Below are 218,482 nucleotides of genomic sequence, written 5' to 3' on the forward strand. Positions count from 1 at the left end.
CTTTTATTTATTTATTTTTTTACTTCATTTAGCCATTTTTATGCTTGAAAATGTTTAATTTGCGCAAAAGAATACATAGAATTTGCTTAAATATGCATGTTTTGACTAATAATAGGCCATATTCAGTCACGAAACAGCACCATTTATGAATTAATGTAGTTTTGAAAGCGTGAAGCCGCAAAATTGGACGCCTGCACTTGCTTTGAACCAATGAAAAAGTAGAAGCATGCCTAGTAAAGGTGATACTGTGCAGTGGGAAACCATGCAAACATGTCTCCTATAAACCCCAATAATGTGCTCTCCACATTTATTGATTTATTTATCATTGAACATGTCAAACACAGAAAGTGAGCAAACTAACATGGGACATGAATAAGGGGTTGGATGAAATAAGCTCTGCTTCTTCCTACTGTTTTGCGGACATGTTGAATGGTGCAAGTGTAAACGTGAGGTACTTCAATGTATCATTGTTGAGCATGTTCAAAACTATTAAACCATTATCATTACCATGACATTGTCAATGCACTCAAACAACACAATATTCAGTCATGTGTAAATTGAACAGATGCTCACTTTTATTTCTTTACTTTGATCAAATATATATATAAAAAATGAACTCATCAGTATGCAAGTGATATCATACAGTTTTCAGTTATTTATCTGCACATCTTTTATATTACAAGCTTAGTGATTGAAGGTCATAGCATCCACTGAAACATAAACATGCTTTCTGTGCGTTTTCAGTCAAACTTAAGGGCAAACAACCTCACTGGGAACAGCTAACAAGCAATCTATCTTATTAAATAAAACAAAAAAACGTGACGCTATCACGCTTTGTTACCAATCTGCTTGTAGAGAACCATTGAAACCACCATGGCGGCAATCTAGAAAGAACACAACCACAAAGGTGTTGATTATGGACTTTATCCAGATTAGAAATGCATTTTGCAATTTAAAAGCGTTACACATTTAAATTGCAAAATGGTAAGGTTACACCTAACGTTATGCAATGAAACTGTGCAATGCGACGTAACAAAGCAGCATAGCTGACTTCATAATGTTCTTCTTTGGGCTGGAAATGAGTTAACTGAATCAACAGTGCCTCTGCTGGCTGCAGCAAAGCACTGCACTCCTTTTTGGCTCAACTATTGTAAATGTATCACTAATGAACAACAGGAAAAAACACAAAATGATATTGTAGTTATTGCTGCAGTATCTAACATGCCACAGCGACAAATGACTTTTATAGTGCTTGTCACTGCAGTATGACTACTAAACTACTGTAAATGTCAATATTTATTGCTTCCTTTTCATGCAGTTTCCTTATTTGCGCAACAACAGAGGGGGCAAGGAGTCAAATACGGGATTTATTTTATAATGCGCCACCCTTTCTAATTATTTTTTCAGTAATGCATAATGATTTTTGATTAACCTTGCATACCTCGCTATGAAGCACTGTAACAATGAAGTCAAAAAACAAAAAGAACACATTTTTGTAAAACAAATACAATTATAAAAAATAGCAGTACAAAATTATAAATAGAATAATACAAAATAATTGGTGTTTCAAATGATACACATATATCAAAATGTCTACATGTTTTGTTGTATTTGTGCGTGTTTTTAGATTTTAAAAAAATCAAATATAATATAAAATGTATAATATTTCAATTGAATATCAATGTTATTGGAATATTACAATTTGTAATACATATAATGAAGGTTTACTGTTAAAATATGATATTGAGGGCTGTCAAATCAGATTGATCACAGTTTTTAAATGAATGAATCATGATGAATCACCATTAGCAACTATGTTTGAAGTATGCCACACATGTCTAAAAATCTATTTGCCTAACACAAGTCTCTTGAAAAGTAGTGCATTTTGAATCACACTTTAACCGAGCAATAAGGGTTTGCATTCAAAGACATCACGTAGTTTAAGGTAAATTTGCATGTTTTCAGTGTATTGTCTGGGATACATCCGCATTAAAAGTTACAAAGTGAGCGATAACAATATCCACTTCATGTTTTTCTTTGTCTTTCTCTTTATCTAGACCACACATACATGCATAATAAAACTGTTTTGTGATGTTCGTAGTGTCCCTGAATGTATCTCTTGTACTTGTACTTGTAATGAGACTGATGAAGTGTCGTTCCGAGGGAAAACAGACTACAGACGTGTTTGTGAGTTAGAGATACTGTAAATTCCGGTTGTTTAAGCCGCACCTACTAAATTTAGAGATAAAAACAGGTCTGTACATTTAAAAGCCGCACCGGACTGTAATCCGTACATTTGTGAGGACCAGGACCTTTATTTGACAGGAGCTATGAAAAAACTCACGACGAGCTTGTCAACCTATTGGAAATCATCTTACAAAGAACGCTAAAATCAGGACACAGCAACTTAACACTCAAAAGGTAGCTAAGATGTATACAAGTACCAATATGATTTTTAAATTTAAAAAACAACTATTTTAAGAGCTTCCCATCATGCACTTCATTCCAGCAACGAATTTCATTGGACACGTCTGCCAGAGGAGCCGAGAGGGAGGCTCCTCCAGCTCCTACTGGTGGACAGAGGCAGCTGATGAATCATTGCAGCACAGCCATGTTCAATGCAATGCTTTGCTGGGACAAAATGCATGATGGGAATCTGTTAAAATACATCTAGTTGTTTTTTTTTTATTTTAAACTCGTATCGGTACTTATATTGTATATTTCTTATCTACCTTTTGAGTATCAAGTTGCTGTGTGATGATTTTAGAGATCTTTCTAAGATAACGCCATGACTCAGACTGTTATATTGAGTAATGACCTCCTGCATTTTCCGATGGGTTGACAAGCTAGTCGTGAGTTCACTTATAGTTCTTGATTGGTTCCTGCCAAAGAAAGAGCTACCGTTATTTCCTCACTCACTTGTGAGCGGCACAGTATTTAAACGATTAGTAGTAGTTCTGAAATAAAGGAGGTCACGAGATTAGAACATAGGCAGAAATTAGTCACACCGCTGTATAAGCCACAGGGTTCAAAGTTTAAGAAAAATGTAGCGGCTTATAAACCGGAAATTACGGTATATTGTGTTGGAATTGCACTGCCGTTGATGTGTTCAGGTAAGAATAAAGAGAGAAAGAGCATCGGACTGTGTGTGTCTCTGTGGGGATTCTACACTGTGCCGCCATAACAGGTGTGTGTGCTTTCCCTGGTGCGCATGCATTCATTACACAAAAAAATGTAACTTAATTCAGTAAATTAGTTACCACTATTAACATGTTATTTTTGACAGCCCTAATGATATTAAAACAACTTTTAGATGTATTATGTTTTAACAAATTACAAGAATAAAACATTTTGAAAATATTAATACTTTTGTTGTGTACAGTAGGTTTTTAACGGGTAGTCAGCATCATGAATGTGAAGCTTGAAATACTGTAATATTCAGGAGTTTCAAACATAAAAAGGAACTAATCTGAAGGCACGTCATCTGTGTAGGCTCTCAGTCGTACAGGAGTTGTCCATCGAGGAAAAGGCTTCTTGAGACGTCATCTGTACTTCTGTGAAGAAGGTGTCGGACGTTTCGCTCCTCATCCGAAGAGCTTCGTCAGCGAACTAATAAGTGCTGGTAGCTTAGGCCTTAAATACAGTAAGAGTGGGCGGAATTGGTGTGCCAACACCCTCCTCCTATTGGTTCCTTACACTAAGCCTGGGCGGAGTAGTGGTATAATCCTATCCTGCTATTAACACCTCCGATAAAAGGGAAGCGTCGCTCCCTGAATTGGGTATGAACGACTCTGATACTGGCTCGCTACCAGCACTTATTAGTTCGCTGACGAAGCTCTTCGGATGAGGAGCGAAACGTCCGACACCTTCTTCACAGAAGTACAGATGACGTCTCAAGAAGCCTTTTCCTCGATAATCTGAAGGCACTACTGATTTATCCAAGAGATTGTGCCTCGGTAGGTGCTGCTGTTGTGGTCAGCAACCTGCTTCTCCAGTACTCTTTAATATTTGTGTGTTGACAATTTTTCAAATATAGTAGAATAGGAAGCAGATGGTTTTAGACCTTTTAATAATGAAGTGAAATAAAACTAAGTGTGTTTTGTGTTGTACCTCAAGAGCGGCGATCCCGAGCGCCACGGCTGCAACTATCACAGCATTGTCCTCAATCAGCTGCAGCAGCTTGTTGAAGCAGCCGTCAACCAACTGGGGGAAGCAGACCACATGTTCAAGCATATCGTCTAAACACCAATGAACCCCAAAACAAGCGCGTAAGATTACAATCATGTACCCCAAGTTCTGCGGACGCTTCTGCTGCCTCTCCGCTGCACATGCCACCGACGTCTGTCCCGTTGCAACAATAGGATGGATAGAAGCCATTGTTTTGGACGTAGAAGGGTGAGTTGTTGAAGTCGGTGTAGTTCTTGTATCCACAGCACTGAAACTGTGAGGAAGGCGTTACAACACAAGCCCAGAACATGACATAATAGTAGCCTCCGAGTGGCCTCCTACCCCCTCCATGGTGGTGTTCCACAGAGACGTCAGGCTCTCGTCCTTTCCAAACTTTGCACGGAGGCTTTTTTGGACTTCAGTCTCAAGACTATCAAAGAGATCCTGAGCCTGGAGAGGAATGACAAAAGCTCACTAAACATCTACTGGTCACATTCACGTTCAGCAGTCTGTACTTACCACATCCTTAAAAACGAGCAGCACCACGGCGCCAGCGACCTCGATGAGGAATATAATCAGCACAATACTGAAGAACTGAAGGAAGAGAATGTGACCCGTGATACACTTTATCTTATTGCATTACAGTGAAGGCATTTAAGACGACGTCCCTCGGATTGGCTGACTAAAAAACATGAACAATTGAAAAATGAAATAAATAGAAATGGAAACATTTCAAAATTAACTCATTCAATAACAAAGACATATTTATACGTTTTTATAAACCCGAACGCCAGATCCCAAAGACGTTTTTATACAGATTTCATGTTATTTTGGGCGAGAGGCAAAAAGAGGTGATGACGCAACTGCACACTAATAGATGTCACTGTTACTGCAGTTTTAAGCCATAAAAACCGCCACAAAATGGCAGAAGTGCATTTAATAAGAACTCAGCATGGATCATTTGCATGTATTAAGGGGCTTAACAGCAAGGAGGAAGGGGAAGCGCATGCAGGAGTGTAGCATGCGGAAGGTTACTCATTGTTGGGAAAATGTAACGCATACACACACAGTTTAGTTCCAAATGTGAAAATTAATAATAATTCATGGTGTTATATCTACATAAATAGTTATTTTGAAGTAAAACAACCCTTTTTTGTGTTGTTTATGTTGTGGTACAGTTGTTTAAATATTTGAGCTGTCGCAAAAGCGACACATTCTAGTCAAAGTAAAAAGTTATGCTTGAAATGTATCTTTTCACAAAAAGCTGTTTTTCCTCCTTTTCTTGTTGGGAACTGATATTTTCCTGAAACATACCTATGTTCTACTGCTGATTAAAGAACGGAAAAAGGTAGAAACAAGGTAGAAAAATCAGTCAAAATTGTCTAAAATGGCTGGTACTGAAGGGGTTGTCTTGAGTTAAAAATGTGATTTAAATCAAATCTATAATGCAAATCTTTAATTTTTAACAAAAGTGCTTTATTAATATAAACAGGGTTTGCCTGGTCCACAAAAGTTCCAATGTAATGCAGGTGTGTCCAAAGTCTGGCCCGGGGGCCATTTGAGGAACTTTTTAAAAATTGGTCCATGGCATATTCTAAACACAAAATTAAACAGGGCCTCACATCAGAATAATTCCAAAACTTCAGTGGAACCCGTTTATGTCCACGCCCCTGGGACAGGCTGACTGACGGCTGACTGACCTTGACATAAGTGGTTGTAGACATTACCAAAATAGAAAAAGAAACAAACATTGCTGGCACATTTACTTGTAACTTCGGCCATAGACGTAAAGACAATAGGCGATGATAATAAACGATTGAATATATGACAGATTGTTTACATGGTTTTCCTGCATTTGTGCATATTTTTATTTGATTTGATTCTTCTGTTTTCATATGATATTTTATACTCTAGTTTTTATCTTACTGTACTTATATCTAACAGACTTGCTGTTTTTCATTTTATATCCTGACTACAATGACAATAAAGCTTTCATACATGCAAATCTAAAGACCAATCTAAAAAAAATGGAATGGATAAATAGTGACATGATTTTATTTTGAAGCTTACTTTGCACTGATCAGGAAATCACAGTGCGCATGTTTTAATGCTGTGTAACTAGACAGTAATTATGTTGCTGTTTAGCAAAAAGCACAACGTTATCAATATAACATGTCGACATAAACTGACATTTTCATAGAAATGACTCATTTGTCAACGTCGGCCTAAGCGGACACTTTTTAGTAATGCATTCTTGTATAATTGTATTTTTAGAATGTGCCACTGAAAAAAAAAGTTGCAGGAATTGGACACCACTATCTTAAGAATTGATTGAAGCAGGTGAAGGCTCCGATGGTATAAGTTTGGTCAACGTTTGAGCAACATCTGTGTGTGTCAAAGAAGGTGAAAGTGTTGGATGCTCACCAACAGAAGCATGCACCTGCTCTCCCTGATGGCGCCGCAGCAGCCCAGGAAGCCGATGACCAGCAGCACGGCCCCGACTGCAATGAGCAGGTAAGCGATGTTGGCCACCTGGGATACCTCTGACGGAAGTTCTTCCACACTATCCAGTATTCCCATGAGGGAATTGCTGTCCACCTTCACCCAAATGCCCACACCCAGGATGGCAGCACCTGCTAACTGAAAGACAACAAGCCTGGATGGTATCTGAAAGTTTTCACCATTTTAATCAATATTAGGGGTGGGCGGATCTATCCAAATATCGATGTAGATACAAAGTGTAACATGATGAGATTACCCCAATTCTAGCCTCCCTCCACAGGTTGGCTGTGTGTTTTAGAATTGATTTTAAGGTTTTATTGTTTGTTTTTAAGGCGTTGAACGGGCTGGCCCCTCAATACATCTCGGACCTCGTCCGAAGGCCAGCTCCAATCGGTGGTGCCTAAGACAAGACTTAAGACTAGGGGAGACCGGGCCTTTTCCATAGTTGGCCCATAGCTGTGGAACACTCTCCCCTTCATTTAAAAATGGCGCCCACAATTGAAAGCTTTAAGTCTTGTCTTACAACCCATTTTTATTCTCTGGCTTTTAACTTGTGAGTCGTGTGCTCCTCTGTGTCTTTTATTCTTCTTTAGTTTTCATTGCTTCTATTTATTTTATTTTATTTGCTTATTTATTTTTGACTTAATTCTTGTATTTATTGCTTTTATTGTTTTTACTTCTTGTTTCAAATATTTTACTGTTCTAAGTGTCTTTGTTTTTATTTGATCTTTTCGTTTCTACTGTAGTAATTTGTCATTTTACTTATTTATGGTTTTACTAGTCTGTGAAGCACTTTGGAAACAGTGTTTATAAAATGTGCTATATAAATAAAGTGGATTGGATTGGATTGGATTGAAAAACCAATACTGTACAGTAATAGTAAAAAAAAATGTGGTTATGATACTGTGTGTTGTTTCTAACATTTTGGTTGCCTTATTTAAGGAGATGAGATGGTTAAAACATTGCAGTGCAGTTGCAATCATGCTCAAAACTGAGCATTGTTGTACTGGATCTCATCAGATTGTGTCAGTGTACCTAATGGCATGGTGTACACACACATCACCACCACCCGGTCATAACTTACAAAGATGGTGCCATTGAAGATGAACATCATCATTTTGAGGAATCCAGAGCAACACATCTTGGCGGATGTTTTTACACTGTTCAAAAAGAAAAAAGATTTGTTAGTTCGGCAGGAAGGAAGCGGTGGCATGCACCCGGTGTGTATAAAATGAGGCAGCTTCAACATGGCTCACATTTGCTTTAGTTAGACATTAACCAGTCGAAGTGGCAGAGAGCGGGGCCTCATCTTTGGATTTGGCAGCCTTTGCCAGCTTCAGTAGAAGTCACTCAACACTCATGTTTGTATACAGTAGAAGTAATTCCAAGCCAAACCAAGCACTCATGTGGCAGTCCACCTAACTTTTCACTCTTTATCATGCAATCAGTTTTATCAACCTGTGATTGGTTTAATAATTAAGATGCTGGCAGTACAGAGGTATCTTTTTTCCACTCTCCTGTATAATGCAGATAAAAGATGCTGGTTAAGACTTGTTGTTGCATTTATGTTGCTCCAATTATGCAATTGACCTCTGATAGCATGGTTCATTCATGACGCAGAAGCTAAGGCATCATTCAGTTCCACTGCAGGTAGCACAGAGGCGCCATAAAACACACAACACACCTTGTTACCAGCTAGACACACCTTTGTTACCCTCTGATCCTTTATGATCTTCCTTATTGCAGCTCTGACTCACATTAGCCACCTACTAGGTAAATTTGTTCCCAAGAGACAATAAAATATACAGTACTCCATGTCGTCAGCATTGGAATTCATTTGAGGGTAGAACTGGGGAAAATTACGGTAGCCGATATGAACTTTGCTACTGTAATATAAACATTAGCTTTCATATATCTCATCATGGGAAAACTTAAATTTTTTTTTGTTGGACTTAATAGCATTTTTAATGCTCAGCTATGAAGAAATATTAGGACAATCAAGCATTTGCGATAACTTGCAATGAGTCTCGTAAAGCACGGTGGAGGAATTTTGGTCCACTCATCTTTGCAGAACTGTTGTAATTCAGCCACATTGGAGGGTTTTTGAGCATGAACCACCTTTTTAAGGTCATGCCAGAGCATCTCAACAGGATTCAGATCAGAACTTTGACTAGGCCACTCCAAAGTCTTCATTTTGTTTTTCTTCAGCCATTCAGAAGTGGACTTGCTGGTGTGTTTTGGATCATTGTCCTGCTGCAGAACCCAAGTTCGGTTCAGCTTGAGGTCACAGATAGCCGGACATTCTCCTTCCGAATTTTTTGGTAGACAGCAGAATTCATGGTTCCATTTATCATAGAAAGTCTTTCAGGTCCTGAAGCAGCAAAACAGCACCAGACCATCACACTACCACCACCATATTTTACTATTGGTATGATGTTCTTTTTCTGAAATACTGCATTACTTTTACGCCAGATGTAAAAAAGTTCAACTTTTGTCTTGTCAGACACCATTGTATTTTCCCAAAGGTCATTAAGATGTTTTCTGGCAAAATAGAGACAAGCCTTAATGTTCTTTTTGTTCTGCAGCGATTTTCATCTTGAAACTCTGCCATGCAGGCTGTTTTTGCCCAGTGTGTTTCTCATGGTGGATTCTTGAACACTGACCTTAACTGAGGCAAGTGAGGCCTGCAGTTCTTTTTCATTTAAAAACCACATTTTGTGTTCAGTTTTGGACACACCTTCTCATTCAATGGATTTTCTTTATTTTAATGGCTAGATTCTCATTGAAGGCATCAAAACTATGAATGAACACATGTGGAATTATATATGAACAAAAACGTGTGAAATAACTCTAAATATGTCTTATATTTTAGATTTCTCAAATTAGCTTTTTTGATAGTGCTTTTTGAAAACCCTTGGTGTTCGCTCAGTGAGCTTCATGAGGTAGTCACCTGAAATGGTTTTCACTTCACTTTGTGCCTTGTCAGGCTTACTTAGTGGAATTTCTTGGCTTATTATTGTGGTGGGGACCATGGGGTTGTGTGGTGTATGTCCAAACTTTTGGCCTGTACTGTATATGCAGTATACTGCATATTTTTAAAATTTATTTTATTTTTTTCTCCTTTGTTTAACCAGGTTACTATATATTGAGATGAAAAATGTCTTTTACTAGAGCGACCTTGGTCAAGTGGCAGCAGCAGAGTCAGCAGAAGTGTGCCACAGTTCATTCTTACTTCCTCCTTACTTTGGAGGAAAGTTGTAATGTTAAAAGAATGAAGCCATAATAATATATTTTGAAAAGTTGTAATGCTACAAAAAATATAGATATTACAAGAAAGAAAGACATTTTTTTAAGGAAATTAGGAGGAAAAAGTTCTAATGGAACAAGAAAAAAAAGCTGTATTTCAATTCATATTATTACATTAAATTAATATAAATATTAAAAGTTGTAATATTACAAGAAAAGTGTCTGAATATAACAAGAAACAATTGGTCAAATGTTACAAGGAATATAGAAAATATTACAAGAAAATTGAAAAACCTGTCGTAATGGCACAAAAAAAAGTTTTTTTTAATTAAAAATTTGTGGTTATAAAAAAGAAAAGTAATGTTACAGATTTTTTTTTAAAGAAAATTTTGTAAATTATGAGGAAAAAATGGTTTGATGATAATTTGATGAAAAAATGTGTAAAATCTAAAAAAGAACCTTTTAATACTGTGAGAAAAAAGTTACAAAAACAAATCTGTAATGTTAGGAGAAAAAAAATTCTCAATATAACAAAAAAATGTATAACGTTACAAGAAATGTAGATAATATTACAATAAGGAAATTTGGGGAAAAGCTGTAAAATTTAAAGTTCCAAGAAAAAAAATCTTAAATACAAAATTACAGAATAACAGGAATATGTAATGTTACAAAGAATAATTTATAATGTTGATGTAATGTGACAATAACTTACAATAAATTGGAGCAAACACTGTTCTGTTTCAAAATGTTGTACTTTCTTGCCAAGGTCAAAGGTGAGATTATGGGACATAACGTCACAGCACGTCCAAGAAGTGATATATATTTTTTTTTTTGGTGTTTCACTTGAGCGACACTGTTCCCTCACTCATGTTGTCTGTTTTAATTAAAGCACGTATCTCCAAACGTATTATTTGATTTTAGAAAACAAATTCAAAACGTCATATTTTTCACAGAACAGTATCTAAGTGGAGTAATGAATTCTAAACATAATTGTTTAATCAAATATAACACTATTTGAACAAACAATTATATGTCAAATAGATTTATGCAGTGCGCCAATGTAATGAATACATTCAGTCCAGTACTTATTGAGTCATTTCTATCAGTTCCAACCAACTGAAGAGTGATAAGTTCATGTTCATCCAGTAATATTAACAGAAAATACCCTGACTTCTGCCCCGCAACCAAATAGGAGTGGATCACATGAACAACTTTCAGCATTAACTCCACAGTCTTGTCAAATTAAATGACAAAAATGAAATGGAGCTCATACCTGTGCTGCAGTGACGTCCGTTGATCAATCAGGAGTGTGTGCGACAAAAGGCTTCCGTGCCTTCCTTTATCTTCTCTCCAGTTTCACACACTGACACACACACATATCATGCAGATAGGGACGAAAAGGGGAGTTCACGGCCTGCACGTCACTGACTTTTTTCATTCCTGGCAGATAAGCAACATTTCCTAGGGGTCAAAGTCCCTTCAGACATGGCAACCTTTATGACAGACCACATGGATTTACAGCTGATGCAGGTTCAAAATAGAAATACTGACTTCGATTAATGATTTCTTATCTGTAAGCGTTAACATCGACTGGGTCATTTCACTTAGAAGGCCAACCTAATTGAAGAAACCTAACAAATAATAGGTTAAGTTAGGTTCAAACTGTCCAATACAGTATAGACAACCTGGAAGCCATACAATACTATCAAAACAGCCTAATGTTAAAATGGTAAATATCAATGGTAAAATGAGCTTAGCGGAGTACCTGAATATGGGGAATGATCTGTCTTTCTCCATAAATGTCTTTTACTTCACAGAAGGCACGGGCATTTTTCAAAGGTTCTTTGTCAACAAAGGTAGAAAGAGATATCATTTTCTAGAAGATGCTGCAACCCAGTAAAAAAACAAACTGTGTGTTACAGCCAAGTACTGCATGCCATTTGCTTCAGTTCAGGGACTATACTATGTAGCAAGAAAAATCAATCAACTTTGTATCATAGATTATGTCATTTATTTCAAAAAGACATGCTGCAAAGCGCCCCTTGGTTTTCTTAAAAAGGCAATAACTAACGTGACAAAAGTATTGTACTGCCATTAACCATTTACTTGAAGAAAAAAAAAACATTCCAAAAACTATTAGAACTTCCTGAAACGTGGAATGCCCCCAGATACTTTGCAGGTTTGTTTGAGAAGTTAGTGAGGCTGTTTCCTCCCAAGGATGTCAGGTGGCAACAGTCACAGTGATGCACCTTCTTAAACCAGCCACAAGGGGGTAGCATTACACAGGTAGATACACAGGGACGCTCATGTTCAGGTTTGGTCTTTTGGTTTGCTTGCTACCAGATAGGAAATGATAACTAGTGGGGGCAAAGGTAAAAGGCACATGTTCTCAAAGCAGCTCTTTGGCATACCAAAACAGTCACGTTTAAATAAGGCTGAATGAATGAAGCATAGGTACATAAGCATAGTATTGTGTGCGTGTGTGTGTGTGTGTGTGTGCATGCCAGAGTGTATGAACTTCCACTGTTAATTATCAGCATGCACAGCCTCCCGAGATGCTGCGTGGCGTGTCCTTCAGGCCAGCTCCCTTGTGATTGGATGATGGAGAGGCATCACTGTTGACGTTCTCGTTCATCTTCTCGCAGATGACGTCCACCACCTTGTCAAAAACCTGCTTCACGTTGATGTTGTCTTTGGCGCTGGCCTCAAAAAATTGGAAGCCTACAAGAAAGAGAACATAAGACTGCACAAATATGTACAAAATGACAGAGCTTTTTGGTGACCATGTTATTGCTTTGAGCCGTCCATTGGAATGGCCCCACAAGGTCACCTGATTTGACACCTCTGGACTTTTTTTGTGGGGCCATCTCAAATCCAAAAGTGTATGTGACACAGCTACATGACCTCGACGACATTGAACAGCGAATCAGAGCTGAAGTGAACATCCTCCGCAAGGACAGGGGAATGATCAGGCGAGCAGTGCAGGGCATGCGGAAGAGAGCGCAACTGTGCATCCAAAGAAATGGAGGTTATGTTGAGGACTAAATTGACAAAACTTACATCCATTACCCCAGTCCAAATAGCGTGAAACAAAGGGTTAATCTGGGTATCGCAGCGTAGAAGAACAACAATTCTCATTTTGCACCACAGTTTAAGACTTTTCCTTAAATTCTTTGGAGGATTTTTTTTTTTTTTTTGCTCACCGGAAAACTAGCCTGTGTTCAGTCATGCATGCAATTATGCAATAGATTTTGGGATGGGCCGAAGGATGATGTCCATACCAACATATGCAAATAAAGACATTTCATGAAAATATTCAATCGAAACTTTAGTGGCTATTTGGAGAGTGTACTTTTTTATACACCCTGTATAACGTTAAGTGTAGGCATTCACACTCTTTTTAGTCAAGTTACTATCTTGCTATATGTTACAATACCAACTCTTACCATGTTACCATTCTATTTATCTCATTAATATTTTGAAATAGCACCTGGCTACTAAGATTGGTGTATAATCCTTACTTATTGACTTTAGCTCTTTCTCTAGTCAAGGTGCTATCTTGCTAGATGTTAGCATACCAACTATTCACATGCTAACATTCTACCTGTCTCATTTTGTTTTGAAATAGTACCTGGCTACTAAGATTGGGGTATAATCCTTACTTATATAAATTGCCATCTTGCTATATGGTAGCATACCAACTACTAACATTCTGCATACCTCTTTGTTTTTTTTAATTGATTTACATTATGGTATGGGTCTAAGCAGTACACAGGCTAGCTATTCTAGATGTTAGCATCCTGGCTGCTAACATTGTTAGCGTTTCCATTTCATAGGTCAGATTTACTTGATGTTTTGTCACGTGTTCAACTCATTTTGCTACAAAAAAAAGGTTGCACTAAACATCTGCCACACGACGGCGCGGTTATTAAACTGACAAGCTAGAAAGTTCAAAAAGGCCATGCCACTGTGCACACTGACCTAGCTCCTTAGCAAGTCTCTGCGCATCTTCAGTGGGGACCTGTCTGTCTTCCTCCAAGTCTAACTTATTGCCCACCAGCACCACCTGGGCGTTGTCCCACGAGTATGTCTTGATCTGTGTTCCCCTGTGAACCAAATACACATTCTTCATAATACATGAATTTATATAGAAATATTATATGAGGTGATTACCAGTCTTGCACAGACAGGAAAGACTCCTGGCTTGTGATGTCATATATGAGGAGAAAGCCCATGGCTCCTCTGTAGTAAGCTGTGGTGATGGTGCGGTAGCGCTCCTGCCCCGCTGTGTCCTATAAACAAATAGAAAGTCGAAAACTCCCAAGTTTGCCCCGTCATTATAAACTCTTGAAGTTTAATTTGCACTGAGGACCAACAGTGAAGTCGCCCTCCATACAAAACTGTGTCTTTCTTCTTGTTTCTTGTTTCTTGGCGTCTCCTTATTACAAAGCAGGGCACCATTAACATTATTTTGAGGCTGTTATTTGTGGTACAACTAACCTATATTGTTACTTTTATCGAGCGAGTATGTGTATGCATTGTGGATAGTTTGCAGTGGCATGGCACTGCACTGTTTTAATTTGTGGTTTTATTATTTGGATCCTCTCAAAGGAAGCACACACTTGGTAATCTCCACAAGGGAAGGTGAATGATTTACTGTAGACTCAAGTAAATCCCTCCTAACAGGAGACAATGTTGCACCACCCAAAGCACACCAGGATATACACTCCCTGCTTTTTGGCTTGGCCCCATGGCCAGCATCAATATTTCACAAATATGAGCGTGTTATTTGTCTTCTTTATGTGTAGTCTGCAGGGAAATGTGTGTCATCATGCAGGGGCACGGTAGACTTAAACAGATGAATTTAATATGCTGTGCCTTTATGAAAACTAATGCAAATGCGTTAATGTTTGGCGCTAACAAAATGAATGTTTTCACCGGCCCCATGAAACCCATTGAAGCTCCTCTTCATGTAACACAACTTTATCATTGCTCCCGATGTGCACAGAATGCTTGCTTGCTGAATACATTACAATAAAGGGGGAAAAAAGAATGTATTGCTTTCATCTAAGAGGAGTGCTGTGAGTGAGTCGAGTCTGTCCTGGTGGGTGTCGGGCTGCATTGTAAGCGTGTTCGGCCCCCGCCAGCTCAAAGCCATGCATATTTCATGAAGTGTACTGTCTGGGGACCATGTTAAACATCAACTAGCATTAACGCTGCCGCGTGAGAAATGACTTGATGCCACATGCATGCCAGCCAAGCGGGGCCAAACTGGGGTGAGGGGGAAATGTGCACTGTGTGTGTTGACAATGGTCTCCAAGACTCTAAGGGTGAATGCTAGAACCTTTTAACCTCAGCTTATATTAGTTCAAGTGAATTTACAGCACTGACATTTGAACAGGCTGCCCTTTTTTTCTAACAATTTTGTTGATATAATATCTGTCAAAATTGTTTTCCCTGTGGAATTATGTTTATCTGTTTGTAGGGCTTTGTAGAAATACACAGAAAAGGAAAAAATAACCATGCAACGAGAATAAAGTCAAAATATTTGTTTTCTCGGGAAAGCTAACAATTTGTTGCCAGTTATATAAACAGCTTTGCTCTTGTTACTTACGACTTTATCGTCCGGATTTTGCAATTGTCTTCCTCTAAGTTTACAGTTTTATTTTTGTAAATTTACGACAGAGGTGCTCATTAGGTTGATCGCGAGCTACCGGTCGACCTCGAAGGTAGTGTTGGTCGAACACATGCTGTGGTGGTGAGCGGTGAGCAGACGTCTCAAACGACACACATAGATGCAAATGTCAATATTATTCTGATTGCAGATAAACTAACTCAGCGGTAAGATGACTATATCTATAACAAAAGTCATCTTCATTTGCAGCGGCTAGTTATGTCGAAAATAAGTGCATTTTTTTGGTGGCTTTACCTGGCGTCCTGAAGTCCACTATAGAAAGGCATGTTTTCTACACTTTCGCCTGTTAAACTATTGTTTCATGATTAATTGGAAAATGCGGCCACTGCTGAAACCTTTTTAATATGTTGCCTTGACTTCGGCTGAATAATTCAACATTTCTTGTGTATCTGTAATGTTTGATAGCACATGCTAACTGGATGTAATACATGAACTGTGTGTATAACGAATGCTACGTAGCTAACATACTACTCAGATTATGTACAGAATTACTGAGGAATTATCTTTTATTGCCTTTTTTAATTGAGTTGTGGATTGTTCAATGATATCAACAACTTTGAAACTGTGCATGTGTAATACTAATCATTAGTATAGTAGTTTCATACGTGTACCCCTGATATACTCGGATTTATAAATATGGTAAATATATTACACATTTATATATTATAAATATATTTTATAATAGGAGATAAATGTTTGGGATTGGTCATTTTAAAAATAGCTCGCAGGCTGAAAAAGTGTGAGCACCCCTGCTTTACATCTTAGTTCCTTGTAATCCCAGGGTTTCATTCTCATTCAGTACAAATTTATTCAGAGTTCCTACGGGGTTGACATTTCAAAATTCGATACTTTTTCCAACCTCATAAAACAGATTAGTAGCATTGCAACAACAACAATCAATAAATGAATCAATGATTAATCAATTATCCAATTAATCGACAATTACTTTGGTATTCCAGTAATCGTTTTTTGATTTAAAAATGTAAATATCTTCCAATTTCAGCCTCTCAAATGATAATCTTTTTTCATTTCTTTTGTCCTCCATGAAAGCAGACCTATTATCGTTGTGTTTTTAGCAAAACAAGACATTCACACACTTTAACTTTGGAAAACAGTGATCAACATTTTTGCCTCTTTCCTGATATGTTGCCGACCAAACCACTAACTACTGTATATTTGGTTCATACTGATTTAGTTCATCTGGGACCTAACCAATTGCTCGATTGATTGAAACAACAAGCTTCATCTTAAACGACTAAGAAAGTAATTGTTATCTACAGCCCTTGTATCATGTAAATACATTTTGGAATTAATGTTTTTTTTTCATTATTCTCAATATGCATGCCATTATGTCACCACATATTACAGGAGATTATAACTAGGGAATGTAGCTCATACAAAAGGTTGGAGGAGGATAAGAGCAGAGGGCTGACCATTCAACTTGTCAATCTTCCCAAATGTTTTCCGGGTTGCGTAACCCACTGTGTGCTCTCACGCAAATATCTCAGCTGCCCTCGCAAGCGCCTTAGAAAAACAGATCGAGCCATTTTTTTTTTCTTTCAGTTATTCATCATTTAATTTTTCAGAAAACAGAACAGTGATAACAGTCTTCGAAACATGAATATTTTTCCATACTTGAGTTACCATTTTTCATACTTTTTTAAAAAATTAATTTCCTAAATCAAATTCCATACTTTTCATACTTGTGTAGGAATCCTGTTTATTCTTTTAACTTTGTGTCTTTCTTCTCGTAGTTTTACTGCTTTATTTTTTATATCTTTATATCTTTTTTTTTTACAGCATGCTTTTTTCACATAACTTTAAGGCTTTATTTTTATAGACTTCTTTCTTGTCACTTTATAGCTTTTGTTTAACATAATTTTAAGGCCATTTTTGTAGCTTCACGACTTTCTTCTCAAATGTTATGGCTTTATTCTCATAATTTTACAACTCCAGTTTTAACAACAGCAGATCATTTGTTCTCAACATAAAAATCACACTGATTTACAGCTTCAAATAAGCCTAAACTGTGAATCTACTTTTTTTTATTATTATTATTTAGTTTGTAAGTCCAAAGATGTACTCTTTCAATCGTGTATTTTTATTGCATTTGAAATCCATGTGTGTCTACACGGTGCACTGGGGAGCTGTATGATCCCAACAGTGTGCTGTTTCATGTTTCTTTTAAATATTCATAGAGAGATCAGAACTTTAGTAAAGCTCCAGGGCTGTGGATGTGGGTGTGAACATAAAGATTTGCAAGTAGATAGACCAATAAAGATATTTTACATAAATAACACTGGAAGTGCTTTGTGTGCAGCTGTTGGAAGATGCTGCAACAGAACTAGCTAATGTGTTGTGTTGTGGCCATTCAAAATAACAATATTAAACATACACATACAGTACAGGCCAAACATTTGAACACACCTTCTCCCTCAATGCGTTTTCTTTATTTTCATGACTAGATTCTAACTGAAGGCATCAAAACTATGAATGAACATATGTAGAATTATGTACTTAAAGAAAGTGTGAAATAACACTTCACAGGTGTGCCTTGTCAAGGTTACTTAGTGGAATTTCTTGCCTTATTAATGGGGTTGGGACCATGGGGTTGTGTCGTGTGTGTCCAAACTTTTGGCCTGTGCTGTAAATGCATAAAAGTGTGAGTGTGTTCTTGTCCTTTGACATTATCCGTGTTCATTTCCTAGGTGGCCATGTGCATTGGTGTTGCTTTTGGATGTTATTACTGTTTCTGTTTCAAATACACTGTAACGTTGATTACAACGTTTTCCCTAGTGTTTGAATCATTTCTTTACAGTGGTTTCCTGTTTGAGGTAAGACACCAGGTTTTAACACAGCACAGCCAGATTTATGAGTGTCAAATCTGTCTACACAGCGCAAACACCTCTAGTGCTAGCTCTAAAGTGATGGACTTGAAATGATTGCAAAAAATGTGATAATTAATAGGGGTGTAACAGTGCATGTATCCGTCCTCTGATTTTTTTGATAGGGAACATTTGGTAAGTTACAGAAGCGTAACAATTTCCCACACGGTCTACATTATGTGAGAGACAGTAAGTTTATCTGCCCATTGTCAGGCATCTACTCCATAAATAAAAACAGTACAGCCCAGTCTATAGCGATAGTGCCAAGGAGAAGCCAGAGCTTGAAAACCCTCTTCTTTCATTAAAAGTCTCCTGTTTGGGAACACTTGGCCTACCAGGTGAAATACGTAAATGGAAAAAGACAAGTGGATAAGAGAAAAACAATGTGATGGTATTGTTCGGCAAAGATGAGAGATGAAAGATGAAAGCATTTTCTTCCCATCCTCTACCCAAAATGAACCGAACGGTGACTGTAAAACCGAGGTGCATATCATTACACCCCTAATAACTAACATTTAAAGAGTTCCAATGTTAGAGCTCCAGAGAAGTCCACAATTTAAATTTAAAGCTCTTATCAGCACCTGTCCCTATAACCACATATGTGTCTTCTGCTTTTTTGCGGAACTTATTACAAAAGAATGACAAGTCTCGATGACTGTGAGGTAACGGTCTCACACTGAAAGCAGTAAGGCTACTGTTTGTTCACACTGCAGGTCAATTCCAATTTATTTGCTCAAATGCGGCTCAGGCCTCATTCGTATGTAGGGTAGATATAAATTCAATATGTATCCAAGCTACTGCAGTCAAAACGGTGAGGTTGCATATATCCGACCCATATGTCATCAAAAGGCATGTTTTGTCATGCAAGACTTGGATAAAAGGTACTCACCAATGTAGGCAAAAGTTATTCTATCTGAAAATTATTTCAAAAAAAGTGAAGTGGCATACGTCAATGTCCCACCACTCCTGGCTCCGACATCTACCCACACGCTCCTCAGAACAGACGTTGCAGCAAGTTCTCCATGAATTGCCATAGCCAAAAATATTGTCTTTTTCTTCTTGATCATCTGGTTAAGATAATGTTGACTCCGGTTGCACAAAATCTTTGAAATTGCAACAAACCCGCCAAGGAGAGCACAAATTCAGGCAATGTTTTGTTCCGTAAAAACACACATCAAAGCGTGTGATGTGCTTTTGTGCATGTGCATCACTTCCTGGACTCTATGCTTTCACAGACAAGTCAGATTTTTTTGGTAATTTGACCGACCACATAAAAGATGGTATTTTAACAAAAAAAACAAACTGGGCATCATACCCTGCAGTATGAATGTAGGCTAAGACTCCAACGGCACACTATGTTTCGCCACTTGTTGTCAAAGTAGCATGTTTTATTATTACGCTATACTACTGTATTGACAGTGGTTCAGTTCTTTTTACACTTGTGTAACAAGTAGGATTTTCCATTACACGTTTGCCTTAAGATTATTGTTTTTACATATCACTATTGTTCACTATTATAGCAGTGATGAACTTACTTGTACACTTGTATACAGTTCAGAATGTTACAATGTTACTTTAAAACTGCCTGTACTGTTAAAAAAGTTCTTAAAACGACAGTTGCGGTTCCATCCCCTATCTGATTGTAAATGTCGAAATCATGCTGTCAGGCTCACCCAGATCTGTAGCTTGATGCGCTTGTCGTTCCTGTAGATGGTCTTGACTTTGAAGTCAATGCCCACCGTGCTGACAAATGCCGAAGTGAAGGAGTCATCCGTGTAGCGGAACAAGAAGGACGTCTTCCCCACGCTGCTGTTGCCGATGATCAGCAGCTTGAACATGTAGTCAAAGTTCTGGTCGGCTGCATCTCTCTCCTCGCGGCCTGCTCCTGAATCTCTGGCTGATGCCATCTGTCAAAAGAGTGTACCTCGACTTTAAGGTCACGGTTCGGTTAATTTCCGGTACAGTAAGAACAAAATGCAAAACATAAAACTGCTTCGCTTTTGTGTTTAGTGATTTTAAACTGAAACATAAACAACTGCAATCTGCTGGCAGGTAATTATCCAATAAATACAATTCTCCAATAAAAAATTAAAATACAGCTATAACATACAGAAAAATTGAAGGACATGGGGGCCGCACTTTGTACACCCTTGGTTTACAGCGTTTCATTTTACAAAAGTGCCAGTCCACCACAAATACGTTTGGACTGCCACAAGTAAATTTGGCACTACCTGCAAGTGTAACCCATCTGGCCCGCCACTGGGCACACCCATGCAGGGCTTGAACCAAGGTCTGATGAATGAGAGCCAAAAATGGCAAGTGTGTCAACTCAATGTCCAACGTGACTTAAGGAGTAGGGAGTGAGGTTTACCAACGTACTTTCGCATAGCTGCACCAACTGGCATCGTTACACTGGAACTGTATTTTTGCTATTTTCGTTGTTATTATTATTATTATTATTATTAAGGGGGAAAAATTATATAAAAATCCAAACAAATTGTAGGTCGACCAGCATTATGGAACGTTTTGTGTTGACTTTAAAAGATCCCACTGTACGTTTGTGACTTTTCACACACTTTGGATGCTGCAGTTGTTCACTCATGATTTTAAAAAGACGTCATGTTCAGCCATGATTAAAAGCCTCGGTGGAGGTCTGAAGTTTTTGAGTGCACTGCTGAGCATCATGTAATCCTTCATGTGGCCAGTCCAAGCAAATGGCAGTCCACTATCTTGTTTCGGGCAAAGTGTTGCAAACATTTCATCACAACTTTTATTGTGATTTGTCTTTATATAAATTAGAATCTTGACTGGGCAGGGTGGTGCAGAGGTCTAAAAATGTCATGTTGAAGGATCTCGTCTGCTCGGGAATTCAAGTTAACGCTCACACATCCGAAATCCATCCAGGTAATAGTCGAGTAAATGCTTAATTGAAGTGTTGGTTTAAAAACAATCCATCTTTTGCCATTGTTAGGTTATAAATCATGGCCTGGGTGTGCTCCACCTACTCTTTGTCCCTCTGTCACCCACCACTCTCATCTGCGATTTCTCAACATGGACTCGGAACTTATGCTGTCGATGCTGAGCGGTGTGTGAAAGGCCTGTGCATCTCATCCATCATTTTTCTGACCATTCATCCACCCACCTATTCATCTTCTCCTTCATATCCATTCATCTGTTCATCCCAGGTGCCATCATCCATCCTCCTCCTTCCACCATCTCCAGGCATCATAAAGATGCTGAACCATGCATTCACCCTCACATCCGCCCACCTTCCACAATCTGGCTGTCCTGCATGATTGCTGCAATCTCTCCAGGGACCTGCTCTGCATTACCGCTCCCATCAAAGCAAAGTGGGACTGTCTCAGCAAAACACACAATGACACGTGCACAAAAAAGTAATGGGTTTATGACACAAAACTTCTGATGTGCTGGAAAGGGAAGGTGTCGACACGTGTTATCAAGCCAACACAACTGGGCTATGTGTGTGCATATGTGACAAGGCTGCAAGTCACAAGGGGATCAGGACACTTGTTGACGTTCACGACTAATTCAATTATTTACGCGCACAATATGACTAGACAAGTAAAGTTACTAAACTCACACACAAGAACATGCTCATGTTTAACATAATAACTTTCTGCCACGCCGTCGCTACCTTGGCTGAGTCTGCTCCCTCCGTCAAGCGTCGTCCTCCACCTCCGAAGGGGGATCAGTGTGGACCGCTCCCGGATCTTTGCATGCGCTCGCTGCCGGGACGTCCACCGTGCAGGCGGTGAAGCTCACGGTAGTGACGACGGAGAGCTTCCGGTCTGGACTTTCGAAGTAATGTCTCTATTGCGAGAGTTTAAAAAACAGAATACACAAACACATTAACATATTTTTTGCAAGATAATTTTGGGGAATGCTTTACAGAGACTGAACCAGACAAGGTGACTACTGAAGTGTAATAAAGAGAAAATCATGTGCAATTTAAGTGTTAGTGCACCTCTGTGATTCCCAACCACTGTGCTGTGGCAGAGTAGTATGGGGAAATGATCCAATTTGGCCTAACTGGGCCAAAAATGATTTATTTCCAACAAAAATGTATCTTTGTTACCTAGCTCTGCTAGCATCGCATAATGACAGGCAGAACTATCAAATGTTCTTCCACTAGGTGGAAGGAGGTGCATAATTAACCCGTGCTTCCTTCTGTTGCTATTCCTGCAACATTTTTGTTGGGTGGAATTGCGTGATATTTTTCTAATGTAAAATATGTGCCTTGGCTCACTAAAAGGTTGGGGAACCCTGGTTTAATTACTACATTGATACATACAAGAAAACCCAAAACATGGCACTGGTCATTTTTATCATGTATGCTGCGGTAGGTAATGCAAAATTATTTTCACATACACTGTATACATACACACACATATATATATATATATATATATATATATGTGTGTATTATTTTTTTCTTTGTTTTCCTATAACTTGTTAATTTGTTGTCCTTTCACTGCAGAAAATAGGGCTAAATGGGGGATAAATACCATGCATTCATCTCTTTCAAACAGTTGTGTATGACTGGAAGCGGCACAAATTGTAAGAGCTGATTTTTTTCCCCCACTACAACACAAGGATTTGAATTACAGAATGACTAATTGTTAATTGCTTCAAAAAGCATCTTTTCGCTTTTATTTTGAAAGTCAAATACGTTTCGGCCCTTCGAAACTGGTTTATGTGTAAACTCATGACCTCTTAGTTAAAAGTTGTAGCTTACATAATCCAGCAGCTGATTTGTTGTGTTTGACATTGTCATTTACTACACATAACTTGATGGTGAATGAGGTCAGGCTTCAAGTGAGACAAGCCGGTATTTAATCAAGCATTAAGGAGTCATGCAACCATTTGAAGCAGTTCTAAACACCAGATCAACATCAATGTATTGCATTGTTCACTGATAACACTACTGTTACGTGTTGGTGCTGCAAAGCGTCTATGAAAATCTAAACTCAGGAAAAACTACAGCTGTGGGTGTAAGGATGCATCTAATACGCCAAAGCAGTTTGTTTATGACTGGCACCGAGTCACTGAGACAGCAAATAAACCACAATGAACAAAAAAACCTGCGCGGGTCTAAATAAACAGAGTGATTTCTAAATGATTCCAACGTGAACTATTTCAAAAAGCAAATGGTACAACATGACACCCACTTAAACCTGAAAATATGCTTTCTTCCATTAAAAAAATATATTATTTGACTAAGATCTATACAAAAACAAACTCTGCGAACTGAGGCCTGGTATGCTGTTTCATACATGACAGCATATCATAGCAAGACACAGTTACCGTGCAAATGTGAACGTAGTACAGAAATCCAACTGGATTTAAACACTTTAATACGTTTCAATACCATGACCTTGTGACATGGCTGCTCTCCGCAAGGGGAAAAGGGTCCAACATTCCAGAAACAATGAGTCCCAAATAAAAAGTTGACTTGCCCCAAACTAAAAAACGGGCAGAATAATCACAATAAGATTAATAAAATTTAACATTTTCAGTGTAAATGCTGGTCTCTCAGCAGGATCCTACTTTAAAACTCACCAACATAACACCTCCAATCTTTCAAAACTCAAAACAACAGAACCTCTTCTTAATATGAAATGCTGACTGGAAGTGTCTGAAAGGATTTTTTGGTTTTGTATTAATATCCCCCACTGCTCATCAGTCCTGAGTCCATATCAGCCAGCTTTTGGCTACTTGAGGGTGCATTCTGAGATGGATCATTGTCTGCCCATAACCTACTGAACTCCTTCACGTAGGGCCTGACCAGGTCTGACTCCTCCGTGATGAGGATGTTCTCCGAGTTGGACTGCACTGCTGCTAGCGTCCAGTTGAGGGAGCCTGTGATGAGCAGCCTGCTGTCCACCACCGCAAACTTGTGATGCATGTGCATATAGCCGGCCACCTTGCGCACGCAGATCCCTATGGAGGAGGAGGAGGAGGAGATGAGCGTGGACGAGCAGACTGAGTAATAGCAAGATTTCAATGCATTATGGATGAACTGTTGTGCTTTGGAAGTTATGAAGCTCAAATAAACAGAATAAAATTGTGCTGTTGAAAAGTTTATGCAAAGATCATGCCATATATAGACCTGTTGTTTCGTTGCTGCAGATGTATGAGCAAGAGAATACTTTTTAGAAATGTTATTGCCAGGTAGTGAATGCTTCTTTGAAAGCACGCTCTCTTCACTCTATATTTGCAATCTAAAAGAGTACCCATAAATTGATTCCAAACTATTAAGAATTTTGTTAGTCATGTGGTATTTGGAATCAACAAGGTTATCTTTTATAGCCAAGGGTTGAAAAAATGCAGGCATAGAGGATTGCACTACTTACTGTAGTCGAGGGTGCAATTAATTCAGGCCTGATAATTTTACTGCCTAAACTCGCTGCCATAGAAAACAAAAAATAAGTCGTTCGGAACCATTTTGAACTAAAATATTATTCAAAATATTTCAATTATATATACTGTAAATTCTGGTGTATAAGCCGCACCCACTAAATTTAGAGGAAAAAACAGATTTGTAGTTATATAAGCCACACACGTCCACATCATAAATGCAAGAGTCCGTGAGGACCTGACAACTCTTTATTTGACAGGAGCCAATCATGGGGGGGGGGCTATTAACAATTAAACACTCAAAAGGTTTGCCTAATAACTACGGTATACAAAAACATGTACCAATACCAGTTTAAAATGGAAAAAATAAATGTTTTTAAGTTCTCCAATAATGCATTTCATCTGAGCAAAGCATTTAATTGGAGGACAGGCAGCATAGAAAATGAATGGCTGGCGCTGCAATGCTGCCTCTGTCCACCAGAGGGAGCCAGAGAAACCCAAAGCCCATCATCCAGAGGGAGGCTGACGTCACTGCAGCGCCCCAATGAATGCGTTGCTCAGACACAATGCACGATGGAAAAATTTAAAAAGCTGTTTTTTTCATTTTAAACTTGGATTGGTGCAATAATATCTTTTGAGTGTTAAGTTGTTGTGTGATGAGTTTAGTGTTCTTTGTAAGATGACACCGTGAGTCAGACTGTTACAATGTTATACTGTTATACTTCCAGTGGGTTGACAAGCTCGTTGTGAGTGCATGTGAGTGGCTCATGCCACAGAAAGAACTACTGTTTCCTCACTGACTCACGGGCAGCACAGTAAACAATTACTACTAGTTCTGAAGTAAAGGAGATGTCATGAGATTAGAATTTAGCTGCACGGATGTATAAACCGCAGGGTTCAAAGTTTAAGAAAAAAGCAGCGGCTTATGCAACGGAAATTACGGTATGCCTAAAACAAAACTGATGGAAAGTCAGTGAGGTTCCCTCGGCTGGAAAAGTTAGCACCTCAATATGCCTGCACCTCTTCAACATGACTGTCAACCTGGTCTGACATGCACATATTTCTCAATAACAAGGCTGGACATAATTTTGTTTCATTTGGCTTATGCAATTCAACGTAAATGCCTTTAGCCCTGAGCCTTAGGTTCTGCTGCTTTTCTGTTTGGCCATTCTGTTCATCTATTATACCTTTTTTGTCTAATGAAACTGTTTTGAAACAAAATAAGACAACAGAAAGAACCCAGTAAAGTAAAATGAAGGGTTACAAATGGACGCACACAACACTGGATTGTGCAAAGGACTTGTCTATGAACTAATGTGATTACAGCTAAAGTACAATACTTTCCTGAGAGGGAAAATGGAAGCATCTATTTGGAGGGAGGTCCTTATTTGTTTAAGGTGGACGATACACTGGCGATTTACTGAGAAATCTTGCCACTGTTTTAAGAAATATGGTAAATAAATCTACTACTATTACACAGTATCACCTAGGGCTGCAACTAACAATTACCTTCTTAGTCGATTAATCCAAGGCTTGTTGTTTCGATTAATCGAACACAATCTGTTCGGCCCCAAACAAACCAAATCGATATGAACCAAACACAAACAGTTGGTTTGGTCCGCAACATATCAGAAAAGAGGCAGAAATGTTGATCACTACTTTCCAAATGTGTGTGAATATCTTGTTTTGCCTAAGACACAAAAGATAGGTCTGCTTTCATGGATGACTAAGGAAATTAAAAATATTCACATTGAAATAAGAGGCTATTTGCATTTTTAAACGATTAATCAAATACCAGAACAGTTGTGGATTAATTGGATAATCGATATAATCACAGTCAGATTGTTAGCTCTAGTATCACCTCCAGAGGAACCAAATAGTAGTACTAGACAGACACAGAGTAGCTTGCTCAGTCAGGGATTTATATGTCATTACACACGTTGTGTAGAAATACACGAGATTATAAAACAGACCCTGGCCACAGAAAGACAAAAATATCACAAGAGCGCATTGCAGGAAAAGCAATCAGGTAAAAGGGCTAATTGCTGTGCATCTCCAGCTAGTCTGCCTGTCTTACTAAGAGGGCAAGACGGCGCACGTGGGTCTCACTTGTCCGACTAAAGAGAGGCTGAAATACAACTATTTATTACATTGGATAAGGACCAACAGCAGCTCTGCTCAGCTGAGGCTGATTCAGTAAAAGGCAGCCATGCTACTGCAAGGACGATTTATTGTAGTGTCATTGTGATTATACTGCATTCACTTTGGTGTATATTGGCAAGTGAGTGTTACATATTGGCTGTGTGAATGATGGATTTTCATGAAGGACAAGTTCTTTTTGTTTATTTCTAGTCACTTCGGCTCTTCTGGTTCAGGACACATTGTGCATATTTCCCCTCTTTTAAACACGTTACCTTGATTTGCCAACATTGAAGATAACATTCCAGTTTTGGTCGTGAAAACAGCGGCTTTGTGTGGGCTCTTGTCTTAAAAAGCCACTACTTAATAGAATCAAAGTGCAACACTGGCTGGCTTGAATGTTAGTATGTGCCCATGCCACTGATTCAGCTATTTGAGCATGAAAGCACGCTGCAGGACAAAGACAAGATAGAACATGGATGAAAAGAAAACAGATTGTGCCTTGTAGCTAAGTGGTTGACATCCACACAAACACGCGCACTTAGAAACACTTGGCCTAATGAAATCCGCCGTTCGGGTTGCCAATTTCTTACTCACTTCATTCTTTCAATTCGCAGTAGCTGCAATTTAGCAAATGCAGAAGCCTAGGCGAGATAGTAAGTGAAACACGCAACACAAAGACATCTGCTGTCATCCCCCCATTCACCACTGAGGAGCCTCAGAAATCCTCTGACTTCCTGGCAATGATGCTGATAGTCCAAGAACAAAGTGAACACCTATGGAGCAGACCTGAGTCATATTTCCCATACACCCAGCCAAGCAGATCCAAATAATTACCCCCAGAGTGGTTGATGTCACTTAATCTATACCGAAGAAGCTCTGATGCCAAGTGAACCCAAAAGCTGTACAATTTGAGTGAGAACCAGTAATTGAACTTACGACGACATAGCAAAGTGTCTAGCTATGCAATTATATACACAAATAAACTTTATTATTATGCTAAACATGCAGTTGCTTAAACAGTGCACCCAGTTGAAGTCCCCACAAAGATCATTGGGTTCATAAGATGCCTGTCGACAAACAGAGCACTTAATATTTCCAGCAATGCCAATAAAACACCATTAGGTAACAGTATTGCTCCACAAACGCTTTCCTCTTACCTCTCTATTACATGTCTGCTAGGTGTATTTTTTATTATTTTATTTATTTTACAGCAGTTAACATTTGTTTAAACCTATATTTGGCAGTTAGGGTAGCGTTTCCCATACACTTATTTACTTATTTATGGTAGCACGCCACAAATAGATTTGGCACTATCTGTTCGGCCTCGCTCATAAACACATTATAACACACCTGGTCTGCCAGAGAATAACAGCATGGAGCAGGAGGGATCGATGTTGCCAATTTAGCGACTTAGTCGCTATATTTACGAGTATTCAGAGCCCTCTCGGTACTGAGACTAAATGACTTTTGGAGAAAAAAAAATATTAGTGTAAATCCTGTTTCTTTTTTTTTCCTTTTAATGTAAATACTGTCTTTTGTATAAATTCAGATAATGTCCTTAATCACACACCCACTTACTTGAATTGCACTGTTATATTATCCCGTTTGCACATCTCAATCTTACTCTTTATTACTTCTTAATTATTGATTTATTTCTTAAGTGTTGCGTATATGCGCAGTGAGAGCTAATTTAACAGCAGCCAAATTCCTTGTTTGTGTAAGCATACCTGACCAATAAAGCTGATTCTGAGACTCTGAAATGAAAGCACGTATTGCTCTTCTCAACGAGCAGTGAGTACTGCTGTGGGCAACAACATGCTTTTCATGTTGTTTTACTCACTTTTTGCAAATGTGTCACGGCCAATCATGCAATTCGACAAATAACGTCATCCCCCATTCCTGCCACAAATATATTGTAGCCCTGTGGGAAACACATACTTTTAGGTACGTCTTCTAAAATGCAGAACATACCCATTATCATTTTATTATTACTGTATTTGAGCTGAAGTAGCATATAGTGACATGACAAGATTCGCCATACGGAATTTAATGATTTCACAGGAGTGTTTCACTGCCGAATAGTGACTGATTGAATCAAAATTATTTTTTGTCAATGCAAGAGAAACCTCAAGTCTTCAAGAATTTGTTGAACTACCAAAAGTATGAAATGTGTATAATTCTGCATACTTTAAATGGGGATGCATTCCTTTAGGTAACACAATTATTTCATGAGTGTTGGGAAAATAAGTAGGTGCCTTAGTCTTCACTTACCTGCGGTGGTCCAACTCCAGACTCCATGAGTAGAGCTGATAATATACCTGTACACTACTCACAAAAAGTTAGGGATATTCGACTTTCGGGTAAAATTTCAAGATGAACCTAAAATGCACGATGACCTTTATGGTTGAACTTAATTTGACCTTCTCAAAACTTTTGAATGCACATGTCCAACTGCTCAATGTTCCAGTGGGTCAAAACAGGTGAAACATCCAGTTCTGAACATTGTACATCTAACATAACTCTTTCGTGATATTTCCTTCTAAATTCTCATTTCACTTACCGGCCTTGCGAAGGGCTCCAACTTGGGAGCCGCTGATGGCAGAGTAATGCTTGTCAACCAGGATTCTGACAGTTACTCTCCTTCGGTAAAGTTCTACAACAGCCCTGCCCAGGTCCATGTTGGAAAATGAAAACATGCACACATCGAGAGAGGAGGAAGCTGACAGGAGGAAGCGGAGAAGACGGGAGAAGGAGGTCTCTACACCATGAGGCAACGGGCAGGAGCTGCAAGAACCGAATACAAATCTGTCTTAAAAGTTACAATTTCAAATAATAGATGTTGTCATATATGTTGCTATCACACAATAATTGTAGATGAGGAGTATTAGCACATGCAGTAGGATAACAGACAAGACATGCGTTAGCTATGTTTGAATTATATTTCCAGTGCGCAAAAGCTGTGACAAAACCAAGGTTACATCCATGGCATGCAATGTGCTTTCGCCAATTCTAAGACTCAGTCACAATGACAGACTGAATAACATTTGTTTGGCAATTATGGAGAGTCTTTTTATTTTTCCAAGGACGTCAGTCAGTTGAAAGCTGTATTTGTCTCTGCAAACGCCGTTTATAGCACCACAAAAGAAAAAACATACACAAAGCTCCTCTCTCGCTTTTTCCAACGAATCACAGCAGCTTCATTATGCTCAGTACAAAGAGTCACTTACTGAGGGGAAGCAGGAGAGAAGATGTGCTCCATGCAGGCCACCTCTGCGGGGAAGAAAAGAACCTCGTTCAGGGTTCTTGGCGGTTTGAGGCGATACAGAAGCCTGCAGAGCAGCTCCACACTGAGGGAGAGGGCCACCGCTCCCAGGCTGACCACCTTGACTGTCCACATCAATGACATCCTTGCTGTAGCAACAAAAATATATAAACATATTTAGCCAAATAGTTGTCTTTCTGTATACAGTGTGTAAGTGCTTTATAGGTGGCCCAAAGTTGTGCACATAAAGCTGCTCTGTCACTGTGAGCGGCTGCCTATAGAGGGTGCTTGCATTCAAACGTACAGCACACGCATTAGTTATGTTTGTCACCCCAGTCGTTGCAATTTGGCTTGCTGGTCATGTTAGCTATCATTGAATGTAGCCTATCATAACTGCTAATTGCCTCTCTGGGATTGCTTTTGTGTGTGCGCGCGCGCGCGCGCGAGCGCTACGGACATGTACCTCTATACCAGCCAGCCATGAGTGACCAATTATCTTATTTAGTCCGAACGACAATTTCCGCCAATTTTTATGCAGTTCATTTAGCAATTTTGACTTTAGTCCAACCTGTTCTTTTTGTTTGTTTGAAATTTTTTTTATCTTGAACAATCTTGACATACAGCATCTTTAACGTAAGTTCACCCACATATAAGATTGTAATGTTTTTAGCTGGCGTGCCATCTAAGGTACCCTCGTGAGCTTAGGCTCACCTTTGTTCCAGACTTCCCGAAACCGTAAAAAAAAAATGAGAAAATGTTTTCGCAAAATTGCAGACGATGTAAAAATGACTAAAACAGTTTACGACTAACAATTGTTTAACCTCAGCGGAACAGTCTGTCTGTAGCCCCTGACGCCATCACGCGGGTAATGCCAACTAGCCTGCGTCTTCTTCTTCTTCTTCTTTTAGTTTAATGGCGGGTTGCAACCATGACTTGAAAAGGTGCATACCGCCACCTACTGTACCGGAGTATGTAACATGGGCCATATACAGTATCTTACTTTATGCTATCTTAGATAGTGAGGAGACTACTTATACTACTACTAATAATAATCCTAATAATAATACTTATATAATACTATATATTACTATATAATACTATATAATATAATACTAAAATATTCTAATACTTATCTATATTCTATTATATAATCCTGTGTCCTTCAAATATTCTATCACTGCCCTCTGTATATCTCTTACCCCCTCCCCACCTGTTCCTAAGATACCCTCAATGCTCCATTCCCTTCCTATCTTCTTAATTCTTTTCCTTAACGTTACACGTTCTTCCCTATATCTCTTGCAGTGTAGTAATATGTGTTCTACGTTCTCTATACTTTTGCATTCCATACATACTTTTGATTTACATTTCCCTATCAAAAACATCTTGTCATTTAACCCGGTGTGATTGAGCCTCATCCTAGTTAACACTATTTCCTCTTTTCTGTTTTTTCTCTTCACCCCTTGTGTGCTGATAGATTTTTGTACTTTATAATACTTTCTCCCGCTACTACCCTTATCCCACCTATTTTGCCATTTCTCCATCATTTGTTTTTTGATTATTGCCTTTACTTCGTCTTTACCAGCAGGTATATCTATAATTTCATTCCTTCTAATTCCCATTTTAGCCATTTTATCTGCCACCTCATTCCCCTCCACCCCTACATGTGCAGGCACCCAGCAAAATCTTATGTCTATTTTTAACATGTGTAGTTGGAATAAGTTTTGATGTATTTCTAATAATAAATCCTCTCGACTTGATTCCATATTTTTAATACTATATAATGCTGCCAGAGAGTCCACACAACATACCACTCTATCTGGTTTTATTTCCTCTATCCATTGCAAGCCTATAATAATTGCCATCATTTCTGCTGTATAAACCGAGAGCTGGTCAGGTAATCTTTTAATGATGCTATAATTCATTGTTGGTACATAGATTCCAATCCCCACCTTCCCTTCTTCGCTTTTTGATCCATCTGTATACATATCTAAGTAACCATAATATTTGTTTTTAATATATTGACTTGCCTTATGTCCTTTTTCATTATCTTTCCATTTATTTTTTAACTCTGTTATATGTATATCTACTTCAGGTTTCGGAAATAGCCAAATAGGAATATTGCTTATGGGTGTAGAATTATTAATATGTATATTTTTTATGTTATATTTATCTATTTTATCTTTAATTACCCACCCAAAGCTATTACTTTTAGTTGTATTATACTCCCAACATTCCTCTATCACATTCTTGGCCAGATGTCCATGCCTACATCCTTTAAGTCTACTCCAGTATGTTAACATAAGTTGATCTCTTCTCAGGTCATACGGTACTTCTCCTAACTCCACCTGCATTGCTTTAATTGGTGTTGATATGATTGCACCTGTACATATCCTAAATGCTTTGTGAATATTTCTTTCTATTTTCATTAAATGTGTTTTAGCTGCAGCTCCATATACAAAACTTCCATAATCTATATTTGCTCTCATCAAAGCTCTATATATATATATTAGTGACTGTTTATCTGCTCCCCACTCCTTACCTGTAACAGCTCTCATTAAGTTTATTATCCTCTTACATTTCTCTTCTACCTTTTCCACATGGGTCTTCCATGTGCCTTTCTGATCTAGCCACATACCAAGATATTTAAAATGATCTACTTTTATCATGTTTTGTCCATATAGCATCAGGTTCTGATTTTTTATGCCTTTTTTCCGGGTAATCGTCATGTAACATGTTTTATTAGGTGATAGCTTAAATCCCCAGTCATATGACCATTGTTCTATCTTCTTTATTGCTTCCTTCATTTTACTTGTCACATTTATAGAATCTCGTCCCCTTGCCCAAATCACTCCATCATCTGCATATAGGGCCGACCCAATCCTTCTATCCAGATTCATGAATATATCATTTATCATTATGTTAAACAAAACTGGACTAATTACACTCCCCTGTGGTATACCATTTGCTATACTGTATTCTTCTGACATCTCTGATCCTACTTTAACTTTGAACTTTCTGTCCGATATGAAATCAAGGACCCAGTTATAGAACCTACCTCTAATTCCCATCCTATTCATCTTAATCAATAAACCCTCCCGCCACATGGAATCATAAGCCTTTTCAATATCAAAGAATACAATATTCATCAACTCTTTCATTTTAAATGTTTTCTCTATTTCATTACTTACTCTAACTACAGCATCCATTGTTGATCGTCCTTTTCTAAACCCACACTGATAAGTTGTAAGTAACTCTCGACTTTCAAGGAAATAGTTAAGTCTTCTGACTAGAACTTTCTCCATCCATTTGCATAGATGTGATGTAAGAGCAATAGGTCGATAATTCACAGGGTGTTTTGGATCCTTACCGGGTTTATTAAATGGTAAAATTAATGCACTTTTCCATTGCTTTGGTATTATCCCTTCTTCCCATATTTTGTTAAATAAATATAATATTTTTCCCAACATATTTTCTGGTAGATTCTGGAACATAATATAACTCAATTGGTCTTCTCCTGTTGCAGTATCTTTACTTTTATTTAATACTATTAGCAATTCATTGATATTAATTTCAACATCCATCACACTCTCCTCACTATCCTGTTTTAGTAACACATCCCTATTCTTTTTAATCATCCTCTCCTTCCCTCGTCTATGATTTTCATCCAGATGGTCTCCACTATGCACCCCTGCAAACTTTTTCCCCAGCACATTTGCTTTTTCTTTATCAGTCACATACATTGTTCCCTTATCTTCTAATATAGGTATTTTAGTAAACACGTTTTTCCCACTCATCTTCTTTAACATTGACCATACATCTCCTATCTTAATTTCCCTTCCTATGGCAGAGCAATAATCCCTCCATGCGTTTTGTTTACTGTTTTTAATTACTCTTCGGGCTATAGCTTTTTTCCTCTGATAATTTATTACATTTTCTTGGCTGAGGTTCTTCCTTAACCTTCTTAATGCGCAATTTCTTTCTTTTACAGCTGTTGTGCACTTTTCATTCCACCATGGAACCATTTTCCTTTCCCCTCCAATTGACTTACACGGTATACTTTTCATTGCTGCCTCTATTATCTTATTTGTGATCTTAACTGCGCATTCCTCTATGCCACCTTCCATTGATATTGAATTTGCTGCTTTACTACATTCCTCCCTGAATTTTCCCCAATCCGCTTTTGAAAAGCACCACTTTTTATGTCTGTGTCTTTCTTTGATATCTACTTCTGCGTTTATTGTACAACTTATCGGAAAATGGTCACTTCCTATACTTGTGGTTTCATTTACATACCATTCACAGGAACTTGCCAAGCTATGTGAGACCAGAGTTAAATCAATGCATGACATTGTATTTGACCGTATATCTATTCTTGTTCCATTTCCCTTGTTTAAGCATACTAACTGTCTGATATCCATGAGTTCTTCTACTACTATTCCATTGTGATCTGTTTGCTTACTTCCCCATAAACTATTATGTGCATTAAAGTCCCCACACCAGATCTCTCTACCACCATGCCTCCTTATTATCTTCTCCATTGTTTCAACATCTAGTAGTTTACAGGGGTTATATATATTAATAATGATTATATTTGTATTTGCTTGATGTATTTCAACAATCACACATTCTATTTCATTTGCTGTTGTTATTCTATTATATATTATTCCATCCCTCACAAATGTTGCACACCCTCCCCCTTGGTTTTCTTTTCGATCGAATCTAGCCTGCGTCAAAGCTAATCGACGTGATTGACGTGTGTTAGAGCCAATGATGGGCGTATACCGTCCCGGACCCGGGCCAATCATTTAATGGCAAAGGCTAACAGAGGCGGACCTTGCGGAAGTTTGTTCCCGAGAAACGTAACGTGTATTTCCCCAAATACAGGTAAATCATTTCTAGTTTTATGTTGCCTTGATTGTATTAAGTAAAGTTATGTTATGAAGAGATCACGATTATGTCTACATCGTGATTGGTGGGGCTTTCTTGGGGCGTTCATTGTCATCAAACAACAGGCACGCTAATGCTATCTTGCTAACTAACATAAGTTGTGTTGCGTATTCCTCACCTCGCGCTGTACTTCTCTGCCTTGTTTGTCCACTACACGTGACTCACAGAACCTAAGCATCTGTTTTGAACGATGGGACGCCGCAAGTCTAAACGAAAGCCGCCTCCTAAAAAGAAGATGACGGGGAATCTGGAATCGCAATTTTCATGTCCCTTCTGCAACCACGAGAAGTCATGTGACGTCCACATGTAAATCAACACACCGGTTCACCTTTTTGATGTTTAACGTTGCTGACATTTCTGTTGAAGTTGCTAACTTCCTCCTCCCCTCTATCAACAGGGATAGAAGCAGAAATACTGGAATAATATCGTGTTCAGTCTGTTTGGAAGAGTTCCAGACACCAATTACTTGTATCCTTTCTTCATGGTATGTATTTTGTGTCTCTAAGGACACATATTAATAACTAGTCAGTGCTCAGCAAACAATCAGTTCCAGTGTCAAACTGTGGCCATCATAAACTATTTAGTAACTGTACAGGCAATGGGTGGACATTTAACAGCAGCATATAAGTGTCAAAATAAGTTAAACACTCGAACATGCACACCAAAGTTACATGAAGGAACATCACACTTACACTTTTTCCGCACTTTTCGTATTCCACACACATTTTAACCCTCGATTATGCTCCTCTGTCAAGGGGCCAGTGTTGGCTACCTACGGCAGTGCAGTCCTCCCCCTGCAAACCCTGTTGCGTAGCGTGACGTGCACCTCCCAAAAATTATCTTTGATTTGCAGCGATGGGACCGTAAAAGCTGTGGTTGGTCAGCTTTTGTATTTATTTTTTTAACATTATTTCCAGTGTTTATGGGTTAGTCTCCTGAAAGGGGTGCCAAAAGTGTGACAGTGTGACCTAGCAAGTGAAATTAGAAGTTAGTTTCGAAGCAATTTCCATATTCACTATATATCGCTATTTCATCTATATCTATCTGTAAATGCTTGAAACTTACCTTTTAATTGTCACAAACATGCTCCAAAATGGAAACTTGCACGTAACACGGAGCTAGTGGATGGACCCTGCTTCAAACTATGTGTGAGACTCAACACTGTGTTCTTTAAAGCATTGTTAGTTAGCACAAGAGTAACACACCTCATCTTCCGTGTGTGTGTGTGTGTGTATGTATGTATGTGTATATATATGTATATATATATGTGTATATATATATATACTGCTAAAAAAAATTAGAGGAACACTTCAAAAACACATCAGATCTAAACTGGGGGGAAAATGAGCTTGAATATCTTTCCTGATAATAAGTGGGCGATGTATTACTAACCAAATGATGCCACATAATTTGATAGAAATGAAAATGATCACCCTATAGAGGGGGGAAATCAAAGACACCCAAAAAATGAAAGTGAAAAAATTATGCAGCAGACTGGTCCATTTTGCCAAAATGTCATTGTAGCAACTAAAAATGATTCTCAGTAGTTTGTGTGGCCCCCACATGCTTGTACGCATGCCTGACAATGTCGGGGCATGCTCCTAATGAGACTACGGATGGTGTGCTGGGGGGTCTCCTCCCAGATCTGGACCAGGGCATCAATGAGCTCCTGCACAGTTTGAGGAGCAACCTGGCGGCGCCGGATGGACCTAAACATAATGTCCCAGAGGTGTTCTATTGGGTTTAGGTCAGGTGAACGTGGGGGCCAGTCAATGGTATCAATTCCTTCATCCTCCAGGAACTACCTGCATACACTAGCCACATGAGGTCGGGCATTGTCATGGACCAGGAGGAACCCAGGTCCCACTGCACCAGCGTAGGTTCTGACAATGGGTCCAAGGATTTCATCCCGATACCTAATAGCAGTCAGGGTGCCATTATCTAACCTGTAGAGGTCTGTGCGTCCTTCCAGGGATATGCCTCCCCAGACCATCACTGACCCACCACTAAACCGGTCATACTGAATGATGTTGCAGGCAGCATAACGTTCTCCACGGCATCTCCAGACCCTTTCACGTCTGTCGCATGTGCTCAGGTTGAACTTGCTCTCATCAGGGAAGAGCACAGGGCACCAGTGGTGTAGTTGCCAATTCTGGTGGTCTATGGCAAATGCCAATCGAGCTCTACGGTGCTGGGCAGTGAGCACAGGGCCCACTACAGGACGTCGGGCCCTCAGGCCACCCTCATGGAGCCTGTTTGTGATTGTTTGGTCAGAAACATTCACACCAGTGGCCTGCTGGAGGTCATTTTGTAAGGCTCTGGCAGTGCTCATCCTGTTCCTCTTTGCACAAAGGAGCCGATACCTATCCTGCTGAGGGTTGAAGGCCCTTCTACGGCCCTGTCCAGCTCTCCTGGAGTAACTACCTGTCTCCTGGAATCTCCTCCATGCGTCCAGGTACGGCAGTGATGCCCTGGTCCAGATCTGGGAGGAGATCCCCCAGGACACCATCCGTAGTCTCATTAGGAGCATGCCCCGACGTTGTCAGGCATGCGTACAAGCACGTGGGGGCTACACAAACTACTGAGAATCATTTAGAGTTGCTACAATGACATTTTAGCAATATGGACCAGTGTGCTGCATCATTTTTTTCACTTTCATTTTTGGGGTGTCTTTGATTTCCCCCCTCTATAGAGTGATCATTTTCATTTCTATCAAATTATGTGTCATCATTTTGTTACTAATACATCACCCACTTATTATCAGGAAAGATATTCAAGATCATTTTTCCTCCAGTTTAGATCTGATGTGTTTTCTAAGTGTTCCTCTAATTTTTTTGAGCAGTGTATCAGTAGAAATCCTACAGGTAACACATATCCTGGACATTGGGCCATATTCCTGATTTTAAATAGGAATATTTAATAACACACAAAATACTGTTGAAGTTTGCGAACACCTTTTCTAATTTTGGAACTGCGATAAAAATGACTGCTGTAACACATTGATTAGTGCAAGCGCCAAAAACACTTCTCTTCTCTCCTTAATTACCATTGTTCACTCGCAGTAAAGGCATATGTAGAGGTGAAGGTCGAGTACTCATAAAATTTCTTCAAGGTTGCCAGGTCTTCACTTTTCAATTCAACATGTCCGAAAAGGGGTCTGAAGAAGTGGAGCTTATTTAATTGGACGAATCCAAGAAGAAATGACCAACAGTGTATAATAGACACATAAGTACAAAAAATATAGAAAATAATACCTTGATTAAGTAACAACAAAGAAAAAATACTAACAAAGTAAAAACTAACAAACATTGAATAATAGTAAATACATATTCTACAGTATGATAAAAAAAGCTGAGAGAAATGAGTAAGTAAACGGAGCATATGTGATGGATGACAGGTGTCCAAAGTACGACCCAGGGGCCATTTTTGTCCTGCAGATTGTTTTTTATTGGCCCTCGGCATATTGTAAAAAATATAATTATTTCATGATTGATGATCTATATTATTAGATATTACATTCATTCGCTTTGTCACCTAAAACACAAAGGTAAGATGTGGATGCTTTGTTCAGGTAGCTTAGATATGTTCACCTACAGTATTAGCGTCTTTAATGTAATCGACCACGATTGGCGAAACTCATGGCCAACGCGTAGCAAACCCTGCACACGGGAGGCAACAAGCGGCTGTGGCCAGCGACACCGGAGAGTGACGTGCTCACGTCCAGAGGGTATTCCGGGTCTCCCACAGTTTTAATTGGTTGTCAGATTTGTAGGGAATTTTGGTGTATCAAAGTAGTGCAGAGGAGGAAGAAGCGGCCGGTGTTGATCTTGCACTCTTGCTAGTACCGGATCTTGCTACCATCGAAAATAAACTTGCATAAATGTTGGTGTAAATTAATGTAAACTTACCTGGTCGGTTCAACAACTTCTGATGCCGCTGCTTTTTGTTTGTATGTACAGTATATTCTTTTTGAGAAATGTCAAATAGCTCCGGGAAATCGCACACAGCAATTATTGTGTTTTTTTTGTTGTTTTTTTTTTCCTACCTTCAGGTACTGAATAGCATCCTGCCCGCTCATTGGTCAGTCAATGAAACACCCGCTGATTTAACATGCACAAGTTTTGCGTGTCGCTCGGCTGGACGGAGGCTCGTGATAATCGTCGTGTTGTGCATTGAAAATGAATGAAGTCGAGTCATCTGCCTCTTGTCTGTGAAGCCCATGGAATGAAAAATTGGCCCCCCACAAACGTAATTCTTTTTCTCTCGGTGGAATAAATAATAACTTAAAAACTAAATGAATTCAGAATAAATTATATCAGATGCTGGTTCCGTACATTCTGCTTTTATACACCTTGTAAACGCCATATGCACATGCTGTGATTTGTGTCTTTGTGTCAAACAAGCGTAACAAGAGGTCAACCACTGTAAAACACACAAACATCCCAACTTAAAGACTAAAAGCAAGTATTATCGCAGTCAGAATTTCCCAGAGATATGATATACTTACCATATCATTAGTGACCAACTGCTATAACGTGATGTCACCAGCTGGACCGGTGTGGTGTTTGCTTTTTGGATTATTAAGCAGCATATTTGAAAATACACAGGTATAGGGCTATGCACGCATGCATGTTTCTGAATGATAAACTCTTGGGACACTTCCAGTAGCTTGAGAGAAATCTCTCCACCACAGCCGTCCATTTACTGGAAGCTTTCAACTTAATCTTATGGCCCTTGTGTTTAACCGCTGATTTATCGCTGCATCATAAGTCTTGATGGTTCTTTCTACGACTCCTAATTGAGGATTTGGCGCCTCCCTCACCCGCGCCCAGACAGCTGATGTAGCATATGAGGTTATGGTCAGAGTGTGGGGCGGGGGCGAATATGACGTAAGGAAAGCATTCATGTATGAATTTGTTGTATAGAACATCAATAAAGGCCTTAAAACTCACAGGTTATTGCAAGCATTTCATGGCTGCTGTTTAAAAAAAAAACAGATTTGTCACTGAAGTTGTGTCAAGAGTGATGAACTCATGTCAGCGCTGACAGTAGGTTGCTGTTGATTTTACGACTTTACACTTGCGGATTTGATATCGTATAATTTTTTTTCCCCCTTTTTTCAAATTATGACTAATTCCAATAAAATATGGAATATGCTTGTAGTATAACTTTATTCTTTTGGTCTCATGAAAAGATGACTTTTTCCTCATAACATGAGATCATTCTCTTGATAGTACCAATAATTGTAAAACTATGACTTTATTTATTCTCATACAATTTTTTTTTTTTTTATCTCAATGTGACTTTTTTTCTGAAATTGACTTTTTATAAAAAAATGTTGATTTTTCTCATAAAACTACGACTTCTTTAATAAAATTATGGCTATTCTCATAACATTATGCATTTTTTAAAAGGACTTTAGAATTGTAATATTATTTATTTTGCCAGAATTTTTTTTTTGTGCCGACGTTCTCAAAAAAGTGACTTTTTCTTGGAAAAATAGCTTGCTTTTTCTCATAAAATGAATACATTTGTAAAATCAAGACTGTATACATACTATTATTTTATACTCCTTCCGTTTTGACAGTGACCAATGCTGTAATAACTATATATCATTTAGGTAGTGATGATTTGATCAACTCCTTCATGTCACATTTTTTACTCTGTCTGTATGAGCATTTCCACAGTTGATATCAAAGCTAATGTCACACAAGACAAGTTGTTATCCTTAACCCCTCGCTCTTTAGACCTGTCAGAGCCAGTTGACGTGTACAGTGATTGGATAGATGCATGTGAATCAGCCAATCAGTAGCCCTGATGGACCTGGACTCGTGTCAGGACTGGAGGAGGCTGGGACTGTTGGGCGGCCTGACATAGAAGGAGTTTGTTTTGGGTTTTTTAAAATATATGTACATATAATTCCACTTGTGTGACGATGTGGACAGGAGGAGACACCTCTATGCAAAGCCCACAACCCACAACTCTAGATAAACCCCGTTTTTTTTCTTTTCTTGCAGTGTTACCCGAATCTTCAATTTGTATTTCCCCCCAACTCTTTGGACTTTCAAATGTAGTCTTTTTTTTTTGTTTTGTCTTTGCCTGACAGTGTTCAAAACTAAAATTTTCTTGGATATACATCATGAAACTGAGATATCTAGACAGTGTTCAATGTGCAGCGTTCAATGACTTCAACGCTGCACGCAGTGGCCACTTTATTAGATACACCTGCATAAGTGTATCTAATGAGCAAAAGCGTTTTACATTTTTTTTCAGCCTATCCTGAAATGCAGCTAAACTACCTTTGCTGCGATGATGTCATCACATGTACTTAGATGCAGCATGTCCTGTAATGATAACGATGATGATGATAATGACCCTCAGCTCCCCTCATCCACACAGCAGCAGGTCATTAAACGGAGGGAAAAAAAATAGCTGAATGCTTTACTCTTTATATCATGTAGTTAGATTTAATTGCTTTTTGTCTTCTGTGATAGTAGCAAGGTGTACACACCATATTTCAATTTGTGTGCTTAGTTATTTTCCAATGCCGCTGTAACACAAAACACTTTGTAGTTACTATGACTTGGGTTAATTTCAAAATAAAAGAGCATCAAGACATAATGTCACTAACCAGTGGTGTGGATGTTTATTTTAACTTCAGTGTATCCATCTATTCGGTTGTTATACAAATAATCCAATACCTGATGTTAGGGAATGGATTACATTTATTTGTTCGTGCAATGAAATGAGGTTTGTAGCTTTGATATGGTCCAGAGGCCAATACTGTATTTACAAAATAAAAAAAAAGTGGTTTGACATCTTAATTCCAAGTAAATAGGTAAAATAATAAAAAATAATAATACAAAAATACTGTATAAAGTCAGAAAATGATTAAAGCAATCTTTTGTATCTGGTGGTAACAGTTAAACAGCCACACCGACCAAACTTCCATATTGACTGATCACCCCCGCCCCCATACAACCCCGCTACATGAAATGGTTTGGTGCACTTCTACCTTCACCGTGCTTCGTAGCTGCAGCATGTTGCCTGTCAGTCGGCAGTTGTGGCAGAGCAGAGTGAAACAATGCTGCCAGTGCCTGGTAAAATAATGCCTGGCATTGAAAAAAGGAAAGACAAAAAGGTGAGAGAAGAAAGGCAAACGAAAAGGGTGCCGATATGTGACCCCATTTTTGTGTAACCTAGCCAGTCTGGGTATCGTGGAAATGATCACTGTCCACAACGTTAGGGCAAGACACTACACTGCATTGAAGGGATCGCTGCGGACTGCAATAGGACTAGCCACAGGTGATCGCCGTTGAATGGCATTGATCGGCTGATCACATGATTTTTCAAGGATTTCGGCCATAGTTTTTAAATTAGACTTTATTGTTATATTATTGTGTCTTGATTCTTGTAAAATGACCGTGTAGTTTCTTAACAGGCTATATGTACATGAACGCAAAATACAAAGAAACATTGTTGGATGTACACCTCATCACAAAGACAAAACAAACAAAAAAAATCCACCCTTAAATTAATTATTGCTGAGTAAAATGCTGTAAAACCTATTTTAATGATCAAACGGGCACACAATAACATTTTTTTTTCCATGTTTTTTGAATAAAGTCTTATGTTATTTGTTAAGGCAATACAGTACGTGATGTAATTTGGGTCCTGAGCTGAAATGCTCTACTGTGAACACATTTTTATTTTTTACAATTTCACGCCCAGAACATATCTCAGTAATTATACTGTCAATTCTCCAAATGTTCCTGATAATTCAAAGTATAATGGACATCTATTCCCATCATTGTTTCTATTCCTGAGCACAGTACACAGAAGGTGGGTGATCACAAACCAAAGAAGTAGCCTGTGACAGTAAATGAGCTGTGTGTGTGTGTGTGTGTGTGTGTGTGTATTGTGTTTGATGACGGACCCCAGCTGGAGCGCTATTGACGATACCTTATGAAACATGCTGGAGAATGATTACAATGGAGAATGATTATCACTTAGCCTCTGCTCTGTCTGTCTGTGTGTGTGCGTGTGCGTACCTACCCCCTCTCTATTGGTCTTTATCGTCTCTCATTCAGCACGTGAGGTCAAGGGTCACTCCGTCTGTGTTGCCAAGGCTGCCAATCACCCACACAGTGAGTGCGAGGCAACTGTTGCCAGGGAAACAGCGATGTGGTTGCTAGGCACCTGGAGCTGTGCTCACAATAGTCATTTTGTTGCTTAGTGCGTGCACACACACACACACGAAATACAAACGAAAGTGTGCCCAGTGCCCACATTGCTTTGCCCAATCAACAAGTTTACACCAGACTGAAATTCTCATTAAAATTCCTAATTGCATTCTGCTCTGTTGAATGCGCGCTTTGCTTAGGCAGTGCTTAAAAATCATGCAACATTAAGTCATATGAGTACAATCCATCATGTGCACACATGCTAATATACAGTATATCGCTGACTTTGCAGTGAAATGCTTAGCAGCTATGCTAATGGAACTTAAATGTTTTATTCCAACAGGGTCGCCCTACTGATTAATCAGCATGCCTAGCGACCCGCACCTCAACTTGATCAATAAAAGACATAAACATCCATCATTCTGGCTAAAAATAGTAGCATATAAGCACAATCAATGCCTTATTTCCCTATTGGATTGTGTAGCTCCTGAACCTTGCTAATGTGTGTGGATTCTTACATTGGCTCAGGACAATCTATATACAAAAAAAAAACTGATCTCTTACGTGGGTAAATGTATGCAGTAGTAGTAGTCTGGGTTCTGGAATAATATACCATGCCTTAGCATTGAAGGTAATTGCATTCCCACCAGTAGGAAATGTCACTGGAGTCCAGCACTACATAGCAGGAGTCCAACACAATCCCTTTTGTTTAAACCTTTCTTCTCATAAGAAATGGGTCAGGGTTAGGGTTAGTTCTACACTCAGCTTGTACTATACAGGAAATATTTTAACATCATTTACTGTCATACAAGTGTAAATGGAAAAAAAAAAACAAGCACAGTAGGGCGTAGAGGGTAGTGCTTGTGAGGCGAGTCACATAAAGAAAAAATCAAGCTGACCGCAGTGTGTACTTAATTTTTTGTCTTTTATTATGATTTTATTGTTGCATTAGCCATGTTGTACTGTGTTGCTTTCTTATGTCCCAATATGTGCCAGTTTCTGTTTGGTTATCATCATACTTTTCCTGGTACCCTTCTGTGGTAAAAAAAAAAAAAAAAAAAATCCATTCTAGGTTCAAGCTGTTCTATGCAGGCAGTATTTTATATAACATTTAACATTATAAACTGCCATGCAAGTATAAAAATAAACTGCACAGTAGAGCAAAATAAACAACTAAAAACAAATAGTGTAAATTTTTCTTCTTTTATTATGATTGTCACATTAGCCATCTTGCACTGTATTGCTTTCTTCAGTTCCTTTTTTATGGTCATTATCATGCTTTATACTAAAGGAAATAATTTAGTTATTCTTATGCTGACTTTAATTTCAAATTCCGCTGCATTGCGTTTGAAAGGGACTATTTTGCAGCATGTACAAAACTTAACAGTTTCTACAAAGATGGCCGACATGCACTGAAATCATTACATTCTGCCAAGAAGGTAAATGATTTTGTATTTATTTGTGTATATAGTACAATGTTGATTTACTTAAATATTTAACATATTACATTATATAAAAATGCATAGATAAACAAAATATAAAATTGAATGCATTTTGTAAATTGCCATGATTTCAATCATTTTTCTACTAAATGCAACGCAATGCTTTTTGTACAAAATCCTACGAAATGGTGGTAAAAAAGGCTCATGAAATCCTCTCACCGGTGATAAGATTATAGTCTCTCTCTTGGGGGCACGGCTGACCGACAAGAGTAGGTTTGTAATTAACATGTGACTTCAGTGTTAATCTCCCTGAACTAATGCCTTGAAGGAGCCTGGAGGGGGAGGGGGCCTGGGGGGGTTGGGTTTGGGCTGATCTTAGTGCAGGAGGTCGCCTCTTGCAGGAGATCCATGCAAACTCATTTCCTCCACAGGTGTTAAGAGGGGCATGCTTGATAAACCTAGGGCAGCAAATAAAATCAACATTGAAGCGAGTGGATTTGATGATCATGATTGCATCCTGTTTCAAGCTTACCCATTAAAAGCCACCTCTATTAGCTGCACCACCCCTCCCCACCTTGTGACCAATGCCCGTTTCAGGTCCAGCGAAGATGACAAAGCCGCCACTCGACTACGCGTATTCTCAAGCAATAACATCCACATCTGTATTATCAACCCAAGAATACCCGTGGTCGAGAGTGCATGGAGCCAAGAGGCCATGGTCTTGTCCTCTTTGTTCCCCTTAAGGAGGTAGGACAGCACCTATGTAGGAGAAGACGGACAGAAGAGATGACAATCACCCTTGAATAAGGATGCAAGAGCATTTCAAGCTGGAGCACAGGCTAATCATCCGAGTGCATCTCGGTAAACATATTCAAAAGCTAGTCCCTTTTGCATTGCTCACTGACAGAGGGGGGCAGGTTGCTCACCCATTATGAAATACACATGTTCGCGTCTTACCTCATCCCCCCACCACCACCTTTCATTCACGCTCTCACTCATCCCTTTCCGTCTTCTCCCTAGCGCCAAGCGCCCGCCTTCCACGGCCCCCGGACCTTTCCATGGAGAATAAATTCAGACTACACATTTGCCAATTAGAGAGAAGTCGTTGTCAATAAAACATCCAGTGGAAGTGTGTGTGGGGTGGGGGTGTGGGGGGCACATCCATGGGTAAAGAGTGGGTGGTGGGTTGGCAGCATGTTGCGTCAGCACCAAGGACAGCTCCCACCAGAGAACTAACTGGTTTACTAACATTAGTGTTTTTTTTCTTCTTCCACCCCTTTAACCTTCCTGCTATTTACCCTTCCCTTTATTTCTTTCTACACACTCAGTGTGAAGAAAGAAATAGATACAAGTGTACCTATTGATGTACTTATTTCTTTTCCAGCTTTTCCTTTTTGATTTATTTTCTATGCTTTTTTGAATATATTATTTTTAAAATATTGAACAAGCTATCGACAAACTCCATAGACTTTACGACTACACGTCTTATTCTTTTCTTTTACTATTAAAAATGATAAACTTTCAAACACAGAAAGGGAACAAATAATCAGTAGTTGCTGAGGGGTAGGATTAAACAAATACTGCTTCATCCTTTCGGACATGTTTGAATTTAAGCATGTTTGAATTCAACTAAACCATAACCATTACCATACCTATAAGGGCTAAAATAGCTTATAAAAATACAGCTTTTGTATTCATTACATTTTATATTTACAGTTTAGAAAGACACCTGTAGCTTCTATAACTACTGATAAAGATGCAGTTAGTCCAATAATTATGGTAGATTAGTGCATATTGTGCCTTAAAATTGCTTCCCTTAGTTTATGATGCAACAGAAGCCTTAATGGAATTCACTATTTGCAGAATGGACTCAGTACCCAACTGGTTTGTTGCCTAAAGAGACTGTGGTAAAAAAAAAAAAAAAAAAAAATAGGAGAGCTATTGTTTTGAAATGTAAAAAAGATCACCCACTAAGGCAGTGGTTCCCAAACTCTTTACAGTCGCGTACCCCTTCAGACATTTGACTTGAAGCCATGTACCCCCTACTACTGAATTAACTTGAAATAGTGAACATAATTGTTTGATTAATTTTATGGTAATTCCTGTTCAAAAATGTGTATTTTGCATGGTGACATTTTGATTAAAAAAAATCACTTGAGCACTGATAAATAGATCGTAATCATCCTACATATTTGCTTTATTTTTATTATTTTTTTTTTTTTTTACTGTATTCCAGTCTGATGTTAGCATCCTTCCGTTTGAATGGGTTGAATCTGAGCTTCACGGTTTTTTGTCCGCTCACGATGGCTGTGGTTTAAGTCTCCATATTCATTTAATACGAAAATGAAGGGGAAAGTTTAACAATCACGATAACGCAGTATCCCAACTACAAAAATGCATACAACCAACGATAAAGCTTCATTTTCGTGGGAATCCCCCCTCACAGTGACATGTTTTCACCGCTGCGCCATGGGGAGAATTGGAACACCAATATAAAGGTTAAACACTCAATGCACAAAATAATCATCAGACGTACTTATATGTTCATATAATGCACACAGAGCAATGAACAACATGCACTGTCCCCTTTCTGATGCGCACTTGTAATTGTGAGAAGTTACAGTACATACAAACTTCGTCCAATGAAAAATCTTCATATTTTGTGTGTTTATCACTTGTATTAGAAAAAAAACAACACTCTGTTTTTATGTTTGGTCATACATGTTTTTCATTGGACAACAACACTGGAATGCTGTATATACCCACACAATGGAGACTGGTGGAAACTGAATGATATCTTGGCAGCTTTCACATGCTACTTAAGTTTGCCGCCTAAACGGGTTGCAGAAGAACTTAAGTGCAGGAAGTTGAATGAAAGAAATGCACGTCATCGCTGCTTGATGAAGTGTGTGTAGTTTTTTTCTTTTTATTCAAAGTACTAAACTCACAAAATTTGGAGATGCAGTCGTCCCTCACCACATTGCAGTTCGAATTTTGCAGCTTCACCCTATTATGGGTTTTCAAACATACTGTATATAGTATTCATTCATAAAGCATGCTGTTTTGTAGTTCAATACAGCCTTATTAGTAAAAAATCTATATGCATATGTTTTTTAATGCCTAACATTAAGCATTTTCAAGCATAAAATGGCAAAATTAACTAACAAAATGAACTACAATACAAATACAAGGAAGAAGACGCATTCTAATTGTGAATGTAGTATTATACATTGGTCGCTAGGTGTCAGTAATCGTTTGGTGAGTGTGAAAGAATGTGTTTCTATTGTTGTGAAGGTTTTGTTATGAAAATGTACTAAACGCTCACACATTTTCACGTGTGAGAATGTGATGTGACCATGAACACGAGCAGCTGCATTTTGCAGCATCAGGTAATCTATATATGTTATCACCCACACTATAAATATATTATTGTTGTACTCTTGTGCATAGAAGGGAACAAGCAGGCCCTGTGAGGGGAATCAAAGTGATCAGTCTTGTGTAACTCGGAGACATGGAGGAGGTTGAGGTGCTCAAGGTCTTTTGCTCCTTTTTGCAGGATGTGATGTTAGAAAATTAATTAAACCACACATGTATGATATCACTACACTGACGCACACACTTAAATAGAGACACAGAGTTCAGCTGTAGTAGGCCCCTTCCTTGAGAAGCTAAACTCTCCTGTAACTAGGGAACGCCCAATTGCAAATAAAGAGAGGTTTTTCGGAGGAGCGTAAGCAGAGCGGTATGGGATACATCTCTGGTGCGTCCCTCCGTTTCTCCTCGCGAGTAAGACAATCTTGCCGTGGTTGAGTCTGTTTCTTTGAGTAGTTATACAGTCCAGTACTTGTCTTGGTTATCTGCAAGGATTTCCCTGACAGTGAGACAAGCACCAGACTTGATTGCCGGATCAACAGGCATTTATTGCAGATTTAAACTACCTCACAACAGACACAATAATAATAATAATATAATAATAACAACACGGGCATAAACCAATACTAGCTAAAACAAAACTCTCACCCGCCGACGTCGCTTCCTGTCCTCCAAACATCTGTCCGCCTGCCACTAAGGTCCCCAGGGAACACATTTACTGCAACACACACAAACACGAGTTTTATTTGTGTCTTCAATGGCTTACTTTCACTGATTATATCTACTGTATTGCGTAATACCAGTGTAAAAGTCACTATAGTGGTGTTATTTCATGTCTAGAGGGCTCTGATAATGCTAAAACCCGTATTTAGAAGATCGTATGATCGATGCCATAACTACATAAATATTCCATTTATAAAGAAGGAATCCTACTTTGCGGAAATTCACATATCCCGATCAAGTCTGAAACCAATTAACCGTGATTGTTTCATATGTTTTTCATCGGACCACAATGGTATAATACTGTGTATACAGTATATATGGCCAATACAGTGCAAAAAGTGAAATCCAAGGTACAGGTTTTTTTTGTTTGGAGCAAAACTATGCCGTTGTTGTTACTTTTATTTACGCTTTTTGTCATTTGAGTGACGATAGAGGGGTCTTCCTTTCCCCCCCACAAAAAATAGTACGTCTCATCATCTTACTTGAAGCGTGAGTTAGGCTTGTTTATGCTTGCGTTAAGACAAAAATGTGCGTGTGACTTCCCAGTAAAGGCCATTTCTTGTCATATACTGCCTCGTTCATCTCAGAGCACATGCTGACGATTGCAGGAACTCCTGCTTCACACTATGTTTTTGTTTTTTTGTTTTCCTGACACCAGACACTAACATATTAAAAATATGTTTTAAAAAATCCTGTTTTTTTGGTAAAAACCATTATGTATTTACCACTACGTTTAGAGATTTATTGATGAAGGAAATTGCAATTTCCATTCCTGCATCCAAATTGCCATAGGTGTGAATGAAGAAGGTAAGTCCTCATTAGTGAGCATGGCCTGCTCTCATCATCCATCTGTCCAACTGTCTGTGTGAGTGCTAATGACAAGTCAAGTGGACGTGTTTTCAGTTCTCAGAGCGTCACGTAGGTGTCAAAATACACCTGACTGCTGCCCTCTTCATTAAACTGGACTGATGTGTTTCACACAGTCACCAATCATTGGGATGTTCTATCAACCCCCTTCCTTCCTTTCTGGGGCGGGGGCGGCGAAGAAGGAGGTGCACTTTAACATTTACATCACATGACCTCCTCCCGCATCCACATATTCACATGAATGGCCTTTCATTTATTGCTGCGCTGTGTAACGCTAACTTTATTTCACGGCAAAAGACATCTGGTTTTTCCCATTTAGGAGGGAATCAGTTTCCTCAATTGACTTGATTAAAAGTGAACTGGCTCCAGCTGGAGGGCCTTAATGCATGACGCTCAGTCTGCAGGCTCCATGCTGCTGGTGTCTCTTCCCATAGGCCTGTATATGATATACACATCCCATATACCTGACATTTTACATGTGCAGGCAAACACAAGAGCGAGTGCATGCTGCATTGCTGCTTAATTGCTTGGAACTAAAGGCTGCTATGATGATGATGATGATGACGCGGTAAGCCTCCTGCTACACTTGGACTACACTGCATGACCATAGTCTCTACATACAATAATAATAATAATAATACATAGAGGTGGAAAGGCTGAAAAAATAAATGAAATTACAATGATAATAATAATAAATAAATAAATACATACTTATTAAAAAATGCAAAAAAGGTTAAATTTAAATAAATCAAAGAAAAGAATTGCTGCAGGACTCACCTTTCTCCAAACTTTTAAGTGTCAAACTTTATTATACTGTAGAGGTTTTCCACTATTGTCATTGTTCCCAATTGGGCTCTACTCAGTCTTCGAGGTTCCAGCAGATGGCCAACACCTCACCTGTCCACTGTGCGTGTTTTACTGGCAAGCTCAATTGTTAATCACCTTTTATTACTGCCTCATACTTCATATAATTCAATGTAATATAATATAATATGATATAATATAATATAATATAATATAATATAATATAATATAATATAATATAATATAATATAATATAGGTATTTTTGATTGTATTATTTATTTACTTAGTCCCTATCATTGTCTCCAGCACGCCTCGCTCCTATTGCTGCATTATTCCCATCAGGTTCAATTTTCTGTTTGGTTCTATCCAATCAGAACGCCACGCAGAGCCTCCTTTGGCTCCTTTCAGTCGTGCTGAATTCACTTGAAGGATCACGTTGTCGTAAAGTGGCGGCCCCATCTGAAGCTCGCGTTGCTTGTCTTTATTTTAATGCTAGGGTAAAAAAAAAAAAACCCAACAACAACAACAACAGAAAAACAACAAATGAGATATTTAACTTACCGCTTTCAAACGCTCAGTAGAAGAAGCTGCTCCGTTTGCCTCCACATTGGATCCATGCTGAAGTGCTGTGGGGGTAACGCCCTCCTCCCCCTCTTCCTCCTCTTCCTCCTCCTCTTCCTCCACCCTCGTGCCGTTTCTTTCTGTCTCGCGCGCTAAGCGGGAATCACACAACCACTCCTTGTTTCCCCCCCCGCCCCCCACCCCTCCACCACACCATGGCTGAGGGAGAGAGAGGGAGGGATGGAGGCAGCATGCAACAGCATCAGCATCTCACGCAGGTCAGCTCCATCCTCCTCCTCCTCCTCTTTCTCCTCCTCCTTTCCTCTTTGCTCCTCCTCTGTCTTACTAGAAGGAATCAATGTTGGGAAACACATCATATTTATCCTCACAGGCTTGGAAATGGAGTTATTAGTATTAAATCGTGTCTAATCTCCACAAAAGATGTTTTGAGAATCTTTTGTATGAACAAAGGAAATATATTTAATCTTAAATATACTCTAGCAGAGCAGAAAATCACATGTTTTTATTCATTTGCAGGAATGTGTAAGGTTTTATGTATTTGTTTGTGTTAGCCAGCTCATCTACTTCTGAACCGCTGTGCACAAAAGGCTGAAAATTTGGTAAAACTTGACCCCTATCATGTTGCCTGTGCTCTTATTTTTCTGGCAAATATACCACATGGTGGCGCTGTTATGAACAGCAAAGTTGGACTGACTTGAAATTTCTCACACAGCTCAATGAGCTCTACAAAACACCCACGGTAAATTTAGTGTGTTTGGCCCAATCGCCACCAACTTTGGTACATACCTTTATGGGACTAACAAGCACTCGTGTGTCAGATTTGAGCAAGTATGGCAGAAAAACATGGCCGCCATGAAGTGAAACATCTTTGCAGGGACACAAGTGGGACTAATTGTCCAAGGGTCATTAAAACTTTATTATATCTTATTGTATGTATGCCAGCATGTATTCCACAGCATTTTCACCACAACCCGTAGGGGGCGCCACAAATGTAATTTACAGGCATGACTGTTGGGTTGCAAAGATGCAGAATTGATTTTGCGGTTCACCTTTTGCGGGTTCGCTGTTTTGTGGATTTTTTAAAGTGTAATTTTGCTTTTTTTTAACAGCATAGAACGTGCATTGTGTTCTGCATCCTTGTGATGTATTAAAGCAATCCATCAGTGCTCTGCTGTATGTGTCTGTTATTGTATTTACTACTGCTACCAGTAGAGGGTGTTGTTTACTCCTGTTGAAGAAGTGCGCTGCTCCACTTGTCTCAGTGTGTTTACGTGCCTGTACGAGCATATTAGGAACCCACAGTAGACAATAGCCGGCCAAATATAGAGCCGCAAATGTCCTTATTGGCCAAGGGAGAACCCGCCCATTGTGTTCTGCATCCTGATTGACTGTAGACCATTGTCAACCAATCTCCTTTGTGCCGTTGCTAGCAAACTAGATAACTGCGTGGAGCTGCTTGTTAACCACCAATGAACAATAGAAGAAGGAGAAGAAGCAACTAACCGGCTAAATTAATCTTCGCTTCAAGGAGTAGGACGACGGCAGGAGCAATATGTTTTAACAAGGATACAAAAGCGCCACAGCTGAACGGCGCCAGGATGAAGCACAGTCAGAGGAGTGAATACGCGTGAGTCACTTCATAATTTATTGTGTTCTACCTAGTAGATTGATCATTAAAATTCAAATAAAATTTGAAGTTTGAGAGTGTTTAAAATGTGAGAAAGTGTTAACGGCTGTCTGAGAAAAGTGTGTAAAGTGTATTGTGAGGGGTTTTACAGCCTTAAATCATATATAATAACTGTGAACAAATAAAGTTGGCTACTTTGCAGATTTCACTTATTGCGGGCTATTTTGGGAAGCTATCCCCCGCGATAAATGAGGGAACACTGTATACCAATTTGGGAATTTATTTTATGGGGAACTAGGGAAATGCTTAAAAGTTGGACACACTCCGTGCGAATGAATAAGAATAATTTTTTATGACATTAGAGTGCACACTTCCTGACTTCCTAATCAGTGCAAAATAAGCTTCAAAATAAAAGCACGTAAGTTTTCACGTAAGTTTAAGATTGTTAGCCACCGGGAGAAAGATTTACGCATGTATGAAAGGTTTATTTTTATTGACATACCGTACAACAAAATTACTGTAACAATCCTAGCTTTTTGTTATTAGTTTGTCCCAAAAGATCCGACAAAAACCTAAACTTGTAAATGCAATTAATCTGTTCCGGACACCCAAACATATTAACAAAAAAGAACATTTTATAAAGAATAATGGTAGTTTTACATGCAGTAAAAAGTGCAAAATAATTGAAAATGGATGGAACTTATTGTTAATGCTTACTGACCGTACATCCTGGTGAAATCTAATTCAATAATGTTTCTCTCTTTGTCACATTGTTGGCACTCGCTTCTTTCTTTGGCCCCATGGTGGGTTATTTAGAAGTCGCACTCAATAAAAAAATGCAGTGAGTCATCAATGCGTACTTTGGGCACTCGATTTCGCGGAACGATACAGTACTAGGCAAACAGACTAATTTGTGACATGCAACACTGTACGAAAATCGAGACAGTGTACGAAAACTGAAGCGACATTTTGGCGAAAACCGAAACATATGAAAATTGCAGCAAACAATTCAAAATGCATATAAATACATATAAATAATGAATGAAAGAGATAAATGAACATTTAAGGTTACTTTTACCTTTATTGAATACGTGATTCTTGACGTGACTGAAAGCAAGAAGGCACATCGTGACTTTGGGAATAGTCACGTCTTCATTGAAGGTAAAAGTAACATTTATCCCTTTTTTATTTGTTGTTTATATGCATTTAGAATAAGTGTCAACCGCTGATGACATCATAGACAGGCGAGGTAACTTCCGGTTCTGGTTGCCATTTTGTTTAGCTAGCTAATAGGATGCTAACAAGGAATGATGTTTTGTGATAAAAAAAAAAAAACATTAAGAACACAGCTGACATGGCAAGACATGCGCTATATAGTACGTTAACTGGAGAATGCACGCAAACCGAGGCAAAATTGTGGCGTAAATTTTCGATGTGAACCGAAAAACACGCTAACTGGGGCAGACGTTAACCAAGGTTCCACTGTATTGTATTTGCATTTATTTGCATTCTATTCTAAAGGTTTGTTTTTTTTTTAAGTCTGACTAACAAGTCAATATTAAACACGTTTTTATCATTTATTTCTATGATAGAAATATGTCAAATCTGAAATAATATGTTTCTACATTGTTCAGAAGGTGAAGGATCTCAATGTTGAAATGTTTGCAAAGCAGAGTGGAGAAGCAATCACATGATGATTCCAAAGCATTTGTTAACGGTCTCCATTGAGATATGATTCTTTTTTTTTATGATCAAAATTGAGATGCCATATTTGATGTCCAACTCTCCAATAACGGAGCATGCTTTGTGTTCGGTATACTTTGACCTTTTATTTCATGTCTCATACAGCTGAGTGGAAATAAATGACAATTTGTATTTGCATGACTGTGTACTTTGTAATTGCTTGCTAAAGGTCAAAGGTGAGCTTTTCTTATCCCCTATTCTCAGCTGGCTCACAAGAATTAATAAGACCTTCAGATGAGTGATGGGTGGATCTATAACTAAATACCACAACGTCGATACTCCCGATACCACGGCTTCTGATGCTGGTATAGATTCTAATATTACAATTTGGATATTCCAACACATTAGGCGGGAGATTTGTGTTCCACAGAAGCGGTGACATGATGAGAAATGATCATTTTGAAGTGATATCACCGTTGGCAAGAACTATTTTTCCTTCCCCCCTCACATTGTAAGTATTAAATTGTTGGTGTTGGTAACCTGTGTGTCACCTGAATAGAAAAATGTGTAAGCATAGTAAATAAATATGAAGTCAATAAAGTCACAATTGGTACATATGTTAACTATAAGCATCCATTTTACCGTGAAAAAGTAATTACAGTGTTTGATTTCATAACTGTTATTGGTATCCGTGTTGGTATGGGCACAAGAAAGCGTTGGTTCACTTGGTATCGTATCGAACATCTGAGTTATCGCCCATTATTTCTTCATTCTGTGAATGCAGTTTAAAATAAATAAGCTTTAACGTAAGAAAATAACGCAGAAGCTTCACTAATGTGTGTCTGTGTCTGTCATGGTTGGAGTTAATTATTATTATTTGCGTAGCCAAATAAAACAGGTCTTGATATTTGATGCGGAGATGGGCAGGACTTAAGGCAAAGCCCTAATGACGTCTTTGTTGTGGTGATGTGGCAGGGCATGGTGGTGTGTTTTCCTGTTTATTGCCATTATGTGCAAGACGGCAACATGAATTGTTAATGTTGCATTCACTGTCACTTTGTGCTCTTTGTGTCCCCGCAGAAGTACAACTGAAGGTGGGTGCAACTTTGAGAGCAACAGTAAAGAACAAAATTGATGCAAAATCACGTGGCGTATGGTCATCCTGTGACATATTACATGGCTAATTGCAAATGTGAGGTTTCTTAATCTCCCTTTAAAAGTCACAATAATAGCAGATTACAAGGACTGCAGTGGGGCGAGGCAAATATTCCTTACTGTAGCTTAAAAATACAGGAATACTGCAAATTCTTAGAAAAGTACGAATGATGCAGAGTGAGAACACATTTCTTTACTGTTTCTTTAAAGGTCACAATAATGGCAATTTAAGAGGACAAATATGCATTACTGTTTCTTTAAAAGTCACAATAATCACCAATTAAGACAACAAATATTCCTTACTGTTGATTTAAAAATCACAATGGATAGCACATTAAGAGGAATGCAGTGGGGTGTGGTAGATATTCCTTACTGTAGCTTTAAAAGTCTAAATAATTTCAAATTAAGATGGCGAGTGGAGACAATCATTCCTTACTGTAGCTTTAAAAGTCACAAATTATTACAAAGATACTTGCGGTGCAGGGTGACAACAAATATTCTTTACTGTTGCTTTAAAAGTCACCATACAGTAAGAGCACATTTAGAAGAGTACAGTGGGGTAGGGTAAACATCCCTTACCATAGCTTTAATAACTGAACCAATTGCAAATTAAGATGAGATTGGGGTGGGGGTGTAATCATTCCTTACTGTAGCTTTAAAAGTCACACAAACTGCAAATTATTACAAAAGTACTTGTGGTGCAAAGTGAAACCAAATATCCTTTACTGTGGCTTTAAAAGCTACAGTGTTTGCAAAATAAGCAGGCAAATATTTCTTACTATTACTTTAAAAGTGGCAATAATCGTAAATTATAAGGAGTGCTGCAGCTTTAATAGTCATAAATATTGCAAATGATTACACATTTATGTTGAGTGTAAAGCGGAGAAAAAAACATTTCCCACAGTGCCTTTTAAAGTCACAAATACTCCAAATGTAAGTGAAAAGCAGAGTGCGAATGCAAATATCCCTTACTGTGTCTTTAAAAGTGAGAAATGTTGCAAATGTAAGAAGATGGCATAGTAAGACGAAAACAATCCCTTACTTTTGCTTTCAGAGTGATAATTAAGAGAAGAACTATTTGTTACTGTTGCTTTAACAGTCACAATAATTGCACATGATTACATATGTAAGTGGAGCGCAGGCAGGGCAAATATTTCTTACTGTCGCTTTAAAAGTCACAAGTGTCCAAGTGCAAGCGTGTGATGTTCCTTAAACATGTCAGAAACAAATAAAACCATGACTATAACCAAATAGTCTTTCAAATATGAATGTGGTTTCACTGTTTGGCATGTTAAAAGTCTCAGCCGCCCCCACCTTATCCGATAACATGGCGCCTCATTTAGGTTGTGTCAGCCAGTAAGGCCTGGAATCATGAAATTGCGCATTGGTGTCCTCACTGATGTGCCCTGCAGGGTTTCTCCATCAGTGTGAGTGTTCCTCCTTCTAATCCAGTCCCCTGGGATGTCTGCATCCGCTTGATGGTCCTTCCTGGGCGGACATGCTGGACAGGATTGGTGCTAAGACCCTTTGTAATCCTCCACTCATCTGGTGGTCTGTAAAGGAGATGCACCTCAAAAACAAGTGTGTGTATAGGTGTGTTTGTGTGTGTGTGTGTGTCAGTACTGGATGTTCACTAATGAGCCACACAAACTCCCCACAGGAGTAATACACTGGCTTTTGTCAATATATTTTTGATGTCTTTACCACAACAGCACAGCGGAGCTCATTTGTCTTTGTTGTGATCAGAGAAGAGAGGAAGCAGGCAGACATGGTTTAAATGTGACATTTGAGGGTTGAGATGCTAATAAAAGATTATTTCCTCAAATAAGCAGCCACGGAGTCTCTCAGTCACAGCACACGCACGCACACATATGCACACACACCGTGTTAATGGCTTCATAATTGTCAGAGGCAGCGCATTGGGCATAATCAGGAGAGTGCAGCATGGTGAACATTTGTTATACGTGCAAATGCGACCAAGCACACGCAACCGCATACTTCCTTTCTTCTTGCATTTTTTTTCTGAAAATCTGAACTTTTTTTTTTATACACTTTATACATTATATAACTGGAATGGCACCCAGCAGCACATAGACCTAACCGAAGTGGAAAGAACAAAGAACGAATCATTATTAGGGCTGTCAAATTAATCACAGTTTTCAAATGAATTAATCACGATTAATCACCATTTGCTACTATGTGTGAAATATGCACTTATTTGCTATATTTTATGAACAGAAAGATAAATAACAGGACATTATATGTTATAATTATATATATACTGTATATATATATATAAAATGCTATTGTCCCCTTCCTGATTGCAATGTTTGTCACACTTAAATGTTTCAGATCATCATACAAATGTAAATATTAGTCAATGACAACACAACTAAATACATAAATGCAGTTTTTAAATGAAACTTTGTGTGAAAAAATGATTGTCCCCTAAACCTAATAAGTGGTTGTGCCACCCTGAGCAGCAACAACTGCAATCAAGCGTTTTTAATAACTTGCAATGAGTCTCTTACAGCGCTGTGGAGGAATTTTGGCCCAGTCATCTTTGCAGAATTGTTCTAATTCAGCCAAATTGGAGGGTTTCCAGCATCAACCCACTTTTTAAGGTCATGCCACAGCATCTCAATAGTATTCAGGTCAGGACTTTGACTAGGCCACTCCAAAGTCTTCATTTTGTTTTTCTTCAGCCATTCAGAGGTGGACTTGCTGGTGTGTTTTGGATCATTGTCCTGCTGCAGAACCCAAGTTGGTTTCAGTTTGAGGTCGTGAACAGATGGCCAGACATTCTCCTTCAGGATTTTTTGGTAGACAGCGGAATTCATGGTTCCATTTATCACAGCAGGTATTCCAGGTCCTGAAGCAGCAAAGCAACCCCAGACCATCACACTACCACCACCAGATTTTACTGTTGGTATGATGTTCTGTTTCTGAAATGCGGCGTTGCTTTTACACCAGACGTAATGGGACACACACCTTCCAAAAAGTTCAACTTTGGTCTCGACAGACCACAGAGTATTTTCCCAAACATTTTGGGAATCATCAAGATATTTTCTGGCAAAATTGAGATAAAGCCTTAATGTTTTTTTTGTTCAGCAGTGGTTTTTGTCTTGGAACTCTGCCATGCAGGACGTTTTTGCCCAGTGTCTTTCTTAAGGTGGAGTCTTTCTGGGATTTCCGAGCATACTTAAATGCAGCAAATTGTACCTTCGCAGTAAGAGTTACGTTACTTACTTACCATTTGTCTTTGTCGTTCTCTTTATTTAGACAACACATAAACTCACAATAAAGTCATTGTTGTGATTTTCGGAGTGTCAGTGAATGCACCTCGCTGTCAACTGTTGACAATGAAGAAGTGTCGTTCCCAGGACGAGCGGACTCGAGACGTGTTTGTGAGCTGGAGATACATATTGGAAGTGACATTGTTGGAATTGCACTGCTGTTGATGGGAATGAAATAAATTAGCTACCTTCCTTAAAGTGCTATTTCGGCAGCCTTAATAATAATATTCACATTTGACATGTATGAAAGTCTTTATTTAGAAAAATAGTGATTTTTCAAAATGCAATAGCACATGTGCCACTGAATGTGTACAATGTTTAAAGCTACATTATGTAATTTTGAAATCATAAATGATTCCTTACTGTAGCTTTAAAAGTCACCAATATTGCAAATGTAAGAGGGATGCAGAGGGAGAAAAAATATTCCTTTAAAATTCAAAATAATTTAAAATTATTACAAAATGTTGTCATAATTGCTTATTGTTACTTTAATGTCAAGGGGGGTTAAGTGGGGTGCTGGGGTTGGCAAAAATATATTCTTTACTGTTCCTTTAAAAACCACAATAATTTGAAATTATTACAAGTATAAGAGGAGTGCAGGGACAGGACAAATCTTCTTTATTTCTGCTTTAAATATTAAAACTATTGGTGGTGTGCAACAAATATTTTTCTACCGTTGCTTTAACAATGACAGTAATTGCAAATTAAGAGAACAACTATGCCTGAGTGTTGCTTTGAAAATAATAGCAAATTAAGACAAGTGTGTGGAGCAAATATTCCTTATTGTTGCTTTAAAATGTTTAATGCAAATTAGATGAGTTTGCGGTTGGTGGCAAATATTTCTTACTGTATCTTTAACAGTCGCAAATACTGCAAACTCAACAGAATTGCAGGGAGAGGAAATATTCCTTACTGTTGTTTTATAAGTCAAAAATAGCAATTAATTAATTAACTAATTAAGAGCCATTCAGGAATAAGTGGCTTTAAAAGTCACAAGGACAGCAAATTGTGAGGCGTGCAGGGGGGCGGGGCATATATTGCTTACTGCAGATTTAAAAGTCTCGGTAATTGCAAATTAAAATGAGTTTGAGCTTGGGGGAAAATATTCCTTGCTGTACTTTTAAAAGTTAAAAAAAAATTGCAAATTTAACAGAAGTGCAAGGAGAGGAAAATATTCCATACTGTGGCTTTAAAAGTCATGATTGTTGCAAATGGAAGTGGAATGCAACAACAATTCTGTCAGTAATAATTTATCATTATTAGTTGTATTATTTATTCTAATTATTATTAAACAATTATTTCTTACTATAGCTTTAAAAAGTAAAAAAATACTGTAAATTATTACAAATGTAAGAGGCGAAAGAGCAGTGTGGGTGTGAGGGGAGGGACAATAACAGCACGCTAAGAGGTGTGCAAGGAGAGGAAAATATTCCTTATTGTGGCGTTAAAAGTCACATAATTTATAAATCAAGATGAGTGAAAGGCGAGGAAAACATTCCTGACTCTGGCTTTAAAAGTCACGCCATTTGCAAATTAAAATGAATGAGGGAAATTTTCCTTATTGTTGCTTCAAAGTCAAACTTTTTGCAAAATAAAAGAAGTACAGTGGCACAAATATTCCTTAATGCTGCTTTAAAAATTCCAAATAATGTTCAAGAAGAGGAAAATATTCTTAACTGTGACTTTAAAAGTCACCCAGTTTGCAAATTAAGACTGCAAGAAGCAGAAAATAATAATTTTTGCAAATGTAAATGGAGAGGAGTAGGTGTGTGTGTGTGGGGGGGGGGGGTGGCTTTAAAAGTCTTAATAATTGTAAAAGAGGGGGCAACATGTAAAATGATAGTGATTCATGGTCCAGTTGGAGAGGAAAGGGCCTTTTGTTGCTGCTCCCTAGATTGGGAAACAAGAGACTGACAATCAGCATTGAGAATGTGTGTGTGTGTGTGTGTGTGTGTGAGAGAGAGAAAGTGTTAACAAGATATACAAATAGGACGCACAAATAGGAACAGAGAGAGAGAGAGAGAAGCAGGTGCATCACTAATGGCTTTTTAAAAAGGTTACAGCAGAGCTCTTCTTTCCTAATGGGGCTCCGGCTGTTCTTGAGAAGCAATTTCCGGAAAAGATAATGTTGTCGACAGAGTGCAGTGTTCTCTGCGTGCGCACGCGTGTGTGTGTGTGTGTGTGTGTTGCTAGCAAGACTGACGTACACAAAGTCAAAGCAACACAAAGAGGGGGCGGGGAGAGTTTGGTGCCAGCTGGGAGAGGAAGGAGAGAGAGAGTAATTGCGCTATTAGGTTGCATTTATTAGCTTGGTGAGTTAATACTGAAAATGTGCTAGTGAATGCCTCTAGTGAAAACATTCTTAGAGAAAAGTACTCATATCTGACGTTAGCATATTTTTATTCCCGCTGTTTGCTTTGATAATATGCTGAGACTTTCATGAATACTATTTGAGGTTCAACACTGACACCCAGTGGTTAAACTTGCTCACTACATGTCTGATACCGTGGTAGAGCTGATTGATGCCCACTAGGCGGCAGTGTTTCTCCACTAGTGTGCTAATTAACCAGCAAACGTATTCATTGCTGCAAATTCATTCATTGCTTTTGTCCTGCTGAGGGTGAGGAGTGAGCTTTAGCTACACCTATGTATGTTTTATCAATGGGTCAGTAAAGACACAAGATATTTTGGGCTATTAAGTTTTTTAAAATTCATTTATTTACAAGTTGTATTATTTTATGTATTTGATTATTCACTTCTATTCATGTATTTTTATGTGTGTCTTTATTTTTTGAAATGAATATGAATGAAATGAATATAGGTCCAATTTGCCAGCGGATACTCATTTTTAGCATGAATTAAAACATTTAAAATTGTCATCGGTTTTCCTTAAATTGGTTTACAACGGCAAATCTGCACAAAAGCCGACACATTAATGACAAAACACGTCCCATTGAAAATGACATTTTTTTTAATCTCACATTTAACTTCACATTAACTATTTAAATTATTTCATTTTAAGATTTAGATTCATTACAGTCTTTCAATGTTTACATTTGTCCACGAGATGGCACTGCTTTTCCCATTCAGTGTTCCCATTCGAACCGGGGGTGTTCAAACTTTTTCCGTTGAGGGCCACAACTGAAAATGAAAGGATGTGGCCCACTTTGATATGCTAAGAAGTTATGTACATTGTAAGAAAAAAATGCCGCTTAGCTTTGCGATCCAGGTGAAAAAGTGTATCATTACTATGAACTTTGGTATTTGCGCTGTTTTTCTCATTTTTGCTGTTGTTTTATTTTTGATTGTCCAAATATTTCAACTTTCTTTTTAAATAATCTTTGTCAATTTTCTTCTCTTAATATTATGACTTTATTCCCATAATATTTTTAAGTTATTACCATAATATTATAAATTTTTCCATCCAACCATCCATTCTTTTTCTATGCCGCTTATCCTCATTAGGGTCACGAGATTCTAACTTTTTCCCTGACCCAGTTTTCCAAACATTACAACTTTATTTTGTTTGTTTCTCATAATATTACAACTAAAAAATATTTTTTTCTTTAATATTTCAACTCTATGCTACTAAAATGACATTATTTGTTCTCATAAAATTACGACTTTTTCTTGTTAGAATATGACTTCTTTGTCTTAAGATTTTGAATTTATTGTCGTAAAATTACAGCTGTTTTTTTTCATTTCTGCAAGCATAAAGCATAAAAATAACGTCTTTCTTTAATATTTCAAATACAATTAAGTCAGTTTTCCTCATAATATTACAAGATTATTCTTGTAAAATTGCGACTTTTTCTTGTTAGAGTGCAACATTTTTCTGTTAATATTTTGGCTTTATTCTTGTAAACTTACTGCTGGTTTTCCAATTTTTGCTGTTGCTTATTTTGATTTTTTTTTTTTTTTTACAGTTTTGTTATTAAACTATATTTTTAGGACATGCTACGGGCAAATAGAGAAACAGCCACCGGCCACAAATGGCCCCCAGGCCACACTTTGGACACCCCTGCTACAGAACAATACACAATCAGCAAATAGTCCTTGAAACTTATCTTTTGGAAAAAAAAAATTCCAATTAAAATGTGAAAATTATGTGAACGTACTGGCCTTTGAAGCTTAAAATCACAAGAATAAATATTTGATATGTATCAATGTCAAATGAGTGATTACATTATGGAAACATATGATGAGAAATATCAAATATTATGAAGATGAGTACATATGTATACCGTACACCCCTGGCCATTGTGAGCATTATGTAACATATCACTGGAAGTAGGGTTTATGTGGCACCGGTGTACAATACAGTATATTTAAAAATCCCACGCAAAAGCAGTTTACAAATGCATTTACAAAAACAAATAAAGAAGAATGCAAATCAGTTTTTTTAATGTACGGTAGGTCATTTCTGAGGTACAGTATAATGAATAATATCCTCTGATATGATAGAGGTTTTTTATTAAGAGCAGGGGTTGGAGTCTTGGCAAGGGTCCCTCAAAGAGTGTATGTATGACAGTTTGAAAACAGATCATTAACAGTTGTGCTGTCATTCAATGGGCTCATTAACACACATACTGTACGCACACACACAGAGTACAAAACCATAGTATTTGTAATCCTTTCTTCCTGTTCTTTTGGACACTCACTCCTACAAGCTACATTCCTCCCATTAATCCTAAAGGGGCCCTATCTTGCTCATTTCAGGGGCTTTTAAAATGTAATATATATATATATATATATATACAGTATATATATATATATATATATACAGTATATATATATATATATATATATATATATATATATATATATATATATATATATATATATATATATATATAGATAGATAGATAGATAGATAGATAGATAGATAGATAGATAGATAGATAGATAGATAGATATATAGTTGTCCCTCGTTTATAGAGGTTAATTGGTTCCAGACCCAACCATGTTAAATGAATTTTCATGATATTGGATTCAATGTTAATAAATGGAATATTTTCGAAGTTAGAGCATAGAAAACGGGTTTATGACTTCCTAAATATGGTTTGTAACAGTATTAGAGCCATGTAATATGTGATATATTCCGATGTAACTTGTATGCATGTTCAAATAAATTAAACCATAACCATTACCATGTAGTCAGGCAATAACACTCCTATGGTCACCTTTACACTCTTATTTATTGTTTACACCACATTGCAACTCTTATGCTGCAGGGACTCGAGACGGCCACTAGCTAGCAAGCTAACAAGCTATGGCGCTAACCAGTTAGCCTCAAATTTATGTCTTCTAAACTTAAGAAGCCAAAAACTTACCACTTCCACACGGGATGGAGGAGTTCTTTTTTCCACTCTATCATGTCGAACATGCCATGGCTGACTTTGTGAGTTCATGCAGTGTTAAGGTAAAGTAATGTAAGGTAATGTCTCAGGCGCTATCCAAATGGAAACATTTTCAGGTCAAAACGGCCACATGTTTTATCGTTTCAGCCTCTCGTCCATACGGGAACGGTGTTCTGGGTGACCTTTTTTGAAAACGGCTTCCAGAGCGGCATGTCGTTGCCGTGTAGACAGCTCTACACGAGAACGATGACGTCACTGACCCACCACCGTCTCGACGCCGTCACGTGACCAGAAGTGAGCTTTGACGACAATCCAACATGATATCTGAATATTTCTCATATGACTCTGAATATGACTCACCTCAGTCGACATTCTCCTGATATTTTTTTGTCTCATACTCCACGATGATTTGCAGAAGTAATTCCACCTCTCGTAAGTCTAGACGAGCCTTGGAAAGCGGAAGATGACGGACTTATGCGCATGCGTTCTTTCTTCTTCTATGGTTTGGTGTGTCACATAGTTCCGTTTCCGTGTGTGTTCACAGCGCCACACATAGGTGTGCCCTGTGTATTACATTGTTATCCATTCACGTCTGGATAATATTTATTTGTTTCTTATTTACTAATCCAGCGACTGTGATGCGACTTTTTTTCAACCTGCCAAAAAAAATTCCCAAGAATGTTCCCGTGTGGACAGGCCCTCGATGTTTTGTGTCATTACTGCCGCCTAGTGACCAGAATACTATACATCACTTGTATTTCAATATGTTTTGACTAATAATAGACCATAGTCTACCACAAAACAGCGATCATTTATTAATTCCTTCATTTCTGAAAAGCTGCGATATAGCGAGGGAGCGATAATCGAACCGCAATAATGCGAGGGACGACTGTACTCTACAAATCTCAAGTTGTGTACAGGTTAAATCTGCATTCTTCTCCGCTTGGACGAGGATATGCTCGCATTCCGCAGTTTCCTCCTCGATCATGCCTTCTCTGAGGTCAAGGGTTGACTCCAGCTCCATCCCCACCCCCACCACCGCTCAGAGCTGCATAGAAACACAACCCCTTTAACCTCCAAACCACTAATGGTTATGAGCAAACAGTAAAGAAGAATTGGATATTGGATATAATTGTACTGAATATCTGGCAGCTATTCGTGAAGTGGCGAGAGCAGAAGATCAGTGAGGTGGGTCATTAGCTCCCCATAAAAGTAAATATCCTCCCATTGCTGACTTACTCCGGTTTAGACACTCAACTTTTACATAAAAAAAAAACAAAAAAAAAGTTCTGCCTTCCACGGTACTGAGAAGTGGTCACAGATTAAGATCTGGTAGAATTTGTTTGCGAGATTTAGCAGCGGTATAAAAATGAAAGTAGGACAACTTAAAAATATGGCATTTACACATCATGTAGATTAGTACACAAGTACATTTGAAACATAAAATGAAATACAGAATAGGGCTCCCTCACATTAAACATAATGACAATAATAATGATAATATTATAGCATATACTATGTAAAGAAACCTTGAATTAACTGTACAAAACTTACACATTTTGTTGGTGCACGCTGGTCCGAGCCTCTGGTTTGAGTTGTTGTATCGGTGATATGATGCACAGGGCGTTATCAGTAAGAGTGAAGCACGTGACAAGCAGGGGCTTGGCCTCCAACAAGTATTAACATCAGTAAACACACATGGAGTTGTCCCTGCTGTCACTGCACTCAGTGCACGAGACGATATCAAGCCACTCCCAAAACAAAGACCATAAGTGCCTTTCCTCCTTTCTTCTCTTGGAGAGTCGAACATTTACACTAAAGCAGGGGTGTCCAAAGTGTGGCCTGTGAGGGCTCATTTGCAGGCCTCAGCTTATTTTTATTTTTTTGGCACGAAACATATTCTACAAAGTTAACTCTCAGGCGTCCATGACCTCGTATCTGTGGTCCACGCAGGCACCGCATAATAGGTGCAGATTTATGATCAATAACGTTCATTATGATTTTATCATTGCGTCGTCGCGTTTATTGGTCATTAGTATGCGCTTGTAGTGCAGGAAGGCACTGCTTTGAAAGTAAACAGGCAAGAAAACATGACAACAAATTCCAATTTGTGGTAAAAAAAAACAACAACAAAAAAACACTTTTCATCTGTCAATAAAAGCATGAATAGCCTGGTTGCACAGGGAGAGAGGGACGGTAAGCCAACACTGCCACCAGGTGTCTAACTGACGCATACTAGTGTGGCTTTTAAATTCTTACGCAGGCCTGACACGCCAAGCGATGTTGTCATATTCCGCTTTCTTGAGGTGGACAAAAACATTTTTTTAAATGGGAAACATTATTTGTTGTGTACATAAATTACAGTACATAAATTGTAACTGAGGCCTCACCTGGCTTTGAAGGTACTGTAAATAATTATTAGAATGTTAGAAATTTTTACAATCACCTTTTAGGTTTTTGGGTGACTTTAGGCCCCATGTGTTAATACGTTATATCAAAATGAAAAAATAACTATACAGTTAACTATACAATCACATGTGAGGTTGTACTGAAAAAAAAGGACACAAACTGAGGCACTACAAACAGTTTTTATGGTAGGTAAACACAAAAGTAGGTGAAATTGCTAAATCCTACCCGGGACTCCTAAGAGTTAAACATGGCCTGCATTGGAACATTACACAGAAAATTAAAATAAACAGGAAATGGAACCTGCAAACCAAAATGCAAACTTTCAAAATGGCGCCGTGTGAGTGGCTGCCGGTTACAGCAGCTCTGTACTTTTCTTCCACCTTTTAGTGTTTTTATAGTATTTTAGTCTTCTTCTTACTTTTTCTTTTGATCGCATTTGGTCGAGTGTGCAGTTATGGAGGTTGATATTGTTACTTTTCTAGTCTGCGCCTTGATGCTCTTTGAACTTTTCAGTTCAACTGTGGGAAACCTCTTCAACCACTGCTCCCCATTCAACCAAGGCTCAATTGTTTACACCCTGTGCCCTGTGCCACACACTCCCTCTCTGTGCGGAGAGGCCGGAGATCCCCAAGGAGCTGCGGAGGAGCAGAAGAGGATGCAGGTCGGGAGTGAAGTGCAAGAAGCGGAAAAGACGATACAAGCCATGTCTACCGTCTGTCATCATGGGGAACGTAAGATCTCTCCCCAACAACATGGAAGAGCTAACGGCGCTGACCCGACTGCAAAGGGAGTACCGGGAATGCAGCCTCATGTGCTTCACGGAGACGTGGCTGAGTGAACTTTCTCCGGATTCACACGTCACAATGGTCGGATTCCAGCTGGTACGAGCGGACAGGAATGAACCGGAGAGCGGTAAGAAGAAGGGAGGGGGAATCGCTGTGTTTGTGAATGATAGATGGTGCCACCCGGGACACATCTGTGTGAAGGAGCAACTGTGCACCAGAGACGTGGAACTGTTAGCGGTCAGCATGCGGCCATACTACCTTCCGAGGGAGTTTTCACATGTTATTGCTATGACTGTGTACATCCCTCCCTCAGCGGTCGCTGCTGCAGCTATAGAGCAGATCCACACCATCGTCTCTAAACTTCAGAACCAGCACCCCCAATCCCTCCTCCTCATCTCCGGTGACTTCAATCATGCTTCCCTGTCCTCTGCTCTTCCCACCTTCACCCAGTATGTCAAATGCCACACTAGAGACAATAAAACTTTGGACCTCCTGCATGCAAACATCAAGGATGCATACACCTCATCCCCCCTCCCCCCGCTGGGTCGTTCTGATCACAACCTCGTCCATCTCGTCACAGACTACACTCCAGTAGTGAATGACAACCCCCTGTGAAGAGGCCTGTGAAGCAGTGGTCTGAGGAGAGCAGTGCTAGGCTCAGAGACTGCTTCCAGACAACAGACTAGGAAGTGCTCTGTAGTCCTCATGGCAGTGACATTGACAGCATGGCTCACTGCATCACAGACTATATCAACTTCTGTGTGGAGAACACTGTGCCCTCCAAGTTGGTGTGGTGTTTTCCCAACAACAAACCCTGGGTGACCTCTGAGATTAAGGCCCTGCTAAACAAGAAGAAAAGGGTCTTCAACTAGGGGGACAAGGAGAAGCTGTGCAGAGTCCAGAGGGAACTCCGGCATAAGATCAGGAAGAGGAAGGACTGCTACAGGAGGAAACTGGAGAAGCGGCTGGAGGAGAATAATGCCAGGGAAGTCTGGAGAGGCCTGCAGACCATCACAGGCCATGGTAAAGGAGTGGGGGGAGACCAAGCCAGTGGGGACAAGATCTGGGCAGATGAACTCAATCTGTTTTTCAACAGATTTGAGTCTGCCCGCCCTCCCTCCCCTACCAACTCACCACTCTTCACCCCCACCTCCCCATCCTAGCCATCCTCTACCCCCCTCTCCATAACTGATGATCAGGTGAGAAGTCAGCTGAAGAAGATCAAGGCAAGGAAGGCCCCGGGACCGGACGGCATCAGCCCTAGAATCCTCAAGGACTGTGCTGACCAGCTCTGTGGAGTTCTCAGGCACTTGTTCAATCTCAGCCTGAGCCTGGAGAAAGTCCCGGCCCTGTGGAAGACCTCCTGTGTTGTCCCGATACCAAAGACACCACGTCCCAAGGAGCCTAACCACTTCAGGCCTGTTGCCTTGACCTCTCACCTGATGAAGACCATGGAGAGGATTATCCTGCAGCACCTGCGACCCCTGGTGGGCACTCAGCTGGACCCCCTGCAGTTTGCTTACCGGCCTCGGATCGGAGTGGACGACGCAGTGATCTACCTGCTGCACAGATCACTGCTACACCTGGAGGACAGCGGGAGAGCTGTGAGGGTCATGTTTTTTGACTTCTCCAGTGCCTTTAACACTATCCAGCCGTCACTGCTCAGAGTGAAGATGGAGAGTGTGGGAGTGGACCAACAACTGACTGCATGGGTTATAGACTACCTCACCAACAGACCACAGTATGTGAGGCTCCGTCACTGTGTATCTGACATGGTACTCTGCAGCACAGGTGCCCCTCAGGGTACGGCGCTCTCCCCTTTCCTCTTCACCCTCTACACCTCGGACTTCACACATAACTCCACTCAGTGTCACATCCAGAAGTTCTCCGATGACACAGCCATTGTGGGTTGCGTTTCAGAGGGGAATGATCTGGAATTCAGGACGGTCATCAGGGACTTTGTCAGCTGGAGTGAGCTTAACCAGCTGCAACTCAACACCAGCAAGACAAAGGAGATGATCATTAACTTCCAGAGGAAAACATCCCATTTCACACCGGTGAACATCCAGGGAGCGGATATAGAGTTGGTAGACAGCTACAAATTCCTGGGTGTTCACCTTAACAACAAACTGGACTGGTCCGTCAACACCCACGCCCTCTACAAGAAGGGCCAGAGTCGCCTCCACCTGCTGAGGAGACTGAGGTCCTTTGGTGTGTGCAGGACTCTTTTACGGACCTTTTATGACTCTGTGATGGCCTCAGCCATCTTCTATGCTGTGGGCTGCTGGAGAGGGGGCAGCACGGACAGGGACAGGAGCAGGATCAATAGGCTGATCAGGAGAGCGAGCTCTGTCCTGGACAGTCCTCTGGACTCCGTGGAGGAAGTGGGGGAGAGAAGGATGTTGGCTAAGCTGACATCCATCATGGACAACACCTCTCACCCGCTACATGATACTGTTGTTTCCCTGGGCAGCTCCTTCAGCAGCAGACTGTTACACCCATGGTGTAAGAACCGACCGCTGTCAGGCTCTATAACACCTGCACCACCTGAACCATGTTGTAGTCAATATGCATTTCTTTACACTGTACTCTTTACTTGCTTATCTTGCTTGCTGCTGTAACAAGTAAATTTCCCCGCTGTGGGATAAATAAAGTACAAATACAAATACAATACAAAAAGGCCGACTACCTGTGCGTCTTACAGTATATGGTCTTTGATGATTTTCATGCATCCTGCGGGGTGTCGCGTCGCAAGATCTTGCGAGACTAAAACGTGGCAAGATTTCTCGTTCAGGACAAAAATGTCTCGTGGGCACTATGCCTGGGATGATAATAAATTCATGGACCAATCACACAATAAATGAAAATAAACTCGATCATTTCACCAGCCTCTGTTTTCCTGTGTGGAGTTTGCATGTTCTCCCCGTGCGTGCGTAGGTTTTCTCCAGGTACTCCGGTTTCCTCATGCATGTTAGGTTAATTGGCGACTCTAAATTGTCCATAGCTATGGTTGTTTGTCTATATGTGCCCTGTGATTGACTGGCGACCAGTCCAGGGTGTACCCCGCCTCTCGCCCAAAGTCAGCTGGGATAGGCTCCAGCATACCCGCGACCCTAGTGAGGATAAGCAGCATAGAAGATGGATGGATGGATGTTTTCCTTGTCTCTCGTCTCCAAACAGGCAGGAAGAGAAGTCACTGTGCGTTGGTTTCAACGCCTTGTCACGTTTGTTCCATAGAACAACAGCAAGAACGGAGTGAGCCCTTTTGCCCATCATACACACAGGCCCATCACAGGCATACACACAGAGAAGAAGTGTAACGCAGTAGAAATTAAATGAGTAGATTGCAATATATTGTCATACTGTATATTTTTTAAAATATTTTTTCATTGTAATATTCGTAAAATTAAAATCCCGTCTTGTCTCGTCCTCGTAGACCCAATCTCGCGGGTCGTCTCGTGAACTGAGTGTCTCGTGGCACCCCTAGCGTCCTGTCACCTGATTAGATTTGGTCCGCTTTCGAGCATGTTAAAGCCCTCCAAAAGGTTTAATTGCCGCGATTATAATAATAATAGTAGTAAAACATAGTTTAGCATATCTTCACCCAGATTGGATTTTAGAATGTTTATGAATAAAAATATGAAGAATATCATACTTATGATCATTTTTCTCTGTGCGGCTCTCAGTGGAAAACGTTTGGACACCCCTGGACTAAACTTCCGGATTGAACCAGTGTTTTGGTGACATTTAATCATCCCTTTCCCTCCATGAAATTGTCCTGAGTGTGATCCACTGGTCTTCATAGGTTTCATCAAAGCATCAGAAGCCAGTAGGACTTCCTATAAAGTCTCTGTAGGGATGAGGAAATAAGAGGTGATATATTGCTTCAACAGTGCTGGCTTTTAATGAGCCTTTCCTCGGCTCTTCTCTACCCAAAAATGGAGGCCGTCTAACAAGACAGATGTCCACCATGAGTCTGTCTCGTGATGCAGTTCTGTCCGTGGAGCTTCACACCCGGGTGGACTTCACCCGACGGAGAGGAAGCCGTCCCCCCTGGTGGGCGGGGCAGGGCAGATTGGTGCCGCCGTCGCCAGGCAGGTCTAGACTGAGCTGGTGAGGCACCGCCGCAGGGGATGGTGAACAGGGGTGGGGTGCGGGATTGGCTGATGGTCATGTGATCTCAGAATACGGTAGCCCTGGAGCCTAAGAGAGAAGATGGAGATGGAGGTGGGGGGCACAAAGAGAGCAGGGACGTCACATGGAGTGTGTTGAGGTGAATGCACCGCATTTCCTCAAGTAGTAGGCCTCGCTATAATAGACGCCATGCCCCAATAAGTCACTTAAACACTGCACTGACCTTTTTATTATTGTATTTATTAATAACCACATTTGTTGTTATATTATATTATATTATATCATATTATATTATATGATAATACAAATAATAATACATTAATACATACAAGTAATTATTTAAAATGAATAATATAAATGTATTAATTTAATAAAATGTCAATACATAATTAGAAAAACCATGATATATACAATATATATAAAATTAAATATTGGTCAGAAAATAATTAGTCCATTTTTTAATATCACATTTCACAATTGCTTTAATTCACAAATTATTTTATAAATTATTTAAAATTTTAATTCATCATTCAAATGATCTCATCATGTGGATTTATGTTTATTTGATTTTGGCAGAAAAAACCCTCCACATCTAACAAACCCAAGGGGGCATGTTGGCATATCATTTTTTAAGTTATAGCAAAATGCAATATAAAAATGGTCAAGGCCATTAAATAAATAGAAATGTCCTTAAATAAAAACAAATATATAGGTAATCAAATAAAAATATTTTGCAACGTAATAAATTAATCGAAACATGTATAAATTATTTCAATTAAGGTAGTTAGCTTTGTATTTATTTGTCTTTAATTATGGAACAAATAACCCTGCATAGTCACAATGGTCAGCTGTGTTTGTATTTGACTTGAACGATTTGAGATTGATGCGCTTGCAACCTGTGAGTAGTTTCAAATGTAACATTCCGGATCCATTAATCAGTAATTATTGTGCTCACATCCTATGATATGCTATATATTTACGAGTGCTACAATCCTCATTTACCGTAATTTCCAGTGTATAAGCCGCTACTTTTTTTTTTTTAAACTTTGAACCCTCCGGCTTATACTGTACAGCTGTGCAGCTAATTTATGACTAAACTGTAATCGTGACATCTCCTTTACTTCAGAACTACGACTAATTTTTTAAATAGTGTGCCGCTCAATATAACAGTCTGACTCACGGTGTCATCTTACAAAGAACACTGAAGTTATCACACAGCAGCTTAACACTGAAAAGGTGTACCTCAGAAATATACAAACAAGCAACAATACAAGTTCAAAATGGAAAAAAATATATTTGAAAGTTTTCCCATAATGCATTGCGTCTGAGCAAAGCACTCATTGGTGCCTGCCAGGGTGTTGTAATGATGTCAGCCTCCCTCTGGGCTCCTCTGGCTTCCTCTGGTGGGCAGAGGCAAAATTGCAGCTCCATCTATCCATTCATTTCTATGCTGCTTGTCCTCCAATGACATGCTTTGCTCAGGCGCAATGCATTATGGGAAAACTTTAAAATAGTTTTATTTAATTTTTAACTGGTATTGGTACTTGTTTTTTATATATTATTTTAGGGTACACCTTTTCTGTGCTAAGTTGCTATGTGATGAGTTTAGTGTTCTTTGTAAAATGACACCGTGAGTCCGGCTGTTATATTCAGTAATGACCTCCTGCAATTTGAGTTTTATCATAGCTCTTGATTGGCTCCTGTCAAATAAAGAGCTGCCTGGTCCTCACGGACTCGTGCGGGCCACAGTACACCATTTTACGAAGTGGACATGTGCAGCTTATAGTCCAGTGCGGCTTAAATATGTACAAATCTGCTTTTTCCTCTAAATTTAGAGGGTGCAGCTTATACACGGGAATGTACGGTATTTATTTATTCTACATTTCAGCTTCTCTCTTGGTATTTAATGCACATTTTAAGAGCCTCGTTTTTCTTCACCCCACCCCTTACCTGATGGCCACTTAACTTTTCGAGTGGACTCTCAACACGGGGCAGACTGAGCAGAGGAATACCGGCTGGGGTCTCCAAAGGCTGTGTAGTTGGAGGCGGAGGAGGGCTCGACCCTGCCGTTTTTGTCGGCCGGAAGTTGTTGATGACACAAGACACCTGAATGAGTAAAAGGAGGCCACAAAGTAACTAAAAGAACTCTCATTAAACCTCATCGCTCTTCTCCCTTCTCACCAAGAAGGCAGCAATGGCTCCGCCAGTGACAAACCCGGCCAGGACGTCACTCCAGTGGTTCCTGTGCTCTGTCACCCTTACCACCCCCACCAGCACAGCCAGGGACAGCAGCACCAGGCACAATGTTGGCTTGGTCAGACGGGTCCCTTTGGTGCGGAACACCAGGGTCACATACATCTGAAACAAAACAAGATGAGGAAACTGATCCATGCAGTACCTGAGTAAGCCACAAGTGGGGGCCCTCTGCAGTGATTTGAAGGTGAGAAGCAAACACATACAAGGGCAACAACACTAATAAAAATATAAATGAGGGCTTTTATCAACAGTGGCTGAAATTGACGTAATACTCACTAAAAGGCATGTTTTCATGGTAGTGATGAGAAGACAATGATGTGTTAACTTCAACATTGACCCACAAAAAAAGGCTCCTTTCTTACCACGGTGTAGATGGCCGAATAAAAGCTGAGTGCCGCGTCTTTGGATGGGAAGGATTTACGGGCGGACGCCACCATGTAAGGGTTTCCTGTGCAGGCCCGGTGCTCGGTGATGTACTGTAGCGAGGACTGGCACCCCAGAGCCGTGTAGTTGGGCTTGCAGGCAGTCAGGAAATGGGGTGTCTGGTTTCCTGTCACCACTTGACCCGCATTGGCAAAGATGGTGGTTGTGAAGAGGCCAAAGGAGTAGACGCCTGTGTGTGACATCATGAAATAGGGACACTTGAATCATAATTGGATGGATACATTCACACTTGTAACAATTTTGTGGAATTAGCCTCCCCACCATCCCCAACCACAACATTAGCTACACCAGCACAATCAATGACATCCAAAAGCTGTATAAAAATATCTCGAACATTGAAGTGCTGAATATGCCTTATTATTCTCGGGCCAGTTAGCAGGCGTACAGTAATGTCAGCATTTTTCTGTCCTGTGATGGGTTAATGCCTGGAAGCCTGAAGTTACCAGTGCGCTTGAACGCATCATACATGAACATTACATGAACGTAACTGATCCTGTTCCGACATGAAGAAAGGAGTCAGACGGTGTCGTTCATTGCTCTGTATGCGTTATATGAACAAATCAGTGAGTTTATGTATGAACACATTATTCTGCTGAAACCACAATTTTCAAAAATGTAAAAAACATATCAAACTAAATATCAACGTTCTAGAACAGATAAACATGTGCCTTGCTGTAAGGAGGATGCCTTATGTCTGGTGACGTGCTATTTTTGACTGTGGATGCTGCGAACATGCTACAGTATATTGGAATGCTTATGTTTTGTCAGAAGAAGAAATTAAAGTTATGGATGTAAAATGAGACAGGCAGAAACAGCGAGTGTCACCCTCGATGCGCTGCCAGGTTGACAAACTGTTACGTGGGACGATGTGCATGAATATGTGTGTGTGTGTGTGCACGCAGCCGATGACTGAGCCTTGCCGTCACATTTCCATACCGCTGAAATTACGACGGTCTTCTCTTTAACCCGTAAAATTCTCAGATTTTGAACCCTTGTCTCGGTTACAGTCCATCGCCTTTCTCTTTTGTGCAGTCCATGTGTTTATTACGTCATGTATCACTTTGGAACTTTGATATAAACAACCTAAAACGCATTGTGAGATCACGTGCAAGTATCGTGAGATTTCGTCTTGTGTTCGTGATCCAAGATGGCGGCGTAAACAAACCAGACGGTATTTTGGACGCTAAACAAGCCAAGCCAAGGCAAAATTTTAGCAACAATTTTGGTTGTTAACCGAAAAACGCGCTAACCGGGGAAGACGTTAATTGAAGTACCACTGTACTGTAAAACGATACCCAACCCTAGTCAATACGGTATGCGCTACTTGGCTATTATCGTTGATACAGATGTTGTAATGGATCTCATTAAAGTGTGCAAGTGTGCCTAATAAAGTGTCAAATTGTATAAACACGATGCAACAGAAGACATCGGACCCAAATGTGAAAGTAGTCCAATGACCCACACTAAAGGTAAAGTTTCTTTCTGCTTAGTCCACAGACTGCATGACTTTAACAAAAGAGGCAGAACTACAACTGACCCAGAAAGCGTACGATCCTCCGGAGGAGAGGGTTGAAATAGCAGCAGTCTGCGGTCACAATGGTCTTCTCCTGTGCGCCCTCAGACTTGACAAAGAAACCGGTCACTTCTCCAATCAGAATCTGGGACACAAGACCGAAAGGAAGCAAGAAGAAAGAGCGAAAGCATTTTGTTAATCAGATGGGAAATAAAAGTGTGTGTTTAAGCGCTGGTCACCCACATTGAATAGTCAAATGTAGTGCAAGGCAAAATTATTCATGAGAGCTCCTCCCTTCTGCCTTGCAGCAATTTTATGTTGCCTTGGCCTGCCTGCTTTTGGTTTCCACTCGCCATTTGGAGGCTTTAGGAAAGCCAAACATGAACAAACACTCAGTCGCATCCCTGTTTAAGTATGTCAACTTTGTATCATCCCCATCTCTTTTTACATCAACTAAGCACCAAGTCAGAGCACTCTTGAACATACTAACTGCAGCCCATGTGTGAATACTGGGAAGGACTGCTGACAGAAGTACAGATATCGTCGATGTAGGTTACAAACGCATTCAAAATGCATGGCTCATGGCCTGGAGAGGCAGGTGACGTGCATGCACCACATATTTACAAGAGCTCACTGTGCACCAGTGAGACTGACAGATGGATGCTGCCACTGGTCTTGGAGAATGAGAGCCACTAATGGACGCTCCACTGAAAAAGATGGGGGCTTCAGCATAAATGAGGTCTCTGGAGCAGCACTGCTAGCTTATGTAGTGCTCGGGTCATTGGGTATGAGGCGGTTCATTTAAAGCCATAATGGATATGTGGTGGTTTGTGCTGATGTTCAGCCCCTTCATTCCATGTACACACACACAACAAATACAGCACATTATTTAGCTCAGTATTTTCCAGCCTTTATTGCACCGAGGCACATATTTTACATGAGAACAATTTCACCGGACACCATCAAACAAAATGTTGTCTGAATAGCAACAGGTGGATATGCAGTTCAATATGTACAGTAGCTCCTGCCATCTAGTGGAAGAGCAATGAATTGTTCTGCCTGTCACCCTATGAACAAATAGATGCTCACAGAAGCAGATGGATGTGACAATTGAGTGAAAGTCACATAAGGATAGATGAGCACTGATGTAAGGTACTTTTGGGGGGGAGGGAAGTAGCAACTTAGCAGGCGGGGCTTTCACCATCAAACGTGTTATAGGTGAAACAGTATAATTCACAGGATGCTAAAAGAAGAAACTGACTCCCTACCGGGAAAGTACACACTAGTTTACATCCGTATGAGGCGGACTGTTGCGTCTAGTTGTCATCATTTTCATGTGTTGATATGATATATATATATGATGATGATATATATATATATATATATATATATATATATATATATATATATATATATATATATATATATATATATATATATATATATATATATATATATATGTCCATTGAACTGCATTCTAAATGTATTTTCTGTATGAGTCCAATCGTTTTTAACATTTTCTTAAGTAAAAATCGCTGAATTTGGTCATCCTGAGGCTGCCTCGAGCATGGCTGCCTACCGTCAGTTTGTATTGGTTAGCATGTTGCCGTTAATATAATGCCGTGTAACCCACGTCACAGCAGGCGTTAACCAGGAGTTGTCACATGATCCGGTCAACTGAGTTCCCTTTTATTCGTTGTAGCTGCTGTGCGGCAACAATGAAATGCCGGCAGGTGTAAGCAGTCACCCACTTCTGCTGTGGCTGTGGCTGACGACCCCGACTCGAGCGGCACATTCACGACCTTGTTTGGTTTGAAACATGGATAAAACAACTCTGCGGTAAGATACGCACCTTTTCACACGCGCCACTCATATTTTAAGCCGCTAGATGTGTAGGATACGTGGAGAGAGTTAATTGTTTGTTAGCGCCAATCGGGCCATGAACATTATGGCAATGTGTCCCCCCCCACTTGGTTGTTAATTTACTACTGCGAGACTAACTGAAAAGTGTTGTCATTGGCTGAAGTGGTTGCTGTTGCCTTGATTTTGGCTGTCATGTTTTGATAATTGTCTGTTGTATATTCAATACTTGCTAAAGGCCCTGTCACACCTTGACGATTTAGCCAGCGCATGCCCGACGTGATCATTTTGATGGCATACGTTGAACCGTCGACGTTTTTTTCCATTTTGGGCGTATACATAGCGTATACATAACGAGTTCGACGTATACATGACGAATTAGTAACTTATATAGAACATTTCTATAACTTATAGACAACTTACACCAACGAATGCGTAGCGTGTTGCCGGCGTTCACAACTTATGCCCAACGCCAGTCTAACTTATGCAAACCGCACGGCAGCGCATGGCCGACGATCACGTGTCATAGCCTATAAAAAGGCTGCCACTTGATGACTCATTTCATAACCTCACTAGACATCACACTGTCAACATCACCATCATGCCGAAGAAAATTTGCAAGACCGCTGCCAAGAAGTATCAGGGCAGTGACGGAGGGTGAGGGCGAGGACGTGGACGTACGGAGGATCCATCACCACCCACAGCCTCCCACTCTCACTCTGATGGAGATGACGCAGGTTCTAACGCCTCTCAGGCATCATCAATGGTAACGGAAGCTACTTCCCCAGTGGCCTCCATCTCCTCTCAGCCAACTATTGCCAAGAAGAGAGCCAAGAAGACACAGTTTTGTCTCAATGGGAGCAGGTAATGTGTGATTTCCTTCGTGAGAACAACATCCTCTGGGACATCAAGAAGACTGACTACCACAGAGTGGACAAGAAGGCAAAGGTACGCTTGGTATTATCTTGACGTAGTACGACTTGTGCGTAACTTACAAATAACGTGTGTGAACAGTCGTCAACAATCGCAAAACTTATTGCCCGCGTATGCGGGACGTATGAATCATACGTTGACATACGTCAGAAAGTTTTGTGCATGCCAAAATTTTTGGATGACTTTGGATGACGTATGCCGGTGTGCTTCAGCGTGCTCTTAACTTATACAAAACTTACCCATAACTTATTCGACGTACGCCAGCGTATTGGCCAAATTTTTTATATGTTGGCGTATGCTGGCTAAATCGTCAAGGTGTGACAGGGCCTTAACCAGTTACAGAAGATGCACTGTGTACAATGAATGCTACGTAATGTGACTGAAGTGCTGTTGAGTCTATGGACAGAATATTGCCATATTGAACAGAAATGTGATTAATTAAAACTTGTAAACTTTTGACAATATGAGATATTGATACATGTTCTCTGGCCTAGCCTAGATAGGTATTTTTTTTTTTTTTTAATAAATACAGCTTGCACCCAAAACAAACTGGAATTGACTCCTTCGTAACGAAGAGGCGAGCTGGTAGGACTGTTTTTTGCTTTTTTCGCCTCTCAATGGATTAAGGGTCTCTTCCCAAGTGTGAAACCCCGGAAGTGAGTAACTCAAGGAACTCTAAGGATTGTTTCCTCCACCCACCCCCCAAGAAAAAAAACCTTATACCCAAGATTCAAGAGATTCAAGATTCAAGAGAGTTTTATTGTCATGTGCATAGTACAACAGCAGTTATACCATGCAATGAAAATCTTATTCTGTTCATTCTCCCAAGAAAAGAAAGAAAACAAATGAAAGAGTAAGAACATAAGAAACATAAACACATAAACATATATACCAATAAATTAAGCAACAACAACAGAAGAGACATTAATACAAATAAATAATACAAATAAATAAATAAAGTGCTATGAGTGTGTGCGTGTGTTGCGTGCGGCGTGTGCGAGTGCTTCGTTGAGGAGCCTGATGGCCTGTGGGTAAAAGCTGTTTGTCAGCCTTGTGGTCCTGGACTTCAAACTCCTGTAGCGTCTGCCTGACGGTAGGAGTGTGAATAATGAGTGTTGTGGATGTGTGCTGTCCTTGATGAGGTTGTGTGTTCTTCGTAGGACTCTAGTTTTATAAATGTCTTGCAGTGAGGGGAGGGCTGCCCCAACAATGTTCTGTGAGGTCTTGATCACCCGCTGGAGTGCCTTCCTATCACGTGTTGTACAGTTACCATACCAAACAGTGATGGAGGCGGTAAGGACACTTTCGATAGTGCATCTGTAGAAGCAACTCAGGATTGTGGTGGACATGCCAAATTTCCTCAGTCTTCTCAGGAAGTACAGTCTCCTTTGGGACTTCTTCATAATTTGTTGGGTGTTGTGAGACCAGGTGAGGTCCTCGCTGATGTGTGTGCCAAGGAACTTGAAGGTTTTCACCCTCTCCACCTCAGTCTCATCAATAAACAGGGGTCTATGCGGCTCCTTTTCCCTTGTTCTTGGGTCGATGATCATCTCTTTAGTCTTATCTGTATTGAGAAGGAGATTGTTATCACGACACCAAGCTATGAGGTCCGCCACCTCTCTTCTGTATGATGTTTCAACACCACCAGTGATCAGTCCGATGACTGTAGTGTCATCTGCAAATTTAATGATGCTGGTGTTGTTCTGGGAGGCCACGCAATCGTAGGTGAAGAGCGTGTAGAGGAGTGGACTCAGCACACACCCCTGTGGGGTCCCAGTGCTCACAATTCTTGAGCTGGATGTGCGATTGTGGACTCTGACTGACTGGGGCCTGCCTGTGAGAAAGTTAAACACCCAGTTACAGAGGGAGGGAGACAGGCCAAGTGTGAGGAGCTTATTTGTGAGTTTGTGGGGGCAGACTGTATTAAAAGCAGAGCTATAGTCTATAAATAGCATTCTGACGTATGTGTCCTGGCCCTGTAGGTGAGAAAGGGCTGTGTGGATGGCAGTGTTGACTGCATCATCCGTGGACCGGTTCTGGCGATATGCAAACTGTAGAGGGTCCACAGTTGCCGCCGCTCCCCAGCTACTTAGAAAAAAAAGCTGTGAGTTTCTGTTTTATTAAATTGTTTTCTGTCTGTTTATTTTGTTCCCCTGTCCCAACCATTTATAATATATAATTCCATTAAAACTCACTTTTTGGTTTTCTGCTTCATTCACACCAGTTAAGACTCTTAAGAATGGTTTCTTCAGCATGTGGTCAAATTGCACATTGTGTGTGTGTGTGTACAGTATATAGCCCGAAAATCAGACAATAAAATGCATAGAAATGTTATATGGGAGGCACTTGCTGTACCGATGACAGTACCTGACGGGGTCAGGCGTGTGTGACCTGGAAGGTGCTTGTCATTGCCGTTCTTCCACAGAGGAAAAGCCAGTGTTGTGTGTGTGTGTTTATTTTTTTAACAGCAGCTGCAACTTTTCCTGGAATAGGAAAGGCTACACTATATGACATTAAAAAAAAACTCGGTCAGTGCCTCATCATTCATTTCATGCAAAATGCCTGTTATTTAAAGAAAACCAAAATTAACTGTCTGCAGATGTACACATGCTGCTGCATTGTTTTCCTGTTTCAGTAGCTGAACTTTGCTATCAGCAATACAGATTTGGATGTTCTATTGCATGCCTCCTTTCAATGCCTCCTTTTGCTAATCTAAATATCACCACAGCATGCCATAATCTATTTATTGCAACAGCCCTTATTACATCTGTTTGTTTCATGCGTTCTGCTGTCATCCAGGGAAATCCCCATGTTGGGAACGTCTAATGCTATGTGAATTGTGCAAACTTGTAATTATTACAAGTTCCACCAATAGTAGACAAGCTGTAAAACAGCTGCAGTACGTCCTGAATGTTGCTGCTGGAGTCTACAACCAGAAAATACAATCTCTGACATGTTAGAGCCATATGAGTCATCTCGGGCTCTTAGAACCTCAGGGAGTGGCCTTCTTCGGGTACCCGGAGTCAGGATTGCGTTTCAGTTTTATGCTGCTAAAATCTGCAGCAGTCTTCCAGATGAAGTGAGGCACGCCTCAACTTTGACGATGTTCAAATCGAGGCTGAAAACACTTCTACTGAGCATATGACACATGAAAGTATTTTATCTGTACTCTTCACTTTTCATTTCGTTCATTATTACTTTTGTTTTATGGCAGGATTCTATGGAATACCCTAGTGAGGGCAGGCAGCATAGAAAATGGAAAATTATTTTTAGAATGATTTTTTGTTCTGTGGAATGATTTTATTTGCCTTATTGTCTGTAAAATACTTTGAATTGTACTATATACTAATTGTGCTCTATAAATAAAGTTGCCTGGTCTTGCCTTGCCTAATGTTGCAATACGACATTTGTTTACCCCCGTCTGTAAATATTATCTCTGTTCCTTAAATTAGCCTACAATTGTAAAGTTATAGAAAAGAACACATTTATTTGTAATGATGAAAAATGTCACATTGAAAATTACATCAGAGCCACATTTCTCTAAACCAGGGGTCACCAACGTTTTTCCTTGTGAGAGCTACTTTTACAAAATGAAAATGGCCAAGAGCTGCTCATTTTTGTAACATTTATTTTCAGAGCTTATTTTTAACCCAAACAAAGCGAATATGCTTGTTTTACCAGAACATGAACAAAATGCTGGTATCCACAACTCACATTTTGTACTTCAGAATGCATTTCTTTCTACTGTTCTTTCATTATTAACTGAAAACCTGAAAGAAGAGCAGGCTTGCGGGCACCTCATGTGGTCGTGGGGGGCTACCCGCCGGCACCACGTTGGTGACCCCTGGTCTAAACATACACTAATGGAATCCTTTGTTAATATTTCCTTGTGTGTCCACCAGATTGCACTACTTTTTCCCATTCAAAGCATGCAGCAATGTTTTTCTCCGAGAGCCTTGTGTCACGATAGATGTTGAATTATGATGTGTATGTTAAAAGCATCTGTCTTTTTAATTTTTTTGTTGTTTTTTTCCAATTACAAAAAATGTGTTATGTAATCATGCCTTTTTAAAAGCTAAAAATACCCCAAATATAATTCGTATTAGCAGATTTAAAAACTGGACTATTTTCAAAGTGGAAACTAATATTAATATGATATATACACATACACACACACACGGCAGATTTTGGGAAACTATTACTTGGTGTTAGGAACTCAAGTGACTTTTTCAAGAAAAATGCAGGAAAATCAATTAAAAAATATTGTACATAATCCTTTTTAAATGTATTATGTATATTTAAAAAACAACGACCTTTAAATAATTCATCTCCCCAGAATCTAATGTCAGCTGTGTCTATTCCAGGTTGAAGTACAATAGATTTTAAAGTGGGGAGGAATATATTTTTATTGCAGTATTTGGGAAGCTGGCAGAAGTTATCATTATGGACAAGTATGTTTTCGAGGTTAATAAAGTCCTATCCACTTTAGGCAGTGGGTGACTGGATATTGCTGAATATAATCCCGGTGTCTAATCTTCAATGCCCACCATTTCTCCAGCAGCTCCTAGAGGAAGCGTGTTTCTGCTTGGTACAGAATAACACTGCTCGGAATAAAAAATGGGCCTTAAGGGCCCTGCGGGTACTTTTCCCAACCCTGCTGTATTGATGGGGGATCTATTATCTAGTCAGGGATGCAAATAAAACAAAAGTCCGGCTGGAGGGCCATTTGCGGCCCATAGCTTGTATTTTGTTGGCCTGCCGCATAATCCAAAATAAAATGAAACAGGACTAGCATTACATGATTAGTATGATTAGGCCATGCAATAAAAAGAAAAGCTGTAATTGAATGAAAGTGTTTTTTAATGTTACAGGCTGCCACACTACTAATACTAATAGCAATAAGTTTTGCCATCACGTTTTTCATGACCTCAATTGTATATCATTTAAAAAAAAGTGAAGAACATCAAAGTGGCCCCTAAATGTACTCTAGATGCGGCTTGGTGGAAAAGTTTGGCCACCCATTGTGAATAATAAGAAATGACTGACACCAGCTGTCTTCTCCTCCCAAAGAGATCATAAGCAGCCCCTTGCTCTGAATCCATATCGCAAGACTTTTTTTTTTTAACATCTAGGAAGCCGCTTTGGGCTTTTTTTTTGCCTTAAAGCGTCTCGAACTTTTTGAAAATGCGACGCGTACAGAGATGAAGTGAAGTTGAGAGGATGTCTGAGAGAATAAGAAGCGCAGCGAACATGATTGTACTGAAGACAAGTTGCTGTTGAGTTGCTCCTAATTGGCTTGCTTTCATTCCATAGTCTTTGTGACAAGGTGACAGTCAGATGTGCGATGATTTTTTTTCTCCTTGATGAAAAGTGGCACCCAAAGTGTGTGGGTGGACACTGTCTTTGTAGTATGTGTGCATGTGCAAGCACTGCCTGACAGGAAACCACCACTGGGAATAAAAAGGATACTGGGAATGATTATACATTGATTAAAAAAAAAAAAGGATTGTTAAACATACGAGTACTTTGGCGTTAATAAACGGAATTAGTAGAGTAGCTTTAAAAGAGTAAGAATCCGCATCTGCTAACATGAAATAGTGGAGGATCTCAGTGAATATACCATATTTACCCAACAATACGTCACACATTTAATTACTTTCAGGCGTGATTGATATATCAAAACATATTATTATTTAACATTTGCTACCTTTTAAGTTAGTGTTTTTTGGCGGCAACTCGCGGCTGCAATAGTTTAGAGTTGAGCTTGTGACAGGCACATCATTTGAATGATACAGAGCAGACTGGGCGCTCTGTTTTTACGCGTCTGCCTTGGAGAGTATGTCTGTAAATATAATTCTCTGGATACCTGAGTGGATTGAGAAATGACATATTTTAGAAAGCAGTGTTGGTTAATTAGGACACTAATTATGTCTAGCTTGGAGACTAAGGATCGGGATCTGCTGCTGATCTGCTGTATTTGTGAAGATCGGATAACATCTGCTTTGCCACGAGATCGAGCTGTTCCGGTTGCCGTATCATGTTCGTAACTCTGAGCCACACTCCAGCATGGTATGTGCAGTAATGTACCTCAAAGCTGGTTGCCACTCGATTCGCGCCACCTGCAAGAAGAAGAAAACGCAACACCGCCATGCAGATATGTCCGCAGTGTACCGTGGTGAAGTTAGTTTCACGTTGGATATGCGGCTCCGTAGCTACAGTGGTAGTTCCCTCTCACTGTGCCCGGACTGCAGCGCCATGGTGTAGGGATCTCGCACGGGAAGTGCCACTCTAACTGCTGATTGATTGATCGCACAAACGCTACTAAACATGTCGAAATGGCGGCGAAAAAAAAAAAGCTCCTCTGTTACGGAGCGTGAATGGAAGCCAGCGGGGTTTGCTTAGTTTAGCTGGTGCAGCTGTGTGTGCGCGACTCAGGCTGGATGAGTATTGCATCAATAAATGTAAGGATTGTTGCATTTTATTCACAAACCCCAATAGCACACACTCTATGCTGGTAAAATAAGTGGAAAAGAAACTGAATTCTAAAAAATTAAAAGGAGAAAACGGAATTTGGGAAAAAAAAAATAAAACAGATTTCATAGGGCCTTATTCTAAATCACACCATGAATTGATCTATTGATCTATAATCATGTCAAATGATTAGTCCTACCCTAAAAGTATTTTGCACGCCCATTGTTTTCCAATTCTACCTTTTATTGGATTAGGGACCTGACTAACAGAGGTTTGTTACAAAAGCCAAACAATATTGTTGGTCATGCTGTGTAATAAAAGAGTAAATTCAGCAATACTTTGGTTTTAATGCTTTTGAAGAGCTATTTTCATAACCATATTCATCCATCCATTTTCTATACCGCTTCTCCTCTTTAGGGTCACGGGGGCATGCTGGAGCCTATCCCAGCTGACTTCGGGCGATAGGCAGGGTACACCCTGGACTGGTCGCCAGCCAATGGCAGGGCACATATAGACAAACAACCATTCACACTCACATTCATACCTATGGACAATTTAGAGTCGCCAATTACCATAACATGCATGTTTTTGGAATGTGGGAGGAAACCGGAGTACCCGGAGAAAACCCACGCACGCACGGGGAGAACATGCTAACTCCACACAGAAATCCCCAAGGGAGAATTGAACCCAGGTCTTCCCGATCTCCAGACTGTTACTGTGTTGGCCAACATGCTAACCACTAGACCACCGTGCAGCCCCATAACCATATTCAATTCCACAAATTCATGTTTGTAACAAAAGCTTATTATGGTTAAAAAAACGGTCGGTATTGGATCGGCAAGACTATAAAACAAAAAAAAATCGGAATCGGAAGCCAAAATATGCGCATCGGGACATCCCTATTGGAGACTGGAGCTGTTGTGTCAGCCACCAACTAACTAAAAGCACACGAATAATTTTCAGTTTATTTTAATTCATTTGTGAATACGAAAAGCTTTTGTTGTTAAAATATACTTGTTTCTACACGCCGTGATGCGTAATAGTGTCTTTGAGAATATTTTGACATTCATTAGACGGGTCCATTTTTTTTGTATCCATATGCTTAAAAACAGTGACTAATTTCAGCTTCTGTAGCTTTAATTTCTCTCCTTGTGTTGTAAACATTGTCACCTCCCTTCGGCTTCGTCTTCTTCTCTTGTGAATTGAATGCTGTCAGGCGTGGCACCAGGGCCGCACGGCGGCCGAGTGGTTAGCATGTTAGCCACACACTCAGGAGCTCAGGAAGATCTGGGTTCGAATCTCCGTTGGCCATTTCTGTGTGGAGTTTGCATGTTCTCCTGCAGTTGGCTGGCGACCAGTCCAGGGTGTACCCTGCCTCTCGTCCGAAGTCAGCTCCAACATACTCTTGTGACCCTAATGAGGATAAGCGGCATCGAAAATGGATGGATGGAAGGAGTGGCATCATGACACTCCAAAAAAAAAAAAAAAAAGCTTGATCTGATAACTCAATCATAAATACAGTCTTCCCTCATTACATCGCGGTTTCAACATGGCTGACTATGTCCTATTATCTGTCAAAACATATTGAAAGACAAGTTATATGTACTATTCTGGTAACGAGGCGTCAGGTTAGATTAACTTCACACTGCATGGAGTCAGCCATGGCATGTCACACTTGACATAGTGAAAAGAAGTTCTCACATTCCTTGTGGAAGTGGTAAGTTTTTGTCTTCTTACTTTGTCCTTCTTCTCCATTTGATTTGAAACCCTTAAGTTCAGAATAAACACATTTGAGGCTAATTAGTTAGTTCGGTAGCATGCTAAGTTTAAAGCAGCGGCCCTGTCTTGTGTCCCTGCAGTAATGCCACAGCTTGTGCCATTACAGTTGAGCAATGTGTTGTAAACAGGGACTAAAAGAAGTGTAAAGGTGACTATAAGGGTGGTATTTCATGTCTACGGGGCTCTAATAATGGTACAAATCACATTTAGAAAGTCATAAACATGTTTTCTATGCTTGAACTACAAAAAAATCAATTAATATTGAATCCTACTTGGTGGAAATTCACTTATGGAACCAATTAACCGCGATAAACGAGGGACGACTGTACTGGTAAATGCGACGTATGCTAAAGCGACTTATCGTCTGGTAAATATGGTATCTAACGGTGGACTCTTGCACAGTACCGTATGTATTCTTTAGCCAAGTCACAAAATAAAATAAAAAATGCTTACACGGTATGTAGTGGTTGTGTTTATAGCACATTTCCCCAAGGGGTTGAGTCATAAACAAATATTATGTTCCCCATTAGATTTCCAATTACTGTAATGAGTGCCTTTACAATGAATATTCACGCTATCCATGAGCTAATGAGTTCCACACACATCAAGTCGTAGAACAACATGTGTCTCATAAAACAGGTTCAACACAGGAACAAGTCATGCAGAGGTAACTGGCCATTTGATGTAACAACAATATAGTAAAAAGCAACAGTCTCCAGGGCGAGTGTAGAAGTGTGTAATCTTTTGCAGATGTGTTTTGAAATGCTCCCATCATCACTTCCATCTCGGGGCTTTGTGTGACCCCACTAAATGACACCACTCATGGTGAAATATATATCTGTCATGGCGGTAAATGCATTATCTACGTGATTGTGGGTATATAATGCAGGTTATAGTGGTGGCTCGTTGCTCCAAAATTGTATGTAGCTCTTTTTTGTGAAATGAAACCTTTTATGAAAGGCCTTTATATCCTATGATACTGCATGCGTGGACATTACAATCCCAATGCATTGTAGCCCAGTACACACACAGACACACAGATGCAGACAGCCTTCTCACACACCAACGATGGTAACCATGACAATTTAGCTACAGCTCCATTATCATCACCCACATCCTCCTCATCCATCTCCTGTCTCGCCCTGCTTTTAGTCACTATGCCTGGGCAGCTTTCCAGAGTCTTTGTGAGGAAGAAGAACTAGGCTACCGGAAAAAGCGAATGTAATTATTTTACTGTTTATTTCTGTTTCTCTTTGTTTTGTTTTTTAAACTCCTCCCCACTCTCAGAATAAGAGGAAGATTAGCTCCATATGAAACATGACCCCATTCCTCTTCGCCTCGGTTCCTCTTCTCCTTTGCTTCCTATAAGATGGGTCTGTTTTCATCAAGGATTTTGTGTTGGTCCCCGTGTGGGAACAGCTAATCTTGCAGTACTAGGAGAGAATTGAAGGATTAGGGCCTCTCATGTATGGGCTGAAATGTTTCTTACAGACCATCAAGAGCTGGTCAGGCGTATCGTCAAGGGGCAACATGGCCGCCTGTCTGCATCGCTTTGCGTGATTAGCAGTGACAGGATGAAGCCATGATTATCCCTCATTATCCCACTGGTCTTTTTTTATTCACCGCTCCATCATATAGACAAAACTGCTGACACCATGATCTGCATTATCTGTTCCATAGACAGATTACAGTGTTAACCCCCCCCCTGGTGGAGCTCTGAGGTACTGTGTTTGACTGTGTAGCAAAATAAGAGCAAGACAAAAACATCTATCTTTATATAGTCATCATGGATAACTTTGAATTATTATATAGACAATCTAGCAGGCTACATTACACGAAATGTCTTAATTAGGGGTGTAACCTTATTTAAATTGCCAGTTGGGAAATCAATCAAGGCCTTAAACTTTTCTAGGAACTGGAGTCTCAGTGTATTGGAAGTGTGTTGTCCAAAATTTAGCTTGATGCTGCAATTTGTCAGTTTGAAAGTGCTTTTAGTAAGCCCTACTGGGAACACTCACTTTTGTGTGTCTGTAGCTTTAATGCTAATAAGCTGTATTGATCCACGCGTGTCTCTGACAGTGTGTTTTCGTACACTGACTCGGTTATCGTAGATGCTGAAGAGCGTATCTAACAAACTCACCGAGTGCACAGACAAAGCATCCATGCATTGGTGCATTGGTGGTTCTCTTAGGGTTGGGACACTATAAACAGATTCTGTCCAGGGATACTTCAATCATCTTTATCATGTGTGCGTGGCTGGTTTAAATGTCCACAAAAATGCACACAGAACAATGAATAACTCTCTATTTGTCTCCTTTTTCTGCCTTTCATGCACTGCACAGAGTGCTGATGAGGCGTTGAAGCGCACTTTAAATACTGTTTAGTATTTAAAGTAAAATGACACCGTAATGTTATACTGTTATATGTAATGACCTGAGATTTCCGGTGGGTTGACAAGGTCATTATGAGTGCAATGATACCTCGTGATTGGCTCCTCCTCACTGACTCGCAAGTGGCACAGTATTAAAACATGTAGTAGTAGTTCTGAAGTAAAGGAGATGTCACAAGATTAGAATTTAGCCATAAATTAGCCGCACGGCTGTATAAGCCGCGGGGTTCGAAGTTCAGAGTATACTTATAAGACGGAATTTAGGGTAACTAATATTTTTGAAAAACCGTGATTGAGTCAAGCCACAAAATTTGAACCGCAAAGTGGTGAGGGACAACTTGGACGATTGAATTTACATGATTTCTTATCGGAAAAACTTAATTCGGTTTGTACGTTTCGGTTTTCGCCTGACCTTTTGGAATGGAATAATGACAAAAATCAAGGTTCCTCTGTGCACTGACGCTGTACTTGTCCGATGTAATAGATGCAATACATCAGATACAACAACATAACACTGAGTGGGACAGGAGGACGAGCATCACTATGTGAGCGACAGTGCAATCACAGACGTCTTTATACATCTTTTGTACAGAAATCCAAAAGAATACGTGACCTCATCTTTCCTACACCGTCCCGAGAAAGAAGGCATCATGGGAAGTGATCTTCTTAACAATCCGTTGGCACAAATAAGCGGGATGAGATTCAGTACAAGACACCAATCATGTCTCCCCCTCTGTAGTCCTTCCAACTCTCTACTGCCTGTCACATTGGGCTCCATTATTCATGAAAGATTGTCTCCAGGCTAACAACATGCAAACTTCTGGACAATTTGCATACGAGCATATGATTTCTGTGTGTGTGTGTGTGTGTGTGTTAACATTGGCAGCGTGTGGCAAAACTGATGACAACTGCAATCAACAGAAGGATGTCATAGCCGAGGATGATGGCTGTAATGTCACATTTATGTGAATGTATAGGTCTCTTGACAGCTCAGACTCCAAAAACAATAGAAAGTAAAATAGACAAGTGAATGGCGAATAATGAAAACCGCAAAAGCCAACATTTTCTGAATTGCAAAAATTAACATACAGTAACAATCCGGTAGACAATCAGTGTGACGGGGGCTCTAATCATGCAGGGGGGCTACACTATAGCACGGACACATTATTTTGTCCATGAGAGCAATGTCTACAGGGGGAGATTTTTCATATTATTACTTCCAACATCTGACACTTTTTTCCAGCAAGTCTCTGTCACACTTTGCATCTCACCAGGTCGTGTGTGTGCGTGTGCGACGGGAAGAAGAGGCTCTGACTCGCTTGGAGAGAAGTTATTTGGTGTAACCTGATGGCTTATATTTATAAATCTCAATACCCCAAATACTGTATGACATGACCTGGAATTTTTTTGACTTTTTTTTTCTAAGGAAAAAAACACCATCATATAATCGGGTCAATACGGCATGTGATCTGGTGTCACCATGGTGATAAGATGCGATCATCCCTATTGGAAGTACAGTACATTGTACAGTACAACGTCCAAAAAGCAGTTGGGGCTGTACACTTGCTAACTTAAACTTTATTGTAATCTTCAGCAGCAAGTACAACATCATCACACACATTGGCCCTGCTCACTATCTGTTATGTGTCTCAGTTAAACCATTCCCCCTGCAACCTGTGTTAAAGGGATACCTTGGATTTTTTGACATGTTGTATGACATCCCCATCAGCATTGTAGTCCAATAACAGCGACTTACCCCCCACTTGGTCTCCTAAGTCCAGTTCTGGTCAGATTTCTGTGATGAAGAATGTAGTTCCGCTTAGTCGCTGGGGACAATTAAGTCAAGAGTTTGGCTTCTCAAAATGATATGAGTTCAAAAGATTAAAGCATTTGCATCATGAAAATGCCTTAAAAAAAACTCAAACCTCACAAAACGCTCAACGTTATATCTGCGCACTGTGGCCTGTGCGTTCATGTGTATGTGACGAAGACATCAGCATTTTCTTCCACTGTGGAACACATACGTAACCAGGATGACCGTGGCGCTCCGTCGCGGAAGTACTGTAGATGAGAGCATCTTCATCACATACACATGAACACACAGGCAACAGTGCGGCAAGCGTTTTGTGAGGTCTGATTTTTTTTTTTGAGAAGGCATTTTTGTGATGCAAATGTATTCATCTTTTGAACACATTGTTTTGAGAAGCCAAACTCTTTTTACTTAATTGTCCCCAGCAACTAAGCGGAACTACGTTCTTCCTCACAGAAATCTGACCAGAACTGGACTTGAACTGGGGGGGGGGGGGGGTATGTCGCTGTTATTGGACTTTGATGCTGACGGGGATGTCATACAACTTCATGTCAAAAAATCCGAACTATCCCTTTACCTAAGGAACATTACAATGCTACTATAACAGATGTTACCTTCGTACTTTGGCACAACATCTGTCTTGAATTAAATAGTGTTTCTCTGTAGTGTTTATTCTGTTTCAATAGTGTTTCTTTTTTATCAAAGTTCTGGCATGTGCAACTTTTTTGGCAGCCGTCCTAAAGAAAAAAAAAAAGTAGATTCCTCTGACACTCAGAAATTTGCAGTGCACTGGAATGCCTCGTCAGCGCACAGCTCAGTGCTTGAAAGAAGGAAGGAAACAGATACATGTTGTTCATCGTTCTGTGTGCATTGTATGAACAAATAAACCACACACACACACACACACACACTGATAAAGATGATTAAAGGATTCCCTAGACATCTGTCCCATCTCTAAAGAACTACTATCCATTATTCACGGAGGCTGAGTCACCAACGCGTGGATACTTTGTTTCGGCACGCGACTAGTCTGTGAGGCTCACTGTTTGGCCGTACGATAACAGAGACAGTGTGTCAAAACCACAACATATTTGTGCAAATCATTTTTCTCAAAGTCTTTATCCTATAAAAAGTGGGCCGTACAAAAAACAAGGTTCCAATGTGTACAGTAAGTTAATATAAGACTTTCTTTCAAGGTTCATTATGTTCAAGGTCAAGAGATTTATGCATGCAAACCAACAGGTGGTGCCAAACGACTTCTCCCCAAGCGAATCAGAGTTTTTCTTCCTGTCATGCACACACACCAGTGACATTGAAAGACACAGCCGTGAGCATCAAAGTGATCCGCTGGGAAAAAAGTATCCACCAGTTGTTGCCTCATTGATATTAAAAACACGTTATAAGAAAAGATTCACATTCTCTTTCTCGGTCTTTGATTTTAGCTTTAAAAATATTTTCCCAAAAACGGGTCTTGGAAAAAGAGGGGGCATCTTATATTTGGGTCAATATGATACTTGCCTGTAAATAAAGCTTCTATAACGACAATATACTCACTCTGAATTTGTATTTCTATTATTTCCAAATCCGAACAAACCCAGAGGTTTCACTATATATGCAAATTCGCACCACTGAGTGTTGTATCCGATGCAGCCACCGACCCGCTTCAACTCTCCGCACCAAGGTTGGCTCATGCAGAAAATACAAAACCATCCAAGCACAATGACGCATTGTTTACGTCCAGCTTGGTTGAGAAGATATGACAGCACAATTTTTCATGCATCCACAATTCTTACGAAATAAAACCTGGCATGTCTGGATGATATGGTTTTCCGCCATGATTTGCCCCAATCTCTGTCATGGAGCTGCATTATGCATGATGGCTCTAGTGGAGCTTTAGCAGACAGCAGCAAATAAACTCTCACTCGTCTCTATCTGCTTTATGCATACGCTTTTCCTGATTTGATCTCTTCTCCTTCATGTGTTCCTCCATCCTTCTATAGAGTTGTGATTGCAGCTGCAGCATCTCTAAAGGTGCCCTCTTTTAGCCTTGCTATGCAATTTGAGAGGCTTATATTTAGCAGCATTAGCACAGAACTCTCACGGGTAAAAGTATTTAGCATTCTGTATATGCCCCACATTCAGTACTAATTGTGCAGAAATAAACTTCAATTCTTGAATGTCATTCATCTACAGCATCATATCCTCTTGCTTGTGCTTAAAAAGTGTGCGGCGCAGTGGGAGTACGCCAGCAATTACCATTTCATCCGGGGTTGGTCAAAGGTTAACAGCGTCAATTGACTGGCGGACTGAAGCGCGCAATTAGCATAAATCGCAGACCATTGCATGCATGCTGTGCTCGTGGAAGATACAAAAATCAACCACAAACGATTCTAATAGCACGTAAACAGCCTCTTCAGCTAGCATAGCCTGATACTGTAGTTCACATTGACCATGAAAATATCATATGCATGCAAGCAGTGTGTTGTGGCTAAGCACTTCAGATGTGAGTATGCTTTTGTTTTTCAACAATAACTTATGATATTTGTATGATTTTTACAAAAAGCGTTGCAGTGAAATATTACATATTTAGTTTACTTCATCAACTAATTATATAACAGTGAAAAAATGCGGTATCACCATTTTTACACAAGAATTTAATAGGATTTTGTCCAAAAAATGCACTCTAAAATGTCATACCTGTATTTCTTTATCATACTTGAAAATGTTTATTACATCACCTCATTTTATAGTGTGCCCCGCCAACAATTCTCGCAAGAATTGAGTAGGATTTTGTACGAAAAGAAATAGACTGAAACATTACATATTTTTTGGCATGCCTGAGTGTTTTATCAACAAGTTTCATAATTGAAAAATTTTAAAATATGCCCTTCCATTTTTCAAAATCATTTCATAGTTTTGTACAAACAAACAATGCATTGAAATTTGACATATATTTTATTTGGGCATACTTGAAGGGGTTTTAGCTTTATAATTTAGGTTAGCTTCATAATTAAAAAAGGTAGTATGCCGTACCGCCATTTTTACCCAATAATTTAGTAGGATATGGTACAGAAATCAATGCACTCAAATATTATTCATAATATATTTATACTTTGAAAAAATGTCCTACCACCATACGTATATATGTGTGTGTGTATGTATATGTGTGTGTGTGTGTGTATATATATATATATTCCATCAAAATCTTAAGACTAGTTGAAAAATGGATCTTAATGAGGTTTTAAGAAGAGCTACAATATGCAAAACCAAGAAGGGGGAGTAAGACAAAAAGCATTTTGAAAAAGTAATTTATTGAAAACAACAATTAAACTGAAATAGGCTGTTTATCAGCTGATCAAAAGTTTAAGACCACTGGCTATAAAAGCCAAAATCTGCTCAAAATTGTCATTTTCTGTCAGGCATTCACACTGTCATGCCCTCCTGATGGCTAAAGCTAAGAAGTTTTCTCTTTTTGAATGTGGTCGGATTGTCAAGCTGCATAAGCAAGGCCTCTCGCAGCGTGCCATTGCTGCTGAGGTTGGGCGCAGTAAGACAGTCATTCTACATTTTTTGAAAGATCCTGAGCATTATGGAACAAAAAAATCAAGTGGTAGACCCAAAAAAATCACACCTGCGGTGAGCCGGAGGATCTGATTGGCTGTCCATCAATACACAGGGCGGTCTTCCACCCAAATTATGGGCCCTTACTGGTGCCGACGGCATCTGCGGGAAAAGGGTTTAAAAAACAAAAAAGCAATTCAAAGACCTCGTCTCCTTCAACGCCACAAAACTGCCTGTTTAGACTTTGCCAGGGAGCACAAACATGGGACATTGAAAGGTGGAAAAAAGTTTTATTCTCTGATGAGGAAAAAATGTAACCTTGACGGTCCAGATGGCTTCCAACGTTACTGGCATGACAAGGAGATCCCACCTGAGATGTTTTCTACCCAGCACAGGGGAGGGGGCTCCATCATGGTCTGGGGGGCTTTTTCATTCAGTGGAGCACTGGAGCTTCAGGTGGTGCAGGGTCGTCAAACGGCTGCTTACGTGCAGATGTTGCAGCGGGCATCCCTCATGACTGAGGGTCCTCGTCTGTGTGGTAACAGCTGGGTTTTTCAACAGGACAACGCTGCAGTTCACAATGCTCGCTTGACCAAGGACTTCTTCAGGGAGATCCATTTGGGGATGGATGACAAGGGAAGTTTATAAACACGGCCATCAGTTCCAGACAGTTGATGCCCTTCGTGAAGCCATCTTCACCACTTGGAGCAATGATCCCACTAGCCTCCTGGAAACACGCATCAAGCATGTCCAAACGCATTTTTGTGATTAACAAGAACAGTGGAGCTACTCATTACTGAGTCCTACTGAGAACATTTTTTGTTCTGGTTTGGAGAGTTTTTTTTGTTATTTTTTGAGCGATGGTTTTTTGATCAGCTGATAAACAGCCTATTTCTGTTTAATTGTTCTTTTCAATAAATTACTTTTTCAAAATGCTTTTTGTCTCAGTCCCCCTTCTTGCTTTTGCATATTGTAGCTCTTCTTAAAACCTCATTAAGATCAAAATGTGCAAAATGCAAATTCCAGAAATTTTTCAACTGGTCTTAAGATTTTGATCAGGAGTGTGTATGTACAGTATATGTATAAGCTCCATATATATTTATATATATATATATATATATATATATAAAGTCTGTATGTACAGTATATGTATAAGCTCCATATACTGTACATACACACTCCTGATCAAAATCTTAAGACCATATACAGTATATCCATGTATATATATATATATATTGTTCTGAGAAGCATTGCGCTTTATGGAAGATAAATACAAGGACTTACATGACACACTTTCACACAAACTGAGGGGATGTGCGTCGACATGCACCCACACACTCACCTTCACTGATGCACTGAAAGTTGCAGCATTATTTCCAAGTACCAGACAAGTGCCTCTATTTGCCTCTTTCTCTTGCTTACTTCCTCTCGCTTTGTGCTTCTCTCTGTGCCTCATATACCAACACATGAGTAGCTGACTCTTACAACGTCAGTTCAGTTCTTATGTAGAACAAAACCATTGAGAAGACAAAGCATCATTCATCATTCATCAAAGCTCTCTGGTTCCTGTTTCAACATGTGACTTTTTGACTCTTTTTAAAATTCTGTGATTTTGGGGGGGGCGGCCTAAAATGGATAATAAAGGCATACTCACAGTTTTGATTTATGAACTCGACAACACAATGGGACCATAGCTTGGAGTCTTACAAAGACAATCATCAATCAAATTTGACAATCATATTACCAAATCATGTGTTTCATGTGTTTCAAAGGTGTGCCATTTGGAGACCCTTGGTTCCACTGGGTCAGAATTGTCACTGGATACAAACACAGCTCCATGGCTTCCTGACACTGTATCTTGTCTTTAAAGTCTGTTATGCCATTATTGTAAAATTAATATGGAAAAAACAAAAAGGCTTCAACGGCCCAATGTGGACTCACCGTTGATGCACATTTGTTTTTCGTTTCTACATTACACCGGAGTTCCTTGCGTTTATGACAAAAGCACAACCATCAACTAGTAAATTGGTGTTTTGACATTGTCATTGGCTCCTCACTGCGTAAGTCATCAAGATTTGATGGAACTGGCCGGAGCATGTTAAGAGGTGCTGGTACTTTTTGATGCACAGACGTTCACTGGCTAGTGAGTCTCGGCAGACAAAGTAAACAGTTGTCTATTGGGTCAAGTGAGGTGCCAATCATCAAATGTTTAATAGGTCAGCATTTTTAGGAAGCATTGTGTGGCTAATGCATACCGCCTAAGTTACGGCCGATGGTATGAGGAAAATATGCGCATCTGACGAAAATTGTGAAAGTCTGCATCAGTGGTCACTATGTCTTTATGGATGTAAGCCTTGGTGTGGACTGCTTTTTACATTTACTGAACCATGCGGTGGCTGGCACTCGTAACTTTCTCTGGCCTCATGGTTGGTTATGTTGCAGGCGTACTCAATAAAAAACAAAAACAAATACATGTGGTGTAACTGTGTTAGTTAACAAAGAACTGCAGAGTCAACCGGTGCCGACGTCACGACAGGGGCGACGGAGCTGTCTTCCGCATGGGAGTTGCGAGCAAGACGTTACGAACACAGTGTATTAACACGACAAGACTGAGTCACCAGTGCGTGAGATTCTTTGCAATTTCGTGGAATGATACGCGGGCAAGGTGATTAGTTTGTTAGGTGCAATGTTTGGTTGTACGATAACTGAGACAGTGTGTAAACATAGCGTTAAGTATATTTTAATCAGATGTGTCGCTACACAGTTTTAACACCTCATGCGGGGAAATACAGAGAATCAGTCAAAAAAAACTGCCAATTGTGACAATGTGTACAGTCATGCCAATGCTTTTGCCCATGACTGTATAAATTAAGCTGATTTGGTTGTATTCCATACAGCCATGACTGTACATTAACACCACTCTGACAGTGTCATTCAAAACTCAAAAAGCATGACTAAAAGGCACAGCTGTTGTATTGGAGTACATTTGTGCAGGTGTAGCTATGTAAGTACCACCACTTACAGCTGTTGGCAAGGAGGAATTACTCATGCAGTCTGTAAGTCTAATATGCTGCAACATGTTTCTGTTTAGTGTCAACTAAATAGAGCCCTATTTAACTATCTAAGTGTTACTTCTGAGTCTTAAAGATGATTTAAGTCATTTGATATTTGTGTGGGATGGCCTCTGTTTAAAAACACCCACAGAGATTGGCTTTGAGTAAAAACACAGTTCAGTCAAATATTTGATTCTCATCAAGCACAGCATACAATTTATTGGCAATAACGGCAGCATTTGCACTCCATATAGTTGTATGGGAGAGCTCACTTGTGTATTTCAAACTCTCATGATGACATTGGTTGGTGTCAGTGGAAGAACACGTCCTTTGCTATTCCTGCATAAAAGCAAAGCCTGAGTCAGATTGGAGTGAAAAGTGAACCACCCGCCACCCGTCCCACCCCCATTCAGACAGAGGCGTGTAGGATGGGGTGCTTTCCTGAAGCAAGAGTGAACACAGATGCTCTGACTTTCAAAAAAAATCCCCACTCCAGGCAAAATGATACCACTTCGCTCCCACTCTGCCACCTCACATAGTCTCATGCCTGCAGCCCCCATCTAATCAACTGCAAGCTCAGCTCACGTGCCATCAACCTGCCGTGGGTGTGTTAGAAATTCATTTCAGGGGCTATCCACACGGAAATGTCTTCAGGTCAAAACAGCAAAATATTTTATTGTTTCAGCCTCTCATCCACACGGAGTGTGCATTCTGGGTGACCTGAAAAGGGCTACCACAGTGGGAAAATCTGAAAACATCCGCAAAGTCACTACAATTTAAGAACGATGAGTTCGCCGTCAGGTGACCAGAAGGGAGCTTTGACGACAAGCCGACATAATATATGAATATTTCGAGTGTCATGACTCACTCCAGTCAACATTCACCTGGTATTTTCTTGTCTTATACTCCCAAAATGATGCACATGCAATTCCACTTTGTCATAAGTCTAGACCAGCCTTGGAAAGTGGAATACGATGGACTTATGTGCGTGTGTTCTTTCTTCTATGGTTTCAGTGTGTCACGTGGTTCCATCCGCGTACCTGTTCACAGCGCCACACGTAGGTTTATCTGTTACATCATTTATCTGTTCCTGTCTGGATGCAACTATTTACTAATCCCACACAGTGTGGATCCGACTTTTTTCAACCTGCCAAAAAAAAACCAAGAATGTTCCCGTGTGGACAGGCCCTCAGTGAAGCCTAAACTACCATTCAAAACGTAAACAAAAAGCTTGCATGACAACGCAAATAGCAAATAGCAAATAGGTAAACGATATTACACTTTGTTAATCACAACAGCTCTACTGTACCTTTTTAATGTGACAACTTCAATGCAGATATTATAAATGAGAACTCAACACACACACGCACACACACTGTTAAGGGAGACGATGCTCTGCTTCACATTATCACAGTACTTTTTGGAATTCATGTTTCCTCTCAATGAACCGCAGCTCCCCAGTGCGTGCAGCACTCATGCAGCCCCAGACCATGACGTGACCACCACAATGCTTGACTGGAGGCAAAACACAATTATCTTGATACTCACTTGTGTTTCCAGCGATTTAGACAATAATCGATGAGTCACTTTCTTTGTACAGTGCAACCTCGGTTAGCATCATTAATCCACTCCAGAAGGTGCGACTCAAACCGAAACATGCTGACGTACTGTAACCCAATCATGTTTTCCCATAAGAAATAATGTAAATCCAATTAATCCGTTCCAGAAAGCCAAAAATGTTAACACAAAACACGGTTTCATAGTTTTACTTTATTAATAAATAATAATTAATTAATAATTTAATACAATTTCTATTTGCAGAAAACAATTTGAAATTAATGTAAACGCATATAAATGACAAACGGAACAAATGAACATTTCACGTCACTTTTACCTTCATCGAAAACTCGATGGTTGACGAGGACTATGAGGCAGCGGCAACAGATGAGCAGAGATTCACACGGAAACCACTTTTGTGTTTTGCAATGAGTTATTTCTCAAATTTAATAGTGTTTCTTATCTTTATCAAAGTGCCAGCAACTGCAACTTGCAGTCCACCATTGTGGGTTATTTTGCAGCCGTGATCAATAAATTTTTTTTAAAAAAGCAGGGAGTTCTGGTGAAGCTGTATGAGTTAGCAATGAAATATAGAGCCAACCGCTGCTGATGTCATAGATGGGCAACGAAGCTGGGGGACAACGACTTCGGGTTCCGGTTTGATTTTATGATAAAAATATGTTCCGAACACAGTTAGACTGACGCAGTGTATTAATAACTTCACAAGATGTGCACCATGTTATATGGTAACCAGGAAATTTTATAAAGCTTTTTTAAAATTTTTATCACAAAACGTCTGTCTGAACCTTCAGCTTGCTAACAAAATGGCAACCGGAACCAGAAGTCAGCTACATCGCCTATCTATGATGTCATCAGCGGTTGACTCACAAAAATGTTAACACAAAACACGTTTTTATAGCTTTATAATTCTAGTCTTACATGCATAAAATCATTCTAAAGGCGTACACATTACAAATGAAAGGGATAAATGAATATTTAAGGTTACTTTTACCTTCATTGAAGACATGACCGTTCCCAAAGATACAATGTGGCCGCGAGACACCATCAGACCACCACAGACACCATCTTTGTGTTTTGTCATGAGTTATTTCTTGAATTCAACAGTGTTAATAGGAGGCAAGATGGCTCTCCCAACCTGAAGGTTGCATGTTCGATCCTCCGTCTTCCTCTGCTCATGTCAAAGTATCCTATACTGAACCCCCGGTTTCTCCTGGTGCTGTGTTATCAGTAGGTCAATGTGCTCGCAGTGTCAAAGCGCTTTAAGTGCCTTGGAGGTGGAAACGTGCTTTACAAGTGAAAGACAATTTGCCATTTCTCACCTTAACTTTCTTTGGCTTTCTTTGGTTTATTGAGGTGAGAAACTGTTAAGGATTTTCTTACCAATGTATGTACATGCTCTACCTGTATATGCTATTATCTGAAGTTGATCAAACATTCACTGTGACTTTTTGTTTATTCTGTAAAATTGGAGAGGTGCTGTGAAGTGGACTGAGAAAAAGCAGTTGAGTTGACCCAGGTGCCCCCCTCCACCTGGGTTGTGAGATAGGACCAAGGTCGACCCCCGTCCATGGGCTCGGGGAGGACATGGGCCATATAAAGGTCATGGGGCACATTCCACAGGCGTGAGAAGATGGCTTCTTTCTCTGCCAGTCCACTTGTTGAGCTGATCGTGACTGATATTGTACCTTAACTCACTACAGCCATTTCTGTGGTACCGCCCATCTATGACAATAAAAGAAGCGCGAGGAGAGTGGCCCGTCAGAGACTGTTGCAGTGTGGCACGGACGCTCTCTCCTCAAATCTTGTTTTCTGTGTCATTTTGTTAGTTCCTTGGTGGTTGGGGGCAAGTTCTCCTGACAGAAACACTGTTGAGTTCAAGAAATAACTCATAGCAAAACAGGAAGGTGGTGTCCGTGCGGTGTCTCACTGCCACATCATGTCTTTGGGAATGGTCACGTCATGAATCACATCTTCAATGAAGGTCAAAGGAACCTCCAATGTTTAGTCAACCCTTTCATTCGTCATTTAAATGTATTTGGATGCGTTTCTAATTGTATTCCACATGTAAAACTCTAATTGTAAAACTCTAAAAACGTGTTTTGTGTCAAAATTTTTGGCTTTCTGGCGCGGATGAATTGGATTTACATTATTTATGTGAAAAAAGAATTTGGTCAGCATCCGTTTCGGTTAGAGTTGGACCTTCTGGAACGTATTAAGGACGCTAACCAAGGTGTCACTGTATGTGTAGACTTATATAGTGTTATGAGGGGTGTACTCACTTTTGTGAGATACTGTATCTATCTATCTAGGGTTGAGGTCATGGCTCTTCTATCCAGTTCTCCCATACCAAGTGTGCCTTTATACCTTTAAGCCAAGGGTGTCCAAACTTTTTTCAGTGAGGGCCACATGAGATGTGAAAAAAGAAAGGCAGGAAGGGCCACTTTGATAAGAAGAACAAGAAAAAAAATGCATCTTGCTTTGTGATATTGATGAAAAAGCGCATTATTAGTATCAACTTCACTTAGGTCTTTTTTCATTTTTGCTTTTGCTTTTGTTTTTTGTTTTTTTTAATTTTGCAAATAGTTCAACTTTATTTTTAAATCTTCATCAATTTTGTTCTCATAATATGACTTTATTGCCATAAGATTATAAGTTTTTTGCCAACCTAATTTTCCAACTATTACAACTTTGTTTTGTTTCTCATATTAAAGACACCTTTTTTCTTTGATATTTCAACTCTATGCTACTAAAATGACATTATTTTTCCTCACAATTATGAGCTGAATCTTGTAAAATTGTGACCTTTTTTTCATGGTTAGAAAACAACATTTTTTTCGCTCTCCTCATAAAATTGCAGCTGTTTTTTTTTTTCAATTTCTGTTGTTCGTTTTGTTCAACAATATTTCCAGAAGGTACCGTGAGCCGCAACCGGGGTCCCCTGGAAGCACTTTGGACACCCCTGCTTGAAGTCAAACTCATATATATTTCCAACATACCTTTCAGGGGTATGTAAGGCTACTCGGATTAATGAATGAATGAATGAATGAATGAATGAATGAATGCAAGAGTCTGTCCCAAGACTTTTTGCCTTCACAGTGCAAATGGCAATGGTGTACTTTACCCAGTACAGAGCCTCATGAAATGAGCTGGCTCACTGGTGTGTGATTATGGGCATCTGTTTGAATGAGAGAGTGTGTGTGAGTGTGTGTGTGTGTGTGTGTGTGTGTGTGTTTGTGTTTGTGCGTGCATGACATGCTCTATGTTGTATAGAGGCAACCGTGTTGCATGCCACTTTACTGTAGGACATCAAAGAGACAACAAGCCCAGAGGGACAAGGCCGACATGGAGACGCAGCTTTGATGAGGACGTGAAGCTGTTGCATTATTTAATAATAATATGCGGAGTCAAGAAAGTGTAACTACGCTTCTGATTGAGTATTGACTGTAAAATGTGTATGTTTATCTGGTAAAAAAAAAAATCCACAAATTGACACCATGAACTGACAAGTGGGTTCAAACCTGAGGCACTGATAGGCGTGACCTAGAAATTGCAATTCTGTAAGGACGGCTCAATATTCATCATCAAGTGTTAGTAAAGTCACCGTGAAAGCAGAGCAAATAAACCAATGCTTAATCTGGTTGAACAGACACTGTAGCACCGCAGCACACCGTGGAAGACAAATTTAGTGCTGGTTGCCATGGTTATGACAGGGAACGCGTGCATGCACAAACAGAGAAGCGAGACCACGAGGACGCACACCTACACAGTTCGCTCCTCTTTCAAACCACAAGCGACCATGTGCATGAGGGTAGAACACCTACTTGTGCCTGTTTGCGCGTGTGTTTGTCGCACACATTTTACCAGATCCATGGAAGTGTGTCATTTTTCTGATTAACACCAACTCACCGTCACAGTGGGGATGGCAGTAACGAGGGAATAGACGAGGACAGGCGGTGCCTTGCTGTAGTCCTCTGGTCCCGGGTATGGCTTGGAGTAGGCTTTGTCGAAGCAGAAGAAGCCCTGGATGTGCACGGGGAAGGTGTCCGTGTACTCAAAGTAGTACGCCAACAAAACGGTGCCTGCCATGATGACCAGCTGGAAATAAAACATAGTGGTCCCAGCTTTAGGGGTCGGATCCACACAAAAAGTGAAGGAGACAAGTTGAAATTCCCTTTACAGAAGAATATGATGAAATCCTGCGTGATGTGTAAAATGAGTCAAGTGTGCATGGGAGGCTAGTGAGGAGAGGGAGGGTGGGAGACGAGAGGGAGGGTGGAAGTTGGTGATGGAGGACGGTAGGAGACAAATCAGGAGGAAGACATATCGACAAGGGGAGAAAAGCAATGATAAAAGCTACAGAGCAAGAGATAGAGCCCCTAAGCAGTGAGAGCAGGCAGAAAAACACACCACTGAAAGAACACTTTTTGGAGGAGGATAGGAGGAAGAGGAGGAGGATGCACAGATGGCGTGAATTAGAGCAGAGCGCTTAAAAGAAGACCAAGGAAGACGCTAACAAAAATCCCACTTGAGCAGAGCAAATGCTAAATTACACGCTTGCATGACCTTTTGTGTAACCCAAGTGATCATACATACCACACTGGAATTCTGCTGTTGAATAAAACACCAGCTATACATTTTGCAAAGCAAGCCACAAAACATAAAATGTGACCTTTTTAGCATAGCCATACAGCACAAAATCAGGACAGAATAACGAGGCGAACATAGCACAGACACTATTCTGCACGAGTGAGGCAGATGTGCTAGATATTGATTTACACTCCAATTTTCAGCACAATTTTATACACAGATCCTCGTGAAGTTTATGAATGTAAATACAGTATTTGTCTGGCTGCTTGAGAGGCCTCGAACAGACAGCTCAAAATTCAATGGAAAATTCACAAAAGTTAGCTCGACATACAAGAATATGTTTATGGAACAACGAATGGGACGTAAGGTACGGTGGCTGGGAAGTGCAAAACACTTAAACTATGAAACACTTTACCATTTCAGAAAACATATAAAAAAAGAAACAAATTACAATCACACAAACTGGAAAGGGAATATTCCACAGCCTTGATTGACATGAACGGAGGACAATAACGTTCCATACCGATGAGGATCACAGAGGGTCTTTGCTTGGTCGGATGGAAATCTCAACATTGCACTACTAAGTCTGATACCTGGAGAGAATTTAGTTAAAGTCTGGTCCGTTTCTTTATAACACCTACACGGAAATCAAAAGTCTTTGCTACTTCCTTTTTCTGTTTGAGGGAGTGTGGATCATGTCTGTATATTTCGTATATGTTCGTTTATATGTCCGTATTGTGGTGTGCTGTGTACTGCGATACTGCCCTCTCCTGTGCTCTTTTTGCAGTACACCCTGCACACCAACACGAGGAGATGATTGGCAACACCTGGGGCTGATCACCTGTGCTGCTTTTAAGATGCAAGCTCCCCAGACGATGTTGCCAGATCGTTGACTTCTACTCCTCGACCCAGGCTCCTCTGCTACCACTTCATGCTACTAGCTACTCGTAACACTTGCCTAGCCTTTTGCTGTTTTTCCCCTGCCTGGACACTCCAGCAGCGTAAGCATCCTGCTAGCCTTTTTCCTGCCTGATTACTCGGCAGCGCCTTCTGTTACTTGATCTACTCTTTTGGTAGCACCTTTTGTTGTATTGCCTTTTCCCGTCTGCCATCCGGGTCCCCCTTAGTTATTAGATCCTTGTTTGTACTTTTGCCTGCGTTGTACCTTTTTCTCCTTTTGAGTTTTTGGAATAAACACTTCTTCCAAGCTCACGTCGTCTCACGCATCTTGGGTTCCAACCTGCGGCTCACTTTGTTCCTTGACACGTATATTTCGGTCATGCGCGGGTATTGTTGACTTTTGAAGAAGGTGATAAAATTCATATATTCAGTGTTCTTTACTCTCTTCCTTGGTATACCTCCAGAGGGAATATGTCAACGTGATGTATATTTATTGAGGATCATTGCTGCGAAAAAGCTATCGTTAAATGTTGGCTCAAAATAGACACCCCCTCTGTAGCTCTTTTGCAGCAGTTAAACATATAAGAACAATGGAACTTATGACTTTTGTCTACAACAATACAAGGGGAAAAAATATTGGAAAGATGGGACAGACACAGTATATACAATCTGTGGACAGTGACAGTGTAAGATAAGATGTGACTCTGTGCATAACCTCTTTTATTTATTTATATTATTATTATTATATTCTTTTTCCCTTTTCTCCTTTCACTTTGTCCTAAAATATGGGGAAAAAAACACAAGTAAAAAAATAATAATGGTTTTACGATGGCCATGTTTGCATGTATTTCAGGCTTCTTCAGCGCACTTTCCTTTTAATGATGCAAATCAGGATTACATTAACATAATAAATAGGCAACAGGATTGCCATTTAAGTTACTATAACGTGAGTGTTTGTCCTGATTTACTACTGAATTATTCTGAGAAATTCAAAGCCTCCATCAAGTCTATCAGCTGGCCTAATTCATTATGCAGATGAAGAGACTGATGTACTTGTCACACGAGTCAGGCTTAATATGGAAGTGAGATGGAGAACTGATTCACACCTAATTATATTCTGCATGCTTGTTTTTTATTAAGGAGTATTCGGGGCATAGTTGTATTTTTTACAAAAATAAAGTTTCAATTGTGAGAATAAACTTACACTTGCAATACAATGATGGATGTTGAGTTACTTGAGTATAAGCGTAACAAAAAATGATTTGCTTTGTCACCTCAACACCATCATCAATAGGAACACTGTAATGTGATTGTACAAATGTTGCTTGTTCCTGAGAGAGAACTACCACATGGAAATCACCCCTTTGTTGGCTTTGCTGAATGTTTTTAACCAAGATATTGTCAATATACAGTGGAACATCGGTTTTAGACTTAAATTATTGCCACAAATATGTTTTCGTACACTATCTCGGTTGTTGTATAGCCAAACAGGGCACCTAACAAACAAGTTGAGTGCCCAAACATGGATTGGTGCCTCTGTGAAGAATGGATAATGGTTCTTTTAGAGTTGGGACACGACAGGTTACGGCCAGGGAATCCTTTAATCATCTTTATTATGTGTGTGTAGGTGGTTTACTCATTCATAGAACACACAGAGAACGAGGAACCACTCTGTATCCGTGTCTTCCTTCCTCCTTTGAAGCACTGCACCATGCGCTGATGTTGGTGTTGAAGTGCACTGCGCATTTCTGAGTGTTATAAAGTCGCAAGTGGCAGAACTTTGACATAGAAGGTGAGAAATACTAATGAAATCAAGAAAGAAGTCGCAGCAATGTACGAAGGTACCGTCTGCTGCAAGACGATTGTAATGTAAAGGTTCCTTGGTTAACACCAAGAGTGCAGCTCTGATCGCATCCCCTCTTAAGTCTGTAACGTACAAAATCATCTGATGATAAATGTTCATTGGTCATATTTATGTATAGTACAGTCGTCCCTCGTTATCGCGGTTAATTGGCTCCAGACCCGACTGTCATAAGTGATTTTTTGCGAAATATGATTCAGTATTAACAAACTGAATATATTCGTAAGACCATAAATAGACCTCGAAATACAATTTTTACCATCATCAGAGCCCTCTAAACATGAAGTAACACCCCTTTACTATCTCTTTACTATGTAATGTCTAAGTAACGTCTTATTCATACCCAAGACGTCTTATTTCCTATGATGTCAACTATATTGGTAAAACAAGTGGAAAAGTGAATATAGGAATGTTATTTCATGTCTTTAATAATGCTTAAAATATATTTTGAAAGTTTAAACAGGTTTTCTATGCTGCAACTATGAAATATTTCATTAATAATGAGGAATCCTACCTACGCGGAAATTCACTTATCACGGTGGGGTCTGTAGCCAATTAACCGCGATAAATGAGGGACAACTGTACATTATTTCTTATGCAAACACTTGATTCGGTTTTCTCTCCGTTGGGCATCTCTGTGTGGAGTTTGCATGTTCTCCCCGTGCGTGCGTGGGTTTTCTCCGGGTACTCCGGTTTCCTCCCACATTATAAAAACATGCATGTTAAGTTAATTGGCGACTCTAAATTGTCCATAGGTATGAATGTGAGTGTGAATGGTTGTTTGTCTATATGTGCCCTGCGATTGGCTGGCGACCAGTCCAGGGTGTACCCCAATTCTCGCCTGAAGTCAGCTGGGATAGGCTCCAGCATACCAGCAACCCCAGTGAGGACAAGCGGCATAGAATAGATGATTCAGTTTTCGTACTGTATGTTTCGGTTTTCGCCTGTATTTAATCATATTAAATACATGGCAGGTCTCTGGAAAAAGACAGCGGCTACGGTCTGAGAGTCACAGCCTCACAAGTTGAAACTTTGTTCTTGGAAGATGACTATTTTCTCTGGAAAAATAAATCATCTTATTGATATCTTTGTATCTTAAGTTTTGCATGGTTTTGCATTGTTATAGTTTGACTGCATGCCATCATGACAAGCTGCATCCAGGTGGTAATCAAATTTGTGTGCATTGGGAGACAGTAAGTTATGGCGGAAAATGGATTCATATACGCTGCATGCCAAAGTATACGTGTGGGGAACTTATTATTAGTATTGTTAGTATTATTATTATTATTATAACTACATGTAATTGACTTATACTACGACGGTGTATTAGTAAATTTGTAAAAGTCGTAAATTCACGAGAATAAAGTGGTAAATGTATGTACATTAACGAGAATAAAGTGGAGATTTTACAATGAACTCTTAATATTACAAGAATAAAATGAAACTTGTAATATTACCAGAATAAACTGGTAAATTTATGAGAAAAAGTTGTATATTTACCAGAAAAAAAATCAGTTTGTGCTCAACTGCTCTGTTTTGCTGCCACATTATAAATAAAAGCTTGCCTGAAGCAAGAAGATAGTTTCCTTCCTTCAAGTAGTTAGTCGCCGTACCAAGAGAAAATAGAGCTGTGCTCTATTTTCCCTCCGACACTTGACGTGAATCTTACGGCTGTAATCTTACTACTTTTTTCTTGTAAATTTACGACTTTATTCTCGTATTATTACAACTTTATTCTTGTAAATTTATCACTTTATTCTCAAAATCTCAATTTTGTGGCCATGTGGCCCTAATACTCTTATACAAAACAACAGTGGAAAGCATGTACTTAATTGCTGTTCCACGAAAATATCTGTTTCAAATCTGTTTTTTCCGACATTTTACTGATACAAAAAAGCACGAAACAATTTTCTTACAAATTTTCTTAAGCAATTAATAAAAAAAACAGCTGCAGGATTTGTCTGTTGTATAGCATCATGTCTTCAAATAAATCTCTGATGGCCAAAATTTGTACAAGCACAAAAACTGTCCAGGCAGGTCCAACTATAACATCCATCCATTTTCTATACCGCTTCTCCTCTTTAGGGTCGCAACTTAGCCAATCGCAACAACCATTCACACTCACATTCATACCTATGGACAATTTAGAGTCACCATTTAACCTAACATGCATGTTTTTGGATGTGGGAGGAAACCGGAAACCGGAAAACCCACGCACGGGGAGAACATGCAAACTCCACACAGTAATGCCCAAGGGAGACTCGAACCCAGGTCTTCCCGATCTCCAGGCTGTTACTGTGTTGGCCAACATGCTAACCACTAGACCACCGTGCAGCCCCCATACATAGGTGATCTGCGGTTGCTATGGGAAATGCTATTCTCTATATTAGAGAATGAAGCCTGTGACCATGATGTAGAATTTTCTTCGACATCCTTGTTGCTTAAAACAAGGATGGACACAAAGCCACACACGTACATGTGCACACATTCTGGCAAATCCTACAAACACCCACGGCTTCTAGTTTATATATAGGCCAATAATATCAAGCAGCTCGTTCCACAGTCTTCCATGTTTGTCGCCTTCAACATGAGTTTGGTTTGTGTTGGTTGTGTGGGAGTATACGTGTGTGTGTGTGCGTGCGTGTATGTGTGTGAGAGGTTTTGCAGTGTGAGCATGTCTGTCAGCATGTGGGTGCATTCCTGCCTCTGAGGAGGAACTCTGACACACACACACACACACACACACACAAGCACACACAGACGGCCGTTGAACGATTCTCATCATCCACCCATCGCTCCCTTCTCATTGAACTATAGAAGGCGCCATGGCGGAAGAGCGAGGGATGGAAGGTCTGGAAGAGTAGGAGGCTGGGTTGACTATCATCCTGCAGTGTTTAAACAAGACGGCCTTCCTCGGGGAGGTTTTGCATGTCATTTAGGATTTAGTGTTACATTTCATAAGCATAAGAACTGACTGATCTAATTGACTATGCTGTCAGTTAACGAGCTCATACAAATTCACCTCCATAAGGACGAACAACTTCCTCTTTGTCTTTGGAGCCTTCTCTTAATATTCACAAATGTCATGTTAATGATTTCAAATTTGCGTTGTGACTCATACCCTGCCGAAGTCACCTTGGCCTTTAAATTTGCATAAAATAAACAGACAATAGACAAGGCAGCTACTGACTAACTGCAGTCAGGTCAAGTAGGGTCAAGATGGGCTGACAGATGAGGCCACGTTGCGACATCTCTGCAGTGTATCTTTGGCCCCACGCTTCAACCAGCTGTCCTCAAGGTGTCAAAGGAAATGGCAAAGGTGTTACTTCATGTAAATACCTTGAGTTCACACAGAACACCTGCTCACTGTTGAACGCTATCACAAGTACCATTTAAACCAAAGCAATATCTCACGACAAAGGCCCTCAGTAGAATGCAAACCTCGCCAAGGTGGAAAGACGAACACAAACAATTCAGAGCTAACAAATCTGTGAGTTCACTTGAAACAATTTAACTCACATTGTTACATGTCTAAAAGTGAAAGTGGATTAAGAAATCATCCAAGATTCAGCATTACTTTATTTTCATAACATGGCATTACCACAATTTTCCTGACATCGCGTCATTCATGTTATTCATGTTATGCAAGGTGGCGGTTATCATTAAGTGGCGAGAGAAGCGACCACGTTAATTATGCAACATGTCCATGTTCGTGGCCACCCGTAAATTTTACTCATTTATTAGAGTGAATGAGAGTTTGCATCCTGGGTAGTGGGTTTGTTCAGCTCAGGTTCATTTAGACCACAGGTGTCAAACTCAAGGCCCGGGGGCCGGATTTGGCCCGCCATGTCATTTTATGTGGCCCGTGAAAGCCTTGAAATAATGCATGTCAAAAGGACACTTATTTTAATATTTTAAGTAAAAACAAAATTAATCTTACTAACAAAAACAACTTAAAAAATATTTTTTTAAAATCAAAAAGTCAATCTTTCTTGCTAAATGTATTTGTTGTCAATATTGACAGAAAACTTTATATTTTTTTGCTGTCAAATCCAATTTAAAATGACTATTTTTTTTTATTAATGAAAAATTTATCTAATAATTAACTAACGACATTCTAAAATAGAATTATAAAAAGTGGCCCTCTGAGGACAACCATAACTGTGATGTGGCCCACGTTGAAAACGAGTTTGACGCCCCTGATTTAGACTAATAGGTGCCAAAAACTTTGTACATTCACAATTTTATTCCCATTTGCACAAAAATGTAAGTGGTTCTTGCGAGACACAATGATTCTGCTTACTTATTAAGGACAGGACGTGACATGGAAGCAGGTGATAATTGGAGACATGTTACTTCTGAAACTTGACAACTCTTTATACCGAACAACTTAAATTTAGTAATGATTTGGAGCGCATGAAAAAGTGGAAAGCAAACTGTAGCTCTCTTTGAGAGCTCTCTTTGCACAGCAACACAATGAACACAGCAGCAACAGCACCAGTGTTGTAATAGTTGTAAAGCGCAAACTGCTCAGCCAGTATTAATCCATCCATCCATGGGGGTATGCTGGAGCCTATCCCAGCTGACTTCGGGCGACAGGCGGGATGCACCCTGGACTGGTCGAGTGTTAATACAGTGACAAGTTAATTGTAAACAACAACATGGCAAGTGAAACATGCATGCATTTCACCAACAGCTGAGTGGTCAAACCAATATTTTAAAGTGCATGCAGAGGTAGATAAAGCTGCTCGATGCTGACCACCATGATACTTGTAATGCAGATACTGCCATCTTATGAAGTGAATAAAAAGTTCATTAGGAGGTTGCCTACAACCATAGCTGTTCATGGCAATGTTTTTTGACTTGGTGCTAATTAGAGACCCTGCTGTTTTTTTGTTTTGTAGGCCATGAACCCGGCAACTGTCAGCGGTTAATTGAATAGAGGTATTAATTGGAGCGATTACCGTAATACAGGACAAGAGTTCAACATTAAGCATTATGTACAGAGGTACCTCATGTTTTCTCCTTTATTACGGTTTCAAAACAAATTCCAGTGGTGTAAATTAAATGTTTCAGATCATCAAACTAATTTAAATATTAGTAAATGACAACACAACTGAACACAAAATGCAGTTTTTAAATGTAACTTTTTTATTATTAAAGGGGAGAAAAAAATCCAAACCTACATGGCCCTGTGTGGAAAAAGTGATTGCTCCCCCTGTTAAAACATAACTTAACTGAGATTGAGTTCTATCAGTCTGGAAAAGATTAGCCATTTCTAAGGCTTTGGGACTCCAGAGAACCACAGTGAGAGCCATTATCCACAAATGGCGAAAACATGGGACAGTGGTGAACCTACCCAGGAGTGGCCGGCCAACCAAAATGACCCCAAGAGCGCAGCGACGACTCATCCAAGAGGTCAAAAAAGACCCCACAACAACATCCAAAGAACTGCAGGCCTAACTTGCCTCAGTTAAGGTTAGTGTTCATGACTTCACCATAAGAAAGACACTGGCCTGCATGGCAGAGTTCCAAGACGAAAACCACTGCTGAACAAAAAGAACATTAAGGCTCGTCTCAATTTTGCCAGAAAGCATCTTAATGATCCCCAAGACCTTTGGGATAATACTCTGTGGTCTGACGAGACATAAGTTGAGCTTTTTGGAAGGTGTGTGTCCCATTATATCTGGCGTAAAGTTAATGCCGCATTTCAGAAAGAGAATATCATCCCAACATTAAAATATGGTGGTGGTAGTGTGATGGTCTGGGGTTGTTTTGCTGCTTCAGGACCTGAAAGACCTGCTGTGATAAATGGAACCATGAATTCCGCTGTCTACCAAAAAATCCTGAAGGAGAATGTCCGTTGGTGACCTCCAGCTGAATCCAACTTGGGTTCTGCAGCAGGACAATGATCCAAAACACACCAGCAAGTCCACTTCTGAATGGCTGAGGAAAAACAAAATGAAGACTTTGGAGTGGCCTAGTCCTGACCTGAATCCTATTGAGATGCTGTGGCATGACCTTAAAAAGGCGCTTCATGCTGGAAAACCCTCCAATGTTGCTGAATTACAACAATTCTGCAAAGATGAGTGTGCCAAAATTCCTCCACAGCTCAGTAAGAGACTCATTGCAAGTTGTCGCAAACACTTGATTGCAGTTGTTGCTGCTAAGAGTGGCCCTACCAGTTATTAGGTTTAGGGGGCAATCACTTTTTCACACAGGGCCATGTAGGTTTAAAAACTTTCATTTAAAAACTGCGTTTTATGCTCTGTTGTGTTGTAACTGACTAACATTTTAAACTTGTTTGATCTGAAACATTTAAGGGTGACAAACATGCAAAAAAATAAGAAACCAGGAAGGGCAAACACTTTTTCACACCATTGTACATAAGGTATTAGCCAAAAAATGAGGGAGTGATCGATGTCTAATTAAAAATATTTTGTTGTTTTAAACCTGCAACTTCAATTGTAAAAAGTAAAATTTGTCATTTCAAATGATTCTACGTGAGCAAGTTCGAGGAGTGAGGGCAGTGAAAGTGGTTCAGAAGATCTTGTTAGACGGAAGAACTCGTGATTTGTTGGTCATATCAAAGACTTTCACATCCAGTTCTCACTCACTCAGTCTCATATGAGACTACTCCAGGGTTTAACCTCATCGGAAGTCAGACAACACGTAAGTCCAAAAATGTGCACAGCCCAAGTCCGACACTCAACAAAAGTGATTTCTCTCAACTCTTGCTCATATATTCACAGATATTCCATCTAAATAAGTCATACAAGACGCTCTTTCTTGAAATGAGAACTGCACACAATCTACACAAGACAAAAACTGCTTGCAAATGTTAACGCAATTAACAGAACTAGAGCAAAAATTATTTGTCAACTTTAAAGTAGCTGTGGAGCTGATGAAATAAAGCTGATTAAAGAGGATGACCTCCCTCTGACTGGCTTAGTAAACTAAAAGGATTTACCAGACCATGCAATTAAGCCTTAATGAACATACCTCTCAACTTCAAATGCAAGCAAATCAAAGAGACTGCTGTGACAGGGAAAAGAGGTAAATCCTTCTTAAAAGACCTTCAACCACAAACGTGGAAGCTAAAATGTGGTAATAATAACATGTTATGGGACCTCTTGGGATGAAAAGTGTGAGCTTGCAAAGTGCTGCATGTCCTCTCCCTGGAGCCAGATGGCCAAAGAGTCAACTGACAAGTCAAACATGTTCACAGAGGGTGAGAATATGTATGTGGGTGCTGTCATCTCAGCAGTAGAAGGCACCCTGCTGAGAGAAAACACACCACATAGTTCAGATGGTGGTGGACACCACGATAAAGCTACGTTTTAATGCCTGATGTGGTTTTCAAGGAGAGCAAACAACAACACAGAAGAGTCCCGTAGCTATTTCCTAAAGTCTGAAACTATGAAGACCTATTCTAAATGAAGTCCCAGACTAAGCAAGGGATGTTAAAAGATGAAAAAACATGCACCACAGATATAATAAAATAAATACTTTTTTTCATCTAAGATTGGATAATTTTCTCTTGCTGCAACGATTTCCTTTGTCGATTAATCTGAAACTTGTTGTTTCGATTATTCGAGTAAGGTTAGGCCCTACGAAACAAATCAATATGAACCAAACACAAACAGTTAGTGGTCCGCAACATATAAGAAAAGAAGCAAAAATGTCGATCACCAAAGCTGATGTGTGTGACTAACTTGTTTTGCCTAAAACACAAAGATAACAGATCTGTTTTCATGGATGACTAAGGAAATTATAAAATATGGCTGAAATAAGAAAAAAAAAGAAAAAAAAAACATCCATCCACCCACGATTAATCAAATACCAAAATAGTTAATTGGATACTCGATTAATCGGTGATTCATTGATTCATTGTTGCAGCTCTAATTTTTTCCCTGGAAGAAAAGTCTGAAAATTACTGATTGTCATATTTGAGGTCTGGAGAAACCAGAAGATGGTGCCAAACGACTACTCCATAAGTGAGTCAGAGCTTTTCTTCCTGTCACTCACATACACCTGCAAAGATGCAGCCGCGACACAGAAACCTACTGGGAAAAAAAGTGTCTCAAAGGGTGTTAGCAGGTTAGCAAACAACAGAGGAAGAGTTATGATTCTAATTTTAAGATAATTCACACCAGACGCTGGAGCAGAAGTGACGCAACCGCTCCCCTGATTGCGGGATTCCGTGTCACTGTGTAAAATACAATTACAGCAATATTCTTCTTCATTGGGTTCTGTATGAAAGGCACAGGTGTCTAATTGCCCGATGTATTGTTACTGGATCTCTGTGACAGGTTAAACCCATTTCCATTTAAAGCAGTAAATCTCCAGCCTCACCATACACAGCATCCCTAATGGAACCCTTTAAGGTTGATTTATTTCATTGCTGTTTTTATGTTTGATAGTTGTTAGTGGTTAGCATGTTGGCTACACAGTCAGGAGATCTGGTTTCTGGTTTCAAATCTGTGTTGGGCATCTGTGTGGAGTTCGTGCGTGGGTTTTCTCCGGGTACTCCTGCTTCCTCCCACATTCCAAAAATATGCATGTTAGGTTAATCGGCGGCGCTACATTGTCCATAGGTATGAATGTGAGTGTGAATGATTATTTGGGTGTATGTGCCCTGCCACTGGCTGGCGACTAGTAAAGGTTATATCCCAGTCAGCTGGGATAGGCTCCAGCATACTCCTGCAACCCCAGTGAGGATAAGCAGTATAGAAAATGGATGGATGGATAGTGGTTACCTGCTTTTCATATTTGTGTGACATTTAAAAATGTTAAAAAATGAGATGAGAGAGGCACTCCTAAGACATGAATCCCATTTGCATTAAGGCTTCAACATTTTTGTGTTTGTTCTTATTTCTATATTATGTCTCCAGTGAAGTTAATCTTACTTAAAATTGCCTGTACAGTTCATAAATGTGTTATGATGGTGACAGTTTGACTTTGGTATGGAATGTATCAATTTTAATTCTAAAATTGTATCAAAGTAGAAGCGGAGGTCAAACAGTGTTGACCTGGAGACGCCACTCCACACATTTCCCGTAAGAGCAATACAAACAATTTTACTTTTGATTAAGAGAGGTGTATAATTGTGTCCATCCTGTTATAGTATTATCCAATTGAAGTTGAGACATGTTTACACCCTTGCATCTTCAGGTGTTCACTGAGGAGCACTAACTGATCTACAAATGAAAGACAACATGCATGATATTTCAATCAGCTCTAAACCTGACCTGCCTCTTTCTTCCCGGCTCATTTGAATGATAATGAAAACCGTCAGAGGGAGTAGTTTACACCAGTTATCTCTGCTTTTAGGCTAATTTGAGACTACTTTCTCCATAGGTGTGAATGGTTGTTTGTCTATACGTGCCCTAGGATGTACAACACCTCTCACCTGAAATCAGCTGTACGCTCCAGCTCACCTGTGACTCTGAGGATAAGAAAATGAACGAATGAATCGCTGATATTGTAGGTGGGAGGCAAATTACAGTCCCTATACCAATGCAAAAGGCACATAAAATCCTCATAGCTGCACATCTTGGAATCATCATGGTTAGCACGCCTCCCAGTGTCCCTAAGTTGTATTACAAGACAGTGCCCAAAGCAGGAAGAAAACATGCGCTGAGGGACGACAGACAGTAGACAGGGCAGAGAGGCGGAACCATAAAGAGGGCATTGGGAGCAATACAGTGCGGAAATGGAGGAAGATGAACAGTTGTAGGAAATACAATGCGGCAGAGCCAACCTGAAAACACTTAAGGAAGCAGCAAAGGCGAGGAAAAGAGGAGAGGATGTGAAAAAATATGAATGACAGTATGCTGCAGGGTGAAGTGGAGATGTAATATAAAAAAACCTGAAGTGCGAGGAAGAGGATCAAAGCATCTTCACCAGATGCCACCCTTCTTCTGCCCACCTTCCAACTCGTTCTGTGCCTGATCACTACATGTTGTTTATATTGAACTCAAAGCTCTTTCCATGACAGTTTCCATTCCTTTTCATCTCAGTCTCAATTATACATATGCCTTCTTTCAAAATGAACAAACTTCCTGGAAAAAAATGCAATCTTTTTTATCAAATGTATGCACAATAGCCATAATCAACATTTATATTGTTTTAGAATATCTCACATGATGCAAATGTTGATCAATGGAGAGCCATCAAACAACTGTCGTGCAGCAAAGAAATATGGAATAATACAGCGCAACTTGCTTAAATTCGTCCCGTTTATGTCGACGACCCGTCTGTATGTCCACCAACTCATTTAGTCCCGGTCCAACGTGTTGTTCTTATTTGCAGAAAGTGCCCACTCCAGTCGATGTCGACGTATGTGGTTGACCACTTTTGTTGACATAAAATTTGAGACCCATTCTATGAAAAACTGGTCAGTGTATGTCAGCCTGTGTTGTGCTATTGTCTTTGTATTCTTAACTTCCTCTGTCTCGTTACACAGCATTAAAACGTACAACGTTCGACGTACATTTGCATTACTTCCTCATGGAAAAATGTCTTCAGTTTTCAACTGACCTTTTGGATATTGTGAATAATGAAAACCACTGTAAAAAAAAAAGGGGTCTTCAAAAGAGGGGTCGTCTTATAGAGGGGTCAATACGGTACTTGACCTCATTCAGCGCATGCAGCTGGGATAATGAATTTATTCTCTGTAGCTCCAAAAGCAGTGAAAAGAGGATCCTGATTATATTAAATAAAATCAATTCTGTTTTGACACGAGTATAGATAATTAGGTCACAGTGGCACAGCCTACACAGCAATAAGGACCTACCTATTGTGATGTAGGGCCCCCTCCTCTAATATAAAGTGGTAACAGGTGGGAAGAAGGCATCTTACAAGTGTTTCCTCCAGACACCTGAGAAATCCCAGCACAGCATACAGTCAGGCAGGTGCTATTCATGGAAATAATGAGGGGATGAGTACTTACAGTACTGTGTCTTTGTGCCAGTGGTGAGGGTATTATACATTATTATCCATGTGAACGTGCATATTGAGGAGGGACGGAAGCCTGAATAGAATTTGTGTGAAGGTGTTTAATTAAATGAGCATAAAAATGAACTCCAGAGATCAATCACTGAGATATTTTAATACGTGTGTGCAGTTTCCACACAGCCATCTCATGTTCTAGAAATTGTCCTTTTGGGAGGTTAGACACCAACATTTTTCATTTGGCATAGTGTATGTGTGAGAAGGAGCTCTAATGGTGCCACTTAGCGAGTGTGTCTGGTGTTCACACATGGAGAAAGTGTGAGGTTAAATTTGGTTGGGGGTGTGTTGGCAAGAATAATGCTGTTTGGAACAAAAGATTTTTTTAGGGAGGGAGGAGCTAACAGACTGAACAAAAGTGTTGCCCGCAGGCAGACTATGCAGGGAGGCAGTGTCAAACCGGGAAGGGAATAAAGATGAAGAGTGAATGCAAAGGGAAAGGAAGATGTTTTGTTGTAAGGAGCTGTGCATTGATGCAGTTGGGATGCTATTTATAATTGGTGCAGTCGGTGCTGTGCTGGAATCACGAGAGTCATGAAGAAAGATGTTCAAGACAACACCCCTTCTGTCTGCATGCTGCGGACTCACCAGGTGCTGAACAGATGATGACCGTTAAAGCAAATAATAATAATAATAATAATAATAATAATAATAATAATAATAATAATAAAGCAGGACATGAAAGCTTTCTCTGTAACACTTTGACTTGACTTAAAACTGTTACATGGTGTTTCATTGTCCATCCGTTTATTTTCTATGCCGCTTATCCTCATTAGGGTCACGGGGTATGCTGGAGCCTATCCCAGCTGACTTTGGGCGAGAGGCGGGGTACACTCTGGACTGGTCGCCAGCCAATCGCAGGGCTCATATAGACAAACAACCATTCACACTCACATTCATATCTATGGACAATTTAGAGTCGCCAGTTAACCTAACATGCATGTTTTTGGAATGTGGGAGGAAATAACCCACACATGCACGGGGAGAACATGCAAACTCCACACAGAGAAGCCCAACGGAGATTCAAACCCAGGTCTTCCCGATCACCTGACTGTGTGGCCAACATGCTAACCACTAGACCACCGTGCGGCCCTGGTGTTGCATTGTTTTTGTGTTTAATAATATTAACAGTGGTTAACTTTATTTCACACTTGAGCTATATGAAGCACATCTATGGCTGGATTTACACTGCAGGTGTAAGATCAACTCCAATGAATCTTTTTTCACTGTTTATTTACATGTGTTTTTAAGTGACCCATCACTGTGTTTTCATTTGCTGAACACCTGAAACAATCTACATGCGCACATGTTGAAAATACTATACAACAGTCAACAACATGGCAAGCAACAAGTAAATAATAATAATGCAATATTAAATGTCTGCAGTTGATTTCCTTATTTAATGGTCTATTCAATGCTTTCACTATAGTTTGGATTTACCACAGGTGTACTTTCAAAAATGGACAGTACACACTACATTTTTTGTGTCGTTTGTGTAGACGTGTGTCTTTGATCATGGTATTTCAATGCTGTGAAACTCAGACTGACAAGATAGTTCCAGTCCGCCCATTTACAGTTTAGTGCCATTCACACATACCCTATTTATATTCTAATCTGAGAGTATCCAATTTCATGTGTTTTTTTTGTTTTTTTTTCATTAACACTGCCTTGAACCATATCTGAACATGGAAAAAATAATCAGAATTGTGTCAGTTGAACCATGTAGTGCAGAGGGTGTCAATGTGGCACAGTGATTCGCCCCTCAGAGAATATAATACATTATTATACATAGTACAGTAATACTACTGGGGCCACACCCTACTTTTACTTTTTACTATTTTTGGAGCATATTTTGTGTAGTTTTCTACTCACTCGGGACTTGGTTCATACAGTGAGAGAGTGAACAAACAAATCGATTTTCTCAGCAGGTTTGAAAAAGGTGTTTTTCTTTATTTTTCAAGCTCAATCCCCACCTCACATTTTAAAATCCCCTGGCCTATGTCATCTTTTTAAACGTTAACACACACAAAGAATACTTTTTGTGTATAATTCCAAATGCATATCAATGTTATGTACAAAAGTGGTTTTATGAAGGCAACAGTTTGAACCCGGGACTAATTAGGATTTCCATTATTTCCTGTCATTTTTTTAGTGCCCACTTTTTCATTCCAAATACAGTGGAAGCTTGGTTAGCATCATTAATCCGTTCCAGAAGGTCCGACTCCAACCGAAATGTACGCCAACTGAATATATTTTTCCCATAAGGAATAATCAAAATCCAATTAATCAGTTCTAGAAAGTAAAAAATGGTAAAGAGTTTTACGATGACAGGTTTACATGCAGGAAACATTTTGAAAATTCATATAAATACATATAAATGATAAATGAAGGGGATAACGTAACCTTTAAGGTTACTTTTACCTTCACTGAAGACACGATAGTTGCCAAAGACACGATATGGCAGTAAGAGCAACATGGACACCACCTTTCTGTTTTGCCATGAGTTGTTTTCTTGTATCCTGTAGTTTCTCACCGCAAGTCTCTTCTTTTGCTTTGATCACGTTTGCAAAATAACCCAAAATGGATCCACAGAAAGTTGCAATTACCAGCATTTTGATGAAGGTGAGAAACGGATGACCTGTCATAACGTAGAACGCACTGCGGTACACATAGCGCACAGTGATACCATGGGAGAGAAAGTAACGCACAGCGATTGTGAGGTCAGATTATTTTCGACGAGGCATTTTTGTGATTAAATTGTATTACTCTTTTGAACGCATACTATTTGGAGCAGCCAAACTCTACTTAAGTGGTCCCACCAACTAACAGCAACTATGTTCCTCATCACCGAAATCCGACCAGAACTCTGCTCACGGGACGAAGTGGATGGGGACGTCATACAACTTCATGTCCAAAAATCCGAGCGACCCCTTTAAGAACGCAGTTGGACTCATTCAGTGAATTAATAACATGACGAGACGAGTACGTTACTGGAAAATGTATGCAAACCGAGACAAAATTTTGGTATAAATTTTAATAACCGAAAAAACACGCTAACCAAGGCGTACACTAACTGAGGTTCCACTGTAGTGTCTGTCAGATATTACAATGACTATGCAGTCACCCGTCGCTACATCGCAATTCGAACATCGCTCCCTCACTCTATTGCATTTTTTGGAAAATTAATTAATACAAGTAAATGACCACTGTTTCATAGTTGACCTTGGACTATTATTAGTAAAAAAAAATATTGAAAAACAAGTTATATGCAGTGTCCTGGCCACTAGGCGTCAGTAATATTACATGACATGAGATTAGATTATTTTCACACTGCATGTACAGGAGTCAGCCATGGCATGTTCGACATGACATGGTTCTCCCAGTTCTCCTCCCATTCCGTGTGGAAGTGGTAAGGTTTTGTCTTATTACTTTGTCCTTCTCCACTCCGTTTGAAACACTTTAAGTTTAGCGTAAGTAAATTCAACAGGCTAACTAGTTAGCTCGGTAGCTTGCGATGCTAGCAGCGGCCGTCTCTTGTGTCCCTGCAGTCATCCCGTAGCCTGCGCATTACAGTTGAGCAATGTGCTGTAAACAAAGAATAATAAGAGTGTTAAGGTGACTATAGGGGTGTTATTTAATGTCAGCAGGGCTCTAATAATGGTAAAAATCACATTTGGAAAGTTATAGATAGGTTTTCTATGCTCTAACTACAAAAATATTAAATTTATTAATAATGAATCCTACTTGCAGAAATTCAATTATCGTGGTCGGGTCTGGAACCAATTAACCGTGATAAATGAGGGGCGACTGTATAGGGTTTTAATGATATTAGACAATATTTCTACTTTTTGGGAGTGGTAAAGCAAATGCTGGATGTCGCATTCAATTCTGGACAAATGAGCAAATGGAAAGAAAATGATGACGCACAGAAGATGTAAAGGATAAAGTAGACACTTGGAAAGTTTGAGCACAAGAGAGAATGTGCTAGCTCGGATAGATAATGACAAACCGGCCTTGAGCCGCGATAAGGAAGGTAGCCATCATCGCATTCATGCTGGATGAGGAAAATGGCCGATGAAATAAAGAGCCTCAGACAGTAGATTGTAAATAGAAAAATTCACAGCAAGAAGCTAGTAAAAAGTAACAGTGAGTCTGCAACATCACTGCAATATAGGAAAAGGAATTACAAAAGAAAGAGAGATGGTAATGTAACAACAAAGAAGTGAGCGCCTCATGTTGCTATGTTACAGCCAGCTCCTTCAAGACAAACACAACAGAGGTAGGGGTTGCCTCCATATAAATCTGCATACTCTCATTCAGGCGTCAATAACATGGTAGCAGAATGTGTGCGGACTCTTGTGCACACACCCAAAAGGTGCTCATGTCACCCTCTTGTATGTATAATGGCAGCAAGGTTTACCGTAGAGGACAAGGTCTGCTGACCTGCGACAAACAATGAAAATAAACTGCAGAGAGAGGTGGAATATAATGGAATATAAGAACATAATGCATGTTTTGCCATGGCAGACTATTGAGTGGAGTGAGGAGGCAAAGAGGGGTGATAATGGAGAGCTCCAGAAGGTAAAATATACATTACTCAAGGCAATGAGTTCTGGAGAGCAGTGACACTTGATGGATCTTGGATCTGCCGAGTAAGAGCGACGGGGGAGAGGTTGAGAGGCTGTCAAAGAGAATAATGGGCGGTGCACCAAGAGTTATAATAAAAAAATAGAAAGCTCAAAACATCCTTTTATCTCCAAAGGATGCTGAGAATGAGCCAATGCAAGAGAACAAGGGGAGAAATAAAAGCAAGCTTAATACGCTGAGTGAACCTGCAGGGATTGCGGGATATTGTGTGATGGAGCGTGTGTCCTGTTGCACAATAAGAGTATTAATGTGTTGGATGCTACACTAAGAAGACACGCAGCATGGTTGCAGGAGGATGTCTGGAAAAAGTACAATACAAAGAGGTGGGATTTCATACAGTATGTCATAAAACAACAAAATATACTGTAGTACGCTGATTGGTTAAATAACTTTTTGCACCAAATGTCCTCCTTGCAGGCATCTCAGGTCTCTTCCTCCAATGTAAGCTACAGTCACTATCCAAAACCTGAACTTTGGACTTATCCTGTCAGATTTCCATTCGACTCTTAAACATTAAAGCTTAAATAATTGACATTGTTGGGCAGAAAGATGAGAACAAAGCTCATTCAGCTCATTGTTGCAGTGCGGCTCAGAGGACCTGCAGGCCCGGAATGCATCTCAGTGGCACAGGCTAATTTGGTTTCGTTCTTAATTAGGTCAATTAATTAGGGAATGAAGCTGAGACCACGAGCGCTCCATTGGGTCCTTTAAGGATTACACAGAGAGGGAAGGAAGGAAGTCGTGGGAAGAGTTAAGGAACATATTATTTAACAATGGGTTTTCCTCTGAAAAAAGGGTAATAAAACTGTTTTTTTTCATAAATACAATGAAATTGTCATACTTTCCAGATCAGTGAATTTATTTTTATTTTTTTTTTCATTATCATCATGTAATCATTTTCATTATATGTGGTTTGTGCTTTATTTGTTCATAGAAAACACATTATTGTCATGATCTGTGTTGCCTTTCTTTGTATTGCATGCTGCCCTGCAGAGGCGGAGCTGGCGGCACACACCTGCAGCCAATTACGTCTTCACCCTCTTGAGCTGGTGAAAGGCAGCTATCCAGCGCCAGATTGGTCCTTCGTTCCTCACCTGCAACCTGTGCCAACCTGCCTCCTATATACTTTGTGCTTTGGCTCTCGTGTAGATATTCCTGCGTAGTAGTGAGTATTGTTTTCCTGCTTAGCTCTTTCAGCAGCGATCCTGTTCCGTGGGCAACAGCTATTGTTAATACCTGCTTGGTTTTCAGTGTTTTCAGTTCACCACTAGTGTGTGTGTGTGTGTGTGTGTGTTTTTTTTTTTTTTTTTTCCTGCAGCATGTTTGACTCGCAGCGATTTTTTTGTTATTCCTTTTTCTGTGGCTTAGCCCTGTCTTTTTGTTCCTGGACCGTAACCTTTTTGTACCACCTGTGTTTGCCCTTTTCCTCCTGGGAGGTCACTTTTGGTATGAAACCTTTTTTTATCTCAGCTGTTGTGTTTCCTCTCTGCATCTTGGGGTCCAATATCTTTACCACACCAGCGTGTGACAATTATTTCTTTATAGAACACATACAGAATGATGAATAGCTCGGTGTCTGTCTTCTTTCTTCCATCTAATAAGCACTGTGCGCCAAGCGCCGATGAGGCGTTGAAGCACACTGCGTATTTCTGACTGTTCTGTGTGCATTTTTTTTTTAAGGCTGCACAATAAGGTATCATAACGCCAAAGAAAGTTGCAAGTGCCAGCAGTTTGATAAAGAATCGAAGAAACACTATTGAATTCAAGAAACAACTCATAGGAGGTGGTGGGGGGGGACCCGGACCCGGACCCGCACCCGGGCTTGTGTGTTTGATGATTGTACCTGCTCTGCTCTTTCGTCCCCGCCCCTCCTCCCTCCGCTTATCACTATCTTCACCAACAAGTCTTCAATAAAGGTAAAATGATCAATTCCATTAATCATTTATAAGAATTTTGCATTGTTTCCTGGCTGTAAAAACTATAATTATTCTCTATAAAATAAGTGTCTTTGTTCATAGTTCTGGGTGTCTCGAACATATTCATTGGATTTCCATTATTTCCTATGGAAAACCTGTTTTTTTTTTTTTTTTTTTAATGCTTTTTACTGGTTCCATATACATATTCACGGGCTGCATCTCTCCAGTGGTAACTGTGATGAATGATAATTAGTATGACTGCATACAATTAAAGCTGGAAAGTTTAGTTAGTTAAGTAAAGGTCAGCAATCAAAGCAATACATTCAGCACATAATGTCTGTCTTTAAACATGATGCTTGTCTGGGGAAGCCGCAATATTAACTCTGAACTTCCTCAGACACTCTCTCACCATCCTCACTAGAATCAGAATGTCAAATATCCATAACAACTAGGCCAACTGTGGTTTTGTTATCTTATAAAAAGAAAAATTACATGCCCTGTTCTGGAACAAAGACGGAACGGAGCATCAGTTACCATGGCAATGCATTTTGGTGAAAATTCAACCACTTTCATGGTGCCCAAGATTCCCTGCTATCATAATACAGTACAAGACCCTGGTGTGGTTTCACCCATTAGGAGGGACCTGCAACATTGGTCCACCTACAAATTATTCCCCAAAAGTCCTCCAATTTTCAGGAAAAACGGGTAAAATTCACGTTGCGGAAGAATCGGGGGGGGGGGGACCTTGGATATACAGTCATCCCTTGTTTATTGGGGTTAATTGGTGAATTGGTTTCAATATTAATAATCGGAATATTTTTGTAGTTATGGCATAGAAAACCTGTTTATGATCTTCTAAATGCGGTTTTTAACATCATTAGAGCCCTTTACACATATGTATCACCTATATAGTAGACATACAGTCTACTAGAGTCTTGCTACATCGCGGTCCAAATATCGCTCCCTCACTCTATTGCGGTGTTTCAAAAATTAATTAATTAATAAATGATTGCTGTTTCATGCTCAAAAAATTACAATAATTATAACAATAACAATATTACAATATTATAATACAAATACAACTTATATGTAGTATTCTGGTCTAGTCATCAGTAATGACACAAGACACAACATCACCTTCACACAGTACTGTATATAGTCAGCCATGGCATACCCGGCATGAAAGAGTGAAAAGAAGTTCTCCTATTCTGTGTGGAAGTGGTAAGTTTTGGCTTCTTACTTCGTCTTTCTTCCCCACTCCGTTTGAAACCCTTAAGTTTAGAATGAATAAATTGAAGGCTAACTACGGCTGTCTCTTGTGTCCCTGTGAGTGATTCCATAGTCTTTGCATTAGCAATGTGGTGTAAACAAAGAATAATAGGAGTGTAAAGGTACGATAGGGGTGTTATTTCATGTCTATATGGCACTAATAATGGTTAAAAAAAATACGTATTTAGAAAGTCATAAACAGGTTTTCTATGCTCTAACTAACAAAAATATTTAATTTACTGTATGAATACTGAATGCTGCTTCGCAGAAATTCATTGGCAAAACACATGCAGAAATCGAGCGGAGACAAAAAATACAGGCCCCTAACACTGTCACAGAACTTGTCTGGCGGTGGATCTGGCTTTAGTAGTGACGCCATCACAAAAGATTGAGGTGACGTGGGTGATGTAGGTGACGTAGACGCAAATGCAGTTGACAATGGATGCTGAAGCAACAAGCTAGTGGTTAGCGTTGCTGAGCCACGTGGCGCGACACCAGAGCCTGACACCGGAAGCAGTTGGGTGACTCAGAACCCGACCGTGATTCTTCTGACGAGTGGCTGCCGTCTGGATCGGTCAGCAGCAAGGATTCATCCCCACATCCAGCAGACCCCACCGTCACCCTGCTTGAATTTGCTTCTCTGCAGAAAAAGTCGTTTTCTCTGTTTATTTTTCAAAATCAGGTGTTTTTGCTGAAACTACCCTATGTTCTACTGCCAATATCTAGTGACCCCAAAAGGCTAGAAACAGACGTTTTTCTGATGAAAGAAGAAAGTCTAAAGTTTCTTTAGATGGTTTCAATGTTTATGTAGTCCTGAAACTCAATATTCTGTGGGTCTTGAAAGTTCAGCAAAAATGGCCAAAAACTCTGGCAGTATGGAGCTCTCTGCTCTGAACATGGCTGGCAGTCAATGGGTTAAAACTAGTAACTACTGTGAATTCTTAATGGGACAGCTGACATTGATTGAAATGTAAAGTTGTGCCCGATTTATACTATTACAAATGATAACAAAATGCCTCCCAGCGCCCATTTGTGTACATAGTTTTGCATTTCATTGAATATAATATTTTGTATACAGTTATTGAATAGTGTGGCTGTAACTTGTATATGGAGTTACTTTGTGCAATATAATACAGTGGTTATTGGTTATTGAAAATTGTAAATCTACAAGAATAAAGTCGTAATATTACGTTTCCTATGCGTCAGAGGTTAGCTAAACTAAGCTAACCCTGATAACTTCCATTCAGGTGCCTTAGGGCCCTGTCACACCTTGACGATTTAGGCAGCGCATGCCTGACGTGTTCATTTTGATGGCATACGTTGAAATGCCAACAGGTTTTTTTTCAATTTTGGGCGTATATATAGCGTATTCATAACGAGGTCGACATAAACATGACATATTAGTAACTTATATAGAACGTTTCTCTAACTTATAGACAACTTATATCAACAAATGCGTAGCGTGTTGCCGGTGTTCACAATTTATGCCCAACGGCCAAGGTCTGTCACACCTTGACGATATAGCCAGCTTATGCCAGCGTATGAAAAATTTGGCCAATACGCTGGCGTACGTCAAATAAGTTATGGGTAAGTTTTGTATACTGTATGTTAACAGCACGTGGAAGCACGCCGGCATACGTCGTAGTACGTCTAAGTCATCCAAAAATTTGCACAAAACCTTTCGACATATGTCAACGTATGATTCATACGTCCCGCATCCGCGGGCAATAAGTTATGCGATCGTTGACGCCCGTTCACTCACGTTATTTGTAAGTTACACACAAGTCGTAATACGTCAACATTTTGTCATTGCATTTAGTAATGACAAAGACAAAACAGGAAAAGTGACGCCAAAATGGAAAAAACAAAGACAATAAAGAAATCATTCCTTTGTCTTTGTCATTACTAAATGCAATGACAAAACACAAGTGGAAAAGACAAATACAAAACAGCAAAAATGGCGAATTGGAAAAAACAAAGACAATACAGAAAAAAACAATGAGAAAATGGAAAAAGAATATGACTACATTTGTATATTTTTTTTTAATTATTGCTTCTCTTTGTATTTCCACACGTATTCCCTTCTAATTTTGGCACTCCTGTGATTCCATACTTGACCAGTACTGACATCAAACCTAACACTATCTTGGACAGTAACATGCTCTATCTCTCCATTCTTTTTGAATGTAAATACTCCTATGCACTTTATGTTGACGTGATCAATAATGCTTGATTAAAACGTGCATTGTTTCTCTCAGACAAAGCGCAAAAAAATAAAAAATGTTAGTTCCATTTCCAGTGTCACAATGCCCTCTACTGGTCAAGCTAAGATAGTTTTGTCTCAAGGCATGTTGACATGACTTGTGCATAACTTACAAATAACGTGTGTGAACGGGTGTCAATGATGGCATAACCTATTGCCCGTGGATGCGGGACATATGAATCATACGTTGACATACGTCGAAAAGTTTTATGCAGGCACAAAATTTTTGGACGACTTAGACGTATGCCGGCGTGCTTCCGCGTGCTGTTAACATATGCAAAACTTGCCCATAACTTATTAGATGTACGCCAACGTATTGGCCAAATTTTTCATACGTTGGTGTAAGCTGGCTAAATCGTCAAGGTGTGACAGGGCCTTTAAGAGAGGAGTTTCCAAGTTTTTTCACCTCTATTTTGACATGTTTGGTTTGGGAGGAGGTGGGATTCCAGCGGTCCGCTGGGGAAATACTTCCCCACACAAATGTTCCTTCTCCTCACGATGACAACCTTTCATTCACAATATGTCACTTTTCCGTGTTTAACAGTAAATTCCATTTTTATTGGGCAATTCTTGGATTTCGTCCGCGATTTCGTTAACGTGGAAATCATAGGGCCCTATTACTGTGACATAGCGTACTGATGAAAGTGGTAGCTGTGTTAATTCTTCATGTGAAGACACCCACCTCCCAGACACTAATCGTACCCCTGCATGTTTGTTACCACATCATGTTCATTTAGCATTTTTAAAAAAGTTTTAACATACACTGGTTAACCTTGCCTCCTAATGGACCCACTTATTTATAAATGTACCAGAAATGTACAAGTATTAATGTTCAAATAATGTATGCAACTGATGCAACAGAGTCAATCTAACGTAATTTTGCAACTGCCATCCTCTGATCATTTCCAGAAAAGCTAATTTAATCAAATCCATCACGTTATGGGAGTCAGTGGACTGAATAAAAGCCTGCTAATTCTGTCACTTTCCCAGCTGATGCTCATTGTTGTTTTTAATCCGCCCTAAGAAGCATGTGAAACCACGGAAAAAAGAAATGTGCAACAGAGTGGGAGAAATAGAAGACAAAAATGAAGTGAACATTCATATGCAAATGATTCACTTGTCCATCAGACTCTTTCCTTTATTCATATCAGTACATTTGTTCTTATTTTTGATGTAGACTACAACTATCCTCATCATTTCAATAGTGCACTATGATCTTACATAACCACACAGGAGCATCGCTTCCCACCACGTGCATATCTAATTAGGACCAGCTGGTCTGCTCTTGCAACTTATGAGGAACTGAAGTGAAGAAGACAGGTGCAAACAGTTTTGTACCACTGAATGCGACGTAGAACTTAAACATTGGTGACTGAATGAGGCCCCATTTGAAAATGCATGTTATGTTAAAATTGAGCCACATCATTCGGTGTCAAACATCCACACTCACCTCAACGAGGAGAAAGCAGGGCACAATGTAGGTGCTGGTCTTCTGCTGGCCTCTGTCCTCAAGAAGTTTCATCTCCCGCCTCTGGGCCGTCAGCCGTGTGTCAATCATCTGGAAAGGGTCATTGGTAAGCTTCAGTTCATTTGGTTTGTTCGGTGTGAGTGCTCAAAAGGGTACTTGAGGATGCAGAATGAGGGAATACTTCAAGTTCTGCAGAAGGATAACAAACCAAAAACACTACAACATACACTACTCACAAATATTTGGGGCTGTCCAGCTTATTTGGGGAATATTCCGAAATTACAGGATGAACCTAAAATGCATCTTTACAGGTAAACTTAGGGTGTTGTCCACCAGAAGACCACCAGCTAGCATATGGTACCAATAGTGGTTTATTAGAACAGATTGAACATATACATGTGACACAATTTGTCACAATTCGTTGTGATTGATACGTTCACGACTTTCACTCACAGCTGTCTCATATTCATCTCCGTAGTGCGTGCACATGCACAAAAGCAGTCTCAGAGAAGCGACTGACAATTTGGAGTCAATGTGTGGCTATACCAGGGGTGTCAAAGTCAATTGCACAATGCCGACTCGCAAGCCAAAGGTCGCAAGCCAAACAGAACAACAAACACAGAACGCAAGACGAATGAAACCAAAACTGGTTGCTGTTGGCACACATCAGAAAAGTGCGCATAGAATAGGAACAACATGGCTTGAAAGACAACTTGCCAAAACTCTCAGCAGCCTCATTTCTTGCATTAAAATCTACTGCCGGGATATAAAATGAAGCTGTTGTAACAGCCTGACCTGTTTTAAATGATACTCTGTTGGGTGTTGTTGAGTCATATGTAAGAAGCTGCTGACACAAGTTGCATTTCACTTTCTGGAGTCATCTTTAACCTTTTCAGAATACTTCCACACTTTGGATGACTTGCATGCATGCATGGTAAGTATAGGTCTTTTGTTGAACACACACATCATTCTTAATTATTTATTAACACAAATTAGGCTGTTTTTGAATCAAAATAGGCTATTTATAACAAAAACAAAGACATTCTTTGTGAAAAAATGTGCGCTCAGCAGCAGTCGTGGGCAACCCCCATGTAGTCAGAATGGTACAATCTTAATCACGTAACATTTTTATATGATTAGACCGCAAGATTGATAGTCAGATCAGACTCCTCCAAATTGAACAGTCAACTATTCTAAGACAGTGGTCCCCAACCCTCGGGCCGTGGGTCATTTGGTACCGGGCCGCACAGAAAGAAAAATAATTTCCATTATTTCATTTTTTTGGGGGATGTTTTATTTTGAAAAGTGTCCGGATTCTCTCTGTTAGATCCGTCTCGCTTGACCTACTATATGTCCATTGTGCGTGTGCTAACTTTATCTCATGCCGCACAGATAGACTACTACTGTATTTTTACAATTTTTCTTTCACCTCATATTTGGTGTCAAATGCTGATACTATGTTGGAATGCATAAAGGTAAGTTTTGATGACTTATTGAGTGCTAATGTGCACATCACTCCACACTCTGTACTGTTCCTTAGTATTACCATATCTAACGTATTGTGTGGAGATATGGGGAAATAATTACAAAAGCAATCTTCACTCACTCACTGTACTGCAAAAAAGATCTGTGAGGATAATTCATAATGCCAAGTATAGAGAACATACAAACCCTTTATTTTTAAAATCACAGATATTAAAATTCGCAGATTTAGTACACTTTCAAACCGCTAGAATAATGTATAAAGTTAATAATTAACTCGTTACCCAAAAATCTAATTAAGTATTTCTCAATCAGAGAGGAGAAATATGATCTTAGAGGAAAATTAAACCTAAAACATTTATATGCGAGAACAATGCTGAAAACCCACAGCATTTCCGTGTGTGGAATTAAATTATGGAACGGATTGAGTAAAGAACTCAAACAATGTACAGAGATGAGCAAATTCAAAAAACAATACAAGCAGTTGATGTTTGCTAAATACAAGGCAGAAGAGTCCTGATTGTTCTGTCAGGTTTGTTATTTTATTTTATTTTATTTTATTTTATTTTATTTTATTTTATTTTATTTTATTTATTTATTTATTTATTTTTTATTTAATTAAATTTAATTTTTTATTTATTTATTTTTTTTTTTTTTTTTTTATAATTTTCTTTGTTGTGTTTAAAAAAAAAAAAAAAAAGGAAAGGAAAAAAAAAGAAAGGAAAAAAAAAAAAAAAGCTTTGTTCTTATTTATTTATTTAGTATTGTCATCATTATTATCACTATTATGAATGTTCTCTCTTTTTTTGGGGGGAGGGCTATCTCACCGTTATCTATTATGTGTTATCCTGACTATCACTGAAAACATGACATGGAATCCAGGAAGTGAACTACATGTACTGTACTAGATGTAGAATGGATGGGGGGTAGGATTAAATAAGCTTTGCTTCTTCCTACTCCTTTTGGACATGTGGAACTGTCAAAGAATGATTCACGAGATGTATTCCATTGTAACCTTCATGTTCAAATAAACTAAACCAAACCAAACCAAAACCAAACCATTTGGCTCAAGTTAATTCATGCTAGCGCACTGCCTTTTACCACACACGTCAAACAGCGATGTAATAATCTCTCTGGAAAAACTTGTCTGGAACTTGAACTGGTGGATGGTGGGTCGGCATTCATTTTGTGCTTTTAATTTGATGTTATTCATGTCTTAGTTTTACACAATACATAATAAATGTGATAATTTAGATCGCTATAATGTACAACCCCCCTCCCCCCCCCCCCCCCCCCTTGGAGATTTGTGGGAACACAAGTCGTGGGTCAAAAAAGGTTGGGGGCCACTGCTCTAAGACACCCTTCTAAACAGTCGTCTTCATCAAACTGTTCGCATTTTGACACCATGAGACCAACAATTGCTTCAAACAGGGTGTTCTCAGGGGGAAATGGCCACTGAGCTTAGAGTGTCACAGAGTTTCATCAGCAGTTTGTGACAGAGATACAGCGACTGGAAGGAAAAGTCACAGAAAGGCAAACTGTATGCGTTTAGGTGAAAAATTCACCTCTTGTGAAATTTGTCAATTTTATCATTCAGCTCCTTGTTACAGAACAGCAAGTTGTGCAAAAAGTCCTGCAACATTGAAGTTGGACATTTGCTTTCAAAGTTTAGAGAAGGTCACATAAAGTTCACCTGTAAAGGTTATAGTGCATTTTAGGTTCATTCTGAAATCACACACAAAAGACAAATATCCCACATTTTCTTGTGAGTAGTATAAATGTAGCTTGTTTTATTTTGTATATTATTTAATTACCGTAATTTCCGGTGTATATGCCACTACTTTTTTCTCACGCTTTGAATTCTGTGGCTTGTACAGTGATGCGGCTAACTTATGGCTAAAACTACAGTTCTCATGATGCTTAGAGTGCAGCTTCAGGAAGTAGTGAAGTGGACGGTAATATCACATTTTTAGTCTTATACTGTACATGGTGGCCTAGTGGTTGGCATGTTGGCCACACAGTCAGGAGATCTGGGTTCGTAACTCCCGGGCATCTCCGTGTGGCGTTTGCATGTCTTCCCTGTGCGCGGGTTTTCTCCGGGTACTCCAGCTTCTTCCCACATTCCAAAAACATGCATGTTTGGTTAATTGAAGACTCTAAAACGTCCATAGTTATGAATGTGAGTGTGAATGTTTTTTGTCTATATGTGCTTTGCAATTGTCTGGTGACCAGTACAGGGTGTACCCCGCCTCTTGCCTAAAGTCATCTGGGATAGGCTCCAGCACACCCCCTAGTGAGGATAAAAAAGTCTTATACAGCAATCCTTACAGTCAGTAAGTTGGATCAAGTGTAGAATGACTAGAGCTTCTGTTTGGACAGCTCGGACTCCAACTGTCACTACTGTAACATTTTGATTTAGCGTAGGTTGATTGGTCATGACTGGAAGGTGGGGCACATGGACGACGTTGTGTAAAAGCGACCGTTGTTGTGATACACTGTCTCACATGTTGGGTTGAATAAACGGAGTTAGCACGTCCACTCCTTTTTGACTTGTCAAAGAGTGACTTTAGACGCATTGATGAAGAGGACGACAACTCAAGGCCAAGCCTCAGGACTAATTTGCGTCGAGGCAAAAGACACCGAGAGCGACCACAACAGGGAGAGAGACTGACAACGTGTGTGACGAAGGAATTATGAGGCTGTTTAATTGTGCAGAAAAAGACGACTTTAGTGTTTTTAGTTCTCAAGAGGAGGATGAAGACTTTATAATAGAGTAAAGAATAAAGTCATAAATTCACGAGAATATCAACTTTATTCTCGTGAATTTACAACTTTATTCTCAAAATATCAGATTTTTTTTTCTAAGTGTGGCCCTAATGCTCCGTCGTAACAGGCATTGCCTGAAGCAGCTATGAAAAGGGGGGACATAAGTGACCTTTGGCCTTGAACATGTGGAGAGGGCGGGTAACAATGGCGGAAGTGAGAAGGGCTAGACATGCTAATCTGTTTGTGCACCACTGCTCTGTTTCGCTGCCACATTATAAATAAAACTTGCAGTTTCCTTCCTTCCTAAAGAGCTATGCTCTATTTTCCCTGGAACACGTATGACACGATGACACGTAATATTACAACGTTATTCTTGTAATATTACAACTTCTTTTCTGATAAATTTACGACTTTATTCTTGTAATATTATGGCTTTTTTTCTAGTAAAATTACAACTTTATTCTCATAATATCATGACTTTTTTCTTGTAATATTACACCATTTTTTTCTCGTAAATTTACGTCTTTATTCGCGTAAATTTATGACTTTATTCTCACCAGCTCCGATTTTTTTTCAGTGTTTGATGCCACCTGTTGGTTTTCATGTATTCATCTCTCAACCCTAAATATAACATACTTCAAATTACTTATTACTTATATCCAGATGAAATAGGGTATTTGAAAGTTGTCACTGTGATACAGTGCAGCGCCACACGTTGCAAACAACGACCCTTTTTAAAGGCAGAATTTTTGCTTCATTTAGTGGCCATTGTATTGTCCAAGTTTACCTTTTGAAGCATCTGCTGAGTGGATTTGTATGTAGACCCACTCCGACAGCACTGTGCAGTACATGCACATGCAGTGATTCCAAACCAAGAGAAAATCCCTCTTCATGCCACACAAAACACACACCCAGTTAGGTACAGTAGGTAGGGTAGACAATGAAAAGAATATTTCAGGACAAAGTGAGGTAGAAGGAGGATAAGAAGAGTCAAAGCACAGAAGTGATGATCAAAAACAAAAGCCTGATCGAAAAAGATAAGAGAGGGACAAAGTCATGATGCAGACATTCACAGAGCCATCAGAAGAAGACAGGGTGAAAGCCAGCAGACTCAGCAGTCAAAAATAATAATAGGGAGCTAAAAGTTGAGAGGGAAACTACTCCAGTTCCGAAAGAAAGCCAATGTGGAACAGAAGAATGGAGAGGCGGTAACAAAGTGAAGGCCATCTTTGGGGAAAAAAAAGCTTTTAAAAAGTGATTCCACTTTAAGTTCCAATGTGATCAGATACCACAACACCCGTATCGCTAACATCACAGAACTGTAAAATCATTTTTTTATCAAAAGCCCGGAAGCGACAATTTTTATTTTAGTATTCTGTTATTTTATGTAGTTGAACACCAGATGGTTCCGGTCTCACATATTGCTTATCTTCATGATGACAGCTGCAAAGCTATTGCCACCTTGTCGCCCGTACCCGATCAATGGCTGTTACTGTTGAGAAGGCAGGAATACAAAGCACACAGAACCTGAACACCAGAGATAGGTGTGAATGAATGTTGCCAATTTAAATACCTTCTTGTATTTTACTTCTCTAGTTTCTCTCAGTCAGTTCCTCTTTTCAGAGTACGGTTTATCACCCTGTGTAGTTTATTCATGTACATTTATCTTGTCTTGCTCAGGCAGCCATTTTCTCACCCAGAAATTGCTTGCTTTGTGCTTTTACACTTATTTTTTATTGCATCGTAGCCACCATTCTACTCATCATCGTTCTACTCGCTGTTGATTATTCGCTATTTTGCAAAAGCAGGGAACCATCAGGCACGTTTTGAAAGCTAGCTGATACCATATGGCTGACATAAACAACTTTTGGTCACTCATTGATCAAGCAACAGTGTAACAATTGAAAATGACAAAAATAAACACTGATGTTAGATTGTCCCCGCGACCCTAACTAGGATAAGCAGCATAGAAAATGGATGGATGGATAATGTTAGATTGTGCCTTAGCTCTGGAGTAGGGATGAGCGAGTACACCACTATCTGCATCTGTATCTGTATCTGTTCACCCGGGGCATAGACCGGAAGTGAGTGTGTTTTAACCGGAAATGGGTGGGGCTTAAATCGATATTGACATGGATTGATAAGAAGTTGTTATATTTATTGTTTATTATTCAGCTGTATGTGTACAGTGCATGTTTGTAAGGGATCTGCAAGACTTTATTATTTAATTACTTTTTAATGATCTGTGTGATTCATGCAAACATCCAGTGATGGCAAACAGGGAAATCATCTGTCAGCCTTGTTTACAGTAGTTTTCTCAAAAGCACCACATTCAGTACTGTGAGCAAAGTTTTCCAACTGACTTTATATCACCAGCCAAATTAGAAGCAAGCAGACAAAAAAAAAACATCAGCCATTTTCAACACTGACTTGTCAAATGCACCGTATATTCCTCTCTCTGGCTGTAGGGAGTCTGTTTGGTTTGGGGCAGTGACTGTGTGTGACTGGCCAATCACAGAGCGTGAAGAGTGAAAACATAAGTAGTTACCCCATGAGGTATTCCTTCATGCCGATTACGGATAATTATGATCTCTATTCGTTTCATGCTCGTACTCGGCAAAATGCATTATCTGTAAAGGATACTCGTCTACGAGTTTCCAGCTCATCCCTACTCTGGAGCTACAGTATTATACACCACAGTCTCCACTTTGCTATTTTTATTTTATTTATTATTTATATATTTTATTTTTATTTTTATTGCTGCCCTCAGTCTACCCTTGGATAAAATTTGCCTCCTTACTTATACAACCCTCATTGTCCTCCATTGTTGGTGACTGCTCGTGTGTACTATATTTCGACATAGAAAAACAAAGTGAGTGCAGTTGTCCCTCACTACATCGCGATTCGAATACCTTAATAATTGGAGGCTAACTAGTTAGCTCGGTATATTGCTATGCTTAAGGTGGCACCCGCTATTGTGTCACTACAGAGATCCCGTAGCCTGCGCATAAGCAGTGTGCAATGTGATATAAACAAATCTATAATTACTGTCGGACTGTACATCTATGTATGCCAGATTCATGTCAGGCTGGCGTGAATATATCAATCAAATGACAAACATCATAGTGAGGATGGATGATAGGCTGATGTCAATCTTTTTTTTTAATGCCATGTGCGATCGTTCCCACTTTATGTTCAACATACTACCACAACAACAAGGAACTTTCCCAATGCTCACGGTGAGTTATTATGTCTTATCATTGCTTCTCATGTCTACTATATTAGGTAATACAAGCATAAAGGTCACTATAGGGGTGTTATTGCATGTTTACAGCGCTCTAGTAATGTTAAAAAAAACATATTTAGAAAGTCATAAACAGGTTTTCTATGCTCTAACTCCAAAAATATTAAATTTATTAATATTTAAACCTAACCTATTTAAACCAGAAATTCACTTATCGAGTATGGAACCAATGAACCATGATAAACGAGGGACGACTATAGAACTGAGTCACGCCGAGACACTGCAAGTGTATACAAATGTATAAAGCATACTACACTAAAGCCTGTGTGTTTGTTGGAGACACTGATTACCAATTATTTTCTTTAACAATTATGTTCTTGTGTCTTGTCAAATCTCCTTTGATGAAGTTGTAGTTGGTTCTACTAAGAAATTCTTTCTCTGTGTAACCCGCCTGGTCCAGCCAGCCCTACGTTCCGTCCAGGCTCGAACCAGGGTTTACAGAATGAGAGTCGAGAGTGCTAGCCATCAACTAAAAGCCTGGATCGTCAACTCCAGTGTGACTCATAAGGCATCACGGAGTGAGGTTTACCACCATACTGTTGCACAACTGCACCAGCTGGCATCCGTTACACCCCCCCCCCTTCCCAAACCTCACTCTTAGCCTGGTCACAGCACCAATGTAACCCACCTGGTCCAGCCAGCCCTGCATTTCATCCGGGCTCAAACCAGGGTCCGCAGAATGACATTTGAGAGTACTCGCCATCAAGCTAACAGCGCGGACTGTCAACTCGATGTTGAGCATTAATCTTAAGGCAGCAGGTAGTGAGATTTACCAACATGCTGTCACACGGCTGCACCAGCTGGCATCAATGACACTGTGGTACTCCATTTTGCTGTTGGTTGTATAGCTGTTTACACGATGCTTTCTGTAGGTGACCAATGTTTAAGTCATGAGGCCTGTTCTCGCTTGTCGAGCAATGAAGTCCTTTGCAGCATTCCAATCTCAAAGTATTTCACGGTAGTGCCTATACAGTAAGTTGATGGCCTCATTCAGTAAATGTGAAGTAAAACACTTAATGCTGAAGCTGGGTGACAAGATGTAAGCACAACCAATTGAATCAAAGCTGTTTCAGAATGGGAGGTGAAGAATGATGCACTCACCGATGCCGTCACGTTTCATATTAGAAAAATTAACTATCTTTTGGTCCCGGCAGGGAACCAATGGCTCAGGAATCAAATCAATTTTTGACGGGCTCAGAACCTCTAAATGGTTTGTAATTTGACGTGTGAACCAGAACAAAGCTTGTTTCCTGCTGGTGGAAAAGAGGTCACAAAGACTTCTAGCTTCCACCTTCAGCTGTGTAGTAGGATTTATAAGGATGCAATGTGCATACAAATATACTTTACACACACACTTCAAACAATAGTTATGGGGTTAATTATTCATGCTGGTGATCTTATACTTTACACGGCCCCCTTTCCGTTGTATTGCAGTCTTCCTCGTGGGAGATGCTAATTCACTATGCGCTGACTCTCAACTCATTAAGTTTTTAATGAGTTTAACAGCATTCTATAAACCTATGAGCTAAGAACTTGCATTGATAACATAGGGCGATTTAAAAGAATGAAACAAATGCACACTGCAATTTGACCAGCAGTAAATCCCCTTCCTAATGAGAAGTACAACATTGATGTCTTATTGAATCTGTGTCAGACACCGTGTCCCAATTACTTATCCGGTGCATCGTCAAATCCTCCATTCTCCCACTAGTCGTCTGCAATTATTTGACTATAACATCTGACGCCATCATGGCAGGCGTGGCAACTGTAAAGCTGAAGTTTACAAAGGAGTTTAAAGAAAAAGTGCTACGTTGTGTGTGTGTGCCACAACCACAGTTCAGCAAGCTTCAAAGGATTAACTCTGCATGTGTATTTTGCTGTTTCTCTGGCTATCGTGACAATCATTTCAGGACTAGAGTGGTGTTCAAGGACTAGATTCAACACGGGGGTTGACTAGCTTTTTAGACATTAGGTATTTTTTTAAGGTTTACATTTTCGGATCATTTAGCGCTATTAATACATACATATGTATCTTTGTGTTTGTAAAATACTAATACTAATTAGTATTAGTAAATACTACTAATTTGTATAAATAACACCCTCCCCTCTATAGGTAATGCCTTAAATGACGCCTGGTACTTTTCTCTGCCTTTGGGAAAATAAGCGCCCTCTGCCACTATACAGTAAGTAAAATTGTGCTGCACATTGTGCAAAACTGACAGCTGTTCTGAATATACTGTCGACCCAAATCCTTCTTTATAAAATGAATAAGTACTTATACTGTATACACGCACACACCCACACACAACTTGTCTGCTGGAAATACGCTACATGGGTCTTTTATGTGCCCACCTTCCAAAGCATGAGATGCCATCAGGCATAAAGCTGGCGTGACTGATTGTCTCATGTGCTGCTGTCCGTGTCTTTCACATTGATGCGCTTCCAGAGGCTTCCCGTGGGCACAAAGTACCAGTTTGCTATCTCACTGGTGCGCACACATGCACACACACTTACAGATAAGATCCTCATCACATATAATACACAAATATAAGTCACAAAAATACAAATATCAACTTCAGTGTCAGTCCAACAAGTGGTGCTGCATTTGCATCCATGGACACACACACACACACACACACACACACACACACGCACACACGCTGCTCTGCACTGAAAACTCACCTTAAACCTTTGTTTGTTTCAAGCAGTCGCCAGAGCTTCCGTCAAGTGTCTCTGTCTCTATTAGGATTCGCTCCAGCAGTCCATTCTGTAATTTGGTCTCTGGTCTGTTCACAAGCAAAACCTCCTCTCACTTCTGCCGCTTGGTCACTGAAAAGTCCAAGTCCAAGAGGAGTGAACGGAAAGCACACCCGTGCCAGACACCCTGCACCCTCCCTGCCAACCAATTATCTGTCTGCAGTCCGCTGCTAGGTTGCCAAGATGAACATGATGATCTTCAACCGCACTTCAAGGCTAATTAGTCAAGTAAAGGGATCCACGGGCTCAGGATGCTGTGTGCCGCTGCTGGTGAGTGAGAGATGATGTAGAAGGAAGGAACGAGAGGGGGATGGCGCGCAAGTGTGTGCGCATCTGCATGTCTGTGTGGGAGAGGAGAGGTGGAGAGGAGGGAAAAAAACAGAGGGTGGGAAATGGGAATACGAGAATGTGACAGCGGGAACAGAGACGGAGAACATGAAACGGCCAGAGCGTGTGCGGAGTGAGGGATGCGAAGAGAGGGGGACCAAATGGAAGAAAGAGATGGAGACTGGAGATCTGAATGTCCCGGAGACTGAGGGAGAACTGTGGCTAAAATGGAAGACCTGCTGCACTTTTAAAAACCCAAGAAATGAGCACTGGTGTACTGTACACCATGTATTACAAAACTCCAAATAATAAACATATTATAGAAAATCAGTGTTACTCTGTGTACTTTATTACATCACATCATGTCAGCTGATAAGCAGCGTCCTTGCAGAACTCCTGCAAGGAAAGTGGGGCGCACTCCGAAATATGGTCCTAAATGGGTCAGAGGCCTACAAGTACAAGCACACGAGCAGTTTTTCGTACTTTTGTGTGCAATTTGACAGCATTTCTCAGTTGCACTCAGCAAATCTTGTGGGACAGTTCACAGGATTCATTTTGGATGGGTGTTTTCCTTTTTCTTTGGCTTTTATGCACCTTATTAAGATGGACCGTCGCCATAAATCACATGCACGAGGAATTGACATATAGCGCTAGGCCCTAACATACCGACACTGCTGTCCAGAGAACATAAAAGGATGTTGTTTGTTTAGCTTCTTTTTTTTTTTTTTTTTTTTTTTTTTTTACTTTTGTGACACCGATTTCAAAGGACCAGCCTCTGGAAGGGTGATAAGACAAGGCTGGGGGCACCGTAAAGGGGGGAAAATTTAGGACAATACCAAAAAAACATAGGTACAAATGCAAATATTATTTTGCTATCTGCCAAAAACAGATAGAAACAAAGATATTTTTTTCAAATATAGTCACAAAACTATCAAAAACATCTCTTTGTTTTTCCCTGTTTTTGGCAGTAAAAGGTAAATCCACATTGACCAATGTGATTTTTTTTCATCGGGCTCAGAATTACTTGCGGTGCCCACGGACAAGGAGCAAGTGAGACAAATATACACCAGATGTTACGTCATGAAGGAATGTCTGATAATATCTTCTGACCAATATTATTGGCCGATATTGGCATAAAACGGAGATATCTGCTCATGTTGGTATCAGTTTTTCTGCCGCTAATGATACCGGCGTGTGAGTGATGACGTGCTCAACACTGCAACAAGCATGCTAGCTCAATATGTTTGACTTTGGACTTTTAGATATGACTTTCTTCTTTGGATTGTAAATGTATCATTTGCAATGAAAGCACTGATTATGCAATGGAGGAGTAAGGTGTCTTCCTTTCAGACAAACTTGAGGCCCGGGGGCCAGATGTGACCTGCCACATCTTTTTATGTGGCCAACGAAAGCCTGTGAATAATGTGTGTCAATAATGCATTCAACCTTTTTCCTTCTAAATGTATTTGTTCTTTCATTTTGACAGAAAAATTGGACTGCATGCAGTTCTTCTAAACTTTAATATTAACTGATCATGCAACAAGATGTTCCAAGCATTTTTGGTTTTCAAAAATAAATATTTGCCTTCAATGTATCTATTATAAACTTAAGAAAGGGTTTCAACAAAGTGGGGGAGAAGGACAAAGAAAGAAACCAAAAACTTACCACTTCCACATGGAATGGGACAATAACTTGTTTTCACTATGTCATGTCGGTCATGGCTGACTCCATGCAGTGTTAAGGTAATTTAAGGTAATGTCTCCTCAGTGTAGCATTGCTGACGCCTATTGACCAGAATACTGCATATTTATTTTTTGACTAATAATTGGCCATAGTCAACCACAAAACAGCAATCATTTATTAATTAATGACTTTTTGAAAAACCATGATAGAGTGAGGGAGTGATGTTCGAACCTCAAAGTGGAGAGGGATGACTGTATGGTATGTTTTCATTAGGGTGACAGGTGTGAGCCGAGGTACACAACCTAGCTTCTAACCAAGTCTTCTATGTATCAAGAGCAGTTGCTCTGTTACTTGGTAAAGTAACACCTCAGCTACCATGCATACCTTGACATAAATGGTCAAGACCTACACATATATCTACTTCCTCCAGACAAGTTCCAGCAATAGTTGGTGATAAGTCAACATTGTCAGCCACCTTTTCTGTTGCCTGTGTGTATCAGTTGGTTGTAGACCAACATCTGTGTCATCTGTGCTGTCTGCTGTTTGACCAGGAGCTCGTCTATAAAGTTGCCTGGTACAGTTCCCCAGTATTGTAGTCTGTCCAATCATTGTGTCCCATGCCCATATTGCAATACTATCGCCTATGGACAATTTATAGTCTTCATGCATATTTTTGGGATGTGGGAGGAAGCCGCAGTACCCAGAGAAAACCCACACTGCCCTCACAATTCTAATCATACTGAATTAATATTCCTGCCGTCAGCCTCTAGTTTGCATTTTAAAAAAACGCAGTGGGTGTGAAAATTAAAAATAAAGTTTCTTAAGGGAGCAGTTATGTTTAAGCCCAATGAATTCTGCCTAGCAACAAGTGACTGTCGTGGGAAGAAAAAAAAACAATCCTAAAATCTTAGAAGTGTTCTGGTGCGTGTGTAAACCTGGATCCAGTTGTCTGTGTAAAATATTAACATGTTTTGGGTCAGCATGTTCAAGCAAGTCAGTGGCAGTCAATGGTCAGTGCGTACATTCCTCTCAGGTATTGCCACACAAGTCAGCATTCGGTGTGGAATTTAGCCATGTCAATGAGCAACATCAAAAAATAGCCTCAATCATTTTTCCTACCTTATTTAATAGCAAGTCGTGATGTCCTGTTATTTTGGACAATAAACCAGATGTAATTATGCGTTTAAATGGTTAGTGCAAATTGCAGCACTCCACTAACATCCATTAAGAGACCGCAGACCACTCGCAGCAAATTTTCTTTTTTTCCCCCTCTGTTAAATATGATCAAATCTTGTGTTGTCACAGATGACACACTGCTGTTCCCATGGTAACTCATGCTCATACACATTTCAAGAGCACATACAGTGTGGCTGAAACAAGTGCCACTTGAAGACAGCCTTGCACACAAGGGAAGCAAATGAGCAAAAATTTGGGGAACTGAGAGCACGAATGAAATCAGCTGAGATGCCTGAGCCCCTTGAATTAAATGTTTTTCAATGACGTTCAATCCACTACACTCTCAAAAAAGCTCAAAGGCTTCATCAGAACAGTTTCATAATCCATCTATGAGCATCAGATTTTGCCTCATTTATTTTCTTTTTTCTTCCGTAGCAGTGTCTAATATGAATATCTCATCTAATATTTATGGTAAAAATAGTGGGTCTTCATATCTATCTTTATGTCTCTGTATCTTTATTGCTCATATCATCTAAAATTAGTCCCCTATTAGTCAACGATATACCGTAAATTACGTATAAGCGTGTATAAGCCGCTACTTTTTTATACATCGGTGCGGCTAAAAACTACATTTACATAGTGCCACAGGCGTACAGGTCATATCCGCTAACATATACTATACATCAATAAATAGAAATACAGATACAATAAAGCATATAAAACAAAACAAAAAAATACAGTGTTGTTTTCTTGGAAGTGAATAAATTGTCTATCCATTTAACACTGACTACCGAAAATAAATGACCAGATGTAGATGTTGTTCTTCCTCTTATTTATGGTGGGTCACAACAAATGTTTAGGTGCATACTGCCACCTACTGTACCGGAATGGAGATACGTTGTGTACATTTGCAGTGACAGCCTGGTAGTGACAAGCTTCCATCATAGAACCTACACAAAGAAATGACATTGATGCCACTTTCAAGTTAAAGACAATAGATGTGAGGATAAGTGGCATAGAAGACGGCTGGATGGATGGCAAAATATTTGTGTAAAGACAAGGAAACATGGCTGCTTTGCGTAGGACTACTGCTAGTTGAAGGAGGACACAGCTCACCGAAAGAGATGGAGAGCCGACAACGTGCGTGACACAGGAATTAGGACGCTGTTCGATTCTGACACGGAAGAGGGTAGGTTATTGTTATCTACTGAATGTTACATGCACTATTCGGCACTATTTTTGAGTAGCTGTGTACTGTTCTGCACTGTTAATTAGCAGTGTTGCACTACTGTCTGACACGTACTGTTTGGAAAAAAAACATTTATTATTAAAAGTTAAAAAATGTTTCTGTGTAACGTCTTTCTACATTTTATGTACATTTTATGACATGCACACCTGCGGCTTATACATCGGTTTGGTTTATATAAGAACTAATCAGGCTTTTCCTCTAAATTTAGTGGGTGCAGCTTATACACCGGAATTTGCGTCATTTAGTATATACTGTTAATTAACTATAAAGTGTACACAACTATTCGGCATCTATATTCCAAATTCTCCACACATGTATTTATTTCAATTTTTCAGAGTAAAAAACAAGTCCAAAATAACCATTACTTAACATTTTGGCCTTTCAAGCAGATTTACTGACCAATATAGCCAACCTACTTTTCAACAACTACCATCCTTCTGCGGAGTTTCTTAATCAGTTCATGGTCAAGTTTCGCTGAAGCAGCAATCACAGGCTCCCAGATACTGTTCAAAGAGGCGCATTATCTTCCCTCGCTGTAAATCTCGCGTTTGAGCCTAGCCCACAAATTCTCATAAGGCTTCAATCATGTGAGGAAGGGGGCCAGGTCATTATTATTATGTGTGAGGCCTTTGCTCGTTAGCCAAGCAGTGGACTACTTTGATGGTTGTGATGGAGCTTTCTCCTGCATAAAGATCTCGGCTTTCCTTAATGTTGCAGACTTCTAGCTGTACATTAGGTTTGGGAGTCACTATCAGTGAAATGTCAGTCATCTTCAATTCAAAAAGCTCCATTACCTTGTTGGCTGCTGACCAGAAGTGATGCTTAGTGATCAAGCATAACTCTCATTTAACCGGTGCATAAAATCTTTGATAAATGTTGATGTTTCAATTTGTGAGCCTTATTCAGTAGGGGTAGTGTTTCAGCCTTCACTGAACAATGAATACATGATACGTGCTCCCCTGCCACCCGCTACTGCAGGATGCGCCAAGGAAATGGCGGATCTTCTTCCAGGTGGCGGCCAAAGCATGAATAAGGAAACTGGGTGTGCGGGTGGTCTTATGTAAATTAGCCACACTGTTATGTAAAAGTAGGGCCAAAATCTGAATGGCTTGTTTAAAGACACATTTTCTGACATATAATTATCACTAGACTTGAGCAAGCACTCCTGAGACAAATACAGTATGTGCGTAAAAACAATTAAAAGGTCCGTTTTCCATAATTTGTCCTTGTTACGTTTTTTTGTAGTCTTTCCTTTTCCATGCATTTCTTGCAGCTCTGTTGACTTGGGTTGTCACGATTAAAACGTGACGATATTTCCTGTTTAGAGAAACGCTGTCTCGTGAGAACAGGGTAGCCAAAAGCCAATCAGACTGAACTATAGCATCGCAACTCTGAATGATAATACACATAATATGGAAGTGACAGTGCGCGAGGAAGGATTGGAACCACGCATTAAGTGCTTTATGTACACTATAAACCTTGCAATCTTACCTACCTCAGTGTTCTCTGCGTCACTCGCTACTGATGTGTTTTTTCCATTGGAATTGAACAGCTGCCGCTGTGATAATGTGACATAAATCTGATATGCATTTTACCATTTTTGGCATGGCCTATTCATTTAAGTCTTTCTATCCAACGTCACCTGGGATAATGAAGCTGGCTAATAATTGGGTCAGTCTCCTGAAAGTGGTACTTGAGGGGGTGTTGTCACTTCAAGGGTCTTGATGCACAGACTACAGTGATTTGCAGCTTTAACCAAACAAAAATATACTGCAAACACATTGAAAAACAGGGGAAGCAGTGTTGAATATTTTCTTCATGTCTGTTATGTATTAAAAAAAAAAACGATCTGATTTCAACCCGTTTGGACGTTGCTATTTTCTATTGCTATTTTATGTCTAACTTCTACTAACTCTTCTTTTTTTTGTGAGTACATTGTTTGTACTCACTCATTATCCAATTATGTTTCTGTCAACTATTAACCCTTTCATCAGTTATTATTACTACAGTCAAACCTGTCTTAGCGGCCACCTTTACAGAAGGGCCACCTGCCTATAGCAGCCACTGAAAAATCCCCCGCAGCAAATTTACATGTTATAGATCCTGTGTATAGCAGCCACCTGTCCAACGCAGCCAGCGGCCACCCATTTTGTCTCCCTTGGTCAATATCTGACTGCATATAGCGGCCAAATTACCAACTCAAGTAGAAGCTTCATGCACGAAAAAGTTTTGTTTTTCAATCAATGAAGGCGTCGTGTGTAGACTTTAATTACTGAGTCCTAGCTCAGTCACAATCATTCACAAGATCCACACAAACTGTCAGTTGTTCCACATAAAAAAGCCGTCTTCTTTTGAGCTTGCTATTTCCTGGTCAAACATGTAACTTTAAGAGCATTTGCACCAAAACATTACCGCAAAGTAGGCTGGGAACAGGACGTGCTCCCAGCGACGCTACAATAAAAAAAAAAAAACATATGCTAGCATGCATGCGGCAGCGGGAGCAAAACTGAGTTTGGTTGTACTTAACTGAAGTATTTTATCAGTTATCAGTTATTATTAAGCCTCTAGCTTCCTTTTAGTAAGTAAAAACCTTGGCTATGATTGCACTACATTGTCATGTAGACCTACAAAGTACACTTGGAAGAACAAGAGGTGAATAAATGTATTGCAACTGATGTGAAACTGATGAGGGGTAGGATTAAATAAGCTTTGCTTCTTCCTACTCCTTTTTGGACAATCAAAATTGTGAATTGTACTATGTGATGTGCTACTGTTTGACTCATGCATGTTCAGGATTAAAACCATGAACCATGAACCATGATAATAACAAGCCTAGTAGTGCTGTACAACTTTTATCAGCAGTCTGCAGTGCCCTCTACTGGTCAACATTATTATTATTTTTTTTCCCTTTTTTTTTTTTTCCTCTCCTGGTCAACATTCAAACTGGATGCCAACCTGTCTATAGAGGCCACCTGTCTATAGCAGCCACTTTTGCAGACTCCCTCTAGTGGCCGCTATACACAAGTTTGACTGTATATATATCTATTATGGTTTGTTATGACTTTTATATAATTTATTTACAGTGACTACAACCTTGACTCCTATTTAACCACACTGTTATACTGCCTTATCCTTTTCCTATATATTTAAAACTGGCAAAGAGTACATTTGGAATACAGGAAGTGAACAAATGTATTGTAATTGATGTGAAGTAAATGGGGGGGGGTAGGAATAAAGAAGCTTTGCTTCTTCCTACTCCTTTTTAGATATGTTGAACTGTGAATTGTACTATGTGATGTATTCCAATGTAACTTGTATGCATGTTCAAAACAAATTAAACCGCTACAATTACCATTACTAAAATCGGCCGATATTGATCGGTGGCATCCCTAATATTTTCTAATCAATACACTTTGGGGAACATAATGCTTCTGCAGGAGGTGTAGTGTGTTAGTGCAGTGCTAATTAACAATGTTTTAAATAAGTGTTGAGTCTCACATGGAGCTTGAATCGGGGTCTATATTCAATAGCTCCGTGTTAAGTGCAATACATGTCGCCATTTTGGAGCATGTTTGTGACAAATTAAGCTAAGTTCAAAGCGGTTATAGCATTTTACTGAGCTTTTATTGAATGGTGTTTAATGAAGGTTGTTTTAAGTAAAAACAGAAAATGTAGGTTTTGCTTGCTGTGTCACGCTTTTAGGCCCGTTTTCATGGGACTGACCTGACATTGGGGTGTTCATGGCTTGAGAATATACATCAGGGGTGTCAAACTCATTTTCATTGAGGGCCACATCGCAGTGAGGGCTGCCCTCAGAGGGCCACTTGTAACTGTCAGTTTTTATGAATCTAAATATTAATATAACCTCATAATATTATTACACAGTTGCCCATGCATTAGATTATTATATTTTTACTAACAAATTGATGGATAACTTGCTTCGAAATGGGAAGTGAAGTGAGAATTTCAAGGTGACAAGCAGACATTCAAGTATTTGTTTTTGAAAAATGCTTGGAATATCTTGCTGCATGATTAGATAATACTAACGTTTAGAAGAACCGCATGCAGTACAATATTTCTGTCAAAATGACACGTCAAATACATTTAGAAGGGCAGAGGTGAAGTGCATTATTGACATGCATTATTACAAGGGTTTCGCGTGCTGCATAAAATGATGTGGCGGGCCACATCTGGCCGCCGGGCCTTGTGTTTGACACCTGTGATATAGAATATAGATAGAATATGAGAATATAGTACAATAAACCTTAAAGATTATATTGTTTGGGATGAAATACATCTGCATAGATATAAGAATGACAACAGAAATACTCCTAACAATGCCTAATAACTGTGTATGCTGTGTATTTGTCACAAGGAACCTTGATTTACTTTGTAGCCTCACTTTAGAATCCCATTGATCTTGTTCCCATTACGTGTGCATGCTACACAATCTGAATATGTGCTCTTTGGGCAGGGTGCAGCACAGACAGACAAACACACACACACACACACACACACAAGCAAACAAAGGGCAGTGTTTAGAAGCTTCTGGTCCACGTACGCATGGACACCCAGGTACAAAAGCATAAGCTCACTGCATTGTTAATGACAAAAAGCACTACTAACAAATCCCCAACCAGACGTACGCACGCGCAAGAGAAAAGTGAGGGACTGCGCTGCCATATTGTTAAGAGATAGCCATGTGATGTGAGCATGTCTGTTTGCGTTCACGAGGAAGACCATCTCATGTCATCAAGGGAAATCAGAAGTAGGCCGAGTCAGTGGCTGTGCTCATTTCATACACCATCACTGTGACTCTCTGCCAAGGACAATGCAGCTTTACGCTGCCATGCTAATATATTTCATTGATAAAAAAACGTATATGATTATTAGTAAAGATTGGTGGAGAGCTGAGTGATATGACTGATTTACAAATTAATCTCAAATGTACTGTAATTGTAATGCTAGTGCTTTTAAAGGTTTCTACCCAAGATTTAAAAAAGCAATCATTCATCCCAAGGCTTTGATTTGCCATCTATCCATTTTCTATACTGCTTGTCCTCATTATGGTTGCAGGTGACCGGCAGCCTATGCCAGCTGATTTATGGGTGACAGGCGAAGTACACCCTGAACTGGTTGCCAGTCAGTCAGTTGCTGTCACTCATTATTCAAAACATTTGCTTCTTCAGGGTCAATGTTAGTATTTCTTAAGCACATTGTATGACTAATTTATGTGGTTGAGCCCCTGTTACATTAGACATTCTTTTCAAATACTGTACAGTATATGAATGATCTGCTCCTACTGGAAGCAAATGAGATAAAATGATAATATTGCATTTATAAAGTAGATTTCTTTCAAAATTCAGGAAATTCCTCTTTGACGCATGGTGCAACAATGGATAGTGGTAATGTATGTTCAATTCTTTCAAACGAGGTGAGGCTGTAAATATAGCATGGGAGTCTAGCTAACTCATCCAACTTTGACTAAAGCACAACTATTTGGTTGTGGATATTGATATTCAACGACCAACATCTCTATTTATTATCGCTGTGGGTTTCCATGGGCCAAGGAAGAAGAACCCAAGTGGATTCAATAATTAACAAAATAATATAATTCAATCCCTGTGACCATAATGAGGGGAAACGGCATAGAAAATGGATGGATGGATGGATATAATTAAATCCTAAAATACATACATGTATCACAGTGCAGTCATGTGAGCAGTGTTTCCCTCAGACCTGAACTGCAAACTATTTGAGGCAGTGGTGGGTTGTGGGTATGATTTAATGACATAATGATTACATTCGCATAATTGGACATTATGTATTTGAATGAAAAAATCATGAAACACAAAACAAATATGCTTAGAACTACATATAAAGTTCCTTCTGTTGCTTCTTTTTGTCATTTTTTTGTCACAAACCTGAGCCGCCTGTAAGTGCTTTTAGGTGGGAAAGGGGCCCACAGCAGCACTTGCTGAGAAGAGCAATACTGCTTTGATTTAAGAGTCTCCAAAAGTCTCTTTGATGTGTCTTAGATGTGTCACTCCTCGTACAAATATAATTATCCTACAAATACAAATACAAATATCATATGTCTGGCAACGCTGATTAGAGAAGAAAAGGTGTCTTTTCCTTCAGTGCTAAATTACTTTATAAAGCGCACTACCACCACCTAAAGGACTGGAGTGGAAGTTGTACGTTGATTACTTCGTTTTTTACTTTACACATGTGTCGGTGTTCTACATACTGGGCTATCATTGCTCAAGTATTACACTTTCTGCAAAGATAAGATATGATTAAATTCAGTGATCGATACGGATTTAATTTGACCGATTAACATAAAAAGGAGAATTAGTCAGCAAGCTAGCAAAAGTGCACAGCTGCTGTTTAATATTTCACATCGTTTAGCAGCCTGCCTTTGGCCATGATGGCATAGTTCAAGCAAGCAAAGCATCCCCAACTTGTTGTTCGCTGCAGCTGAGCACTGGAAACTCCAGTCCGCCTCCCTGTGCTGTGAGGAGGAGTCGGAGGGCCGGTTCACACACACTCACCACCGGAGTCAGGTAACCGCCGACTGGCTTCCTCCTCCTCCTCGCACACACACACACACACACACACGCGAAGGGACGCCTGACGAGAGCGCTTGCCTCTCGGGTGTGTTTTGCTCGTTTTTACCGATGTCGCTCCCCAACTTCCCCTTCAACTTTATACATCTTTAAGTTAGAGAAAGTTGACGTTAAATTGGCCCTCAGGTGTTCAGCAAACGTTATCGTCGTTATTAATCCAAAACTCGTTTTATTCGTTTATTTCCGCGTGTTTTTTGTGCTTGTTTTAACTTCTCGCTGGGTTGGACTTTACAGTGTCAAGCGATCCAGTGCAAACAGGTGAGTCTACTTTCAGTTTGGATATTTAACCTAATTTAAAGTTGTATTCACGTCATAATATTACTGTATATATTTTTGTAGGTAGTCTGCTGAGAACTTTTGAAAGCTCCTGAAAGTGAGCTCAGCCCAAATTGCAGACAAACTGTTAACTTGTTTGACCTGAAGAGTTAAACTGGGATTAAAGTGTCACTTTTGTTTTCTAAACCTCAAATCTGTCCTAAATTCTGCCACCATCACTCTCAGTCATTATGCAAAAAGTCATAGTACCTGCTTGTGTTTAACAGTAGCCTGTTGATTTTGTGTTAGACTGCCAGGAACCCTAGGTTTGCACGTGTGCCTTTTATGAGTAATAAAGTTCAGAAGTTGCAGGTCTACAGGCTATTTGGAACACTTTTATGATGCGGTAGTTTAGACAGCACTCCGGTTTCCTCCCGCATTCTAAAAACGCATGTTAGGTTAATTGGCGACTCGAAATTGTCCATAGGTATGATTGTGAGCATGAATGATTGTTTGTATATACAGTATGTACCCTGCCATTGGCTGGCCACCAGTCCAGGGTGCACCTCGCCTCTTGCCTGAAGTTAGCTGGGATAGGCTCCAGCATAACCCTGCGACCATGATGAGGATAAACGGCATAGAAAATAAATAGATGGATGGATGGATAGTTTAGACAGCAGGGCTATCTTCTGACACTTTCAAGCAGTTGCATCTTACACTTACTGTAAATGCAAGGTATTGAGTTTCATTAGATTAACCACACACTTGTTTTCAGGCTTTTATGACTGACATAGGTCTACTTAATGGCAACACCCTTGCAACTATACAGCTATTCTTGGTCTGCAAGTTTGTTTGTGAGAAGCCTCATTTGAGCAATGCATCAAACAAACACTGCTTTGCATGCAACAGAGCATGCTGATTTATAAGCAAAGATTCCAGCAGGAGCTCTTCAAATGCTGCTGCTTCTGTCAAGCTCCAGACAGAAGAGGCTTGAGGCCTTTCCTTCCAGGGGAGCGTCACACAGTGTGTTTTTACACTACAACAGCCTTGTACTTTTATTTACATTTGAGAAAGGTTTGTCATATAAATGGCAATGATGTCAGAACAAACTAGTTGAGACTCAGTTAATAGTGCTTCTGATGTTTGCAGCTGAGTAGTGGACTCTTTTCCCTCGTTTACTTCAGTCAAACAATCATTTCCAAACAGAATTAGTAGTTAAAAATGAAATTGAAGAAAGAGATGCTCGATATTGGCTAGGGGTGTCCCTGATAGCTCTTCCCTCAAACTAATGCCAGGTCACATCTTGTTTAATGTGTGAACACATTATGACTCTTTTGCTGTGATGCTACAGGATGCATTTAACAAATCAACACTATTTCTACAAAAACATGCAAAGCAAGTAAAAAAAAATGCCACATTTATTTTGTCTCAACAAAAGTCATGAAAAAAAACATGATAATCAACTATGATGACATGTTCTCCCACTATCAACAAGTAAGACAGGTTAGTTTTTAATACATTCACAAATACATTCCAATTAAATAATGCTGGCAATGATACAATTTTGAAAGCTGCACGTTTTTATGTGGCACAAACGTCCGTATAAGAACATATTAAAGTACAAAGCATGAAACTTTGGACTAATACAACCAGAAATTATAAACTGGGTTCATTCTGCACGTCTCCGCAAATCGCTTGCGTGTGATTCCGAGTGATTCTTCTTGAGGTGCGATATTGTATTAAAGGAAGACACCTTACTCCCCTCTGGCATAATCACTGCTTTGATTGCAAACACATTTAAAATCCAAAGGCAATACTTGGAAACAATTCCAGACCTCGGACATACAGCAAGCTTGTTACTGTGTGGCGCATGACGTCATCACATGCCGATATCCATATTAGCAGAAAACGATACTGAAGCAATATCTAATTTCGGCAGATAATTCCAAACAATCGCCAGAATTCTGAACAGTGATCGTTTGCTGTAATTTGCATGCCAGGCCCGTAGTAGGCAATGACACTTAAAAACTGTAAAGATATACAGCGCACACATCCTGGATCAGACTGTTGTTCATTGGTAGAATGTATGACCCTGTCATTTAAAAAAAAAAACTTGCTTTAAGAGTCTTTTTCAGTTTCCGAAATGGTGTTGTCGGCACAAATGACCAAAATTAAATTTTTTTTGGTAAAAAAAAACAAAAAACAATCGTGCGTAAACAGCCCCATCGACAGAGGTTTTATGGCGATTCTGACTGTAAAGAATCCCCCAAGATTTGTGAAAGATTGCTGCACTCGCCAAACAACACTATCCACTGTTGATTTGCTGGGCTGTAAATGTTCACCGAAGCAGTCATTATCCTTAAAAAGACATAATAGAAATTGACCACAGCTGCTGACACACACTGTTCAAGGTTCGATAAAAACGAAGCAGCCATGCTTCAAATGTTGTAAATGATTTGTAATGCCTAAATTCATCACAGGGCCTTGGGGGAACTTTGCCCTGTTTGTTTTTCCACACAAAAAACAGAGACAGTCACAAGCTTGTAGAAGAAACTGAAAATTGTTTTTTTTTTTGCATTCTTCTGATTTATGAGTGCGACAGTTCAGTGATGTAACCTTGGTTCATTGGTGTTCCTTCTTCAGGGAGCACCTTCAGGCTGTGTTTATATTCCTGCTGATCTGGAGAGAATATTTGCAGATGACGATGTCATATTGATTGAACATCTTGTTAGACATATCCTACATATCCTACTGTATGCAGTTATGTAAAAATATTAGGACACCCAAGGGTGGAACGCTTCCACTCCTGAACCGCTGCACACAAAAGAGTGAAACTTTGACAAATTATGCTCACCTACTGAGTTCCCAGTGCTATTTTATTTTATGACAAATACACCACTTGCTGGCGCTGTTATTCAATCGTATTCAATCTAAAAGTTGGACTACACAAGTTTGACGTGACTTGAAATTTCTCACATAGCTGAATGTGATCTGTACCCACGTTACTTTAGCGTGTTTGGTTGAATCAGCAACAAACTGGGTACACACTGACAAGCACGTGGGTGTAAAAGTAAAAGTTCAACAAGATTTTTTTGAAAAACATAATTTTTGCAGGGACACAGGCAGGATAAGTCATTGACCATGTTTCTTATGATTATCAAATTTTGAGCATGTCTGTATTGCATGTATGCTAGCATGTCTTCCAAAGCAATTTGATCACAACCCATAGCGGGCATCACAAATGTCATTTACGGTGATGTGAAATATTTAGGACGCCTCGGAATGTTTTTCAAATTTTCAATAATTTAAATAAGCCTATCTTGAGATATGGCTGACTTCATTATGCAAAGCAACAAGAGGGTTATTATTTTTATTTTCCATAGGTTTTTTTCACACATTTATTTACCATTGTATTTACTTTGCTGCTATTTTTCTGCATTCATACAAATGATTTAAGCCTTTAGCAACGTGTACTGGATGCTGTTCAACTACATTATATCACAAACAACAGCATATAATAGAGCATATAATAGAGATTGAGCATCGCCGACTCCCTGAAAAAAGGATTTTCCGCAGCACATTTTCTGGAATTTTCTGCTCACTCCAGACTATGTTTATTTACTCTCTCATTGTAGGAACGAAAATCTATTAATTTGCATTTTAATTAGAACTGAAATTAACATAACATGTTTGAAAAATATGTTAGTTATCCCTTCTTTGTTGCGGTTAATTGGTTCCAGACCCGACCATGATAAGTCAATTTCTGCTAAGTAGGATTCCTTATATATACGGTAAATAAAATATTTTCATAGTTGGGGCATAGAAAACCTGTTTACAACCTTCTAAATACATTTTTTTTAATATTATTAGAGCTCTCTAGACATGAACTAACACCCCTATAGTCACCTTTACACTTGTATGACCCAATATAGACAAATTAAGCGTAAGGCTGAATCCCAATTCCACCCCTAAGCCCTTCCCCTATGTCTTACCCCTACCCGTTAAAACCAAGGGGAAGAAGCCAAGAAGCTAAGAAATGTGACGCAACTTGATTCTCATTGCATCGTCCCTTGACTGCTTGCTGGCTGTGACGTAGGCAGATGAGACAGTTAAACTGTTCATAATAAATGTTTCCTACCATAAAGTAAGGTGCATACATTTCCACATTATTTCACTGTTATATAGCCTACCTGAGAACACCTTTTTTTTAATAAAGGGAACACGTTTACAAACTGTGACATTGCCAAACATCAGACAGCTCTAATAAACAACAGCTTACAACCAGCACTGTAACAGCTTTTATAAAACTAGAAAATGTATCAAATACAGCTCCCTTGCTCTTGCGCTCCCTGTGGTGCACACAGGCAGCTGAATGAATCATTGCAGCGCCCCGGCAGACATGGCCGAAGAAATGCTCTGCTGGGAAGAAATGCATTATGGGAATAAGTGAAATAGTTTTTTAATTTTAAACTTGTATTGGTACTGGTAGCGTATATTTTTTAACTAACTTTTGAGTGTTAAGTTGCTGTGTGATGATTTTAGCTTTCTATCTAAGATGACATCGTGAGTCAGACTGCTTAAGTAATGAACTCCTGCGATTACCGATGGGTTGACAAACTCGTCGTGAGTTCACTTATAGTTCATGATTGGCTCCTGCCAAAGAAAGCGCTACCGTTTCCTCACTGACTCGCAAGCAGTAATTCTGAAGTAAAGGAGATGTCACGAGATTAGAACGTGGTCATAAATTAGCCGCACCTTTGTATAAACTGCTGGTTTCTAGGGCTGTACACCCCGTAGCCCTTAGCCCTTCCCCCTTGGTTTAAGTACAGTTGGGACTGCTGTGAACAAGCATAACCTAGGGGTAAAGGCTAAGATAATGGTAATGGGTAAAATTGGGATTCAGCCCAAATAAGCCACTTAAGACAATAATAAGACTTAAAAGGTGTGTGTAGGCCCGTCACTATAAAAAAAATGCTGGTCGATAATTGTGCTAATAATTATCGTAGATAATCGATTTTATCCACAACCTTTTTTGAGACCATTTTTTTCATTGTCATGAGTTGTGTAATTCACATTTGAACCATTAGATGGTACTCAAGTATAGTGAACAGTGTACACCTGTGTGAGACATTAGCTTGACACAGAAGTTGCCATGTTTTTGCAATGTAGCCAGCAACACTGTCTGTGAGCAAGCACCATTTTGCACTGTTTTGTTTATATTTTCCCGACCAAATGCCTCAGTTAGCGTTGACTGTTGGGACGAAGGCTCGGCTGCCCGAAGCACCTCCATCGGTAGTTTTTCCCAGTTGAGAAAACTGTCAGTGTCGGTCGTCGGTGTTCATGCGCTCAACGTGTTAAAAACCGAAATATTCCCATACTGTGGCATTCGCAGAAACCATCGCTTCTGCGCCTTCTTCCATGTTAGCGTATGCTGCCTCACAAAGCTAACTGCTAAACCCTAGGTATCCACTCACTAGTAGCCCTGCCTAATGTGATGAGGGCCCACTCTCGCCGTTCATTCCACTGTAGAACCAATGCGCACAGACAGATGCAGAGTGAACCCTCTTTTCATCCAGCCTGTGTGGCATAGAGAGACGAGCAGATGAAACACACGCATACATCGAGTGTGTCATACTTACCTGTTTGTTTTTGTCGTTTGATTAATTGATTTATCGATCATTGTGACAGGCCTAGTGTGTGTTTCTATAAATGTGTTCCCTAGGGTAGTAGAGTGGCTGCCAGACATCAGGGGTTCAGAGTTGAGTTTTAGCTTGGTGTGGGTTACGGTCACAACACTAGCCCGTGTTTTTATTTGAGATTCTTATTAGAGGTTATTGTGCCTGTTGTGAGATAATTCATACCTGCAATGAAAGCGTGTTGTTCCAGATCAAGTCTGGTGTTTGTGCTTGTCAACCGAATATTACAGTAACATTGCTGACATCTAGTAACCATTGTAGAATACTACTGGACATTGCACTGTACATAGCACTTCTTTAAATGAATCTTCTGAACGCCTTATATTTGTATCATTGTTCATTTAGCCAATTTTATGCTTGAAAATGCCTAATTTAGGCCAGGAATACATACAATCTGCTTAAATATGCATTTTTTTCTAATAAAAGGCCATATTAAACCACAAAACAGCATGATTTAGTAACTAATATATTTTTGAAAAACCGTGACAGAGCAAAGCCATGAAATTTGAACCGCGATGTGGCGAGGGATGGCTATCTTTATTTTTTTCCATTTGCTGCAGTATTGCTGAAGTCTTCTGCCTGCCTTACACTTTGAAAACCGCTAGTCTTTGTCTTTTGCTGTAGTTTTGATTTAGCACAGTTTTTTTTATGTGTGCTGTACATTAGCCTCACATTGACAGGGTATGCTGTTGTATCGGCACATGTCAGATTCATACCGGGTTTATTTGCATTTGGAAGAGCCTGATTCAGAGCTGAGTATATCGAATTGCATGCATTTTTCTCTTTACGCTGCCAGGATGCATATCAAAATTGGGACACTCGGGAGCAAAAAGTCAGACACTTGAACCATGTGTAAATCCATGCAAAGACATAATTTATTTTCCAAACAAAAGGAGATATTCTAACTGAAAAGGGAGATGGAGGGAGATTTTAAAAGAGAAAGACGACGTAGCAGGCAGGAGAGATGAAATTCACCTCTTGCACTAACTTGTCAAACTGGTTGATGGATGGATTTTCAGGAAGAGAGAAATTCCTCACTTCAGGATCGCTCTTGGTGTATCTCTCCCGCTCCATCCACAGTGATATTGGACCATCTCACCTCATCTCTTTTCCATTATGAACAACATCACTACCATAGCAGTTTTCCCCTTTACAGTCTCCAGTAAAAAAAAGCATGTCGGACAACCAAAAAACATAGGTTTGTTGTTGTTTGTAACAGGACCAAAATGTGTTGTACAACAATGTGGTCGAGTCTTCCTTTTGGGGAATTTGAGATTCCATTGTACGAGGCCAAATACAACTAAACAACGATGTTTTGTACTATCCTGGAAATGCCAACAATCCAAGGACTACTAGAATGTCCACAACAATTGGTTGAATGACCATTTCAGCATTCCACCCAAGTTGTGTCTGTACGCCCTGTTGCTGTTGCCCCAAACTGTGTTTTAAGATTGCACAAAACCACTCGGGTCACTTTGTTATTATGAATGAACCGGAGATTATAAGGACAATGGCTTTATTTGTGTACAGTTGACAGTAGGTGTGGTGAACAATAACCATCACATCAGGACTCATGAGCCTCACAATTATTTTTCACGATGGCTTTAGTCAGTGTACACATGACGCAGGATTGTGCTTGATGGTTTTGTCGATAAAGTATGAAAACAGTCTAGAACTGAAAGCACATCAGTTTAAACTTACATAATACAAATAAAGGTTGTGTGTAGCCACAGGAGGGAAGCCGGATATCATTAATGATTGATAAAAGTGCTTTCAAAATCTAATCAATTGTTGAAGTAATGAAAAGTTAATTCCAAATTCATATATGTTTTTTTAACGTACTTTATGATTTTATACCACACATTGATTTTTATCTATGAGGCAATCAAAGACTGATGTATTATTTAAAATTGGCGTGTATTTGCACTTGTGATTTCCTTCTTTCCCTGCTCCTGATGAAATGATTAAATCGACTATGAGTCTGAGATTGTATTCATGCCTTAACATGAAAGTGCAAACTGTCCTCTGATGTTTGCTTTGCAAGGACAGCGTTTGTGTGGAGAAAACACACTTTCATTTGCAGTTATCTGTTGATTTAAAGTCTCAGATGTCCTGTCGAAGTAGAGAGGGTGGAGGATGGAAAAACATTTAACACATTCTGTTTACTCCGTCTGTTGTTCTGACTTCGCTATCCTCTTGACCTTCTTTGGACACAGATTGCAACGTATTGATCCAGCAGACAAAGATTAGACTGTAAGGACGTGTCGTGTGATTGTGAAGGTGATCAACTTTCTTCGTCACATTACTCTTAGGGGCATACCATCGTAATAAAGTAGCCACATATTCGACAGTAGTCATAATTAAGAGAAACCTATCCCCCACTTGGTTAGTAAGGTATATTAACATATATCTCATTGATTTGCACTAAGCTAATTTTACTTTGTCTCGGTTTTCCGCTCCAGTTTGGGTGTCTTAGGAGATGATGCAACATCGAAGATGTGCTGTTATAGTACGTAACTGCCATGCTACAAAGGATACACATCATGGTGTTCAACTTGCTGTTTAGCCAGAAATGCTCTTACACTTTTGACATTTTCTGTCTTTTTTTTAAAGTTTTGTTTTACTTGTCTTTTGTCATCATTGTTGTTGTCTCGCTCCTTCAACCAAACATCCGCTTCTTCCTGTGCATGGGTGGCATAAACACGTTGGTGATGTAAGCAAACGTGACGATTCTTCGAGGCAGAGAAAATTTCTCAATCATTTTTTGTAATCGAGGTACTCAAAGGAATCGTTTCACCCCTAGAATGAATCATTTGATGGTCTTTTGCAATACGCTTACCTGAGTGGTGCTGCTATTTGACACTTCACACACTTCACAGCTGGAGTACACATTAGATATTGAATATGCTTTTGGTCACACGCCCCAAATATAACAATGGAGCACATAAGCAGGCCAAATTTTGTACTGGGTGTTAAGGGCGAGTTGCCAGCAAGCTTTCTCATGTTACACATCTTCCCAACATTGATGTTTGCGCCGTTTTTCCTCATTTTACCGGATTTTGTTGGCCGTTGCTTGGCAGGATGTACAAAATAAATATCCTTCCTTTGTGTCTTGGTATTTGTTAAGAATTTCATTTTCTGTTTATGGAGACATGTGGCATTCATGAAACATGATTTGGATGATTGGGAAAACCTGGTGAGTCCAGCCCAAGTTTTTGAAGGCTTTTGCTCTGTAAGCAGCTTTGTATTAACATTGTATTGAGTAAATCATACCGACAAAGTTTTGGGGTGGGTAGAGTAAGATAACTGAACAGAGAAAACTCTTCCTTTGTTTTTTGGTTAAGAAGATCATGACTTCCTGTTTTTCAGCTGTACCTCCAGTAGTGTTGACTGTCACTCTTGGCTTTGGTTGTATTTATTTGGCATTGGATCCAAATCCATGTGTAGCTCCTCGGGGTGGGAATCTCTGGCCACCTCACGATTCGATGCGATTACGATTCAGAGGCCTGCAATGTGATGATACAGTAAAATGATTATCGATGCAACTCGATGCGCCTTTTTGTGATCAATAGCTTGTCAATTTTTTCATGCATAATTTTTTTTCTCTATATAATTTATTTTGACTCACTCTGTACTACTAAAACAAAGCATATGTGTAATGATCCACAATTAAAATAAACATGAAACAGATTAATTTACTTCCATTATCTTTTAATAATTGGAAGGTTACATCTACCAACATATTTCCCATTGCACAGAACCAGCAGGGAAAGTAAAGTGCACCAGTAGCAGCATGTATAAAATTAACACAAAATTCAGCATATTCTGAGTAACCAACAACAACAAAAAATCTGTCATTATTCACAAATAAATAATTGACTTCTGAATTCAAACTAAAATCCTGAGCATAGAATCTCAGACAAAATAATATTTTTGCTCTATAGCAAAGTCAAAAACAGCTTTCATACAAAATATAGATTTCTGTACCAGCGTCTCTCATACAAGAATAATGCTTGCAGACGTCAGTATATTATCCATCCATTTTCAATGCTGCTTCTCCTCATTAAGGTCGCGGTAGGATATACTGGAGCCTATCTCAGCTGACTTCGGGCGACAGGCGGGGTACACCCTGGACTGGTCACCAATTAACCTAACATGCATGTTTTTGGAATGTGGGAGGAAACCGGAGTACCCGTAGAAAACCCACGCACGCACGAGGAGAACATGCAAACTCCACACAGAAATGCCCAGTGGAGATTCGAACCCAGGTCTTGTCGATCATTATGAACATCCAAAAAAACTAGGCCTGCCCTTATTGCCTTGTTGCGATGGGATGTTGTATCTGGGTTCCAGAGTGCACAAAAAAGCATGAAAGCCCTGCTTCTCAACAACCGAAAACAGCCACAAATCCTTCGCATTCGCTTCACCTTTTCTGAGATGGGTGGAAAATTTGTTCTCACCTGCTCAATGGTTCTCTGGTTGGCAGCAACTTCAACTGGCTGTTTTTCCTCTTGGTTCAGGTGGAAACATGCTATGTGGTTTCTCATATTTGTCGTGCTCCCAAAATATTTTAAGCTTGTATGACAAAGCTTGAATATTGTCTCCCTCTTGTCCAGCTCATTTTTACCTTCAACTACATGAAAGCGAAGTGCTTCCAGACGCTCGCTTTCAATCCAGCGGGTCGGAGTTTACGCTCAGCCATTCTGGTAGCGTCTTACACTTAGGTGTACCACCGTAAACTCTCCGGGCGGCACTTCAGCTTTCTGTCTCTTTGGTACGTTTTTTTGTTCCGTCAGCATCGATTATTGACATTTATGAATTGATTAATAATCGTTAATGTCTGCATCGCGATGCATCTAAGAATTGATTATTTCGCTCACCCCAGTTAGTTACTCCATCTGTCAACTTAGAAGGTTTTGGGGTTTTACTATTTGCAAGAAAATACTTCAGTCTGCTTAAGCTTGTGTCCTGATGTCTTTAATAGTTATGAACTGATTTTATTACAAAACGTATAAAGCTTGGTTTGCCTTATTTCTGTGTTAAACCCTACCAGTTTTGGTCCAAGCATTTGACCCTGATGCCTGGAGTATTTGCACCAAGTATTGGTAAAACATTTTTTTCAGGTTAATTTTGAACCTGACCAGTGTATCATTGTGAAACACAGTGCACACCATGATGTTGTGGGCCAAGGGGATCGGGTTTAGCTGCTGCTGTCTCTTGGTGGATTACTGCTATAGTAAAAGCAAGAATTACATGTACATAGTACCACCAATACGTCTTTCTCATGGTAAATGTTTTATTAATGAACTTGTAGTTGAGACAAAGCTTGTGCAGTTAATTTAAGCTAAAATTCAACGGGCTAAAATTTTCCTACAGTATGTAGTACTTAATGCTATTAGTTGACCCAATCTTCAGTTGCGATGTTTGTTGGCAGCCTGTTCAATCTTCATTCAAGGTTTGTTCTTTAACTTAGTGGAAACCTTTTGAGCCCAAGATCTCTGGTCTCTGCTGTGAACCTAAGCAAGATCTGCCCACTCCCATCTTGTGTGTACATTTTATATATATACAGTATATATTCAGTGTTCCCTTGCTACATCGCGGTTCAACTTCCGCGGATTTGCTGTTTCGCAGATTTTTTTAAAGTGCAGTTTTGCATGATCACTTATTGTGTTCTGCGTCCTTGTGGTATATTAGCGCAATTTATACGTGCTCTGTTATATGTGTCTGTTACTGTATTTACTACTGCTACCAGTAGAGGGTGGTGTATACTCATGTTAAAGACGTGTGCAGCTCCACATGTCTCAGTATGTGTTTACGTGCCTGTCCAAGCATATTAGGAGCCCACAGTATACAATAGCCGGTTAAATATTGAGCCACAAAAGTCACAGGCTAAGGGAGAACTCACCCATTGTATTTTGTGTCCTGATTGGCTGTAGACCATTGTCAATCAATCTCCTTCGTGCCATTTGCTGTTGTGGTCAACAGTCGCTAGCAAACTAGCTAACTGTGTGGGCTGCTTGCTAACCGCCAATAAACAATTGGAGAAGGAGAAGGACGGGGAGGAGGACGATGGCAGGAGCAATACGTTTTAACCAGGATACAAAATGCTACAGCCGAACGGCACCACAACGAGGCACGATCAGAGGAGTGAATACGCGTGATTCACTTAATAATTTCTTGTGTCTAACTTAGTAGACTGATCATTAAAATTCAAACAAAATTTGGACATGGAGAATGTTTTAACAAGAGAGAAATGTGAGATGTACAGTATATACCGTAACTTACGGTGTATAAGCAGTTACTTTTTTCTTAAACTTTGAATGCTGCATCTTATAAAGTGGTGCAACTAATTACTGTTTTTTTTTCCATGCTCGTGACATCTCCTGTACTTGAGAATTACCACTAATCATGTAAATTCTTTGCTGCTCATGAGCCAGTGAGCAAACTGTAGCTCTTTCTTTTGCAGAAGCCAATCAGAAGTTACATTGTAACTCATAACGAGCTTGTCTGTCAGGATTGTGTGCTGCGGTACTGCCTTCTACTGCTTCTCTGTTGCAGCACACTCCTGAGCACCCTGATTGCTGATCATCTTCACCTGTGCCTGATTAGTTGTTCTATTTAAGCTGTGTGCTTACTCACATCCAGTGCCAGATTGTCCCTTTGCTACACCCTGTTCAGCTCCTTCCAGCTTGTCCTTGTGCATTGTGTTTTGGCTTTCTGACCCTCGCTCGGCTTCCCTGTAAGTACCTACCTGCCTGCTTGACGTCTTCAGCAGTAGCTGTATTTTTGGTACTTTCTGCTAGTTTTTTGTTAGCAGCTCTTTTCGTTACTTGTTCGTATTTTTCCCTGCTCAGCTCACCTTGCAAGCAGTGTTTTTTGTTACTATTTCCCGCGACTAGGTCCGGATGTATTTTTGTTGTACTTTGTTTCTTGTGTTGTTTTTGGTACCCTTTTGTTGTCCATTTTTGTATTAAAGACTTTTTCTGTTTCACTTATCCGACTCTGCATTTTTGGATTCCTGTCTCACGGCCTTGGCCGTTCATAACATTGTCAACCTATTGGAAATTGCAGGAGGTCATTTTTCAATATAAGTCTGGTGTCAACTTACAAAGGAAGCTAAAATAATCACACAGCAACTTAAACTCAAAATATTATAACAAATATAACTATTAAATTAAAATAACAAACATAATAATATTAAAATAACAATCAATTACTACATTAAAATAACAATTATTATTTTTATTTAATAATTGATTGATTAATATATATATTTTAACATACTATTACAATAACAATCAATTACTAAATTAAAATACCAATTATTATTTTAATGTAATAATTGACTGTTATTTTAATGTTATTATGTTATACTTATGTTATGTTATGCTATTTTGAGTTTTAGTTACAGTGTTTATTACAGCTTACAGTGATTATTTTAGCTTCCTTTGTAAGTTGACACCATGAGTCAGACTGTTATTGTGTAATGACCTCCTGTGATTTCCAATTTTTCATAAAGTAATTGACGTAATTGACTTCTATCAGATAAAGAGCTGTTGTGTGTGTGTGTGTGTGTGTGTGTGTGTGTGTGTGTGTGTGTGTATATATGCTGTCTTTCCAGGAGGGGAAGGCACTGATAATAATGCTTTATTTTTTCTAATATTTTCACGATTGTAGCGGAGAGCTAGGCTTATATGTGATTTAAGCAAATTCACTGGAGCACCTCATCCACACAGCCGCTCCACTCAGAGAGTCAGATGCAATGGAACGTTTGATGGGCTTTTTTAATACACACTTCAGATTTTCATCCAACTGTCTGATTTAAATGATAATAAGGAATTTAGAACAGCGATTGACCGGGCATGTCCCAAAGATTGACTGGTCGATTGTGATCGATGGGTTGGCGACGCCTGCTTTAACTACTGGTATTAATAGACATATAACCTAAATGTTTGAAGTAACTGCTGGGTTCAAAGGTCCTGTTTTTCTTGACCATGCATAATATTGGTAGCAATTTGTCCTTCACCGGCCACTAAATTGGGGGTGTCATCAGTCTAATTTGTTCAGGAGTGGTGTGGAATGTCCTCTCCTGTTTGTCCTCACTGATAATTGGGAAGGAGGAAAGTTAAATATTGGCCTGCCCAAGTTTCAGACGTTTTTTGTTTTTTTTTTACGTGACCTGACTACTAAAGAAAGAAATGAATGCTCATAAATGCCAACAATGTATCCCACAGACCATCCTCTGACTGTTTACTGTGCCAAAAAAATTGTCCAAAAAACAGGTTAAATAAAAACTCTGAAGTACTGTTATAAAATACAAAATTTAAACCATCAATATCAATTCAAAGTATCCCCCTCCGGCAGGGGTTCCGCATCCTCATTATGTATTCACTCTTCACGCTCTGTGACTGGCCAGTCACACACAGCGACCGCAACCCTCTCTAGACATATCCACAAATGGACAGGAACATAACATTTCAGCTATCAGCATTGCACTAAACACGTTGAAATAGCATGCTAACAATATAAGAAATTGGTAGCAATGCTGATGAGGCTAACTTAGCTCAGCAGTTAGTGACCAGCTCGGCGGCTGGATGCTTAAGGTACACAACACATAGAATATCATGATGCAAACAGCGTCTAGCATTGAATGAATGAGAAATAACCAGGTTACACACGTAATTAGACACGCACTGTTAGTTGAACATCAAAAATAAGGTCCGTGTTACGACAACAACTCTCAAGCTCCGCGGCTACCATGGTGCATTCATGTGCTCATCTCGTGTCATAAATGGGAGCTACGTTTAATCACATGTTAACTTAAAGGAACATAAGAGAATGGGCACTAGTAAAACAGTCTTTATACAATTTTTTTAAAGTTTTAAAAAAATATATATTGTCCTTCCAGTTTGCATGTACAGTAAGTGTGATTTTAAACAAGAATAGCAACCAAAAAAATTTTGATGCAGCTCGCAATAAGTGGTACTATTTAATCTGTCTTTAGAACAGGCTGGCAAGCGACTCAGGTGGTCCTCAGTGGGCACCTGGTATCCGCGAGCACCGTGTTGGTGACTCGATTTAGACCATACATACACGCATAATGAAAATGTTCATATTATGTTCGGAGTGTCTGTGAATGCATCTCGTGGTCTGTCTAATGACAACGAGGAAGTGTCGTTGCAATGACAAATGGACTAGAGACGTTTATTTAGTTTGAAACGTATAGGTTGTGTGTTCAATCCCAGGCCAAGGTCTTTTTTATTATTTTAATTTGTTATTTTACACTAAGAATATTTTCTTTAGCAATTTGTTTCCCACGCAGCCAAGGCGTCGAGGGAGTCCAGTTCAGGGGTGCTTAGGATCTAAAAACTAATAAGTCTTACAGATCAATTATACACATACACAGTACACACACACACACACATATATATACTGTATATGAAAAATAAACAATAACTATAGCAACTTCTGATAAATCCAGTTCAGGGGCCTTAGGATCTTGTCTCTGCTATTTGCAGATGATATGGTCCTGGTGGCCTAATCGGGCTGTGACCTTCAGCGTTTACTGGGGCGGTTTGCAGCTGAGTGTGAAGCTTCTGGGATAAGACTCAGCACCTCCAAATCCGAGGCCATGGTTCTCAGTCGGAAAAGGGTGGATTTCACCCTCCGGGTTGGGAATAAGGTCCTGCCCCAGATCGAGGAATTCAAATATCTCGGGGTCTTATTCACGAGTGAGGGAAGATTGGAGCTTGGGGTCGACAGGCGGATCGGTGCAGCGTCTGCTGTACCGGACCATGGTGAAGAGAGAGCTGAGCCACAAGGCAAAGCTCTCAATTTACCGGTCGATCTATGTTCCCACCCTCACCTATGGTCATGAGCTTTGGGTCGTGACCGAAGAACGAGATCACGGATACAAGCGGCTGAAATGAGTTTCCACCGTAGGGTGGCTGGACTCACCCTAAGAGATAGTGTGAGGAGCTCGGTCATCTGGGAGGAGCTTAGAATAGAGCTGCTGCTCCTTCACATTTGATTTTTTTTGTTTTTATGGGGCCCAGAATTTCAGGCGCACCCCTGCCCCCTGGGTACAGTAATGCTTCACATTATGAAGTGCATCAGCTACGAGCATATTGATAGTTTTATGTCTACAATTATTAGAATATGTATGTATAGCATGTAGATTCTTTGCTTTAAAGAAAGTAGTTGTAACATTTTGTGGCTTCCGGCACACAAGCCTACAGGCTTTTTATACACTGACAATAGTGCAAATGGGCTGAGGGCAGATTACACTAGCGCTGCATTCCGCTCCAAACCTGTTTGACACACATTCTCTCGCTCTCTTACACACACGCACACACACGCACACACAAACTGCAAACACAAAGGAAGCCAACACAAGTGAAACACTGGTGCAAGGACGATTACCTATAAGAATAATGTGTTCACGTGTGCTTATGAAGTGTTCAAAAAGTGATTAAGAATAACTCTAAGATTTAATTATTGAACCTTGAGTAATGAGTGATTAAAGGGAAAACTGCACTTTTTTTGGAATTGTTCAAGAGTCAAGAGTTTCTATTGTCATATGCACAGTAAAACAGGTAGTTCTGCTATGCAATCTATGCCATATGCTGTTGTTGCCATCAACCACAATCCTTATGTGAGATATGACCACATCTTTCTCTTTTCTGTGTGTCCCAAATATTGAAAACTGCTACAGGAGGCAGCTAATAATGCACATAAATGGGATTCACCTAGTCTGCCTACAGAGCCCTCCTATTAAAAACCTCCAACAACGTTTTATCATTGTGTATACATTCTGTGACCATGTAGTAGCACGTACATTCATCATAACATGTAATACTTGCAGTATTTTGGTTATTTTATGCATTACCGGAGCTTCCTTTCTGTGCACATTAACTTCACAAAGCCCATAGCACCAAACACTGCTTCGTCAACAACAGCAACATAGAGAGCGTTTGCTGTCACTTATCATAGCAGACTTTGTGAGACCAGACGGCGACAACTGTTCTGTCAAATTCATATTATTTGAAAATATTGTTAAAAATAAGCGACACATGACTGTACGTGTATTTATCAAAGTACATGACAATTCTTATATTTATGATGCTAAAAGCACGTGTCTTTCAAACCCGTGATACAATTGATGTGGCATTTGTGATTAATTTTAATACCTATGTGACAGAACAATGACACACATTATTACACATTAGTAATACTAGGTGGTTGTACAAAGTAAACAAATGAAAAGAAAAGAACGAAGACTCTTAATGTATCATTTGAGTATCTTTGTCACAACTATTCAAATGATTGTAACAAGAGAAGGCCGGAGAGACCAAAGGTATGTGACAGCTATTGTTGTTCCTAAGTTACAAATTGTATAGTATTGAGTAATAATTTGATGCTGTTCCTCTCTGATTCTAAGGTTATCAACCTAACCTGTGCTGCTGTGAATAGTTAAGCTGTAAATTAAAACTCAAGAAAATGTACCCTAGTTGAGTTGATAAAGCGTCCTCTGCCATCTTCTCGGCCTTTTCAACTTCAGGCTGGTGCAAGTCCTAAAAACTTCACAGTTGATAACCAGGGCTCAGTTGATAGACAGCTGCTGACCAAATGGAAGGTCAAGACCAATGGAAAGTCAAGCAGCACAACTCAGGTCACTTAGAAAGAAACAAACTACTGTTAATGTTTCCTTATCAAGGAAAATTGACTTTCATTCTAGAAATGGCAGTCAAGATGACGGAAACGGAGCTTCGGGAGGAACTCACCACGCTCTCCAAATGTTATTGGAAGGTGAAAGAAACAGCTGATAAATACAAAACTGGGCTCTTAGAAAGCAAAGCCACTGATGATGACCAAAGGAAATCAGAAATTTGAAGGGATAAGCCTGAATGACATACTTCTGAAGGGACCCGTTACCCTTAACCAAATCACAGGTGCTCTGTTACGGTTTAGGACAGGGGTATATGCGGCTTTGGGCGACATAAAAAAAATGTACAACTCAGTGTGGTTAGAGGACCGAGAGGAACTCTTAAGTTTCAGGGCCATCCTCGAATCATCCAACATTGAAGAAGCTGCGAAGAGTGGGACGGAGTGGTCCTGGAAAATTCACCCGGCAAATTAACCTCGCAGGAATGGAGCAGCAGAGGCGGCCGTGAAAATAGTTAAACAGACACTTACTAACCTCAGGGGAGATTGAGTCCTAACATGGGGAGAATTCCAGATGTTCCTTTGTTTGGCAACCAATCTTGCAAATGAAAGACCCATTGACGCAAGAATACAGAGCTGCGAGGACTGCGTGGAGTACATAAATCCTAACACTCTTGTGCTAGGCTGAGCCAGTCCACGGGGAGAGCCTGGTAACTTCTGTTCGAGGAGTACCCATACAAAAGGTTTAGCTTCATTCGAGCAGAGGTCAACAAGTTTTAGAAAAAGTGGTACCAACTTGCTGGTCCAAACCTTTTTTGAGGAGCAAATGGCACACAAAGGAACGGAACGTCTCAGTTGGAGATATCATTTGGATCGCTAATCCAAATGCGCTGAGGGGCCAGTGCTGATATCAGAGACATCAGAAGGGACGTCGAGGTCAAGGTTTCTCCAAGTTACCCAGCAACAACCTTAAAGTACATTACATCCCAAAGGAAACCTGGTCAGCCCAAGAGTCAACCTCCAACCACAATCCTTCAGGGATGTGAGATGCCTCGTCATCTTGATACTCGTGGAGGAGCAAGTCTAAAGAAAGCTGGTGTGACCTCAAGTGTGAGGTGTTCTGTCAAATTTGGCGTATTTGAGAATATTGTTAAAAATAAACATCACATGACTGTACGTGTATTTATCAAAGAACATGGCAATTATGACAATTATGATGCTAAAAGCACGTGTCTTTCAAACCCGTGATACAATTGATGTGGCAATTGCGAGGAATTTTAATACCTATGTGACAGAACAATGACACTATTACATATTAATACTAGGTGGTTGTACAAAATAATCAAATGGAAAGAAAAGAACTAAGACTCAAAGTATCATTCGAGTATTTCTGTCACAACTATTCAAATGATTGTAACAAGAGAAGACCGTAGAGACCACTGGTATGTGACACCTATTGTTGTTTCTAAGTTACAAATTGTATCGTAATAAGTAATAATATGATGCTGTTCCTCTGATTCTAATGTTATCAACCTAACCTGTGCTGTTGTAAATAGTTGAGGCTATGCTATGATTTGAAATACACTACTTTTAAAATGTACTCGACATGTTAGGTGTATTTGCACAAAGTATCTGTATCGGATTGGTATTGCCGATACCAGCCGGCATTTTACTCTGTATCAAATTGGAAAAGAAATCAGTGGTGTCGCACATCAAAACTCCATAGTGACGTGAGGTGATTTGAGCAAGGCACGGTGTCACTTCCAAACATAGTTTTTCAGTGTTCATGTTTCACATAAGGATTGTGGATGAAAATTCCAAAAGTGCAGTTTTCCTTTAAGTCACAAAATACAGTTGGCGAAAAAATGACCTCCATCCATTTTGAAGAAAGGTCATTGTGCAGAGGGAGTCAGCCCCTTTGGCTTAAAACAATAAGAGTCATTTTTTGGTCACTAAAGCGCCAAAGATTCCACACATTTTAATAAAGGTTTTTAGGCAACCAAAAGTGGAATCGTGTTGCATGGTGGAGTTGCCGTAATATACAGTAGCTCAACTGACATCATGTAGTTCTATAGAATCCAAAATAATTAAGATTGAATCAACAGTGCCTCTGCTGCTTTAAGCCAAATAGTGCACTCAATTTTTGTTTCAAATGCTACGATCCAAAAATTCTGCCAATCCCGACTTGCTGTTAAGCATGTGGTATATTTAAAGGTCCCCTATTATGCAAAATTTGCTTTTCAAAAAAGGTATAACATTTATATGTTTCTAGTGTCTGTATATGAGCACCAAACATTTGAAAAATATATCTCCCTCACTTGTTTGCTCCACTTTTGAGAGAATAATCCTCGCTTTTGAAGTTCTGGGTTCATGGACATGATACCATGTCTGACTTGCCCCTAGCAAGATGAGCCCACCATGTGTATCTGCTCATGACTTCACGGAGGACAGCTTAAAAAAAGTCTTAAAATTAAGCCTCGAGGTCTATCAACTCTAATCTACAGAATCAAGGCTAGATTTTGGCCAACACACTTCCAGTACATATTGTGGGACCTCTCAGCCTTATTTTTAAAAACTAATGTAATATGGGACCTTTACTTAACATTTACTGTCGGTGTTTGTCACATACTGTGTCTCTGTGAATGTGTATGTTCATGTGCAGACAAGTATGCATGGTGACATAGTGGTGTGAGCTTCATGTGCGTCACTGAGGTTTCTTTAGTGAAGATAAGTGACAAAACGAATGTATCACATCCTCAAGTACCTTGTCGAGACTTGTCAGAACAGTTGCCAAAGCCCCTGTCTTTGCATCACTCAGTCTGTTTTGAACCTCTAGCTCTTTGCTGTATTTTCAATTTGCATGATGTCCATTTTACCCTTAATTGTTGTTGCTTGCTTGTGTTTGCAAATTTCAATCTACCTACTTCCTGATTAGATTAGTCAGCAATTGTATGAGCGCTGTGTGACTGTCTCTGATTCTCTCTGTTTAGTTGATCGTATCACACTGAGACAAGAAACAGTTTGTACTTGTTGTAATTGTTTAGATTAGAACTACATGAGTGATAATTCACAACATAGCACGGTTTATAAATCTGATAGACACAAGGTGAACCGCTGTAATGACCTTCAGTCACCGTTTCCAGACAAATTTGCCTTTAGTCATGCTGTCTGAGTGCCCCATGAAAATACTGCAAGCTTGTAATCCCTATTCATTGGCAGAGCGGAACAACAAACATACACACGCGCACACGCACATGCACACACACAGAGCATTCTTTGTCGCATTTAAAAGACAATGTTCATGCTCTTATCGTGTGTGACTGTCTATGCACAATATTTGAGGGATTAAGCTATAAATGCGAGGGTTCATAAATACAAAAGAATTTGAAAGTCAGGACCTTTAGTTCACTCACCATTTTAGCGCTTTACTTATTGGTAGTTCAACTTAAATTAGTGTCTCCCCTCCACTCATCTTCAATCTGCATTAACCTCCAGTATTAAAACACAAAATAAAAATATTTACCAATACAGTGGAATCTCTGAGGTCAAACGCAATATGGTCCAGGATGCCGAACTTCGATTTTTTTTTTTTTTTTTGCAAAAGCATTGACATCTTTGGTCAAAAACATTGGTACAATATTTTTGGCCATGACTGTATAACTCAAAGCTTATATTCCTTATAAAATAGTACATTGACATACAATGGTCCCTCACAGCCTTCCAGTTTTTCTGTATGCTTCATCTATATTTTTTTTATTTGTATTTATTGGAGAATTACCTTCCAGCAGATTGCAATTGTATTTTCATGCTACTACTTACATACAAGCATAACACATACCTTTGCTAGCAACTCCACTGTAACAACAAATTGAATAATTTTGGGAGTTAGTGTTGCAAAAAGCCAAAATAAGAAGCTTAAACTATGATGCTTGCTAAAGTGAACTTGTGAGATATGCTGACAACTCACATGACGTCATGCATGATGGTGGTTCAAACCCCTTAAGGCATATTTTACTTAAAAATTGTGCGACTTCATTCTACATCTCAAATGTGCATTTTACATGGCGGAAAAAAATGAAACAAAAACTCGGTAACATGCTCGAGGAGCAATGTATTTGCAATCCAAATGTATTAAACATAACTGGGTTTCATTGAAAGTGCATTTCAAAACCGAATCGAATCATAATATCCATCAGATAGCATCTCAATAGAAGCGGCAAGACAATATAAAGCATGCTCGGAAATAACATTAACCGTTACAACTGGCACACCATGTTCATCACACTTAGCAAGCACTAATTTGAAATGCACAGTGGGTTATTTTTTATTTGTTTCATTATAACTATATATAGTCCAGATGACTGTATTAACATGGGGGCCCCTCTACTGATTTGAAAGAGTGGCTGATGAGCTTTGTAGAAAAGCTCACCATGCTGTCACTTGAAATCTACTGCACAGCTCAGAGGCTGTAAAACTGATTTTCCTCACAGAAAATCTTTCCATATTTCTTTTTTTTTTTTAAACGTGGGTGGCAGATGGTAATTTGACATGGCTTGTTATCAGACGCGTGTCCAGATTGGGAGCCATTCAGAGGGCAATGTCGAGCCATTCACAGCTATATCAAGAATTAAGTGCCCTATCAATCAAGTGGGTTCGACAAGATTGTGGCTGCAACTGTGCTCTGACAGTATTGAAAACTTGAAGTCAATGTGACTTTGTGTTTCTAATTTTTTCCCAAAAGTAGCCAGTATATGCAATATAAACATTAAGGATGTCCCGATCGATCTTCAGGATCTGGATCGGCTGCCGATCTGCTGTATTTTGAAAATCAGATAATATTGGCTTCTGCCACGAGGCCGAGCCGATCCGGTTACCGTATAACGTTCGTAACTCTGGGCCACACTCCAACGTGGTCGGTGCAGTAATGCGCCTCAAAGCTAGTTCCAATTAACTCTCGCTGCCTGCAAGAAAAAGAAAATGCAACACCACTATGCAGACATTGGCCGCGGTGTACCGTGGTGAAGTAAGTTTCATGTTGGATATTCGGCTCCGTAGCTACAGCGGTAGTTGCACCTCAGTGTGCCTGGACTGCTGTGTCATGGTGCGGGGCGCTCGCACGGAAGTGCTGCTCTAACTACTGGTTGTTTATACCGTCAATAAATTACTATTGCGTTGAAGAGAGTTTGTTAAAAAAAGTCATATTCTAAATCACACCACAAATTCATCTATAACCATGTCAAATGATTACACCCATTTTTTCCAATTTTATCTTTTATTGGATGGACTTTTATTGGATCTTTTATTGGATTAGGAACCTGACTCACATGTTTGTTACAAAAGCCAAACAATATTGTTGGTCGTGCCGTGTATTAAAGTAAATTCAGCAATACTTTGGTTATATTATTTTTATTCTTTGAATAGCTATTTTCATAACCATATTAAATTTCACAAATTCATGTTTGTAACAAAAGCTTGTGATTAATCAGAAGCCAAAAAATCGTGGATCGTGACATCCCTAATAAATACATTTTGTTGATGCGCAACCTTATTACACCGCAAGTGGGTTTGCTTGATGATATCACAAACAAAGTTTGTTCGGAACATACTGTATAGGCCATTTGTGATAATGCAAATTTGACCAAAAATCCCAAAGCTAGAAGCCAATTAAATGCAATCGTTGTTCCACCAAGTCAAGAAAGACAGTTTCATGTGTAATTATTCAGAGATGGCAGAGATGAGTGCAGGTAAACAGCTGCCGATTGCACAGCATTTTGAGAACTGCAATTAGTACAGTGGTTCTCAATTATTTTCTGTCATGCCCCAATGCCACAAAAATGTTTTCGCGCAACCCCCCCCCCCCCCCCCCCATTTTGAAATACTGTTAAGAAACTACTATCTATTTATTTGTATTGTACAGACTAAACTTGAAAATGAAACCAGCGAAATGCAACAACATGGAGAGCAGTGTCCCATACAAGCGTATTCAACAGCCACATTGAATGCTGAGTACGACAAATTCATACATGTTGGCAGCGGCAGCCCATGTAGATATGCTAAGAAGTTAAAAAAAAAATGGCATTAACAGCTGTGGCTGTAGGCAACCTCCTAATGTGTTTTTTTTATTAACACAAGATGGCAGTAGCTGCATTTGAAGCATCATGAGTGTCATCCCAGCAGTTTTATCTTTGTCTGCATGCGCATTAAAATGTTTGTTGCGCTACTCAACTGTTGTCGTGAAGCTCATGCGTGTTACACTTTCCGTACTGTTGTTTACAATAAACTCCTCAGGAGTATTAACGCTCTTGCAACATCATTTACCATACCATGCCATCCATCCATTTTCTATACCGCTCCTCCTCGGGGGGCTCATGGGTATGCTGGCTTCGGGCGACAGGCGGGGTACACCCTCGACATATAGACAGACAACCATTCACACTCACACATATGGACAATTTAGAGCCGCCAATTAACCTAACATGCACGCAAACCGGAGTCCGGAGAAAACCCACGCACGCACGGGGAGAACATGCAAACTCCACACAGAAATGCTCAACGGAGATTTGAACCCAGGTCTTCCAGATCTCCTGACTGTGACTGTGTGGCCAACATGCTAACCACTAGACCACCGTGCGGCCCCATGCCATACCAACTCTACATTACTTTACGGGGATATGCTGGAGCCTATCCCAGCTGACTTTGTGCAGGAGGCAGGGTACTGGACTGGTCGCCAGCCAATCACAGGGCACATGTAGACAAACTTTCACACTCACATTCATACCTATGGACAATTTTGAGTCACCAATTAGAACCCAAATCCTCCTGACTGTGTCTGTTATGACTGTTACTGAGTGTTTTATACAATGAGTTTTCGGAAATAACAGCCTCTCTCCAATTCTACTTTTGTCTTTTTGTCATAGACGATTAACTCTTACATTGTGGGTGGAAGAACACTGAAATCGTCCAGTTTGTGCAGATCTTTAGTATGCTTGTAATGTTGTGTCCTCTCTGTGAAGTGCAGAGATTAACTGGATTAAACGTGCAATGGAAATTGTTGATTTAGGTAATACCCATCGCACTCCAAAGGCTACTGCACCATCAAGGCACAAATGTCACTTTTTAAACACATTCTCTCTCACCATGAACGACATGCAGTATTTTCACTCCTGATTTAAGGTGCCAAGCACAATCAAAGGGGTTTGCCCGCATAGTGTTTCAGCATTCATTCCCCTATAGATTAGTTTGTGTTGTGAAAACATTCATTTTCTGTGCCATACACGTGTAAATCCGTTCAGATTTATGGCCGTCTAGATGAGCACTAAACCATTTCCCATAATGTCATTTCTGCTGCTGTCTATAAAGGAACAGAAAAATCAATGGCCGATGAATGGCATTTTAGCGGTACCTGTCAGGCTCCTTCCAGCTACAGGGGAAGGCTGTAAAAATGTACAAAAAAATGTGATCTCCATCGTGATCTAACGTGCAATCTAATTTCAAAATGACATAAAAAAAAGACTTAATAAGCTGCATCACAAATACTGCCATTTTTACTGAAGGACTCGCGCTGCATCATGCCAACACCATCAGGAGGAGGAGCGATCACATTAATTGGGCTTTTCTTTTGACCTATCTTTTATTACGTGCATGAATTTACTGTCCTTTTATTTATTTCTATTAGGAAAATCCCATGTTAAGTGTCCTACAAGGACATAAAGGGCAGAAAGGCCGTTGGAAGTTTCTGTAAAGAAGAACAAGAATGAGGAGGCTAATAATAATAAGAATAATAAAAAATAGTGTGATTTCTTTAAAAAGTAAGCACATAGCTTGTATGCACGCATGTGAGAAAAAATCCCCCCAGAGAATCACCATTCAAAACCCTAATTGCCTCTCCAGTTCTCCCATGCCTCTCTAGGAATTATTCTGTTTTTGGCCGTATAAATTGGGCCTTTTCCTGAGCAGCGGGTAGTGATGACATCAGAGGACGTGCAAGTTCAGAGATCAGGGTCCCTGTGATTGCATGTTCTGTTGCTAATCGTCTGAAGGAGAGTGATGTTTGTTGTGCACTTCCTTTCCCCAAACACAAGAGTGGAAGGATGTATTCAGTTAGCAGTGGCCTTGGAATACGTTATGCTTTTCCTGCCAGCACACGTGAAACTATTTGGAAGAACTAGCTTTTAATATTTATTTTGGAATTTAGCATATACTATATGGCAATGGTAATGTTTATTTGCTTCGGACATGCTTAACAAGATACATTGGAGAACATCACATCTAGAGGATAAAGCCGGGCATATTAATTCCCCTTCTGCATATCTCAGCAATTACTGATTAGTCTGTTCACTTCCAGTGTTTAAATGTTAAATACTAGATACATAAATACATGGAAATTACATGAAAATAAACATAAATAAATAAATACAGGAGTTAAAAAAGACATTGTACAATGTATAAATAAATGCAGGATATACACGAAGCAATTCCACATACTGATATACTAAAACTGATTCAAATCAGTGTTGTGTGAGCATACAGATGTTTTTATATTAGATATATTTTTCCCTATGTTTCTCCCTATTGTTGAAAAACTGTTGTATATTAGCAGGTTGTTCGTGATTCATGCAAAATGTATCAGATCTGTGCAATTCATTATTTGTGATTTGAAGAATAGAGGGTTTGTGTACTCTCTCCCCAGCATTATGTGCAGTAAAAAAAAAAAATGGGGGGCAAACTTTTGCCTCTGTTTTTGTACACTGACTCGGCTTTCGTACAATATTGCATGTAACAACTCCTCTGTTTGCACTGTACTGCGTTGTTCTGCCAAATCGAGTGGATTTTATTATTTCTAAACAGCAACAGGTCTTATCCACCAATCTTACCTACCTCCGCAAAAGTCTGATAGTCAGCTACTGCCCCCCTTTTGCTTTGCCGGAGGGACAGCTAGCAGTGGGGCTAAGGCTAAAGCTAAAGCTAGCCAGAGCAACGAGCCAGGCAGCAGCCCACTGTTAGCGCTTATAAGCAGTGAAAAGAGCAAAGCAAATTAAAATTGTGGAGTTCACGATATTGGACGACCAGCCATTTTCGCTCGCTGTGCAGTTTTGGGTAAGAGATTCAAAACAAGTCTGCAGTGTAGCCTGTTCAAGTTTTGTTGTTTTTAAAATGTGAAAAATTAAAGACTAAAGAAATGTATATAATTTAGTAGTTTGGGCAGCTGTTTTCTAAACTTTTCAATTATATTTGTGAGAACTACCTCTTGCAGGTAAAACAACAAGGTTGTATTGTTTCACGTATATTGTTGAATATTTTTCAACAAAATAAGACTGGAACATTGAAGGTGTATGCGAAAAAAGAAAAAATTCCAAAATTGGAATGGGCAGGTCAGGCTTGTTAAAGATCAGCCAGAGAATTGTAATTGGTGCACCCCTAATTATTATAGCAGAAATTATAGCTAATTCCCTCATAGCAGAAATAGCCTTGGTTTTTTTATGTTTCAGTTTTCGTCTGACCTTTTGGAATGAATTAACAATGAAAAATGAGGTACCACTTTACTGAGGTTTTAAAATACTTTTAAAATACTTAGGCTTTGTACAACCTAAAATACAGAATCTTTAGTGACATCTCAGCTGCCCAATTAGAACCGGTTGAAAAATGCGGCTCCCAGAGTCCTCACTGGTCCTCGTAAGTGAGAACACATCACCCCCGTCCTTGCTTCCCGTCACTGGCTCCCTGTACGTTAAATTATTGTATTTACTTTTAAATTTTTTAATGGGTGCACTCCATCTTATCTCCTTCATCCTCATACACTCCTAATCCAAATTTTAAGACCAGTTGACATATTGCAAGATTTTGCACTGTTGGATCTTAACAAGGTTCTAAGTAGAGCTTCAAAATGGGCGAGCATTGTGCAACTGCAGTGTTGGCCTGCTGAAAAACCCAATCATTACCACACAGACAAGGAGGGCCTTCAGTCATGACGGATACCCCCTGCAACATTGCCACATAGCTAGTTTGACGCCCCTGCACAAATTGAAGCTCCATTGTTCCATTGATAGAAATAGAACTCCATATCATGATGGCACCCTCTCTACTGTGCCGTGTGGAAAACATCTTATGTGGGATCTCCTTGTCATGCCAGTAACTTTCGAAGCCATCAGGACTGTCAAAGTTTCATTTTTTCTCATCAGAGAATAAAACTTTCTTCCATTTTTCAATGTCCATGTTTGGTGCTCTCGTGCAAATTCCAAATGGGCCAATTATGTGGCGCTGATAGAGAGACGGCCTTTGAAGACGATTTTTGTTTTTAAAACCCTTCTTTCGCACATGCCATATGATTGTTTTAGAACTATACTCGGCACCAGTAACAACCTTCATTTGAGCCAAGGATCGTCCCGTGTCTTGATGGACAGCCAATCGGATCCCCCGGCTGAGGACCAGTCAAATATTTTTGGGTCTATCTCTTGCTTTTTTTGTTCCATAATCCTCAGACTCTTTTAAGAAGTTTGAAATGACTGTCTTAGTCATCCAACTTCAGCAGCAATGGCACGCTGCTATAGGCCTTGCTTATGCAGCTCAACAATCCATCCGCGTTCAAAGAGAGAAAGCTTTTTTGCTTTTGCCATTAAGAGATCATGACAGTGTAAATACCTGACAGAAAATGACATTGAATCCACATTTTTACCAAGAACTTTGCTTTTAAATGCTGTGGTCTTAAACTTTTGATCAGCTAATGAACAGCCTATTTCACTTTAATGGTTGTTTGCAATAAATTGCTTTCTCGAAAATGTTTTTGTCTCAGTCCCATTTCTGCTTTTTGCATGTAAACCCTTTTTCAATTTTTCAACCGGTCTTAACATTTTGGTCAGGAGTGTATTTCTTCCTCAAGTTCTCAGAAGATTTGCTTCTTGTGCCTAAGACACAGCACAAATTTGTTGGTGACCAATGCCCAAAACTCTAGAACGAGTTAACTTTTAATTGTCAGACAGTTACCTTCAGTGGCGGTCTTTAAGTCTCATTTTAAGAGTTATTTTTATTGCCGGGTGTTTGACTTCTTGTTAGCATTCTTTGTCCTTGTTTTACCTGTCTAATTTGTATTGATTTGTGAGTGTTGTTTATTGCACAGCACTTTGGTCAGTTATGTCCATTTTAAAGTGCTTGATAAATAAAATTGTATTATATAGGATTGTAAAAGGCCGCACGGTGGTCTAGTGGTTAGCACGTTGGCCAACACAGTAACAGCCTGGAGATCGGGAAGACCTGAGTTCGATTGTCCCTTGGGCATTTCTGTGTGGAGTTTGCATGTTCTCTCCGTGTGCGTGTGGGTTTTTCCGGGTACTCTGGTTTCCTCCCACATTCCGAAAACATGCAGGTGAGGTTAATTGGTGACTCTAAATTGTCCATAGCTATGAATATGAGTGTGAATGGTTGTTTGTCTATATGGGCTGGCGACCAGTCCAGGGTGTACCATGCCTGTTGCCCAAAGTCAGCTGGGATAGGCTCCAGCATGCCCCCGCGACCCTAATGAGGAGAAGCGGTATAGAAAATGGATGGATGGATGGATGGATTGTAAAAAACGTATTCATCCCAGAAGTTTGGAAAATGTCCATTGTCCAATCAGCTTGGGACTTTTTTATGCATATGTGCAATGACAGTGTGAACAAAGCCATAATCTTCCTGCCATTATGTGCATCTTTAAGAATCAATATGTCTTAGTACATCTCTTCACCGTACCATCCTTTTTTGTAATTCCAGTAGTTCCCTGTTTGGCTCAGCATCAGCAAGGCTTTGTCAACAAATATCCCAGTTCAGTGAAGCCTGGAGTTAGAAATGGCCTGAGCAGCAGTTTTCATGCTCCACACCTTCCAGTCACGTAAAGGCCACTGTGCCCTAACCTCACCCGTAAAATATGCACCCGTAACCGTGCTTTGAATGAGCTAATTCCTCATTTATGACTTGAATTCCTGAAGCGCTGGCCTTTCCTAGACAGCAAGCTGATGTCATCTGTTAGACCTACTGTCAGTTCACAACAACATTCAACATTCTTTAAGTGGCATGAGGCACTGGAGGTATGTAAATGCTGACTTTTGGCAAACTGCTGCTGTCCCTTCCAAGACCTTTAAGCCGTTGGAGGACAAAATGATAATGCCTGGTCTTTATGGCTTTTCACTGATGATGAAAGCGCTTCTGATTGTGACTTTGTTAGGGATGTAGCTAAAGTTTGCAGGCATGGTCTTCTATTTTTTTTGATGAAAAGGAAATATGTGTCTATACTTTGTTTGGTTAAGAAAGCTATGATATTAACAAGATCTTAAAAGATTTTCATTCTCGACACCCTGCTGTTCTTCCATCTGTTCCCACAGAGCCAATGTCACTGCACCTGTACTGCTCAGCATGTAGAATTCACGGCTCCCTACTAAGCAAATATACACTCTAATATAAACATGCACATGTACACTGAAGGTAAATATACTTTTGCACCAGGGCAGGAGGAATGTCTGCAATGAAACTGTGATGACAGCCTCAGTGAGGAGTAAATGACAGCCAGTCTTGCTTGGTATTTTTTTGGCCAGCCCACATGTTTGAGGTTTTCATTTAAACCATGTATGTCTGGAAGTAATGAAATAATTACATTGTGTTACGGACAAACTCTGCAGGAAGTTACTGTTTATTCTTTCACTCGCTGCTGATTGCAATTGATTGATGTATTGTTTTAATTGGCTTTAAATTTCCTAGCTAACTAGCACATAATCACTTTCTGCTCGGACTATCATCAAGATTGGCGTTTTTTTTTTTTTTTTTTAGATCATTCTTGTGTAATGAAGATCATGACACAAAGATCCTGGAATGGAGGTTTGAAGTGATCAATTATTTCTGGTCCACATGTTCACCCCGGTTTGACTGTGTTGTGTTGATGAGACTGATTGGGGGTCATAGCACTGAGGTGAATAAGACCAAATGATTGCCTTGAAAAACAAAAGATTGTCGATTTCGCTGATGCATTCGTGCACTTCATGTTTCATTCGTGCAACAGGTGTTACAGAGGAAAGTACGGCACTTCATGTTTCTTTCGTGCAACAGGTATTACAAAGGAAAGTATGACGATGTGTTTCATGGTCATATTGCCTTTAACCCTGGAGTATTTGCTGTAGAAACGGCAGGTTTTGACACTGTAAATAATGCAGATATACGTGGTAATTTGCTAGCCTAGCCAGTCTTCTAACTAGACAGGCCCTCTATTCACTTTCAATCAGTGTGTATGGTTGCAATAGTGTTCTGAATGTTTTAGACTCCTGTTTCCATGCCATGCATGTGTTGTATTAAGCAGACAATTGACTTTTGACATCAGGATATAGGGCTTAGCTGAATTGTTTTTCTTCAAACAACTGGTTCTGTATGGGCCCCGCCTTACTGGTTGCAGCAAGTTGTGCACTCCATTTTACTTCATTTTTTTCAGCTCACAGTTAATCAGTAGTTAACTTCACATCATCGATATTATTGCAATTCTTATCAATCAATTAGTCGGTTATTATGGCTGTCTGTTGTGGGCAAGACTAACACATTCCTGACCATGACAAAGCCAATCCGAAGTTGTAATTCCACCCCCACACTTACTGTATATACAACTATACTATATCTATATAAGGATGTATGTAAGTTGTGGCTATCAATAAAATGAATGTAAATTCGTCTCTCGCAACATCGCGGTTCAAACATTGCACCCTCACTCTCTTGCGCTTTTTCCAAAATGAATGAATTAATAAATGATTGCTATTTTGTGGTTGATATAGTCTATTATTAGTAAAAAACAATTATATGTATTCATGGCCTAAATTCAGCATTTTCAAGTAAAAAAATAGCTAAATGAACAAAAATACAAATATAAGGCATTCAAAAGACAAGATGTAAAGTGTAATACATTATCTGTGACTTAGGAAGCGGAGTCTGGTAAGTGATATGTGTGACGTCAGCAAGCTAGAGTTGATAGTTAGCTGATGGCTAGCAGCAGGTTAGCAGTTTAGACAGTGGCCGACAGCAGCTCCTGTGTGAATGTTCATTGCATGTGTTCCTTGTTTGTTAATAAAGCGATTGAAGTGCATCAAGAGTCTCTCCTATGTACTGCTGTCAATGCTACGTGTGAGTCTTATTTATGTGTAAGATCGCTTAGTTTTTATTTTGTCTACTGTGTTGGGGAATACAAGTGTAAAGGTGACTATAGGTGTGTTATGTCATGTCTACAGGGCCCTAATAATGCTAAAACCGTATTTAGGTCATAAACAAGTTTTCTATGTTATAACTACGAAAATATTCCACTTGTTAACTCATTCAATCCCAGCCATTTTTTCAAAAGACAACCCCTTCAGTACCGCCCATTTTAGACGATTTTGGAATGTGGAACCTACCAAAAGAAAGATTAGATTCCTGTCTTTCATCGGAAAAAAAGGTTTGTTTCTACCCTTTTCCGTTCTTTAGTAATCAGCAGTAAATTTCGGGAAAATATCATTTCTCGACTAAAGGTTTTTGTGAAAAGATACATTTCCAGCATAACTTTGACTTTGTAACAGTTTTTTTGCTGTTGTGACAGCTCAAATATCTAAACGACTGTACCACAACTTAAACACAAAAAAGGTTGTTTTACATCAATATAACAATTTATTTACAAATATGAGCTCTGCACGCTCGTTAACATTTCCTTACAATGCACGCTACACTCCTCCATGCTCTTCCACTTCCTCCTTGCTATCAAGTGTGTTTTTACATGCAAATGCTGAGCTCTTATCAAATGCACTTCTGCCAGATTGTGGACATTTTTATGGCTTAAAACTGCTAAAAAAAAAAATGTACGTCCATTAGTGTGCAGTTGCATTATCACCTCTTTTTGCCTCAGCACAAAGAATATAAAAGATGTATAAATACGTTTTTGGTATTGAATATGTTAATAATGAATCGTACTTCGCGGAAATTCACTTATCAATAAATGAGGGACGACTGTATTATTCTTTACAACTCGAGGAAAAGCATGTCTAGAGCCCTAACAACTTGTACAGTGGTATCTTGGTTTTCGTTATCAATTCATTCCAAAAAGTTTGACGAAACCTGAAATGTACGGGAAAAAAAACTAGTACATTTTTCCCATAGGAAATAATATAAATCCAATTAATCTCTTATTTACACCAAGAAATATTAACAAAAGCAAATAATTATACTTTTACATGATCAATGTGAAATAATTATAAATAAATAATGAATGGTTGGAACTTATTGTTGATGTGGACTTCCCTGGGGAGACAGAATTCAATAGCCTTTCTCCCCTTCTTTGATTGCACTCGCCTCGCAACTTACTTTGGCCCCATGGCGGGGTATTTAGCAGTCACATGCAATAAGAAATGCACAAACAGTGAGTCAGGAACGAGTAGGTTGCATTGTTTGGGCACCCGATTTCACAGAACAGAACTTGAAACGAATACAGCTCATCATTATCCGTAATCGTGACGGAAAATCCTCATTCACGCTCTGTGATTGGCCAATCACACACAGCGACCGCCCCTCCCGAGACATAATCACAAATGGACAGCAACATAACATCTCAGCTATCAGCAGTGCACGCAACACATTGAAATAGGAAGCTAACAATATAATGAATTGGTGGCAATGCTGACGAGGCTAATTTAGCTCAGCAGTTGGTGACCAGCTCGACGGCTGGATGCTTAAGGCAAACAACACAATACAATATCGCGGTGCAAACCGCATCAAGCATTGAACAAATGATAAATAACCAGGTTATTCACATTTATAGACGCACACTGTTAGCTGAATGTCAAAAACAAGGTCCGTATTACGACAACTCTCAAAACTCCGCAGCTGCCCTGGCATTCATGTACCCATCTCGCGTCGTAATTGGGAGCTACATTTAATCACATGTTAACCTAAAGGAACTAAAGAGAATGGGCACTACTAAAACAGTCTTTTTTTAAAGTGTTTTTTTAATATATTGTCATTTCCAAACAAGAATAGCAAACAAAAAAAATTGATGCAACTCGCAGGTAAGTGGTACTATTTGAGCTATTTTCAGAAAAGGCTGGCGGGTGACTCATGGTGGGCAACGTGTTGGTGACCTGATTTAGACCACACATACACGCATAATAAGGACGTTGATGTTATGTTCAGAGTGCCTGTGAATGCATCTCGCGGTCTGTCTAGTGACAACGAGGAAGTGTTGTTGCAATGATGAATGGACTAGAGACATTTATTTAGTTTGTTTAGAGTTGGAAATACACATATGGTGTTTGAATTGCACTGCTGTTGATGTGTTCAGGTCAGAATAAAGTTATAAAAGAGCAACAGACTCTGTGGAGAGCTACACTATGTCGCTGTCTGTCGTCATAACAAAGAGCCGTGGCTTGCCATGATGTGTATGCGTTAATTACGCTAAAAATTTTACATAATTAATGAACGGTTAACCGCTATTTTTGACAGCCCTACTAAAAAAAACGTATAAGTCTTACAGATAACTTACACACATACAGTACACAGTACACATATAGCTGAATAATAAACAAATATAGCAACTTCTGATCAATCCACATCAATTTCAGACTTAAAATAATGTATCAATTTAAGCCCAACCCTTTTCCGGTCAAACCACACCCACTTCGGGTTTATGCCTCGCCCGTTCCGAGTACAGATACGGATACAAATAATTTAGATGGGTGAACAGATACAGATACAGATAGTGGTGTACTCGCTCGTCCCTACTTTTTACATGAGTACTCCTGCATAGGATAAGCAGTATGATGTTCCTTTCTTCCGCCTGATATATTTACCTTTTTGGCCTACTAGTAACATCCTAACTCTTCTGAGAGCTTTCTGAACTACTGAACCACCAGGAAAGCAAGGAAGCTGAGTGACCGCAGTTTACCTCTTAATGATGAGGGTCTTATGAGAAACAGACTTTAGTCTTAACATCACCTCATTACTCTTCTCATCTTGTCTCCGCGGTTCTTGCAGTGCATCCGACCACCTCAACTTTTCTTCCTCTGTGTATTAACTTTTTATCTACGTCAGCATCCTTGCTCTAGCCCCCTGTGTTACATCTAATTATTGGAGTCAGTGTATGTCTTCAGGGAGATCCTCAATATCTCTTCATCAAAGCTGCCAATTGGGTTTGCTTGTTTATCTCTGGCTGGGGCCATGTTGAGATGCAAGTCTCTGGTCCCTCTGGAGGCTAATACTGTAAGCTGCCACCTCCCCTGAGTGAGAGCAGTAACGATACTAGATGTTAGCATTTTTTTTTTTACATAGATTCCATAATATTGCCACATCAGAGACTTGGACTCAAGGTGTCTTTCCCACTGACCCCAGCAAAGCAGGACAGCCCTGTAGTTGTGTGAACACAGTGACACGACTCCCCGCAATTAGATAATTAGATACATGTCTACATCGTTTACAATTTCTGTGGAACATTGACAGTTGCTTCCAACACAACAGGGAAGGAGAAATGAGTCACAACCCAGTCCCTATGTAGTCACCAGCCATCGTCACTGCTCTGATGCTGCCTCTGAAGCTGGAAAATTTGCGGGTCGGTGCTTCAGACTGACCAGTGACACTCGGAAATTATCCTGGCTTTAATAGTCACTGTGAAAGATGATATTGTTTCTCCTTTTTTTGATGTGTGTATTGTTAGGAATGGGTACCAAAAAAGGTACTTTTATAGGCACCGACCGAGCACCACACCATGTAAAATCAAAAGGTACCGTTTTTCGGTACCTTTCGCTCTTAACAGTCAATTCACAAGCGAAGACGGAGCCAAAGGCAGGGCCAATGTTAACACCAACAATGAGACAAATGAAAGCTACAGAAGCTGACATACGTCCTATCTTTTTAACCTACCTTTTTAATAAATGTCAGCATGTTCTCGAAGAAGACACTTAATATGTGACATGACTCCTGGACACATCCCTAGAAACGTATCAATAAAAATTGACTGAAAATCATAGGTGTGTATTTTGTTAGCCAGTAATAAGTATATAACAACAATAGCATGTCGGTAGAGTGCATAAAAAATATGTAAGGAAGAACATTCACAACTAAAATCTTTAGTAATACTTTATTTAGTAAAGTAAGACTGGAATGTCCATATACAATAATTTAGATGTAATCGGCATGTAATCCAGCAATTAATAGCAGAAGGTTTGTATTGTATTGTATAGCATGAGCAATCTACCACAATGGCTATTTTTTTTCAATGCCTCTTATGAGCACCACAACCTCAGAAACCAAATCAGATGTCATTTAATCATATATTAAAACATTACTGACAACATGAATGAGCTGTACACGGCTTCTGCATGGACGGCTTCACAGCTAATAACATGTAGCTTCATCCACTTGTACACACAGCCCATTCAGTGACCACAATCGTAGCCTAGCGTTCTTGAAAAGAAGTGTACAAGGAACGAAGATACAGTAAATGTACTTTATAGCTAAGACATTTGCTTCACTTTCATTTGCAGTTCATATTACTTGAATTTGTAAAATATTATACATTTCATTTATTTTTACTCCATCCTCTTTGGGTCATTTGTTTTAAACTTATTTGCCCTCCATGGATCTCCATCACACAATTTTTCTAGAGGGGAAAGGAAAGGAGTAGGAGTATGTAGAGCTGGGTTTTAATTGTAGTTGAGAAGTGATTTTTTTTTTTTAAACAACTGCGATTTTACAATACAAACAGTTGGATGTTTTGATACATTTGTTAAAGACTATATATACACAGATAAATATCTTAAATTGAAAAAAATAATAATTAAAATAGTAATTTAACATTTATTACCACATAAACACACACAAAATACCGATACCGTATCGGTTCAAATGTGGAAGGTACCCATCCCTAACTGTTACATAGTATGTAGATCTGCTGTTCATCTTGCCACCCCTTTTCTTCAGAACACTACTCAAGTGTTTTTTTTCCCTTATTATTATTCTTATTTTAGCATTTTATATTTGTCACCACAGTAGACTTATAATACATTGACACTTCCCACCCAATAGCTGAAGGCGGTTTTAGGGCTCCCTCAGGTGTTGGCTTGGATTCATTTTTCACTATGATCTCTAACATCCCTAGGGCTGTTAAAGATCTATCACTTTGGAAGACCACAACATTTGCTAGGTTGCCCTAAGACATACAAGATTTTTGTGTATATCTTCTGGATTTGGTTTAGCCTATCCTCTCACCTCTAACCTGGTTTTCTCATGTAGTAGAATCTATAATGTAGTAGAATGTACAATATTAACATTGTTGGGGCAGTCCTCCCCTCACTGCAAGACATTTATAAAACTAGGGTCCTACGCATCCACAACACTCATTATTGACACTCCTACCGTCAGGCAGACGCTACAGAAGTTTGAAGTCCAGGACCACAAGACTGGCGAACAGCTTTTACCCACAGGCCATCAGGCTTCTCAACGAAGCACCCACACACGCCGCACGCAACACACGCACACACTCATAGCACTATATATTTATTTATTGATTGATTGATTTATTTGTATTAATGTCTCTTCTGTTGTTGTTGCTTAATTTATTGGTATTTATGTTTCTGATGTTCTTATTCATTTTCTTGTGTTTTTCTTTCTTTTTTTGGGAGAATGAACAGAACAAGAATTTCATTGCATAGCAGAACTACCTGTTTTACTGTGCATATGACAATAAAAACTCTTGAATCTTGAATATCCGAGGGATATGCTCTACAGTGCGAGTGACTTAGTTAATATAGGTATAATTTAGGTGTAAGGTCCGACTTGCATCAAAACTCCACTTACATCACTGTCTATGAATGGAACTTACATGACCCAATGACCACCTGTATAGGTTCCACTTTAGTGTGAAATGTTCATTTGTTTTAGTTCTGCCTGGATTTATTGTAAAAACTAGAGATGGGTTTAATCTCTCTTTTGCTCTCCTCAAACAAAAGTTTGTTTATGAGGTTATATGGAAAGTGTGTGCATGCGTTTGCGATTCCGTTGACAACCACACATTTGTTGCTCAAGACACGTTTCATGGCATTTACTGACAGTAATTGCGACATTTGTTAAGGAAAACAGGCGTTCAAAGGCTTTGATCTTTTGTTGTCATGCATAACATTTGCCAAACTACTGTATAAGACTATTTTCACAAACCCCCAGTAATAAATGATAGCAAAGTCAAGTTTTCTTCCATTGGGTTTTCCCAGTGTCAGCAGTCTGATGAATTTAATTATTGTGCGTGTTATTTGCTTAGCCTTCTGACTGTCACACACATACGGCCGAGTTTTGACGAAGTTTGCTGCCATTTGATTGACTGTTGCTGCTGTGTGAGCCTCCAAAACTCAGTATACTCCATTAACTGTTAGTACTTCAAATGCCGTGGTAAAGCTTTTTAACGTGCAAGATATTTTTCATGGCTTGTGTTGCAAGTTGTAAACTCTTATATCACTCTCAGAAATGGCACACAGCGCACGTCTGCACAGTATGAAGGAGAGATGGAGGGGGACACTACCCGAGACATTAGAGCAGGACACTACATCACACACAGGTTTCTCCGCAGACTGCAGGCCGCAATCAGACGAGCCACAAGTGATCAGCTTTGAAAATAATTGATCGGCATATGCCTGTCACATGCTTTTCCATGAAAATCGTCCAATACTGATTGGTGGCCGATCGATCAGAACATCCGTAGTGAATTAGATTTTGACTTAAATGTTTGTTGGTAAATTTGATTAAATCTATCGGGAAACATTTTTTTTAGTTTTTTTTTTTTTTTTTTAATTGTGACTTGTGAATCTCAAATAATGTGAAACTCCACGACATTTGCTGGAGATACCAAAATATTTCTTTTACAAATTTGTGTGGAAGGATTGTGACATGATGAAAAAGGCTTTGTTCAGAATGGGAGAGGTTTGACTACTACCAGCCAACACATTTGTTACAAACTTGTCGCTTAGTGGAATGTCAGCTCCTGCTCTGGGTGGGGAATCAAACGAATGCAACCATACAATGAATTTAATGAAGCATGAGAAGATGCATCCATGACCGATGACTTGTGAAATAAACTAGGTCCATTCTCAAGAGCCATCGGACTCAGTCAAACCAGACAATGCATTGTTGTTTAATCCTTTGTCTTTAACCTCTGACCCCTTTTGTCTGTGTCTCAGGTGCCAGGATGGATGAGGCAGAGAAGTACAAACAGCGTCTGGAGGCCATTGCTGTGAGTCCACTGTAAAGAGCTGTCGGTAACTCATACATAATTCAAAAAGAGTGGAAAACAACATCAGGTTGCACTGAGCGCTATGGGGCATAGTGTTGTTAGTATTAACAGTGACCCAGGCACATACATACCTGAGATGCTTTCTCACTTATGTTCTAGTCACTGTTATTTCTTCTTGTTTTCTCATTTTTATTTGCAGTATTGATGCGAATAATAATATAATATAAAGTGTAAAAAAGATGGGTTGTCTTATATTGACGTGCAGAGATTTATACATGCAAATCAACAGGTGGCGCCAAACACCTTCAGCCCTACTGAGTCAGAGGTTGTTTTCCTGCGACTCACACACACTACTGCCCCAGACACAGTAGGAGTTATGATGCTCATTTTAAGATTAGGTGATTAATGCCATCCATTCATCCATCCATCTTCTTTCACTTATCCGAGGTCGGGTCGGGGGGGCATCAGCCTAAGCAGGGAAGCCCAGAGTTCCCGCTCCCCAGCTACTTTGTCGAGATCCTCCCGGCGGATCCCGAGGTGTTCCCAGGCCAGTTGAGAGACATAGTCTCTCCAACGTGTCCTAGGTCATCCCCAAGGCCTACTACCGGTTGGACGAGGCGTCCGGGAGGCACCCTGACCAGATGCCCAAGCCACCTCATCTGGCTCCTCTCAATGCAGAGGAGCAGTGGTTCTACTTCGAGCTTCTCCCGGATGGCAGTGCTTCTCACCTTATCTCTAAGGGAGAGCCCAGCCAAGCTCATTTTGTACCCGCGATGTTGTCCATTCAGTCACTACCCAAAGCTCATGGCCATAGGTGAGAAGTAAATTGGTAAATTGAGAGCTTTGCCTTTCGGCTCAGCTCCCTCTTCACCACAACGGACCGATGCAGAGTCCGCATCACTGCAGACACCGCACCAATCCGCCTGTCGGTCTCGCATTCCATCCTTCCCTCACTCGTGACCAATCTCATCCCCGAGCCGGAGATGGCACTCCACCCTTTTCCGATTGACAACCATGGACTCGGACTTGGAGGTGCTGATTCTCATCCCAGCCGTTTCATACCCAGCTACGAACCGATCTAGTGAGAGTTGAAGGTCACGGCTCTATGAAGCCAGCAGAACCACATCATCTGCAAAAAGCAGAGACCCAATCCTGCAGCCACCAAACCAGAACCCCTCAACGCTCTGGCTGCGCCTAGAAATTCTGTCCATAAAAGTGATGAACAGAATCTGTGACAAAGGGCAGCCCTGGCGGAGTCCAACCCTCACTGGAAACAGGTCCGACTTATTGCCAGCAATGCAAACCAAGGAGTACTCCCCACAGAATTCCTCAAGTCCACAAAACACATGTAGACTGGTTGGGCAAACTCCCAGGCACCCTCAAGGACCCTGCCGAGAGTGTAGAGCTGGTCCACAGTTCCACGACCAGGACGAAAACCACACTGCTCCTCCTGAATCTGAGATTCAACTATCCGGCAGATCCTCCTCTCCAGAACCCCTGAATAAACCTTACCAGGAAGGCTGATAAGCGTGTTCCCACGATAATTGGAACACACCCTCCTTCTGCTGAGGGACTTCAATGCTCACGTTGGCAGCGACAGTGAGACCTGGAGAGGTGTGATTGGGAGGAACGGCCCCCCTGATCTGAACCAGAGCGGCGTTTTGTTATTGGACTTCTGTGCTCGTCACAGATTGTCTATAATGAACACCACGTTCAAGCATAAGGGTGTTCATATGTGCACTTGGCACCAGGACACCCTGGGCCGCAGTTCAATGATCGACTTTGTGGTCGTGTCGTCGGACTTGCGGCCAAATGTTTTGGACACTTGGGTGAAGAGAGGGGCGGAGATGTCAACAATGCTGGTCAGACCAAGCCTAAACGTGTTGTGAGGGTCTGCTGGGAACGTCTGGCAGAGTCCCCTGTCAGAAGGAGTTTCAACTCCCATTTCAGGGAGAGCTTCAACCATGTTCCAAGGGAGGCGGCGGACATTGAGTCCGAGTGGGCCATGTTCTGTGCCTCCATTGTTGAGGCGGCTGCTTGAAGCTGTGGCCGTAAGGTGGTTGGTGCCAGCCGTGGCGGTAATTCCAGAACCCGTTGGTGGACACCAGTGGTGAGGGATGCAGTCAAACTGAAGGAGTCCTATCGGGCCTTTTTAGCCTATGGAACTCCGGAGGCAACTGACGGGTACCGGCAGGCCAAGCGATCTGCCGCCCTGGCGGTCACTGAGGCAAAAACTCGAACAAGTTCGGAGAGGCCTTCGAGAATGACTTTCGGACGGCTTCGAAGAGATTCTGGACCACCCTCGTCGTCTCAGGAGGGGGAAGCAGTGCTTGGTCAACATCGTTTATGGTGGGATGGTATGCTGCTGACCTCGATTCGAGATGTTGTGGTCCGGTGGAAGGAATACTTTGACCTCCTCAATCCCACCGACATGTCTTCCAATGAGGAAGCAGTGCCTGGGGACTCTGCGGTGGGCTCTCCACTGTCAGGGGCTGAGTAGCCCGTAGTAACAGTAGCCCGTGTTATTATGATGATGATGACTATTATTGTTATTATTATTTGTGCCTGTTGTGAGTTAAATAATCATAAAATAATAAAAGCCTGTCATTGGCAATCAAGTCTGGTACATGTTACTAGTGATACATAGTGGCCAGTGTACACTGCAGTTCATCAACGTCTTGTATTGTCTCAAACTGTATTCGTATTTTTGTTAATTTAGAACATTTTTAGGCTTGAAAATGATTAATTTAGGCCAAAAATATGTAACATTTTCTTAAATATGTATTTTTGGGACAAATAATAGGCCATAGTCAACCACAAAATAGCAATCATTTATTAATTAATGAATATTTGAAAAACCACGATAGAGTCAGGGTGCAATGTTCAAACCGCGATGTAGCGAGACACGACTGTAAATGATGAATTAAATGGATGAACATTTAAGTTTACTTTTACCTTCATTAAAAATGTGATTCTTGACGTGACTGTTTCCAAAGACACTATGTAGCAGCAAAACGCCACCAGAACACCACCTTCCTGTTTTGCCATGAGTTATTTCTTGAATGCAATAGTGTTTCTCACCTTAACAACCCAAAATGGACACAGACAAATGCAAATACCAGCATTGTGATAAAGAAGGTGAGAAACAGTATTGAATTGTGCCAACCGCTCATGACATCGTAAATGTAGCTGACGTCCGGTTGCTATTTTGTTTGCAAACTATGCTAACAAGGATGTTTGTGATAAAAATACAGTGTATTAATAACATGACAAGATGAGCACCATATTGTACATAAACTGGAAAATGTATGCAAGCCGAAGCAAAATTTTGGCAGAATTTGTTTACGTTAAAAAACACACTAAGCGATGTTCCACTGTATGTTAATATTAATGATGTGGGATAATTGCTCCTGTTTCAAATCCAGTGTTATGTTAAGCAGAATAATGCCGCTTGGAGGAGTTGTGCCATAATTAAGATTTTCATTGCATGGTATAACTGCTGTTTTACCATGCACATGACAATAAAACTCTCTTGAATCTTGAATGTAGTGGAGGTCTGTGTGGATTTAGCTCACCTTCCCTTAGCTGACGTCATGTTGTCCTTCTTTTGACAGTTGAGACTGAATCAACAGCACCTCTGCTGGCTGCAGCCAAGTAGTGTACTCCATTTTACCTCCAATGCTTCAAGACACGATAAATCATCAAGCAATTCTACACAGTCGACCAAATAATAATAATTCATGATAAATGAATTGAGTAATCACTTATTATGCCCATTATGCCCTCCAATCTGGCTACTTAATTTATGACACAATTCATTCTCTTATTCAATTTCTGGCCTTCCTGCCGCCTACATGTGCTCTTTCAGGAGAAGCGGCGGCTGCAGGAGGAGCAGGAGCGAGCCAAAAGAGAGATGGAGGATGAAAAACTGAGACTGCAGCAGCTCAAGGTCTGACACCTACCTGATTACTTAAGATGTCTCACTTCATGTCTCACCTCTCTCACACACACTCACATTCCTCAGTAGACTCATTCTGACTTGTTAGAGAGCAGATAGCCTTCATGTGTGTTTCCTGTTCACAAGCCATCAACCTCTTTCTCCTGTTGAAGTGTTTCCACCCAGTGCAAGTCACAGAGGGCCTCCATTGTTTTCACATCATTTCCAAACCGCCTTTCCCACTTCCTACTCTACTGTGTTACGCTGCCTGCGGCACATTCCTCAAATTGTGCAGTTTAGTGCAGCCTGTCTTATTGTGCATGCAGGTATGAATGCATCTGCACCCCATAGGATGAATGCATCCATGAGTTTGTTGACATTGTGGCCATTAAAGCAAGTTGCAGGATGCTTTAATTTTTCATGAACTCGTACTTCCTCCCTTAGAGAGAGTTCTAAGTACATTTATTACCTTTAACAAGTGTTGCAGTCATAAAAAGGAGAACTTACCGCAGGGTTATTGTATTTTACCTTCTGCTTAATCTGTCACTGTCAATGTCAGCTGATTGTTAAAAATAAAAGAAAAGCATCAGCTTCAACATTGCTCCTGGCCTTGTAGGAAGGTTTTGAGGTAGTCTGCATCCAGCCAGCAAAAGGGGCAGGCAAGGTAACAGAGAGGAGCTTGTTCTCTGCGGCAGGAGAAGACAGAGATGGTTTTGTGCCCATTATGGTTAAGGGCGCAAGCAAATAACAGTTGGCAGACTTTTTGGAAACCTGAGGACATTGGTTGGAGTGGAGACGGAGATTTCAGAAGCAAATAAACATCATGTGTCATGGTGGCCAAATATGGCTGCTTTGGTGCTTTGTGTAATATTTACTTTATGGGCTTGGAGACACATTGTTGTGCAAAATTTATTTTGGGTAGACTTACTTACCTTGATAAAACTTTGGAACCTCTATAAAGTGTGGCACGGTGAGCCTCTCCTCGGAGAAGATAATACAACTGGAGCCTCCCCTAATCCCAGAGAAAATGATTTTTCTGGAGCATGTTTTCTGGTGTTTTCTGACTCTGTTTCCTCTCTCACCATAAGACCTAAAAATACATTCAATTTTCCTTTAAACATAACTGAAGGTCACTTATCATGTTTGAAAAAGATGTTTGTTTTTTTTTAACCTGCTACGCGCTGATGTTTTCTGGCGTCTTCCAGCATTTGGTGAAAACCGCTGCTGAAAAAGGATGTCTGTATACAGTGCGGTCTACGACGCAAATTTTGATTTTAGTTGAGTTTACTTTATTTCAAACATGCATGCAAGGTTACATTGAAGTACATCATGTTTACGTTTTACAGTTTGAAAAATGTAAATCCAGTATCTGTTTCGGGTTCCGATTTTGGCGTAATTCATGCATAGCCTCTGGAGAAATCCGATCCAGCTGTTTTTTTCTGCCGGCTGTCTGCTCGTGTGCAGAACCACTCTTTTGAGTTACTAATCCTCGCCTCCATGGCGGCAAATAAACTACATTTCTCTCAAGTGTCATTATCACTAAAAGAGGACGAGGAATAGGGCTAAGACAGAGAAGCCACACTAACCACTGAGCTAGCTTGAATGTAAAGTAGCGAAACATCCATTCATCCATTTTCTACGGATTAGGGTTGCGGTGGTATGCTGTAGCCTATCCCAGCTGACTTCGGGCGAGAGGCAGGGTACACCCTGAACTAGTCACCAGCCAATCGCAGGGCACATACCTGTATACACAAACAACACTCACATTCATACCTATGGAAAATTTAGAGTCGCCAATTAACCTAAAATGCATGTTTTTGAAATGTGGGAAGAAACCGGAGTACCCGGAGAAAACCCACGCACGGGGAGAACATGCAAACTCAAACACAGACGCCCAAGCGGAGAGTTGAACCCAGGTCTTCCCGATCTCCTGACTGTGTGGCCAACATGCTAACCACTTGGCCACTGTGTGGCAAGTAGCGAAACAGCAGAAGAATAAGTGCTTAGTATACTTGAGCACAAATCAAGCTGAAACCGTGTTCGAGCAGACAATAACTAGTTATGAACAGGAAATTCGCAAGTGGATTAATAAGTGTCGAGAGAGAATAATACAACTACTATACAGACAAACTTTTTAAACGCACACGTCCTAAAACCGGAAATGACGCATTACGTTTCCGCAACCGCCAGCAGCCAAAGGAGGAGCCTGTTTTGAAATGGTTCTATTATAATTTACATGCCAGAGAATTAATTGTGATATATATCATTATCGCAAAAGGCTGCAATATATATATACCACGACCTATGCCTAAGAAATGCGGGCGGTACGTATCAAAGCATGTCTCAGTGTGTCTCATTTACATGAATGGGTTACCTTTTCCACCACCTTTTGGAGCAAGTCGGGGGGAATTAAGTAAAAGTAGCCTCATATGGATGGAGCCTCTTGGATCGTCCTTGGGAATTTCTGTTAATAAGTGATCATAATGCCCAAAGCGATGTCTTCTAGTCAGCAAACAGCGTGACATAGCAAGCAAAAATCGAAGTTATTTTCTAACCAATCTGCATATTAAAACATAATTGTCACTTGTTCTGTTTCAGTTCATAAAGAAAAATTTGCAAAACTAATGTATCTACTTGTTAACATTATTATGTTGTTAAATACTTGATTTGCACTTTGTGTGAGGAAATAAGTGTATGAGTTTGTATGAGTTTTAAATCAAAGGTTTTGAAAAAACAATTTTTACATGTGCGTCTGAACTTTTCAGTGTGATTAACTTTTTCTTTTGTTTTTCTGTGCATACGCATAAACAGTCATGGAAAAATGATATTGTACACTATTTTACACTCTATTTATTACAATTTATGTGGTGAGGCTTTTTCAGGGAAGTTTTTTTTCACAGCTTAGCATTTTCGGTGTTGTTGGGCTGTCTAGGATGTGACGTAATGGTGATGTTTCTTTCACGTAACACAGAGCTAGTGGATAGACAATATTTCAAACTGTACGAGACTCAACACTTGAAAGCGTTCAACTCTTCAAAGCATCGTTCGTTAGCACAAGAGTAATACGTTTCACCTTCTGCAGAAACATGATGTAAAAAAAAAAAAAAAAATCCCCAAAGTGTATTGATTGAAGACAACAAATCAGTAGAAAATTGTATTGTAACGCGTATCATGGACACTACACTATATTTCTGATTTAAATCAGTATCATTTTTGTTATGTTGATGAAATAACCCGGAAATACTGTACTCTGACGTTCGCATTGGGCATCGATGCAGACGTCAGCTCATTTGCATTTAGTCTTCTTCGATTTAATTTTAGTTACACTGTGTGCGGACTTCGCTGTTTACGTTAACAAGGCGTAACATTTTGTCAGAGTTTGGTCAAAGTACATGTTTTGGGAATAGCAAAATGCATTTGGTGCACAATGAGGTGTTATGCTTTGGAAACCACAGCAACTGAAACACAAGTTCCAAGGTTTTGTATTATTTATTTCATCGTCTTTGTGACAAACTTTCGGCAATGCACAACCAGGCTGAACTGACATCAGATCACTTCAAATCACTGTAGTCTGTGCATCATGTCCCTCAAAGTGATGGCACCCACTAGTACCCCTTTCAGGAGACTCACCCTGATACATTTTATTCTGATCAGTGTTACTTCCTTTGTCACTTATATGTACAATTAATACATGATTTATGATGGGGACTCATAATTTCCTATGAGAATAACTGTTTAAATTCCAAACAAACTGGAGGTGGATTATCATCCCTGAATAGATCTTCGAGAGGCCACAGTACTTGCCTGGCGGCAAAATATTTTGTTGGATTTGCAGGATTGGGAAAAGCAGTATATTGTCACCCTATGCACACCGGATGTTAAAAATGAGTTTCATTGGAATACCGCGGTCAGTGCAGTTTATTCGGAAGTCAGGGGGAGATTTTCAAAATGTAGAGTCCTTTTTCATGTGTGGCAAATTGTACTGCAAAATGTGTTATTACTGGCAGTCAGCATTTTTTGACATTTTTGTCACATGAATGCATGCGAGTAGCCTACTTTTTGGTCTGCTTGAGGAGACCTAATTTAGCTCATTAAAACATTTTACGATACACAACATAACAAACACATGGACCGCAATATTGAGAAAAGGGTGCAAGACCTCAGAATTTTACAGCTTACAAATAAGACCGTCGTCATTTCAGAGGTATGTAAATGTAACGGGAGTGGCTCCGTCATCGGCTGCAAAGCATAATACTCCGGTTGCCGCGTAACATTCTATTAACCCGGCGGAACATCGAGGGTGACACTCGATTTCTGCCTGGCTCATTTTACGTCCATAACACAAATTTCTGATTCTAACAAAACATAAGCATACAAACTTACAGTAGTATGTTCGCTGTATCCCCGGTCAAACAAAGCACACGTCACCACCTTGCCAGCACACTTCTGCGATGTCACTGCCGCTTTTTTTTTTCATTTTCTATATTAAATGGTAAGGTACATGTTTATTGGTTTCAGAACCTTGCTATTTAGTTTGATATATTTTTTTACATTTTTGCAAATTGTGGTTGCAGCACAATAATGTGTTTATTTTGTTAATTGATGGGTTTGTGTGTTGTTGTGTGTTGGTAAATTGATATAAAATGTTCAATAGCCCATTCAGTTGGCATTTTAAATTATTTTTGCACAATTTTGTGCATGTAAAACTATAATTATAGTCTATAAAATGTATTTTGTGTTAACATTTTTGGCCAAGGCACAACTGTATATGCTAAGCTATCTGAACAAAACATCAACAACTGTGTTACAGGTGACACAAAGCAAATGAGTGTAATATCTAACAAAATCTCATTAGCAATGAATTCATTTTTTAAGAATATACAGAGGGCCAATTCAAAAATGAGGTGTGGGTTAAATGTCGAAAATGGCCCTCAGGACACCCCTGTTCACATCTCTTTTGGTAAATATTAACTTTAATGTGCCATCTTCTATGTGGTTGCATCATCATCACCATCATCTGAAATGAGTCTTTTCTTATGACAAATATGAAATAACATGTCACATAATGACCAGACTTTTATGGGTGTTGAATCCTGCAGCGCATTTAAAGGATGTTACAAATAATATGTTATTATTTCCCAGGGAGCTAGGAAATGTTAAAGCAATACAGCCAAAATAGAAGTACTATTTTAACAGGATGCATGCAGGGTGAGCCAGTCAGCGTTAATGAAAAGGCGATAGTGAACCAGCAGGAGGAGGAAGATGAGGAAACAATAATGAGGATGAATGTGACAATGCTAATTATAACTTCAAGGCCAATTACATAGTGCAGACCTACACCAAGGCTAATAGTCTCTTCTGATGTATGACAACGCTCTGTGTTCCCCCCTAGAGGAAGTCTCTGAGGGATCAATGGCTGATGGAGGGAGCTCCTTTGTCTCCATCCTCCCAGGATTCCCAAAGCCCTCGCTCTTTTCCGTGGGCATCTCCGGAGGTGGGAAAGAACAGGTACGAACACAGCCACAGTGTACAGAAGACATGCTTTAGTAGTGATTTGACACCTCATGCATAACGTATGACGCTGTCCTCCCCTTTTTGCTGCGTCTTTCACTTGTAAGCTGTGCTGCTATTGTGCATTATGTATGCTTTAGCAAGAGTTTTTACTCTGCAAACTCTTTCCTCTACCACACGGAACAACGTTGTCAAGTCCCCAAAGACGACGCTCCCATGATTGCACGCGCTTCTTTTATTGTACAGTTGCTCAGCTCCACCACTCTTGTCCTAAATGTGGCTCCTGAGGGAATTTAAACACACTGCCTTTGCAAAGGTACGGGCGTGCAGGAGTGTGACTTGAATAAGGATTACAGGATAAAGATACATTCCGCTAAGATAAATTAGGCTCTACAGTATATTACTATCATCATAGTTAAAAGGAGCTGTATTTTTTGCTCCCTGGCTCCCTCTTCAGGTATGAAGTTTAATTGACTTTTCAGCCAATATACTGCTGCTGTGAAAGTTGATTTTTTTTTTTTACATTTGTTTGTATGGGTATCTTTAAGCGCACTGCTATTGGCTGGCGACCAGTCCAGAGTGTACCCCGCCTCTTCCCCGAAGTCAGCTGGGATAGGCTCCAGCATACCCGCGATCCTTGTGAGGATAAGCAGCATAGTGGATGGATGGATGGATGGGTATCTTTAAGCTGGAAATGACAGAAAGTGGCATAAGATACGTAGTGTCAGCTATATTAATGAACAGCCATTGAGATACAATTGCATTTATGCTACTCGGAAGCATATGAAAATATTGCATGTCTACCATCACATCTGTGTAGCGAGCGCAATTTAGAAACCTATAATATTGAAATATGTTATATGGTAATATGCATAATTGGAAACAGTGAAATGTGCAGTGTGTGGAATGAAAGATGACCTAAAACATTGCTTATGGCAACAGAGCTTCTCTGGTGTTGCTTGGTGTTATGGAGAGGGTGACAGGGATTGTCTGTGATGGGCAGCAGTTTGCTCATTGATCTTTTGTCCCCGACTAACTCCAGCTTCAGGGGCTGAAAAGGACAAAGCAATGGGTGTTCGTGCTAAACATTAACCATCATGTCTCACATTGTATGTGATACAGTAATGTCAACACAACATGAGAGGCGTCCTTGCCTGCCCACTAATATTATAGACCGTTAAAGTTAGTGATCCAAGGTTACCATGGCAATAACAGATGCTTTTCTCCGTATTAAAGAAATGGATAAATACTGTAGCTTCTGATGATTTTCTTATATCGCGGGCAATTTGAAATCCTACAAGCTACTGTGCCATCAATTTTGAAAATGTTATTGTAAGGTCACAGTTACCTATTTTTGCTGTGTAGAGAAATAATTCAATTGACAACTGCATGATTTGAAGCCCCAAAATGTGTCAGTTTACAAAGCAGTGTTGAAATAGAATAGATACTATGTTTTATAAAATTGATTCATACAGAGCCCACTCACAGCTTGCACACAATCTATAACACAGAAAATGTTAGCTGTGACGCTAGCACTAACACAACATGAGATGTGTTCTGGCGAGTTCGCCAATATCCTCCTCAGTCGCCATGGCAATAACAGAGCTGCTGTTCTCCTTATTACAAGCCAGTGTACGTTATTGCTATCATTGCATTTTTGACGGGGTGTGTATGTTCCCATTTTAGATCACAGAGTGCAGAAGTTTCAGGGGAAGAGGAGGAAGAAGAGACCACAGTGGGCCAAACGGTGAGACACACACACACACACATGAACACACTTGCCTATATTGTGAACAACAGCAGTTAGAATCTTTGTCGAACAAGCTTTTTCTATCATCTTATAAGGAGGATTTGTCCCACAAATGTATTCATGGCGTTATAACTTGAATAATACATTTCCTGCCTGAAGTTTAAACACAGCAGTTGAGTGCATTGGACTTATTTTCCTTGATAAATTGTTAATTTAGAAAATATGTTAATAGTAGGGAGGATTTACCATTTAAATGTTCTGAACTGCAGTTTTTATGGCAGTGTTGTATTGATCAGAATAATGCTGCCTGGAGGAGTTGTGACATAGCAAAGGTTTGTGTGGCTGGACCATACAGTAAATGCTGTAATTATAGCCAGGGTGTTTATTTACCTAATCTGCAAATAGGACAGGGGGTTAATTGAGAGCAAGTGATAATTTGGAGAGAGGTTGTTAGTATTATTATATATTATAAATAATTATTTACAAAATTCTATCCATCCATCCATTTTCTGTATGCTAGGGTCGCAGGTATGCTGGAGCCTATCCCAGCTGTCTTGGGGCGAGAGTCGGGGTATACCCTGGACTGGTCGCCAGCCAATCGCAGGGCACATATAGACAACCATTTACACTCACATTCACACCTATGGATAATTTAGAGTCTCCAATTAACCTAGCATACATACTGTATTTTTGGAATGTGGGAGGAAGCCGAAGTACCCGGAGAAAACCCACGCACGCACGGGGAGAACATGCAGCAGAGATGCCCAAATGGAGATACGAGCCCACGATCTCCTGACAGTGAGGCCAACACAGTAACCACTAGTCACCGTGAAGCCCTATTTCCAAAATGATTTTTATTTAAATTCAATTAAATTAAGTGGTAAGTTTTTGGTTTCTTTGTCCTTCTTCCCCAATAAGATTGAAACACTTTTTTTAAGTTTAGAATAAGTAAATTGAAGAGGCTAACTAGTTAGCTCGGTAGCTTGGTATGCTAGCGGCGGCCGTTTCTTGTGTTCCTGCAGTGATCCCATAGCGTACGCAGTGTATTTTAAACAAAGAATAATACGAGTGTAAAGGTGACTATAGGGGTCTTATTTTATGTCTGCGGTGCTCTAGTAATGTTGAAAACTGCATTTAGCTTGTCGGGCAGGAAAAAACAGGGAAAAATGCAACTCTGGAAGTAGCTTTTCAATACACTCTTGTGCTGCTACCTGTGAAATGTCTTCCAATGAACAAACTTGATTAAAAAAGACTTTAGAAAGTCACAAACACGTTTTCTCTGCTCTAACTAATGAAACATTCCATTTATTAACTCAATTAACTACGTTTTTTTTTATGAACTTTCAATACGAAAGACATTTATGCATTTTTATAATCCCGAACGCCCAATCCCAACAACATTTTTATGAGTCTTTTTTTTTTCTTTTTTTTTTTTTTTGCTTGAGAGGCAAAAAAAAGTCATGATGAAACTTTGCGCTAATGCATTAACATTTCAGAGCACTTTTAAGCCATAAAAGCGGACACAAGGTGGCAAAAGTGCATTTGATGAGTGCTCGGCAGGGATCATTTCAATGAAGAATCCCACATAACAGTAAGGAGAAAGTGAGAGAGTGTGGGGGAGTGTAGCGTGCAGAAGGTTCCGCATTGTGGGGAAATTTTAACGCATGCACATGCACACACACGCGCGCACATGCACACAGGTTGGTTCCAAATGTGAAAATTGTAAATAGTTCATGGTGTTATATTTATAAAAAAGTTATTTTAAATAAATAAATAAATAAATACATAGTTACAGTCCCTTTGTTGTGTTGTTTATGTTGGTATAGTTATTTCAATATTTCAGCTGTCACAAAAGCAAACAAATATTTGTGCCAAAGTGAAAACTATGCTTGAAATGTATCTTTTCACAAAAAGCTGTTTTTCCTCCTTCCTTCCTTTTTAGTCGGGAACTGATATTCTCCTGAAACGTACCTATGTTCTAGGCCGCACAGTGGCCGAGTGGTTAGCATGTTGGCCACACAGTCAGGAGGGGTTGTGTTTTGAAAAATGGCTGGGATTGAGTGAGATAATATTGAATCCTACTTTGTGGAAATTCACTGATCACGGTTGCGTCTGGAACCAATTAAACATGATAAACAAGGGACGACTAACACACAGCACAGAATCAACAAAACCAATGCTGTCATAGCGATAGGAGCAAACTGCTCAGCCCACATTAATACCACTGATGAGTTCATTGTAAACAACAGTACGGAAAGTGTAACACATTAGTTTCACACCAACAGCCAAGTAGTGCAACCAATATTTTAAAACGCATGCAGAGGCCCATAAAACTGCTGGATAATGACCACTTATGAGACACTCGACGAAAATATAGGCGTAACACTTTTGTTTTTCCTCTCATTTTTTATCAACTGAACTCAAAAATGTCAAACTTTTCCTATGTACTCAAAAGGCCTATCTCTCTCAAATATTGTTCACAACAAATCTGTCTAAATCTGTGTTAGTGAGCGTTCATCATTTTTGATTCATAATCTAGCCACCTCCACAGGTGTGGCATATCAAGATGCTGATGAGACAGGCTGATTATCGCACAAGGGTGCCTTAGCTTGGCCACAATAAAAGGCCGCTCCAAAATGTGCAGTTTAACTATATTTGGAGGTGGCCCGGGGGGGGTCCGAAAACCAGTCATTATCTGCTGTGACCACAATTTGCTTCAAATACCGTATACAGCAATCCAGAGCATCCCTGTGATGCCATTAAGACATACCATAAAATAATAAAGGCATTTTAACAGGATAAGAGAGTGCCTTGGATTTTTTGCCATTTTTTGGCGATTTCATGTCCCTGCTCCGAAGCGCTACACTTTTTGCAGGTGCTGGTAGCGTTTCTCATTATTCCTTTTTTGACATCCCTTGTGGTGGAGTTGGCACAGAGCATCATGTACTTCAAATTCAGCTACTGCCATAAAAAAAAGTACATCAGGAAGTTGCCTCCAGCCACAGCTGCCAATGTTTTTTGACCTGGCGTTAGTAAGAAATCACATTCAATTCGACCACTGACAGAATGTCAGACTTGCCAACATGTACACCAAGGGTGGCAAACTAATTTTAATTGAGGGCCACATCGCAGTTACGGCTGCACTCTGAGGGCTATTTGTAACGGTCAATATACAGTCAAACTTGTCTATAGCGGCCACTAGAGGGAGACTTCAAAAGTGGCCGCTATAGACTGGTGGCCTCTATAGACAGGTTGGCGTCCAGTGTGAATGTTGACCAGTAGAGGAAAAAAAGGAAAAAAGAGAAAAAAATAATAATAATGTTGACCAGTAGAGGGCACTGTGGGACTGCGGATAAAAGTTGTACAGCACTACTGATGTTCTTATTCTTTTTCTTGTGTTTTCTTATTCTTTTTCTTGTGTTTTCTTTCTTTTCTTGGGAGAATGAACAGAATAAGAATTTCATTGCTTAGTATAACTGTCCGTTTTACTATGCATATGACAATAAAACTCTTGAATCTTGAATCTACTTGGCTTGTTATTATCCACGACCCACAGAACAAAGCTGTGCTAGTAATGTCTTACGCTTGTTTTTAATATTTTACTTTTTATGCAGCAGAGTGTCATTACAGCTTTAGTTCATCAGGAAGTGACGGTAAGTGACGGTGGGCGTCCCGAGCAGGAGAGCTAGGCTCAGTGCTAGCTGTGAGTTTCGAGAGAGTTGGGAAGTGTGTTTATGTTGGCGTGGATGTAAAGTCCTGCAGTGTTCTCCGCTGTTAATAAAGCCATTAAAGTGCATCGGCGACGTGAGTCTCTCCTTCCACACAACAAGCGGCATTACAGTATTGACCAGTGCACACCAGGAAATAAACGGTGTCATTTCTTACAGGCATTGGCTGGACAGCTATGTAGTGGGGCTTGTTTAACCTTTGCCTTGTGGGCAAGCAGGAAGGAGAGACGATGCTGAGAGATGTGTGTGTGTTCTGAGCTGCTGTCTGGTGGCCGCGTTCAATAAATAAAGTTGGCAGAAGCAACAGAAGAAGTTTCCTTCTTTGCTTCGGAGCTGAATAACACTGACAAGTTAACAGACTAGTAGCGAACGGAAAAGAAGACGGCTTTGTTTGTGTTGAATACAGAAGATGAGGACTTTGATCGATTTGTGGATGAGGATTGATGAAAAATAACGTGAGTACATTCTAAAATACTTCAATTAAGTACAACCGAACTCAGTTTTGCTCCCGCGGCTTTTTAAAAACTTTTGCTAGCATGGTTTTAGCGTGGAGGCAGTATTGTATTGTATTGTAGCGTCGCTGGGAGCACGTCCTGTTCCCAGCCTACTTTGCGGTAATGTTTTGGTGCTGCAGGGGATTTTTCAGTGACCGTTCTATGAAGGTGGCCGCTAAGACAGGTTTGACTGTATATGAATATAACCTCATGATATTATTACATAGTTGCATTTGATTACTGTATTATATCTTTACTAACAAATTGATGGATACTGTAGGGTCCTGTTCTTGTTGATAGAGGATCACTACATGTTACCAAAGCTTGCCTGATGCGTGGCTTCTCGGCAATACAGAAATTGCAGACATCCAGGCACCTTGCTTTGAAATGGAAAGTGAAGTGAGGATGTCAAGGTGACAAGCACACATTCAAGTATTTATTTTGATAACAATAAATGCTTGGAATATCTTTATCAGATATATTAAAGTTTAGAAGGATTGCATGCAGTACTATTTTCCTGTCAAAATGAAAGCACAAATACATTTAGAAGGAAAAGGGTGCATTATTAGTATAAGTGCATTACTGACTCACATTATTCCCAGGCTTTCGCAGGCCACATAAAATGATGTGGTGGGCCACATTTGGCCCCCGGGCCTTGAGTTTGACACGTGATGTACGCATGTTTTGTATTCGACACAAATTTTGACACTTGAGTACACTCGTACGCTTTGCTGATCTCCAGGTACTCCACACCACTCTCCTTCTCTCTTTAACTACAAATGTTCGCTGCCTCCAAGCTAAAGCAGGGGTGTCCAGAGTGCGGCCCGGGCGCCATTGTGGCCTGTGTAGAAATAAAATTAAACAATAACAAAAAAAAATGGGGAAAATATATCAAAAGGCAAAATGTAACAAGAAATAGCTGAAATTTGTCTTTAAATATGTGTAACAGTTTTTAACCTTTTTCCAAAATTTAAAAAATATATAAAATATCAAAGTGGGGGGGGACTCAAAATTTCTTCAAGGTTGACAGTTCTGGAATATAATTACGACAATCCCTGTTCTCAATAGAAGTGCTTATTTGAACATGTGAGCACTTTACCCTCAGTCAAGTTCAGTTACTGTACAATCATCTCTTTGAGGGCGCTTCAGAAAAGTAAGTTATTATTACTCTTCTCTTGCTGCCTTTTCAGGGTGTTTTTTTAATATCCACAGGAAACCTTTTAGCTAAAGTCAGCCAGCTTCATTTATTTAAAAAAAAAAAGAATACCTTAGATGAGTGATGCAGGCTGTGATGGAAGAGACTTTAATGTGTGACCTTTACATCAATTTGCCAGCAACAAGCCCTGCCAGAAAATCTTTTAGTGGGCACGCTGAGGGTAATTGACAGCAAATGTCTGTCACTTTTTTTTTTTTTTTTTCATTTTGGCATCTTTTTACTTTATTTTGTCTTGAAAGCAGGCTGGTCTTTTCTCTTAAATGCACTTCTGTATATGGTGATATTAATGAAGCTTTGTGAAATCTCATACTTGAAAGACAATAACTCCTGACTTCATGTCGTTTGCTGCGCACTATCACCAACTCCATCACAGTAAATACATATTATTTGCCTTTTTACAGGAAGTAGTGGAAATGGAAGAGGACGGAGTGGGTAAGTGGGAGGATTGATTCTTTGGTGTTAAAAAAATGGCAAAGTGCACATCAGAAAATGTGATGTTCTGGAAGACTCATAGATATGAAAACTACTTGATAACATCCATCTGTCTCCACCCTCAAGCATTAACCCTTTTGAATGCATACTGTTTATATGTGATATACAGTGGTGTGAAAAAGTGTTTGCCTCCTTGCTGATTTATTTTTTTGCATGTTTGTCACACTTAAATGTTCAGATCATCAAACAAATTTAAATATTAGTCAAAGACAACGCAACTGAACACAAAATGCAGTTTTTAAATGAAAATGTTTATTATTAAGAGAGAAAGAAATCCAAACCTACATGGCCCTGTGTGGAAAAAGTGATTGCCCCCTAAACCTAATAAGTGGTTGGGCCACCCAGAGCAGCAACAACTGCAATTAAGCGTTTGTGATAACTTGCAATGAGTCTCTTAGAGCGTTTTGGAGGAATTTTGGCCCACTCATCTTTGCTGAATTGTTGTAATTCAGCCACATTGGAGGGTTTTCCAGCATGAAGCGTCTTTTTAAGGTCAAAATGGAGACAAACCTTAATGTTGTTTTTGTAATGTTGTGTTTTTCGACTTGGAACTCTGCCATGCAGGCTGTTTTTGCCCAGTGTCTTTCTTATGGTGGAGTCATGAACACTGACCTTAACTGAGGTAAGTGAGGCCTGCAGTTTTTTGGATGTTGTTGTGGGGTCTTTTGTGACCTCTTGGATGAGTCGTCGCTCCGCTCTTGGGGTAATTTTGGTTGACTGGCCACTCCTGGCAAGGTTCACCGTTTTCACCATTTGTGGATAATGGCTGTGAGAGCCATTATCCACAAATGGTGAAAACATTTCCAAAATTTCAAAAAAATTTGGAAACAACATTTCTAAAGCTCGGGGATTCCAGCAAACCACACATTGCTGGCTTTATAACATTTTCCAGATTGATAGATCTGAATTACTTTCTTTCTGGTAGGGAATCACTTTTTCATACAGGGCCATGTAGGTTTGCATTTTTTTTTCTCCCTTAATAATAAAAAGTTTCATTTAAAAACTGCATTTTGTGTTCAATTGTGTTGTCATTGATTCATATTTAAATTTGTTTGATGATCTGAAACATTTCAGTGTGACAAACATGCAAAGAAATAAGACAAACCCTTATTCACACCACTGTATAATATCAAGAACACTCATCAAATGTGATGCCACATAGTAATTGTTTGCTCCAATTTTGACTTCTCCAAAACAAAATGTGATTTGTCCAGTACACATGTACGCAGAGCAAACTGACAACAAACCCCCTCTCTTCAGCAATGTTACGAGGTGCCGTTCTGCAGAATGGAGACGACAACAACACAAAGAGATCAGGTGACCTATTTTTAACAACACGCATGTAAAATCTTGTCATAAATCTCCACTCACCCTGAAACCTATCCTGCGTTGGATACAGACATACCAGCTTGTTCATGTCAACATGAATCCATGTCAAATCTTCTTCAGCCTCGGGTCATAAAATTTGATAATGAGTTTCAATTTTAGTTTGAACCACTTGCCATGGATCGCGGCATGTGTCGCTGCACATTATTAATTAGTTCCATTGGGTTACATGAAAACCGAAATGCCCAAAAAACCGAGGTATTTTTTTCCCCTAGGAAATTATGTAAGTCCAATTAATCAGGTCCAAAATATGAACAAAATATACATTCAATAATGTTTCTCACCTTCTTTATGAAATTTTTTGGCCCCATGGTGCGTTATTTAGCTGTCAGTGAGTCAGCAACGCATAGGATGCTATGTTTAGGCACTCGATTTCTCAGAACGATGCATTACACGGCAAACGGACAAGTTTGTTACATGCAATATTGTATGAAAGCTGAATTATACAAAAACTGGAGCATATAAAACCTGAGGTTTGATTTTATTTCCTATGCCAAGGATTGTTTCAAAATCCACACAAATGGGAGGTTGACCAACATTTCGGAACGGATAGTTTTCAATCTTAGGGGTGCTATTGTAGACATACTGTACTTGCATATGTGCTAATGAATATGCATATCCTCTTTTAATACAGCTATGCATAAACTAAAAACCAAGGCCTTTATATTATGGGTGAGTTATACTGTTGTCATACAAATGTAAAATAAGTTAACCGCTTTTCGATAAAAGCCATGAAAAACAAAATTCTACTGTAATTTCCGCAGTATAAGTTGCATCAGTCAAAAAATGTCATCCATCGGCTTATCCTCACTAGGGTCACGGGTATGCTGGAGCCTATCCCAACTGACTTTGGCCGAAAGGCAAGGTACGCCCTGGACTGGTCGCCAGTCAATCGCAGGGCACATGCAGACAAATAACAAAAAGAACACACTCACATTCATACCATTTAGAGTCGCTGATTAACCTAACATGCATATTTTTGGAAATGTGGGAGGAAGCCTGAGTATCAGGAGAAATCCACACACGCACAGGGAGGACATGCAAACTACACACAGAGATGCCCAACCTACTGTAGGTCTTTCAGATCTGTCAGATCTCCTGACTGTGTGGCCAACATGCTAACCACTAGGCCACCGTTAGGCCAAATATGAAGAGGGTAAAAGGCATATAAGACTCACTAGGCAAGTTGCATTTATTTAGAAATGTATTTCACAAAATTCAAGACCAGGAACAGACATTTAATGTGGAAAGGCAAGTTATTCAACCACACAATAGCACACATAACAAAAGACTGTACTTAATTAATTAATGAATTGAGCTACGCAATAGCATAAAATCATAACTGGGAGGCGGAATAGGCTAAATGAACAGAACAAGCCAGAGAGTCCGGTAAACAAGTATAAGTTTATTTTTTTCAGGGGTGTAGTCGTCCCTTGCAACATTGCGGTTCGAACGTTGCTCCCTCACTCTGTCAGTTTTCAAAACCTAATTAATTAGTAAATGACTGCTGTTTTGTGGTTGACTATGGATTATTAGTGAAAAAATATTGAAAGACAAGTTATATGTAGTATTCTGGCCACTGGGCGTCAGTATGTTACATTGATGAGTAATGCCATTATATTAGATTACCTTGACATTGCATGGCATGTCCAAAATGACATAGTTCTCTTCCCAGTTCTCCTCCCATTTCGTGTGGAAGTGGGAAGGGTTTGGCTTCTTGCTTTGTACTTCTTCGCCACTCCTTGCTGTGCTAGCGGCAGCCGTCTCTTTATGTCCAGTGCAGTGATCCCGTAGCCTGCGCATTATAGTTGAGCAATCTGGTTTAAACAAAGAATAATAGGAGTGTAACGGTGACTACTGGGGTGTTATTTCATGTCTACAGGGCTCTAATAATTGTAAAAATCGTATATTTATTATATACATGAAATATTTATTCTATGCTCTAAGAAAATATTTTATTTATTAATATTGAATGAATCCTACTTACAGGAAATGCAATTTTTGTGGTTGGATATGGAACCAATTAACCATGATAAACGAGGGAGGACTGTACATGAGCAGCATATAGTTGTCACAAAACTACAGTAGAGTGCCCTCTCGCGGCTATCGACGGTAATGTTCACTCCTTGGTTCATGTCGTCAGTATGAATTAAAGATTTTTTGACATGAAGTCGTATGACATCCCCATCAGCAGTGGACTATATCATCCCACCAGTTCAGTTCTTGTCGGATTTCCGTGATTAGGAACGTAGTTCTGCTTAGCTGCTGGGTCATTTAAGTAAAGAGTTTGGCTTCTCAAGGCAATATGTGTTGAAAAGAGTTATGCATTTGCATCATAAAAATGCCTTCTCAAAAAAATCTGACCCAGCTTTTTAACATTCTGGTGTACAAGTGTAAAAAAAACCAAAGTTTACCACTGTGTATTTAAAAAGAAATACTCCCAAAGGGATATTATTACTGCAGGAATCCGGGTTGTGAGACTCACCGAGGTTCATACTTCTTAATCGATTGATGTGGACTTGTAGCCATATTGTCCTTAGCAGTCAGTGCACAGTTCTATGGTCATCATCACTCTTTTATTGTGCGACTTTTAAGATGTTATTTTTCACAAAAATGTTGGTCAGTCTCCAACGTTGAGGGCGTTGGAAAGAAAGGTTTCCGCATAAAAATGAGAAATTAGTTTTCCTGACGTACTGTTGGCAAAGCAGAGTCTAATTGCAGTGAAGCGATAAAACACAATCATCCCCAAGGATGTGATTGCTAATGAAATGAGCATAATAAACGATGATGAGCACCATCTTGTCATAATCTAATATTTAATGCTCTAATGAGAAGGAGATTAATTGAAGTCATATCTTCAGGGAAAGTTCACGCTGACGTGAAGGCGGGCCAAACCTCACCGCGGGATGAAGACGCATTTGTCAATGGCAGCGGAGACTTGGAAGGACATGTCAGACAACATGATGGCGCTTTGGAGTTGTGGAACTCTCAGGCCAGCACCACAAATGGACCAAGTGGGGAGAACTGTGGGTCGAGTCTGCTTGTTAACGTGCCAACTCTGAGCCACACGGAGCTGGATGAAGGGGTCGTGGTTATGAGAGCAGAGCGCGTCATCATCACGGATGATGAGGAGGAAGATGTTGCACAACAAGAGGAGCAGCAGTCAGAGGAAACCCCCCCAAAAATTCCAAAATCAGCAGGAGAGACAGTTGAGGAGGTGAAAGTATCTCTGGAAGCTTCCTTTGAATCAGTAAAGAATGAGACTCATGCAGAGGAGCAAACAGGAACAAATGAGGATGGGGAGTGTGAGGACAACCAAATGGAAGGTCCAGCATCGGTGGTGGTGATGCAATCAACAGCCATCCCTCAACAGGGCCCTCCAGTGGCCCCTGTGCCGGTCTACTCTGAGTCACCACCTTCAGATGCTCCACAAGCCGAAGGAGAAATCCCAGCGGCAGCAACTGAAGCAGCTGGCACGTCTTCCTTAAAAGCCTCGGACCACAGCATCGCCAAGGCCTCTCAGTTCCACGAGGTTCCCCTGAGCGATACTCAGGAGAACCACACGACCGAGTCGGAACCCGGCGAGCAGGAACCCCTCCTGGAGGAGGTCAAAGCTCCCAGCATACAGAAGGGGGAGGCCGCCGATAGCCAGCCGGCTGGCACAGGAACACGAGGAGAGGCGATACAGGCACCTAAAAAGAAAAGCTGCGAGTGCTGCTCTGTCATGTAAATCTGGATAGTCATCAAAAATATAGACACAACACTTTTATTTAGCTGCCGGTATAAGTTCAATAACAATATTGTCATTATAACCGCATTCCACTCTTTAAAAATAGCTTTTTAGACTCATATGTATTGAGTACATGAGGTCACTCGACCCCGCCCCTTTTAAAATGACCAATTTGAAGCTGTACTTTTTTCTTTTTTCAAAATATGACACGTTCTCTGAACCTGCATAAATCTTTACAAGGGTCTTCTATGTACAGTATATCTTGAAATTGTTAGTTGTAGGTGAAATGCAAAATCCATGGTTGTAATTGGTACATCATTGCGGTACAGTGATGATAAAATGAATCTTAGATCACGTTTGGGCTTTTCTTGACTGATGATTTAATCCTGGATATTGGTGGGGTAAAGGGGTAGGACCAAAAAAACAACCCTGCAGGAATATCCTGGTTTTGTTGAGTGGCTCTGATATGAACTATAATTGCATCCTGTAAAATGATTTGCAGTGAATGTGCTGTTGGCAAAATATGCACTACACGTATAATGTTGACCAAGTGCAGCAACTTTGGAAATCCAATAACAGTTGTTACTTTTTGTGTCCTCCGCCGTTGCACTCGCTAATTAGAGTGGGAAGCGCCTTGAACGCCTTCTGTTGTGCTTCTAACACACATCAGCTGCAAAGCAAGAAGCTAGGCTTTAGTTATGGAGCCAAATTATCCAGCGTGAATAAAACATATCGAAAAAAATCATGTGGTGTCCCAAACATCACGATTTATCACTGACGTGTGTCGGTGAGTGCAAGGGTTCATTTACTACTGTTTTTCGTGAACATTGTACAGTTATTTTTATTTTTTATGTTTTTGCGGCGAAAAAAATCACGTTTTGAGTGCACATCAGCTTTAAATGTTGACTCCCTTGCCTGGTTTGTAGTCAGCAGGTTCAGAGAACGTGTCACAGTTGTTAGTGTGGTGCTCACTCATAGTTCTCATGGCATTGAATCGATTGCAACTGGACTGTTGAGGTTGCCTTAGAAGACGTGTCGCCTCTCATCCTAGCAGGCTTCATCAGTTCATGCTCAATTACTAGGTGGGACAAACACTAGCCTGACTCGATAGGACAGCTTTAGTCTGAGGAGTTGGCAAGATCCAAAGTATTTATCCTCTAAAGGAAGAGGCATGTCCAGACAAGAGTGTCACTCTTTTGAGGCATCAAATGACCATCGTTAAGATAAAATGGAGTGGGGCCTCTGCCAGCCAATGACAGTCGTGAGTGGTATGACCTTCGTGAGCATTCCATTCTGATGTAACGATGATCATGGACCCACCTGAAGCCAAGGTGGCTGGGCTGTTTCAGTGTCATGGATGAATGAGAATATTCACAGGCATGCTCATGAAGAAAGGACTACTACTACTACTACTACTACTACTACTACTACTACTACTACTACTACTACTTTTGCTTTTTTACTTTTATTGTCCTAGGGTTCCATTAATGGCACTATGATAAAATACGGTTTATGATGTTACCCAAAGTTTGGACACACATTCTCATGCTGGGCGTCCAAACTTTTGACTCATTGTGTACTCATTGTGTATGTATTTGGGAGGCAAAAAGGTGTTGTAGTTACATTTTTGTTAACATTTGTGCTCCCATTTTCTCTGCACACTGTCCACCCAATGAAAGTGTTGATTTTTTTTTTTTTATCGGGGAGGGATTTACTCCTCAAATTCTTCAATTCCTGTTGGGCATACCTGCCCAGCATGTATTCAGTGCATGTCATTTTCTACACCGTTTGTCCTCACTAGGGTATGCTGGAACCTAACCCCACTGACCTTTGGGTGAGAGGCAGGGTGCACCCTGGACTGGTCGCCAGCCAATCGCAGGGCACATTTCAGATGCAGTGAGATGAAAAACGTATTTTATCATCAGTGAATTGATGTACACATATGATTCATCTTAATGTAAATACAGTATTTTTGCTTAAGATGATGCTGAGCGGTTCAGAGAGAATATTTTTCTAATTAAGTGACTTAAAAGATGAATTATTGAATAGATTTGGAATGACTAGATGTCTTTTTTAAGAAAGAGGGCCCAAATATGTGGGATTACTTGATAATACAGGTAGCATCTGTTCATTCATATGAAAACCCAAGTGTACACCACTGACACTTGTGGTTCAATATCTCATTTAATGATTTTTTATTTTTATTTAACCAGATTGAAGAGCTTCTTGTCCATGCATATTTATACTGAATACAGAAAGTAGGTTTGAGCTTGTAAGAGTATTTTGCAATGACTGGTTTAATGATTAAAGTGGCGTTTGACATATATTGTTTGCTGTACTTCATTCCATGCTGCTTTTTTCCCCACTTGTGGACTTTTAAACCAATATTGACAACATCGCACGTTCCACATCCAGTTAAGTATTCATCATGTTCTAGGTCTGGACATTTACACATGCTCAGCTAACCAACAGGTGGCGCCAAACAACTTTTTCCTGAGCAAGTCAGAGCTTTTCTTCCTGCCACTCACACACACGGGTCACCTGCAGAGATGCATGCACGACTACAACCTGCTGGGAAAAAAGTCTCAAGTTGCCAGCAAGTCAGAAAACCACAGAGGAGGTATGATGCTAACTTTAAGATAATGGTGATCAATGATGCAGAGTCATCAACTGTACAGCCATTAAGAAATATTATATATTTTTACCAGTTATTTCACTGGTATTGAAACATGGTTTAAAAGATCAAGTTTGACTTTTTGTCTTAAAAATATTTGTTTCCAAAAACGGGCCTTGAAAAAGAGGAGTCGTCTTATATTTGAGATTGTCTTATATTTGCATAAATACGTTTACTGATATTGAAACATGATTTACAACATGTATTTTGTCATTTTTGTGTGAAAAATATTTATAATCCCCAAACGGGTCTTGAAAAAGAGGAGTCGTGTTATGTTTGAGGTTCTCTTATAGTTGCATATATACGTTTACTGATATTGAAACATGATTTGCAACAGTTATTTTGTCTTTTTTGTGTGTGAAAAATGTTTATTTTCTTAAAACAAGTCTTGAAAAAGTAGCATCATCTTATGTTTAGGGTTGTTATATTTGGGTCATAATGTTAATTTCACTGTTACTGAAACATGATTTAAGAGATTCATTTTGGGTGTTTTTTTATAAAAATATTGTTTTCTAAAAACAGGTCTCGAAAAAAGAGGAGTCGTCATACATTCGGTGTCGTCTTATGTTTGGATCAATACGTTCACTAATATTGAAACATGATTTAAAAGAGAAAGTTTTTCTTTTTAGCCTTAAACAGTCTTATATTTGGGTTCAAATGTTGATTTGACTGATATCGAAACATGATTTAAAAGATTGTGTCTTTTGTCTTCAATATACAGTATGTATGTGTATGTATGTGTATATATATATATACATATATATATATATATATATATATATATATATATATATATATATATATATATATATATATGGTCTCATATTCAGGGTTGTCTTATACTTGGGTCAATACATTTTAATTTTTTTCTTTTTATTTTTTTCTAAAAACGTGTCTTTCAACAAGGGGCGGTCTTATATTCAAATTGGGCTTATGACGTCAAAATGTTTATTTTACTGATATTGAAGCATGATTTAAAAGATACATTTTGTCCTTTTTTTGTCTGAACATTTTATTCTAAGTGTGTCATGAAAACAAGGGGTTGTCGTATATTCGGGGATCTCTTATATTTGGCTGAAAATGTTTATTTCACTGATATTGAAACATGATTTTTTTTTTTTATTTTTCGTCTTAAATGAAAAAAGTGTATTTCAAAAGAGAGGTCGTCTTATATTTAGGAGAATACTGGTTTACTTCACGTATATTGATACATAAAAAGATCATTTAAAAGATCTTTTTTTTCTTTTTTTGTGTTCAATATATTTGTTTCTAAAAACAAGGCTTGAAAATAGGGCTCATCTTATCCTATATTTGGGCAAAAATTATTATTTCACTAATATTGAAACATGATTTAAAAGATAAATTTTGTTTTTCTTTCCAAAAACGTGTCTTGAAAAACAGGTCGTCTTATATTTGGGTCAAAATGTGAATTTCATTAATACTGAAACATGATTTTAAAAATGTGTATTGTCTTTTTTTTTTCATAACATTTTTTCTAAAAATGGGTCTTGAAAAAGAGGGGTTGTCTTACATTTGAGTTAAAATGTTTATTTCACTGATGTTAAAACATTTAAAAAATGTATTTGCTCTTTTGTTGATGTTTTTTTTAAACGTGTGTTGAAAAATGGGGGTTGTCTTATATTCAGGGTTGTCTTGTATTTGATACATTTACTTCACTGATACTGAAATATGATTGAAACCATTTTTTTTTTGTCTTTGAAATATTTTTTCCCAAAAACTGGTCTTGAAAAAGAAGGTTGATCTTATATTGAGGGTCATCTTAATATTTGGGTCCATCCGGTAAATTTTCTCCACAAGAAAAAAATGACTCTTCATTTCAATTAAAAAAAAAAGAAAAGCTGAAGCGTCTTTGCAAGAGACCTTTCATATTTGGCACCTAACTGATTTTTGTCTTTGTTTGTTGTTCTGTTTTTGATATCTGTGAATCATTCAACGAGAGTGCTGCGTCGTCTGGTCCGTCTGGTTTCTGCACTTTGAAACGTTGTTCCCCCTCTATAAAAGCAGCAGTTCCTGTGGGCATCACCAGTGTGACAAAACCAGCTCAGAATGATTCTGGTCGTGTGCGCCATCACAGTCCTCAGCCTTCTCGATGCGGGCGCTTGTCTTCCTCAGACATGTGAAGACCTGATCAGGCCGCTGGTTGGAACGGATGTCGGCCATGTGGAGGGAACGTGGGCCTTGGTCGCCGGCAGTTTGAACAGATCGGTGGATGAAAGCGTCCTCAAGCAGAGAGACAGCATCACGTTCCACGGCTTCAACTCCACCTACGTCCAAGCCAACCGCTTCGGAGATGTGTGCCGGTCTTACCCCCTCAACGCCACCTCGGAAGGCCACGTCATGACACTGAAGGGGAAGCACTATGTCTTCACCGCCACCTTCCTTATCACCTCCTGTCCGGACTGTGTGTTGTTTCGCTTCGACGTGGACGCGCTGAGCCACACGACCACCGACCTCTACCTGCTGAGCAAGAGGCGAAAGCTGAATCCCACAGAGGAGGAGGAGTTTGCATCTCAAGTCAAGTGCCTGAAGTTGCCACAGCCCGTCTGGATGGATCCCAGCAAGGAGCTTTGTCCCTTACAGTGACCAAATAAAACTGTTGATGCATACTCACTTTTGTTTTCCTTTTATTGCAGGGGTGTTCAAACCTTTTCCACCGAGGGCCATTTTGATACATGATTATCAGATGATTACATTTACACCAGTCAACATGTCTGAAAAGGAGTCGGAAGAAGCAGAGCTTATTTAATCCTACACTTACTCCATATCTGTCTCTTAGGTGTCACCATTTTCTGATAGGGAGAGAAAAGAATAGGGATTGTGTAACAATAGATTTAAAGCTTATGCGGTGAAGACCAAAGAAAAGACTGAACAAAAACGGGTAAACGGGGGCCCACACAGTCAGGTGATCTGGAAGATCTGGGTTCGAATCTCCATTGGACATCTCTGTGTGAAGTTTGTATGTTCTTCTCGTGTGGGCGCGGGTTTTCTCCGGTTTCCTCCAAAAATATGTATTTTAGGTTAATTGGTGACTCTAAATTGTCCATAGATATGAATGTGAGTGTGAATGGTTGTTTGTCTATGTGTGCCCTACCATTGGCTGGTGACCAGTGGAGACCTCTCGCCCAAAAGTCTGCTGGGATAGGCTCCAGCATACCCGAACCTAATGAAAATGAAGTACATAGTACATACAGTATAGAGTCATCCCTCGTTTATCACGGTTAACTGATTCCAGACCCGACCGCGATTAGTAAATTTCCACAAAGTAGGCTTCAATATTAATAAATGGAAGATTTTCGTAGTTAGAGCGTAGAAAACCTGTTTATATGGGTCTTAGCATTCTTTGTTTACGTCACATTGCGCAGGCTATGTGATAACTGCAGGGATGGCCGCCGCTAGCATAGCAAGCTACTGAGCTGACGAGTTAGCCTCTCCAATTTAGGGGAGGAGCGGGGTCAAACACAAATCTAGCAACTTTTTGTGGCGTCAGAGAGTTTTCTGGTATTTGGGGACTTAAAAGTGAGAGCACGTATTATTCTGCAAATTGTGTTCTTACTGAGCAGCAGCAGGTGCTGCTGAGTGGTCCGCCCCGTCCCCAAAACAGTCACAAGGGGTATGTGCACTGTGAGCTCCCGCAGAACACTTGAGAGCGTAGTGGAGCTCTACGTATCCATGAATCACACAACCGCGAAGCGCGATGCCGCCGAGGTGGATCTCGCCCTGTTTTATAGAGCCGGATCTAAAACGTAAGTGTTTCTTCATGTTCATTAAATTACTACTCATTACACTCAAGCCTTTTTCGGACTCGGTCGTTTACTTGTCAGTGTATGGAAGAATGTTGCATGATGAGTTAAACAAGTAGTCCTAATTGCAAGATAAAGGGTGAAGGCTGGAGGCGAGTCTGAGTGTAATTATTACGCTGTCTACACTTTGAGAGGCGCTGGCCGAGATAAAATATTCAAATTATTTTACTTTGATGAAGTGATGGCCAATTTTAAATTAACAAACCAAGAACCAAGTTGTAGTTCAAAAGTTAATTAGGGTGTTTTCACTCACTTTTCATAACAGAAAGGAGAAACAGGATCAGCCCCTCAAAGCTGAGGAA

The 218,482-nt window shown here is 39.8% G+C and overlaps 6 protein-coding genes and 1 long non-coding RNA gene across 12 annotated transcripts; 2 read left to right on the plus strand and 5 right to left on the minus strand.

Annotated features, from left to right (window-relative positions):
* Window positions 1-553: 553 nt before the first annotated feature.
* On the minus strand, window positions 554-11,300 carry LOC129183279 (tetraspanin-1-like). The gene is made up of 8 exons (XM_054780356.1): window positions 11,189-11,300; window positions 7,754-7,829; window positions 6,592-6,807; window positions 4,687-4,761; window positions 4,510-4,617; window positions 4,289-4,441; window positions 4,111-4,203; window positions 554-884 (listed from the first exon to the last, which is right to left on the minus strand). The coding sequence occupies exons 2-8, from the start codon at window positions 7,808-7,810 to the stop codon at window positions 828-830; spliced, it is 759 nt and encodes a 252-aa protein (XP_054636331.1). The 5' UTR covers window positions 7,811-7,829; window positions 11,189-11,300; the 3' UTR covers window positions 554-827.
* Window positions 11,301-11,702: 402 nt separating this feature from the next.
* Window positions 11,703-22,297, minus strand: LOC129183281 (ras-related protein Rab-3D-like). Its single transcript, XM_054780360.1, has 5 exons — window positions 22,151-22,297; window positions 20,169-20,402; window positions 14,089-14,207; window positions 13,897-14,021; window positions 11,703-12,636 (listed from the first exon to the last, which is right to left on the minus strand). Exons 2-5 carry the CDS (start codon window positions 20,400-20,402, stop codon window positions 12,449-12,451), a joined length of 666 nt encoding a protein of 221 aa, XP_054636335.1. The 5' UTR covers window positions 22,151-22,297; the 3' UTR covers window positions 11,703-12,448.
* Window positions 22,298-22,334: 37 nt separating this feature from the next.
* On the minus strand, window positions 22,335-31,170 carry pld6 (phospholipase D family, member 6). Of its 3 annotated transcripts, XM_054780357.1 has the most exons (5): window positions 30,989-31,170; window positions 30,243-30,426; window positions 29,576-29,799; window positions 29,287-29,340; window positions 22,335-24,456 (listed from the first exon to the last, which is right to left on the minus strand). In XM_054780357.1, the coding sequence occupies exons 2-5, from the start codon at window positions 30,419-30,421 to the stop codon at window positions 24,176-24,178; spliced, it is 738 nt and encodes a 245-aa protein (XP_054636332.1). In that variant the 5' UTR covers window positions 30,422-30,426; window positions 30,989-31,170; the 3' UTR covers window positions 22,335-24,175. The 3 variants fall into 3 exon arrangements, with proteins under 3 accessions (XP_054636332.1, XP_054636333.1, XP_054636334.1); XM_054780358.1 differs by lacking the exon at window positions 29,287-29,340; XM_054780359.1 differs by lacking the exon at window positions 29,287-29,340 and having other exon boundaries at window positions 31,088-31,166.
* Window positions 31,171-35,075: 3,905 nt separating this feature from the next.
* On the plus strand, window positions 35,076-41,854 carry LOC129183284 (transcription elongation factor 1 homolog). Its single transcript, XM_054780362.1, has 4 exons — window positions 35,076-35,161; window positions 35,392-35,530; window positions 35,622-35,692; window positions 40,972-41,854. The coding sequence occupies exons 2-4, from the start codon at window positions 35,415-35,417 to the stop codon at window positions 41,034-41,036; spliced, it is 252 nt and encodes an 83-aa protein (XP_054636337.1). The 5' UTR covers window positions 35,076-35,161; window positions 35,392-35,414; the 3' UTR covers window positions 41,037-41,854.
* A 2,380-nt stretch (window positions 41,855-44,234) lies between these two features.
* On the minus strand, window positions 44,235-51,426 carry LOC129183285 (uncharacterized). 2 transcript variants are annotated; one of them, XR_008570765.1, is made up of 4 exons: window positions 51,178-51,426; window positions 48,870-48,939; window positions 45,382-45,608; window positions 44,235-45,307 (listed from the first exon to the last, which is right to left on the minus strand). It is a non-coding gene; the product is annotated as an uncharacterized LOC129183285 (long non-coding RNA). The 2 variants fall into 2 exon arrangements; XR_008570766.1 differs by lacking the exon at window positions 48,870-48,939.
* A 17,245-nt stretch (window positions 51,427-68,671) lies between these two features.
* Window positions 68,672-139,980, minus strand: LOC129182515 (phospholipid phosphatase-related protein type 5-like). 3 transcript variants are annotated; one of them, XM_054778754.1, is made up of 8 exons: window positions 139,453-139,980; window positions 129,201-129,308; window positions 103,201-103,389; window positions 75,885-76,005; window positions 74,266-74,516; window positions 73,829-74,005; window positions 73,614-73,753; window positions 68,672-71,716 (listed from the first exon to the last, which is right to left on the minus strand). In XM_054778754.1, exons 2-8 carry the CDS (start codon window positions 129,306-129,308, stop codon window positions 71,614-71,616), a joined length of 1,089 nt encoding a protein of 362 aa, XP_054634729.1. In that variant the 5' UTR covers window positions 139,453-139,980; the 3' UTR covers window positions 68,672-71,613. The 3 variants fall into 3 exon arrangements, with proteins under 3 accessions (XP_054634729.1, XP_054634730.1, XP_054634731.1); XM_054778755.1 differs by having other exon boundaries at window positions 73,598-73,753; window positions 139,453-139,978; XM_054778756.1 differs by lacking the exons at window positions 129,201-129,308; window positions 139,453-139,980 and having other exon boundaries at window positions 103,201-107,205.
* A 10,584-nt stretch (window positions 139,981-150,564) lies between these two features.
* Window positions 150,565-214,113, plus strand: palm3 (paralemmin 3). Its single transcript, XM_054778140.1, has 8 exons — window positions 150,565-150,849; window positions 189,389-189,441; window positions 193,310-193,390; window positions 198,771-198,886; window positions 200,576-200,636; window positions 206,479-206,509; window positions 207,830-207,886; window positions 210,817-214,113. Exons 2-8 carry the CDS (start codon window positions 189,397-189,399, stop codon window positions 211,683-211,685), a joined length of 1,260 nt encoding a protein of 419 aa, XP_054634115.1. The 5' UTR covers window positions 150,565-150,849; window positions 189,389-189,396; the 3' UTR covers window positions 211,686-214,113.
* Window positions 214,114-218,482: the final 4,369 nt, after the last annotated feature.

Source organism: Dunckerocampus dactyliophorus, chromosome 6, assembly GCF_027744805.1.
Source record: "Dunckerocampus dactyliophorus isolate RoL2022-P2 chromosome 6, RoL_Ddac_1.1, whole genome shotgun sequence".
NCBI classification, from domain to species: domain Eukaryota; kingdom Metazoa; phylum Chordata; class Actinopteri; order Syngnathiformes; family Syngnathidae; genus Dunckerocampus; species Dunckerocampus dactyliophorus.

Excerpts from the sequence above, each read along its gene's own strand:
- LOC129183279 (XM_054780356.1), bottom strand. The coding sequence starts at position 7,810 with ATGTGTTGCTCTGGATTCCTCAAAATGATGATGTTCATCTTCAATGGC. Across the intron at positions 4,618-4,686 it reads TGCTCGTTTTTAAGGATGTG|GCTCAGGATCTCTTTGATAG; the intron begins GTAAGTACAGAC and ends ATTCCTCTCCAG. Across the intron at positions 4,204-4,288 it reads AAGCGTCCGCAGAACTTGGG|TTGGTTGACGGCTGCTTCAA; the intron begins GTACATGATTGT and ends TGCTTCCCCCAG.
- LOC129183281 (XM_054780360.1), bottom strand. The coding sequence starts at position 20,402 with ATGGCATCAGCCAGAGATTCAGGAGCAGGCCGCGAGGAGAGAGATGCA. Across the intron at positions 14,208-20,168 it reads GCATCAAGCTACAGATCTGG|GACACAGCGGGGCAGGAGCG; the intron begins GTGAGCCTGACA and ends ATTTGTTTATAG. Across the intron at positions 14,022-14,088 it reads TTCCTGTCTGTGCAAGACTG|GGGAACACAGATCAAGACAT; the intron begins GTAATCACCTCA and ends TTTGGTTCACAG.
- pld6 (XM_054780357.1), bottom strand. The coding sequence starts at position 30,421 with ATGTCATTGATGTGGACAGTCAAGGTGGTCAGCCTGGGAGCGGTGGCC. Across the intron at positions 29,800-30,242 it reads TTCTCTCCTGCTTCCCCTCA|CTCCTGCCCGTTGCCTCATG; the intron begins GTAAGTGACTCT and ends CGGTTCTTGCAG. Across the intron at positions 24,457-29,286 it reads CTGGAGTTGGACCACCGCAG|GGATCTGCGTGCGCAAGGTG; the intron begins GTAAGTGAAGAC and ends CCTCCTCCATAG.
- LOC129183284 (XM_054780362.1), top strand. The coding sequence starts at position 35,415 with ATGGGACGCCGCAAGTCTAAACGAAAGCCGCCTCCTAAAAAGAAGATG. Across the intron at positions 35,531-35,621 it reads AAGTCATGTGACGTCCACAT|GGATAGAAGCAGAAATACTG; the intron begins GTAAATCAACAC and ends CTCTATCAACAG. Across the intron at positions 35,693-40,971 it reads GTTCCAGACACCAATTACTT|ACCTGTCAGAGCCAGTTGAC; the intron begins GTATCCTTTCTT and ends CTCGCTCTTTAG.
- LOC129182515 (XM_054778754.1), bottom strand. The coding sequence starts at position 129,308 with ATGATTGACACACGGCTGACGGCCCAGAGGCGGGAGATGAAACTTCTT. Across the intron at positions 103,390-129,200 it reads CCTGCTTTCTCCTCGTTGAG|CTGGTCATCATGGCAGGCAC; the intron begins GTGAGTGTGGAT and ends TTTTATTTCCAG. Across the intron at positions 74,006-74,265 it reads ATTCGGCCATCTACACCGTG|ATGTATGTGACCCTGGTGTT; the intron begins GTAAGAAAGGAG and ends GTTTTGTTTCAG.
- palm3 (XM_054778140.1), top strand. The coding sequence starts at position 189,397 with ATGGATGAGGCAGAGAAGTACAAACAGCGTCTGGAGGCCATTGCT. Across the intron at positions 189,442-193,309 it reads AGCGTCTGGAGGCCATTGCT|GAGAAGCGGCGGCTGCAGGA; the intron begins GTGAGTCCACTG and ends GTGCTCTTTCAG. Across the intron at positions 198,887-200,575 it reads CCGGAGGTGGGAAAGAACAG|ATCACAGAGTGCAGAAGTTT; the intron begins GTACGAACACAG and ends TTCCCATTTTAG.